Source organism: Arabidopsis lyrata (genome assembly GCF_000004255.2).
Source record: "Arabidopsis lyrata subsp. lyrata unplaced genomic scaffold ARALYscaffold_6, whole genome shotgun sequence".
Classification (NCBI taxonomy): Eukaryota; Viridiplantae; Streptophyta; class Magnoliopsida; order Brassicales; family Brassicaceae; genus Arabidopsis; species Arabidopsis lyrata.
In genome coordinates, this window is record NW_003302550.1 from 23,731,960 (window position 1) to 24,002,840 (window position 270,881).

The window sequence follows — 270,881 nt, forward strand, 5'->3', positions numbered from 1 at the left end:
CTTACCTCCAGGCTACACTCCTCCACCAGGTTAGGTTTTACCTCCTAATGCAGTCTGGCGTCTACATAAGTCTCTATATGGTCTAAAACAAGCATCCAGGCAATGGAACAAGAAATTTTCTGAAGTGTTGTTGCAGGATGGTTTTGTTCAGTCAGAATCAGAACACACATTATTTGTTAAACATCACAACAACACTTTCATTGCCCTTTTGGTCTATGTTGATGATATAATGATTGCTAACAACAGTGATGAAGCAGTAACTGCCTTGAAACACACATTGGCTATTGCATTCAAACTGAAAGATATTGGCCCTGTCAAGTATTTTCTAGGTCTTGAGATTGCACGCAACAAGATGGGTATTTCTGTTTGTCAACGCAAATACACTTTGGATTTATTGGAAAGCATTGGTCTTCTTGGCAGTAAACCAGTTGCAACTCCAATGGATTCAACAATTCAGCTGACAACAGAGAGTGGTGATATTCTTCCTGATCCTACAATATATCGTGCTCTCATTGGCAAACTTCTTTATCTCACTATTACAAGAGCTGATATTACATATGTTGTCCACAAGCTCAGTCAGTTCTTAGCGCAGCCTCGAACTCACCATCTTGATGCTGCTCACAGAATTGTCGGATACTTGAAAGGTAATCCAGGCAGAGGATTGTTCTACTCAGCTAATTTTGAGCTCAGATTACAGGCTTTTTCAGACTCAGATTGGGGAACATGTCAAGAAACCAGACGCTCCACCACAGGTTATTGTGTTTTCCTTGGAGACTCATTAATTTCTTGGAAATCACGAAAACAACAAACGGCATCTCGCAGTAGTGCATAGGCTGAGTACAGGGCATTAGCAGACACCACTTGTGAATTGTTATGGTTGAGTCAGTTGCTGAGAGACTTACATATCAGAGTCACATGTCCTGCAAATCTTTATTGTGATAGCACTGCAGCTATTCATATAGCCTCTAATTCAGTCTTTCACGAAAGGACAAAACACATTGAAATCGATTGTCACATTGTCTGTGATCGATTAAGAGCTGGTTTCTTGAATTTGCTACATGTTACCACTGATAATCAACTTGCAGATTTGTTCACTAAAGCTTTACCTCCCAAGACGTTCAAGATGCTCATGTCAAGATATGTTTTTCAAGTCTCTTTCTTCCCGCTTGAAGACTTCGACTTGAGGGAGAGGTATTAGAGTATATATTATACTTGTATATAATTGTATAGTTAACTTAATTAATACTGACTATATATACTCTTTGTAACAAACTTTCAACACTAATGAAAAATATTCATTCACTTTATCTCTCATCTAATATATTTTCTATTGTTATTTTTAACCGATAAGGTTTCAACTGTTGGAAGAGTTCAACACAAAAGTTTCTTAGAAAAAAAAATCTCTATTTTATTTTACTGAAGTGTGGAAAACAGATTATAAGTTATTCTCGCTCCTATATTATATGAAACAGAGTAGTGACACAATTATTTAGAATTAATGGAAATTAGAAGAAAAGACTTAGGAGGGGTTATTGGTTCATAGATTTATATGGAATTAGAAATCCAAACAAAAATCATTTGTTATTCAATCATTGATTTTAAAATCCTAATTAAATTCATGTGTTATTGGTTCTATGATTTATAAATACTAGTTAAAATCTTATGTTATTCGTTTAGTCATTTGTTTTTGGATTTGAGAATCCAAATTATGTTTTAAATGGAATTGAATGGAATTGAAAGAGAAAAATAGAAGGATTCAAATCCATGGGTAAACACATGTTATTTCAAAATCCATATATCTTGATTTCATAATTAATAGAAATTTTCAAATTCTATATGAATTTACAAATTAACAAACTAATAACACCCCCTTAGTCTCTTTGACTTAGTCATAAAATTTCTGAGGGTGAACAATTTTTTTCAATCTATTTGATACCACGTGCGTGGTTGGAATCAAAACCTAAATAAAAGATAGGGATGCATTTTTGATACGAAACAGTAATTTGAAACATGGTTTTGCTCTTTTATTATAGGAAACAGAGTAGTAACACCATTACTTGCGGTTGCGGTTAATGCAAATTAAAAGAAACACTTATGACTATCGTTTGCTATATTGTCAGCTTCGCTAAATAAGACACACGTTGTAGTTTGTACCACAACATTACCAATCGAAGCCTGTATGGCCCGTTACTATCACCCGTCTCCGTCTTCGTGAGTCTCCACAATGACTCTAATTTGGTTTAACACTACGACTTTTCCTTTGACCAACAAAATACGACTTTTCTACACTCTCTCTACACCATATATTATTAGTCTTACATTCCTAGAAAACTCAAAATATCTAAAGTCTTAAACCACCATAAGCCAACAAGAAAAAAAAAAAAAAAAAAAAAACAGAGCCATGTTCTTCAAGCTCTTTACCATCTTCTTCTTCTTCGTCCTACTCTCTCAACCCTTAAAGTCATCTTCTCAAATTCTCGACTTCACTTACAATAGCTTCCATCGTCCACCAACTAACATATCCATCCAAGGGATTGCCACAGTCACACCAAACGGTATCTTGAAACTAACCGACAAAACCGTGATAAGTACCGGTCACGCTTTCTACACCGAACCAATCCGGTTCAAAGATTCTCCAAACGATACTGTCTCGTCCTTCTCCACAACCTTCGTCATCGGTATCTACTCTGGGATCCCGACGATTAGCGGCCATGGCATGGCCTTTTTCATCGCTCCTAAACCCGTCCTCTCATCCGCCATGGCCAGCCAATACCTCGGTCTCTTTAACAGCACCAACAACGGTAACGATACGAATCATATACTCGCTGTCGAATTTGATACGATCATGAACCCTGAGTTTAATGATACGAACGATAACCATGTGGGAATCAATATAAATAGCTTGACCTCGGTTAGAAGCTCGCCTGCTGGGTATTGGGACGAGAACGGTCGGTTTAATAATCTGACTTTGATAAGTCGTAAACGGATGCAAGTTTGGGTTGATTACGATGATCGTACTAATCAAATCGATGTAATTATGGCTCCGTTTGGTGAGGTTAAACCTAGGAAACCGCTTGTTTCTGTTGTTAGAGATCTATCTTCGGTTTTCTTGCAAGATATGTACTTAGGTTTCTCTTCTGCGACTGGTTATGTTTTGTCGGAACATTTTGTTTTTGGGTGGAGTTTCATGGTGAAGGGGAAGACAGCTCCTCCGTTGACTTTATCGAAAATTCCGAAATTTCCGAGGGTCGGGCCAACGAGATTACAGAGGTTTTATAAGAACCGGATGCCGTTATTTTCCCTTTTGTTGATTCCTCTCTTGTTTGTTGTCTTGCTTATCTTCCTCGTGCGCTTTATCGTGAGGAGGAGGAGAAAGTTTGCGGAGGAGCTTGAAGATTGGGAAACAGAGTTTGGGAAGAACCGGTTAAGGTTTAAGGACTTGTACTATGCCACTAAAGGGTTCAAGGATAAGGACCTTCTTGGATCAGGTGGGTTTGGGAGTGTTTATAGAGGTGTCATGCCGACGACGAAGAAGGAGGTTGCCGTGAAAAGAGTGTCGAATGAATCTCGACAAGGGTTGAAAGAGTTTGTGGCTGAGATTGTGAGTATTGGTAGGATGAGTCATCGGAACTTAGTTCCTCTCTTGGGTTATTGCCGTCGTAGAGACGAGCTTCTTCTGGTGTATGATTACATGCCCAATGGAAGCTTAGACAAGTATTTGTACGATTGTCCCGAGGTAACCCTCGATTGGAAACAGAGGTTTAATGTAATTGTAGGTGTGGCGTCGGGCATGTTCTATCTCCACGAGGAATGGGAACAAGTGGTGATTCACCGCGACATCAAAGCCAGCAACGTCTTGTTAGACGCGGAGTACAATGGGAGACTCGGGGATTTTGGTTTAGCTCGGTTGTGCGATCACGGTTCGGATCCTCAAACAACGCGTGTCGTTGGAACTTGGGGATATCTAGCCCCCGATCATGTCAGAACAGGACGGGCCACAACCGCTACTGATGTTTTTGCGTTTGGGGTGCTCCTACTAGAAGTTGCGTGCGGCAGACGTCCTATCGAGATTGAAATCGAGAGTGATGAGAGCGTCTTGCTCGTGGATTTGGTTTTTGGGTTTTGGATAGAAGGAAACATCTTGGATGCTACGGATCCGAAACTACGATCGGACTATGACCAAAGAGAGGTCGAAATGGTTTTGAAGCTAGGTTTGTTATGCTCTCACTCCGACCCACAAGTTAGACCAACAATGAGACAAGTGCTACAGTATCTAAGGGGAGATGCAATCTTACCAGATTTATCGCCGTTGGACTTCCGTGGGAGTGGGAAAATGTTGGGAATCCACCAAGGATTTAGTGAGTCAAGCACATGTACCAGTGGATCTTCGATTGCTTATTCTATACTCTCTGGAGGGAGGTGATTTTGAATATTAGAACAGTTATATGTCTTACATAGTTTACATTACATATGTAGAAAGAAATTGTTTGCACATGATAAGGACCATGTTGATTGTAACTTTATGGACCGGCTTACGCTTTATGATGTTGTATTTCAAAGTAGAGGTGGTTGATAAGAAATGGTTATAGAAGTATAATTTTGTAAACACAAAGCTTGGAGAGTCCTCTAGATGAATTGAATATAATAAATAAGCTAGAGAGATCTTTGACATTACTTTGTGCAATCGCCCAAGAATACAACATGACTACAAAAACTGTTGATTACTATCTGATGGGTTTGTGAACATGAATCATCTGGTGAACCGGTGGTTATTGGAGTTAACTATAAAGACTACTAGTTGAACCGGAGTTGGTTTGAGAATTACAAAAAAAATTATGATCTACTTGAAACCTCTGCTTCCGTCAGAGGTGTTAGCTTCTTCTTCATTCAAAAAGTCAGCAATATCATTACGGATGCAGAGTCTATGTGCTCCTCCTCTACACTTTCCGGCCACCGCACTCCGTCGTTGTCGAACTCCGAGGTCCGCAGTTCGTTCCTTACGAGCAGAGCGTAGAGAAGAAAACGACCCTTTGATTCAATCAGCTTTAGATTCAGCATCTCTTCGTCTGCGAGAAACCAATCGAACAGGCAAGCAATTTCTCTCATTTTCTACTCAAAGAGTTCATTTTTCAAACAGATTATCCTCAAAACTGCTGGTGTTTGTGATTTGACATTCTCTTAGGCATTTCGTCGAACACATACCAATTGCTTGATCAACTAGTTTCTTGAAGAATTTTGACTAAAAGCTTTCTAATTTTTGCACGCAGAGCCTCTATTCATCGACCCATATGCCGCTTGTTTCTTACCTCCTTACCCAAAGAAGGAATTGGACACCAATGAACAACAACATTACTGTCTTGCAACAAAGTTTATCGATGACAAGTTGTTAGATATAGCCAAACGCATTGATGGGCTAAAGCAGGTTACTTTTACTTACTTCATATTGTCATTCTCGAATATGAGTTTGATTTCAAGCTCTCACTAGAATCACACAATGGAAGTTAAATTGTTTATGTGTAAGTGATATTACATCTTTGCAGGTTGTCTTGTTCACAGATGGCATGGATACTCGACCTTATAGGCTTAATTGGCCAACTTCCACTATGATTTTTGATGTATCACCTGAAAAGGTTTTTGAAATAGCATCTGAAAAGCTTCAAGGTTTGTGCTTTCCTTTGCTTTGAAGCGTCCATTTTGATTTCGAACTTCATTTCCAGGAACTTGATGATCCCTAGTTTTGTTTGGGATTTGTTAAAACGTTCCATGGTTTGATATTGTTTCCTTTAACTGATCCAGGCGTGGGAGCTAGGATCCCTAAAAGTTGCTTATTCTTTCACATTCCCGTGGAATCCGGGAACATAGAGCAACGTTTACGCTCCAAAGGGTTTAGTGGGAATCGACCAAGTATATGGGCAATGCAGGTGTTGTGTTTTTCATCATATCTCCCTTCTTCCAGGCAATTTACATGAATGTTATATGTTGACATGATTCATCCTATTCATAACAGGGTTTACCTTACGAGTCACAATCAGGTTTTGAAGCTATTCTATCAGCCATTAGTAGTTTGGCCATGAATGAATGCTATCTCATAGGAGAATTGCCTACAAATATAACACTCCAGGTCACTTTGATCTCTTAACTATCTGTGGACTTCTACCTTATACTAAACTATCCATCCTTTGATTTATAATCTTTACGCGGTGTTGAATGCAGTCAGATTTGTCAAATTGGATGGAGAAACTGTTCATGAGCAATGGTTTTCGGGTGAAAGTAGTTAGCTATGAAGAGATTGCTGCGAGTTTAGGTGTTGCATTACCTTCACCAGTAAACCATGACACGGTTCTGTTTATCGCACAACAGCTCAAGTTTTCAGATGATCAGGTAATGAATGTCCTATGTCTCTATTAAGTGGCGAGGCCTCCATTATTATTACTTAATCATCTCAGTTAATTGTAAAAATCTTGCAGATGGAGAAATGGAGACAAGAATTTCAAAGAGTGGAAGAAGACGGAGATGAACAAGGATTTGAAGAGCTCTGAAAGAAACAAACAATATGTCTCTTAATAAATAAGACAAATTACAAAGCAAAACTTTTTCTTTTCGGATCAAAATTTGTGTCTAAACAAGTTTGAGAAAACAAAAATCTTGGGAGCTAAGCTTTAGTCTTTAGCTTGGACTTAATTTTGCTTTGACCTTTACTGGTTTTACTACCCTTTTTGGGTCTTTGTTTTTGATGGCTTCGAGGGTTTTCTTCATCAACTTTCTCATTTGGATTCACTTCCTCAAATTTGACCGGTTTAATTATCACACCAGCTTTCTTCACAACCTGCATACAAAGGTAAACGGCACGAGGTCAAAAGAAATGCAACATTTTAAGACATGGGTGCTACTGAGTTTAACAAAATAATAAAAACGAACCTCGGGTCGGTTTAGAGCTCCAACAATAGTCGCAGGATTAAACTCGGGTCCTATAGGCATTCGCATGCTATGCTCGAAAACTTCCTTAGATGTATATGGGAAAGGTAGAGTCGTCGTATGAAGTTTGTCAGCCTGTCAAAAAAAGATAATGTAAGCATGAAGGGATGATTACAAATTGAGGGATTGGGATATCAAGCGAGACATTGACCTTTTTATCGGCTTTTTCTGATATGATAACATTTCTGAGACGATAGTCTTTCCTTGTTTTGAGATCTAGTTTTCTCTTTTTCTTTGCATCTTCATGTTCTCTAACCATCCATGAAGGTAAACCTCTCTTTCTTTGGATATTGGTCCATTGTCCCCAACCAGGAACTAGAACTGGTTTTTCCGGTTCAGGAACTTCCTGATTTAGAACCTCTTGTTTATCCTTCTCAAATTCATCAACAACGTCATCACCAGCAAAAGCACGTTGTATAAGCTCTGCTTGAGAAGGAATTTCATAGGTTTCCTTTGAAGCAGATGTCAAAATCCCATCAACCATTTGCTCTGCTTCACTCTCGGAATCTTCACTTTCTTCATCTCTTGATTCCTTCAATAATTGTAAAGAAAGAAAAAAAAAACACAGAAGTGAGGAGAAGAAAAATAGAAAAGGTAGGTTAAGTTTTAGGAAACCAAACCTTTTTATCTTGGCCCTTTGAAACTGGTTTATGTGTCTTTGGAGGTTTTTTGGATTCTGCATTTTGGCAGCCTTTCATCTACACAACATAGAAAAACAAGTTAATCAAAGATAACATAAACGGAAACGATGCCTGATTTGAATATTGTCAAAGCGAACCTTCTTCCAAGAGCCTGACGCAAATAAGGCAACATCAAATGTTGTCTTAGAAACTGGATTTTCAACATCATCATCGAGCTTCTACAAACAAAAAAAATTGTTATGAGGGAGTTGAACAGGAGCAAAGAGAGAACCATTGTGACTAACTGAATGGGAAAGCCCATGGTACCTCAGCCTCTGTTATGGCTCCAGTGTTTCTAGCAGGTGAAGCAGTATCTCCAATACCCCCAAGGTCATTATTTTCTATGCCTTCCATATCATTGTCACTATCACTGTTGTCATAAAAGTTGTCCGAGTCCTTTTTAGACTCTTTTGGAGCTTCGACTTTAGAGGTGGCACCAAATACTCTTCTACCACTAACATCTGCGGATTTTCTAGGATTTTCTGCTCCACCAGAATTCTCCAACTCTTCATACTCCTCAAATGCACGTTTAGCTTCTTCATTAACTTCCTCGTTTTTCTTTTTCATAGCACGAGCCTAATCAAATAAAAAACATTAGACTGAGTCTAACGAATGAAGGAAAACCAGAATAAAATTATCAAAAATGTTTTGAGAAAGTAAAGCAAGAATTACCATGAAAGGTAATGAAAGAAGACCAGAATTGGGTACTTCATCATCTTCCACAGTTTTCAGTGTCTTCTCCCTCGCTTTTGCTATCAATTTAGAAGGAGTATCCAGATCTGAACCACAACTCAACTCTTCCTCATCGTCGCTCTCATCACTGCTACTTCCATCGTTCGTGGAGTTCATCTTTCGTGACAAAGTGGCATTAATCTGAAGTTGTTCAGATATAGCTGCCCGAGTTCCATCATATCTCTCATTCAGTCCACGGCTTAACATGCGTTTGGCCCATTTTCCTGTGTTTTTGTGCTTCAACGTCATCCGTTCCTTCATGAGCACAAACAAGACTATTTATTACTTGACAGTGCTTGATGAGAAATTTTGTGCAGGTAGAAGAAATTTGAGACTCACCTCTACTCGTCTAGTCTCCTGCTTAATAGCCTCTTCTTTAGCCATTTCTAGGTCCATTAATGCTCCCATCGCCGACTTCTTCAGGTCTTTGCCTTTAAGGCGATGATAAGTTTTAGACTTAATCTTCTTGATTCGTTTACTTTTTAGTTCATGGCGGAAGAGCAGGCTCCGCATCTTGGCAATGTGGTCACGGTACTTGATGTGGTCTTCCATTGACACCTGCCAGATCAAAAGTTAATCCAAAAGGTTTCATCAGATATTCATATAAACTATCTTCAACGCAGCCACATGCCAGATTATATTATAAGTCAAATAAGCTGTGTGCAGGAAAAAACTAGATCACAGAACTTGCCTCGTTCAATTCAAGAAGCTTAGCGCCATCATCTTTGTGAGCCTCCCCAAGCTCGTTATCATTGAGTACAGAAGCCATTTTCTTCTCAAATTCAGTCCTGGGTTGAAACTCTGATGCTATTGCGCCAACTGTAGAGTACCCAACACTGACAGTTTGGTTGAAGTAAACAGTTGGTGCCTCCCGATTCCTCTTGACCAGATGCACCCACTTATTAAACTCTTTCTCAACTAGTCCTTTCACAGCTTTCCGTTCCAGTCTTTCTCGTTCTGGCTTTGGCAGAGGAGCATGAACAACAGACTGAGTATCTTTCTGCATCCGGTTGATCCTCTTCTTAAGATCATTAAACCCAGGTTTTCCTTCAAGAGGCGCCAAAAGGTCCTCAACTGAAATGAGGCCTTTACCCTCCAGAACATCACGGGTAGGATTGAATTCAGACTCTGGATACGCTTCAGTAAAGAGTACAGGTCTTCTCTTACTCTCTCCTGTAAACAAAAAAAAAAAACATAACAGCTACAAAAAATGCAATGTACAGAAGCTAAAAGCAAAACTCAGAGAAAAAAAAAGTCTAAAGTCTTTACTATCAGTACCTTGAAAGGCTGCACTTGGCATTCCAGTGAGGTCTTGCAACATACGAGTGTGTCTATCATCATCACCTGCACCATCCTCATTGTCGCTGTTACCACCATCGTCATCATCATCTGACTCTCATTACCAATCAATCAATTAAAAACTCTCTCAATTTTTGATTCACCAATTTGTTATAGCGTAAGTCCAATACGCAAAAACCCTAATTGAGCTAAAACCAAAATATGTCTTTTATCACTAAAGTTCAAAACTTGCAATCCATACAGTGGCGGCGGCGATGAGAAAAAAAAGAATAAAACCTCGAAGTCCTCGGGAAGCTCGTATTCGTAGTTATCGACACGGTCATAGCGATTGTTTTTCTTGGACTCTTCCTCAGGCTCAGCTTCTTCGTACTCATACATATCGACGTTCTCATCATCGGAATGGATCTCATCGTCTTCTTCGTCGGAGTTCAAAGGACGTTTCTCATTGGCAATAGTCTTGAGAATCGAATTAGGTAAATGAGGACCTTTCCTCTTCTTGTTCTTAGCTAGGGTTTTCGAACTAGATCTCCTCTTTTCTCCCATGGCTGCCTCTGCCTTGTTTTTTTTTTGACAACTTCGGTTGAGATTTTTGTAGGGCTTCTTCTCAATAATATACCAACTAAACCGGATAAAATTCGGCATGGTTTGCGGTTATGATTTAACCGTCATTTTCTTTTTTTTTTTTTTGTCAAAACCAAGAAATTAGGTGCGAAATCACTAAATCAGATTGACAAGTTTGAAAGAAATACAATAAAAAGCTGTTTTTGGATAAATAATTGGGTCAAATCCCAAGCAAAATACAAAAGCTAGTCTATTATGAATTACATAAGTTTTAATGCTTGTAGTTGAATTTGACTTGGATCACATAACGCATCTTGATTTGTTCCACATTGTAGACAATATATTCGTTGTACAACAGCATCCCCTGCAAAAATCAATCAATTCATTATAAATTTGACTTTCAATTTGAGCGAGTTGGATTTTTTAAATGTGTCGAAGCAAAACAAAACCTTGGAGCATGAACGTTCCACTGGTTTGCCAAGTGGAACAACAACACCGTCTTCTAGTGTCTGAGCTTCTGATGGGTTTGGTGCTGTTTTCCCCACACCTTTTGTGCTGCAACCATCAATTTTGCAAATCAAGGTATAGAACAAATATCGTAAATCATAATTCATTGCGGTTTGAGATAAGGAACTTGTGTAAACTGAGATTATCTTCGTACCTTAGCTTTCCCGGGGGTAAATTATCGGCGTTATAATCTGAATACAGAAGTTCATTCATGTCTCCCAAAGCAACCTAGAGAAGTTTTTATCATTACGAAAGATAAGGGTAGTTATGTTGAATGCTATAGAGGTCCTGTTGATAGATAGGAGTTTTGTTGTTTTCCATATGAATAGAGACAAGAAGCGAGTATACCTCGCAGAGGAGCAGAACGCCATCATTAGCACCAGTGTTAGCATAGCAATAGTTCGCGCTCTTGGAGAACATATCAGCAAAGTAAACACCTTTTCCAAACATGTAACCAGTTACAGGTGCTTCAGGAGGAGCTATTCGCAGACCTGTTTGGTGTCTCATAGTAGTTCATTTCACTATGCAATTGAAAATCCCCCAAGAGGAGAAGGAAAAAAGTAAACACTAAGAGGAAAAAGAGAAACATGTTACCTTGAGATAAAATACCAGCCCAATTAGTGAGACGTGACCCGTGCCAGAGTAACATCCTGTTCTTCGAACTTGAAAACTATGAAGAAAAAGTAAAGTCTCAACAATGCCAAAATGAGAAATCAGAATAATGTGTACGAGACGGACAAGCTCGAAATACCATCACATACCTGTTGGAACCGATCAGCTTCAACAGCTCTCGAAGCTCTAAAAAGTTGAGCAATCTCAACCGTGTATCCCAAATGCGTCTTTGCATGAGTGTTCTCCATGTAATTAGCAACCTGATTTTGGTTTTAAGGAGTAGACAGTAAAAGGTTTAAAACACAGATATGTTTGAGATACTCGGGTATCAAAGATTTTGTTCAAAGTTCACAAAAACGAAAATTTACCATAGAGAACTCCTCTGAATCGGCTCCTACTGGCGTCAAACCACAATTAAGTTGCTGGTAGTGATAATATAAAGGATCGTCCTACAGCCATTGCAAAAAGTAATGTCATATCATTGATTTCATGCCTTCAAACCACATAGACTGACTGACTTACCTGCAATCCCGGGTCGACCGACAACAACTTTGTTGCGAGTTCAATTTCACCTAATGCTTCAACCTTACATTAAAAGAAAAAATATATAAAAAACTACACAAAACATGTAGCAACCAACCATTTCTGAAGACCAAAACTAGTCAAGTAGGCAACAGTAGAAAATTTTACCATTTCTATTTTCTGTTTCAATTTTTGAGGAGTGTCTATAACAAACTGACCTGTTACAACTCCGAATTCAGATGTTAGTGAATGTTTGGTTATATATATATCTTAAACTTTTAGCACAGATGTAAAATGCAGATGAACTTACTCATTTTCTTAAAACCAAAATCATGGGGTATCACAGTATAGAACTCTCTGCATCAATGATAAACAAAGTTAGACTATTTCAAATCTAATTTCTTTGTGGGAAACAGTTATATAATCAACTAAACGTGACATGTAGTCTAGTAATTAACCAGATACATACCCACTCAGTTCCTCAAGCCTCGTTCTATCAAACCGGTCAATCACCTCCGATATTCTCTTCAGAACTTCATAACCCTAGACAGATTGAAGAGGAGATATCATCTGAAATCGCACCAAACTATAATTTACGGAAATGAGACCAAACAAACTGTTTACTATCTTTACCTTTGAAATTGTCGACTTGCTTATCTTGCCGAGTGGCAATTTGTTAGCATTATATCCTTCAATTCCAAATTTTATAAATTTGAGAGAGGATGTATGAAAAATCAGCTAGAAGTAAAGAAACCAGGAAAATGACAAACAAATGGATGGGACAAAAGAGAGGAAGTACAAACGCAGGTAATAGGACACCAAAACTAAGAGATAGTGTATCGATATATAAAATCACTGCTAATTCTGCCAATGGATGCTCTCACTGGAATGAAGTGATCAAAGTTAGACTACAAACCTATTTCCATCATATGTTGTGCCATCATGCTGACATTACATATAAGAGAGATGAACTTGGCAACCTGAGTATCAAGTTTTGAATTTTCAGGTTTAACTTCGGAAGATGAACTAGGAATATCATTGACCTGGAAAAAAAAAAATTGAAACTCCGAGTAAGTGCATTTGAACAATGAGAGAAGATGTAACTTCAATTAAGCGGAAAAAAAAAAAAGAGAGTTCAATTTGAAAAACAAAGAAGTAGATATGCACACAAAAACCTCATTCCAGCAGATCCTTTGGATAATACCAGACAACAAATAGTAAGAAGAAATAGGACTTGAGGAGTGAGGATTGCGAAACACTCACCGGTGAATCATTTTCCTCTTTTCCGTAATCCATTTCGAGCCATGTATAGGCCTTGGGATGAGGGATAAACTCCTTTCTGTCAGACCAATAATTCTTTGTCTTGTCACAGAACTTATTGGTAAATATTTCTATTGCACGATCCCATGAGTCATAAGGCCCATCTAGCTTACTTTGTCCTTTCACACCAACTCTTCCCCATCTGGTGTAAACCATGTATGTCTTTTTACTATCCGACTCTGCATAATGCACAATAGATAAGAGAGGCAACAAGGAAATTATTGTTGAAGGTTTTGGAAGACAGACCTAGGACTTGCAGGACAAAGAACTTGTTATTATTATCCCTGACATTTGTCTGATTTAAGATCGCATCATAAACATCATCACCCTACAACATTCAACAAAAAAATCCCAGTTTCTAACCACAATCATGAAACACAATAAGATGCAACACTCAAGATTAGGTTCATAATAATTCTTACCCTTTGTAGAACATGGTACTGGCTCTTTATCTCATCAGGAATCCATTGATCCAATACCGCAGCACCCTTCTTTGTCGCGGTTACAATTTTCTCTTCATTCTTTTCTTCTTCAAAGCCATTTTTGTCATCTTCAGCTCCATCTGTCCCTAAAAACACAATGTCAATAACAACATTAATTCACATCAACATAACAAGAATCAATAGTAGAACAACTCATTACCGGATTTGACTGGTGCACTGGAATCGTTATTAGCATCATTGCAAAGCCTCTCAAGAAGTTCCTTTTTGGTTCCTGTTGTATCTAAGCCTCTCTTACTAGCTTCTTCACGCAACTCCTTCACAATCATCCCACGAAATTCGCCAATTGCAATCAATTTGTTCGATTCTTCAGTAACATCCGAAGAATCTTGGTTTCTTTTCCTCTTGCTCTTTGATTCTTCCTTCTTAGTGTCTTCTGCGATAGCTTCTTCAAGCCTCTCCACCTACACGAAACACCCAAAAACAAACCCGAATATCAACAAAACAGAGAAGAAGACTTCAATGCAATTCAGAGAAAGGGAGATAGAGAAATACCAGAACGGCTTTGACTCCGGTAGTACTGAGTCCACGCTCGGCGAGTTTTGAACGGAGTTCGTCGACTTTGAGCTTGTTCGCCATTTTCGTCTTCTTCTGGAGAATAGTTCGACGGAAAGGGAACGAGACTGAGAAAGAAAGAACGGTTTTATGGTTTTCGTCAGAAGCGAGTTCGCGCGAGCATTTGAAGAGTCTTCTTCTTCTTCTTCATCAATGGCTTCCCTCGAAAGCTTTAAGGCTTTTTTCAAAATTATTTTTTCTAAAATTGAAAAAGTTTTCGTTAATTTTTGCGGATATTACCCATATAACTTTTAAAGCTTGAAAAGACCCCAAAATTTTCGATTAATTCCTAAATTCGCCCCGGACCTTTTTAAATAAATTAATTTAATCCTTTTTATTTCTTAATCCTACCATTAATCATGAAAAAAGGCTTAAAGTTCCATTAACAGGTAAATACTTTTAGAAAAAGAGTTGAATTTTTGTACATTGGATTAAATATATTTTTAGAGACAAAAATATGTTTTAACATGTACTACTAATATATAGTTTAAGAACATTTTCAAATTATCTGAAAATTTTGGTGGTTGTTAAACGAAAGCAAAAACATACAAATAGTTTTTGGCGGTAATGGTCCGCCACTACTAATTTTTCCAAGGACGTGCATACAAATTGTAAATGGATTAGAGGATTAGTGTTGGCACTTAAATGGTTTGTGTTAAGGATGCTCTAATATATGTGATATGTGTGGTGGTTTTTTCTTCTTTTTTTTGGTTAAATAAAAATATGGGATTTGTGATCGACTCTTCTTGTTAAATAGCTTGATTGAGGATTATAAAGAGAAAACTATACAGTTCTGGATTGCATGTAAATTATGTATAGTATGGGATCAACTTCTTTGAAGCTGTAGGGTTAGTATTATTATGAGATCAAATGGTTCATGTATTTATGATAGAATTTACTAACGATAAAACTGAACATTAATGTTCATTAGCCCGTAATCTGCATAATCACAACTTGAAGATGTCAATGAAGAAAAAAAAAAATGTCAATGATATATATAAAGTGCTTTCAACGATTTGGTTTTCACTATTATTTAATTTGGCCCATATATTGTTAATATTGTACACTTCAAATATTTTTAGTTAGAATTTTCTTAACAAAACCCTAGTAAAATTGGATGGTTCTAGTTTAGTTTTAAAAACTTTTTTTTTTTCTTAAAGTAGTTTTTAAAACTGGTTAGATGATAACGATATTTGATGTAATATAAGATAAAGTTATATAAAATAGTTTTTCATAATCAAATTTCACATGACGACTAACTTTCGGTAAGCCATGTAAAAAAGATGAGACAGAGATTTTGACCAAAGAAGAAAAGTAGAGAGAACATGCAAAAGCCAAAAAAGAAACATGGCCAAATGGTTGAGTGGTGTAGATGGACCGAACCAACAGGCAACAGACATGTTCTCAGTTCATATACCAACCGCCTAACATTACAGCCTGTCCCCATCCCCTAACCTTTCTTCTTTTTTTTTGGCTCATAGGAGGACTATATAATTGGGAGTTTTTTTTTTTGGTATGTATGTAACTTCAAAGTTATACTATCTCGAGAAATCCAACAAAAATGTTATGGTTATGTACATGTATTAAAGAAAAAAAAAATACTTTAACAAAAAAAAAATGTATTAAAGAAAATAAAAGAAAGAGGAACCAAGTTGTGAAACCATTACCCAAGAAAAAAATAAACACGATGCTGGAGTCTCGTGATACTATGAAGCTTGGGGCGAAACCACGAATCAAAGAACCCTTTCACGATGCAAGTGGTCGTCAATAACCCAATCAATAGAAACTCCACCGCCTCAAAATATTATACTTTTAGTGATTTTTTATAGGGTAATATTAGTGAATAACCAAATAAAACACATAAATTAGGAAACTAGCAGAGAGAGAAAATGCTGTCGGAAAACAGCATGGATCCACATTGTCTGAAGAGATGAAATAACAAAACCATCCTCCGTTTGTTTTGAGATCTACAGTAGGCGACATTGTTTCGTGATATTTTTAAAAATAGCACGTAAGATCTAAATTTCACATGTTATATTTAACTAAAATACATACTATTTAAAAATATGTAGTGAATTTTTAAGAAAAAACATTGTTACGTAGTGTTTTTTTTAAAAAAACATTGTTACGGAAAAATTAAACTTGAATAGAATCTTTTTATAAAGAAATAACATGTGATCTTAATAAAAACCGTGAATTACTAGAAAATAAGAATCGTTTTTTAAAGAGATTACATGTGATCATAATAAAAAAACGTGTATTACTACAAAATAACATGATAGCGAAAGATATTAAACTGAATAGAGTATTTTTTCAAAGAAATAACATGTGATCTTAATAAAAACCGTGAATTACTAGAAAATAAGAATCTTTTTTTAAAGAAAATCACATGTGATCATAATAAAAAACGTGTATTACTATAAAATAACATGATAGAGAAAGATATTAAACTGAATAGAGTGTTTTTTCAAAAAATATCATGTGCTCTTTATAAATAACGTGTAATACCGGAAAATAATATGATAAAAAGAGATATATTATTCTATCACATGTAATTCGAGAAAAAAACATGTTATAAAGGGCATGTGTATAATTACACAAGCTTTCCGACATCCAACAAACAAAGTACTGTAGCTCATGGCTATTTTCTTAATTCTTTTTGAATTCATGGCTAGTTACTATAAATTCTCTTTTTTATATTGTAATATTATATAACCTTTTTTTTTTTTTTGGTATATGATGATATAACATATTTTTGTATTGTACTATTTGCTTATACACTCAAGTTATTAGAAACTTTAACCAATGGCATCTTGACATGCTAAAACACCTTCTTTAATCTATTCGATAATTCGAATCTCCCTTTACACATGTCTACATGTAGATTAGCATCAATCATTAAAATTCGTATTAATATATTCTATATTCATTTTACCTTTTTGTGTGTTATTATAAAAAGAAATTAAAAATACGTAAAAATACAAATTTCATGGTTTTTAGTTTTTACTAAGATTTAAGTTTACAATTTTCAAAATATACTCAGATTATTTAATTTTAACCAAAATATTTTATTTAATGGGTAAGTGGGTAAGTTTGTGTTCTGGTTTCAGTTTTAATCGTTCTAATATTTATAAAATGGTAATAAAAAAACTAAAATATTTGGATAATAATTCTGAAAACTTTGCATTTTCAAATATAAAGTTAATTTTTTTTGACATAAAACATTAATTAAAGTCTCTTATAAGTCACACATTTAAAACTTATTTATATTTAAACTAGAAAAAAGTCCAATTTATTTTTTGACTTAAATTATAAAAAAAAAAAAAAAGCAAAGCTAATTATGGGTCAAAAGACTCAAAGGCCAGAATTGACGCAGCCGTTTATGAGAAGTGAGAAGACAATTTCGGAGTGACTTCCTTTATTTCCTCTCTTCCTTCACTCTCTTCTATATAAACCTTCCTCTCCTCTTCCTCTCTTCTCATCTCTTCAAGCCATTTTCGAAACTACTCAAAGCTTGAGAGAGAGAACACAGACGAAACCAACTTTCTTCAATCTCGTTGCCGCAGTAATAATCTCATTCCTCGGGTAAATCTCTCCTTCTGCGGCGGCGACAAGAAAAAAAAAAAAGTTTCAACCTTTTATTGTCTGTTTTCTCTCTTCAAGAAACTACATACTTCGAAAATGGCTCGTTCTTTCTCTAACGTTAAGATCGTATCTGCTTTCGTCTCTCGTGAACTCTCCAATGCTATCTTCCGGTAAGTATCTATCTATTGCTCTGTTTTTTTTTGTAGTTATGCTCTGTTTTTCTAAACGGTGTCGTTTTTGTGTTAACAGACGTGGTTATGCGGCCACGGCGGCTCAAGGGAGCGGTGGAAGAAGTGGAGCTGCTGCTTCGGCTGTGATGAAGAAGAAGGGAGTGGAAGAATCAACCCAGAAGATTTCTTGGGTTCCAGATCCCAAAACCGGTTATTACAGACCCGAAACCGGTTCCAACGAGATTGACGCGGCTGAGCTACGAGCAGCTCTCTTGAACAACAAGCAGTGATTAATTAATTTTTAAAAAGATTCTCTTTTTTTGGATTAATGATTATTACATGTAATTTTTCAAGGTCTTTAAGAGGAGATTAGTGGGTAATGATCTGGTGCAGTGAACCCTATTTTCATCTGCTACGTGGCGATTTTGTAATGAATAAAATAGAGAAGCGTTTGGTTTCTCTACTTGTATAACAAAAGGATCGTTGGATACTTGGATGTATGATAGATTTTTTAAAACCATTTTACAATATCTTAAACCAAGTATAACAGAATTTAGCTTTGAAATTAATTATAGAAGTTTGTATGATAAATTTTATTGTTTAACGTTTGTTCAAACGTTCTATTCAATCTAAAATTTATCTTATGCTATTATATTTTTAATCCACTTTTTCAATGCCACTTTTCAATAATATCTCTTTTTAAAAACCTTATAAAAAATGCTCTTAAAAATATAAGATTTACCCAAATGTGTATGTAATATTATTAAAACATACACAAACTACATTTCTATGTATCTAAAATCTTATAAATACTTTATAAATACCTTATAAATGCATTTTAAATACCTTTAAAAACCTTTAAAATATCTTGTAAAACCTTTGAAAACCTTAAAAATCCTTTAAAATAACTTGTAAAACCTTTAAAACACCTTATAAAACCTTATAAATACTTGGATCGAGTCTTCAAGTAGTAGTTACAATCCATAAGTATCTTATAAACTAATAAAACTTTATAAAAATTTCAGATTTAAAAAGGGGTATTTTTGAAAATGGACATCTAAAAGGGGCATTTTTGAAAAGGGGCACACCAAAAGGGGTATTTTTAACAATTTCCCTTTAATTTATAATAAAACAATTTTTTAAAATATCAAAATTTGTATATTGAATTTCGATATGTTAAAACTAAATTTTATAAATGCGCTAAAATATTTTAATTAAAATAGTGCAATAGAATACCATGCAATAATACAACCTTTTAGTGTATTGATAAACTTACAAATTGAATTTTAAATATTTTAATTATTTATATGATACAAATAAAGTTGTATTTTCGTTATTCAAAAAAATTTAGACTCATAGATTAGCATTTTCAATTTAAATTTTTATAATGTATGAAAGAATTTGTTGATATTAAAACGTATATATATATATATATATATACTATATGTTTATATGGTTTAATTTTTCAATTGAGAAATACAATGCATTTAATATATAAAAACATTTTATCGAAGTTTTCTTATTTCAAAATTTGAGATATTTAATCTAAGTTTAGTTAATAAGAATAAGTAGTATATGAAATTAGAAGTGTTTGGCAAAATGAATAGTATAATAAAATAAAATGAAAAAAACAAAAATGAGAATAATTGTGAGCTTGACACATAAACTCCAAAAACTCTCTATTAATATATTGGGGCTTTTGCAAAAATGCTACTTTTTCAATGCCACTTTTCAAAAATACCCTTTTTTTAAAACCTTATAAAAAATGCTCTTAAAAATATAAGATTTATCCAAATATGTATGTAATATTATTAAAACATACACAAACTACATTTCTATATATCTAAAATCTTATAAATACTTTATAAATACCTTATAAATGCATTTTAAATACCTTTAAAAACCTTTAAAATATCTTGTAAAACCTTTGAAAAACCTTAAAAATCCTTTAAAATAACTTGTAAAACCTTTAAAAACACCTTATAAAACCTTATAAATACTTGGATCGAGTCTTCAAGTAGTAGTTACAATCCATAAGTACCTTATAAACCTAATAAAACTTTATAAAAATTTCAGATTTAAAAAGGGGCATTTTTGAAAATGGACATCTAAAAGGGGCATTTTTGAAAAGGGGCACACCAAAAGGGGTATTTTTAACAATTTCCCTAATATATAAAGCTCTTTTAATATATAGAGGATGTGTGTTTTTCTAATTTATCTAATTAATTAACGTATGTGATAACGTATTAAAAGGAATGTAATGATGAATTATTGGCACATAGCATATGCATAGATAAGCATTAGGTATTCATGGTTAACTCAACAATAATTCGATAAAATATAAAGCTTCTTAATTATACGGTTTTGTTCCTTGCATGGATCTAATCGACAGAATCTTGTCTCTTGATTTATAATTAGTGGCAGTGCATTTAGCAACAGCTGCTACTTGCGTAGAAATCCTTTAATAATGTAGTTAATTAACTTAAATTAGTTTTAAAGACATTGTTTTGTACCTTTTTCGACCGTTCCTTTATTATAAGTATATTTTATACAAGTGTATGTCAGGTTTAGTAGACAACTTAAGTTGACCTCTTCGCGTTCATCTAATCACACATTGATCAATGACAATGATTATAAAATGTTCTACGTTATTTTTTACTTTCTTTAGTGAGGGTCAATTATTAAATCTTTGTCTTAGTGAAGTAATTATTTCATACATATAAATGAGACATTGAGACTCAAAGATCAAACCACACTTTGATTCTCTCTCTCTTTTTTTTTTTCTGTCCTGATTCTCTTATTCAACTTACATGGTATATGGAAAAAAAGACTAAAAATCATTTCTTAATTTTTGGAAAATTAATTCAATCATCATCATTGACAAAATAAATTTCAAAACTAGTATTTAACCATATCTAATTTATAAGGATATTTTTAGATTAATCCATTTTGAAAACTGAACCTAAGAAAAAGAGATACTATTTAATTTGAAGGTGAAGTTAAAGAATTCAAAAGGGCAAAGAAACATAAGACGTGTCCTGTCTTCTTTTGAAGAGTCAATTATGCTCTAAGGCTTTGAGACTTGAGAGAGACTTATTGAGAGAGGCAACTTGGTACATCGAATCCTATTAGCATTGAATTTTCTTTTACTTGACTATAAATAATTGAGTCATCTCTTTTGTTACATATGTTCCTTTATTCTTTTGAGTTGTTTGCCAATTCGTATCCAATCATTTTATATATGGAGTCATAATTTGCATAATAACAAGTGATTTGGATGTAGACTAACAAATTCTAGTAGTTCAAAAAATGATGGAATATGAACAATAAAAAGTTGGTATATTCCGTGTACTCAAAGATAAGTTTTCGCACATGTTTTGATAGGGACTAGACATAAGATGATCCTAATTAATCCCTGCTATTTGTATAATAAATACACTAAAAATCAGAAAAACTAAATCATCCTTTTGTTTGATACCTAACCTAAAAAAAGTAATGTTTGTTATCGTTCCATAATGTCATGCATTGAAATTAGAAAAAAACAAACGAAAAAAGAAGTTTGAAAATATAGTCGAGTAACTTATGTTCTAGCACCTTTTAAAGGCTTGATAATGCTAGATATTTCACGAGAATAAAATAGTTACTATATTATATAGTATGTACTAGGCTTGGGCATTCGGATTTCAAATCGGATTCGGTTCGGATATATTCGGGTATGAGAGTTTATTATCCGTTCGGATTTTCTGATTTTTTGGTTCGGTTTCGGTTCGGATATATTCGGATTCGGATAATTTGAATAGAAGAATTTATTATCCGTTCGGATTTTATAAGTCATCGGTTCGGTTTCGGTTCGGATAGGTGTCAGTAAATCCTATGTGCACATAGTGTTTTTCTACAAAAACTATTGCTACGTACCAGTAAAAAATCGTTACCAAATAATGATTCGGTTCGTTAGGAAAAAAATCGTTACCAAATAATGAATGCACATAGTGTTTTTCTTATACTACAAAAACTATTGCTACGTACCAGTAAATCCTTATGCATATCAGAAATGTATATTGGATTTGAATGAACAAGCACCATAGACTTTCCATATTCTTTTCTTCCAAAATTGAAAAGTCATCAATAGTTGACTATTTTTTGTTAATTTGATATTTTTATTTATTTATGATCTTTTCCTAGACACGACTTCTATTCGATGCCTGCATAATTCGTTTGACAAGGACCTGAATAATGTGATGCCTCCCACAGAACTATCTCATTTATTTTCTTTCTAGATGATTGTAATTGTGATTTTTAATAATAATTTTCCACATTTTTAGTTTTTAATATTGATAGCCGAAAAATCTTGAACCAAAACCTAGAGTATTTTTCATATTAGAAATAAGGTATTTTTTGTCATTTTATTAATATTATTATTATGAACTACATGTTTTTCAATTTTTCAATTTATAATAATGAATTACATGATAATAAATGCAATCTAAATTAGAAAAATTTCCATCCCAATTCATGATATTATTTAGGTTTAAAACTCATTTGGAGACTGTCATCATCTAACTCTATATGGGATACAATGACTTCAGACTTTACTTACTACGGAAAGGCTCTTCTTGGTCAATACGAGAAAGTTCAACATTATGATTTTGGATGTGGCGAAAGCTTCTTAAATATCGGGGTATAGCATCAGACTTTGTCAAGTATGAGGTGCAGAATGGAAAGAACATACTCCCTCTGTTCCCTCAAGTTTGATGTTTTGAGTTTTGCACATAAATTAAGAAATAAAAATTCTTTATTATTTAATTAAAATATATGATTATTTAGATGGAAGATAACGTATTTGTTACTAACAATGCAACAAAAGTGGGAGTTTCACATTCCATCATTACCCTCTTTTTCCATTTTAATTTAAATAAAACAAATACATTAAATAAATTCTACAAGATCAAACTTTCTGGAACAAAGAAAAAAACCAAAACATCAAACTTAAAGAAACAGAGGGAGTATCATTTTGGTACGATATTTGGTCCCCACTAAGGCGGTTAATTGAGATTACGGGCCATAGAGGTTGTATTGACATGGGAATTTGTATTAAAGCAACTGTGGCTGAAGCCAAAGATAGAATGGTATAAAGGTATATGGTTCTCACATGGTTCTCACACGCCACACCTAAATACTCGTTCATCGCTTGGCTTGCAACATTAAACTGTTTAACAACGGGGGATAGAATGTTGAGTAGGAACAACCAGTGATTTCTTATTTGTTTTTTCAAATCCGTTCACGACAAAAAAACATATCTTTACCTTTAAGGCTTAAGACCAAAACTGTAATAACGTAGATGAAACCTTGCGAGGATTGAGTTTAAGCATCCAATACCGGAAAACTAAAACCGCTTATTCGACATATAACAGGGTGTTGAATTAAGCTTTAAACCTTTCATCTCAAAAGCCCACTTGAAGAACAAGAAAACAACCTAAAATCTCTATAACCCTTTTTTATGTTCTAGTCAGCAATGAAATCTTACCTTATACAAAAGATTGTGATCTATGATCATGTTAACCTGTAATTCAATCTACATTCATAGAATGTCTGCAACGGTAGACATCTATCTCAAACAAGGGAAATCAGTGTAGATCCATAGTTAAGAGTTATTGGGACATTTCCCAGTTAATGTTACTATTGAGCCTATGAAGGCTAGTAAATCAGATAGACCAATCGACACAATGGTATATTGTAGATCTTCAAAGAACCACGTCCTAATTCATCCCGACACAGATAAAAAAAATCACAAGAATCTACCAAAAACATCTTCACTAACTATCTCTAATATCTGCAAGCCAAATTCTCCACCAGAGAGATCGATAGATTCTAATTCTACAACTGCAGCTCAACCCTATCCGAGATCAAATATCTAAAAGATCGATCGAAACAGTCCCGTAAACTCGATGGATTCTCTACTAACAGCAGTTCAATCCTAACTCTCAGTCTCAGCTCATCCAAACCAAATCAACACCAATAAGGAGTACACTTTATCCAGGGCCATGAATTAAAAACGAACTTTATGAACAAATAAACATTCAATCTAAAGACAACATCAGATAATAAATCAGCCAAATTCATGGTTTTGAGCTATATTTTTCACTTCACAATGTTCACATCTCCCTTCAATTACTTTTCTTTTACCATTACACTTGAACATGGAACTGAAGCAACAATTGCGCGAACAGATATCAATTCCAGAAACTACGCTCATATTATTGGACAAGACATAAAAGATGCAATCTTTTTGTTGACAAACTAGTAAAAAAATAGAACCTTTATTTCAAATTCAAGACGAAGAAACAAAAGGGTTTCTCGATTTCGATTCCTTGCACTCAAATCCACAACCACACTGAGGCGATTCCAAAAACTCTTGGATCGCGAAATTCGCCGAAGTGATTCCGACAGAAAACTCCATCTCGTCGCCGTTTCTAATAACCTCGACGATGTTAAGCCACAAGAACAAAACTTTGACTTTAATACCAGTCAATTTCTTGAGCTTGTTCTCGGAGATGTAACCACTGATTGTTGATTTGTAATTCAGTTGGTAAGAACCCACAAGAGAGAAGCTACATGAATCGTTGAAATACGCATGGAATTTGCCTGTTGTTGTGTCTAAATCATAAGCTACGACTCCTTTTGGAAGGATTCCGACGGGGAAGTTGTAGCTTTGGAGGAGTGAATACGCCGTCGGAGTATCCGATTCGGCGGCGACGACGGCGGCGAGTGAAGAGAGGAAGAGTAAAGAAGCGATTAGAATCGGGAGATGAGACATTTGGGTTTTGGTGAAACAAAAGATTTGATTTTTGGTTTTTGATTTCTCCGCCGGTGGATTTTCGTTTTTCCGTCGGAGACTTTTTGTAATAATGGTCGTTGAAAATATCTTTTGTAAGATATTAACGACGACGTTTTTAGGTAGACAACTGGACACGTGGCTAGCTATCACAGGCTGTCATGTTGTGGTGGTGAGACAATTATTTTGGGAAAAGTTACTGGATAATTATGAAATAAATTTTATCAAGACATTTGTACACAAAAAGACAAAAAAATTGCACATGACTTACTCACTCTTATAAAAATGGTTTTTCACTCTTCGTCTCTAAAAAATACTAACTCCATTTCAGTTTAATTGTCATTTTAGGATTTTAATTTTGTTTCATAATAGTTGTCGTTTTAGGTTTTCAATGCAAATGTTTGGTAAAAATTTCAGTTTTATCTCTACTGTTTTAATGTTTTAGCCAATGAAATTTTTTATAAAATATATTAATAAAGAGTAAAACAGAAAATTAAATGCTTTTCTTAATTTGTGCGAAAAAACGTTAAACGACAACTAAAACGAAACGGAGGGAGTACCGATTAATCATACAAAATCAAAAATAATATGTAATATAATTTTATACGTAAATTATTAACATTTTCACGGTTATGTGCATTAGATTTTAAAAATTCTAAAGATAAAGTTAAACTCTTAGTCGCGAAAAATTCTATTTAACGTATTATTTATCAAAATTTGACGATAACAAAAAATAGTTATATTATATTTGTAAGATTAATATGTATTTTTTAAAAATAAAAAGATTTTGCAAAAATTAGTGAATTGAAAAGTTTTTTTCATAAAACCTACAAAAATTGTATAAGCATTACCCATTTTTCCGTAAAAAAAATAAATAAACTATGCTACAACTTGACCAGTTTTCTTATTTTTATTATTATGGTCGCTTAAATTTATATTTTGGTTCAAACTTCAAAGAAGTTTCCCGTGTAAAACAGAAAGTCAAAAAAGGTTAATAGTCTCTGAAAGCGCAAATTGACATGAAGAAACAATCATACAAACATTAATTAATCATAAGAGAAGGGCATTTTTATATTAATGTTTGTATGATTAGGTTTATTCAGTACATTAATAATAATACTCATAAGCCAGTCATAAGAAAAGGGCATTTTTATTCAGTACAACGCAAGGCCCAACAGATTCAAGAAGAAAATAAAAGCCCATTATTACAATCAAACCCACAACCACACTGAGGACTCTCTTCAAAATCAGCCGCCGGAAAACTCGCCGAAGCGATTCCGACGGAGAAATCGAGATCGGCGCCGTCAAGAGACACTTCAGCAATATTAACCCAGAAGAAAAGAACTTTAACACTAACGCCTTTCAGATTCTTGACGTGACCGGGAGATATAACGCCGGAGATAGTTGATTTGTACTTAAGCTGGTAGGATTGGATGGTGAATTCACACGTGTCATTGAAGTAGACTTTGAAATCGCCGGTTTTTGGGTTAAGCTCGTAGTCAATAACGCCATTTGGTAGGATTCCGGGTGGTAAGTTATAGCGTTTCACGGCGTCGTAAGCGGTTGGCTTTTGGTCGGGGACGGCGAAAGAGACGGTACAGAATAGAAGAAAGAAGATGATAGTACAAGTATTCGCGTATGGCGACATGGGTTCTTTAAGTTTTGTTCTTATGATTCGTGTCTAGTTGAGTTCTCTTTTGATCAAGCGTTGAAATGTCTCATTAAGTACAGAAGGCGAAAACAGTTGTTAGGTGTGTTTGTGGACTGTGTAAAAATCAGCGCGTCTGATGAAGAGACTATGCAAATTAGATGTACGGTGACGATTTGACTGACAGAGAGGGCACACGTGTTAATAGGGGAAAACGACGATCACGTGGTAACCAAACCAACCTTGATTGAAGTAAAGAAACTGAGCCAAGTTAACATACCACTGGATTGATTTTACCAAATCAAAATCGTCAATAAACCGTTAATAGTTAATAGGGGGATCCGATTGACGACTGAAAACGGTTAAAAAAAAACTGAGAAAAACAACGGATATAGGATCGTATGGGGATATGTCAAGCCTTGGTTTGGCTGAGGTGACATGAATCTTGAATTTCAAAATCAACTCATTTCCGAAAATGCTATTAATGGAAGGAAAAAAAAAGATCTTGTTATCCGTCGGCTTAGTTTCTGGGATCATTTAGTTGATCGCCGGCTTAGTTTCTGGGATCATTTAGTTGATCGCCGGCTTAGTTTCTGGGGATTAAAGTTCCGCCGGCCTTTGTATTCCGACAACGTATTTCACTTTTGTTATATAATCATTCAGACGAAAAAAAAAAAAAAAGGAAAAAAAAAAGATACAATCTTGGGGGTGAAATCAGTTTTGTGTTTTTTTTTTGCCTTTCTTTCTGAGAGACCCAACGAATCATCAACAATGACATATAAAGCAATCATATAATTAACAATAGATCATAGATAAAACCAAGGACGGGATCGTACTTACGCTTTGGGTTTGTGCTCTGGATACATCATCAGCTCACATCTTTCAGTCTCTTTATCAACGCATCTAACGATTTATTCTTCGGGTTTTGCCTCGATCCTCTTGTTCCAAAAGTCCCGAAAATACTATCTGATGGGTCTCTGAATTTCTCTGAAACTGTTGCAACTTTCCGGTAATCCAAAGCATTGTAGCTTCTTTCTCTGATAACCGGGTTAACGAAATTCTCAGGGTGACTACTCAGAAGCAAATTGATCATCTGTCTTATCTCGATGAATGCTTTTTTCATCTCTCTCGCTTCTTTATCTGTGAGGAATGGAGTTAGGTTCTCTGTAAACGAGTCCAGCAACTGAATATCCACATCAAGTCCTTTGATTGCAGCCATGCTCAATCTTTTTACTAGATCTCCGCATAACGTTCCAACGATTTTCTCAGAAATGTGAGCAATGACATCGCGCAAAACCCTTTTCAAGACTTTAGGGGGTAATATCTGTTGCGCAGTGGAAACCAAAGTTTCCAAGTACATCAACACTTCGTTCATGTACTCATTCCCACCTTGTGGAATATCGTCGCTTGTCCAATTGACATTCTCGAGCAACGTCATGAAACCATCTACCTTCTTCTTAAGCATTCCTGAGAGTGTATCTTCTGCAGCGTTTTGAGATTTGGTCAATGGGAAATGCCTCCTACCTCTCTCCGCCATTCTCAAAGGAACTCCTGAAAGATGTGCAGCGTGACGGAAGAAGAAATCGCAAGCACGCTCAAACACGGCCATGTTTGCTGCAACTTGCATTGCCTGAGGAACTCCATGAACCGACGTGTTAATCAGCTTCAACAGAGCCTCGTCAAGAACCTCGCCTAGAAGCCTATCCAGATACTTCTTCACTACATCATAAAAATCAAGCTGACCTCCGTGAGACATGAAACTAACCGAATCCTCGATAAAAGACCGCACAATTCGGCAACAATCTGGGATGGTGGTCGAAAATGGAGCAATGACAGGGAATGCCGGTACTATATCTGTTGTTTGTAACTGGAAAGAGAGCACATTCATGGAATATTCATACTCTTTCTTCATCAACATCTGCTCAAACTTATCAGCTGATAAAGCTTCTGTGATCTGTTTACGGCAATCAGACAGTAACAACTCATGATACTTGTCCCTGTGCTTGCTTAATACTTCGAGAAGGGAATCAACAGCATAGCCATACCTGCGTAGACTCACCCCTAACAAGCTCACATAATCCTTAATCAGCAAGAGATGATTAGCCGTCTGCATTCTAGAGAACTGATCCTCCAACACAGCACACATCTTAGTAACAGCAGTATCCCACAAAGTCTCTACTTCCAGCTTCGAAATCAACCCTCCTCCAGTCCTTAAAACTCTATCCTCTACTATGAAAAACCCAGCAATCTGGGCGAAAAACGTCTGATGTGACTCGAGAAACGGAGTCATAGTAGATACCTGGAAGTCAGAGGTAAGCTGAAGATCCCTATTATTATAATAGTACTGCTTAAAACTATCTCCAAGAGATAGTGTCTGATGAATGTGATAAGCTCTATACAATGGAGTCAAATCAAAACCTAGCAATCCACCTCCGGAACTACCACCATCGCTGCCTTCATGACCAGACCCAAATTCATCATCCTCTTCTTCGTTTAGCGCATAAACGCAATCGCGTAGACTGAGTCTGCTCTGCTCCTCCGCTTGCCTCTGCTTGATCCTGAGCTCTTCTTCTCGCTGACGAGCCGCGGAAGCCTCACCAATAGCCAACTGACCTAAATTCCGACTCACCACACGGATCTCAACCAACCAATCTCCAAACTCCTTATTCACTTTCCTCTCCACATAAGATCGAATGGCCGGAATCCTATTCTCCAGCATCCGTTTCAGCGTTGACGAAGGAGTTTTCTCCATCAAATCACTCTCAATCGAGTCCACACACTTCAACGCCATGTAAAAGTTACCGCTCTGAAGATGCTGATTAGCTCGAGAAACAAGTTCCATAACACGAACACAATGAGTCACCGCTCCAATCGCCAGATCGACGTTCTTGGACACAGTCTGAGCCTCAACAAGCGAATCAAGAGACGAAAGAAGCGGCGCCGCAACAGATTGGAGTTTAGAGTTTGAATCGGAAAGCGCGGATTTAAGCGATTCAACATCTGAGAGAAGCGATTTAAGATCATCTACGGCGTGAATAAAGTCTTGATAGTGAGCTTTGCATACCTCTTCGATCTCTGATTCTTTAGATCGTGCGAAAAACTTGAGATGATGAAGAAGAGTCTCTGGTTTCCCTGTACCGAAAGTTTTCCGAACAAATGGTCCTAAATCTTCACCGTTACAAATCGCAGACGATATCAAGAGTTCGTCAAGCTTCTCCGCCGAGTCTATACCGGTTCCGGCGGTTGTGGAGCCAACTTTCCGCCGTCCTTTCGCCGATTGCATTGTTTCTCTCCGATTAGGTAAAAAGCGTTACAGCGAAGAAGATGGAGGAATTTTGGATTGGGACAACGAAATCGATTTGGTGGGTTTTTTTCTTCAGAGGGGAATTTTGGGTTTGACTAAAATGACATTGCTGAAGAAGCGGTGCGACGGAAGAAGACGAGGGTGTTGTAGTCTTTTCGTCTCCGGAGTGTTTTTTTCTTCTCACTGGCGTCTTCAATTAATTGTGAATATTATGTCTATGAGTTTTACGCGTAACAGGCGCGTGACTCGGACGCGCTTGAGATTTGTTGAAAATATCCCCTGCCAAAAAAGTAAATACCATTTCCTCCGGCCATAAAACTAAAATGGTTACTTCCTCCGTTTTATATTACTTGTCGTTTAAAGTTTTTGCACAAATATTAAAAAAATAATTAAATTTTCTGTTTTACCTTTACTCAATATATTTTCTAATTTTTTTATTGGTGAAAACATTAAAATAGTGAAAATAAATTGGAATTTTTACAAAACATCTACATTAAAAATTTAAAACGACAATTATTATAAAACAAAATTTAAATGTTAAAACGACAACTAAATTAAAACGGAGGGTATAAAATGTCCTTGCAAGATTTATTGTTTTTGATAAAATTGTACAAATATTTCTGATATACATTTTAAAAAATGTTGATGCTTATTGATGTTTTCATGTTTTCTAGATATAATAGGAATTCAACATTGTTCAAAATTCATTTGGATATATTGGACCGGAGATAGCCAACATTTGAGAAAATAGTTTTTTAATTTTTGAGAATATATAATACTACTAGTTGTTCTATTATATTTTTCTAAATTATTAAACAAGTAAAAATACACACAGCATCCTTCAAAATATTACAAAGTAGGCACAGACCAAGTATAGACAGCAAGTAACCTTGACTACCTTGAATTTGACATTGTGCAGACAGAGAACTACTACAAGGATGCAGTTTCGCGGGTTCTGAATTTCTTGAAGAAGCCATAGATATGGTCTGTGATCTCGTCAGGCTTCTCTTGATGGAGGAAGTGACCCACACCTTCCAATACCACCACTTCTTGTAGAAACGGTACGTGCTTCTTCAAACCACCTTCATGTATGTATTCCTTCGTTCCGGGGATATTGTATGTTATGTCTAGATCACCCACTATGAATTTCACAGGGACCTTGATTTGTAGACCGGCCCATGGAGCCGTTAGTTCCCAGCTTCTACAGGTAGGATAAGACCAGTCCAAGATTAACCATGAAAAGATGATGTATGATGTAGAATTGGTGGCTAGAATTCATAAGACTTACAGGTTCAGGGCGCGATAGTAGTTTAGTCCACCGGTGAAGCCTTTTTGGCTAAACTTGTCTCCGTAGAAACTGACATCTTCTTCAGTGAGCCAAGCAGGCAAAGAAGGTGGATCAGGTAAACCTCTGAAACCAACTGACTTTGGAATGCAAGGTGGACGTGGGTTACGCGAAATGAAAAATCTGGTTATTAACTTCTTTGTATCAACTTGAGCAAAGTCCTCTTCGATTTCTCCAGGCTCCTGAGAAAAGAAACTCAAAATCATAAGTAAAGAGACCAAATTCAGCAATGGAAAACCACAATACTGTAACCATATACCCAAATAAAGTATATGACTTTGACTTTCACTAGACCATTTTTAAGTAAGCACTGTTGCCTTTTTCAGATTATCAATTGCAACTTGCATTATCAGATGCTGAGCTAATTTGAGCTATATGTATAGGTAGGTGCATAGTCCCTAATTCTATAGATCCAAACATAAATTACTGGTCGTTGAGAAATTTCCCATTTTTTGATACATTGTTACATAAAAGCTCAGCTTTCTTCAAGCAGCAATTTCAATCAGTTTAATAACTTGACACAACTAAACACCAAACAGCAAAGCTTATAAGTAATTTGTCTCAACTCTTGTTGAACTAACCAATTCATGAAGTAACAGTTTCTAATTTCTATCCTGAACAGTAATCATCAAAGCTATCTTTCACTGAGCTTCGTAAACCCTAAGTTCCTAACTACGCCTTTAATTTCAACTACTGAGAACTTCACCAAAACCCTAATTTTCATTTCAATTTTAGTTTTCATGAGTTTAAAGTCTCACCTGAAACCTGCAGATGTAGTAATCATCGCCAAACAAAGCCCTAAACGCATCAACAGGTTTCACCGAAGGATTCCTCGGATTAAACACAACGCTAGTGTTGACCAACGCGTTGACTCGATCAGGCCTGATCATACAGAGCCACCACGCAACAATTGCTCCCCAATCGTGACCGACGAGGAAAACCCGATCAACACCGAGTGAATTCAGTAATCCGACGAGGTCTCCGACGATATGAAGGATAGTGTAAGATTCACGAGACGGCGGCGCATCGGAATCGCCGTAACCGCGGAGATCTGGAGCGATTGCGCGGTAACCTAAGGCGGCGAAAGAGAGAAGCTGGTGACGCCATGAGTACCAGAGATCGGGAAATCCATGGAGGAAGAGGATCACTGGACCTGAACCAATCGAAGCCACATGCATGTTTATGCCATTGGTAGAAACCGTCGTGTGCTCTATCTTCTCCATTGCTTCTTCTCAGTTCTTACTCTCAGGTGTGAATGATTTTTTTTTTTTTTTTGTCATCCAGGTGTGAATGATTTATCTACAGAAATGTCTTGAATTTGAGATATTTATTTATTTGTATGGCTGACCATAAATATCAATAATGTAAATAAAAATTTATTAAATTTCATTATTTATTAATGAATATTCAAAATTAAGACCAAAATTTGCATAAGTGAAAATAATTAATAGCTAAAACAAATAATCAAATACAAGAAATTACGAAAGTAAACCGCTAATATAAGGTACACCACTCTGAACCATCCAACCATCTCCTAACAAAAAATTCTCGACCGTGAAATTATTCGCATCGGTAGAATTAATCACGTGATAACCAGGCCAAACCACTCGGTCTGTAGTATTTGAACCGGATCCGGTATTGTTATACTCAGCATAGTACAATGTACTCAATGCGAAATCTCCGTTCCATTCTCTCCAACCAACCGGTTCAACAACCTCGTCTATGTACGATTGCATAAAAACGGTCCGTGAATACTCCTTCCATGGTCGTCCCAAATACGTTTTAACCGTATAGTTGCTCGAAACCAAATCATCTGCCGGTTTAATCGTACAATTATGGATCGAAATTCCTGTGTTCTGATTCGGATCAGTACGACCTTGAGCTGTAATAGCGTTGAACTGGTTCTGCATCGGTTGTCTTGGATATAGATTACAGTTTTGGAACACAACAGCTGCATTGCCGAATATGAAATCCACTGTTCCATAAATGTCACATTCTCTATAGAATTGTCTTAGCGAATGAGTGTATAAAGTGTCTTGATAAGCTTCGAAACTGCAACTATAGAAGATTGAAAGATCCGCACTGCTCCTCATAGCCACGGCCTGGTGCTTCTCTGGTCCAGCGGTATTTCGGAAAGTCATGTTCACGGCAACGAAGTTCAGCGATGTCACGGCTGGAAAAAAAAAAGTAGCAATGATTTTCTTAATCTCTATAGAAATAAATAAATTAAATGGTAACAGTAATTCAATAATGCGTCTTGTCATCTATTCACTACACACTCCTAGAAGTAATATAAAGTTTGTCATATAGTGAAAAACGTGCAATTATGATCCGAACTACTACGCAGGTAAAAATGTCTAAAAAAGTTTGAATAATTTTTGTGGTAATTAGTTTTACACAAAGGCTATGACTGGTAAATATTAGAAGAAAAAAGAAGAAAATAATCATAAGAAAACAGAAGAAAATAAAAGTACAAACTGGAGGAATTTTGTATACCATGTATTTTATAATTGAAAAGTTTCTTCATTTTACGTCACTTTTTGGAAGAACTGAGAAAAAAAGTAAATTTTCTCTTTTCTATTTGATTGGTTTATTTTTAGTAGAATACAGAAGAATTATTTGTTTATCCTTTATTTTTCTTCTATAATGTATAACCAGTCACACCCAAAGTCATCGACTCATCATAGCCATGTGTATCGTCGGCAACGTAATAAAAGTGCCGGTGATTTGATAATTTTTACACGACATGCATGAACCATTTTAAAATGCTAAAAATAGATAATTGCAAATGATTAAAAAGTTTGTAATACGATACTTATTAATCATTTTTTCATCAAGGTATTATTTTCTATAAACTTTTAAAATTATTATTTCTTAAATTGCTCAATAAATAGTTAAAAACTAAAGTTGTGCATGTGCAAAAAATAGCATTATTTTTTTTATGGGTAAAAAATAATAGAGCATTATCTCTTATAGATAGACGTACCAAAAGTGGCGGAGTTGAAAGTGGTCCAACCGTCGACAACATTCCGGTTACCGGTAACCACCGTACGGTTTATGCCGTCACCAATCATCATTAGATATCTTTTGTTCTTCGCAATCACTACGTTTTCCTCATAAACACCTGACGTCACGTAGATAACAAAATAACCGGCGGTACCGTCAGTTTTATTCGGCGCCGCCGTAACAGCTTCCGTTATGGTCGTGAAATTCCCCGTTCCGTTTTGGTTCACCGTTACGATGTCGCTCACAAGCACCGTGTTTACATCATTGTCGTCGTCTGCCAGTTTCCTCCTACTTAAAGACTCGTAAACGGCGCGTGTGTGTTCCGTCATCTTTAGCGGTAAAGCTCCGTTACGGAACTGACGGAATGGTTTTGTGTGACTGTGTGTGTTCTTCGGATGAGCCCAAGAGTAACCGGCTACTTGTTTCTTCTTCTTTGGAACCCAACCTTTGGTGAATAATGCGAGCGAGACGCTAAAGAGCTTCGTGTCGTTGATTAGAGGCAATGCGACGCCGTTTCGTATGGTCCAAGAAGTGGAAGCGGCGGTGTTGATTCCGTCAAGACATGTTTGCTCGTTAGTCAACGCGGCGGAGAGAAGTGTTTGGATTTCGTCGGCTTTGGAAAACGACAACGTTTTGGATGATGTAGTGATGTTGACGGTGTCAAACGACGTTATGAGATAGTCTGTTGTGAGGCTTGCGAGGTAACGGCAGTCTTGGAGAGCTCCAACGGCTGATTGGGAGAGTAGGGCATTGTTGCGTTTGAGGTATTTGTCAATCGTGCGTGTGAATTTTCGCGATTGCGTTAGCGATTTGCGGAGGGAGAAGCGGCCGTATTCGCGGACGTCGCCTTGAGATGTTTGTGGGAACACTGATTTGCAGAATTTTGGATCCGGTGTCGTTTTGCAGATGGTAGATGAAGAGTTTGAAGAAGAAGGGAGAAGATTTTGAGAAGCAATGAAGAGTGTTTGAAGAGATAAGAAGAGTGTTACGAGGAAGAGTTTGGGAGATAGCATTTTATTTTTCTGTAGATTTTGGTGTTATTAAATGTTTTTTTGGTATGAATTTGGAAAAGTTTAGGTTTAATGGGTTTTATATAGACCAAATATATATAGTGGGAGAGGTTTGGGATGTGGGTCCGAATTAAATTTTTGGTATTTTTAGACTGTAGTTATTTTATCATACAGTATAATATAATAATACATTCATGTTATCTTATCTTATTATATAAACATGAATATATTTAATCTAAGCGTGACAAATTACAAAATTATAATCAGCGTAAGGTCCGATTTGTAATATAAAACTGTACAAGTTTTTTAGCGATAAACTGGATTAATAAGTTTTTACGTAACAATGCAAAACTGTAAAAACTAGTAGTACATGAAAGCTATATAAAAAAAACTGCGAATAACATTTTTTAGTAATGCTTTTAGTATTGCTTTTGTGATTGATAATTGTCAAAACGGTATACCCTATACTATAACGGTACATAGTTACTGATCAAAGTCTATAACAATTTTTGTAGAGTAAATTTCAATTTCCATATTTTCAAGAACGTAAACCAAATCGTCAATTAGAATGAGTGTAAGTCTATATAAAATATAAGAATGGAAGCACAAAGTTGCTAGCAGTCAAATGTAAAAAAAGGTTATCCGCTCTATATTCAGAGTTTGAAGCGTTGATATGATCCATGTTAAGCATGTTGTTGCATCAAATCGGTGTTAGAAGTTTGAGACATAACAACTCAAATGGTTTTAAATGATGTAGTCTCATTCTTTTAGATCCCAACATTTTCTACAATTTTAGACGAATTTAATTTGATTATAATTATACTAATTCTAATTATTTTTCGGTTAGCTTGATTTTAAGTTGTTTATTGACCGATAGTTTGGTTTGTATGGCTAAATTAGAAATATTGAGGTTTTGTCTGTAATTTCTTTTCCTACGTATTTGTTTACCAAGTGGAGAATTATTTATTTATCTATCAGGTTAACACAAACCATTAATTTTTGAATTGTTTATAAAATTTTGAAGTAATATACAATTTGTTTTCTTTCTAAATTGAACCAATAATATCAACAATTACATATATATATATATATATATATATATATATATATATATATGGGCTGTTTCCCCCAATTTAATTTATATATTTTTGTTTTTTCCTTTTTGGGATTACATATATAACAAAACAATAATAATGCTACTTTTAGTGGTTCCAAGTCAATATATTGGAGTCTTCTGAGATAAAAACGCGTTGTTATTGAGATATTATTATCATCGAACAATACATTTTCAAAGCTGCCCAGCTGTTTTGGTATAGATCCATCTTCCTTCATGTCTCGCCTCTATTAATTATATATTCCATCTGTTTCATAATATAAGTCGTTTTAGAGAAAAAAATTTGTTTCACAATATAAGTAATTTTCAAGTTCCTATGCAAATAATTTATTATTTTAATATTTTATAATTATTTATATTATACAGTCTTTTTTATAATTGGCTTAACCTTTTAAAAGTAAATTTTCCTAATTTGCGTGCTTAAAGCTAAAACGATTTATATTATGAAACGGAGAGAATACTATATAAAGATCAATCTTCATTCATTTCTTTATATACTATGTTGTAAATTTCGAAATTAAGAAAAGTTGTCAACGACGGTGGCAATGTGTTAGGCAATTTTTATATAGTTGGGACACTGTGAATAGTATAATATAGAATCATTTCTATAGTCAATTGTCCTTAAATTCTCTGTCGTTTCGCCTAAATTAACTATCTTAGGTATGGGGCAAGTTATTGGCTATTTGACTAATGAGCCTAATTATAAATTAATTGTCTTTCGTTTTTTTGGCATTTTGTGATAATTTGTTTAATTATTACTCCCTCTGTATCATAAAAAAATGATTTTTGAGGTTTTATTTTTGTATCAAAAAACTTGATTTTCTGTATATTTTTTATCAATTAATGTTAATAAATTGTGAATTTCAAGAATCATTAATTGAGAATTTTAAAATTTGATGAATTACTATTGGTTAATAGCTATGAGAAATGGTTTGGTATGAATAAATTATGCATTTATAACTAAACATTAAATATTTTTCTTAATTAGTGTGAAAACTCTATGAAATCAATCTTTTTGATACGGAGGGAGTATACGCTTATATAAACCAATAAATATATATAGAGATATAAATAATGAGAAATTGTTAAAAATACCCCTTTTTCAATACCCCTTTTCAAAAATGCCCCTTTGAGAGTCCATTTTTAATTTTGCCCTCTTTTAATTTTTAATGACCATTTTACCATTATTTGAAACAAAATTAGGTCCACAAAATACAAAATATTTTTTGGCGGGAAAAGTGATCCCGCAATTTTCCCGCCAAAACACTTGTAAAAACCTTTAAAATACTTTGTAAAATTTTACTGCAAAAATTTTTCCCGCCAAAATTTTTTTTTTGCGGGAAAAGTGATTCCGAAATTTTTTTGGCGGGAAAAATTTACAAGGTATTTTAAAGGTTTTACGGAGTATTTACAATTGTTTTGTAAAGTTTTACAATGTATTTTAAAAGGTTTTACAAGGTACTTATAAGGTTTTATAAAGTATTTATAACTTGTAAAACTTTATAAATAACTTGTAAAACCTTATAAAATAGCTTGTAAAATCTTATAATATCTTATAAATACCTTATAAATACGTTGTAAAACCTTTTAAAATACATTGTAAAACCTTATAAATACACTGTAAAAAACCTTTAAAATACCTTGTAAATTTTTCCCACCAAAAATTTTTCCGCCAAAAATTTAACGCCAAAAAAATTGTGGAATCACTTTTCCCGCAAAAAAAAATTTTTGGCGGGAAAAAATTTTACGGGAAAATTTTACAAGGTATTTTAAAGTTTTTACAAGTGTTTTGGCGGGAAAAATTGCGGGATCACTTTTCCCGCCAAAAAATATTTTGTATTTTGTGGACCTAATTTTGTTATATTTCCTTATATATTTGTGATATCTTTTATTAAAAGAAGGGTAATTTAGTCATTTTGTACATTAAAAAGGGTATTTTTAAAAATGGACAGCCAAATGGAGCATTTTTGAAAAGGGGTATTGAAAAAGGGGTATTTTTTTGAGTCTCCCATAAATAAATTAGATGACAAAAAAAGGAAGATATAAATAAATCTATACTATATAAAAGTCGAGGCTATAAGCTCTTGAAGCCGTCCACCTAAGCTTTTAAACGACCAATCGTGGTTGGCCACCTCAATAATTAGCATTTTACAATCCTTGCTAATTAACATTTTTTGAAACTTTATATATTAAAATATTACTAATAAAAGAATTATTTAAAACCACCAATCGGTTAGACACCTTGCTAATTAACATTTTTACACACCACGTTAATTAACATTTTTAAATTATAATATATAATATACTAAGATGTTTGAGAAAAGGAAAAAAAATTTCTATACTATATAAAAGTCGAGGCTATAAGCTCTTTAGGCCGTCCACGTAAACTTTTAAACGACTAATCACGGTTAGACACCTTGCTAATTAACATTTTTACACACCACGTTAATTAACATTTTAAAATTATAATATATTATATATTAAGATGTTTGGGAAAAGGAAAAATGTTTTTGTAATTTTTTTTCTATATTTGTAAAGAATAAATAATTAGAAATAGTCCATGTCAACATAAAAATTAAACTCACGTAGACACTTTTACTTTTCTTGAATAAAGGAAAACTTTCAATAACCAAAAAAAAAGTAATTAAGTAAATATTAAAAAGTTTATGTTTTAGTTTGTAAAATATATAATCAAACAACAGAAAAGAAAATTTCCAAAGTGTGAGAAAGTTAAAATTTAAATGAAAAGGAAAAGATTAATAACCTAAAGGAAAACTTCTTCTTAACAAACCATGACAAATAAGAAAGTTTCTAGAATCTAAATTAGTAGTGATTTATGTATAAATAACCATCTATGGACAATTGGTACTTAAGAGATCAAAGAGTGCAAATAAAGAGCCTATTACGTTACTATGCACATTCTATGCTTGCGGAATAGTCTACAAAACTGGTGTCATCTTATGGGATGAGACTCCCGATGCTTTGAAAGAAGGATCTTCAATAATCATGTGTTATAAGCGGTCTTTGTGGTGTGGGAAAAAGGAACTCTTATATCAATGCTTATGAAGGAGTTCTTCAATGTTTGGGTTTTCAGTGAGCCACACAACTCGAACTCCGATCTATGAAAAGAGATGGTGTTCATTATCACTTTGCTGATAAAAAAAAGTTATGGAGAAAGAGATCAAAGATGGAAAGTTTCTTGAGTTTGCTTCTGTTCACGCTAATCTCTATTGAGTCAGTTGAAGTGGTAACAAATTCAGAAAAGGTATATAAGAAAGCTGGTTGGTTAATTTAGAAAGCAAAGTTTGCGACGAAAGTACAACAAAAACTCTGATATGTTTTAACCTAGAAATCATTGTCATTAAATCAAATATTTAGACAACTAAGGAACAGCAAAAACTCTGATGTTCTGGCCTACCGGTAAGTTTTGTGCCTAAATTCTATTACTGTTCGTCAATGAAGCTGTTCAGTTTTTAATTTAGTAGTACAGAGTATAGACAAAGAAGTTACAAGAAAAGTGATGAATGGCTAATTGGTAGAAGACACTCTTTACTTCGGTAGTAAAAGAAGCAAATTTGAACATAAAAGAGCCGGTCCTGATGATAATAAAGGTTCCAACCAAACACGTTTACCACTTGACCAATTTAACTTCACACTAAATTATTGGCCCCTAAAACTAATAACATGCCCATCCAGATCCATGATTGCTCTAAAGCTGTTGCTTGAAAAGCTCTCTGCAAATTTTATAATCATCGTAACTCGTAAGCTTCAAAAAATACAAATAGTTCAATTTAACCATCGTTATTAATTTTAACTGAAACAAACCGATTGGTGAAATTGGATTAAACCGTGTCAAACCGGTAACCCTGAAATAGCTTGGGTTCTTGGTATTTCGGAGCTCCTGCAACGTTTCTTCTCATCCATTTTGACCGGAAGCTCCATAGTTCAAACAAGATTTTTTTTCCCTCTATAACTGGCCACGTGGAATTTAAAACGACTAATCACAATTTGACATCTGATTAATTAACATTTTAAAATTATATAAATTTTCTATATTAAGAAATTTACAAAAAGAAAAAAAATAGTATGGAAACAAGAAAAATGTAAATTTAAAACAAAAAACATATGAAAAGAAAAAAATGTAAAATTTAGTTATAGAATACATAAAAAAATTATAATTCATATTTTAGGAAGGAAAAATATAAAATTTAACTATTGTAAATAAAATATATTTATTAAAAAACGACGGTTTTTACTTATATATAAAACAAATATAATTTCAATTTTCCTTGGCAAGCCTTTAATATGTTTGAAGTTTATTTTTTTGCATTAAGAAACAAACAAGTTTCTAGACTTTTAAAATAGTATTGACTCAGTTGAGAACAAACATCTTCTATATACATTTCTTAAGAAGAAAGAATTAATGATATTGTTTTAGTAAACCATATGATATATAAGTAACAAGAAAAGTATAAACCTAAAAAAAACATATGGAAACAAGAAAGTATGTAAAATTTTGTTATTAAAATATATAATGTAATATCATTACAATACTAAGATACTTATAAAAAAAGATTAGAAAAGTAATATATATGGAAACAAGAAAAATGTCAACTAAAAACAATATTAAAAGAAAAATATTAAATGTTATATTATAATATACAAAATATTATCAATAGTAGTCTCATTAAATTTACCAATATCTCATCTTAATCACAATTTGGGGTCGGTATTTTGGTTTGATTTCGAGTTAATATGATTCGGCTATTTCCATTTTAAAAACACATTAAGTCTCTAACTAAATTCAGTTCAGTTTGGTTCAATTTGGTTTGGCTTAGTTTGGTTGGACTTGATTAGGTTTGCTATTTAGAAGAAAATGTTTATAAAATTCAAAGAATGACAATAAATTGAAGCAAGGAAAGTAAATATTTTATTACTGTGATCAATAAAGAAAAAAATTCATATTCGTCTCACTAAATTTGAATAGAATGATCAATCAAGATGTATGTTAAAAAAAAATACAAAAACATGGTATACAATCGAGAGTAGTCAAGGGCGTTCGGTCATCTGATCGGTTCTGGTTTGATTCTATTCAGCTACTTAAATGATTACTAACCCCAAAAATTTATTAAAACAATCGATAAATATAAACCCCCGCGTAGCGGGGGTTAATACCTAGTTATGAATATACTGGATTACCATAAATCATTTTTGTGTTTGAATCTTTACTACACATACTTATCTACTTAAAAATTTGTCCATATATCCCATTTTTTTTTGTAGATTGGTCAAATAGGTTTTTTAAAAATCAAAACCCAACTTTACCCTCACTTCATAATTAAACTTCATAATTGATTTTACAAAATTAAAATAGAAATAGAAAAATCACAAAACTTCCAAATGAATAAGAGTCTTTCATAAGACCTAATAAAAGACTTTTTCCCATTCTTTTTTTCATTGCATCTGACGTGTTTTAGAAATATTTTTACCAATGCAAACTCTAGATTAAACTCTGTCTCACTTTCTGTTTGATTTAGAAATTCTCAGATATGTCTCAATTGGTGCATGTGTAAATTGTTTCCCATATCTCTTATTGATCTATTTAGTTCACTATTTTTGTGTGTATGTGTGTCATGAGTAGCTCATATACGTGTCTTGTTTATTTTTGTTTAGTTATAGGTTTTGTCTCTTGTAAATCTTCTTCATCTACGTCATTGGAAATATCTTTTATGTCTTAATTCATGTTTCAATCTTTATTCAAATTTGTTTCTGCATGTTGAAGACTTTTTTTGTGTTTCCCTAATTCTTGTGTGTGTTTGTACTTTTTCTTGTTTTTAATTGAACCTCCTCTTTATATCGTGGCTCATTTTCTTAACATGAAATCAGACCAAAGTTTATGAAATTAGAATTCTTTTGTGATCCTTCTTGAACTGTTTAAATATTTTTTTCTATTATTTTGGTTTGAAAGAGTAGTCACTGGGGATGAATTTCGAGTTTGGTTTCATCTTTAGTACCCTGAAGTAAACTTCAGTAATTTGATTTGAAACTCTTAGCTCTAAGGGTTTAGAAAACGTTTTAGGTTTTTTATATTTTTCTAAAAAACCGTAGACAACAACATCTACATTTTTTAGATCGTAATCTAAACAATAAATATCTATTTAAATCGTAATCTAAAACAAATATTTTGTTTCCTTTTCTGAAGATTTAATTTCTATATTTAGAACATTCTAAAAATTATAGAAAACGAAATCTACAATTCCGTAGAATTTACATTCTAAACGAAGATTACAATTTCTAACGATGGCAGAAGATGTAAAAATTATTAGAACGGCTATTCAAAAATATTTAGAACATAGAGAAAAACGTAGAATGCATGTTCTAAATATAGATATATGATTTTCGGATTTCTAAAATTTTCAGAACAGAAATCTAATCTAAAATATGTAGAACAAGTACAAAAATGCAGAATATACACTCTAAGTTTCGCAGAACTCTAGAAAACGTGTTCTAACAAAATTAGACAAAACTTTATCTTTAATTAAATCAACTTTTTTTTAACCAAATCTAATTTTTTTTTACTTCAAATCACATCTACTCTGGTATATCTACATATTTTTATGATTATTTTTTTTAAAAAATGTTTAAAATAGGATATAGGGGTAATTTCGTCCAAACTGACAATCTCACCAAAAAAATGTATATGGACAAAAATTTTAGTAGATATCCTTTATTTCCAATTTTCCCTAGGAAAATATGAGAAGAAATAAATTCAGCTTTTTGTAAAGTTACAGAACTAACATTTTTATTTGTTTAGTAGAGAACTGAGATCTCATAAATTTGGAACGCATTTTTCCCTTTTTTATTTTCGTCAACATATTTGAAAAATGTATTTGATGAGGGTATAGAAAATTTTTGTTTCAACAGGAACAATTTTTTGGTCAACACGCACAAATAATTGAGCCTCAAGAAGAGTCAAGACCCATGAAGAATCGTCATGGTCCACCTTAAGATTTTGCATTTAAACTAAATAATTCATCCTAATCATTTAAAATCGTAAAGAATTTTGCAGTTTGTTTTACACTTTTACTACACTGGTTATCAAATACTAGCTATTATTTTGTTTGTATCTTAACCTAGTTCAATATAATAGTTTTTATTTGTGGTATTGGTTGGAGAATATTGCATGCTATCGCCTATCGGAAATGCGTAAACGGTAAAAAAAAAAAAATAGCAGACTGTCTGAAAACGATGGATTCTGAGCCAAAGACTTGATAATAATCAAACATTCGTTTAGTTGCATGTTCATGTTCTTCGTACTTGTTTCTTCCGACAATTTTATTGTTTTATATTCGTTTTTTCGTATATATGTTTTGTTTTATCTTTTCGCTGATTTTATATTGGTATAACTTATTGAATTAAACATGATCTTAAAGAGAAAAAATAAAAAGGGTCAATTATTTAGATAGATTAGAGGTTTGTTTGGCAATAAAAAACAGTGACAGAATCGTAATCTGCAGGTGTGTTTTTTTTAGTAATATAAATTTGTGTTTATTAATTAAATATATTTTTAGCCGATGACATGATATTTTACATTATATAATAGCATGTAAAAGACACACGCAAAATCAATAATCTACTATTTCAAAATCAAGAATCTACTTATTCAAGATTTTGTCAGAATTAACAAAGTAATCAAATCTTTGACAAAAAAAAAAAAAAAAAAAAAAAACAAAGTAATCAAATAAAAACAATATATCCTTACACAAAAAAAAAAAACTCAGGGCTTGATTGGTTCTCCCGCTAGCACCCTCCTAGCGGTTGCTAGCGGTCGGTTGCGGTTGTTAGCGGTTGGTACCAATCATAGAAACCGCTCCGTACCGCTTCAAACCGCTCGAAATCGCTGAATTTCAAAAGCTCCTTCCCGCAAGCGTTTGCGGTTGCGGGCGGTAGCGGTTGGATTTAAAAAAAAAAAAAAAAAAAAAAAAAAAAAATCAAACGTTTACTTATAATTATTATAAAATATATTAATCTTATATATATCTTTCATCTTTGTATCACGTTCTCATCAGAAACCCTAATCAATATTCTAAAACCTTATTTTCTCAATGTCTTCCACCCAAACTGATGAAAATCAATTTGAATATTTTTTTCTTTCATTATATATTGCTTTTCTTTTTGATTGAATATATGTTTCGATTTGTTTTCTCGAATAGAAAATTATTTGCTTTTTGATTGAATTCAACGTTATTTACAGTTTGTCCCATTACTTGATACAATTTTTGGTGTTAACGACCCAGCATAAAGTACTATCTTATTATAAAATTTTTTTATTTTTGAATAATTATTTAGTACTTTATTTATGGTTTTAATTATTAAGCATGTTCAATTTTTCTAATATTATCATAATAATATATTGGTGTTTTTATTTCTTTTTTTTTGTAATATTTTTTATTTTTTTAGTCATTTTTTATTTAACTGCTACCGCACCCGCTGGTTTACCAGTCATAAAACTTCCGCAAACGCATCCATTTTCAAACGCTAAACCAGTCGTTCAAAACGCTTGGTAACGCTTGAAACCGCAACCGCCCGCTTCCGCAAACTCCCGCAACTGCAACCGCAACCGCTGCGTTTAAACCAGTCAGACCCTCAATGCCAAGTCTGCTTTTAAGTTATAACGTTTCTAAGAAAACGCTAGTGGTTCCTGATATATACTATGTACTATACTCTCAACTAACGGCATTAATACTACTTCACTGCGAAAAAAGTAGACTGAAACAAAATTAACTCCACGTGGTTGGATTGAATTCGATTCTTATGTGCAGGTTCTAGAAGTCAAATTGATAACTAAACTCATTTTGTAAATAGAGTTTAACCCGTAATTCTAAAACAAGTACTATAAGTAACGTTAATGAAAAAGAATTGCGCCATACTTTGAGTCTAACGTGAAAACTTTTTGCCCAAAAAAGAAAGTGACACGTCCAAAAATGTAATGATTATGGAGAAAAACGGCATGCATTTTCTTACCTTTTTTCACTTGTCACAACTTGTATGCCGACATAAATATAGACAGACCAAACGGTACGCATTATGGGAAGCTTTGAAATTCCATATGAAGAAACATATATTGTTTTTGCTAACATTCAGAAAAAATAAAATTTCGTTCACGTATAAAGCAATTCAAACCAAAATGATTCAAATTGTTTTCCTTGATTTAAAGAAGTACATCAATTTCTTATAAAAAATGTTTCTTGTTTGATATTTTTCTGACTAGAAACGATTAGGATTTCTCCTTCGAATCGATGTATGAATGCTAGTAGGTGAGATCGCTTGCAAATAATGTTTAATGTAAAATCTTATGACAAATTTAGAACATGGTAATAATTTTTAGAAAACAATGTCCAATAATTATATAAAATGACCAGTTTGAAAATAATTCAAAGAATATAAATATTCTATGGTGTGTTTGAATGGAATACAATCCATAATAATTGTTCTTATCCATCCTCAACAAATAGTTACATATACCACATCGATGGAGATCCGGCCAACATGTAAAGCTTATTTTTCACCGCCAATTTGATTGATGAATTAAAGTTGTGCCCCAAAAATAAATGTTTGTTCTTCCATTTTTTTGTGGGAGATATCGTCATCCTTTTTTGCACCTTAGATTCAATCAATCTTGCACCATCCTTAAAAGTTATACAAAGATGATCATCTCTATTCAGTAGCTCCCTCACGTCCAGCAGCTCTGACGATGTTACTACGTCCAGGCCTGGCCCAAAGGACAGGCGGTTTAAGTCAGGACAGGAGCATGATTAACGGCATATCCAAGCAGGAGGTCCAAGTTATTTAGATCTAAAAAATAAATCAAAAAGGCCCAAAAACAATGGACTCGAATCCAAAATTGGATTTTTAGACTTGTGTTTGGATCCCTACGTGTCGCAATATTACTGGTGGATGTATTTTGTATTGGATAGATTTTTTTTTTCTCCCGTCTTTTCTTTTTTCGTGAAAACTCAACTTTTTTATCTCGTTTTTTTTCTTCCTCGATCCAGCGATCTGTCCGACGAAATCGGAAGCAAACGGAGGACGAAGATTGAGCTCGGACTCCTTGATCCGGCGTGACATTCATCTCCACCGACGCTGGTCAATTGGCGAGTTTGATGAAGCAAATCGACGGTTTTAGGGTTCTTTGTTCTAAGCTAAATTGGGGTTAATTGAAGGAGATTGTTGCTGCCGCCGTTTGTGGATTCAAATTTGCCAGGAAGAAATTCACTCTGAAGTAAGTGGTATAATGATTTCATATCTCTTGGAATATTTGCTAATAAAGTTAGATGATTTGGTTATGTGCTTGAAATTGTTCACTCGATTACCAGTCTGTTTTGATCCGAGACTTGTAATTGTTCACTCGATCACTCTTTACTGCAAAATCATTGATAAAAGATTGAATCTTTTGATTTTGAAATTGATTTATGGATATATCTTACATAAAGTTCGTAGCTATTTACAAGATTGAATCCTATCGTTGATGATAGTATCGATGAACTTTGTTGGGTTCTTGAGATTTGCTTCATCAAGCTTTAATACTATTGAAATTGCTTCAATAAGTATTGTTGTGTTCCTGAGATTTGGTATAGGTTTACTTCGTCAAGTTTGATTCTTTTGAAATTGAATTTGATTTGGGAGTTCAGATTTGACACAAGGAGACACATTTGGTCACTCTATACACTATAGTTACCAGAGATCTTATTAGTGAAAGAGATTGTTGCAAGAGTCAGTGTTTATGAATTGTTGCAATCTTGTTATAATGGTGGATTAATTCTTTTTCGGTGTTGTATTCCTCTTGCAGCACACTATCCGTTGATCATGAAGGCGCTCCCTTTGGGTAATCTTGTTTTCCATGAATCATATCACAATGTGTTTTCTTGGTCTTTGTGATTCTACATTTCAAATTTCAGACTTGTCTCTCTTTGCAGGAATGTTGTATCGTTTAGTGATAGTTTACCCGAGAAAGGCAACGGTATACCATACTTTTACTTAACAACTCTTGATCCAACCGCAAGAAACGCACTAAAAGACCAGAGAGCTTCACTCGCAATCAGTGACTAATACATTCTTGTGCATTTGGTTTCATTTTATTGTATCTTATACTTCATGTTATTCTACTTCATTTTATTCTCTTTTGCAGACTCTTATCGAAAATGGACTCAGAGAAAGAGTCATTTTAAGAGTTGATGGAGGCTTAAAGAGTGGTGTTGATGTTCTAATGGCTGCAGCTATGGGTGCTGATGAATACGGATTTGGTTCCTTGGCAATGATTGCTACTGGTTGTCTTATGGCTCGTATTTGCCACACTAATAATTGTCCAGTGGGTGTAGCAAGTCAGGTAGACTCATTAGATCCTGTAAAATTTCCTTGCCTTCTTGTTCATATTCTCTTAAGTTTTTAGAGTGTATGTCAAGTCATATATTTGCAACACAATTAGCTAATACACATTTTTTCAAAATTTAAAATTTTTAGATCCTCACTCTATGGATCTATCATTGGACTCTCTCAAAATTATAAAACATTCAAAGTGTCTAAGTTTCAAATTTTGTATTATTTATCATTATAAATAAGGTTTGGACTCCTAATTTTAGATCCACCAATAATCATGCTCAAATTTTGTATTATTTATCATTATAAATATCTAAATTTATGAGGCAGCATATTTTGATATGTTTATTGGGTTTTGTTCCATAATATTTGAGATCTATGGTTTTTTTACAAAAAAAAAAAAAAGAATGGTTTGTTGCCCACATATTTTGATTTTTCGTTTCTTTTTCTTTTATTCAGGGGTAGAGGGAGTGTAGACTCATAGGGGTCAATTGACCTCCGTAGAATTTAAAAAAATAGTTGAATTTTTATATAAAATAAATTATTGACCCCAATCCAATAAAAATATTAATCCCTATAAAAAAATTATGTTACAAACCCAATAATTACATTGTACTTATAGATAATATTAAGCCTAATAAAATTTATTTTAAGTAAATATATTACAATTAAACCCATTAATATAAACTAATATAATATTTTAACATTTATTTTGAGCTGATCTAAAAACGTTTTACCTTCTTCTTTTTTCTTCTTTGTGTTTTTAATCAATCTTCGATCGTGTGATGGTGGAGACAAAAAAACATTTATCACATCTTTTAGTATATCGACTTATGAAGCTATTTTTTATACATTTTTTAGAGAAAAAAAATATTTTGACCCCGATGAATATATTTTCTGGCTCCGCCACTGCTTTTATTATATGCCGCGTTCCTTTTTATTTTTTATTTATTAACGTTTTGTATTTGTTTTTAAAATAAATTAAAATTTTAAACCTAAACAAAAATGGAAAAGAAATTCAATTAGATTCACATAAAAACAAAAAAAAAAAAACTAAACAATGCGTAGGCTAAAAAATTCTCTGGTTTTTTTAAGGATTTATTTGCTTCTTAGTTTTATTGTTTTTTTCTTTTAAAGTTTTACTTTGATTATTTTTTTTTGTTTTACTATAAATTATTTAAAAAAAAAGCCACATTTTTTCCTCCACTTTGGACCACCATTTTTGTTGGACAGGCCCTGACTACGTCGTGAAATTTCTTGGAAACTTTTGCGAAGAAGCGGAATCTCCATTTGAGGATTCTTCCGATGATTTCGTACAATAGGTCGTCCGTCGAAAAGATTTGCGGCGGCGTTCTTGTTGGAGATTGTGATTGGGCTTTAACTTTGACGAGTTTGGCATTTAGTCGATTTGAATCTTCACTTCTGGGCCGAAATCCGATAGTTTCTTTAGACTTACTAGGTCTTCACATGTTAATGGGCCAAGTTCCGTGGATTGAAACCCAACACCAGTAGTCAGTTCTTCAATTAGGCAACAAATTTTCTAAACTTTGAGATCCAAACAGTAAAAAACCAAAGGATTTTTCTTTCCTGTTACGTTCAACAAAATTTGAAATCTGACTGATATCATCATATTTCTTTCCATATACAGATCACTAGATATTCTGTAAATTACTTCTATGTCACTCTTTTTTGTTCTATGGTTACCGTTGGGAATTTATTCTATAAGTTCTTGTTTCATTCAGCTTCTCTCTTAAAATTGTTATAATCCAATGACGAAAAAGTCAAAACTGTTATAAACCATGTTCGGATGGACTCCATAACCGTGGGCCTTGACCACGTTCTAGAAGGTCCATGACACACTTCTAGAAGGCCCGTCCATAGTCGGCCCAAGGTTATAAGCGACCAAGGCAATTGGGGCATCCATAGAGGCGGTTTAGTCTTAGGCTTAGTGGGCTTTAGTGTTTCCTAGTCCAAGTGGGATTTGTCTCCCCTATTGTGTATATATATAAGTTGTAACCTCATTCATTAATCAATAAGAATCACGAGATTCATAACACGTTATCAGCACGACTTGCTCTTAACAAAACCCTAAAAGCCGCCGATCTCCGCCGCTCCATTAAAGCTCGTCCGCCGGCCGTTTGCTTGCTCCTTGCTCGGCGATCTCTTACAAGGTTCGTACGTTCGTGAAAAGCTTGATAACCGAGGTCTTTAGCTCCCGGTTCCAATCCGTACAACCCCAAAGGAGAAAGGTAACTTGACAAACCCTAAAGCTAAAGAACCCTAATCGAATTTGGACCTAACAAACAACTAAAACCCTAAAACGAATGTTGATAAGTGTTTGCGATTTGATTGCTTGGTCCGATTGTTTGTTTGCTCGATTGCTTGACTTGTTTAGGTTGCTAGAAAGCTTGTTATTGCTTATCCTAAACTCGCAAATCGAAAACATCTTAACCTAGAATCCGAAACCCTAAAAGACATAAACCCTAAATTGAAAAACACTCTAATCGGATCAAAACCCTAAATTCTAAATCACGTTTGGTTGAGGTTACGCAAATTACATGGGTTACGCAAATTACATGGGTTACGCAAATTACATGGGTTACACAAATTACTTGCTTAGGGCGTTTTTAGTTTGATTGTTTCTTTGATTGATTACATGCATAAGTTGTTAGAAACCCTAAAACTAAAATCGCATGAACCCTAGAAATCTTAGAAAAGATAATCCTAAAGAAAATAGTAAAACCCTAAACCCTAAAATCCTAATTAAAATAGGAAATCTTAAAAACCTAAATCCTAAAGAAAATAGGAAAACCCTAAAATCCTAATTAAAATAGGAAATCTGAAAAACCCTAAATCCTATTCTAAATAGGAAAAGCTAAATCCTAAAGAAAGCAGGAAAACCTAAGGGGGTGTTATTGGTTTATTAATTTGTAAATCCATATAGAATTTGAAAATTTCTATTAATTATGAAATCAAGATATATGAATTTTGAAATAACATGTGTTTACCCATGGATTTGAATCTTTCTATTTTTTCTCTTTCAATTCCATTCAAATCCATTTAAAACATAATTTGGATTCTCAAATCCAAAAACAAATGACTAATTGAATAACATATGATTTGAACTAGTATTTATAAATCATAGAACCAATAAGACATGAATTTAATTAGGATTTTAAAATCAATGATTGAATAACAAATAATTTTTGTTTGGATTTCTAATTCCTTATAAATCCATAAACCAATAACCCCTCCAAACCCATTTGGTATATAAAGATGGTGAACATGATCAATATGATCTAATAGAGTATGAGACTTCTGATTGCCTAAAAGAATCAAGTTGATAAATCTGAGTTCGACATCAAAACCTCTATGTTTTCTTTGCATTTTATGTTTTCATTGATTGTTATTTCCTTGAATTTATTTTATATTATTTTATGTTTAAAACATGATTCTTGTCCATATAAGAAATGGCCGAGGACAAGAACATATTTGTGGTGGATAGTGGAGCCACACAAAAGATAAAAGATATTTTCCTAAATCTCATAATGAAAAATGCCAATATTAGCACTATAGCGGGTATAGCAAATCTTATTGAGGGCTACGGCCAAGCCCATATTCTATTACCAAATGGCACGCATCTTGAACTAAGCGATGCCTTATATTCACCCAGCTCAAAGAGGAGCTTATTGAGTTTCAAAGAAATAAGATTGAATGGTTTCCATATTGAAACAAAGGGTGAAGGGAACAAATAATTCCTAAATATAATTGAGATCACCAAAGGACATAAGAAAGTCCTAGAGACTATACCCGCATTATCCACTGGTCTCTACTATGCTAAAATCAATATAATCGAAGCTAATATGGCAATGAAAGAGTCCAACGAAAAGTTCACTTTATGGCATGACCGGCTTGGCCATCCGGGTCATAGTATGATGCGTAAGCTTATGATAAATTTAAAGGGGCACACCCTAAAAGAGAAAAGAGTTATCCCTAAGAATCTCACGTGTGAAGCATGTTCACAAGGAAAACTCATTATAAGGCCATCACCGGCAAAGCTGGCAAAGATAAATAAAGAGACATTAAACTTTCTGGAAAGAATACAAGGAGACATATGTGGACCAATACACCCACCATGTAGAAGTTTAGATATTTTATGGTCCTCATTGACGCATCGACAAGATGGTCGCATGTTTGTCTCCTATCTACTAGAAACCAAGCGTTTGCTAGGTTATTGGCCCAGATAATAAGACTGCGAGCCCACTTTCCAGACTTTCCGCTTAAGACTATACGTCTAGATAATGCCGGTGAATTCACGTCCCAAGCGTTTAATGACTACTGTATGTCCATGGGGGTAAGTATGGAACATCCCGTGGCACATGTACATACTTAGAACGGATTAGCGGAATCCTTCATTAAACGAATTTAATTGACAGCTCGACCATTACTCATGAGGTCGAAGCTTCCAGTAGCCGCTTGGGGACATGCTGTTTTACATGCATCAGAGCTTATACGCATAAGACCATCTAGTGAACATAAATATTCACCATCCCAATTATTAATGGGTCATGAGCCAGACATATCCCATCTAAAGACATTCGGGTGTGCCGTATATGTACCGATTGCACCACCACATAGAACAAAGATGGGACCTCAAAGGAGGATGGGAATATATGTTGGATTTGATTCTCCCACCATTATTAAGTATCTAGAGCCAACTACGGGTGATCTATTTAAGGCTAGATACGCGGATTGTCATTTTAATGAATCCGAATTTCCTACTATAGGTGGAGAGACGAACAAGTTGGTCAAAGAAATATCATGGAATCAAACATCCTTAAATTGGCAAGATCCTCGGACTCTGATGTGTGACTCAGAGGTCCATAAGATAATAAATTTGCAAAAGCTAGCTAATGAATTGCCAGATTCCTTTGATGACCCAAAGAGAGTTATAAAAGCGTACATACCAGCTTGTAATGCACCAGTACGTATTGATGTTCACAAGGAACACAATCAAGTTGCTACAGAGTCTAGACAACGTAAGAAACGTAGTAGACCAATAAGTTCCAATGATAAAAACCCTCGGAAATTAAAGAAAGGTGCAATAGGAATCCGAGGTTACTAAGGAAACCATCCCAGACATGAAGATAAGGCCGGCCGGCTCTAAGGTACAGGTACCAAACAATGTAGCTTGGGACGCCAAGCTGCAAAGTGTTAAAGGTCCTGATAATAATTAATCTAAATCTATTATATCATGTCTGGAACATAATGGAACCCATAAGGAATGTCGACATAAGATGATTTATTTACATACAAGGTAGCACTTGAATTTATGAATATAAATGAGGATCTGGAGCCCACGTCTATACTAGAGTGCACTCAAAGAAATGATTGATTAAAATGGTACAAGACCATAAAACGTGGAGCTAAGAATCATTAAAGAAAAGGGATGTGTTTGGTCCGACCTTAAGGACACCATCCAAGATAAAACCAGTAGGACACAAGTGGGTCTTTGTGAGGAAAAGAAATGAGAATAATAAAGCGTGAGATATAAGGCACGGCTTATAGCACAAGGATTCTCACAAAGACCGAGGATAGATTATGAAGAAACATACTCCCCTGTGGTGGATGCTAAGACATTTAAATTTTGCTAAGTCTGCCTATATAAAGAAAAGATTTGATTTGCGGCTAATGGATGTAATACCTGCATATTTATATAAGTCCACTGGATAATATATATGAGAATACTATAGGGTATTGAGCTCAAAGATAAGAAAGATTCTCGAGAATATCACTGCATAAGGCTGGACAAATCCTTTCATGGACTTAGACCAAATGGGCGTATGGAATGTTATAAATGATCCCATTAGTCCATGTATTTTCATAAAGAGGTTTGCAAACAAAGGATTTGTAATCATAGCAGTGTATATGAATAATTTAAACCTTTGGGAAATCGACCAAACAGTTGAGTATATCTAAAAGAAAGACCTAGGCAATAATTAAGTTCTGTTTGAGATTACAACCTGAGTACATGAATAATGGAATCCTTGTGCATCAAAAGGCATATACTAAAAAGTACTCAAGGATATTTAATAAGGACCAGGCCCGCCCATTGACCAGGCCCAATGGTGGTGAGAAGCCTCGGATTGGATAGTGATCCATTCGGTCCAAAGAAGGACGAGGAAGAAGTTCTCGATCCTGAAGTGCCATACCTCAGTGCCATAGGAGCGTTAATGTACTTGGCTAGCCACACTAGACCAGACATATGTTTTGCCGTGAACCTCCTTTGTCTAAATTTAGTTCATGATCAACCCAAAGGCACTAGAAAGGTTTGAAGGAAGGTTTGGTTAAATTTTAAAGTCTATTCTTCCTATGTTTGTTTATTTGGGTTTTATTCTATACTGATCTAACCAAAGAAGGTCTAGTTTTCTTTGGTTTAGTTTGCTAATGCAGGTAAGATCAGATTATGGCATGGTCAATAAATAGGAACTACGTGTGGCTTGATCCTTTCCAAGGGTACGTAGGCAGCCTTCTTCAAGGCGCAGCTACTACAATATCAAAGACCATCATATGAGGAGACAACACAGCCTGTATCACTCAGCTCAAGGACGGCTACATCACGGGAGATCGGACAAAGCACATTCTACCAAAGTTCTTCTTCACGCATGACTTGCAAAGGGATGGAGAAGTTCGAGTGATACAAGTTCGGTCAAGTGACAACTCAGCCGACCTCTTCACAAAGGCATTACCAACATCGACGCTAAGGAAGCTCACGCGTCAAATTGGAATGCGGAGACTTAAGGACTTACAGGGATGACCAAATCAGGGGGAGTAATGCGTGCTATACTCTTTTTCCTTAACTATGGTTTTGTCCCAAATGGGTTTTCCTAGTAAGGTTTTAATGAGGCAGCATCCCCCAAGCGCATTACTGAGATCCTTTGGCATCTACACGGTTATGTCATCCAAGGGGGAGTGTTATAAACCATGTTCGGATGGACTTCATAACCGTGGGCCTTGACCACGTTCTAGAAGGTCCATGACACACTTCTAGAAGGCCCGTCCATAGTCGGCCCAAGGTTATAAGCGACCAAGGCAATTGGGGCATCCATAGAGGCGGTTTAGTCTTAGGCTTAGTGGGCTTTAGTGTTTCCTAGTCCAAGTGGGATTTGTCTCCCCTATTGTGTATATATATAAGTTGTAACCTCATTCATTAATCAATAAGAATCACGAGATTCATAACAAAAACACATTATTCTCAGTTTGACCTTTCTCCTACTTTTCTTAGCCACCGTCTTTTCATCTTATAAAACGCAGCGTTTTACTTCCTCTGATGACATCGCTGAGCTCGTCATCGCCTCATTAAACCAAACCATCTCAAAGGTCAATCTCTCTTCTTCAAACTTCTCCGACCTCCTAAACCGTCTAGGCTCTAACCTAAGCCATCGCGATCGCTGCGCATTCGATGACTGCCTCGAGCTACTCGATGACACCGTCTTTGATCTCACCACCGCAGTATCTGAGCTTCGGTCTCATTCTCCGGAGCTCCATAACGTCAAAATGTTTCTCAGCGCCGCGATGACGAATACAAGAACATGTCTCGATGGTTTTGCTTCTAGCAACAACGACGAGAATAATAATAATAAGACGTATGGAGTGGCTGAGAGCTTGAAAGAGAGTCTTTTCAATATCTCTAGCCACGTCAGCGACTCGTTAGCTATGCTTGAGGAAATTCCAGGGAATATTCCGGGGAAACTAGAGGAGGACGTTGGGTTTCCGATGTGGGTCTCAGGGAGTGACCGGAACCTACTTCAAGATCCGGTGGATGAGACTAAGGTTAATCTCGTGGTGGCTCAAAATGGTACCAGCAACTACACAACCATCGGCGAGGCCGTATCTGCCGCTCCTAACTCGAGTGAAACCAGGTACGAAAACGTTAGATATTAGGTTAGATATTAGGTTTCAAAGAAATATCTTAAACTTGTTCTATACTCATCACAGCTCCAACAACAACGCATGTCTTAAACCTTTTTTTTTTTTTTTTTGCATGTCTTAAACTTGAAGAACAAGATTTTTCCCTTTTAATTCTTACGCAAAAGCAATGACAAATTAAAACAACTATTCATATCTTCACAAAATATATCATCAATACTTCCACAAAATATAAAACAACTACGCGTTGAGATCATTAGTTTTTTTTTTTTTCCTTTTGTTTGTAACAAAAAAAAAAAAAAACTATTGTCTAATGATATTATGGTTACTCAAAGAATCAAGAATAATTCTACATAAATTATGGAAAAGATCTCCAAATAAACTACGATAAACACATAATCTTGCATTAAAGTGCCAATTAAACATAAAATTCCATAAATTGTTTTGATATTGTTGTCTTGTCCATTTAGTTTTAAGGGAAAATTAGAAATAAAGGAGCTCTAAAAAAAAGTTTGACCATATACATTTTTTTTTTAGAATGTCACTTTGGACTAAAATACCCCTACTCTCTATTTAAGCATTTTTTGAATGATTTTACCAAAAAAACATGTTGATATACAAGATTATACATGATTTGAAAAAAAATATTGATGATTTAGTTGAAAAAAGTTGATTTTTTTATGGATAAAGTTTCGTCTAAAATTATTAGAATATGTTTTCTAGCGTTCTACGAATATCAGAATTTATATTCTAAACTTTTGTACATATTCTACGAAAATCAGAGTTTGTATTCTAAATTTTTGTACATGTTCTATGACTTTTAGATTAGATACATGTTCTAACAAATTCAGAAGACCGGAATACAATTTCCAAAAATCCTTAGAACATGTATTCTACGCTTTTCTTCATGTTCTAATTTTAGTCAGAAAATCTATTCTACGATTTATAACATGTTCTAAAAACGTTAGAAAACGTATAATTATTTTAGAATCCGTTTTCTAATATAATATAGATTTCAATTTCTGAAAAGTTTTAGAATTCCTAAATATAGAAAGTGAATCTTTCAAAAAGGAAACTGAATATTTATTAAATATTACGTTTTTATTGTTTAGATTACGATCTGAGGATGGTTAGAATACGTATTCTAATATTTTCAGATGAAAAAAAAAATTAAAAACGAAAATCTAGAGGGTGAAATCGTTTTTTAGCCCTAATCGTCAAAGTCTTCTTCTTTCACCTCTTCCTTTTAAGTCCACGTTGAAAGGTTAGACTAATTTGGTAGATTTGTCGTTGTTTTTCCCCGTTCTGTGCCACGTTTTGTCATTTGGTATATACCCATATGCTGATGATGTGTATACAACTGCCACTTGGAGATCATTATATGAGGAAACTATTAATCCAATAGGTGTTCCTGAAGATGAATGGCACGTCCCAGAGGTTGTTGAATCTGCAAAAGTTTTACCACCTGAAACAAGAAGACAACCTGGTAGACGAAGAAAACGAAGATATAAATCAGCTGAAGACAAGATAAAAGCATCACAACAGTCACAATTATCAAAAAAGCATAAGTGCGGCCGTTGTGGTAAAGAAGGTCATAATCGAGTAACATGTGATGTAGCAATATAAGGTTTGTGATCGTGATCTGACTACTAGTTTAAAACTTAAGTATAGATTCCCTACTTTTATATTTTGTTTTGATAATTGTTTTCTTTATCTTTTTTCAGGATTATGTTGCAACTGCTCTCATTGAACGTTTCTAGTTACCACTATATGGATTTTGAACTTCTTTCTCATTTCATGATTATTTTCGCATTTTTTATTTCAGATGTGAATTTCCTAGTACTCTATGTTTGAATTTTTGTTCTCATAATTGGAATCCCTACTACTCTTATGTTCGTAGTTTTGCTTTGAGTTTCGGATTGACTTATCACTAAATTAAGTATATACAGCATAAGTTCCAAGACCAATTTAACATAATTTAAAAAGAAATGTAAGAACCATAGTCTCAACCTACCAAGTAGGAATTTTCATTTAGTGTATTGTTTATCGATGAGGGAAGTTGATATGTTGTGTTTTTATCGGTTTTGAGTCTTTGTTTTCTTTCCTACATCATATGTTTTATAGAGTCAAAGTGCGTTTTTAGAGTATTTTAGTCTTTTATCGAGTCTTTACAGGTTTTAGGTTGCTTTGGAGGAAAACGAGCTGTTTTGGGTTATAAACACACTTTTGGAGATGCAGTTTCGCTTAGAAGTTTCATACGTTTAGTCTCAGATGGAATACTTCACACCGTTAGATCTTTCTTAATTTTTAACACAAGCAAGATGAAGATGTTGGCTTGATTTTCCAAGTGGTTTGAAGAACATCTAACGGTGCATTCAAGAGTTATACCCAAATTAGTGAAGACAGGTCAATCTGGCGAAAGAATGAGGGTATCTGAATTATGTAAATAAACTAGGAAATAATTTTTTTAAAATTTTGTTAATTATATTTTCGAAAATATGAGGGTAAACTTGGGTTTTGATTTTTAAAAAACCTATTTCACCAAACTTTTTATATAAAAGTATATATGGACATTTATCCATTAAAACATCCTTTATTTCTAATTTTCTCTAATTTTAAATCATTCAGATAAAATTCTAAAAATATGTTTTAAGAATACATTTTATATTTTCATGATCTTTTTCCTTTTGTAATTGGCACCTAACACTAATGAGTGAAATACGTGTAGATATTTTTCTTTTGGTCGTCAATACTCATATATGTTTTATTTTAGCTTAAAATACATAACTATGTCTTTCTTTATCACCTTTGAATATAGATTTCATGTCTCAGTTAGTCTATATTGATTCTTTTTTTATGGTAGGTTTGTGATATATATAAAATGTGGGGAATATTTTGAAAACATTGAAATACCGAGGGAAAAGACAATGATAATGTTTATTGGGGATGGAATCGGACGGACAGTAATAAAAGCTAACCGCAGCTATGCAGATGGATGGACAGCATTTCACTCTGCGACCGTTGGTAAGTCTTCTTCTTAAATTTCCTTGTAGTCCCTTTATAATGCTAAACATTTTTGCAGCTAATATTAAATAGTATCAGTCATATAACATAGGCTATTTACACTAACGACTAACGATTATATAAAATGTTTATCGTGATTCACTGAATTAGCTAGTCTTTTTTTGTAAATGATGTGCAGGCGTGAGAGGTAGTGGCTTCATAGCTAAGGACTTGTCGTTCGTGAATTATGCCGGACTGGCTAGTCACCAGGCTGTGGCATTACGAAGCAGCTCTGACCTCTCTGCTTTCTACCGATGCAGCTTTGAAAGCTTCCAAGACACTCTTTATGTCCATTCACACAAACAGTTTTATCGAGAGTGTGATATATATGGCACGGTCGATTTCATATTTGGTGATGCATCGGTTGTGTTCCAGAATTGTAGTCTCTATGCTCGTAGACCAAATCCTAACCAAAAAATCATATATACCGCTCAAGGCCGGGAAAACTCAAGTCAACCCACGGGTATTTCTATAATCAGTAGCAAGATTTTGGCCGCACCAGACTTGATCCCTGTGCAAGCCAACTTTAAAGCATATTTAGGTCGTCCGTGGCAACTATATTCTAGGACGGTTATCATGAAATCGTTTATTGGCGATCTGGTGGATCCTGCCGGATGGTTGAAGTGGAAAGATGATTTTGCCCTTGAAACTTTATATTATGGAGAGTACATGAATGAAGGTCCCGGGTCGAACATGACAAACAGGGTCCAATGGCCTGGTTTTAAGCGTATCGAAACCGCAGAGGAAGCAACTCAATTCTCTGTTGGTCCATTTATCGAAGGTAACAAATGGCTTAACTCTACCGGAATTCCTTTTACTATTGATCTCTGATCTAATCTTTAAAATTTTGATAAACTTGTATGAGCAAAATTTTGTTACTACTTTGCGCATAGGATTGTAAACACAGGATCAAGTCTTTTAGACATTTTTATCACGGCTCATTACTTGCAGAACGCACACATATATGTTCTTCCTCTTATAACATCTTAAGTGCCTCAATAAAAAAAAAAACATTTTAGTGTGGTTTCCTTTTTCATCAATAAAATAAATATCTTTCATAGACGGTTATGAAATTACAAAACAAGTTAATTTTTAAAGTTTTGCAAACGAGCTCATATAAATTGAACTTTGTTTTTACTTAAAAGATAACACAAGAGTAATAAAAGGTGGTATGCTCAGCTCTAGCTAGTGCTTTCTTACTCGTTTTGTTTCCTTGATAAAATAGTATAAATGTATAAGACAATGTCAATAAGGCAAATCAGAGTCTTAAGTATCTTCATTCTTTGATATGTTAGGGTTGCAAATGGTTAACTGTATCAACATGCTTAAACATCTTATGTTACAATCTCCGGGATGGTTTTCTGTCCAAGGGATCAGAGCCGTGCCTGTTTGATAAAAAAAAGAAGCCACCGCCTACGCCACTAAATTTTACTTCAAATCTAGAGGAGCATATTTTTAGTCATATCATAACTCATCTTTACTTTATGTTTTTTACTTACACTTATTGATGCATGTTAACTTTATTTGTCTTGACATTAATTGCCCATCAATTATTCAAAGATTATTATTCTATGGTTTTTATTGTCCACGCACTTGTTGTTTTAACCATTTTTATTCAGTTTTAACCATTTATTTATACATTTTTAGTCAGTTTTAACCATTTCTTTATACATTTTTAGACTCCAAATTTCAGTCACAACTAGTTTATATATGATTTAATTTGTGTTGTCAACAATTTATTTATAAATTATTCGGGTTAAGTTTTGTTACTTAAGTATTGAACTACATTTTTTGTGATATATAGTTGTTAGAAAATCAATTTTTATACATTGAATTATATATATTTTTTTACTTTGCCTATGGCATCAAAAACACTTGGCAGGGATTCAAGCTGAAGCTATGAGCAAAGCAGGGGAAACTTCGAAGCCCAAACATTAGATCAAGGTAAGTGTAATAAATCTAATGATACATTTCATGTATATCTCTGGGTTAAAAATTAAATAGTTTGTGAGTTGCTAATATTTTTTTTATTGAAGCTACTGTAGTGTATGTATATGTATTCGGAGAATTTTGTGGTCTATGCATTTTTGTTTTTTCTAATGTGTGGTCTATGCATTTTTACGTAGATAGGAAAACTATTGATGTAATTTAATGAATTTATTACAATAATATATTCAATTTGAATAAAGACTTTCCATTACTCAAATGTTATTACATGTATGTGAGTAAATTAGTTAATAAGTTGAAACAATTACCATAATTTAAAGGATTTTAGTTTGACTAACATCATACAGTATTCTTCTCCCAAGTTTACCTTTGGGAGTTTATACTTTATATAAAACCACCTTTCAGTACTTTTTCAAATATTTGTATATTTCACTACAAACTTACAGAAAAAGATGAATAATCCAAATAGAGAAAGCCCAATTCACATAATTTTCAAATTACTGCCATTAATCTTTTTCATAATCTTCTTATCCACCGTTGTTTCATCTCATTCACCATCCTACACCACTCACAAAACGCATCGTTTAACCGAAACCAAAACCATCCCTGAGCTCATAATCGCCGACTTAAACCTAACCATCTTAAAGGTTAATCTCGCTTCATCCAACTTCTCTGACCTCCAAACCCGTCTTGGTCCAAACCTAACCCACTGTGAACGTTGCGCATTCGAAGACTGTCTCGGGCTACTCGATGACACCATCTCCGACCTCAAAACCGCAATCTCCAAACTCCGATCTTCCTCTTTTGAGTTCAACGACGTCAGTTTGTTGCTCAGCAACGCCATGACAGACCAAGACACGTGTCTTGATGGTTTCTCGACAAGCGACAATGAGAATAATAATGATATGATGTATGAATTGCCTGAGAACTTGAAGGAGAGCATCTTAGACATCTCTAACGACCTTAGCAACTCCCTCGATATGCTTCAGATGATCTCAGGGAAGAACTCTACCCTAGAATCATCTGAAGTTGACGTTGAGTACCCGAGTTGGGTCTCAAAGAATGACAAGAGACTCCTTGAGGCTCCAGTACAAGAGATCACCAATTTTAATCTCTCAGTGGCGATTGATGGTACCGGAAACTTCACAACCATTAATGCCGCCGTCTCTGCCGCTCCCAACAAGAGTGATACTAGGTACGTACGGTACATAAATCTTAATTCAATGTATAAACGTCAACATTTGAAAGAAATTAATTATAAAGATGGTTACTAATTTGGTATATGTGATATAGAAATTCCGCAATATTATCAATCTGAGTCCTTATAAATTTAATTGGTACATATGTAACGTAAAAATACTTTCGCGATTCCGTATACGTATGTCCAATAACATTATTTATAACATAACTCCTCCAAATTTTGTGGGGTAGATTTATTATCTATATAAAAGGTGGGGAATATTTTGAGAACGTCGAATTACCGAAGAAGAAGACAATGATAATGTTTATCGGAGATGGTATCGGAAAAACAGTCATAAAAGCAAACCGCAGCCGCATTGATGGATGGTCAACATTTCAAACTGCTACCGTTGGTTAGTCTCTTCTTCTATTAAATTACTGTACTTTTTAACAAAGATGGGCTGAGATCTCATTACACCTTGAGCCCAAATAAAATCCAACACAAAGATATCTCTCCTCTCCGCAACAAATAAATTCATACAAAATAAAATAAAATTCATACAGTTCCTCTGTTTTCATATCTTCCCATCTTTTTTTTTCTTTTTATATCTTCCCATCTTTGTTATAATAAAGAAGTATTAAGTAGACATAATTGTTTATGCAGGCGTGAAAGGTAAAGGTTTCATAGCTAAGGACATATCCTTCGTGAATTTTGCTGGACTGGCCAAAGAACAAGCCGTGGCATTGCGAAGCGGCTCTGATCACTCTGCCTTTTATCGTTGTGAGTTCGATGGTTACCAAGACACCCTTTATGTTCATTCAGCCAAACAATTCTATCGAGAATGCGATATATATGGTACTATCGATTTCATATTCGGCAACGCGGCTGTTGTGTTCCAGAATTGTAGTCTTTATGCTCGTAAACCAAATCCTGAACATAAAATTGCATTCACCGCTCAAAGCCGCAATCAGTCAGACCAGCCCACCGGTATATCTATCATTCATAGTAGAATCTTGGCCGCACCTGATTTGATCCCTGTGAAAGAAAATTTCACGGCGTACTTAGGTCGACCATGGAGAAAATATTCTAGGACGGTTATCATAAAATCATTTATTGATGATCTCATACATCCTGCTGGATGGTTGGAGTGGAAAAAAGATTTTGCACTTGAAACCTTATATTATGGAGAGTATATGAATGAAGGGCCTGGGGCAAACATGACAAATCGGGTCACATGGCCCGGTTTTCGACGCATCGAAAACGAAACGGAGGCAACCCAATTCACCGTCGGTCCATTTATCGATGGTAGCACATGGCTTAATTCAACCGGCATCCCTTTTACTCTCGGTTTCTAATCGTTAAAATTACTAATAATGAAGCAATTTGTTGTAACCACCATATTGGATCGTAAACATGGGACTTAAAACTTATAAATTTATCAACACTCTTGATAAGTTTTATTGCATGTATAATTTTATCACCATAGTGTATTACAGTTTCAAAGTTGCTATGTATTCAATTCGACATGTGTATGTAAATATTACTATGGTTAGTCTATATATACCAAGGGAGATTAATATTTTGTTCTTAATTTGTCGTCTAATATTTTGAGAGAATATGATAGAAAAAGGTGGTTCATACTTAATAACCGTATCATGAATTTAAAGTATTCAACTAGTTAGAAAGAAAATTTTTTAATTAGAATTCAGTCAAAGAAACTTATTTATTTGTCCACATGTGTAATTTAATTTTTTCCGATGAAATTTGTAGCCTTTACCATCTGTTTTCTAAGTTGTTCAATAATGGGAAAACTTTTACAGAGAAGCAGAGAAAAAGGAGAATATGAACATGAATCCAAAGTGCAGGTTTTATTTTTTTCCTCTTTATATTATGTTGTTTTGTTTTGGAGGGTCATAATGCATGTGGAATCATATCACAGAAGCGCACATGATAAGTACGACATTCCCATCCTCTCCATTATTATTCAACGTTACTCTTTGTACATACACATTACACAGAAACATATATACATTTATACATATAGTATCACTATTTCTCACAAACATTAAACAACAATATACACATGTTATTAGTTTACTCGACGAGTAGAGGGTACTTAGTGCTCGTTTGATTCTGAATTTGAAATATAAGGCGTTTTCTTTGTCAAAGAAAGAAAAGTCTTATGATTTGTTTTGGTTGAAAATAGTAGCTTTGCCATAATTATTCCATTTAAGAAGTAATTTCACGTAAAAAAAAAATTAATAATTTTCACGTGTTATCAAGAAAAAAAAAATTCAATTTAACCGTTTTGAGGACTATATAAGATGTCACGATATACTCAAAACGTGAACAATAACTATAAAAATTAATCTCGTCGGAAGATTGGTCCAGAATGAGAAATTTTCATGGAAGAACGTCGGATTTACTGCTTTTCGGCGTTCCACATGCGAGCAATCCGACCTTTGAGAAGAAATCAAAACTTCGTTCTTCAATAGTCGATCGGGAAACAATTATTAGGCATTTGGATTGGGAACTATTCCGCGAGGACGCACTCATGGGAGTATCTATGAGGTTGATTGGCAATACGAATATGCGAGAATGCCTACTATGCTAGACGGATAAGCATATCATGAAACAGAAACACGGTCATGTAATGTGGGACAAAAATGGGGATGGTCTTATGAAGATTTTTCGACGTTTAAGTTAGTAGTTATAACCAGCGAATTAGAAAAAAAAATTGCAAAACAGGAGACCAAAAATGGGAAGGTCAGTGTAAGTTAGGCAAAAGAGCGATATCCATGGTTTAACTTTAACTAGTCGTTTCAATAAGATTAGAAAGAGGGAGACAGTGAGAAGAAGGACTTCAAATGTTTGGTACGTAAAATAGCATGAGTCACAAAAAGTTTAATTTACTTGTGTCTGGATTAAATAATTAAAAATTATGTTAAAAAAATAAAATAAAATGAAGAAATAATAGTTACATAGACACGATGTCTTCCATGCTTATGGTTTTGGCTCAAAGTGCATCAATTTTTTTTTTTTTTTTTTTGGGTTAATAAGGCTCAAGTGTATATATATATCTCATTGTTAGCCTTAGCAGTCCTAGTAAGCGGATCCATGTTGCTGGTTGGAGGTGTCTTCACGTAGACAGTAGACTAATCTTCGGGAAAAAAATCACTAATAACACTAAAGTAATGTTGTGTTAAAATTTCATTGGTTATAAACTACAACTAAAATTATTAAATAACACATATTTTTAATTTTTGATTTATATATAAACTTAATGATGGATCATATCACATTTGGGATTCATATATAATAGATGGCTCAGCCTCAAAGGCAATGAAACATTCCAAAAGTTTATATTCACAATCCACTACAAAAAAAGTGAGCATTGATAGCAGTTCACGATAGCACGGTTTCACTAATTGCTATGAATGATTGATTTGATATTTTGATTTTGAATAATTTCTATCAATAACATTTAATAAACGCTATAATATAAAATCAGTAAGCAGGAAGCTAAAATCACGTATTCCGTCAATACTTAGCCAAAAAATTTAGATAGCCGCGAACACTTTAGTTTTTCTTCTTTTCTCAAAGACCTAAACAAATTATCTCAGAGACTAGAAAAATAAAATAAAAAAACTCTTAGGCTCGAATCAACTCAGCCAAACCCTAACTCCCCTCCAATGGCTTCCGCCGCTGCCGCCACCACCAAATTAAATAGACGCAACCGAAACCCCACATCTCCACCTATCAATCCCGATCTATTTCTCACGATGAAGTTTCAATCTACCGTGGAGGAGAATCGCTTTGGGAACAGAGAAGATGAATTCAAGTAGAGAAAGGGATGATTCGAAGAGTTTTAGATCGGGAAGTAGAGAGAGAGAGAGGACATGGTAATGGTGGTGATGGACGGATTAATATACTTCGATAAGTAGAGATTCAATGACTCTTCTTCTTCTCCTTCTTCATCCTCACAAAATGGTAAGCCATCTCAATTAGGGATTTTAGCTTTCTTTAATTTGGAAATTGGAAAACCAAAAAGGTATTCTTCATTAGGAGAAAACTGTAAACTGTAAGCTTCAAATCCAAAAAGAAAACTCTTTGTATCTAGAGATGGAGCTCGTGTGTGAAACTCTTTCTATTAAATTATCATTTTGATTGCTAAAGTGTTGCAGCCGGAGCTTGTACGATTTGAGAGAGACTTGTTGAATATCTCGAGTGGTGGAACCGTAAAAAAATGTAAGATTACTTCAATTCTAAGTTCTAACACATGATGTGTCTATATTTGCTCTTCGGATTTAGTAACTTCATTTATTTGAACTTTTTGGTGTAGGTAAATGAACAATAGGAAGTAAGCTGCGAACGAGAATGCTCGTAATGAAAATAAGAAAGTCGTGTCTTCACCTACACGGCTACACCTGTTGAAAAGCCTGAAGCTCCTGAGACATGCACTAGTAGTCCAACATGAGATTAGTCGGAGAGAAGTGAATCAAAAGATTCTGATGATTTAATGTGAGTTTATTATTTAAAGGAGAGGATTTTGGAAGGTACTTTCTTGTTACTGCTAGCCTTTTGTGTTTGATTTCTTATTTTGCAGCTTGTATAAGGGTCTTGCTCCACGTTGGCTGTGAAGTTGATGATCTTCAGGTTTGGCTACACATTGTCTATTTGAATTTTAGTGCTTGGTTTGGTTAATTTCTCCGTTTGATATTATGGATTTTTTGTGGATGACTTGATGGTTGGCAAAATAAAGAACAAGGAAGGATAATTCAGGTGCTTTTGATATTTCTAACATCTTAATTAGTTTTACATTTTGATAAAAACATAGGTTGTCTTTTGTAGTTATGTATTTTCTTTGTGATATGCAGAGATCAGTTTATAAGACAAGTGAAAATAATGTTAATACTTTGCTGCTCCAAATACCTTTGCTTTAATGTTATTACAGATAGATGAGCAGAATATACAAGAACAGGTAGTGGAAATCAATTCTTCTTCATCTTTAGGAGCTGTTAAGAAAGAGGTGGGACATGTTGAGGACGAATGCTCACGAAAGAGGTAGTCTTTTAAGAATATAAATACTTTGCTCTTTTCTTTTCTTTATTCTGATGATTTTATAACTGTTGTGTTTTCTATGGTGTGGTGTGTTTACTTTAGGTAGAACTATTTGCAACTAATGATTTCACCATGTTTTGTGATCTCGTTATTTGGTTTATATACATGGATTAGTTTAGCATCCTCTTTGTTTAATATTATTATCATGAGCTTCATCACCACTATTGGGTTTGAATCTCTTTACCATGTAAAAAAATTAGAGACTGATATATGTATGAGTTATCTCTTTATTTTCTTCTAGATGTCTCTCTGAGTTTGTTAAATTTTTGGCGTTTGATGCAGCATTGATTTTAAGATAAAAACTATTGAGGAAACAAGATTGAAGACTGTGATATATGTTGATGCTTTTGTACACATGCTTACAGAGATTATGGACGGGGATGATATGGGAAGGCGAAACATATAAATGAGATTGAAGTTTATCTTTATGATGTTAGCTTTATTTTGTTTAAAACTTTGTATGATGTTATGTAAAAAATGGATAATGTAGTAATACTTTTATGTATTTTGATGATTTATGAAAAAAATAAAAGTTATATTATAAATCCAATTAAATTTATTTTGCAAAACAAGATTTAAATATAATAATAATATATAAATCAAATTAAATATATATATATATATCAAATAGAAATATGCTACAATACAATATAAAATAACACTAAATGTGTGCTATAATATAGTATATTGCAGCATTCTATTACCGCTATAATTGAACGATCTATAATAGCATGTCAGAAAACGCTATCGTATGGGTGTCCTCTACCATAGCTGCCGAGAACATAGCGTTTGTGAATTCGCTATCTATAACGTAAGATAGCATATTTTAGCGCTAACAATGAACAAATTTCTTGTAGTAATCTGAGAAAAAAAAAACAATTGTATTTTCTAATTAAGATTGAACTTGTAACATGGTGTACAATAAGTCAAGAACTCATTTATGAGAATCAAATGCTTTACTGCCAATAGTGATTAATTAATATAAAAAAATGTGCTACAGGTAAATTAAATGGATTTGATCAATTCTGTCTTTCATCAAATTTGTTTTATTATAAAGAAAAAGACAAATATTTGAGACCCTAAATATCTAAAACAGTTTAACTTTGAGTTTCTTGACAAATTTTAAAAGTTAGGATGCTCGCATGCTTTCCTTTGCCGTGAGTCAGACAAAATCAAAGATGATCTCATTTTGTATCTCCATACACTTTCACTATTTGGTTGGATGTTTTCGGCACAAAGCCAACGCCAAACTAGTTCGACATCATGTTGCATTTTGTCGATAACAAATTCAAACTTTTCGATTATGTCTTGTTTCATTTGGCTCTCCAGTCGACGATTTACCATATTTAGATAGAAAGGAATGCACATCGACGAATACAAGATCACCACCCAATTGCCCAACCTCGTACATTATTGACAAAACTGCTCGAAACCATTTTGTCTAGCTCCACTACCCCGAATCAAGCAAATACGAGACCGTTGCCAATATTAGTTATTCCTTAATGAAAACTATACTTCTACTTCAATTTGTGAATATCAAATTTACAACAGTTTAAAGTTTGGAACTTGTGAGAATGTATAAAATTGTCTACTTAAAGTGAAGCACTATTTACCTGTGATATATTTTGGGCCCTCGACGTTTATATTAATTTTCCGTAAATCAAGTGATTGGCTTGCCGATAAGTTATGACAATCATTGCTGTAACGCTTTTACCGTACATTATTAATTTATTATTCAAAATAATTGTAACCTTTTTCTTAGCAGAACGCATAACAATTTCTAATTAGTGATCATATTACGGATTCGATTAAAAGAACAAAACACTACTATAGTTCCTAATAATTTTTATAGTGGCCAGAGTTTATATAGTTCCTTATAGATTCGTATTAAAAGGCTGATCACATGCACACATGTTATGTGGAATGATTAAAATAAAATCATGCAAGTCTCATCATCAATACAATCTACTCAGAAACATGTCCATATATAAATTTGTCAAGACCGGTTAATGGTTCAACGGTTGCTGTGATTATTTATTTGGCATTTGTACATATAGCTAAAATAGTAAAATGGGTATCTATCCTCCTATCAAAAAAAAAAAAAAAAAAAGAAAGGCATAAATAAAAAATAAATAGCGACAAAATTTTGAAATTAAATACATGATAGATCAGTAAACACTAATATGCCATTACTTACCAAAAAAAAAAACACTAATATGCCATTTGGTTAAATCGAATCTTAAATCATAACGTCCAAAAATTATATTGTGTGAGTGAGTACCCACACTTTAGAGATTCCTTCCCTCAAATTTATCGAGTAAATAAATTTTGAACTGTTTTCATTCCTTTATAAAAGTAATACATTAATCTTGAACACATGTTAAGAAACGACAAATTAATTAGCATGAGATGTGTGCTCTGGCCTCTGTATTACATAATTTGGATAAACAAAACAAATTTTTTGTTAAATAATACGATTTGAAGACTACAATGGCTTGTGTGGAAACATTGGTTTTCCCGTCAAGATTTAAGACACAACGTAAGGTTTCAATAATGAAGATGTGATAATGGACTCATCGAGTCATCGTTCTTAGTAAAACTGGCAAAGGAGAAGCTAGGCCCTCTGCGAAAACTAACCCAACCAGGTAACCAATGTCTTCGTTATCCGTATAGACGTGTTGCCCCAGCCCTACACGTCGAAATAAAAGTCGACAACAAGAATCATAGACAGTTGTTGAACAAATGTGGAGAAACAACGATCCTTTGAGGCTACATAATCAATTCATGATCCTGACCCAAACCTAGCTAGATGCATGTCGATCTTTCATTCGCTGTAATGGTCTTTATATTAAGGATATCAATCATATCATGATTGATTCGGTCAACTCGTGATTACGCACATCATGGAGACAATTATGTTAAGTTGTATATATTGTCTTTAATTCTCTTTGTATATCCTAGCTGTTACTCCTTGTATAAATACTCATTGTCTCTGAATATAATAAATATCAATTCTACAAACATCTATATGGTATCAGAGCTTTGATCCATAAACCTACAAAATTTTCTTTTCTCTCTTTTACATACCAAACTCGATTCTTTTCTCTCAAAATCAATGGCTGCTCCCAATGTAGAAATCGTTCTCAACAACAAGACCCTTTTCAATGTCAACATGAGCAATGTTACCAAGTTGACGAACACCAACTACCTAATGTGGAGTCGACAGATCCACGCTCTCGTTGATGGCTATGAGTTAGCCGGATTTCTTAATGGATCCAACACCATGCCTGCTCCGACCATCACCACCAATGAAGTCGTCACTGTCAATCCCGACTACACGTATTGGAGAAGACAGGACAAGCTAATCTATAGTGCCGTTCTCGGAGCTATATCCATGTCTGTTCAACCCGTGGTCTCTCGTGCCACCACTGCTGCCCAAATCTGGGAAACTCTCCGCAACACCTATGCAAACCCAAGCTATGGTCACGTCTCTCAACTCCGAACACAATTGAAGCAATGGAGGAAAGGTACCAAATCGATTGATGAATATATGCAAGGATTCATCACCAGGTTCGATCAACTTGCGCTTCTTGGAAAATCAATGGAACATGAAGAGCAAGTGGAGCGTGTCTTGGAGAACTTACCAGAAGAGTACAAGCCGGTGATAGATCAGATTGCAGCAAAAGATACTCCTCCATCTCTCACTGAGATTCATGAGAGGCTGATAAATCATGAAGGCAAATTACTTGCCTTAAACTCTGAGGTCGTAGCTCCGGTTTCTGCCAATGTCGTGTCCCACCGCAACAACAACAACAACAACAATCGCAATTCGCAGACCCGTTTTGACAATTCCCGCAACAATAACAATCGATCCCAGCCATGGCAGCAATCCTCCTCTACGTACCGCTCTGACAACCGTCAACCCAAACCATATTTGGGTCGCTGCCAAATCTGTGGAGTCCAAGGGCATAGTGCCAAGCGTTGTTCTCAGCTCCAGCAGTTTTCATCCACGTCAAATCAGACGCAATCGTCTCCGTTTACTCCCTGGCAGCCCCGAGCGAATCTTGCAGTTGGTTCTCCATACTCTGCCAACAATTGGCTTCTTGACAGTGGCGCCACCCATCACATTACGTCGGACTTGAACAACCTCGCACTCCACCAGCCCTACAATGGCACCGATGACGTGATGATTGCAGATGGATCCACCATCCCAATTACACATACTGGTTCCACTTCTCTATCCACAAACTCTCGTCCTTTAAATCTACAAAAAGTTTTATATGTACCTAACATACACAAGAATCTCATTTCGGTGTATCGCTTATGCAATGCTAATCGTGTCTCTGTGGAATTCTTTCCTGCATCGTTTCAGGTGAAGGATCTCAGCACGGGGGTCCCATTACTCCGAGGACAAACTAAGGATGAGTTGTATGAGTGGCATATTACATCGACTCAAGCAGTGGCTCTACTTGCGTCTCCATGTTCTAAGGCTACTAATTCCGATTGGCACTCTCGTTTAGGCCACCCATCATCTGCAATTTTAAACACTATCATTTCAAATTTTTCACTTCCTGTTTTAAATCCTTCTCAAAAGCTTTTGTCTTGTTCGGATTGCTTGATTAATAAGAGTCACAAAGTTCCTTTTTCACATTCAACAATCATCTCTTCTCGTCCTCTTGAATATATCTATTCCGATGTGTGGAGCTCACCTATAATCTCTCTTGATAATTTCCGCTACTATCTTTTATTTGTTGATCATTTCACTCGGTATGCTTGGTTATATCCTTTGAAACAGAAATCAAATGTCAAAGATACGTTCATAGTTTTCAAGAGTCTCGTTGAGAATCGTTTTCAAGCAAAAATCGGTACACTTTATTCAGATAATGGGGGCGAGTATATAGCTTTACGGGATTATCTTTCGAAGAATGGAATCACGCATCTCACATCCCCGCCTCACACTCCTGAACACAATGGGATCTCTGAAAGGAAGCATCGACATATCGTTGAGATGGGTCTTACATTAATGTCTCGCGCCTCCGTTCCAAAGACGTATTGGCCCTATGCTTTTGCAGTTGCAGTTTATCTTATTAATCGGCTTCCAACGCCTCTCCTTAATTTGCAGTCTCCGTATCAGAAGATGTTTGGTACGCCTCCCAACTATGACAAGCTTCGCGTGTTCAGTTGTTCGTGTTATCCCTGGTTACGACCCTATAATCGCCACAAATTAGAGGATCGCTCGCTTCGCTGTGTTTTCTTAGGCTACTCAAACACTCAGAGTGCCTATTATTGTCTTCATCTACCTACTGGACGCCTCTACACCTCACGACATGTTCAGTTTGATGAACACACTTTTCCGTTCTCTTTGACTTCACCGGAAAATTCACGGGTTCAAGAACAGAACATGGCTACTGTGACAAACGGTTCCACTCATACAACTCTCCCTATCTCTCCTCCGACCAGACCATCCGCTCCCCCGTGCTCAGGTCCTCACCGTGACACTTCAACGCCGCCGCCTTCGCAGTCTCCGACATCGCATCACTCTCAGGTATCACCTCTGAATTTTAACTCTTCTTCTTCAACTTCTTCTCCTTCCCCGTCTGAGCCCACTGCTCCTACTGAAAATGGGCTGCAACCCACAGCCCAGCATTCACCTCCACAAAATAGCTCACCTACGATCCACAAAAATCCAAATAATCAAAATAGCCCACAAACACAAAACTCGGCCCAAAACAATTCCCAAAATACAGCCCAAACAAATTCCGAAAATACAGCCCAAAACACTACACCAAACTCGGCCCAATTGACACCATCGTCCCAAACACCAACTTCTTCTCAAAACACGACCTCCACTGTGTCTCCAACATCATCACCGTCACCACCACTAAATCCGGTACCTCCGTCACCAGAACAAGCCGTTGCATCTGTTCCTGTCAATAATCATCCGATGTCCACTCGGGCTAAGTCAGGCATCTCCAAACCAAACCAAAAATATCTCCTCGCCACGTTACTTGCTTCTGGACCGGATCCCGAACCCCGCACAGCAATTCAAGCATTTAAGGACCAGCGTTGGAGAAATGCAATGGGCTCGGAAATCAATGCTCAGATTGGAAATCACACTTGGGATCTTGTTCCTCCGCCTCATCCATCAGTCACGATCGTTGGTTGTCGGTGGATATTCACGAAGAAATATAATCCGGATGGATCGATCAATCGTTTCAAAGCCCGACTTGTTGCCAAGGGATACAATCAGAAACCCGGTCTAGATTATGCAGAGACTTTTAGTCCCGTCATCAAATCTACGACCATCCGTCTAATCCTTGGTGTGGCTGTTGATCGTTCTTGGCCAATTAGACAGTTGGATGTTAACAACGCATTTCTTCAAGGCACGCTGACGGAGGAAGTTTATATGTCTCAACCACCTGGGTTTGTAGACAAGGATAGACCAAACTATGTGTGTCGTCTAAGGAAAGCTCTTTACGGACTTAAGCAAGCACCTCGGGCATGATACATTGAATTACGAAATTATCTTCTACAAGTTGGTTTTGTTAATTCTGTTTCAGACACGTCCTTATTCATCTTGCGAAGTGGACAGTCTATTGTTTATATGCTTGTCTATGTAGACGATATTTTGGTTACAGGAAATGATGCGGTTTTGTTGCAGCATACACTAGATGCTTTGGCTACACGTTTCTCCGTTAAAGATCATGAAGATTTGCATTATTTCCTTGGCATAGAAGCAAAGCGCGTTCCCACGGGTCTTCACTTATGTCAACGGAAGTACATACTCGATCTACTAGCCCGCACAAACATGCTCTCTACGAAGCCGGTCACAACGCCAATGGCAGCATCTCCTAAGCTCACGCTTCACTCCGGCACACGTCTATCAGATCCAACAGAATATAGAAGCATTGTTGGGAGTCTTCAATACCTTGCGTTCACTAGACCAGACCTCTCCTATGCTGTAAATCGTCTCTCCCAATACATGCATATGCCAACAACGGATCACTGGCAAGCCGTCAAAAGAGTGCTTCGATACTTGGCAGGAACAACGACACATGGAATTTTTCTTCGCAAAGGCAACACACTATCACTACATGCTTATTCGGATGCAGATTGGGCTGGTGACACGGATGACTATGTCTCCACGAATGGTTACATTGTTTATCTCGGCAAACATCCAATCTCATGGTCTTCTAAAAAGCAAAACGGTGTCACACGCTCATCAACGGAGTCGGAGTACAGGTCAGTTGCAAACGCGTCTTCAGAGTTAATGTGGATTTGCTCACTTCTTGCGGAACTTGGTATTACGCTTTCAAAAGCACCTGTCATTTATTGTGACAATGTCGGTGCAACGTATCTTTGTGCGAACCCGGTTTTCCATTCAAGGATGAAACACATTGCATTAGACTATCACTTTATCAGGAATCAAGTCCAATCCGGTGCACTTCGGGTCGTTCACGTTTCAACTCATGACCAACTTGCAGACACCCTAACCAAACCACTTTCCCGGGCTGCTTTCACGAACTTCTCCGACAAGATTGGAGTTGTACGAGCACCTCCATCTTGAGGGGGCGTATTAAGGATATCAATCATATCATGATTGATTCGGTCAACTCGTGATTACGCACATCATGGAGACAATTATGTTAAGTTGTATATATTGTCTTTAATTCTCTTTGTATACCCTAGCTGCTACTCCTTGTATAAATACTCATTGTCTCTGAACATAATAAATATCAATTCTACAAACATCTATACTTTAAAAACTCTTGCAAACGCATTTAAACAAAAATAAAAAAGAGAAACAAAGTGTTGATAATCCGTTAGTCATCTTTCTTCGTTTCTTGTATGACATTTTTTGATTGTTCGACCAACACTTGATGGTATTTATAGTAGGTATTTTTTTCACAACTGGTATAAATACGAAGATGAAGGTTAATGCTCAAAATCGGCATAATGGAAACAAAATTTTGTTTTGTTTTTCACCTAATTGAAAGAAAATAAATTTTAAAGTAGATCGTTTTGTCATTTACATACTTCACAAGCACCGATTCTTATCCAAATGTATTCAAAATAAATCCAAGAATAAAATCAGATACAATAAGTGAAATGAATCTTTAGTCATAACTTAGATTGCGAATGGGCTTCCATCTCCCAAAGGACCCAAACGAGTCGAAACAAGCACATGTACGGACAATAAGTTATTTTTCAATATTTCCCAAAAACCCCTCAAGTATTTCTTTATTCTAATTTTGGACAATGCAACAATCTCAGCTCTAAAACTCGTTTTACCACATGGGAAACACAAAAAAAAAGTAGTCAAAAACTTTTTAACTAGCCACAGAGCGAGGAGAGAGAGAACCCTTTTTTTTTTCCTCTATAAAAAGCTGAGCCACTTCCTCTGTTTCCCACAAACCAGCTTCTGCAATCTATTCGTTGGTTGGTTAATAGAAGCTCTCTCTCTCCTCTCTCAGAGAAATGGCTCTTCTTCTATTTTCTTCTTCCTTCAGAGTCACCATTTTCCTGTCTTTCTTCTTCTTTCTCTGCAATGGCTTCACTTACCCTACTTCTTCTCTTTTCAACACACATCACCATCGTCACCACGTGGCCAAGCACAACTACAAAGACGCTCTCACCAAATCAATCCTCTTCTTTGAAGGCCAAAGGTCTGGGAAACTTCCTTCTAACCAGAGAATGAGTTGGAGAAAAGACTCTGGTCTCTCTGATGGCTCTGCTCTTCATGTAAATCACCTCAACTTTTTTCTCACTCTCTTCTCTTTTTTATGGAAAATATGAAATGGGTTTGGTTGGTTAGTGAGAGATCTCAACAATGTAGGTTAACTTTTGTATCAATATCGTCAAAAGATCCAGCCTTTATTCATGACTGCATAAAAAAAACAGAGGATAAAATTAGGGTTTTTTTTTTTTCCTTCCTTTACTAAAATCTCTGTTTTAAAGAACATGGGCTTGCTTAGTTAGTGATAGATCTCAAGATTCTCAACAATGTAGGTTAAATTCTGAATCAATATCGTCAAAAGATCCAACCTTTATTAGTTGTTTTTTTTTGTTCCCTCTTTTCAAAAATCTCAACTTTGTGTTAAAATTGGGGTTTTTTGTTTTGTTGATTAGGTGGATTTGGTTGGAGGATACTATGATGCAGGAGACAACATCAAATTTGGATTCCCAATGGCATTCACAACCACAATGTTATCATGGAGTGTAATCGAATTTGGTGGTCTCATGAAATCTGAATTACAAAACGCTAAAATAGCGATTCGTTGGGCTACTGATTATCTTCTCAAAGCCACTTCAAGTCCTGATACCATTTATGTTCAAGTTGGTGATGCTAATAAAGACCATTCTTGTTGGGAAAGACCAGAAGACATGGATACTGTAAGAAGTGTGTTTAAAGTTGACAAGAACACTCCTGGTTCTGATGTCGCCGCTGAAACCGCCGCCGCTCTAGCCGCAGCCGCTATTGTTTTCAGAAAGTCTGATCCTTCTTACTCCAAAGTCCTCCTCAAACGAGCCATCAGGGTATAAGATTTTTGTCATACTTTAATTTTGTCACACTAAGAACTTTTAAAGAAACCTAATTGATTTTTTTTGGTGTGGTGAATTTTAGGTTTTTGCATTTGCGGACAAATACAGAGGAACTTATAGTGCAGGATTGAAACCTGATGTTTGTCCATTTTATTGCTCTTACTCTGGCTATCAGGTAAATAAATGAATTTATTTACACATAATGATCAGATTTTGGAAAATGCTGAAAATTAAAGAAAGGTTTGTTATTTTGGTAGGATGAATTGTTGTGGGGAGCTGCTTGGTTACAAAAAGCGACAAAGAATTTAAAATATTTGAATTACATAAAAATTAATGGACAAATCCTTGGAGCTGCCGAGTATGATAACACTTTTGGTTGGGATAACAAGCACGCTGGAGCCAGAATTCTTCTTACAAAGGTAAAATCTAAATTAGAAAAAAACTAATCTATTTTTTGTTGTTGATTTGTTATGACAATCCCTAATTTTTTAATTTTGTTTTTTTGGTGTGAAGGCATTTTTGGTTCAGAATGTGAAGACACTTCATGAATACAAAGGTCATGCTGATAATTTCATTTGCTCTGTTATTCCTGGAGCTCCTTTCTCTTCTACTCAGTATACCCCAGGTTCTTACCTAGTCTTTTACTAATTTTTACCTCATTTAAATGTTATGGTAATTATTTGTGAAGTTCTTACATTATTTAATAATTTTCGGATATCTTACGAGCTTTTTCTGTTTTGGTGCTTTTTTTCCAGATAAATAAGCTATTTTACTTTTCTAATTTTGGGATTATATTATTTGACTCAATAAATTTGCTCTTGTGAATATTAAACACTTTTTATTCATGTGTTATGTAGGTGGATTATTGTTTAAAATGGCAGACGCCAACATGCAATACGTGACGTCAACATCGTTCTTGCTCTTAACCTACGCCAAATACTTAACCTCCGCCAAAACAGTCGTCCATTGCGGTGGCTCCGTCTACACTCCCGGTCGCCTCCGCTCCATCGCCAAAAGACAGGTCCAATTCTAAAAATCTCTCATCTTTAGAGTTTTAGAATTTCAGATTATTTTGTTAAATATGAAAAAACTTTTTTATTGTTATTTAATAGGTGGATTATCTACTTGGAGACAACCCATTAAGAATGTCTTACATGGTTGGTTACGGTCCGAAATTCCCACGGCGAATCCACCATCGTGGCTCCTCTTTACCTTGTGTTGCAAGCCACCCGGCCAAGATCCAATGCCACCAAGGCTTTGCAATCATGAACTCTCAATCTCCAAACCCTAATTTCCTTGTTGGTGCAGTCGTTGGTGGTCCGGACCAGCATGATCGCTTCCCGGACGAACGGTCCGATTACGAGCAGTCCGAGCCGGCTACTTACATCAATGCACCACTCGTTGGAGCTCTTGCCTACTTCGCTCACGCCTATGGTCAACTCTAGTTTAGTAATGAGTGTGTTAGTTTAAGTAAAAATAAAAATGAAGGAATTATCTTTGTTTTTACTTTTATTTGTTAGTATATAGTGGACCGAAAATCGGATCACAAGAGGACATTAGTCCGAGGGATGGTTTATTTGGTTCGTTATTATATAACGTCAAGTGTAATCTTATCGTGGTTATTAATGCTATTGTCCTATTAATTGTACTATATCCATGTCGTTAAATTTTGTATGTTTATGTGATTTTTGATATTTTTGGGGGAGAGGATAGAATCTCCAGCTGTTTAGCGTTAAAATAGATGAGTGAGATTGGGATTTCTTGATTGGTTCTCACCTTCTCGGAGTGTTGAATACCTTACAATATTGTAAACAGGTTAATAGGTAAATAGGTAATTACTCTTTAACAAAAGGTAATTACTCTAACATTTAGTTATAGTATTTTGTACTGTGTTAATAAGTGAAAACAAACAAACTAAATAAAGGAGCATTCACAAAAAATGAGCAAACAAAAATGATGTAGCGTGTAGAAGAGGTTATAAAGATATGCAACTATTTATGTAAACAAAGCTAAAAAAAATGCAACTATTTAATTTGATAACTCAAGTGGAATATCGAGTTCCGGGATTTATTGGTTTCATTAAACAATCTCACAAAGTTGAAAGAAACATCGAGATTCTAAAATGTTTTAACTATGAGAATAAAAGTTTTAAACTAAAAATACTAGGAGTAAATGTTTGATGAAAGATTTTAGGTTTCATATACCTCATTCTCATAAATATATTCTGAGTAAATGTTTTTTTTTTTTGGTAAACGTGTTAATGTATTTTACTACGAGAAAATGTGGAGTAAATTTGTTTTTTTTTGGTCAAGAAAAATTGTATTTTGAAAGAGAATAAAACATTTTGTTCAAAAGAAAAAAAAAACAGAGAAATAAATAGAGAAAAAATTAAAAAGAATGATGATTGATGTTTGTTTATTGCATAGGAAGAATCATTTTCCACGACACGGGAAGCGAGCAATTGACCAGAGAGAGAAGTGTCCTTTCTGGATTTGATTCATTGGTCAATTAAAGCTGCTTTTGTCTCTCTTCTCTTCTCTCAGGTTATTTATTTATTTATTTCAGTTTCTATATCATTATTATCTTACTCACGCATCAATTGTGTATCTCGATATTTATCAATAAATGTGATTTAAAGAAGAAAAAAAATAAGACCCATACCGAAAAAAAATAAAATAAATAAGACCCATAATGTGTAGTTTTCGGTTTTAGTTTTAGTTATATGACTATATATATCCTGCCAAATCTTGAACCAGCATTTTTATATCTACCAACTCCTCTTTTGCTCCTAAGAGAATGTTGTGAACTTAGAACTGAAATATAAAGTATTTTGTTTGTTACTCTCTCAGTTTCGTAAGAAAATTCTATATATTTTTATTGCACAAACAATTCTGTATAAATATATCAATTTTGGATTTTGATGATTTTTATAATCAGAAATAAAACAAAAATTATTTGACAACCAGTTATTAAAAAAAAAGTAACTAGAGTAATTAGCTTTGTCAGCTATAATAATAATGATACATCAAAATTATAATGTTTCCTAGTCTAATTTTTCAGTAACATTCATATAAATTTGATAATTTGGTTAGAATTGAGAAATGGTTACTTAAATTTTTTTTACTCCGAGACTAGTTTCTAAAACATGTGAAAATAACGTTGTAACTAGGATAATGTTGAAATCGATCTAGTTATTACACTTTGAAACGAATTACATGTGAAATGAAAGTTCCATTGAAGACTTTTTATTATAAGCTACAAACTTCACGTGATTTTTTTCAACATGTCGGTCACACACATGAGACAACACAAAAGTACCACGAAGTTCGTAATAACTCCATGGAACAAATCTTCCTTTCATACACACAACATAGGGTACATACTACATAGCCAAGGTTACTCATCTTTTATTCTTTTTTACAGCCCAACACTTCATCCAACGCCCAACCGGGTCAGTCGTCGGCGGTTAGAGGAACAGTTTTCACCTGAAACAAAGAGAACAAATCATAAGTTAATGAGATCATTGAGAGCTTATATATATATATAGAAGAAAAAGAAAATGGTTGCGAATTGTGACCAAGTCGCGGAATTTGAGAATGTAGAACATTTCAAGATATCGCCGAGTCTCACGACGCTCCAATTTTGATGCATATTTCCAGAAACCATACACACCAGCTAGTGTCATCAATCTCTCCGAGTATATGTTCCATGTGTACCTACACAAACCATATCGAGTTTAAATTAAACATGATTATTTAAGAGATAATTAAGCGTTTTGTTTTAGTTTTTTTTTTGTTACCTTTCGTATATCCTTTGGAGACCAGCGTCCGATACTTTCTTCCAATGGTTTGGATCTTCCCTGCCACGTTCAAAGAAATCAGCCATTATGTTACCCGCTTGCTCAGGATGGTATGGATCGATGTGGAAACCCGAGAGCCCGTGCTCGATGATCTCTGCAGGACCACCTGACAAGTGGCGAAAGTCGGAAGCCCGCAAGTCATCGCTTCCACTACCGTAAGCCCAAAACCCTCGTAGAATGCAGGCTAAATATATTATACAAAAAGGTCACATTAACATAATGATCATACTTTTCATAGCTAATAGCCTAATAGACTAAAATATAAAACATAAATTACATAATTACATAATATTCTTATAATTTATTTAAAATATCATGTTTAGTTTAAGTTCCTAAGTTATACAAACAGAATCCAACTCAAAAATCAAACTAAACAAACCAAACCAAACCGAATTGAATAAACGAAATAACCAAACTGGAAACATTGAATGCCAATTACCTGAGCAAAAGCACCTCTTGTATCGGCGATGTATCGGTAAAGCTCACCATTTCGAGCTCGGTTTGTCTGAGCCGTTATCCAACGAAACTGTCCATCAAGCTTGTAACTCTTCACAAGGTTATCCATTTTCTCAATCTCTGCGATTTCTTCTCTGTCATTGGACTTGTTCACATCAATGTTACCAGATATTACAACCAGATTAACCAGCTCCCTCAACTTTGTGTTCTTGCTGTACATCTCAACTAAACCGGAGATGTTCTTCACTTTGTCGAGCCTCGCCATAGAGAAGAGTATTGGCTTTGACCGATCGCTCAGTGTACCGCTGCAAAACACAACCCGAACCAAAATCCGGCAATTTAAGCCAAACTAAACTGAAATGTTGCCAAACCAAAACCGGAAATTATTTGGTTTTCGGTTATGAATTCCCAAAACCAAATAAACCGAATTGAATAACAGAATGCCAATAACTTACACATGCTCATCAGTCTGCTCAGGGCTATAGAGCATTTCCTCTATTGAACTATGTAAAGCTGTAAGTCTCTTAGTTTCTTCAGAAAACGGGAAATATATGGCCATGTCTACGCCGGGCGAGACTATGTTGAACTTCGGATCAAACACATCGATGCCGTGTACTACTCTGTATAGTCCCGGGAGCGTAAAAGCCCCATGGCTTTCATATTGACCGACCGTGTTCTTCCTGAGAAAGTAACATTAGTATTGCGGATATGAAACTGAAAAACAAACCGCTTTTCGATATATAAAGTCACTTACGTTCCCGCGATTTCTTGGTAAGTGCTTGTGATGATGAAATCTGCGTTGTTCATTGCGATTAGATCAGCTGTGAATTGACAAGAGAAATGATACTTGTTGTCGAAATCTTTCCAGTAAATGTCTGAATCTGGATACTTGGTTTTCTCCAAAGCATGTGCAATAGTACACTGTTCATATCAAAAAAATTCAAGAATCCAAATCTGAGATGTTCCATAGACAAACAACATAACAAGAAAATCTGAAAAACTTGAAACTCTTACCTGTGTAACACCCATTCTATGTGCCATTAAAGATGCAACAAGGTTTCCGTCACTATAGTTACCGATGATAAAATCGGGTACACCTTGCAATTCACCGACAATCTCGCTTGCTGCATCCTGTTTTTGAAAAATATCAGTTACCTTATTTTTCTTACATAAGAAGTAAACAAAACTCAAGAAAGCTAAGATTTTTTTTTACCTGAGCATAGTTCTCCAGATAAGGCCATACGTCGAATCTTGAAATCCACTTATGGAGGATCCCTTTATCGGACCTAAAAGGAACCCGGAGAATATGAGTATGCTCTGTTCCGCTGACTCTCTCTAACCGCTGGTTACACGTGGTTCCTTTAGCATCCGGTATCAACCTAGTTACCTTGAGAAAAGGTAGAAACAAATTGTAGTCCATAAACACAGTTTAAGATATTGAGATTAGTCACTAAGAACCTGCAATGACCAAAACATGCTTACAATAAGAATCCTAGGTGTTATATCCAACCCCTGTCTCTTTATTCTCAACAGCATTTCGCTCTCAAGGGCACGAACTTGGTCTAGAATATAGACAACCTGAGACATCGAAGAACTTTCAAAAACTAATCGAAATACGAAAAACAGATTTAACAAAGGGGTTTAGGAAGGTACTTGTCCACCAGTGTCAGGTAAGCCTAAGACATTGGCTTGCCCAAAATATCCATGTGGAGATAAGATCACAACATCGAAAACCATCGGAACCATCCCGAGAAACTTCTCCAAGGTCGAAGGATCAGGAGCTTGAAGAATATCAGAGAGAAGATGCATCATTTCAAGAACTCGCCCTGCGGTATCTCCCCATCCTTTCTCAAAACCCATTCCTTGAAGCGCATATTCGAATTCCGAGAACGGAGTTTCTTGTGAAAGCTTAGAGATATGATCTTCTGCTTTATTAAGTTGGCTTTCAAGCCTAGATATGCTTTGAATCCGATCATTCAACATCAACGGCTGCGCACAAATAAAGTTAAGATTTTCACAAATTTCATAACAACATCTTCAGCAACAAAAAGAGCTTTATAGGAAACTTACATGACCTTTGTACTTATGAACTCTAAGGAAATCAAGCAGAGGCTCCAAGCAATCTTTGTTACGGAACATTACAGAAGACAAGTGACGATTCAGAAACTGAACTCCATTACCAATGGAAGACGAACGAGAAGGACGTGGCACGTTTGCGTTAAAGGGCTCGAAATCAAGCTCAAGAGGAAAAGGGTCACTATTAGGTCCATCAACGAGTTCTTCTTTGAAACGAAGATACTCAGAGACTGTTAACTGTTCAACACTTAGCTCGAAGACATTAACACGAACATATTCCCAAACACCAGGTCTTGGTCTAACAGCTAAAGCAACAAATGGTGGCACAACTATCGCTTCCTACAATTAGTTTTTTTTGATGAAATTCATGGGATTTTGAATTGACCCCAGAAAATGAAAAGGTTAAGTTTTTACCATTGCTGATTTGAGGATTTCTCCAAAAGGACCATCAGAGAGACTCTGTTTCGTTGCATCGTCTCCGATTACAGATTCGAGTTCGTCGATTAAGTTATGTGGCTGAAGAATCCCTTTTCCCTGATCCACATATCTTCACAAAAAGAAACACATGAAACAAACCAACAAGCAATAGTAAGTTAAAAAGGGTTGAAAATAAAAACAGGGGAATCAGGATCTTGACGACATACCTGGAGAGAAGAGCGACGAGTTCGTTGCGGTGAGCAGAGAGCGTGTCCTGCACGCGATCCCTTGTGCTTATAATCCTAGTGAGCTTAGGGTTTGCCATGGATATTCAGAAAAGGTTGAGAAAAGTTTTGTTTTTTTCGCTTTCAGTGATCGGATAGAATCACACCGACGATCGCTAATAAAAAGGAAAAATCACTGATTAAAGGATAAAAAGCAGAGTGAATCTGGAATTTTATGCGAAAAAGAGAGAGAGACGAAGAAGAAGACGTGGTTGATCTTCTCTGTTTCTTGTTACTGTTTTTTTGCTACAAGTGACGTGTTTGTGTTGGAGGAGAGTACATGTGACTGTGAGTGTATGGAAGCAGTCACAGTTTAAAAGGAATAGTAAAGCAGTGGAGTGTTGCTCTGCTTTGAAAGCGGTTTCATCGAGATATTTAAAGGTTACTCATTTATTAATAAAATTCTTTTTCTAAGAAAAAAAAAAACTACGTGGCGAGAAAACAGAGCACCAGTTGTCTTCTTACTCTTAGGAGGGGTTATTGGTTCATGGATTTATATGGAATTAGAAATCCAAACAAAAATCATTTGTTATTCAATCATTGATTTTAAAATCCTAATTAAATTCATGTGTTATTGGTTCTATGATTTATAAATACTAGTTAAAATCATATGTTATTCGTTTAGTCATTTGTTTTTGGATTTGAGAATCCAAATTATGTTTTAAATGGAATTGAATGGAATTGAAAGAGAAAAATAGAAGGATTCAAATCCATGGGTAAACACATGTTATTTCAAAATCCATATATCTTGATTTCATAATTAATAGAAATTTTCAAATTCTATATGGATTTACAAATTAATAAACCAATAACACCCCCTTAATATCTCGGCGAACTGAAAAAAAAGAGCATTTGATCTACCTTTAATATTTTTGGGCCCATCTGATCGTTGTTGGGCCTCTAATCTACGCTATTGTATAGATTAATTTCTAACTTTTATTGTATTTACAAAAAAAGAAATCAGAATGTGTTTTCGGATCTTTAGATATTTTTAGTGTTGCTCAGTTTTGAAAGCGGTTTCATCGAGATATTTGGATAAGAAGACAAATGGTGCTCTGTTTTCTCGCCACGTAGTTTGTCTTCTTACTCTAAATATCTAGATATTTAGGAGCTGTTATTGGATTGAGATTTTTATGGACTTGAATTGACAGATAATATGTGAATTGGATTTTGAAGTCTAATGCTTGTATGTGGAGTTCACGTGGAATTTTGAAATACTTGATTAAATGTTTGAATTGTTTTTGTTCATGTTTTATGAGTAAAAGTACATTCAAATCCAAAATGAAACAAATCAAATGAATATTGAATAACAGTTGTTTTTAATTCATTTAAGAATGCATCAAACAAATACTAATCCAATAACAGCAAATTTTTAACGTACTTTTGCAAATACATAATTGAATAACACTAGATTTCAAAGTCCATTAAAAACCCAAATCCAATAACACCCCCTTAGAGTAACCGATCACACAATATTTTTAATTCTAAAAAAAAAGGAACTTTTGATATACCTTTAATATTTGTGGGCCTCTGATCGTTGTTGGGCCTCTAATATATATTTTTTGTCGTGTTGGGCCTCTAATCTAATCTATTATAAATTAATTACTACTCCCTCCGTTTTCGAATAGTTGTCGTTTTAACTATATGCACACAAATTAAGAAACTATTAATGTTGTTAGTTTTTCAATATAAAAATATCATTAATTATTTACCTAAACATAATTTAACCAATAGTAAATCAAGTTGCATAATAAAAATAAATATAAAAAATAAAAAAGTAATAAATTTTGCATCGAAAACTGAAAACGACAACTAATTAAAAACAAAAAAAATTCTCTAAAACGACAACTATTCGAAAACGGAGGGAGTAACTTTTATTGTATTTACAGAAAAAAAAAAAATCAGAATGTGTTTTGGACGTTTTGGTAAGCTCAGCACAATTGAATATTTAGAAATTTAGGAGTATTATTCAGATTTGTTCGGATCTTACATTAAGAATTGTTCGGATCTTTTAGTTTAGGAATGTTACAACAGGCTATTTTGGCCCGATCTAGTCCAGTCCAACACATCGAAGCCCACATGTTGCTAGCTTGGTCCGATTAGTCTTATTGGTTAAGAGACATCCGAGCTTTCAAGTTTTAAAACTGATAGCAATCCAATATCATTTCCGGATATTTTTGTCCACCATAATGTTAGAACCGTCTTTGGAATTGGTAATCCACACACTATAATGCGACTCACGTCGGGACAAATAACACTATTGTCTGCCGTGCATACACGTTCTTATTACAAGTTGTTCGTTTTCTTATTAATACGAAATAAATATAATGTACACTAAACCAATAATTTAATTAGTTCTTTGTCAACGCAATTAACCTATAAAACCCGTGGAGTTAGTTTTCAAAAAACCTCACTTGCTTAAGCAACATATAAACAAGGCAAGCAAAAAAAAAGAAGAAAAGAAAATGGCTTTCTCACGCCTCTCATTTGCTGCTTCTCTTGTAGTCTTCTCATCTCTAATCATATCTTCAGTTGCTTATTACGGCAATGAAGCCGACCCAGAGACCGGGAAATTGATTCCCATCGCCGTTGAAGGGGTCATCATGTGCAAGTCCGGTGGCAAAACTTACCCAATTCAAGGTAACATAACTTCTTTAAAACCAAGACGAAAGCAGCATAGTAGCTCTATTTACAAATGTTTCCGAAAAGTTAGCATTTCATATGTAAAAACGTTTATTTTCTTTTGAATATAATTTAACATTAAATTCAAAAAAAAAAAAAAAGACGAATTGATCTAATTGTAGGAGAAAATTAGAGCATAGTAAGGTCTAACAAGACGAATGTCGTATTGTTGTTTGTTTACGTACGACAGGTGCAACGGCAAGAATTGCATGTGTGAAGGTGGATGCTTATGGGAAAGAGATAGTTCCAATATCGATAATGAGCAGCAAAACTGATGCTAAAGGTTACTTCTTCGCCACGATATTCCCTTCGCAGCTTCGTGCAGGAAGGACAGTGACCAAATGCAAAGCTTACCTTTACAAATCTCCAATTGCTGATTGCGATTTCCCGACCGATGTGAACAAAGGTGTTAGAGGACAGACATTGAGCAAGTACCGTGTTCTTGAAGACAAGAGCTTCAAGCTTTACTGGGCTGGTCCTTTCTTCTACACCTCTGAACCTACTTACTACTAATTCTGATCTTTTGATCAACGTGAAATTTAACATGTTCTTGAGATGGAGAATCTTTTCATTTGTTTGATTCGTCGTAAAACGTTTGTCTGAAAATGAGCTAAGAGTTTGTTTTCTTTGTTTCTATTTCATGTCGTATATATGACTTTGTCATGTATGTTATGTTTTAATTTTTTTTGGTAAATGTATGTTTTATTGGATTTGTTCTAATCATCTAATTGCTTATTTTGACTATGCCTAATGGAGATCGTACGTACTTGACTACTTGTGTTAAAGCTCATGGGTAGTAACTTGTAGTGAACTATACCATAACATGTTACACAAAAACAAAAACTATGCATAATAAACCGTTTTGGGAAATGCATCCATTTTTTTTTCTATGTGCAAGTATATGTTTTACAGGAGTATCTACATGTTACATCGTATGTTCATCCCACTCTTTTGGTCTTTATATACAATGACCTTGATTTATTGAACATAACACATCTAAAAGAATTTGACTCTCTTTTTTTTTTTTTTTTTTTTTTTTTTTTTTTTCAAAACAGAATGATATATATTTTCAAGAATATTATAAGAGCTCTCTACCTCTACATGGAGCAACCAGACTCTCCTCTTCAGTTTGCTTATTTTTCCAGTGAACATGACAAAACTTCATGGCCAAGAACGTGAGTCCTTTGGCTTTAACACTCAAGAACTTGAGCATTATCTGTTGATTTTGGCCAGCTACAACCACTCGACCATCCCAACACACCCAATATTAGATCCACTTTAGCGCAAACACTAACCTGAGAGTTACAGATACATAGAGACACGGGTTAGTGTTTAGCGATCGAAGATCCAAAAAGAAAAAGAAAAAAAAAAAGTTAAAAGAGTTTAGATCAATCGGACGTATTACCAAACTTTCAAAATTTGCTTCTATTTGAAACAACATTACTGCTAATCCTCTTCCTCTGTCAATCTCGGCCTGCAATAAACCATAAGATTTGTAAGATGAGTCTTTAGAAACTATAAAATGTTTAGAAGTAAGTTTTAAAGTAAAAGCATGCACCACGCAAGAACACACTGCGATGCCTTCAGCTGCGAGAACTGTTGTAACCTCTGCGATTATGCCTGCCAAATGTAACACAGTTTATATTTTACTTTTGACTTGTTGGAATCATCAATCATGACTATAAGAAAACGAAAATAACATACCTTTGCGATCCATGGATACTACACATAACCATTCGATGGAGTGACCTTCGAGATGATGCCATGTGGTAATTTTACTGTCTCGCCAACTGTCTAAGCCGGGCAACACTTCTTTATAAGCAGGGATGTTAGCAGGTAAAATCTTGGCAATTCCATCTCCGGGTAGGAGGAACTCTGGCTCATCTAAACTCGAGTTTTTTATGGCTTTGTTGTGTTTTCCATTCACCTTTGGGACCCAAACGCTTCCATTTTGAGGAGTGGGTGTTGTATCTCTACTTTTGTCTTGTGACTGGAACTGCTTAACATTGACGAGGATTTTCTCCCACCATTGTAGGCTCTTTCTTGAATCTTCTGTGAGATCTTCCAAATCACTATCAGAGTCCGCCACAAAGTCATTCACTTGATCTTGGGTAATTTCGGCAGCACATTGTGCAGCTTGCTCCCTTAGGAACTGGAACAAGATGAGAGACATGAATAATAGTGAGCCAATTATCATGAAGTAAATAAAAATAACATACCCTCATAATCTTGTGTCTTGCACTCCTTGTTTTGGCATGTTGCAACCACTGTTTATGTCTCTGGAAAGCAGATTTACTTGAGAGGGCCTGTGATGTGACAATAAGAATAAAACGTGAGAGCCCGTGGAATGAAGGCAATCAAAATTTTCCTAAGCAGGACAAAAAGAAAGGAGAAATTAAAAAACAAAAGCAAGAGAGAAAAGGTACAAACGTTGTAAGTGACTATCTCCACGACCTCAGCATTCTCAAGAACGTGAGTTGGGGAAACAAGATTACCATTGACCTGCAGTTTCAAGCCATTAAGTATCCTTAAAGTTTGGTCCAGTTGTTGTCTGTATTTCAAAGATAATAAATCGACAATTCAAAGTTAACAATGGAAAGAACGACAAGAATGGGGAAAATACCTTTGCTGCTACCATCTTGTTTCCGATTTCCGTGTGAATCAGATATGCGTAGTCAACAACAGTGGCCCCTTTCGGAAGGTTCTTTATCTGCAAAGAGAATACCAAAGCATTTAAGCAAAATCATAAAAACGTTAGATGATGTTTCAGAGGCTTGAGGTGTAGTAGTCCTTACCTCTCCTTTAGGTGTGAATACAAACACACGACTACCTAAAAGATCCCTCGTAATGGTATCCACAAATTCTCTAGAGCTCATGTTACCCACAAACTCCTCTTGCCATTCCCTTATTGCATTTAGCCACCCAACCTGGAAAAATAAACTGTCATAACTAGCATCATAGTGGAAAGGTAAAAAGGAACATATCACTGCCTACATCTAGCACGTCTCTTTGCGTTTTTTATTCTGAGTATGGTCTGTAAATACCCTGAGTGCAAAATCTGCATTGTTGAGACAACCCGTCTTCCCCCTTGAATTTCTACCTAAAGGAACCGCATTTGCAACTAATCCAGCAGAAAGAGCCTTGCCATTATAGTAAACAGCAATGCCCCTTTCAGCAATTAAGTCCATCTCCTCAGTTCTGATCTGCAGAGAGAAATGTAGTTTTAATATCCAATCAGCCTTTTAAAAATTTCCCCATGCTTCAACCTCTAAAAGACAAAACCCAAATTCAATTGTACTCATCATTGGCGTTTTTCTAAACACTGCAATAAAATAATAGCATCTCAAATACCTGAACCTCCAGTCGGAACATACTCTCATACAAGAACGGAATCACAGTAGTATGGAGGCTCTGGTAGCCATTAGGCTTCGGGGTTGCAATGTAATCTTTTACCTGTAAAATATATGTTCAGTTGTAATGTAGTGAAAACATATCCTCAAATAACAAAAGATCAGATACGTACAGTTCGGGGAATTGGTTTCCAAATCTCATGAACTAGCCCAAGAACGTGATAGCATATCTGCATTGATGACAGAGCGAGAAATCTAAGTGACACACCAGAACGAATCGGAACAAAAGATACCCACTTCCTTTTCATTGGAGTTTCACCTGTTGTGGGCTGCACAAAGGCCCGACCCCCACAGAAGGTTTTGGCTTTACAACAATCCGTAACTGCTAAAATACACAAATTAGAAGAAGCAACGTGTTAACAATCATATTAAGCTTCAGATGGAAGTTCCGGGCACAAGCATCCTAGGTAATTCAGTCTTATGGTTCTTCGAAATCTGTATATGTATTCAAAACCTTTGAAACAACTTGGAGACGCGTGTACAACACAAACCTGGGCAATCTGGTTGTAATCATTAATTGATCCTTTCGATTTGAGTGCAGCTTTGTAGATGCTGCAGGTAAAAATAAGAGGCTTTAAATGCTGAAGAAAAGGTAAATTACAAAGTAAATGAAGAAGTCATTTATAAATTCACCTGTAAGTTTCCTTGCAAACAGATCTAACATCAGTATTCACAGTCACAAGGTCCAGAAACTGATCATCTTCAATCTTTTTCACCAAAATTCTGTTTGCCTAAGATACATAGTAGGACTCTGTGAATGCAGATGAACTAAATAAACGCCCAGATGAATACAGAGTTCGTCAAAGAGGGTGAAGGTTGATAATCAACATCTTTCTCTAATATCCTTTTCTTTTTCAATCAATGTTTTGGCATTTTAAGCTCAGAGACGATAATAGTTACCTCAGTGAGTTCTTTTTCATGCTCTTTGTAGAGGTTAGCGATCCTGCTTGTGACTCTATCATAATCCTCAGCACTTACGTACATGAAAGATAGATTTTCCAGTTCCGACTGCAAGATTACCACCACAAAACTCAGAACGTCACTGGACACAACAATTCATATAATTAAGTTTCATATACACACTTAACATACATTACAACTGATGTAACCGGAAACTATAACCACCTCGTGCATAATATTGTCATAAGAATAATAGCAAGCAAACACAATACGTAAAGGGTTACCTTTATCGAATACATTCCAAGCAATTTTGCTAAAGGAGCAAAGACCTGCAAAGTCTCCCCTGCAATGCTGGACTGGACGAAACTCAAAAATTCATTAGTTATCCCAAATGAAACATAGAGCTGAAAGCTGTATAGGCAACAAATCTCAACTACTTGAAGGAATCACCTGCTTATGGGGAGGCATGTGGCAGAGAGTTCGCATATTATGCAACCGGTCAGCTAGTTTGACAATAATGACGCGGACCTGGAATGAAGCAGTTAGGTATGCTGATGAATATATAACTACACCAGCTAAAACAAAATCTTAAAATACTGAAACCTCGTCTGTCATCGCCAGAAACATCTGCCGCAAATCATCTGCTTTTACATCTTGTATTGATTCACTTTCTGTTTTACACTTTAACTTCCCCAGTTTTGACACCTAATAGGGAAAACAAACTTTTATAAATAATGAATTTCATGGCACAGGAAGTGTGGTGTTCTTTCTCTATAAATGGTTCGAGGATAGAAAAAATATTGTAGCAAACACACATAGGCAGACCTTGGTCTCCCCTTCTACGATGTGACGCACAGTTGCACCAAACTCTTCTTCTATCTTTTCAAAAGTAATGAAATTTGTATCCTCGACTGTGTCATGTAGTAATCCAGCAACAATAGACTCCCAATCCAATTCCTATACAAGTACAAAAGTAATTATTAAGCTTTCCAACTAATCATCATGTGAATCCATATCCACAAACGCAACTCACAAGTTCCCCAAGGATACGAGCAACTGCAACGGGATGTATAATGAATGGTTCCCCACTACGTCTCTTTTGACCGTGATGTGCCTCAAACGCTAACTGCACAAACCTTTCTTTCTGAATTAAGCAATGAATAGCAGAAAACTGAAAATAAACTTTAAAAACATATCAAAGGGGAAATGACATATGTAGCTTAAAGAAGTCTTTCAAATATAAAGAAATATATCATCATACCTTAAGGCCCTTTTGAACAAATTCTAATTCTTTACAGGGTAGGTAAGATATTGATGGGAAAAGGTCCTGCAGAGATAAGCACCCATCAAAATGGTTGTGAGGGTCGTGCTAGTAGAGTGCCAATGAAAAAGAAGAGGGTAATGTATCGTACCTCCCACAATGTTTCGACGGTAACATCATCAGATGCACCAGAAGATTCAACTGGTACGCAATACAGTTCCCATCTTTTATGGCCACCACAAGATAATTTGGACTTCAAGATATTTCTCACATTTACCACGTCAGGAGCCTCAGAAAAGCCTACTTCATATTCATACCTCCGCCAGGCGCACTACATTATCCAAAGGAGTTACCATAAGGAACCTCCAGAATAGATTGCAAATACAGCCCCCATGGCAACATGTAAAAGGTGATCATGTACAAAAATGATAGAAACACAGTTCTGGAGCTTGATATATCCATTCAAGTCACATGTTACAATCTTAAACCCGACTACATAAACAGAAGCAATAAAAGATACTTACAGCTTTCATTCTGTTCTTTCTTCCATTTCTGCCACATGAGTACAAAGAACACACAGGTGGATGAGCAGTGGTAGCTAGAAACCCAGTTAACGCTCTTGGTGCTTTCCAAGCACAGGAGAGAGCATTGCAATCGCTTCTTGCATTCCCATCTCCTTTCGTTAGATTACATATGTTCACACATTCCACAGACACTGCATTGTACACACATAATCAATTTCAATAAACCCAAAACAGAACCAAGCAAAAAGGGTAAATAAAAGTAGATGCATGAATTCAAAAGAAAATAATTTTTTACAAGAAATAGGTTCCTTAACCAGTAATAGAAAACTGTGGTCCTCAACAAGAAAGGTAGGAAGTGTTTAGTTGGCACATGAACTTACTTAAAGAACTACTCTATAACCTAATCAGCTCAAGATTCTAACTTTCCTACATTTTCTCACTGACCCAACAAACACAAGAAAGTAATCAGCTAAGTGGATTTTTTTTCCCTCGCACACATACACAAAACAAGAACAATAACTAAAGTAGCTCTCAACATTCAATGGGACGTGAACTCTCTCTCTCTCTCGGAATCCAAATCAGAAAACGAAGCAATTTGATTCTTTTTACGACTCCTTGTCTCTCTGTAACGGACTCATATAACTAAGAAAATCACAGTCCTAAAGGGGGAATTAGCTCAAGACGCAATACACAATTGCTATTGAATTCAATTAGAGAGAAAAGAATTGTCACAAAGCTTCCCCTAAACTCTTCCTTGGAAACGAACAGAAGGAAAAAAACAAAAGATGAAACAAAATCAGAGGAAAAACGAACGAAGAAAACGCACCGGACATGGAAGAAGCAGAAGTCATTGCTAATGAGGTAAAGCAATCGAACTAAATCGATCCACCATTTGATTGATTCGAACAAGAAATTCAAAATCTCCAGATTCCGAAATCACACGGAGATTGAGAACTCTTAACGAAGAAGAGGCGAGTTCAAATTAGGATAGAGAAGATTTCGAAAAGATAGAACAGAGAGAGACGCACACAGTGATGTGAAGAGGAAGAAGAAGAAGAAGAAGAGAGACAGATATCGAGTCTCAGGTAGCCCTCCCTGGCCACACAAATACCGTCCGATATACCAAAGAGAGAAAAAAACTTTGGATATTTTTTTCCCTTTGTGGTCAAATATTAAATATATATCCTCTCCTTTTGTGTTAAAATACTTTTTTCTAGTCAATAGTTTTGGATATATTGAATGACCTCTTTTAATAACATGTTTTACTTTTAGTAATTTACAAGATGCTTGTAAAATACTAAATCAATTTACAATTTGAGAAAATCACATATTTATCCCTCCCGCTAAGTATCACCAGGTAATATTTTAAACCTCGAAAGAATTCTACTAGCACTATAAACTACCAAAATAATTTTATTAACATTTTAAACCTTCAAACTATCTTTCTTGATTGAACCATCATAAAAGATGATGGAACAATTAATTTTCAGTTTGTTTAATATAAATTTATTTAAATTAATTTAAAATTTACTTAATTTTCTTATTTATTAAGATTAATAAAAAGTTAAAAAAAAATTCATAATCTTCAATAACTCACCGTCCGACCACAATATTTTGAGATCCCAATTTATCCACTAGAGAGAGAGTGAAACGCTTCTAGATCAACATCCCAATAAATTCCTCCGATACGGAGAATGCTTCTTGTTTCGGCTAAGTTTCGACATTTTTTGGTTTTAGTTATTCTGTTTAAGCTTTTCTTGGACCTTAGATTCTACATTATTTGGTTTATATTCTTCTACTTTAAACCTCTCTTGTGCTTCGGTCTCTAGTTTTAGAGGTTTATCAGGAAATTTCATGATCAGACAGTCAGTAAACGAAGAAGATGAAGTTTTTTTCTTCGTTTTTTAGATTTTTATTGATTGTAATAAATAATAAAATTAATTTTATTTTTTTTTAGATTTTTATTAATTATAATAAATAATAAAATTAATTTTAGTTTAATCATAATAAATAACAAAATTAATTTCAATTTAAATTAAATTGAATAAATTTATATTAAACCAAAATAAATTAATTGTTCCATCATATTTTATGGCGGTACAAACATGAAATCTAGTTTGGAGGTTTAAATTGTTAGTAAAATTATTTTAGTGGTTTATAGTGTTATTGAAATTCTTTCGAGATTTAAAGTTTTAATCAGTGACACTTTGAGGGTTAAAAATGTGTGTTTTTCCTTTACAATTTTAATATGTAATAAGATAGTACGAATTATTAGCATTCATTTTGTTAAAATGATGGGGCTTTTGCAAAAATGCCATTTTTTCAATGCCACTTTTTAAAAATACCTCTTTTTTAAAACCTTATAAAAAATGCTCTTAAAAATATAAGATTTACCCAAATATGTATGTAATATTATTAAAACATACACAAACTACATTTCTATGTATCCAAAATCTTATAAATACTTTATAAATACCTTATAAATGCATTTTAAATACCTTTTAAAACCTTTAAAATATATTGTAAAGCTTTTGAAAAACCTTAAAAATCCTTTAAAATAACTTGTAAAACCTTTAAAAACACCTTATAAAACCTTATAAATACTTGGATCGAGTCTTCAAGTAGTAGTTACAATCCATAAGTACCTTATAAACCTAATAAAACTTTATAAAAATTTCAGATTTAAAAAGGGGCATTTTTGAAAATGGACATCTAAAAGGGGCATTTTTGAAAAGAGGCACACCAATAGGGGTATTTTTAACAATTTCCCTAAAAGGATAAAATATCCAAAAAATGTGAATTTTTGAGAAACGCCACTTTACAATTTTAAGGAAATGCTTTTTTTACAATACCCATTTTCAAAAATATTTATACTAAATATATATTCAAAGATATTTTTTCCAAAAATGATTATCGATGTCTATGCCGACGAGTAGTCGAGTACAATGGTTGGACCTCTAAAATTATTTTTAATATTTATAGAACTTTTTTAATTATTTTAAAACTGTGTGAAACAATAATAGATTATATAATTATCTCAATTAAACATTTAATTTTTTTTATAAAACTTTGTTAAAAGAGTATAATTGACAGCATTTGAGGTCATTTATGAAAAGAAATACTGTAAAAGAAGTATTTTTGAAATTCTCCCAAACAAATTGTCTCAAAAATAATTAATTGTAGGCATAGCAATGTTTTCAAAATGTATATCATCATAAACACTAGTATTATATAGTGTTTACCCCTAATAATTATTTAAAAAAAATGAATTTAAATGTTAAATTTCTATTACGTGAAAACGTGTCAAACTTCGAACACCAAAACTTACGACCAACTAAGGATATGATGCCTAGGCGCGGTTTATTTTTAATGTTTTTAAAATTTAACACTTAAACTAATTTTTTAAAAATAATAGTGAAGTTAACACTGGTTTAGTTAGAAATTATTAATTATTTTCTTAAAGTTTAAGTGTTAAACTTGTTTTAAATTTTAGTAAAAATACTTATTATTTTTTAAAAACGAGTTTAAGTGTTGAATTTATATTGCCAAACTTCGAACACCAAAGCTTACAGACCAACTAAAGACAGGATGCCTAGGCGCGGATTGTTTTCAACGTTTTTAAAATTGAACACTTAAACTAATTTTTAAAAAATAATAGTGAAATTAACATTGTTTTAGTTAGAAATTATTAATTATTCTTAAAGTGTAAGTGTTAAATTTGTTTTAAATTTTAGTAAAAATCCTTATTATTTTTTTGAAATGAGTTTAAGTGTTAAATTTCTATTACGTGAAAACGTGCCGAACTTCGAACACCAAAGCTTACGGATCAACTAAGGACAAGATGCCTACGCGCGGTTTGTTTCGACGCTTTTAAAATTGAACACTTAAAATAATTATATTGAAACTAACATTGTTTTAGTTAGAAATTATTAATTATTTTCTTAAATTTTAAGTGTTAAATTTGTTTTAAAGTTTAGTAAAAATTCTTATTATTTTTTAAAAATGAATTTAAGTGTTAAATTTCTATTACGTGAAAACGTGCAGAACTTCGAACACCAAACTTACGGACCAACTAAGGACAGGATGCCTAGGCGCGGTTTGTTTTTGACGCTTTTAAAATTGACCACTTCAAATAATTATATTGAAACTAACATTGTTTTAGTTAGAAATTATTAATTATTTTCTTAAAGTTTAAGTGTTAAATTTGTTTTAAATTTTAGTAAAAATTCTTATTATTTTTTTAAAATGAGTTTAAGTGTTAAATTTATATTACGTGAAAACGTGCAGAACTTCGAACACCAAAGCTTACGGACCAACTAAGGACATGATGCGTAGGCGCGGTTTGTTTTCGAAGCTTTTAAAATTGAACACTTAAAATAATTATATTGAAACTAACATTGTTTTAGTTAGAAATTATTAATTATTTTCTTAAAGTTTAAGTATTAAATTTGTTTTAAATTTTAGTCAAGATCCTTATTATTTTTTTAAAATGAGTTTAAGTGTTAAATTTCTATTACGTGAAAACGTGCCGAACTTCGAACATCAAAGTTTACGGACAAACTAAGGACAGAATGACTAGGCACTGTTTGTTTTCGACGATTTTAAAATTGAACAGTTAAAATAATTATATCGAAACTAACATTGTTTTAGTTAGAAATCATTAATTATTTTCTTAAAGTTTAAGTGTTAAATTTGTTTTAAATTTTAGTCAAAATCCTTATTATTTTTTAAAAATGAGTTTAAGTGTTAAATTTTTATCACGTGAAAACGTGCCAAACTTCGAACACCAAAGCTTACGGACCAATTAAAGACAGGATGCCTAGGCGCGGTATGTTTTAGGCGCTTTTAAAATTGAACATTTAAAATAATAATATTGAAACTAACATTGTTTTAGTTAGAAATTATTAATTATTTTCTTAAAGTTTAAGTGTTAAATTTTTAAAAAATTTTAGTAAAAATCTTTATTATTTTTTTAAAATGAGTTTAAGTGTTAAATTTCTATTACGTGAAAACGTGCCGAACTTCGAACACGAAAGCTTACGGACCAACTAAGGACAGGATGCCTAGGCGCGGTTTGTTTTCGACGCTTTTAAAATTGAACACTTAAAATAATTATATTGAAACTAACATTGTTTTAGTTAGAAATTATTAAGGGAGACTCACAAAAATGCCCCTTTTTCAATACCCCTTTTCAAAAATGCCCCCTTTGGATTTCCATTTTTAAAAATACCCCTTTTATGTACAAAATGACTAAATTACCCTTCTTTTAATAAAAGATATCATAAATATATAAGGAAATATAACAAAATTAGGTCTACAAAATACAAAATATTTTTTGGCGGGAAAAGTGATCCCCCAATTTTTCCCGCCAAAACACTTGTAAAAATTTGTAAAACTTTTAAAATACCTTGTAAAATTTTCCCGCAAAATTTTTTCCCGCCAAAAAATTTTCCCGCCAAAAATTTTTTTTTGCGGGAAAAGTGATTCCGCAAATTTTTTGGCGTTAAATTTTTGGCGGGAAAAATTTACAAGGTATTTTAAAGGATTTTTACAGGGTATTTATAAGGTTTTACAATGCATTTTAAAAGGTTTTACAACGTATTTATAAAGTATTTATAAGATATTATAAGATTTTACAAGCTATTTTATAAGGTTTTACAAGTTATAAGGTTTTACAAGTTTTTTATAAGGTTTTACAAGTTATAAATACCTTATAAAATCTTATAAGTACCTTGTAAAACCTTTTAAAATACATTGTAAAACCTTACAAAACACTTGTAAATACTCCGTAAAACCTTTAAAATACCTTGTAAATTTTTCCCGCCAAAAATTTTCCCGCCAAAAAAATTTCGGCAAAAAAATTGCGGAATCACTTTTCCCGCAAAAAAAATTTTTTGGCGGGAAAATTTTTTACGGGAAAATTTTACAATGTATTTTAAAGGTTTTTACATGTGTTTTGGCGGGAAAATTGCGGGATCACTTTTCCCGCCAAAAAATATTTTGTATTTTGTGGACCTAATTTTGTTTCAAATAAGGGTAAAATGGTAATTAAAAATTAAAAGAGGGCAAACTTAAAAATGGACTCTCAAAAGGGGCATTTTTGAAAAGGAGTATTGAAAAAGGGGCATTTTTAACAATTTTTATTTTCTTAAAGTTTAAGTATTAAATTTGTTTTAAATTTTATTAAAAATCCTTATTATTTTTTGTAAAATGAGTTTAAGTGTTAAATTTCTATTACGTAAAAACGTGCCGAACTTCGAACACCAAAGCTTACGGACCAACTAAGGACAGGATGCCTAGGAGCGGTTTGTTTTCGACGCTTTTATAATTGAACACTTAAAATAATAATAATATTGAAACTAACATTGTTTTAGTTAGAAATTATTAATTATTTTCTTATAGTTTAAGTGTTAAATTTGTTTTAAATTTTAGTAAAAATCCTTATTAATTTTTAAAAATGAGTTTAAGTGTTAAATCTATATTACGTGATAACGTGCCGAACTTCGAACACCAAAGCTTACAGACCAACTAAGGACAGGATGCCTAGGCGCGGTTTGTTTTCGACGCTTTTAAAATTGAACACTTAAAATAATAATATTGAAACTAACATTATTTTAAATTTTAAGCGTTAAATTTATTTTAAATTTTAGTAAAAAAGAGTTTAAGTGTTAAATTTGTTTTAAATTTTAGTTTAATTATTAAATGAGTTTAAGTGTTAAATTATTTTAATTTAATTATTAAATTATGTTAGTTTAAGTGTTAAATTTTAGAATAATTATTAAATGAGTTTAAGTGTTAAATTTGTTTTAAATTTTAATTTAATTATTAAATTATTTTATTTTAAGAATTAAATTATTTTAGTTTAAGAATTAAATTTTAGTTTAATTATTAATTGAGTTTAATTATTTTAAATTTTAGTTTAATTTTAGTTAAAAATGAGTTTAAGTGTTAAATTATTTTCTTAAAGTTTAAGTGTTAAATTTTTTTTAGTTTAATTTTAGTAAAAATGAGTTTAAGTGTTAAATTATTTTTTTAAAGTTTAAGTGTTAAATTTTTTTAAAATTTAACAGGATGCCTAGGCGCGTTTTGTTTTCGACGCTTTTAAAATTGAACACTTAAAATAATAATATGGAACTAACATTGTTTTAAATTTTAGGTGTTAAAATTGTTTTAAATTTTAGTAAAAATGAGTTTAAGTGTTAAATTTGTTTTAAATATTAGTTTAATTATTACATGAGTTTAAGTGTTAATTAAATAATTTTAGTTTAAGTGTTAAATTTTATTGTAATTATTAAATTAATTTAAATTTGTTTTAAATTTTAATTTAATTATTAAATTATTTTAGTTTAAGTATTAAATTTTAGTTTAATTATTAAATGAGTTTCGTTATTTTAAATTTTAGTTTAATTTTTAGTAAAAATGAGTTTAAGTGATAAATCATTTTCTTAAAGTTTAAGTGTTAAATTTGTTTTAAATTTAACAGGATGCTTAGGTGCAGGAAGCCTAGGCGCGGTTTGTTTTCGACGCTTTTAAAATTGAACACTTAAAATAATAATATGAAAACTAATATTGTTTTAAATTTCAAGTGTTAAATTTGTTTTAAATTTTAGTAAAAATGAGTTTAAGTGTTAAATTTGTTTTAAATTTTAGTTTAATTATTAAATAATTTTAGTTTAAGTGTTAAATGTTTTTAAAATTTTATTTTAATTATTAAATTATTTATTTTAAGTGTTAAATTTTAGTATAATTATTAAATAAGTTTAAGTGTTAAATTTGCCTAGGCGCATACCAAAGCTTACGGACCAACTAAGGACAGGATGCATAGGCGCGGTTATTTTTCGACGTTTTTAAAATTGAACACTTAAACTAAATTTTAAAAAATAATAGTGAAATTAACATTGTTTTAGTTAGAAATCATTAATTATTTTCTTAAAGTTTAAGTGTTAAATTTGTTTGAAATTGTAGTAAAAATCAAATTATTTTTTTGAAAAACAAAATTATTATGATTTATGATTTTTTTAAAAAAAGGTAAGAAAGAAAAGATACCTGGTGGTCGTAAACTCACAGATTCCTTGCTGGCAATATTTTCTTCAGCAACAAGCAGCTCTTGCTCCTTCTTAAGTAGCGAAGATTCCCTTTCAGAGACAGCCTGTTTTTGCAAGGACAAAACAAAATCAATAAACAGACGGGAAACAACATGCTTTTGGTAGCTCTCAAAGTTAAGAACTTACACTAGATATACACTCTATTGCAACGCCTACATCCTTCTTCATAAGCCGATTTCTCTCACCTATGTGTTAGGTCAGACTCATATATCCACAGAGGCCTTAATCTCTTCATACTTAGACATCAATTCGTTTTTCTCCAAAAGGAGAAGACCCATGTTGTGTTGGTAATCATAAACCTACATGAAAATTAAGATCAATATAGCAAATGCCAATAATAGGTTTTCTTAATAAAACAGGCAAGAGAATTAATAAGCTAGCCAATATAACAATCTAAACCAATCAAGCTTAAAAGAGGAAACAAAAGCAGAGCAATAAGTTCAGTAAACCAATTCCATCCAATAAATTGTCAGGATTGACACAGGAGATGACTGAAACAATTAAGGGAATTCACATAAACGAATTAAATTCATTCATATGAACTGAAGAATCAAACTTTTAGGGCACAAGCTAATCCCAGTAATTATAACACTCTCATTCCTAAGAACAAAAGCAATTAGGAAGAGAAAAAACTCACGTCAGATTCAAACCTACGAGCATTATCCTCAGCAGCTTCGACCGTAACAGCAGCTTGTCTCTGAAGAGCAACACGTTTCTTATGCTTCCTCCGCCAATTCATCAACTCCAGAACCAATAGCACCATCTCCAACCCCCAAAATCGAAGCCGCCTGAGGAGCAGGAACCCTAACCTCCATTGAAAACCTTAGAAGAAACACAAGGGCGAGCAATAGCAGATCCGACGACTACAACAAAAGGACGCGATTAATAGAGAAAGAGATAATAGTGAAGCGTTTAAGGCAGAGATAGTGATCATCATCGGAATTCAAAGAGTTTCTGTATAAAGACATTCGAAGAAGAAGCGATAAATAGAGACAGTTTTTACATTCTCTCTCAAGGAAGAAATAGAAGAAGCAAAGTGTTAATTAGGTCTTATTGATTAATGTTATTATTATATATACTCAAGAGATTACAATAGAGCCGTTGGAGGATTTATGTTTCCTTATTTCAATTTCCTTTTCTTTCCATGGCTTTATTTCCTTCTTTTTTTTTTTCCTAGTATGGTCTATTATTAAATAAGTAAAAGATATATTGATCTCTAGCACAACTAAAAACTATAACAGTCGTCCAAAATTTCCTTAAAATAATAAATTTCTAATGTTAATAAATGAATGTAATGATCAATCTGACTTCGAGGTTTGATTTTCTCCAATATAGCTTGAGATTTTCGAATTGGCTTTATTTCCAATAGCTTATTGGTTTTTGAATTGTTTTTGTTGCAAAAAAAAAAAGAAAACATGGATCTGAAATCTGAATCTGACTATGTATTAAACCGAATGATATCATATTTTTCTTTTATTTCATTGTGTCGAACATAAGAAGGGAAAAGCTGTGAAGCCAAATAAAAAAAGGGAAATTAAAGAAAATACATTTATTTGATTTATTTCATTGGTTATATTATTATTTGGTGAATTATAAACAAGAAAGTAGGCATATTGGTTGTATGTACTTATATATAATTCAATAAGCTCATTCAAAAATTCCCAAAAACAAGTATCTCAAATATTGTTAAAATTTACCCCCGGGACAAATCAACGAGCCATTTAAGAAAAAAAAATTATAACAAGTGAACAAATATAAAATAATTAATGGGCAACAAATTAAAATTTAGGGAGTTAAAATAGTGTTAATGAGAAGAGCGTCCTTGCAAAGCTTCAACAAGTTTGTGTTCCTACGAGCAAGCTCAGCATCGTTACCGGCACGATCGTTCAAAGCGGTTTCACAAGCCTCGCCGTCGCTAATGGCCGTATTGAGCCAAATATCGACGTCGATGAACGAGTTTTGCATCAAAGCGGCTAGAGAATCGTCGAGCTGCGCGACCGCGTCCAAGTAATTCTTAGAGCAATCATCGAGGGTGTCTTCTAAAGCCGGCTCGAGGTTCTTTTGCTTTAGTTTGGCTTTGATGTAGAAAGATGTGTCCGAAGCATTCGAGGACGCGATGCTTAAAGCGATCACGCCGAGTTTTGGTGCGGTTGCGGTTGCTGCCTCAGGACGGGACGTTAGGCTTGCAACGCAAAACGGTTTGTCTTCGGATTTCTCGCAGAGTTTCTCCGCTAGGGCTTTGCCTTTCTCGGTGAATGTCGGCGGTGGAGCTTTACCGGCGATGGCCACCGTGACGTAGACGGAGAGGAAAAGGAGAAAGATCCTTCCGGCCATTTTCATCGTTTCTTTTTTTCTTTCTCAACTTTTCTTCTCGTGGTTATTAATTGTTACAAACAAATTGAAAATTGGTTATTTAAAGAGCTTAGAGGAAGGTATTTTTGGGTTAGTTCTATTTTTTTTTTACATCTGTTACTCTATTTTTAAGTTTTTTTCTTCCTCTCTCATTCTATTTTTAGGCTATTGGTAGTTTTTGCCATGTTTCTTAATTTGAGTTTGGAGAGATTTGTGTTATAAGAAAGAAGGTCAACTCCCATTTGTACATAGTCAATGATGGCCCTATGATGGTCTTAATTTGTAGGAATGTGTAGGTTTGATATAGATGTGTTCGATCTAAATCACCAAATTGTTTAGGGTAAAATAAATGAAAATTATATGTTTGGGTCTAAAATAAGTTTATGTTTGAGTCTAAATAATTTATTTTAACATGTATTCGTTTGTGTGATTAGTGAAATTTCTGTTAAGAGTGTTGACACACCGGTGTAAAATTCAAACCTAGGCCTATAATGGGCTTAGAAGAAAGCCCAATTAGAAAATGATGAGGTTTTTGTGAAAGAGTAACCCTAGAAAATATCATATATAAAAGATATCGTCTTCTTCAATTAGCTCTTCTCCGCGAAAATCAGGGAGAGGCTAAAATGGTTTCGTTGAAGCTTCAGAAGCGTCTCGCATCCTCAGTGCTCAAGTGCGGGAAGAGAAAAGTATGGCTCGATCCGAACGAAGGAAGTGATATCTCCATGGCTAATTCGCGTACGTTGTTCTTGATACTCTCAATTGTTGCTGATTAGATTTTTCTCCGTCTCGTGCTTGTTTTGATATGCGATCGAAGCTTTTTGATAATGATAGTAGAAAAATAGGATACTGTAGCTTAATTCGTAGGTGACGTTGAATGATTTTAATTCAGTCTGATGAAGTTGAGCTCGGAAATGGTGTTGCTATTAGATTGCAATCTGATTTTTTCAAATTCTCAAAAAATGAGTTTCGTTTAAGCTTTGGATTCACTATGTTCTTCTCGGATTCATGGTCTATGGTTTCTATTTGTTACGGAATCAGCATGCCATAGCACACTGTTGGATCATGATTCTTGTGTGTTTGCGATATGAAATGGTGACGCATCTATATACATTTTACTATATTTAGAGTAGTTCTGATTAAGGATTTTGGATTGTTATGTGACTTTAGGCCAAAACATCAGGAAACTTGTGAAGGATGGTTTCATCATCAGGAAGCCAACAAAGATCCACTCACGATCCAGGGCACGTCAATTGAATATAGCCAAGAGAAAGGGACGTCACTCTGGTTATGGTATGTAACATTTGACCAACATTCATCAAAACTTACAGCTGATGTCTGATGCGGCTATTGTGTATAATGGTTAAGGTAAGAGGAAGGGTACCCGAGAGGCAAGGTTGCCAACAAAGGTATTGTGGATGAGGAGGATGAGAGTCCTGAGGCGTCTTTTGAAGAAGTATAGGGAGACGAAGAAGATTGACAGACACATGTACCATGACATGTACATGAAAGTTAAGGGAAACGTCTTCAAGAACAAGCGTGTCTTAATGGAAAGTATTCACAAGTCAAAGGCTGAGAAGGCTAGAGAGAAGACTTTGTCTGACCAGTTTGAAGCTAAGAGGGCTAAGAACAAGGCTAGCCGAGAAAGGAAACATGCTCGACGAGAGGAGCGTCTTGCCAAGGGTCCTGGAGGAGACATACCTGCCGCTGCACTACCGGCACAAACCGCTGAGTAAGCTTTGATCTTTATCGTATGTGAAACAAAATTGTTAATGTGTTGTGGCAACATTCTAAACTCTGTCATTTGGCTGTTTAATTTGCAGGGTACCTGCGAAAAAGTCTAAGAAGTGAGAAGCTTGCTCGGTAGTGAATTCTCTTATAAGCAGTGATTTTGAATGGTTTTTGTGATTCAGCTTTGTGAAAACTCTTTCTTTGCGACAAATATGAGAACCTTTGTCAGTAGTTCGTACTGTTTCGGGAGCCTTAATTCTATTCTTCATGTCCTTTCCTCTCTCAATCATCTTAGTAATACACTATCTATAAGTTTTAGTACGTAATTATGGTTTAGATTGGATTATAGGCGAATTAGAAGAGAAATCAAACATCTTCATCCATAAGATTCATTAAGGTAATGTTTGTACTAGTAAATCACGATATAAAACATATCTTAATTTTTACCAAGGATAAAACATATCCTAATTCCCATTTTTTCAAAAATATATATAGAGATCTTTAAACAAAGTAACAAACCCATGAAAAGTTTACAAATATTAAGTCCGGTCTGATCCGGTTAAGAACAAAACTTTTGAGGCAACAGCCAGGAAACAGAGAAGATCCTAAGTTGTCTGACTGTATAGTTGAACCCAGACAAACTCTTCCTTGTAGCTTAAGCTCGAGTCACACGAGTTCTCACACGTGTACACCACGATTGTTGCCCAATCGAGAGATTCCCTATCGTTTTTCCCGCCGAAGAAGAACAGTAGCTGTGGCATAACCTGATAAAATCGCCATTAAAATGATCAATAACAGAGCCAAGCATCCAATATGCAAGAAGAGAGAAATGAAATGGGGACAATTGTGTTTTTATTGTTTGTAAATTCTTGACTCAGCTAAAATTGTTAGTAAATTCTTGACCGGTTTATATAGATAAGTTAAAGAAGTCACTAAGACCAGGCTAAATACAAGTTTCATGAGAGAAGAGTTCATCAAATTTAGGTGAAAAAGGAAAGAATTACCTGAAATTCAAAACAACGAGGACCACCACAAGATTTGCAATTGGGAAGCTCAGATTTAGAGACTCGTCCGCTTGCTATTGGCCAAAGGGGTTTAGCACCAGAGCTCCGGGAATATCTGCATCAATATGTATTTCACAAATTGATGTTATGAGAGAATCAAGAACAAAAGTATGCAGAAAATCACAACTTCTGTGTGTTTGAATCACACCTTAGAACTTGTTCAGGTGCTTTGGCTACACGTTGCTGGAAATTAACCCAAGTCTTCTTATCAGCATCTCCCTGTACAAGTATGAGAATTGAGAATCATTTGAGGCATTTTGAAGTTTGCAAAAATGGCCACGAAAAGTGACGTTACCTCAAAATCGTTCATTAGCGATTTCATTTGGTCGTCAACTTCTCTCTTTGAGACCAAAGGTTTAGCTATTTCATCATCTCCTGACATCTCTGTATCATACTCACTTTCATCCTCGTTGATCATTACAAATTCTTTCCATAGACTCTTACTCGCAACTGCACTGACCGAAAAAATTCATATCACTAGTTACACACAATTCCAAGGCTCGGAAAAGTTTGTGAATTTTGCTAACCTTTCTGCTTTTGAGTTAGAGCAACCCCATTATTGACTCGGCCTGATTCAGATGTTTCAATAACCGTTCGAAGCTGTTGGCATTCGGTTTTATGACCTAAACGCCAATGCAGGGCCTGGAAATCAGAAATAAGACCAGATTGTAAATTTATTAAAAAGAGCGGATCTAGCGGAACTACAGAAACTACGATGCACATATGTACACACCTGGTGTTTTTGTGAACAGTATCGAGCACCTTTGCAGCCACTACATAGTTTATCTCCTTTCCACGTTCCACACCAAGTGCAAAGCGGAGCTATAAAAGTGAAACAAACGATATCAAGAATTGACGATTAAAAGACAATTCTCAGAATTGAGTCAAAACCATCATTCAGTTGATAATACCTCCATCTCCCACTGGCTTGTCTGTTCCATCGTGCTTTGGAGCCTCACTCGAGTAAAAAGGATTAACCCGAGGCAATTGGCAACGGAAAACCTTCGTACTTTAGGAACAATAAAAAAACAGTACTTTAGTGTAACATTCCATTTGGAGAGGAGACAAACAATACAAAGATGCAATATATAGTAAGAGGGTTCTTTCTACCTCCGCATAGCCTTCTCGGGGGCACGTTTCCATTGTTCATGTTGATCACGAAGGAGACAAGACATAGATGGACACATGAAGAGAAACAGTGTCCGATGAAAAGCTGATTCCTTATCCGTTAACGGAGCATAAAGCTGCCAAATATCCCCAAATCTCATAAATAAAACAACAAAAAGACATGCAAGAAACAACAAATTAGGTTGTATGAAACTCACCTGAAGTACAAATTGCATAGGTTCTTCACATAAATCACATAAAATTGACTTCCCTGAAGGTAAATTAACTGGATCCAACCATGCCTATATTCACAAATATCAACCCAAGAATCAATACCTAAGAACATGAAAGAAGAAGACACTATGATTGCAAAAATTGAAAGATGTTTTAACATAGTACCGGAACACCACCAGCTAGATTAGGGAACAGTTGACGAAGATTTGACCATGTGAATTTAGGACTCTCTACGAAACCTAACATCACAGGTTCATAATCTTCATCATCTTCCTCATCATCATCATCATCAAATTCATCCATGTTTGTCGGTTCCACCGCAGTTTCGTCATCGTCATCATCATCAAGCTGAGTTATTCGGAGACCTTTGAAATCATCCATGGAGTCTCTGTTGAAGCTCCTCATCGATTCTTATGTATTGAATTGATGAACTGATGACTGCATAACAAACCAAGGAAATGAATTTTAGGGTTTTACTCAAAACCTCTCAAAAGTATTTAGCAATAAACAATGCACAAATCATAATCTGATAATGGGTTTTTCACAAAATACGAATTGACTATGTTACCAAAACTAAACTCACTGATTTATCAAGATTTAAGAGCTCAATACGCAGCTAACTACAAATCACAGAATTGGTACGAACAAAGGTTAAAAATGAGCTCATTAGTCACTATTAACAAGAATCAAAATCCAAAAGAAACTTACAACACCAGATGTTCTTCAGATAGTCTTTAAAGGTCGAATCTTCTTCTGTCAATTGAAACAGCAAAATTTTGTGGACATCTTCACGAAGACGACGACGAAAGCAAAAACAAACGTTCCTTTGGGCCAACAACAACGAACCCTAGACCAAACGACGACGTTTTAACATTTAGGCCTTTAAAAGTTTAAAGCCCAATAAAGTAGTTTAAGCCCATAGAGTTTTCTGAATTGGTTGCGAATAAAAGAATAACCTTATCCTGGACAACCTTATCCCTAAAATCTCACCGGAACTCCAATTCCCGTTCACCGGAGCTTTCTGTAAGCGACGATTCTCTGCTCTCTAGCTAATTTAGTCGAATCTAAATTTTGGGTCTGATCCTGTTTCTTACGAGAATCTGATTTCTGATTTCATAACTTGATTTCTCGATTTCAAAATTGTGTTCGTGAAATCGAACTTTTGCAGGTATAGAAGAAGGAGAAATTACATAATGAGCACACTTAGTAGAAACGAGAGATTAAGAACAGTGTGGACACCTGAAATGGATCAGTATTTCATCGAGCTCATGGTGGAACAAGTGAGGAAAGGCAACAGATTCGAAGATCATTTGTTTAGTAAACGAGCTTGGAAGTTCATGTCTTGTTCCTTCACTGCCAAGTTCAAGTTTCCTTATGGTAAAGATGTTTTGAAAAACAGGCATAAGACATTGAGGAACTTGTTTAAATCTGTGAATAATCTTTTGGGAGAAGATGGTTTTAGTTGGGATGAAACTAGACAGATGGTGGTTGCCGATAACTGCGTTTGGGATGAGTATCTTAAGGTGCGTTTAGGTTTTGCGTTTTGCTTTCCTTGTGAGATTTTGTGTCTGTTTCCGTCTAAGGATTGATTTGTTTTTGCTTTTGGTTTCTTGAAGATTCATCCTGATTCGAGATCTTTTCGGATAAAGCCGATACCTTATTACAAAGATCTGTGCTTGATTTACTCAGATGGAATGTCTGAGCACAAAGGTACAATCTTTCATCTTCCTTGTACATTCTTGTCACCAAAGATCAAAGATTCTTCTTCAGCCTTTAGATTCTTAAGTAATCTTTGAATGAATAATATATGATTCAGCTGAGGAGAATATTACTGAGGGAGAAACCAAGACACTGATTCAGGAAGATGATGGTTACAACAGAGTATGTGAGTCGTCAACAGTCATGTCTAACTCAAAAGGAAGCAGTGTCACACGGTGCAGGACTACTTGGCATCCTCCAATGGACCGGTATTTCATTGATCTGATGCTAGACCAAGCGAGGAGAGGAAATCAGATTGAAGGTGTTTTTCGGAAACAAGCATGGACTGAGATGGTTAATCTCTTCAATGCGAAATTCGAGTCTAACTTTGATGTTGATGTGTTGAAGAACCGGTATAAGTCTCTGAGAAGGCAGTTCAACGCGATCAAGAGTATTCTTCGATCCGATGGGTTTGCTTGGGATAATGAGCGTCAAATGGTTACAGCTGATTATAATGTATGGCAAGACTATATAAAGGTAACTAATTGCTCTGATCTATGCTGTGTGTTTAGTAACAGTGTTTGGTCTCTGTGTTGAAGTGTGTTATTGTCTGAAACAATTACAGGCTCATAGAGATGCAAGGCAATTTATGACTCGGCCAATTCCATACTATAAAGATCTGTGTGTGCTCTGTGGCGATTCTGGAATCGAAGAAAACGACTGCTTTGTAGCTATGGATTGGTTTGACCCTGGAACTGAATTCCAAGAATTCAAGTCCAGTGGGACTACAGATTTGTCTATTTCAGCTGAGGAAGAAGATAGCAACTCTCTTTTGTTTGACCCCAAGAACAAAAGAGATCAACTTGCTAATACTGATACAAGCCCTGTAAACCCAAAGAAGCCTCGAGTTGATGAAACCCAAACCATGGCAATAGAGGAAACGGTTGAGGCTATTCAAGCGTTACCAGACATGGACGATGAACTTATATTAGATGCTTGTGATCTGCTTGAAGATGAACTCAAAGCGAAAACTTTCTTGGCTCTAGATGTGAAACTACGCAAGAAGTGGTTGTTAAGGAAACTCCGACCTCAAGTAACTTAAGGATTATGAGCAAAGTAGAAGTTTGAAGATAAACAGAAGCTCATTGGCTTATATTATAGACTACTCTAGTGTACTTTGCCAGAGTTTCATATACAAATACTTAACTAAGAGCAACAAAGATTCAAACAATGTATCACATCTTCTCTTATTCTTACTCAGAAGTTGGAAATGTGATCAAATATGGCTGATGATATTAAACCTTGTACAAACTCTCTCTTCTTTGCCTTCTCTAGTAGCTCCATATCTGACAAGGGAGACAGCGATTTCCAGTCTCTGAGCACACAAAAATACAAAATGTATCTTTAGACAAGGTTTGAGAAGGTGAGAAAAGGCACACAGAATCAAGAAAATGTCAAAGAGTTGCTTACCTTTTTGTTGAATCCCTTATAGAGCTCTTGAATTCCATGCTTGCTTCACTTGATGAATCAGGCAGTACAAGCTTGGACTGGTTTGGTGACGGCGGATTGTAGATAAATGATAATAATGGGTCTGGAACACTTTTAGATATACGATTAGTAGACAGTGGCTCATCGATTAGAGACTGTAAGTATTTCTTAGTCCTTGGAGAAAATGCTGAATATGACTCATCCTTGTAAAGTCCTTGCTTTTGTTCAAGGTAAGTTTTCGTCAAGGAACCAAAATGCCAGATAATCGATATAAACATACCAAGATTTAGAATTAGCACAGAAATACTCACAAGTTTCTACTAAATGGTTAGAAAAGCAAGAAGAATAAATTAAAAAGGATATCTTGAAGACATCTCTATGCTGCGTGGTAATGTGATCAACCATATGCATCTTCACCCGTCTGCTACAAACCGGACATATCTACATCACAACCAAAGCTGATTTCGTAAGAAATTGTTACATTCATCATCACCAAAAGACTATTTTCATTTCTAGGATCTAAAGATGATCGCGTTAAGCTCAAAAAGGTATTGGAGATCCCGAGGCACAACGTTTCTCACACCAAACACTTCACAAATACAAAATGGTTCCTCATAGTAACAGGCAGATAATCCAAATGAACTAAAATCCAAGAAGTCCCTACCAACTCTCATTACAGAATCACAATCCTACCTACTAAAGTAAGCATGCAAAGCAATAGAGTACAATGAACATCACACAATAAATCGTCTCATTGACAACTAACTGTTTCATGTAAAACAAAATGTCTAATTAAAAGAATTTAGAGATGCATATGATGACTTGAAATTACCCCATTGTTAGCGTCTAGTTGATGCTCCTCATCGATATGGTGACACAATTCAACTAAATCATAATCATCTGAACAAAACGGGCATGGATAATTTACTGCCATTTCATCATCTCCTTCAACATCTTCAAACTCAATACATGAACCTAAACAAAAAGTTCACCATCACAAAAACTTTATCAATTCACAACCATAAAGTGACAACATTTAAACCCACTAGACCTTATTGGCCAAAAAAATTGAAATTTGATAAAGAAATTAAAACCACCTGCATATAAAGTAAACCCTAAAACAAAGCTGAAAAAAAGAAGGGATTTTTACACTAACCAGACTGATACTTGGCAAGTTCTTCTAATCGATATTTCTTCGAAGAATCAAACCCACAAATGCCCAACAAATCTTCTTCCATTAGATTCTGAATCCAGAACAAAAAAAAAAACATGGATTGAAAATCTCAGATCAATTTACTTAACTAAATGAGCATATTCTTCCTCCGTGTATTTATTAGCATCTGTCAGGTTTACTTTGTTCAGTCTGAAAGTGCGAGGAAAGGAAACACACCTAAAAGTCGAGACCTTTAAATGTGGTCTCTTTTCAATTCTCTGACGACAGATTCCATGGACACGAATCTATTGAGGTAAAAGCCAAAATGACCAAACTACCCCTAATCGGTCACTAAAGCTTTTTAGTTTTTAAACCCGTACCACCGCCCCTTCGTTGACTTTTAGCCCGCCACGAATCCACGGGCATTTTCGTCTTCGCGTCACCGTCTTAAAACGTGTGCTCCACACACTTATATTGACTCTATCGCGCAAGTGGCAAAAAAGCCCAATAAATAATTGGGCCTCATAAGCCCATATATTAAAGGCCTAATAATTCTCCTTCGTCGTTAAGTCTGTAACACGCGGCTAAAGCTGAAACGTTATTTGCGATTCAGATTCGTTTGCTTTTTCCGACGACAAAAGCTCCGAATCCGATCTTGTTTATTTTTTCCGGGAAAATCTTACAGTAGATACTTTGTAGAGAATCAATTGATTTGGCATTGATGGCGACGAGGAATCGAACGACGGTGTATCGGAAACACAGGGATGCGTGCAAGAGCGCGCGTGCTCCTTTATCTTTATCGGCGTCTGATTCGTTCGGTGGTCCGGTGATCGAAATGGTTAGCGGTTCGTTTTCTCGGTCAAATCACTCCTCTTATGCTCCTTTGAATTCCAATGATCCTGGTCCATCAAGGTAATTGGGGAATTGGGGAATTCTAGGAAATATAATAGAGGAAAGACGGAATTGATTCGAAATTTTTGATTGAATTGAACTATGTAGACTAGTTTAGGGTTTAAAAGCTTTGTTTTCTTGCTTTTGATATATTTTTGCAGTAGCGATGCATTCACAATTGGTATGCCACCAGCTTGGGTTGACGATTCTGAGGAGATAACATATAATATACAAAAGGTGCGAGACAAAATGAGTGAACTAGCTAAGGCACATTCGAAGGCACTCATGCCTACATTTGGAGATAACAAAGGGATTTATCGTGAAGTCGAGATGCTCACTCATGAAATTACAGATTTGTTGAGGAAGTCAGAAAAGAGATTGCAGAAATTATCTACTAGAGGGCCTTCTGAAGAATCTAATCTCAGAAAAAATGTGCAGGTATATTGTTGGACTTTTTTCAATATCGAGCTTGTTAACAATAAAAAATGCATGGCCATTACCTTTTCTTTTCTCATATTGACTACCAAAGCTAGTTGACATTATCAGTCAGCAAAATGTATGAAGTAAATTTGTGTTCTTTTTTCTCTATATAATGTACTTTGGGTTATTCTATGTTTTGAGTTTGTAGCATGAGGTTAAAGTTCTGTCTACATGTATAGTGGGGCTCTCCAATGGACTTGACCTACTTTTTGGCATACTGTTTTTGACAGCGTTCTCTTGCAACAGATCTTCAGAACCTTTCCATGGAGCTCCGCAGAAAACAGTCTACTTATTTAAAACGTCTGCAGCAGCAGAAAGAGGTATGTTTCTCTTATTTTCAAGAAATAAATATAAAAAAGCTTTGATTCTTGAGACATGCATGTACCCTAGTATGATGTTCTTATTTGTATTTGGCTATTCTAATCATAGGGTCAGGATGAAGTAGATTTAGAGTTTAACGTGAATGGAAAGATGTCGAGACTGGATGAAGAGGATGAACTTGGTGGGATGGTAAGTACGATTCACTTGTGTTGTAAAACTATATATCATTCACTTCTTATGGTTATCATACTAGAACAATTCAGTTTTTTTTTTTTAATCAATTATCCTTGCGTTCCTTACTCTGCCAATACCATAATGAGAATCACTGGTCTTCAATAAATTGTAGGGTTTCGATGAACACCAGACAATCAAGTTGAAGGAAGGGCAACATGTCTCAGCGGAAAGGGAACGAGAGATACAACAGGTAATGGAAGTTGTTACTCCACCATATTTAGGAAGCTGCGTGCTTCACATTTTGATGGTGATTAACTTCAGACTTCTGTCTAGGTTCTGGGTTCCGTGAACGACCTTGCACAAATAATGAAAGACTTATCAGCCCTTGTGATTGACCAGGTGCCTAGCTTATTCATTAAAAGGCATATGAATTACATAACTGGGGATACAGAGTTTTTGTTGGTTTCTCAACAATTAGTTTTCTTATGTTCTTGTATCAAATAGGGCACGATTGTTGATCGTATAGACTACAATGTCCAAAATGTTTCTACGTCGGTTGAGGAAGGCTATAAACAACTACAAAAGGTTTGATTCTTTACCACAAACTCATAAGATTTTGTGAGTACTAGAGATTTTTCACCTTATAGAACTCACAGAGACATATTTCAATATTTGAATAGGCGGAGAGAACACAGAGAGAAGGAGCAATGGTGAAATGTGCTACGATACTCCTTGCACTCTGTTTCATAATGATTGTTCTTTTAATCCTTAAGAATATTTTGTTTTAGTCATATACCAACAATTTTAAAAGAAAAACAGCTTTTCTTTTGTTGTAACAAACCGTAACCTTGTTTTTTTCTTATTGAATTCCCATTTTTCCAATCGTTTTACTAAAACTGTAGAAGTATATTTTGTAAACCGTAAACGGTTAATTAGTTAAAACACCATAGTTGGGAAATAAATTGACACTATAACTCGTCACAAGTTTTGTGTGTGTGAAATGAATTAAGTGTGTGTGAAGCCAGTACTCTAGTCACAAGTTTTGTGTCTCGTGTTAAACAAAATTTGTGACACGTTTTGACTCGTGACACATTTTGTGTCTAGTTCACAGCGGCAGTTAAACGAGAGTACTCCTCTCAGTGCAATGCAAACACAAGTTCTTTGGGTAACTAGGGTTACCTCTTTTTGGTTTTTATTGATTTTCTTAAAACAAAAGACTGAAGAACAAAGACTCGATACAACCCTATTTATACTCAAAGACTCGATACCACCCTATTTATACTCAAAGACTCGATTCCTCCTTGAACTAGGAGTCACAACGGGAAACCTTGACAAAAAATAAGAGGAAAAAGATTCAAAAACGTGTGTGACACACAAAGCCCAAAACCAAACATCAAAATCGCAACAACTTGTCGAAAAAGAAAGCCAGAAACGTGTTTACACAAAAGCCCTAAAAGAATCCAAGGATGCACTGCATCATCAGTCTTTCTTTGTAAAACGCTTTATGCAAACATCAGAGCAAAGGTATGAATCTGAGGTTTCAGGTATCTTATAGATGATCGGGTACATGCAATGCGACTTACACTGCCTGCAAAACGGGCGAGATACATTTTTGTTGAGCACAACCTCATATGATCCTGTCTCAGCCTTTATTACGCTTCCTGGCATGACCCCTGAAAAGTCTCCGACCACACACTCTGTGTGCAAACTAGCCCACTGATCTTTACATGTGTAGAACCATTTCTCTGGATTCATTTTTTTCTCACAAATCTCACACCAATATATACCATTTGCCTTTTCTCCATAGCATAGTGAGAGAGGATAATCGTCAACTCTATGCTTTACCACTAGTGGTAAAGTGGCGCATTTGAAGCATAAGAAAAATCCACAACCATCTTCAATGCACATGAGCATTCTAGTTCCCCACATGTTACAACCATTGCAGACTTCTTTTATCTCTGCCTCTCTGGTGAAATGTAATATAAGGGATGATCGCGATGACTTGGATGGAGAAATGGCTCCAACACTGAACAGCATATGACATCTAATTTCATATCCCCAGATTGGTAACTGAAACCATTGGAGATTCTACCACAAACATTACACCAAAAGTGACCAACCTCGCGTGTAAATAAAGTAAGACTTTCATTGTGTAGCACATGTCGTTTCCTTTTAGGAAATTTAGCACAGTTTTGGTGAAGAATGAAGTCACATTCCATACAACCATAGAAGGATTCGAGACAAACGGAATGGGTGCATGCGCTGCACCGCTTGTTTACATCACATAGATCACCATTAACGTGGAGTCTTAGGTAATGCTCTTCGTGGCTGAAATGTTTTATTGTGTTGTCATCTAATTCCACATACGGCTCATTATCTTCGGTTTCTTCAGGTACTTCTTCGAGTTCTTTCCCATTCCACACATCATTTCTGGTAGCCCATTTGGAATGAACGACATAGTCAGAACACCTTTGACAAGAATAACCCCCCCAAGTCCAATCTACCTTTTGGCGACAAACTCCACACACAGAATTTACAAGACCAAGAAGATTAGTGCGAGAAACACGGTGATAATGCCGATTTATGTTTATAAGGCGTGGAAGGCCAACACATTCTTGGTGGATGATGAAATTACATTCAACACATATGTAAGGGCTTCGATCTCCCTTCAGCCCACAAACATTACATGTAAAAGAATCGAGTCTTGGGAGAAGAGTGAGTTTGTGATCATGAGTTTTCAAATCCGTAAAAGATATTGATGGCGGGTTTAAAGCACAACGCATATCCAAGGTGAAGTTACATGGAGGACAATGATAAAACAATGGGCTATCGATCTTTTTTTTCGCAAAGACGACATTTTCCATCAGAATAGCCTGGTAGTTGACCTGTGAGAATAAGCTTAAGAGGGTGCAAGGAGTGGCAAGAGTGATTCTTTACCTCTACCGGGTGGATTACCTCCGACAGGTGTTTTACCTCGGATGGATGCCAGACACAATCGATATGAAAGGTTAAACCACATTCAAGACATTTGTAAGGAAAGCCATAACCAATCTCCTCACATTTAGCATCACAAGAAAACTCGATCTTCTCCTTGAGAAGGGTGAGCTTGTGGCATGGTGTCTCGGAATTCTCAATAACCTCTGGTGGTGGGTACTTTGCACAGTATAGATCCACGTCGAACTTATCAAAATGATAGCATAGATCCTTAATGTCCCTTCCACATAAATTACAATAACAATATTTTTGTTTACTTAGAAGCTGAAGAGTGTGAGCGGGGTGAGATGGATGCTCGATATATTTGGGTGACTCGCCACATGTCTTGTGGACGAAAAAATGGCAGCCTTTGCAATAGTAGCCATCGCTGGTAGCTTCAAAGCGTCCACAACAATCACCTTTCCGCAGATCATTATTCCAAGGCATCATAAGATGATCGTGGATCAACGGCCTTAACACTCCCTCAGAATCCATGGTTGATTTGGAAGAAGAAAAAGGTGGATCTGAAAGTAAATCTCAAAGCTATGCTCTTTCCACGTTTCTTTCTCTCGCAAAAGTCTTCTCGTTGATCTCAAGAATGTTCTTGTAGAATTAGTAGACATATTTAAATAGAAAGATAATAATTATGGTTAATTGACAGTGTCAACTAGATGACTAACGTCATAGACGAAGATATCATTGGTGTTTTTGGAAATCATATGATTTTATTAAAACAAACCACTTGCGATAAAAGAATAGTCAGTTTTGATTCTTTAGCTGAATTGGTAGCCATCCAAAGGTCAAATGTACCATTTGTTCCCTCGCTCAAGTGATTTCTTCATTATGGGCTCTGATACCAATTTGTTTGGATTTAACTCGAATCACTTACAGTTCCCGTGTGACACGCTATATATATTTACGAGCTCAACACCAAAACTGGTACCTACGTGATTCTCTTATCAACTCAAGCTCAAATGTACAACAATGCTGAATCGGCAATCGCTCTCAATCACAGAATCACTTCTTCCCGGTTTATAGCTCACCGAAACAGAGTATTGAAAAAGTTGTAACTGAAAATTTTAACAGACTCCACGTGCTTCTCACGTGCTTATTTTACTACTTGTGTTTCGGAGACTCTAGCTCACTCCGAAGCTTTGCAATAAATATATTTTCCAGCTTTTTCTTCACCACCTCTACTTAGATTGATTCTAACCAACCAGTACGTAAGTACTAATTAAGTCGTATGCTTCATTGAGTGGATGAGATCATATGATTATATGAAATTTGTATCCGAAATGTCGTATCGGTTCTTGTTCGTTCCGTTTTGTTTAATCAAGCTAAAGCCATTCAGTTTTCCCAATCAATTATCATTGCCTTCATTCCTCTGCCAATACCGTAATGAGAATCACCAGTTAGTCTTCAACAAGTTTTAGGGTTTTGATGAACATCAGACAAATCAAGTTGAAGAAAGGGTAACATGCATACCTCAGCGGAAAGGGAACGAGAGATACAGGCATACAGCAGGTAACTTGGAAGCTATTAGTTACTCAACCATATTTTAGGAAGCTGCGTGCTTCACATTTCAATGGTGATTCACTTTAGATTTCTCTTTAGGTTTTGGGATCCGTGAATGACATTGCACATATAATGAAGGACTTATCAGCTCTTGTGATTGACCAGGTTTCGAGCTGACTCAGTAAAAGGGATATGAATCACATTGATGGATTGCAGAGTTTTTGTTGGTTTCTCAACCATTCGTTTTCTTATGTTTTTTTATTTTTTTTTGGTAGGAATTAGTTTTCTTATGTTTGTGTATCAATTACGGCATTATTGTTGATTCGATAGATTACAATATCCAAAATGTACAACTACAAAAACTCTTTACGTTTTTGTGAGTACTGCATATTTCATTATAGTGGTTGTAGTTAACAATTGTTTGTATGAATTGTTGGCGTTTTTACTTAAATAGTTGTTGAGTAAAAAGTGTAGATGATCATAAAAGTAATCCTAGTAAATTCCCAATTTTCTTGTTTTTGGTCTTATGATTTTTGAACAGACAAGACTGATATTATTTGTCATTTGTCAAGGTGAAATTATTTACAGTTTGATTCTGCGAGTCCAAAAGTCTAGATGATTCCTAAAGGTAGTCATCGCAATTTCTTGTTTTTAGTCTTCAAATTTTCAACAGACAAGACTGATAGTATTGTGTTCTTTCAATTTTATCGCAAGATTCTGAAGAAATCGAAAGGCTGAATACATTAGAAACATGTAAGTCGTTTCAAAGAAGTAATACAAGAAATCTAAAAGAAAAACCTGGTTTCAAATGCTTTTTATTTCAGTCTGCGCTTTAACAGTCTGGCTTCTTCTACAGCCGATACTGATACCCTCTTTTGAATGCATCTTAAAGAGCAATAGTATTCATCTGAGGTTCCAACCGTCTTCAAGATGATTGGAAAAATGCAACGCAACTGGCACCAGTAGCAATATGGACGAGATACACTATTATTGAGCACCACCTCAAAAGATCTGACCCAACTCTTAATTATGCTTTTGGGCATGATCTGTGAACAGTCTCCGAGCACACACTTTGTATGCAAACTAGCCCGGTGGTCTTTACACGTGTAGAACCATGTCTCTGGATTGGTTTCTCTTTCACAAATGTCACACCAGAATTTACCACTAGCCTTTTCGCCATAACATAGTGAGAGAGGATGATCGTCAACTCTATGCTTTACCACTTGTGGAAAAGTGGCGCATTCAAAGCATAAGAAAAATCTACAATCATCTTCAATGCACCTTAGCACATAATAACAACTCTTGTTGCAGCCATTGCAGAAAATCTCTCCATCTGGTAAAGTGTAATATAAGGGATGATCGGGATGACTTGGATGGACAAATGGCTCGGAAATTGAACCGCAACGAACATCAAATGACGTATACCCATGCTGGTACCTGAAACCATTGGACAATCTCTCACAAGCATTACAGTTAAAGTTTTTAGTCTCGTCAGTAACTAAAGTAAGACGCTCATTGTGTAGCACATGCCATCTCATTCTAGGAAATCCAGCACAGTTTTGGTGGAGAATGAAGTCACAATCCATACAGCCGTAGAAGGATTGGAGACAGATGGGATGGGTGCATGCCCTGCACCGCTTGTTGTCGTCACATAGAAAACCGTTAACGTGGAGTCTTAGGTAATGTTCTTTGTGGCTGAAATGTTGTATTGTGTTGTCGTCTATTACGATATATGGTTCTATATCTTCTGTTTCTTCAGGTACTCCTTCGAGTTCTTTCCCGTTCCACACATCAGATCTAGTGGCACATTGTGAATGAACAACATATCCAGGACACCGCTGACAAGAAAAACCTCCACAAGTCCAATCCACCTTCTGGCGACAAACTCCACATATAGAATTCATAACACCAAGAACAGAAGTTCGAGAAACGCGGTGATCATGCCGATTAATGTTTATGACGCGTGGAAGGTCAAGACAGTCTTGATGGATCATAAAGTCACACTGAAGACATACGTAAGGGCTTCGATCGCCACTCAACCCGCAAGCGTTACATGTAAAAGAACGGAGTCTTGGAAAAAGGGTGAGTTGGTGATCATGAGCTTTCAAATTCAGAAGAGATTGTGGTGGTGGATTTAAAACACAACGCAGATCCAAGGTGAAGTTGCACAAAGAACAATGGTAAAACAATCTATCATCAATTTTTCTTGCGCAAAGACGACATGTTCCATCAGAATAGTCCGGTGGTTGGCCTGTGTGGAGCTTAAGAGGGTGCCAGGGGTGGTAAGAGTGGTTTACCTCTAAAGGGTGATTTACCTCTGGCGGATGCCATACGCAATCCACATGGAAGGATAAATCACATTCGGGACATTTGTAAGAAAACCCATCACCAATCATGCCACATTTAGCATCACAATCAAACTCGATATGTTCTTTGAGAAGGGTGAGCTTGTGGTGATGCGTTTCGGAAATGTCAATAACCTCTGGTGGTGGGTACCTTGCACAGTATAGATCCAAATGGAATAGAGAATGATAACAAATATACCATGCATTCATACCTTCCGCCCTTCCACATAAATTGCAACTGTTTATACGATGACTTCGAAGCTCAAGACTATAATCGGGGTGAGATGGGTGTTTGATGAATTCGAAGGACTCGCCACATTTCTTGTGGACAAAAAAATCACAGCTTTTGCAATAGAAGCCGTCAGTGTCAGATTCCAAGCTTTGACAACAATCGCCTTTCCTCAGATCATTCCAAGGCATCATTAGATGCTTGTGAAAAACCGGTAGTAACACTCCCTTAGAATTCACAACACCAGGAACAGAAGTTCGAGAAACACGGTGTTCATGCCGATTAATGTTTATGACGCGTGGTAAGTCAAGACAGCCTTGATGAATCATGAAATCACATTGAACACAAATGTAAGGGCTTCGATCTCCATCCAGCCCACAAGCATTACATGTAAATGAAAAGAGTCTTGGGAGAAGGGTGAGTTGATGATCATGAGCATTCAAATTCAGAAGAGATTGTTGTGGTGGGTTTAAAACGCAACGCATATCCAAGGTGAAGTTGCAGGGAGAACAATGATAAAACAATCTTTCATCAATGTTTCTTGCGCAAAGACGACATTTTCCATCAGAATTGTCCGGTAGTTGACCTGTGAGGAGCTTAAGAGGGTGTAGGGAGTGATAAGAATGGATTACCTCCGACGGGTTTTTTAGCTCCGATGGGCGCCATACGCAATCCACATGGAAAGGTAATTGACATTCATAACATGCGTAAGGAAACTCAGCACCAGTAATCTTCCCGCATTTAGCATCACAGTTGAACTGGATCAGCTCCTTGTGAAGGTTGAGCTTGTGGTGATGCGTCTCGGGAATGTCAATAACCTCTGGTGGTGGGTTCTTGGCACAGTATAGATCCACATCGAAGTCACAGAGATCACAACGATAGAATAGATCCTTGATGATCCTTCCACATAAACTGCAGGTATTACAACCTTCACTTCGAAGCTGAAGAGTGTGATCGGGGTGAGATGGGTGTTTGATGAATTCGGAGGACTCACCACATTTCTTGTGGACGAAAAAATCGCAGCTTTTGCAATAATAGCCAACACTAATAGCTTCCAAGAGTCCACAGCAATCACCTTTCCTTAGATCATTCCAAGGCATCATAAGATGTTCGTGGACCAACGGCATTAACACTCCCTCACAATCCATTGTCGTATACTACGAAATTTGGAAGTAGTACGAAGAAGAAGAAGAAGAAGAAGAAGAAGAAAAAGTTGGATCTGAAATCTCCAAGCAATGCAATGCTCCTTTCACGTTTCTTTCTCTCTCACAAAAAAGTCTTCTCTCGTTAATCTCAACGATCGATGCTCTTACAAAATTGTTATATTTTAATATTATGGTTGGAGTTGTACGATACCAATATAAAGTATAAACTAATCATATTAGTATTTTATTAAAACGAACCGCTTGTAAAAATTAGTCAGTTTTGATTCTTTAGCTGTCTTCGTAGCAATTTGAAAGCCCAACTGTACCATCGGTTCCCTCGCCCTAAGTAATTTCATCTCCAAGTTGCTTTTAATATCAGAAAAAAAAAAAAAAAAAATCTTCGATAGTCTCATAAAAGGTTGTTAATATCATTCTTTTGGTGGGTCTATTCAATAACAATAAAATCACTAAATTTAGGATAGAAATTGATAATATAATTATTATGAACAATTTTTTTTTGCAAAATCCCTAGTTGTCCTAAATAGGCGAAGAAGAGACACTTGCAAATATAGTCTACTTTGAAATTTTAATTCGATGAAACAGAATTTGTTGATTATTAACAAATCATTTTCCGTGCGGATGAAAGTTAAAAGCTCAAACACTAAGCTTGGGGCAGAAATCTTTACTTACAAAAGGAGAAGTAAACTCGTCGAAACAAGCCATCCTGATACGCTCTGGAGTCGCAGGAGTGTCCAGTGGAAACCATTTGTTGCTAAGACCCATCTCGGCTCTAGCCGCTCTGATTGCATCTTTAATCGCAAAGAAGACCGATGATGCTAGAAAAAACGGAGGCTCACCAACTGCTTTTGATGAATGTATCCCCTTTGAATTTGGATTCCCCTAATGAAATTGAAAACCTCTTGGGTCAGTTTCTACACTAGCATGTAGAAAAGCTTTTTGATTATAGTGGCATGTACCTTGAGAAGAGAAACCTTGAAGTTGAATGGAATGTCGTGAATGGTAGGTATTTTGTAGTTTCCAGGTCCGCAAGTGAGTAGATTTCCCGGCTTAATCCATTTATGAGCTGCATCTCCCCATTTGAGTTCTTCTAAAGCTACCCAACCTAGCCCTTGTACGAATGCTCCTTCTATCTGCAAAATGGTGAGAATTTTCAGAACTCAGAAACAGCACAACCTAACTTTTCTTATGACTTTCAGTAGGTTTTTTTAAGAGAAGAAGTGCACGCACTTGTCCAATATCGATGGCTGGGTTAAGAGAATATCCGAGGTCCAATATTATATCAACCGTTCTTGTCTGAAAATCACCAGTCAATGTATCGATCTCAACTTCAGCAAATGCAGCTCCATATGTATAATACCTAAATGGGTTCCCTTTTCCAGATATCCAGTCAAAGCCAATATCGGGAACGATATGAAAACCGTGAGCAGAGAGGTCTATGCGTTGAAAATAGCACGCGCCTGCCAGCTACATAACCCTCAAAAGTAGTCAGATGAAGATAGCTTTTCATCAAAATGCAAACAAATTCCAGGAGTCAACGACAATTACCTCAGCAAAAGAGTTGGTATTGAGCTTAGATGCAACAGGCTCCATTCGTGCTTTGATCTGCTGACAAGCATCCAAAACTGCAGCACCGTACATGTCAGAGCTCACAGAAGCAGCAGTTGGTGACGCATTTGGAACCTATCAAAAAAGACAGTAAACAATAAGAGAGCAAGAACAATTTCGTGCTCTGCCTGGAACAAACTTTCATCTCAAAGTTCTAGCAGACATATAAATGTACCTTGTCGGTACTCGTCTCTGACACAAAAACCGAACTAAGGGGAATGTTAAAGGCAGATGCGGCAACTTGGGCAACCTTTGTATGCAATCCTTGACCCATTTCCACGCCTCCATGTGTCACCAAAACAGTACCGTCTGTGTAAACATGAACAAGAGCACCAGCCTAAATAACAAAATCAAAATGGATGAGTATACAAAAACTCAGATTCTATATTTATAAGGAACAGTAGTGCAATGGTTAGATTCCCGTGGAAGATTTTTCTTATTATTGTCAGTTTTTGGGTAGAAAACTGAACTAAAAAGAGATACCTTAAACAAAAATTACCTGGTTCATGAACTTTTTGGTAAATGATACGCCAAATTTTGTGGGAATCATAGCCACACCACGCTTTTTCCACCGATTATGACTATTAAACTCGTTGACTTCGCTACGAGCCTTTAGAAAGTTGCAGGATACTTTCAGCTCCTTCCACAGCTGATGCAGTGTGCAATGCTGAAGATACTGAGAGTAATGTGTCATAGAACCTTCCACTTGAAAGTTCATCTCCTAAAGTTTGGCAAATACCCAAGAAAACATCAAAAATAGGAAACCAAGAAAAGGATGAAAAATTCCTACAAACTTTCAAGAAATTGAAGATTAAGAAAAAACATTCAACTCACTTTGATTTCTTCAGGGCTTCGATCAAGTTCAGCTGCGATTCTCTGAATCCAGTTTTCAGTTATAAGCATACCTTGAGGCCCTCCAAACCCTCGGAAAGCAGTGTTGCTAGGAAAATTAGTAAAGCAAACGCTCCCTGTGATCCTCACATGTGGGATCTCATAAACATTATCCGAGTGAAACATGGCAATTTCGAGAATAGCAGAGGAAAGATCCAAAGAGTTTCCACCATTGTTGTAGATTTCAAGGTCATACGCCAATATTTTTCCTTCATTCGTAAATCCTACCTATAAACAATAGCAGAATAACAATTAGAAAAAATCTTTTGTCTAACGATCTATTCCCACTATTTCTTTTATTCCCAACTGTTTTCAGTTATTTCCCCATAGATGAAACACAATCTGCTGACTAATGGATTCCACAGCTTAAGAGTTCCAAGGAAAAACTGGAAACATTAGAGGAAGATACCTTGTACTTTCCAACAAAACTATGACGATGACCAGATATCATCATGTCCACATCTCTGTCCAGTATGAGTTTCACAGGTCGATTCAACAGGTAGGAAGGAACAGAAGCTGCAGCAGCTATGAAGCCCGATCTCGTTTCCTTACCACCAAAGCCACCACCAATTCGTTTGGTTTTGCATACCACTTTAGACATTGGCAGACCGAGCACACGAGAAACATAGTTCTGGTGCCTATGAGGATCCTACACATACAACAACCAATATTGCCTACGTGGAAACAACATTTTCATTTAAATCATTGACTCATAGTCTAGCTTATGCCCTTATGGTTTTCTGTTACAGAGAGCTTATGGCCATCTACTGGTCTTAGGAAGCAACTTTTAAAATGAATTTGACTCTGTAAAGCATATGACAGTATGCTATTCTAATCCTAATGTTAGACAACAATAAAATTTTATATGACGTAATTACTAAGTAGGTAGGATACTTACTTGAGTGGATGAGAGCATATGAACTTCGTTGCCTCCATCAATTGTCCAAACTAAGCTACCATGAGGTTCCATGTAAAAGTGTTCCTGACCACCCATTTGAACCTCGCCCTCTATTATCCTATCACACTGACCTGATCGAAAGCATAGCTCTACATCCCCTTTTGTTAACCTTTTTTCTGTGTTCGGGTGGAAACTTTTAGCATCAATAGCCTCCTTGATTGATAATATCGCTGGTAATTCTTCATACTCTACTTTAACTTTTCCTGCCGCGGTTTTTGCATTTTCATGTGTATCAGCAACAACCACACCAATGACCTGAAAGAGCCACATGCGATAAATGAAATAATAGGAAGACAAGAATTACATGTATCCAACAAAATAACTGGATCTATATGACAACTTTCGATTACTTTCTCGTGATAAAAAATTTTATCCTAAATAATACATGCATAATCTTTGCTCGTTTACTTTCTTGTGATAAAACATTATTACCTGTAACACTTCTTCTAAGACACAAAGATACAAAAGGGTCCTAATCAGTCTCCAAGGAAAAAGCTAATGAAAGAAAGTGAAAACTGAAGATTCAAATTTTCTTACTTGTCCTACACACGTGACCACGTCCGTGGCAAATAGTTCCTCATCAGCAACAACTGGTCCAATCATATTATCTGCGGGAACATCTTTAGCAAGAAATAGACCAGCAAAACCAGGCGAATATTTGGTATCAGAGTCGTCAATTGAAAGTATGCGGGCATGTGGCATTTGGCTTAGCACTAAGGCAGCATGCAAGGTATTAGGAGGCACTGGGGTATCATCAGTATATTCTGCCTCCCCTGTGACCTACATTAAAACAGAGCTATTGTATTATGTCGGAAACAACAACTCTACACTCAAGCATCTTTTTCTCGTCTACTCTTTAAGAAAAAATCAATCAACAAGACATATATAACCCCAGAGAAAGCATACTACTTGAATTGACGTGGCTAAGAAAACAACCAGACATACCTGTATTCTCGCCGAAAGATGGACTTCCGGCAAGCCAATAGATGTTCCCTGTTTTACGGTCTCATAGTCTTGTCTTCCAATTCTACAATGCTGAGAAAATGATTGCATAGCTGACATATGGGAGGATGGGAAGGTCTCTATAGTTGGCTTTATATCATGTATATGATGAGAAACCCATAAGAAAAATTTAAAGAAGAAGCTTAGGGTTAGAGATTTCCGGAACTCCACCATTCCACCAGGAGAATCTTCCTTAATTAATACATCGCTTTGTATGACCTTCAAAGCATCTTGCAGAAGACCTCTATTCCAATTCTTTCCGATTAGAAATTCCTCAGTCTTTCTGGCACACAGAGAAACCTCAGCCACACCACCAAATGCAATCGATACGTCAGAAACACACAATTCTTGACCTCTCTCTTCAAGAAATACACGCATTCCACCATTAACAATAGCTATATCATCATCCCTACGGTGGGCTTGTTTAAATTCTTTCACATACTCCAAAGGCCTTGTCCATGGTAGGAATACTGACAACAAGATTTCATTGCTTTCCATATCCACTTTACGATAACCACGGAAGAAATCTTTTGCAGGTATGGACCTAATATCTCCATTGCAGTTGATTATCCGAAATTCTGCTCTTGAAGCCATCCAAAGAGGATTTAAATCAGATATTGGACTAGCTGTACAGATGTTTCCACCAATGCAAGCAACATTCCTTATTTGTGTCCCAGCAAACCACTTCAATTGTTCAATAAAAGCCTTACAAACTGATGTTTCATGTGCAGGACGCTCCTTTACAACCTTCCTGAATAGTCTCAGGAGTTCAGAAAGTCTCAGTGCAGAACCAACCTCTACTCCATTGTCATTGACATTCACTGTGTTGAGTTCTGGGACTTGAGCCACAGATATTAGCACCCGATACTGTAACTTCTTCAGTCTCATTTCGATTCCCACCTCTGTATTACCTACCACTAGTTTTGCATCCGGATGTTTTGCTTTGAGATCAAGCAAGTACTGAAGTCTTACGGGTCTGTACCAGATAAGCCCTCCCTTTCCTCTCAGCTTTAAAGGAGCTAATTTCCTCATTAAAAGCTCAGGGGGGAATATAAGCTCCTTTTCTGTATACTTAGCTCCATCTATATCACTATATGAGATAGGCTGAAATCTAGTGTCGTTACAAGTGGCCGCTTCATTTGTTTTTGTTGATCCACATGAACAGGGCCTGCCAGTAGATGGGCAGATACTTAAACCATCTTGAAGGCTAAGTGAAGATAAACCACTATATAAAGCATCATTAGTTTTGGCAAAAACTCGAAAGGCATCAACAATCGGCCTGTAACCAGTACAACGACATAAATTTCCTGCAAGACATTCTTCAATCTCTTCTTCACAAGGTGAGTTTTTATTTGATCTCAGTAATGCATACATCGACATGATAAACCCAGGAGTACAAAACCCACACTGAGAACCATGAGAAGATGCCAATGACTCCTGAGAGAATTAGAAAACATCACGCTTTAACGACATCGATTCTCCAAAGAGAAGAAACTAGAACCCGAAAGAAGTGCTACAAAAGTAAAGTTACCTGAAGTGGGTGCAAGCCAAGTTTGCGATGAGCAACTCCCTCAATGGATATTACATGCATTCCTTCTACAGAATAGAGAGGTGCTAAACAAGCATTGACAGCATAATGCCTGCAATTAAAAATTTCCAGTTGGGGAGAAAAATCAACAAGTAGGTCTAAACTTAAAGCAAAGTAGAACCAACAACATATAGAGAAAAAGAAACGCACACGCATCTGTTTAATTTTCTGTCATAGGAAGAGACCATCACCGTGCAAGCCCCACAACCACCTTCGCCGCACCCCAGCTTTGTCCCGGTAAGTCCTAAATCTAAAGGAAACAACAAAAGCTTTAGCAAGTTATAGAAAGAAAAAACTCCATCTCCCTCTTGGAGCATAGCCTTACCAAGATGCATAGCAATCATCTTTAAACTAAGACACATAAAGAGCAAGTGTAACACACATGAATATAAAAATCCAAGTTCCACAACTCACCTAATTTGCACATACACATATTTGCATCTCTAAAAATATTTCCAACACTAAAATTGAACTTAAGAGTCAAGTGATCATGTAAGTAACAAACCACCTCTGAGATATTCAAGAAGAGTCATATGAGCCAAGCCACCAGGCAACACTCTACGAACACCATTAACGTACAGTATCGCCTCCATAAACTCATCTCCCGTTTGCTCCATCTCTCCTTCGTTCTTCAGCGAACCCATAACTCAATGATTTCACCTTTTTGAGAGAGGACTAAATTAAAGAAGAAGATGGAGAAATTTTGATGATGCTTATAGTCAAATTCAATGAGAGACTAAAAGAGCATAATTTCTTACTTTTGATTTATAAAAAGTATATCTTTCGTTTTCAATTTCACCATTATGTGATACTGTTCTTCGTCGTTGAAAATTCTTCCATCAATTCGTTCGAGCAGCGACGTGAAACGAACTATGCCTACTTTCTCATTCGTTCTCTTCCTCCGATAATCCCTTGAATGTACGGCTACATGAGGGGTCCGCATGGTTTCTCCGGTGGCTGTTTCCGAAGAGACGGTGACGATCGGTGGCGGTTTAGCCTACGTGGATTTTGGGTGGGGGAGATAGAGATTTGGTGTGACTCGACGCACTGAAAAGTAAAGTGTTAATATTAAATTATTAGTAGTAATTATTTTGCTTTTTTTGTTAAAATAAAGAATTTTCTTTATTAAGTCACGAGATTCATGTAATTTGCAATACTGGTTCTGTGAAATTTTGGGCTTCTTGTGTAATTATTTCATTTTTATTTTAAGAACTTTTGAAATTTTTTAATCATCTAAACTAGTGTGGATATTTAGGATGGTTAGCAAATTCGTACCTTATTCCCTAAAACAAATAATACATCCTAACTAAAACGAGTAATTTTATTAGTTTTATGATTGAATGATTCAATCAAATTATACATATATGATTGGATGATTCAATCTAATTGCACCGACTGGATATTATTTGGACTAATATTTTTCGGGTTTGAGGCAAATTGGGTCTGACTTCCAGTTAACATTAATCAAATATCTCTCTTTGATTTTTGGCAATCTAATAACAATGAATGTACTACTTATATATTTGTATGAAATTAAACAACAATATAGTAAAAGGAAATTCATAAAATTTGGAAGAAAAAAATGAATTACAAATGAAAAAATTATCGAAAATGAAACATCTTTTTGTTGTAATATATATATAGACTCAATTATCTACAAAAACAAGCTGCATTCATATAAGCAAATAAAATTATCATCATAAATCTATAACGATACGGCGTCGTTGTGTTGTTTGTATTCCAAATAAGAGACTTGTCTCTGCAACTTGATCTGCTCATAGAACTTAGCAATGAACTCCTCAGCTCTCACATCCACCCCTTTCTCTTCTTCCGAGTAAGATTCATCGTAACCGTACGAAGTAACCTCATCGGAATAATCTTGACCATCCATTTCAAAGTCATAGTCAAGATCTAATGGAGGAGCAATGCAGGGAAGGAGGAGGAACCTCATAGACGTAGTAGGACGATGCATCTCCTTCTTGACGTTAAATAACGGCGTTTCATCAAAGGAAAGCTGGCGTTCTCCGTAATAACGGTCACCGTTGCTATGATGACGAGCTAGGGCTTTGAGATGCTTGGAGAACAAGCTACGTAGTTCGAACAATGGCCATCTTTTGAAAACTCCACCTTTTCTTCCCCATAGAAGAGCCATCCTCACGAGACTCCATGCTTTATGTGTTATTGCGTTTCTTCTGATTTTCTTCTGAGACGAATCCGCCATTGATGATTTATGATCTGAGATGTTTTTTTTCCTAGATGATGAAGAGTGGTTTTTTTAGTTGTTGTTGTGTGTTGCTTATGGTTCTTGAAATGATTGTGTGTGTATGTGTGTTATATACACAAAAGTGTGTAGCTTTTGCTTGCTGTTTGCAATTTGCCCAACGCGGAGTAACAAATAAAAATACATTATCACATTTAACCCCAAAAAGATATATTATCCTACGTCTGACATTTAATTATTTAGTCCTTAAATTCTATTTCTTATGAATATTTTTAAAAGCTAGGTTTATAGTTGATTTGAGAAAAAATAAAAATTCCATAGACAAGACTACCCGAAGTTTTTTAAAAACTTCTATGCTTTTCTATAGATCATTAAACATCATTTAAATTTCTTTATTAGAACTTCGAAAAAGAAAAAGAATTATTTGTAAATAGGAGTATTATATTTTACGAAAAACTTTGCAAATAAGTTCATGTGGGTCACGGCTGGACGCGGACCATATCTTAGCTGTGTTAGCCGTTTTGTTTCTCAATTTACGCATTTTTCGTTTTAGTTCTTTTGTCTGTTATGCTTTTTAATTTAAAGTAAATTAAATACTTTCAACATCTTTAGTATTTTTTTGCTGTTTTCACCTAATTATTAGTTTTACGTTTTCGGTCTCGAGATGTGTACGTTTAGATATTGTTTTTTTTTTTTTAATATCAATCGATATTGAAATATAAATGTTACGTTACATAATGGTTTGCGCCGTTTGTATCACAAATTTGTAGATGCTACAACCAAAAAAAAAAACAAGAGTTAAGAAAAGTTGTTTTGTTTTTTCATGAAATGCAAGCATATTCTGAATAATTTGATAAACGAATAGTTCGAAGTCTATAATAATCTGGTAAGCTATACTGAACGTGCACAGGTTAGATTAGTTAGGGTTATTAATTAATGGGAATCTATTGGCGGTAACCATAGACGATTGGAAAATTAACTGACATATTTGGAGACTGTTTGCTAGGCTTCTGTAGCAAAATTTTGACTATTAAACCTCTACCCATCTATCTGCTAAAAGCGAGATATATTTTATGCACAATATACGTGTGTCAGAAACCAAGATATCATATCTCTTTCTTAGATTGCATTTTTGAAATTTCTTTGGGAATAGTATTTGTATCAATTATGAGGACTGGGAGAAATCGAAGGGTCGTGTTGTTTGGGTTCTATATCAACTGTTTTTTTTATTGTTTTTCCACATTTTCTCTACTTTCTTCCGTCTTCGAGTTCCATTTTTTTCTCTGGTGGTCTCATTGTTCTCTATCCTTGATTTTGCCTAATTTTATAATCAATTTTTGGTTCTATAATCTTTCAGTTGCTGCTTTCAATCGTCTAATTCGTTCAAGTAAGGCCTTAATTTATGAATGTTTCCATCCAATTTCATTATTTTCTGGGTTTAACAGTGTTTTCTTTCTGGGTTTCGTAGATGGAAGATCTCGGGCTTCCACATCGCCTAATCGCTGCTGGTGAAGAACCACTTAGAGAGAGGGCTAATGTTTACAACAAAATGAAAACACTAAGAGGCATCATTGATTCGTTGGATCAAACCAAAATCAAGTTAATCCGAGACTCTCCTCTCGGTGGTTTGTTGGATTTTCCAAACAAGCCTGCTTGGACCGCTAATTTCGGTCTTTTTCTGCTTGGTCTTCAGTTGGACATCGCGAAATCAAACGAAATAGGTTGGTTATCGTTTTCTGCTTGGTTATGTTTGCTATTTTATTGATTTACTGTTTTCCAATCAAAATAGGTTGAAGTGCCCCCCCTGTTGTCGACGAAAGAGTTGATCATTCAAACATACAGCTTTTTACTCTTGTAGACTTGCCTGTTAACTCTTCTGTTATCAACAACGATGTCATAAACCCAGAGGTAGTATATAACTGTTTGAAAATAATATTCGGAGATACAATTAATGTTCTCCGGTACATTCAGAGTTAGTAAATATTTTGAGTGTTACCTTTAACAGAGTTAAGGTTATTATTATTTTAAACTTTTTACCTTTTTTCAGGCAAGTCAACAAGAGGCTGACAGTGACTCGTCAACTCAGGTTTGTTGATCGTATCTTATTAATTTGATCTGCTTTCAATAATCCATATATCTGGTATGATTTTTTTTTTTCTGTGTAGTCGGGTGGAAGCAACCATTCCATCGCTTCCCCAGGAGAGGAGGCGGTTTTTTCTTTTTCTTGTTTACTCCTCTGTTATATATTTGCTTATCAGATATTTTCCATATTATCTACATAACTATATTGTTACATATCTTTCAGGATTCCGAATCTCAAGGCGTGGGTCAAATGGGAAGTGAACCTATGCAGGTAGAGTCCTCATTATTGACCATTGATAAAGTATAAGTTAACCTGCTATTCCAATAATTAATTGTTTGATAATTTAATCATTATCGAATAATAGGACTCCCAAATTCAAATTCAACCTGATGTTCATGTGTCAATCCCATCCCCCTGGTTACAGAGAAGGTGTCACTTCATTATCATATATGATTTTTTTGTCATTTTTCTGTGTCATAACAATTTCTTTTGTAGGCTGATGTTCCATCGCAAAGTAGTGTTGTTGGTAATCCTGGAGAAAGAAGGAGTAAAAGGCTTAGGACCAGATCTTCCAAGTTAGACGGAAGGTTTCAATTTGACAAGAAAACCAAGCTATTGGTTGGACACCCTTCTCCCATCGCAACTCTTCCTACTGTATCTATAGACCCTGAGGAGCGTTTTAACAACTCCATGAAGAAACTAAAAGCAATCAGGTTTGTTGGTTTTACTTTTATTTTTGCCTATGTATGTTATCTGTTAAGATCCTTACTCACTAATCCATTTCTTACCAATCTAACCATTTTATTTCCATGGTTTAGCTCTATTTCTCTGGGTGACGGTGCTCACGCAGTTGGTGGGATGGATGATTGTGTGGAGTTCCTGCCCGATTCTATTGACGCTGAAACCAAAAAACTTGTTTCTGCTCTCATTCTCGCTGGTGTTCCTTAGGCCAGCCCCTATTTACGCCTTTTTTTTATGCACCATGAACTTTTCGCCACCCTTTTTAATTTGACATCTTATTTGTTCTCTCAGTCCTTGTCGGTGTTATCTGTTTAAGAAAATACTTATCTGTTATATAATGATCTAAGCTTTTAACTGATTTAATAAGTTAGTATCGGTTATAGTTTTTGTTATCCATTGCCATGTATATGATCTATTTAGGCTTCTTTATAAACCTTGTGTGCGTATTAAACATTTGTTGTAGCCGTAACCTAAATTTTATGGATTAATTCTTCGATTTACCCATAATTTAAGTCTTACCCTCGTTTAAAATATCCCATCTCAGATAAAATATCCCTCGTTTAAGTGTTACCCTCGTTCTCTTTGACAGATTTTGAATATATGAGTTATAACTTTCCTAAAATTCAATTATTTTATCTCTCTAACTAATTAATTACCTACATGGTATTTTTCAACAACGGTCTTGCAAAAGTTATTTCTATCTCAAACCGAATATATGTATTGTCTAGATTTTATTTATTACATGTTAACTTTATAGTTACCCTGAATAAGGGGATTTTAGTGTATCCTTTTATAATCCCTCTGCTAAGCCCAATAAAATATAACTTACCGCGCTATCTTTTAAATTAACCTCCGCCTTATTTTGGCTTCTTTATAAATCTTGTCTGCGTATTAAACATTTGTTATAGTAGGAACCTTAATTTAATGGACTAGTTCTGTGATTTACCCTTAATGAAAGTGTTACCCTCGTTTAAACTATCCCATCTCAAATAAAATGTACTCTTTGACAAACTCCGAATATATGAGTTCTAACTTTCCTAAAATTCAATGATGTTGGGCCTGATTGGCAAGTGCTTTAGAGTTTTTACAAAGCAAAAAAATTTCTAAAGATTTGAAATACATCCAATCAAGCTTTAGAAGCTTTGACTTTCCTTTTTTTTCTCACAGCCAAAATATTTCCTTAATTCATTTTTTTGGCTGTAGAAAGCCTTTTTTCCTAAAGCAAATAATTTTCAACTTTCCAAAATTTTAAATTCTACAGCCAAAATACTACAGCAATAAAATCTACAGCCACAGCAAATAAACCTTTAGTCATATTTCTACATAAAAAAATGTAAAGCTACAGCTGTTACCAATCAGACCCGTTATCTCGCTAATTAATTAGTTACCTACATGTAATTTTTCAACAACGGTCCCTTGCAAAAGTTATTTCTATCTCAAACCGAATATATGTATTGTCTACATTTTATTTATTACATATTAACTTTAAAGTTACCCTGAATTAGGGAATTTTAGTTTATCCTTTTTAAATCCCTCCGTATAGGCAAATAAAATATAACTTACCGCGCTATCATTTAAATTAACCTCCGCCTTATTCTGTTATATTTTTTCATATAATTTAAGTTTCACACATTTAATCTTATTTTACCCTAATTTTACTAACCATTCTTAGCTAAGTGATTAGTTCCCTTCAGGTTGTATTCCTATTTCTTTGCCCACGTCCGCATTACGCGTTAATAGTCTAGTTAGTGCGCTATCCCACACAGAACGAGTTTCAGCGTTACTCCAGTACTTATCGGATATCTTCTCAGATGTCAATCCTCCCAGATCCAAGTGGCTCTTGAAAGAATTAACGTTCTTCTCCCTCCCTCCTCTTATCACCTTAACTCGTAGGTGCACCTCTTCCAGGTCCGCTCGTATCGCCATAAACAGGGTCATATCTTCATCATCTAGGATGTGTATTGGATTAGCTCTTTTCCACTCCAAACCCATCATCCACTGAGGCCACTGGTAATTGAGCTCTACATCGTCATTCTCGGCCAGTGCTAATCTCTCCTTTACCGTGCTAACGACCTTTTCGTACCCATCCATTTCTCTTAGCCGTACTGCCATCGTAAAACCTTCCAAAGCCGACACATGTTCGAAACATCCATCGTCGTTCTTCTTTCATTCCCCTCGAACCAGACGCACTATCAAAGCCATTCGGTACCTGAGAAAACCAATTTTTAACTTAATTAGTACCGAATATCATTTACATTATCACACTAATGTTAAGCAACTTGAAAATTAAAAATGTAACGACATATATATACCTTTGCGTATTAATTGCAGATCTTCAATACAACCCAGAAAATTGCTTCCGTTCTTCATTTCATTAACTGTGTCTCAGAGCATTTATGGTGTTGTTTTTGTGTTTCATTGCCAACGCCTCTACTCAGGTAATTAATAGGTGAACGCAATCCAGTTATACACCCACAACCCAAGAAATATCTGCGTAATCATGTTATTTCCTCAAGATCTTTCTTTTCCCCATAACGCCGACGCAATATTGACAAATCTTTCCGTCAGTTATGTCGGAAGCATTAAATGCGTAAATTTTTTAACATAAACAAAGATTTCTTTTACTAAACCTGATTTCTGTCAGACATAGGGTTATTTTCGTCATTTATCAATACAGTCCTAGAGAGAGAACTAAATTCCTTTTAATGGCTCCCAGATCTTTAATTATCTAATCTTCTATGGTTTTAGATTTTGTTAGCCCTTAATTTATTAGAAGAAAACAAATACTACATAAAAATGTTAAAATGGATTTTTCATTATATATGAATTTAATTAAAGAAGAATTGTAACTAAAAGTAACTAGCGATTTAATTAAAACTTGGGAGAGAAGGCTTGATTAGTTTAGTTGTGTGCCGTTGAATCATGTTGTTGCGGCTGTCTTTTTGCTGTAGTTTCTAGTTTCCACGAAACCGTCTTCCATTTCCAGATACTGTATAACGTGCGTTCTTTGTCGGATCTCAAAAATATATAGATTCATGTATATTTTTCATGCGAAATATATAATTTTCAAATTTTCAGATTTTATACTACAAAATATAATTACTTTAATATGAGGAAATGATAAATCATAAGTTGTTTGTTTCTTCTCATAATTAAGTTGGCCAAACACAAAGGTTATGGACTTATAGTTGTTGATCATTACAAGAAAACAAGTTTCTATTTATTTGACTGCGAGTAGCACATGTCTATATGGACTTACTATTTATTTTTTTTTATTTTTTTTACCGTCTAGATTTATTATTAATTGCAAATTATGAGAACTGTTACATAGACGATTCTACAACTGACAATTTCTGCCGACCCTTAGTAGATCCACGACAGACTACACTTCCTTCTTCATGATCTTGATGAATACCTTCAATGATCCACGACCTAACGACACTTCTTTTTCTGCGTAGAATCCTGGCGCACGGCTATAATTGTACATCGCTGGAGATCTCCTGCACACTTGCCTCCATTAATCTGCAAATTTGTTAATAAATCGCAATATCTAGGACTCGAACCCCAGACCTCTTAGTGTAGAAGCATTAATCAACTCTTGGTCAACCAACGGGCCAAGGGGGCTTCCACATTTATTTTTATTTTGCTATAATTTTTGGTTTAAAATTGATTAATGGGACGATTACAATAGTGAGAAGAAAAGGGTGTTTTAAACCAACATCGATTATCTACGTTGAACAATCCTGGAGAGTATATATTTTGGAACTTTTCCCTTTTCCTTCTTATGAATACGGCAATAACTTTGTTATATTTTTTGAATAACCAGTTTAAAAAGAAATTCACGTAAAAAGTACTTGAATTTTTCATTTTAAAAAATAAGACCTAACACAAAATATTGTCCTAAAATGATCTGAAAATCTAAAATTCATCTTCATTTAAGAAAGTTGCAGAAGCAGAGAAACAATGCACTCATCAATCAACAATCCATTCCATCTCTGATAATTTTCAGAAATATCGATCACGAAATCCGTAAACATCGATCACATCATCAAATTGGTCAAAAACTAATATATGACTAAATTCAGAACCGATTTATAATCTGCTTTTTCAATATATTATTTGTGAATATGTAGCGCTAATCCTCTATCTCAATCGTCTAAGTTGATGTTAATTTAGTTCTTAGACTAGTTATAATTTATAAGGCGACAAACAAAATATTTAGGTATTTACATCGATATATCATATATGTGCATGGTTGTATTCCTATACTGTATGAAACATTGAGGCGTAAAGAACAATATTCGGTGGAATTTTTACAATACAGGTTTTCGAAAACTCCGGAATAGCTAGTTACGTATATATGATCTTACCAACTTGAGGAAAAATTCACATATTTATTTATACATGGTGATTATATATTGGCCATATGGGTTATATATGTATGTTTAACAGGTTGGAACTTAATTAGTGCCATTATATGCATGGAACCATGTTTTGAGGATATATTCTTCTTGCAAGTAACTTAGGGTTTCCTCATTTATTTGATTCAAATATATTCATTTATGTATGTCGTCTCTACATATATTTCAAATTATTAACCGTTTTATATATAATTTCTTCCGAATCATCATGATACGTTAATTATATTAGGGCGAAAACACAACTAAATAAACTATAGTTGTGTTTAAGGTAAATAAACGAAGCAATAACTTTGGAGCCAAAAGAAGAAGAAGCCATAAACTAATTTAATTACCAAAATACTTATAGCTGTCTTTATTTTCTTTAACTTCCTCTTCCCGTAACTAACGCAGGAAGTTCGCGCTGTCTTTTCTAGTTATGACGCGAAAGCTCTCTTAAGAGACAGCTTTTACTTTCACCATTAAATCCAAAACTCTTTATATCTTATAGTTTTCACCCCCAAAACTTTTAAAATACTCAAATACACCCTTGTATATGTTTTCACAAGTATAAATAGCTTCGTTTTTATGCAAAAATCATTGGGATCTTCTTCCAAAATATCTCTTCCCTGCTCATTGCAGGGAAAAGCCTCCCCCATCTTGATACTCTTTTAACCACCATTAATTCTTATATATGGACATTCAAAATCAGTTTAATGGTGGCCAAGAAGAGATCAAGAATAAGATGAAGAAGAAACGATCACGTGGTTTTCACGTCATTGGTGTCGTTTTATACATGCTTCGCAGTCAGAGGAGAAGCAAGCCGCTTAATAACGGGTTTTGGCGGCGAGTTGTTGAGTCCATTAGGCAGTTGAAAAACGAAAATGTTACGGTACTTCCATCGTCTAATATAACGATACTGCCACCATCGTCTGCTCCGGTTACAGAGGAAGTTTTAGCGAGTAGTGACGATCAGGTATCGGAGATGGTTGAGGTTTTCACGGCGACGTCTAGTTCTTGCTCTTCGGGAATCTCGGGATATGGATCAGCAAAGTCGTTGCGCGATATGGATTGTCTTGATGAAGATGATGATGATTATGATGATGATGATGAATATTATGGTAATGATGATGGAGGTGATGAGATGATTGATGCGAAAGCTGAGGAGTTTATTGTGAGATTTTATGAACAAATGAGGATGCAAAATCAGGCTTATACAGAACGTAACAAAGCCAAATAGATGATGATGATGGTCTAAATCGCATATTGTAATTCTATTCATTGAAGCATGATATCATATTTCATGAAATACATATATGCATGGAGATTGTGCATATTAATCAATTTAAAACGTTCTTAGGTTGTTTACCAAAAAAAAAAAAAAAAAAACGTTCTTAGGGTTCGTCTTTGTTTTTAATTATTTCGATGATTCAAGTAATTAATGAAATATATACATATATTGAATTCAGTTAGGAGGGGTTATTGGTTCATAGATTTATATGGAATTAGAAATCCAAACAAAAATCATTTGTTATTCAATCATTGATTTTAAAATCCTAATTAAATTCATGTGTTATTGGTTCTATGATTTATAAATACTAGTTAAAATCTTATGTTATTCGTTTAGTCATTTGTTTTTGGATTTGAGAATCCAAATTATGTTTTAAATGGAATTGAATGGAATTGAAAGAGAAAAATAGAAGGATTCAAATCCATGGGTAAACACATGTTATTTCAAAATCCATATATCTTGATTTCATAATTAATAGAAATTTTCAAATTCTATATGGATTTACAAATTAACAAACTAATAACACCCCCTTAGTCTTGACTCTTGATTGTATTTATATTAGATATGATGAATTTGTACGCATATTATATCTATATATACATTTTTGGATGCCTTTTAGCAAATAAATCCTGGGGTTGAGAAGTATTTACAAAGAATGCCATTGGTTGGGTGGGTTTTTTGCTCCCAATTGACCCGAAATTGTGGCAATCGGATCTTTGCCAAAAACAAAAATTTTAAACGGCATTAATTATTCAGTTACCAAAATCTCGCATTAAACCTATATGGGGTCACTTTGTTACCGCATATCTTCCTCAAATCTTCCTCGAATCTTCACTTAAGCCTTTTGTTTCCCTTATGGATAGATCAATCTTTTATGGTAAGATTTTTCGTGATAAGGAGAGTAACAATGACGATTGATAATTGGCATATTCCTTACCTAAATTCTAATTCCTTTACATTATTCCATAATTGTGATATTTTCTTAAAGATTGTATACTTGCTCAACAAGATTTTCTCTACTCACTCACACATATCCCTATTATCTTCTTAAACCACTATAAATACCTCTCATTCACAGCAACTAAAATCACCAAATCCAAAAAAGAAGCTACTGTGTTTCAGATTCAACAGAGAAATCTGTTTCAATACCAATCTCTTATTCACAGACAATTTACGAGTTTGATGTTCAAATATAGATAAAAATCCTACATGAAGAACAAGATTAGCTTGGGAAGTCCTTACCTCTCCGAAAAAAGAAGGACGCTTGGTAGTGAAGAACCCAGTGGATTGGAATCAGACATGTTTCCTCAAGGTCTCTAAAGATGTTGCTGTTCAAACTGTAAACAAAAGACAAGAACTTTTGGGTATCAAGCTATCTCAGAGTCAAACCTGGACATTCAAGAAATTAATAAAGCTGTTGGAGACTGCATCGAGAATTTCCTCATGGAAGGGTGACGATCAAATTTCCATCTGGCACTGCACTATTTGAATAGCACCCAAAGGGCTAAGCTTGCTAACAATCTCACCAATGCATTTGATATCTACAAACACCAAAATTCAACACTTCAATTCCAACCCAATTTCAAGATTCATACTTTTTAACTGTATCAAACAATGTCTAAAGCTTTAGCCTTTATCCAATTAAGAGTAATGGGTCCTCACAGTGCACAAGCGAAGAAGACGATGAATAACGTAGTGTAATTCCTAGCGAATCGTTTGATTTACTCATGAACTCTAATTCTCGCTTGCTGAGAAGACGTTGGAAACGAATAAGAGTCACAATTGCCAAAGAAACCGGTGGTCCACGGTGGCGTATCTCCGGAAAAATCATCGGAGAGCTTGGAGAAAGGGTTAATTGTAAGAAGAGAAGAGACAGTGACGCGTCGAGACAAAAGAGAAGCGAAGAAACCACCGGTAATGGATGTTCATCGTCAGACGCCGCAGAAGTTGCGGCAACTGAGGATGAAACGGAGGCGGAGGAGGAAGCGGCGGCGGCTGCAGCAGAGGTGCGGTGATCGAGGAGCTCGAGGTAGCTGGAATCTCGGAGCCAAGATTCGAAAGCAGGATCGAGGACGCTTAGAGAGAGAGGATTAGGAGAGAAAGCCATTGTTGTTGTTGTCGCCGCGATTATCCGTGCCAAACCAGTGACGATCTCCATCGTTTAGTCTCCTCGGCCAAATGGGCTTTATTACTAATATGGGCTTCTTACATTGGTTGGATTTTATTCGTATGGGATCTCTAAATATTTGGGCCCATAAAATTTTTTGCAACGCTTAGCAAAGTTTCGAGATCTCTAAATTATGAGATGTTGTGATCTGTGGAACCCGTTATAAAATACAATAAATATGCAATTTTTGGTGTTGGATATTCATAGTAAATTAAGATATGTTTTTAGTAATATAAATAATTTAAAATCTAATAGATATAAAATAAAACTTAACTAACAATATACACATATTTAGACATAATAACGAATAACATTCTTATACATTCAACAAACTATAATACTTTTTATTAAAAATATTCCAAATATATTTAACTGCGACAATCTTAATAAATTTCAAAGCAACTCAATCTATATCCTATAATATTTACAAAAGCATAAATATTAAAATAATATATTTCATAAAAAAATAGCCCCGCGGTACACCGCGGGTGAATTTCTAGTTTATTATGTATTTATGAAATTGAATTTTTGTTTACTATTATATCTTCTTCAAGTCATGATACGAGAACCAAATTGTAGCTAGCTTTTTGTGTGTGTGTTTTTTAGAATAAACTGAATGTAACAAGTCCTGGTACGGTTGTACCAGATGTTTCATATTAATGAACTAAAAAAAAGGTTCATTAATATGACTCTAAGCTACAAGCCTTTGTTTGTTGGTCATAAAATTCAAGCAATTCTTCTTTTCTTTTCATTTTTTGATAATTGATTTTCTATTTTTGTGACCCAAAAGAATAAACAAATGATTTTCTACTGAAAGCATGAGAATGTAAATGTTACAAAGCCATACAGGCTCAATTGGCTAAATAGCCTAACACACAACAAAAAGAAGAACCTATTTCGAATCAAAAGCCCAATAATGAGTTTAAGTAGAAGTTAGTAAGATTGCCCAAATTGAAAGAAAATCAATTTGGTTGTTCTCATTTGAAAGAAATTCAAGCAATTGTTATACGGCTGTTCTCATCTTTCCAAGATGCATGAAATAGTAAAGCATCTAATTAGTAACTACTAAAATGTGGAAACGCCAAAGTTTGTACCATAATACTTAATGCTCACATTGATCTTTTTACCCCTTTAATTTCAGGATTGTCTTGTAATTACGTTGGGCTGTATTTGAACCAAGTTTGGGCTATGTAATAATTTGTTTGGGCTTTAAAAAGCCTCTTCAAATTAGAGTATTGCTGCAGAAAAAGAAAAGAATATATGCGTGGAGAAAATAAAGGGAAATATATAGATTAATCCATAATTAGTCGGTGTATACCTAAAAAAAGCAAAGAGACGTTAAGATTCAAATTCAAAAAACAAAAAAAAATGCATGGCAGTTTCGTAATTAATAACCAGAATTAGGGGCAATTTTTTATTAACAACGAGTTTCTAAGCACACGCTCTTGTATATATACACTCGCATCACTCCAAAACCCTTAATACTCTCTCATTAATCGAACTTCGTGTGTTAAAAATCCTCCGATCGTTGATTCTCTTCCGATTTCGATTTGATTTAGCGGCGATGTCTCTCAGACCTAGCGCGAAGACGGAGGTACGACGGAATCGGTACAAAGTTGCGGTCGATGCGGAGGAAGGACGGCGGAGGCGAGAGGATAACATGGTTGAGATCAGGAAGAACAAGAGAGAGGAAAATCTGCAGAAGAAGCGACGCGAGGGACTCACGTCTTCTATGGCTTTTGGCTCAGCCGCGGGACAAACGGAACAGGATCTTTCTTCAGCGAAGCAAGTATGTGATTCTTTCTGTGTTTACGATTTTACCTTTACTTTTTTTTTTTTTTTTTTTTTTTTCTGATTTCACGTTCCGATTTGATCAATTAGATCGTATCTGTTTCATAGGAATATGTAATTGGAGATCGATTTGTATTAGATTGGAAGTTTTTGCGGTGTTTCTGTGTTTTTGGTGATCGTATCTACTTCATATGTATATATCTAATTGGAGGTCGATTTGTATTTGATTGCAAGTTTGTGATGTTTCTGTGTTGTTTGGTGAGAGTATTTGTTACTAATGTCTCTTTAATTGACTGGCAATTTGCTATATGGAATCTAGTTTGAGCTGTGTTGAATTTGACATGTAGAGAGAATTAGGGTTGATATCTCAACGGAGATCATTAAATTTGCTTTAGCTAGATGAGATTTTTGATTATTATAGTGTCTCTTTGTGTTACAGTTGAAAGCAAATCTACCATCTATGGTTGCTGGAATCTGGTCAGAGGATAGCAATTCACAATTGGAGGCAACAAATCTCTTGCGGAAACTGCTGTCTATTGGTTTGTGATTTATGTTATTGATCGCTACTAGTATATAACAATCAGCGTTTTGGTTAGAGTCTTTAGCAGTTGTTTTTTTTTATAGAGCAAAATCCTCCTATCAATGAAGTTGTACAATCTGGTGTTGTTCCTCGTGTTGTGAAGTTTCTTTCCAGGGATGACTTTCCCAAACTTCAGGTGAGTCAGTTCCTGCAAACGGCTTTTATGGATAAATTGATAGTTACTAGTTTTGATGTATTTGTTAACTTGCTTTTGCGGTTTATTTCTTCCTTGTGTTTAGTTTGAGGCAGCTTGGGCTCTCACCAACATTGCTTCAGGGACATCAGAGAACACAAATGTCATCATTGAAAGTGGTGCTGTCCCGATATTCATCCAACTTCTCAGCTCTGCTAGTGAAGATGTCCGCGAACAGGTATATGTTTAATTCCTCACTTCCATTTGTTTAGGATCAAGTGGAAATTCAATGACTGTTACCATTCTGAGTTCTCTTCTTTCCCTGAGTATAGGCTGTTTGGGCACTGGGAAATGTGGCTGGAGACTCACCAAAATGCCGTGATCTAGTCCTAAGCTATGGTGCCATGATGCCTCTTCTGACTCAATTCAATGACAATACAAAGCTTTCCATGCTGAGGAATGCTACATGGACATTATCAAACTTCTGCAGAGGGAAGCCACCGCCTTCATTTGAACAGGTTTCCTTAAATATTATACACACTTTATGAATCTTCATCATACGCTAACATAGCTTCTGATATGTTGTGTCTTTACATTTTTCGAGCAGACACAACCAGCTTTACCAGTTCTTGAGCGCCTTGTGCAATCAATGGATGAAGAAGTTCTCACAGATGCATGCTGGGCTCTGTCATACCTCTCGGATAACTCAAACGATAAAATACAAGCAGTCATCGATGCAGGAGTTGTCCCTCGCCTCATCCAGCTCTTAGCGTAAGCATCTGATAGTGATCATCTTAATTTTTATGGCCAGGCATGTTATCTGATTTATGTGCTTCCGTTTTCTCTGCTTAGTCATTCGTCACCATCAGTGCTGATTCCCGCTCTTCGTACAATTGGAAATATTGTAACCGGCGATGATCTACAGACTCAGGTGCTTATAATACATTCACAATTCTATTTCGAGTTTTCAGAAGCAAATGTCTCTAACTTATTCTCCTAACACAGATGGTTCTCGACCATCAAGCGCTTCCTTTTCTTTTGAACCTTCTAAAAAACACTTACAAGAAGAGTATCAAGAAGGAAGCTTGCTGGACTATCTCAAACATTACAGCTGGGAATGCAAATCAGATACAAGTGAGTTTTGGTTTTTATATGGCATTTAACAACAAAAGTAGAAAATTGAACTTTCCTGTGTCTGATTTTATTTGAACCCGGATGTGCAGGCAGTGATTGAAGCAGGTATAATCCAATCTCTTGTTTGGGTGCTTCAAAGTGCAGAGTTCGAAGTAAAAAAAGAAGCTGCTTGGGGAATCTCAAATGCTACTTCTGGTGGCACTCATGATCAAATCAAGTAAAAACATAAAAACCAAAACCAAATGTTTCCTTAACAAAGAAAGGTCATTTCTATAACATGTCAATTTTTGTTTGTTTCTTATCAGGTTTCTAGTGAGCCAAGGCTGTATCAAACCTATATGTGATCTCCTTACTTGCCCAGATCTGAAAGTCATAACGGTTTGCTTAGAAGCATTAGAGAACATTCTCGTGGTTGGAGAGGCAGAGAAGAACTTAGGTCATACAGGAGACGACAACCTCTACGCTCAAATGATTGACGAAGCAGATGGGTTAGAGAAGATTGAGAATCTTCAGAGTCATGACAACATTGATATATATGAAAAAGCCGTGAAGATCCTTGAAACCTTTTGGACTGAAGACAATGAAGAAGAAGGCAACGATGAGAATCATGCTCCACAATCTGGTTTCCAGTTCGGAAGCACTAATGTTCCTCCTGGTCAATTCAACTTTATATGAAAGGTAAAAAAGTTGAAAAATTGAGTCATATAGTTGCTTGGACTTTTTAAGTAAGCCACATATCGAACGTGGTAACGTCACAACGAAGAAATATCTCTCTTCTCTATCTCTCCATGCCCACTCCTCAACTCGTGGATATGAAGAAACAAAGATTGTTGATTTTGTCTCAATGTTACTCCTAACTAAATCATTTGGGGAGGAGAAACAATTATTCTGTGTTGGCCATTATCTTGCTTTTCAATAAATTTCAGATTTTTCTCTTTTAATGACTCCCTTTTTTCATATATTAGTACCATTACAAAATCGTAGTTATGCCTTAACTAAACCAGAAACATTTTATTCAATAGGTAAATTATTTTGACCCGCAATTTTAGAAAACAGAGCTCAGATTCAAACAAGAGCAATCTCGACCAAAACAAAAAAAAAACAGCAATGGTCAAACTTCAAGAGCAATATACGCTTGTAGATTTGTTTTTATTTGGTACTTTGGTCTATAATTAAATAGGAGAGATTAGTGGTGATTATCATGGTCATAGTTTCTTTATGCGAGAAACAAGGGTTTAGGCTTTGTGACTATTTCGTATATTTAAAACACCCTCATTGTTTTATCCAACAGACAACAACAACAACATAGCCAGATATAATGCGGTATTCACCAGCTTTTGCTGCAGCACGTTCTACTCTCGTTCGTCGTCTTCCTGCGAAGAGACTAGCTTCTTCTGGGCGAACCGCTGATCCAGAGATTCATGCTCGTAACGATGGAGACGAGCCTGGTCTTTTTCCATCAGACCCCGAAGTATATATCATCAATATATTTTACCTTTTTTCTTTTAAGATTTAGCACCGGATATTTGTGGTTTCGCACAAGTATATATGATCGATTTTTAACTTGGTTGTGTTTGTCATTCATTAAAATTTATGTAAAGTCTAGCTGTCACAACTAAATTGTTTGTGATATGTTGTTATTGTTGTTGTAGGGTTTGGATGATGTAGCGAATCCGAAGACTCCAGCCGATGAGGATGTACCGGATATTCGACCACCCGGTTTTGTAAAGGAACCGCTTTCGCCGCCAAAAAATCCACGAGATACTTCACACAAGCTTGAATCTACTCCTGTTGGTCTACCTGCAGATCTCAATTTCCAACAGAAACGAAATTAATTGCAGCAAACGCCTTAGCCGCTATGGCCTCCTAGATAATTCATAGTAAACTGTACGCAGAAATGCTTACTTTTGATTAGCTTTAATTTGAGAATAAAATTTTTAAAAACTCTTTCTGCTTTAATTTCTTGGGATTAAAGAAACTACTTTACTCTATATTTGAAATGTGTTGTGTCTTCGTACTTTTGAGTTTATGTGATCTATGAGATTATGCACAAAAGATTTGATTCGAGCATATATAAATGACGAATTGACGACAAGACACAGTATTCACATGGTCCAAAAGGGTTTTAATTTTGTTCTTCACCAAGATTCCTTGTGTTGTTATTATCCTCACAAGCTGTAAATTTAAAGAGAATCACATTCCAGAGTTGCTATTGATGAAGTCTTAAAAAACATTTTAATAAAATCACAAGACTTTTGTGCACTCTCTTTGTCAACCTTTGGAAAACTACCATTAGAATTAACTTAGAAAGAAAGATGTGTATCTTGAGAATCGAATAAATATACCGAAGATCTAGTTGTAGATTAAATTTGGTAGTATTCAAGACATTCACACGCTTTTTTTTACGTTTATGATATAATTTTTGTCATTAGTAGTATATAGTTCTATGTGTTGCTCATTGGTAACATTTCATCGCTGTGACATAGATTTTACTCTCAATTATGTAACAAGCTAACATTGCACCAAAGAGGTGGCGATCTAGTGGTAAAAAAGGGTTGACTCTTTTTTGTGTTCCGGATCAAACCCTTTCCTACGGAAGGGTATTCTCTAAATCATAATAGCTAAAAGACTGACTCCAAATATTGTAGGAAATTATGGGCTAAAGACCCGAAACTCTCATCGATTTAACATTTTAGTAGAGAATGAATCTATGTTGAGATTAACCAAAAAAAAAAAAAAAAAGCTATATTGAGCCAAGAAAAGAAGAAGTTAAGTCTCAATCTCTTGAAACTGTTTTTGTTCCCACCAAGTAAAAGAATCAACAGAAATGAGTCGGGTACGGGTCCGGTTTGGGACCTACGAGGCAGAGACTGAGTGAGAATCCGAGTCACGACCGGAGTGATGGTCGTGGAAGCCAGCCTGGTCTGAATTGTAAATGGGCCTATCAGGTTCTGAAGCGTAGACCGTACGGACTGTTACCATGTGCTTTTACACCAACATCAACACATTTCACAATATATTAAAAATATCATTACAATAATCTCAAAATTAAACCGTAGGTTTTTTTTAAGGACCTATTAACTTTAAAAGTTTTCATTTAATAACAATAGATAATCGCTTTTCTATTATTTCATTTGAAATGGACACGTGGTGGATACTGGTGGTGGTTTTGATGAAAATTTTAAATAGCAAAAAATAAGTAAATAAATAAAAAAAGCTTCTCTACTTAATGAATGGTACGTTAACGTACGTGTTAGATTTTTTCATAGCGAAGGAAAATTTAAGATTCGCATTGGTCGTGTCGCTTGTGTCAGGCTAAACGACGACGTATTAACGTAGATAACAAAGGGGTCCACAGTTAAAATATGAGATATTTAAGTGATAGTTTTGTCAAATAAGTTATTGAATATAAATTCCAATTTGATAAAATTATGTAATAGATCAGACAATTTGGAATGTATCTGTTTTTTAGTTTGTTTAGATTTTGGAATTTCCATACTTTTAATCTATTTTTGTTGGGTAAAATTACTTTCTAATAATTCCATTTATAGTAAATATATTAAATAATTTAATTTTGCATTTAACACAATCCACTAAATACAGAGAATGCATTCATATAAAAATCACCTGTGAAAATACTTAATACTCAAATCTCAACTAAATTAATAACATTAAATATTTTATCATGAAATATTAAAAATTTACTCGACAGATCTTGGTTTCTACTGCACAATTTTTTTGGTCTTGTCTTGATATTAACATGCAAAACCAAAACATAAACATGTGTTATCTGATTATCTCCAAACCAAAAACCTAACTACTATTTTGTAAATTGTAACAGAGATTCCATTTACATCTTTAAATGTTTTTTTTCCCTTCTAAGCCAATTAATTTTCTTATAATATTTTATTTATAGTTTGATTGGCAAGTGCTTTAGAGTTTTTACAAAGCAAAAAAAATTCTAAAGATTTGAAATACATCCAATCAAACTTTAGAAGCTTTGACTTTCCTTTTTTTTCTCACAGCCAAAATATTTCTTTAATTCATTTTTTTTTGCTGTAGAAAGCTTTTTTTCCTAAAGCATATAGGGCCTGATTGGTTGCGGCTGTAGCTTTAGGGAAATTGTCTGTAGATTTTTCTGCGGTAACTATAGAATTTAGGTTGTAGAATTTAGACTGTAGAATTAAATGAAAGCATGATTGGTAAAAATAGCTGTGACTTTTTTAAAGTGAAAACATGAAATAAATATTAGGAATATATTTTGATTTTTCTTTTTAATTTTTACTACTAAACAAAAAAAACACCATCTAAAACTTAAATAAAATTAGCAACAAAACAAAAACAATCACTAAATACGTAGAAAACAATTAGCAACAAAACAAAAAAAATCACTAATTAATAATTGGTTATGTAAATCACACAAGAAGGGATGGGCGAAAATTATGAAAGATACGAATTTTTCTTCTTCTCTCTGCTGTGGCTGCCTTTGCTCAAGGTTTGATTATTATATATATAATTCTTAAGCTAGGGTTTCTTATCAAATTTGTTTTTAATATAAAACTTAAATAAAAATATACTCCAAAGCCTAAAACTTACGGCTGTAGCTTTTGACGTTTCTACAGCCCAAAAAAAGGAAAAAGGTTTAATGATAATATGATCCCCTCCTTTTACTTTTTGTTTCATTTTAAGGAAGGAATTTGCCAAAAAAAGGAAAAAGGTAAAATGTTGCTGTAGACCTGAAAATTAAATGTAAAGTATGATTGATGTGGATTTATAGCTGTAGACCAAAATATGGCTGTGGAAAGACTCCAAAGACACAACTAATCAGGTTCATAATTTTTAACTTTCCAAAATTTTAAATTCTACAGCCAAAATACTACAGCAATAAAATCTACAACCATAACAAATAAACTTACAATCATATTTCTACATCTAAAAATGTAAAGCTAAAGCTGTTACTAATAAAGCCGGAAGAAAACAATTAGTATTATTTTCCATAGAAGTAAATCGTGGCGTTTCCAAAATATTCAGATTGTATTGTAATAATAGCAACAAATTTGAATAGAAGACAGACAATGACAGCTGGTCTTCATTTCTCTGTAATCGTTACACTTACACAAAATTTAATTTGTTTTCTTAGTATTAAATATTTATTAAAAATATTCCAACTTGACCATAAATAAATGATTAATAAACATAACGAGTAATTACAAATACTGATGCAAAATAAAATTTAAATAACATTTGCATTCACTCCTCACTCTCGTTTTATTTTTAAAGAATTGTATTTTTTATTTTTAAAAGAGATTTAATCAAACCATTGATTCTCTCTCTGTCTCTCTTTCATTCTCTGCTTCTTCTTCTCCGAGCTCCGAGCAGAGAAGAAGAGAAGGTAAGTATTAGAGTGCACTTGTGTGGCACTCTGATTTCTTATCCTGCGCCACTCCGGTTTCTTATCGTGCGCTTCTCCGACTAGTTTCTATTAGGGATAATATTATCCCACATTAGTTTCGGTGTCTAATGGACTCTTCTTCTTCTTCTCCATCTCTCCAAGAAAAAATCTCTTCTGGTTATTTCTAGGGTTTCGTTGATTTCGATTTTGAGGATTTAATTATTTATCGAAATGCTTTGGATAACGAGATTTTCTGGATTTTTCTCCGCCGCGATGGCAGTGATCGTGTTATCTCCGTCGCTTCAGTCATTTCCTCCGGCGGCGGCAATCCGTTCGTCTCCATCACCGATCTTCAGAAAAGCACCAGTGGTGTTCAACAACGGCGACGAATGCCTCTCCTCCGGCGGCGTTTGCAATCCGTCGTTGGTCCACGTGGCGATCACGTTAGACGTAGAGTACCTGCGTGGCTCAATCGCAGCCGTGAATTCAATCCTTCAGCACTCGATTTGTCCAGAGAGCGTCTTCTTCCACTTCATCGTCGTCTCCGAGGAAACAAACCTGTTGGAGTCGCTGGTGAGATCGATTTTCCCGGGATTGAAATTCAATATTTACGATTTTGCCCCTGAGACAGTTCGTGGTTTGATTTCTTCTTCCGTGAGACAAGCTCTTGAGCAACCTTTGAATTACGCTAGAAATTACTTAGCGGATCTGCTCGAGCCTTGTGTTAGCCGTGTCATATACTTGGATTCGGATCTTGTCGTCGTCGATGACATCGCTAAGCTTTGGAAAACTAGTCTAGGCTCGAGGATTATCGGAGCTCCGGAGTATTGTCACGCGAATTTCACGAAATACTTCACCGGAGGATTCTGGTCGGAGGAGAGATTCTCCGGGGCGTTTAGAGGGAGGAAGCCTTGTTACTTCAACACAGGTGTGATGGTGATAGATCTTAAGAAATGGAGAAGAGGTGGTTACACGAAACGTATCGAGAAATGGATGGAGATTCAGAGAACAGAGAGGATTTACGACCTCGGCTCGCTTCCACCGTTTCTTCTTGTTTTCGCCGGTCACGTGGCTCCCATCTCTCACCGTTGGAACCAGCATGGACTTGGTGGTGACAATGTTAGAGGCAGCTGTCGTGATTTGCATCCTGGTCCAGTGAGTTTGCTGCATTGGTCTGGTAGTGGCAAGCCATGGATAAGACTCGATTCGAAACGGCCTTGTCCGTTAGACGCATTATGGACGCCTTACGACTTGTATCGACATTCGCATTGACGTTGCCGGTAAAATGTTCTCTCAAACTTTACTTTAATTTGATTTCATTGCTGCTTATGTTTTAGTTTGCTCATCAGTAGTTGAACCACTAGATTCTTTGGAACCGGCTCTTGTTTTTTTCTTTATCCTCATAATCTATGGAGATAAAAAAAAGACTCTCACTTTGAGATTATCTGGCTGTGGCTTTTCTTTTTGGTTCACCAGTCTTGATTGAGAATCTGCAGGGAAGCGCTAGATTGTTTGCCTGTTTTGTCTGTTTGATATACAACCATTGTTGTTCTGTCGGTGGATATGCACAGTGTGCCACTAGGGTTGTCTTGGTCAAAAGGACAAATGAGTGGCTCCTACTAGGGTCTGATCAGAGCACAATTATATTGAGGATTGTTGTTTAAGCTATCGAATTTGTGACTGTCATATCTTTGTTTAAGTCTTGTGATTTAGTGATACGAGTTTCTGTTATTTATATGTGTTGTTAATTACTAGTGTCATATCTTTGTTTAAGAGAGCTTAATTAGGTACAATCATTAGCAAAAAAAGGGTCGGTGGAAGGAAAATGAAAAGAAGAGATGTGTGAACAAGCTTCTCTTCACCATCCCTATTAACACAGCTAATTAGAGTTGCAAGAATTGGTCTCTCTTTGTTCTTGTGTTTGGTATCTAAAATATGTGTCCCACGTTCTCTTTTGTTCTTTATAAATATGTCTGAAAGCAAAAGGGGACCGATTCTTTTTTCCGGACCCCATTGTAGAGGTGACAATGGCTCAAGACTATTGATTGGCTTGAGCCAGCTGGGTTATGTTCTAATCACATGTGGGTCTGATTTTCTTTTTTGGGTTTTAAAAGTATCTGATTCCATAATGTGGGTCTACATTTATTTGTAGCGTCTAATAAAACATAAAACTAAGCCGGGGAAAAACGAATGTAATTTTCGTTTTCTTTTTCGGCTGATTGTGATTTTACCTGTTTTTTTAATAAAATTTACTATGACAAAAAAAAAACAAAAATGTAAATTAAGTTTTTGATTTTATTTTTGAAAGCAGTGGATGGTGCGTTATATGAGGAGAGAGTAGAGGAAGGGTTCACTGGTCTTGGCCGGCCAGGTCTGGAAGAAAATCAAAGGTAGCTTTTGTCGTAGAAAATGAAAACCCTTTGCCGATAAAATAGGTTTGGTTTAGCCAAACCGGAGACACAACTGAGATGTGGGAATTTTATTTTCAAACCGGCGGGTTGGATCATTTTTTTTTGTTGGGGAACAAAACAACAAACAGAGTTAGGTTATTCATGTGGATGAGATTTTGTTGTTTTTATCATTAATTTATTTTAAAAACAGATTTCTTCTTATTTTGTGCAGATACTTCTTCTCTTTGAAAATAATAATTAGATTTGTTTACACAAGTAGAGAGATTGATTTGGTTTAATAATGACTCAATGGCTAATGAAATTGCCTCCTCTCTATTTGTGTCGGTCCAAAAATTGTAAATAATGAAATGTCGTCACTTGTCAGTGAATAATAAGTCTTGCCTTCAATTTAAGGCTCTTTATTATATAAAAGGACAAAGTAACAAAAAAATGTCGGCTTTATTCTTTTATTAATATATACACAAAATGTAAAACGACGATGAAGAAGAAAGAGCTCGAGCTTCTTCGACTCAATTGCTAAAATGGGCCTGAAGAAGCTTACTCGCAGCCAATATAAATCCTGTAAAAAAATTCAATACAATCTAATGAGCTTTTAAGATAATAATGTCCCGTCAGGAATATGAGACAAAGTGTTTCTCAAGACTTGCCTAAAAACAGAGGAGAAGGTCTAGTAGGCCTTGACTTAAATTCTGGATGAAACTGAACTCCAACATAGAATGGATGATCTTGAAACTCAATCACCTGTTGAAACCAACAAATAAGATTTTGACAGAGAGACCAACACTAAGATGGTGTTTTTTCTTATCTCATTGTCTATACCTCAACTCGTTTTCCTGTATCATCTTTACCCACAAATCTTAAACCAGCTTCTTCAAGTGCTTGAGCTACTTCTGGATTCACCTACCATCATCAAATAAAAACACCTTTTTCACATCATTGCTATAGATACATTCACTTAGACCAGCTTACGTTAAATGAAAAACCAACCTCGTAACGGTGCCTATGCCTTTCGTCTACATAACTAACTTCGCCGTATCTGGTAAATGCCCGGAGAGAAAACAACTTGCTGTCTTTAAAACCGTGAACTGAAAACTACAAGGATTCTCAAGGAAACGGCGAAGATAAATGCAATTTTTAAACTTACAGCTTTGAAGTGAGAGAGTCTTGGTTCTGTAAATGTGTTCTTCGGGATCCAAGTCTCATTGTGCTTCCCATATGTGTTCTTGAGCCCTGTGGTAATATCAACAACAGTGAGAGAATGAACGGACTCCGTTGATAGATTTATGAATACATGTTTGGAATACATACTTCTGGCATAAAAATAACAACAGGGTCAGATGTCTGAGCATCGAACTCGGTGCTATTTGCTCTTTCCAAACCCAAAACCTGTAACCCATGTCAGAGAATAAGAAGAAGAACATTAAGAAGATAGTCTTAGGAAGAGAGATAAGGAACACAGCAAGTTGAAGTTATTTCAGAGTTTGCAAAACATTTCTTACAGATCTGGCAAACTCAATTACTGCAATTTGCATCCCCAAGCAGATCCCAAGATAAGGAATTTTGTTCTCTCTAGCGTATTTGGCTGCTAAAACCATTCCGCTCACGCCACGATCTCCAAAACCACCAGGAACCAGAATGCATTCTGCGCTCTGCAAACAACAACAAAAAAAAACAGAGACGATATTGTTGGCAAACAAATGTCTCCTTTTCAATAGACAAGTGGAGAGGTTATGAAATAAATCAAATCAGAGAATTCTAAGACTGAAATTCTCACCTTCAAGATGTTCCAAGCAGCAGCATGTGCCTCCGGAGTCTGCAAAGGAGAAACTACTGCTTAAGAGGAAAACAGTGATAGTGGGGATAAAAACTCTGGATCAGAAAGATTCAAGAAGATGAAAGTCATTAACGATATATACCGATTTCTCACTTTCGTCTTCAAGATCTGAAGCTGCAATCCATTCGATATGTGGCTTCAATGAACATGCAATGCAGGCATGAAGAAGGGCCTGCAATGAAGAAGGAAAATATGAAGAGCAAAGCAAACCAAATGCGATAGAAATTCAATTGAAGAAGACCAAAGTCGAAAATTGACTTTCCAAGTTTACCTTAACAACCGATAGATAAGAATCGGTTAGACCAATGTACTTTCCAACCATAGCAATTTTTACCTGTGCATAACGAAAGGATAGTCTCTTTAAATAAGAAAAGTCAAGGCTCTAAAACAAAGTGTACTGGCCGGTAAATACTCACATGATTTGTCAAGTTATCAAAAGTCTCAGCCATCCTAGTCCAGCTATCCAGATCAGGTGCTGTTGCAACGCTGAAAGAGATGAGTTTATGGAACTTCGTGTTACCCTGAAAGTGTTCAATTATGATATCGGAGTAATGAACACCATAAGAAATGAGACTAACCTAGTTAGATTCAGTTGTTTGAGAATCGAGTGATGAGCGTTTTGATTCTGCAGCAAGAGCATACATGGAAAACTACTTCAATAACAAAACACATATTTCTCTTTCTTTTTTTTGGAAGAGCCAAAAAAGCATCCAACTTACACGGAGTAGGAGAGGAACATGCCAAATGTTTGGAACATCATGGATATTGAGAATATTAGCTGCCTGTAAGAAGTCATCAAGTGATATAAGATCCCAACAGCATAAGATATACATAAGTTCAGTAAATACATAATGTAGATTTCACACAAAAGTTATACCGACACATGACAAAACTGAGACAATTTTGCCTTGGTACTTTCCAGTAGTGGCTGCAGAAAAAAACAAAAAAAAGACTTGTCAAGACTCTGCAGCAACTGTGAGAGGTCAAAGTTTTCCAAGGTATACAAATTACAACTGATCTCAGTAAGTTCTGAAGTGATACCTGAGCAGAGCGACATGCCAAAAAGTGAGGAGTCAATCCCAAAGCTCTTAGTTCTCGGACACTGTGTTGGGTTGGCTTTGTTTTCTGCATGAAGGTTTAAACCGATTTTAAAGTTTACCATCCATTTTAAAAGGGATATAAAGTGTTTGAGCACATGTCTAAGGTAAGAAAATATTCTACCTGCTCCCCAACAACACCCAGAACGGGAATCAAGCTCACGTGAATCAGGCAGAAATTTTCCGGTCCTAGGAAGCGAAATATGAACCAACATCATAATTAAGAATAAAGTAGAGAACCACTGAAAGAAAGCATACTTGCCCCAGAGGAGGAGGATTCACAGGCTCACCAACTGAGAATGACAATTGTCTCAAGGCCTCGATAAAAGGCATTGATTCGATGTCACCTATCATAAGCAGAAAAACTAAGTAAATAAGGATCTTTAATTTAAAACCGTAATTAAGTAAACGAGAACCAGAAATGAATGGTATCGTCAAAAGCTCTTACCAACAGTCCCGCCCAACTCAATAACACAAACATCAGCTTGGCCTTCCATTCCATCCACAGGAATCAGAGAAACTGACTCAATCCAATCCTTGATTGCATCAGTAATGTGTGGAACAACCTAAAAACCGATTTAAATTGGAATAACATGAGCTAACGTACAACATAATCTACTAATTCACCCACACAAACATTTACCTGAACAGTCTTCCCAAGATAGTCGCCTTTCCGTTCCTTCTCAAGAACAGACTGGTGAGGGTAAAGGGGAAAAATTTAATCACTATATAGCGAAAAAAAACCCCGGCGGTTTCAAAACGTTAGCAGCATACATTTAACACAACAATGCCTCCCAAATCAGTACCTGATATATCTTCCCAGTGGTTATGTTGTTGTCTTTGGTTAGTGTCACATCGAGAAATCTTTCATAGTTCCCCAAATCAAGATCAACCTAAGAAGGAACACAAACAGGGATATACAACCATTCTCAAGAAGCAATAAGATGCTTTACGAAACAAATGTAAAGAAGAATGAAAACGAAGAAAACCTCTCCACCATCATCAAGTACAAAAACCTCTCCATGCTCAAAAGGGGACATAGTACCAGCATCAGTGTTCAAATATGGATCTGCATAAATAGAATTGGAGAGCAAAAGTCAAGATCAACACAAAAAGGCTCAAACTTTATAGTCTGAAACCCAAAATTGTTACAGTTTCTAGTCAAAAGGGGAATGGAAATGAGAAATTCCAATATGCAGAGAGAAGAGATCTTAACCAATTTTAATGGAGGTAACTCGAAGGCCACAAGCTTTAAGCACGACGCCGATACTACTGGCGGTAACGCCTTTGCCAAGCCCACTCACCACTCCTCCAGTCACCAATACGTACTTCATCTCCGAAACTAGAGCACAGGCTAGTCTGGAGAGAACGCACACCAACTGTTTGTGTTAATGTCTGATCGAAACTACAAAGCGACACCAAACTCTGGTTTCCATTGACGGATACGGAAAAAGCTGACTTCTTTTCGAGGATCAATTGTATTCTACCACTAGTAAGCTCCCACGTGTCACACTCCCAAATTGTATGTGCATAATCAAGGATTTTATGCAATTTTTAGCAGAGTGCAAAAAAAAGTAAAAAACCATCTAAAGCTAAACTTTATCTGTATTTTTATATTATTTTATATATATTGTATAGATTATTTTTTTTTTTGGTGCTTCCAGGGGACTCCCTCTAATTATTCATAAAATTAAAAATAAAGTATTACAAGCGAACAAAACGCGAGACTTCTATCCCGTTAATATCATCCAACAATATCGAATGAACACTATCAGGACAAGAATCTAGACAAAGAAAACCAAGATCCAACGAGAACGCATAGTTCGCTAATCTATCTGCAAGACGATTAGCCTCCCTATACACATGAGTAACCCGGACTAGCCAGTCCCTTGAGATAAAGCCTTGGCACAACCGTACCAGGAAAGACAGCGGATGAGCATCGCTTATCCCTGCATGCAAAAAACCAACCACCAACTTGGAATCCACTTCCAGCTCCATACGTCGAAAACCTCTCTCCCAGGCAATAACGAGCCCATAGTATACTCCCCACAACTCCGCTAAAGGTGCTGAACAAATCCCTATATTCAAGGCGAAGCCGCCTAACCACTCTCCGTCAAAACCCCGGATCACTCCTCCAGCCGTCGCTGGCCCCGGGTTCCCATGAGAGGCACCATCAGTTGAGAGCTTAACCCACCCTTCCCTTGGTCTCTTCCAACTTATAATCTGTTCAATTGGAGTCTCCGACCGCGTCCCACCTTGGACCAGAGAATGAGACCGTACTGTCTCCGCTGCTAACTCCTTTACGAATCTGACCCGATCCCTACACCTCCCTTGTTCACCAAAAACATTCCCACACATCCACTTCCATGCCCACCACACCGCACAACTAAACAACGTGGGCCAATTCTCTTCTCCCGGTCGTGATCGGTCCCTGAGGTTATCAAATAACCACTCCAAGAGGCTCTGCTCAAAGAAAACACGCCTCCGGTATTGTGGTACCACTCGTAACCAGATTCCATACATTGCCGGACAGTCCCTCAGCACGTGTATCGTCGTCTCCACTGCTCCCCGACAAACTTGACACACATCACTCTCTCCCATGTGTCTCCGCACTCTCTCGACATTAGTCATGATCACTTGGTGTCCCGTCAACCAAAGGAACACCCGTATTCTCTCTTGTGCCACTATAGACCAAACCTGCTTGAAGAAACGCTCCATGTCTGGTCTCGGGGTAGCATCATGTGTGAGGATCGCATATGCAGACTTCACAGTAAACCTACCATTTGAATTTCCGGACCAAGACAGCCTGTCTCCGAGACCTGGGCACCCTTTAATCACCACCGCATACAGCCGCTTCATAATATTCTCCGGAAGATAAGGCCTAAGTTGCGACACATCCCAGCCCACTCCCACGATCCAATAATCCTCCAACTTTTTATTAATCACTTCATTTGGTAATGGGCTTGTGGCCCAAGTCAACAATGGTTCCTCTAAAACCCATCGGTCCGACCAAAACCGGATCAACCGACCATCTCCTGGAACCCATCTTAACCCGCGAGCAACAACATCTCTCAACCCGACTCCAACACTGCGCCAAGTCGAGGACCAGCTTCCCTTAGGTACAACCCAAGTATAATCATGCATGTCCCCTACCTTGTATTTACTTCGAACAACTCGGGCCCAAAGACTCTTCTCATCACTAAGTAATCTCCACCCAACCTTAGCCAAAAGAGCTTTGTTCATTTCTCGTGACTTACGTATCCCTAGACCACCTTCTCCTTTCGGCTTACACACTTTTTTCCAGGCTAACAAGTGTAACTTCTTCTTCTCCGTTGTTCCACCCCATAGAAACGTCCTTGATAACTTATCCAAGCTGTCCAAGGTCGAAGCCGGAAGTAGAATTGAGCTCATGGTGTGAACTGGGATAGACGATAAGACCGCCTTTGTCATCGTGATCCTACCCGCCAAACTCAAAGTCCGACACTTCCACCCAGCTAGTCTTGACGACACTTTCTCTAACACTTCTCCGTATGTCTCTTTATTTATTCTCTTCTGTCAAATCGGCATCCCTAGATACTTTCCCAATTCTCTAGTTGAACCAATTCTACTTTCTGCCGTGATCATATCACGACTAACATTATTCGAGAAAAAGATCTTTGATTTCTCCAAGCTCACTTTCTGCCCCGACGCTAAACAAAACCTCTCCAAAACCCGCCTGATCACTCTAATCTGTGCTACCGATGCCTCCGTGAAAAGAATAAGATCATCCGCAAAGCAAACATGTGATAGCTTAGGACCCCCTCTCGATAAACTTATCGGCTTCCAGTCACCTAACCCCACCGCATGATCAATTTGATGACATAACCTCTCCAAACATAACACGAACAAGTACGGAGAAAGAGGGTCTCCTTGTCGTAAACCACGCGCTGGTGCAAAAGACTCCGTCTTCTCCCCATTCCATAAAAGACTCATTGCGGGATTAGAAACACATTCCATAACGCGACTACTCCACTCCTCCGATAAACCCGCTGCCCCTAGTGTCTCTTGTAAAAAATCCCACCTTATCCGATAGTAGGCTTTCTCAAGATCCAACTTCAACAACATCCATCCCTTACGACATTTCTTCCTCCTCATAGAATGTACCGCTTCTTGCACCACAACTATGTTGTCGATACTCAATCGTCCCGGTATGAAACTTGCTTGAGCCGGGCCTATAAGCTTGGAGATAACACTCTTAAGCCGAATCACCATCATCTTTGTTATAATCTTGAATAACACGTTGCATAGGCTAATCGGACGGAATTGAGTGATACGTTCTGGTTTCAACACTTTCGATATCAAGACCAACAAAGCGTCATTGGTTGAATGCGGGAGCACACCCGTCGTGAAGAAATCCAACACAAAACGTGAAACCGAGTCACCTACCACCTCCCAACACTCTTGGTAAAACACGGGCTGAAACCCATTCGGTCCCGACGCTTTGTATTTCCCCATACTTTTAACCGCTGTCACTACTTCTTCCAACGAAAAAGGCTTATCCAATTGACTCCTCTCCAATATAGATAAACCCGTGAACCCTCCTGTTGGTAAGCTATCCCGCACTAAACTCACATCTTCAAGAGAATATAGTCTTCTATAATAGGCTAGAGCAAGCTTCTCTAGCTCATCCTTGTCCGAAATCTACCTGTTCTCCTCATCTCTCAACATTTCAATCCGATTCTTCCGTCTCCGGATATTAGTTGAGGTATGAAAAAAAGTTGTATTCCTATCTCCCAGCGAGATAAACCTTTCCCTCGATTTTTGGAACCAAATCATCTCCTCCTGTTCCAACAATATATCGAGATCTTTTAGCAACTTCTCCTCCTTTGCTAAAATGTCATCGGACTGGTGGACATCAAATAAGTCTTGTATCTCCTTGATCTCATTAGCCAGCTTCTCTTTCCTCATATTAACCTCACCAAAGACTTCTTTATTCCATTTGCTCAGTTTCCACTGCAATTTTTGTAACGCCTCCACAGTCGACATGTTTGAGTCCCATGACGCCATTAGCATTTCTTTAAAACCCTCATGACTCAACCATACCGCCTCAAAGCGAAACGGTCGTCTTCTCGGGTCCATGTTCGGTTGTGGTGACAGTTGAATATACAGGGGAGCGTGGTCAGAAGATAAAAATGGGAGATGAGAAACAATCGCCTCCTGCCATTTTAGTCTAGCGTGAGCACAGCAAAAAACCCGATCCAATCTTTTCGCCACAAACGTACTCTCCACACGTCCTCTCTTCCAAGTAAATTTATTCCCTTTAAAACCCAAATCAATTAATGAGAGTTCATTAATCCAGTCTCCAAAGGCTAAGGAATCTGGTGACAATCTCCCATTACCCCCTGTTCTCTCATCTAACCGTAGAATGGTATTAAAGTCACCACCAATAATCAACGATCCATCTATCTCACGAGTGAGCTCTCGCAACTCGCCCCATAAACCACTCCTACAGCTCACTGTTGGCGCTGCATACACCACCACCAAATGCGTAACCTCCTCTCCACTCGTTATTTTCGCATAGATGAATTGGTTAGACGAAGCAGCGATCTCTACTTCTCCCACACTTGACCTCCACAGCAACCAAAGACCACCACTCTGGCCCGTCGCCTCTACCCGGAATGAATTCTCTAATCCCAACCGCTGACAGATCCTACTCGCTCTTTCTCCCTCGGCGTGAGTCTCAAACATAGCAAGAACATCAATTTCATACTTCTTCAACATATATCGTATCGAACGTCGAAAACTGGGTTTATTCGCCCCCCGACAATTCCATAGCAAGCAATTCATGATGATTATTTTCAACACTTTTTGAAACGCCGGGGCGACCCATTATTTGTCACTCATGACAACTGCAGAGTCCACCGTCTCCATTCGCAGGCCCGAAGATAACTCACTATTCTTCTCCGAAACCTCTACCTCCCCCGTGGGCATATCAGCAATTCTCAGTACCACTTCCCTCTCACGACGTGGTACAACACTCCCATTCACAAACACACCTCCTTCTCTACCAACGTAATCTGTCTCCATTCGTAATCGTTTCCCCGTCGCCACCATTTCATTTTCTCCTCTAGTGGGCCCGTAAACTTAACCTCTAGTGGGCCTATTTGGCTTAGGCCCTTTTTTCGGCCCAACACCCTTTCCATTTCGAGGCCCAACATTCTTATTCCCCAAATCTCCTCTTCGAGTACCCCCTTGCCCACGATTCTCTTGCCTCAAAGCCTGTCTTTCCTTCGTTTGCTCCACAGACTTTAATGCACTCGGGATATTCATCACATTAATATTTTCCTTATTAGCTTCCCCTGATTCAGTAACCTTCCTCATCCCCTCTGCCACTGAATCCTTCTGTAATCCACTGAATCTGTTCGATATGGAAAGATTGCTTGGACCCGTAGATTGCGCCATTACTCCAACATTCCTTTCATGTACCTTTCCCGAACCACCTGCAGCGAAGACGACCGGCGCCACCGGTGCCTCAACTCTCCGCCCTTGTCTTCTCACCATCGTAAAACCATTGTTGCTCTTCTCCCCTCCTTCCAAATCAGTATTCCCACTCTGAATACTCCTTTGCACCATCGTCTCAGAGACCCTTTGAGGACATGCGCTCACGACATGGCCATAAACTCCACATGTTGGACAAATATTATTCAAGCCTTCATAAGACACATAGTAGCGTTCTCCATTCACCAACACCGTCCCCTTTAGCGGTTTTTCCAAGTTGACCTCCACACAGACCCGCACAAACCTCGCTCTTTCAAACTTCAAAGTTGTCATATCCACTCGTACTGGTTTCCCAAGGCCACCCGCTATCCCCATCAAAATGGCTCGATGATAAAAGTTAACCGGAAGATTCGCAATTCTCACCCAAACCGGAGTAGTCACAATCTCATCTCTTAGTGGATCAAACCCCGGCGCCCAAGCTTGAACCATAAGAATACTCCCAAACACTCTCCATGGACCCCCTGTCACCGCTGCCAGATAATCCTCCTCCATGTCAAAACGCACCATGAAAAACTGTCGTGGAAGATCAAGCACATACATCCCTCCCGACGGTTTCCACAGCTTCCTTAACTTCCGACTCAAAGCCGCTATCGGAACGTGACGACCTAAAAATTTTACGATCATACACTGTTTCCATAGCCCATTCATGGCCTCCAGCACCTCCTGGCCAATTGTCACCACCGGCTCACCTTCCACACCATCCGGGAACTCCAAAATCATCCTGGCCGCCACAAACGCATCGTCTAAAACCCTCTCCGGCACCGGTAACCCACCACCACCACTACCCTGCACCTTCTCTACCCACGATGGTGAAGACACCGGTGTATCTCCAGGCGGCCGCCCAACCTCATCCATACAAGCATCTTGATCCCCGTTCGCCAAAACCCTAGTCTCGCTCATCGCTCAAGTAATACTTCAAGGGTTGTATAGATTATCTTCTAACTCTTACATAAATGCACTTACAAGCTAAAAATAAACTCTTGAAACAATAATAAAACTTAGCAAGCATAGTACACCAGAGAAGAATAATAAAACTTACATCTATACTAGTATAATCGCAGCACTTTTTGTGACGGGTGGGTAAAAAAGTTTTCGGGTATATCGGATATCCGACCCATTTTAAAAATTCCTTCATAAAAAATTTGTTGGGTCGGGTTATATTTAACCCAACTCATAAACCGGATATTCCATATTTAATAATTTAGATTTTTAGAAGATTTGATTAAGATTTATAATTACGATTCTTCTATCATCTTTGTTTGATTTGTTTTTAACTGTTTTGAATCATCATATAATACATAAAGTAAAAAAAAAAAATCAATTTTTTTTCTGCATATACTGTGATTCGAAATTTTAAAAACGGACATATATTATCCAATTGACGAAAATGTGTGTTCAACGTTCTACATCGATTAAAATATTTAGACAATGATTCAGAATCATATCATAAATAAGAACATTAATAAAATAAATGAGTTTTTTGGCGGGATGGGTTTGGCGGGACGGGTTTTTGAATCAACAATAATAAAAAGATTAAAATATCATTAATCCGCCGCTTCAATACGGATTTAATCCTCTTTTTTTTTTAATACAAATCACAGGACGGGTTAAGAAATTACGGAACGGGTTATATTTCGGAAATGATTTATATGGCGGACGAATTTGAATCAATATTTATATACCGCTTTAATACGGGTTAAATCCTCAGTTTATTAATAATTATCTCGTGGACTCGTGGTATACCGTTACTTAATAACAATTGTAAACTATAATAGAAATAAATATGTTATAAGGAGATACAATTTACAAAATATTTTTATACTAACTTTAAAATTAAATCATCCCGCGGTGTACCACGTGTTAAAATCTAGTTATGTAATACTGTAACAGAGAAGAATAATAATACGAAGGTTAATTTACTTTTTTGTTTCATAAACACACGAAATTAGGTTTTAACAACGGCGGAGGAATAAATCGTAGAACTGGCCTTCAGATTTTCACTGCCATACAGAACACATACACCAGCCCCGTTTCCATGTTGTAAAGCCTGAAGTTTAACAACCAGGATCCACATCCATACCCCATGAAGCTGTTCTAAATCACCCATCGATCCACATCCCTACCATGGTATGCTATGATCAAATCCTCTATATAAAACTACTAGCAACTCTGTTTCTTTTTTTGGGGGAGTTAAAACAGGCGCAGCCACGATTCCTTCAGCTCTTTATCCTGTAACTCTCTTGCTCAAGGCATTTATTCAGCTTACAATGCTTCTCTGGTTTCTTTTCGTAAAAGTACCAGCGCCTGACACTTTCTTGGTCCAGGTAAAGTCTCTTTTGTTTGCACTTTGAAATATCACTTCTTTCTATTTTCTTGCAGAAAAAGTTACACTTAGTTATTTCTGCAGAATCCTCCTTCCGTTCCAACCCTAATTGCTGTTAAGTGGGCGAGTTCATGGAGACTTGCAGCGTTTGTTGTAGATTGGCATAATTTTGGATATACATTGTTGGCATTGTCTTTAGGAAGAAACAATATGTTTGTATCCTTATACCGCTGGTATGGCTTGATAATGGCTTAAACTATCAACGAAATTTCTTTATCTCTAAGGGTGGAATAATATTCTTTGCATGATTTAGGTTTGAGAATCATTAGGGAAAGATGGCAACAGGTTCACTAAAAGCAATGCAACATGAACTGGATCAGAATTGGGGAGTGAGGTGAGATGAAAATTCTCATAGATAATAACCTGTTACATTTTGATTCTCAAGTAAAGAAAGTGATGTGATTCTGATTTCGTCTGCAATATTAATGTTCTGAATTGGAAAAACAGAGCCCAAGTGTTATATGATCAGCCTCCTGAGTTTTTCCATCCCGCTTTACTTGAAGAAAGGCATGAGGTTAGCTGGTCTTTTCTTCCTTTTTTGATTATTTTAGTCAATCACTTTCGCTCTGGGTAGAGTCCTGCTGTACATGAGACTTGTATATAAAATTTGGTTACTTCTTTAGTTGTTTTGCCGAGTGAAAAATGATCTTTGCCATCCAATTAGTAGAGGTATCTCCCTTAAATATAAAAGTCCATGTTTTGATTTTCTTTTGAGCTTCTCCATTCGTTCTGATGTCAAATCTTTCAATTTAAATTTAGAGTTGGAAAACCAAGAGCTTAATGAAACCCTTTTTACTACCAAAATTTATACTGACATCTCCCTGAAGCAAAACAGACCAGCTCTTGTTCTGAGCAGTACAAGCTGGTGAGGACACATACACCAGCCCCGTTTCCATGTTGTAAAGCCTGAAGTTTCTTTTTCACATATATGGAAAGTGACGTTGTGAACACACTTTAGCTTCTACAATAGCAGATGGTTTGGAGGGAACTTTAAACTTCTGCAAATTTCAAACAAGAATCAACAACATGGGATCTTTAAAAAAGACAAGGCCCTACTAGACTATCTTCCAAGGAAAAATTTTAGACTCATTTTCAAAATTGGAGATCCTGCACGGAACAAAAGTTTTACTCACATCCAAATTGCAGAAGGTGTAAGCGACTTGAGTAATTTGAAGCCATGACGGATGGCTGCTATGCTCAGGAATGAAGCAGAACCATCCTCAAAAAACTCCTCCACCCTTTCCCTTCTTTTTACAAAGTCGATGTCAGCAATTGAAGCAGCAACAGTGCCTGTAAATATTATGTTCATCAAATGCCATACAAATTTAGCCATTTTACACAACTAAATGAGATGCATACCTCCACTAAAATAAGTCTTTTTGAGCAATTTGGCTGCATCTGTAGATTAATAACGAGAAAATCATGTCAGCAGCTAGCATTTGCAATATTTGTTTCAATAAATGATACACGTTGATCTTGTTGGAGAAATTAGTCTCAACTGAGATAAGAATAAAATGAAAACAATATCAGAGATCTTAACAACAGAAATGCTCTGACCTAAGTAATGAATTTAACGATAATGTTTCTGAACTACAGTCAGATTTGTGAAGATTTACAGAAGGAGATAAACATAGGGAACAAATTACGCACCATTCCGTACAAGGAGAGCGCCAAGCCCAGTAGGATAACCAAATAACTTCATGAAAACAGCGGAAAACAAGAAAGTCAAAAGAGCTTCATTTATTTTGGAAAATCCAGGAGATACCTTGTAGAATGACACAACAACAAAATCTGTAGGATACTTCAATAAATCAGGTGGTAGTGTAGCACAACCCTTTGCAGCATCAATCAAGACCATCCACCGGTTGCTCCTTATAAAAAGTATACAAGCCATGATGAGAGAGATAAACAATAGAAACTTATACGAATGAACCTCTTCAAGTCCTATACACACTTAGCATCAACAAAGAAAGAAGTATCAATCAAGACAAAGTAGTTCCTTCAAAAGTTTCTTAGTGGGTTTAGGCTTGCATATATTATTAATTGGTATAGATCATCAAAATGTGCACAGTTCATTTCTAGATATCACCATATTAACAGCAGAAAACTCGTATCAAAAGTGTATGGCAGATTCCTGTACCACTTCTCCTGTTCAAAGACTGTATCTAACTCACACTCAAAGATCATGTACAAAAAAATTCACTAAGCTCAAGGAGTTGAATTGTTGTAGGCATAGCATCGCCAAACCTCAGCAATATGAATCCAAGCAGACATTCAGCGGTACCAATGCAAGAAACTGAGAAAAATGAGAGAAGAGTAGAGAGAATGTGAAACCTACTTGCTAAAGGGAGAGCCTTGTAGCATGGTTTCAGGATTTTCTTTAATCAACTTCACCAGATCTAGATTAAACCTCAGGCCAGAAGAGGGGAAAGCAAATAGATATTATAGGCATTTCCTGTAAACATACGATAGAGTGAAACACAGGATAAGCAAACCATAAAAGTCGATTATTTACCCAGAGTAGAAGAATATGACATGTGATACATCTTGAACAGATTCTATTCAGGATGATATAAGAAATAACGGACCTCTTGGATCTTCCTTTTGGATTTTAGAAGTGTTTCTCATCTGCACAGCACGATGCTTTACCTTGATAGATGGTCCTGAATTTGTGAGCTGGCCTGGTTGGTTAGCTACCTCTTCAGTATCCACTGCACATGCTGAAGCACCTTGAGCTAATGCATATTCCCTAATACCAAGCACACTGTTGTGATTCTCCATGGTATACAAAAAATTACGGTCTTGGGTCCAAGGAAATGTCTCTCCAACAAGCTTCAGCGCTGCTGTGGCTCCGGAGGTGAATATGCAACTGTAATCTTCAGGAGATGCATTGAAGTATTCAAGCACCTAACTCCAGTGTGCAATGAAGATTGATTGAAACACATGAAACCAACTTATAAGATGAATACCAGTAATAAAATTAAACAAAAAAAACTCCCCATATTCCACATATATAGTTCAAGAAATGTTAAGAATGTAGTACCTGATGCCGAGCATCCGCTATAAGGTCACTGGTTGCCGAACTGATATCACTTTGACTATCTAAATCGATATTAAAGAACCTCTTTCAACAACATAAGCTCACAAACAAACAAACAAAAGGTATCATATCTAAAAAATCTACAGAAAAGAGATTAGCTACGTTCTTTTCACCAACATCTTCAAGTCATTAAAATGTGAGATTCAGATCCTAATAGATCTGCCTTGTCACGTAGAAAACGATAATGTAAAGCATTTCCTATGAGTATCAAAAGATAAGGATACGTGGATTTCCAAAAACATTGCCCTTGAAAATATTTTCCATGTGCAACTCAGAATACAAAGTAGAACCAGCATGATCCAAGTATACAACACCTGCACATACCACAAAAAAAGTTTCAATCTCCAATATCGTACTGGAAGGAAAATGATTAAATAAGGCTGGATATATACTAAGCATTGTTTTCACAAAATCACTACATAGAACATCATTAACACTAGAACTGTCAAATGGTCAGCCGACCATGGGCTAAGCCCAGTCCAAAACGTTATGGACGGTCCGTGGTCAGCCCATAAATAAAATGGACAATTGGTTGGCCCAGTTTCATTAAAAACTAGGGTTATCATCATCGTGTTTGGATCGTCTTTGGTGCAAAACTCGAAAATGTGAATTTCTGAAACAAATCAACAATCTTAGCGATCGTTTGCTCCTTTTTGGTCCCAGGTGAATTTCTGAAACAATCTTAGCGATTTACGTTTTCTGAAACAATCTCTTCAGACTTGTGTTCTCTGGGTTTCAATGTTTGGGTCGCTCGTTGTTTAGCTGGTTTTGAAAATTTATCTTGGATCTAGAAAATGGCTATCTATATACAGAGTAGTTGTCTCGTGTTTCTTTTTGGAGATTTTGTTTCGAATCTGAAGGTTTTTGAATGTTATTGTAGATCTTCTGTACAAGGATTACCAGAAATTCAGTGTCACCACTTACTCTTCAACCGGTGTTGTAAGTTTTTCATACTCTATTTTGTTGGTGAAATGGGTTTTGTTTTTCTTCAGATTTCTTGAGTTTTAAACATTATTAGTGAAGAATTTGAGATTTGTCTAGTTTTCTATTTGAATTTGCTGCAGTGGTTGTCATACATTCATGGGAAAAGATTGATTTGCTTTGTTGTGAAATATGAGTTTGTCTTTTGGTTATTTTGGTTTGTGTATTTTTGAAGTACTTTTGAGTGAGTTTGAGTCTGATCTTGTGTTAGACAAGTGTGGCTTAATTTATGTAATACTTCATGATTGTAAAGAGACATCATAGTAGTTAGAAAGTAGTTGCCTTGAGAGTCTCTCTTGAATCTGGTTTTTGTATTGGAATCGACTATTTTACTGATTTTCACTTTTGTTTCTAGCAGAAGAGAGTATAATTTTAATGAATCTGATATGAATATGAATCATCATTTGGCAAAGAGTTACTAAAATTCTGAAATTCATGATTGTTTCATTTGCAGAATCAGCTCATGATGACAACCAAGTCTGAAATTCCTTTAATACTTGGCTGAAATTATTTCACCTAATTCTCTAAACATTTAGTTGGTATAGTAAGAGAGTTCATGGAGTTAGCATCTTGAATCTTGAATGGCTCTTAAGTAGATTGTTTAGCTCAGAGTTTCTGGTTTCTTGAATGGCTTTGGTTTGAAACTTAAGACACTCACAACTAAAAGCATCTGTGTATATGGATAGATGATGTGATGTGATGGCGTTGATGCTTAGTCTCTCCTCTAACATGACATGAGTTGGCCATGAACGTGGTTTTGTCTAAAGAGTAAATTGGTTAATTAATACTCCCTTGTAATAATTGAGTTCATGCAACTTCTTTTTTTGTTTTGTTTTGTCTATGTATAATTGCAAGTCTAGTTGATAGCTGTTAACCACCTTGTGATATCAATTGTCTATTATGTTAAACCTGTGTTACTAACGTGTCTGCTCTGCATTGTGCTGCAGAAGAGCAGGAGCTAAGCTTAAAGACAACCGAAAAAATAGGAGCTATTCAAGTATCTGAAAAGGTCTTACACTACTAGAGCTACTTCAGAGTTCAGAGTGTGGAGTTTGACAAAGCTAGAGCTACTTCAGCAGGTAAATAATTATGCTACAGCTACTCTCTTTTTGACATCTACATTGAGTTTGTCTTGAAGTTCTTTCATATACTATGTTAGATGATGTGTTTACTGTTCTTTATGCTCTGAATTTGCTTATGTCTAGGTCTTAATGCTGCAATTGTTTGATACACTATAGTTTTCTTCATAGCTAGGCCAATGTTAAAATCAGTCATGGAACTAAAAAATGGGCTGACCATTGGACATGGTCCTTAATGGGTTTGGACAAGTTTTTAGACCATTGTCCATTAAGGACCAAACCATTAGAGCCCATGAAAATAATGGTCCAAATGGACATGACCATTGGGCTTTGGACAACCCATTTGACTGTTCTAATTAACACACTATGATCCTATTCTGAGCAATAAATGAATTGCTCATATGAGTACTGATCAGTTAAATCTCTTCAATTACATACATAAACGTAAGTTGTACTGTTTCCATCGAGAAAAAACAAACTCAATTTTACTTCAATTCGAAACTCTCAAGTAGCAGTGTAGCACTGACCCAACCCAATAGTTTTTTTTCCTTAGAAATTCAGCTCAAAAAGCTTAGTTCTCGAACTCTATCAGATCCAAGAGAAGAACAACTCGTACATGATCCAAGAGTAAAGAAAAAGGAAATTGATTAAAATAATAATAAAAGATGCCGACAAAAATGAAAATCCTAAAACGAAGATATGGGACTATGCCCTTAAGCCCATCATAACTAAGACCAGGAGCTCTGTCTATATAAGCAAGTCTTTCGTGGATAATTCCCACAATTGCAATTCTCTTCTTTCGCTCTCGTTTCCTTTTTTTCTCTCTTCGAAGATCAAAGATCAAAGATCATGCCCTTCTTTTGAATCTGGGTCTATGTTTTTCTTCTGTTTAGGTTTTGTAGTTTCATGACTGTGTTTTTCTTAGATTCGAACCTCTCTTTTGCAAAATCAAAAACTTCGATTAGGTTTTTCATCAAGCAAATCCGAAAACCCTTAATTTTTCGTTGTGTTATTACATCTTAGGGTTTTCAATTTCAATACTTGTATTTCTCTTTAGGATTTTACGTTTCAGATTAGGGTTTCTAATTAATTTGTTTTTTGCAATTCAAAAGCCCTCTTTTTGATTCGTGTTTTCTTCGTTTTCGAAGGGCTTTTTTTTTTTACTTAAGTGATTGTAGTTTTCTTAAATTCAAAACCTTGTTTTGCAAATTTGGATTTTCGATTGCTGTTTTCGTATATCAAAAAATCCTCTTTGAATTCGTGTTTTCTTTTCTTTTGAAGAACTTTTATTTATTAAAAAAAAAAAATTGTCGTTAGTTTTAGTTAGTTTAAAGTTTTCTCTTTTCTTCAAACCCAAAAGAAAGGGACAACACATTAGATGATTGTTTCTAACTTGGGGAAATTGTCCCGATGTTACCTATCTAAGGCAAGCAAGATGAGATTGAAATCTGCAAGACTTGTCTAATTATGTAAGACAAGATTAAAATCTTGATTAACAAAGAAACTACGATTAAATCATCCTAAAGCAAGTGAAAGAAACTCTCACATATCAATAAAAATCCTTGTATAATTCGGAAAAACTACAGAATCTCTTTGTTAACGATCGAACTTGCTGTGAAAAAAAAACCTAAAACAACATCCAGATTCCTATAAAATCGAATCCTATGATTTCCAGATTTGATCAGATTATCAAAAACTCGGAACATAAATCAAAATCAGAGCCTAAACCCCCTAGAGATCTACCAATTACGCAGAGACAACACAAAAATGAGAAATCGCTCCTTAAAGCAATCTTTGTCTGTTTTTTGAGGCTTGCTTGCATTGTTATCACTCAGTGATTTCACTTCAACTTTCTGCTCAGATGGCAGTCCACTACTGGACATCCCTGTTTCTATTGTTGTCATGCCTTTTCAGTATTTCAAATGCTAGTGCTGGCGATGCCGATCCAGATTACAGGTATTATGATTTTTCACTTTCTTAAGAATTTATACACAACTTATCTTGCTCACTTTGTGATCTTAGAATTTATGTTCAAGATAGACTGTTTGTTCTTTGAGTTTCTAGCATGAACTTGGTTTAATAGCAGCGCATATGTAACCAACATTTTTGACTCGTGGAGATTATGAATGTCTCGCAATTTCGTAGGACATGCATTTCAGAATGTGAGATAAGCGGTTGTGTTGGACAACTTTGCTTTCCTCAGTGCAATTCTTCATCCGATGGTGGTCCATGGTACATACAAGAACCTCTGTATTTACAATGGAAAAAATGGGGTTGTCAAGGTGATTGCCGTTATCAATGTATGGTTAATAGAGAGAGAGAACGGGAAACTCTTGGTCAAGCCCCGGTCAAGTACCATGGTAAATGGCCCTTCAAGCGTGTACTTGGGATTCAGGTGAGTTTTTTTCTTCAATCACTTTTTTGATTCTGGTTGTTTCCATATAATATGAGTTTGATTTACCTTGTTCTTTGCTAGGAGCCTGCTTCTGTTGCGTTCTCTGTGCTCAACCTAGCAATGCATTTCCATGGTTGGCTTTCCTTTTTCATCACGCTCTACTATAAATTGCCTCTGAAACAAGATAAGTCAGCGTACTAGGAATACGTCGGTTTGTGGCATATCTACGGTCTTCTGTCCATGAACTCTTGGTTCTGGAGTGCTGTTTTCCACAGCCGGTAAATTATCTACACATAACTTTATTATTCACAATCTGCTTCATATATTTATATGATTTTCTGGTAATCCGTCTCTTTGGTTCTCAGGGATGTTGACCTCACAGAGAGGTTGGACTACTCATCTGCAGTAGCCGTTCTCGGATTCTCACTCATCTTAGCCATTTTACGAACCTTTGATATTCGGGTCGAGGCTACAAGGGTTATGGTATCGGCTCCAATACTAGCTTTTGTAACCACCCACATACTCTACATAAACTTCTACAAACTCGACTATGGTACCCCACAAACTCTTTCCGTTGTCTGAAATCGAGTCAATATTTTTGGTGAATTCACCAGTTATGAATGTTGTTTACAGAGTCAACATGTTTTCTACGCAGTCTTGGTGAGCTCACTAGTTTTGAATATTGTTTACAGGTTGGAACATGATTGTGTGTATGGCAATGGGAGTCACTCAGCTTTTTCTATGGGCAAGATGGGCTGCTGTCTCGAGCCATCCTTCTAACTGGAAACTTTGGGTGGTTGTGATAGCTGGAGGATTAGCCATGCTTCTAGAGATATATGATTTTCCTCCATATGAAGGATACTTCGATGCTCACTCGATCTGGCACGCTGCCACAATTCCCTTAACCATTCTCTGGTGGAGCTTCATTAGAGACGATGCTGAGTTCAGAACTTCCAGCCTCCTCAAGAAAACTAAGACGAAGGCAAAGTGAGTTCTTCGCTAAATTTCAGAAGGATTTATATTCGACCGTACAAATTTGCAAGGACGGGAGAAAAACACAAGGTGGAAATGGATTCAAGCATCACGAAGAAGGAAGAGACTTTTGTTTAAAGCTAGCTGGTTTGGATTCACAGGTTTCTTCAGTTTTTGTTTTTTTTTTAATTGTTTAAGCATTAAACTGTGGAATTTGCTTTGAGCCTTTCAGAAAATTTTCTTGGCCTTACTTTTGGTTAATTGAGATTTTGATATCATTTACTCATTCATACAAAGACTCCTGCCAAATCATTTCGGAATCAGATTTTGACAATATTTCGAGACAATCTTGTAATCTATATGATTGTGTACAAAAATTTGGATCTACAAAAGCAGTTGTGAGAAACTCTCAAGACCATCAATTTTGAGTCTTCTCTTTCATGAATCTGCTATTTGAGACACGACCTGCATAGATCAGACATGAGACATCTTATGAGAAATAGCCCAATAAAAGTATGTGTGTGTGAGTGTGAGATACAGAGAGGGCCGACGGATTTTCCTGAGTGATCAAAGGTTTTGCACAATCTTCCCACTCTGTAGCCCATCGACCCGAAGAACCAGTCTCCATTGCACCCACTTTAAGCGACATTAGGGCATCACAGTTCCCGGGAAAACCCTTGAAGAGAATCTGTTCACAAAGATAGAACACAAGAACATTACTGCTGTCTGCTGTAGACTTGGTGAAATAATGTCTTTAAAAGACAGACGAGTTACTTACCAATAATTGATCTGCTAATTCTGATGAAGATGAAAACAAAAGTCCATTCTTTCCATCTTTAACGAGTTCTTGAATGCTTCAAGAAAGTTGAAGGTAGGTTTAAAAGTTATAGTCTTTGTCCGTGAAAGTAAAGAAAATCACTGATTATTTTACCATGAGTAGGAAACCGAGCAAACTGGGAGGCCACATCCAAACATATCAACAACCTAAAACGCCAAACATCGGTAACAAGTTGACACAATGGAAATCAAATCTTAAGTCTTCTTAACCTTATTAGCACATATGAGCTTTAAAAACAATGTACTTACCTTCATGGGAAGGTCTAAACCCGATGAGGAAGTGTGTAAGCAGACACCGAGATCTGCAGAACCTAAAAGCAATGGGTAATCTTCAGCTGGGAGCCACATTGTACGGAATGCCACATGTCTGAGGTTTAAGCATTTGATATTCTCCTCGTACATCTCCTTTTCAGGTCCTTTACCTTCATGAACAGTATATGTAGCTCATGATCATAAATAGAAACAGCGAAATATTATCATGTTCTAAACAAGAACGAAACCATCTTTACCTGTAATGATGAACAACAAATTGGGATAAAGGTGCTGCTCTTCTTAAATTTCAGCTGTTTCAATTACTTTGGATCTTGCAGCCACACGCCGATCATACATTACTGCAGCTTCTAGTAGGATACCAAAATTTTCATCAGGGGTCCTGAAAAATTCATGCTCTAGTATTCAATGTCACAGAAGGATGATGCCACAAGAGTGAAAGTGAACAAAGAATGATGATGTGTCCTCACCAGCTTGTACTGCTCAGAACAAGAGCTGGTCTGTTTTGCTTCAGGGAGATGTCAGTATAAATTTTGGTAGTAAAAAGGGTTTCATTAAGCTCTTGGTTTTCCAACTCTAAATTTAAATTGAAAGATTTGACATCAGAACGAATGGAGAAGCTCAAAAGAAAATCAAAACATGGACTTTTATATTTAAGGGAGATACCTCTACTAATTGGATGGCAAAGATCATTTTTCACTCGGCAAAACAACTAAAGAAGTAACCAAATTTTATATACAAGTCTCATGTACAGCAGGACTCTACCCAGAGCGAAAGTGATTGACTAAAATAATCAAAAAAGGAAGAAAAGACCAGCTAACCTCATGCCTTTCTTCAAGTAAAGCGGGATGGAAAAACTCAGGAGGCTGATCATATAACACTTGGGCTCTGTTTTTCCAATTCAGAACATTAATATTGCAGACGAAATCAGAATCACATCACTTTCTTTACTTGAGAATCAAAATGTAACAGGTTATTATCTATGAGAATTTTCATCTCACCTCACTCCCCAATTCTGATCCAGTTCATGTTGCATTGCTTTTAGTGAACCTGTTGCCATCTTTCCCTAATGATTCTCAAACCTAAATCATGCAAAGAATATTATTCCACCCTTAGAGATAAAGAAATTTCGTTGATAGTTTAAGCCATTATCAAGCCATACCAGCGGTATAAGGATACAAACATATTGTTTCTTCCTAAAGACAATGCCAACAATGTATATCCAAAATTATGCCAATCTACAACAAACGCTGCACGTCTCCATGAACTCGCCCACTTAACAGCAATTAGGGTTGGAACGGAAGGAGGATTCTGCAGAAATAACTAAGTGTAACTTTTTCTGCAAGAAAATAGAAAGAAGTGATATTTCAAAGTGCAAACAAAAGAGACTTTACCTGGACCAAGAAAGTGTCAGGCGCTGGTACTTTTACGAAAAGAAACCAGAGAAGCATTGTAAGCTGAATAAATGCCTTGAGCAAGAGAGTTACAGGATAAAGAGCTGAAGGAATCGTGGCTGCGCCTGTTTTAACTCCCCCAAAAAAAGAAACAGAGTTGCTAGTAGTTTTATATAGAGGATTTGATCATAGCATACCATGGTAGGGATGTGGATCGATGGGTGATTTAGAACAGCTTCATGGGGTATAGAACCTAATCATGAGTTTAAAAACATTATAACAATGCATTCTGATTCACAAGAACACTGAAAACACCCTAAATTAGGAACCCTTACCTCCATATGCAACAATGTCTACTTGAAATGATGCCTGCAGTTTTATGTGACATTGATCCAAAATATTTATATAAACTAAGGACTTGGAAATAAAATCAATTGAGATCACTAGAACTTGAGCAAATGCAGCATCAAAACAAATGAGACTAAACCTGACGAGCAAGAGAAAGAGCGTGATATTGCATCCGAGGACTTCGACCAAGATCTCCAAGTACCACTACACAAGCCCTTCCTCTTTTACCCATCGTCCCTAAAGATCTTCTCATTACAAAGTTAAACCATTAGCACTATGTATCAGACTCTACTGATCCATGAGAAGCTAGCTAGTTTACAAAATCCAAGAGAATACATGAAAACGATTTTAGAAAACAAGACCAAAAACATTCGATAAATACCAAATCTAACCGGATCTCCCAGATTCCGTCGATATGCTCCGGGCAACACTAACGAGAAAAAGTAATTGGTCCCGAGAAATAATTAATTAGGCCCATGAGTTACACAACAAGCCCATGTAAAATTAATTCCTTATTCTCTCAAGTAACTAAAGGAGTCACGTGGTCGTGAAAACGGTCTTTTTCAACTTCAACTATTTGCAGGCGGATTTTTCCAACCCAAACTATTACCCCTAGTCGATTTCAACCCAAACCCAAAATTAATTCAAAATCGAAACCTGAACTAATGCAAATGAGCCGATTTCAACACGACGCGGAACGGTGTTAGTTCGGAAGTTAACGGTTACTCAACCTTGGGTAATTCTCTCTCTACAACCTTCATCAAACCTTGAAAATAAAATCAAATAACTTTGAGAACTGTTAACTTCCGAACTAACATTGTTTCACGTCGTGTTGAAATCGGCTCATTTACATTAGTTTTGATTTTGTATTATTTTTGGGTTCGGGTTGAAATCGACTGGGGGTCATAGTTTGGGTTGGAAAAACCCGCCAGCAAATAGTTGAGGTTAAAAAAGGCCGTTTTCCCGTCACGTGGTCTGTCACATGCGTGATTATCTTGACGGCGAAAGAAGGAGAGGATTTCACTTTCACGGCGAGGCCAGCATCGTCGGCGAAGTTAGGAGGTCTCCGTTTTGTGATTGTGAGACGCGCTAATGAATCTAAAAGATGACAATCAGTCAGGTAACTTTGTGATTTTCAATTCTAATTTCAGTTTCATAAACATAATGATATAGTAGTAGCCTGGATTCTCAAAAGTTCGAAATATTGGACGGCGCTTCTATGCTTCCTAGGATGTAACACACTCTTTCGATGGATATAAAATAACTTATTAAAATTTAATAATATAACATATGAATATTTATGACTTCATAACTTATAATAAGCAAAAAATTATATAATTTTATTAATTGACCAATATTTCTAGTCAATTAATATATCTTATAATTTTTTTCATTAGCCAAAACATTAAAACAATAGGGATAATACTGGAATTTTTACCAAACATTTGCATTGAAAACCTAAAACGACAACTATTACGAAACAAAATTTAAGTCCTAAAACGACAACTAAAACGAAACGGAGGGAGTAATATAACATATGAATATTTATGACTTCATAACTTATAATAAGCAAAGAATTATATAATTTGACCAATATTTCTAGTCAAAAGGGGAATGGAAATGAGAAATTCCAATATGCAGAGAGAAGAGATCTTAACCAATTTTAATGGAGGTAACTCGAAGGCCACAAGCTTTAAGCACGACGCCGATACTACTGGCGGTAACGCCTTTGCCAAGCCCACTCACCACTCCTCCAGTCACCAATACGTACTTCATCTCCGAAACTAGAGCACAGGCTAGTCTGGAGAGAACGCACACCAACTGTTTGTGTTAATGTCTGATCGAAACTACAAAGCGACACCAAACTCTGGTTTCCATTGACGGATACGGAAAAAGCTGACTTCTTTTCGAGGATCAATTGTATTCTACCACTAGTAAGCTCCCACGTGTCACACTCCCAAATCGTATGTGCATAATCAAGGATTTTATGCAATTTTTAGCAGAGTGCAAAAAAAGGTAAAAAACCATCTAAAGCTAAATTTTATCTGTATTTTTATATTATTTTTTATATATTGTATAGATTATCTTCTAACTCTTACATAAATGCACTTAAAAGCTAAAAATAAACTCTTGAAACAATAATAAAACTTAGCAAGCATAGTTACTCTTAAGATTAAGAGTCTCAAAGACATTGACTTTCTTGAGCTTAATCCTTAGCAAACCAAGACTGAAGTAGTTTGATGCAAAACAAAGTCCAACACATGGAAATGAAACAAAAATATGCAGAGAAAAGAACAGAGACTTTGAGAGAAGAGAGAAAGGTGAGAAAGGGAAGAGAGAACACACATAACATTTGTTCACCCATGCTACGTCTGGGCCGAGTCACAGCTCGGAATTCACTAGAATAAGCAAGTTACAAGAGGGAATCCCTCAGAGAAAGAGTCTCACACTTGAGATCTCCTCTCTGTATCTCCTCTGTTACACACTCAAGAGAAACACCAAAGCTTACACCTTTTAATGGCTATATCTCTCTCTTGCTTTCTTTCTACATTGTATCTCTCTCTTATTCACTCCCCTTAGACAACGCTCACAACATAGCAACATCTTATATATGTGAGACCACCTTAGGTCTAGGGCTTCTCCAAAACCCTCTAATTTGAATTCACGTAGTGACAAACTGTCCTTTCTTGGCCACCAATGAAAAATTAATCTAATTTTTAAAAAGTTTTAGTGACGTTTCGTTTAAAAATATTATTGAGGTTTTTAAAAAGTTTTAGTGTTAGTGAGGTTTAAGACTAGTTTTTAAAAAGTTTTAGTGAGGTTTCTTAAAGTTTAAGACTAATTTTTAAAAAGTTTTAGAGAGGTTTTATTTAAAAATATTAGTGAGGTTTTAAAAAGTTTAAGTGTTAGTGAGGTTTAAGACTAATTTTTAAAAAGTTTTAGTGAGGTTTCTTAAAGTTTAAGACTAATTTTTAAAAATTTTAGTGAGGTTTCTTAAAGTTTAAGTGTTAAATTTGTTTTAAATTTTTGTGAAAATCGTTATTGTTTTTTAAAAATGAGTTTAAGTGTTAAATCTATATTACGTGAAAACATATGCCGAACTTCGAATACCAAAACTTATGGACCAATTAAGGACAGGATGCCTAGGGGCGGTTAGTTTTCGAACGTGTTTAAAATTTAACACTTAAGGGGGTGTATTCAATTAAAGATTGAGGAGGGTTTGGTGGAATTTAGGAAATTTTGGATTTAGAGTGATTTAAGTGAGTTTATAGGATTTTTTTGGTGGAATTGTTATTTTATTTTTAAAAAGGAAAGATAATTTGTGATTTGATGAGTTTTTAAAGAGATAATATATAGGTGATTTGGTGAGATTTTTAGCACAAAAAATAGAAAAATTAGGATTCTCTAAAAAATTGCAGACCGTAGAATCAATATCAATGAACCATTCACATGCTTAAAAATAATTGGAATCACCATCAACAAGGCAAATGGGGACTTTGATTTTAGGATCTCTTATGTTATTTTTGTTCAAGGGATCGAGATCGAGAGAGATGAAGACGAGGATGAAGAGAGGAGATTGTTTCACTAGTTTAGTTTTGTTAGCCACATGTTTTTTTTTGTTTTTTTTTTGTTTTTAATCAAATACCACCTCTAGAGGTGTGATTGTTTAGTTGTTATTTTTACACTAAAAATGTATCCAAAGTCTCACCAAATCTGTTTTTAATAATTGTTTAAAAAAGTTTTGTTAAGTTTGAATAACAGTGGATTTGATATGGGTTTTAGAAATTCATGATTGAATAACATGAGATTTGAAATGATTTGGAATGATTTTACATAAATTTTAGTTTCAATAACATGGAATTTGGAAAGAAATTTTAAAATCACTAATTGAATAACAGGTGATTTAAACAAAAAACCAAAATTTTCTAAAATCATTGTTCCAATACACCCCCCTTAGACTAATTTTTAAAAAGCTTTAGTGAGGTTATAGTTAAAAATATTATTTTCTTAAAATTTAAGTGTTAAATTTGTTTTAAATTTTAGTGAAAATCGTTATTGTTTTATGAAAATGAGTTTTAAGTGTTAAATCTATATTACGTGAAAACATATGCCGAACTTCGAACACCAAAGCTTACAGACCAACTAAGGACAGGATGCCTAGGCGCGGTTAGTTTTCGACGTTTTTTAAATTTAACACTTAAACTAATTTTAAAAAAAAATTAGTGAGATTTTAGTTAAAAAATATTATTTTAAAGTTTTAATGAGATTTTAGTTAAATTAATAAAAAGGAAAGAAAAAAATAATAATAAGAATTGACAAAAAGGGTACCTTGTTGGACTTGGTAGCAAAGAAGAGCCATACAGCAAAGCCCATTTAAAAATTAGACGTGAGCCCACCATTCTTCTGAGGCTCCTTCGTTACACCATTTAAAACTTGCGTCTGCGGCAGCGGCTGCGGCGGCGTCTGCGGTAACGAAACGAACAACAACCTACGGTAGTCTTTGCCGCTGCCGCAGCCGTTGCCGCAACCGCCAGCGGTAACGAAACGAACAGACCAATGGACGATTTATCGATGGCGATTTTGAATCGTGTTGCAGATTTGGGCTTCCTCCGTTACTTGTGGGATCGATTGCTCTCAGATGTTCATCATCGGAGTCTTTGGCGTCGACATAAGCGATAGATTGATTTTCATCTTCAGTTTTTTAAAAAAAACTATCGTAGGAACTAGTTATATAAAAATCTAGTTTTAAATCGAAACATCAGTGGAAGCCCCCTTGGTCCATTGTTCAACCAAAGGTTGATTATTGCTTCTACACCAAAAAGTCTGGGGTTCGAGTCCCAGGTATTGCGATTTTATTAACAAATTTGCAGATTAATGGAGGCAAGTGTGCAAAAGATCTCAAACGATTTACAATTATAGCCGTTCGCCAGGATTCTACACAGAGAAGGAAGTGTCGTCAGGTCGTGGATCATTGAAGGTATTCATCAAAATTACGAAGAAGGAAGTGTAGTCTGTCTACAGTTCTCATAATTTGCAATTAATAATAAATTTAGACGACAAAAAAAAAAAAATCGAAACATCAAAAATCAAACCAAATAAATACGCTTACCATGTAAAATAATTGTTGTGGACACGATGGATGCTCCGTTCCTTGAATCTGGAACCTGTTTACGATAAAGGTACAAAAGCAAAAGAAAAGAAGAAAAAATTAGGAATTTAAGTAGTACCAATCCATAAACAGGTTAATTAGAAAATTAGGAAAACAACAATAGAGGAGACACTAATTTGATGATAGAAACCTTTTTGAAGCGCAAGCAAAACCAATCCAATCAGACACGTTTCTTCGGTTCCATCTCTGCGGCAGTGGAGGAAAACACCTTCCTAGGGTTTTACGAAGACGAGAAGAGAAGAAATTTTAAGTCGTGAGAAATTGTTGTAGCTTCACAACGGCTATATTGATCGTGGAATGTTTTATACTCTCTGAGAACCGACGTAACTATGTGGGCTTTTATAATGAACGGGCCCAATTACTTTAATCATTAACAACTAATGAGATGTATAACATAATAATTAACACCATGTTCATGTTTCTTCAACCGCATCACGCATATTGGGTCTGTTACCTTCTCCTGACGCACTCTTAACTTCACAAGAGGTTGCGGCGGTAATGTTCAAAGTACAAAGTCAGGAGAAGCGTAGGAAGTACTGCAAGACCTGGAAATTCATATACAAACAAAATTTTTTGCTGAGAGTTCTGCCACAGAATGAACAACATACACTCAAGGGTAATTAAAATGAGAGGGATGCAGAACTCATGGAACTTGAGACAGCTTACTCTTGCTGTTATCAAGTTCCACTTGAAGCACAAATGGAGATCTAGACTATTACAATCATCTCCAGAGGATAATAATGAGTGTTTGTGGGAGCTATACTTGTTGTTGCATGTTCTAGTATGGAAAGAACAACGCTGCTGAGGATCATACTTACGGGGATTCTATTTCTTCTCCATGACAAAGACAAAGATGTCGTACCTTCAAAGACTACTTACACTCCAACTCAACTGTTTGAGTTTCGTTTTAGAGCCAGCTTGTGTATGGGTTTAAGTGGACACATGCACAAGTTTTCTTATCTGGTCAAAGCCTATGGAGATGGAAGAGGAATTACATGGCTTAAACTACCGTTAAATTCTGTTTATGGGAATAGTGGCTGTTTCGGATGCAAAGCATAAAAGGACAAAGGCCATTGTGATTGATTTGATGACTTTAAATGCCATTGTGATTGCTTCACCACGATTCTTTTTCGATTGCTTCAAGAATTCACAGTTTATTGCTCTGTAGATTTAGTAATACAAGTGACTGATTCTTTTTCGATTAATAAGTCACTTCTTCTTTTTTTTTGAATGAATGTTAAATTTATTCAAACCAAAAAAAACCCTGTTTTACAATATATGCAACCTTTAATCAAATATAAAAATCACTTCTTCTTCTTCTTCTTTTAAATCACATTTGCATAAACTGGTTTATAGGAAAACTTTGGAAATTTATTCATGTACTTTTAAGTTAATGGTACACACACACATCTGCTCTACGCTGCATCTTGTTAAACGACCTTTCTGCCCATGAGTTCGTATTGTAGAGCACGTGCTTGTCAAGTGCGTATCCGGGTTTACAAACGTACTCCACCAGGTAATCGGAGAGGACACATGGGATTTCGTGGCGTATAAACTCTTGGATCCAAACGTCGTCCCGCGGCATCCCGGGGCTTATCAACGCAAAATCCGTGTTTTGATTCAAGAAACGCGTGTATGGAGGCGCCGTTGCTAGTATCGTACCATCCCCAGCTTTCACAGCTCGCTTTAGTGTATCCTGATTAGGGAGAAAAGAATAAATAAAGACATCAAGAACCAAGAAAAAATGACAAGGATGTTTGCACGTTTTCTCTAAAATAATCATTCTAGTGTTTCAACTGTATCAGCTCTTTTGCTTAATTCCATCAAGTTAATTGTACTGAAAAGAATTCATTCTGCCAGAGAAAATTGGCAGAGATGTGAGAAATATATTACTTACCAAAGCAGGGATGGTGCAGTCACCGTATACAACAATGCGCAGTCCATATAAAGCACCCTGTCCTGTTTGCTCCCTGAAGAGCCGCCATTTCCTTGGGGACTCGAGGTTTATCGCACCATCAGCACTAAGACCAGTACTGTGCCATTCATAAGGCTCCTCTTGTAATAGTTTCCCAGCTTCCTTTGAATCAGCCACATAGTCAGTCTTCAGAATCCAACTGCATTACGGAAACTGATGAGTAAAGATACAGTTTCATCAAAGCAGAAGCTCAAACTAGCAAATTTTTTGAAAAGCACAGCTTAGTTTGGTGTTCTACACAATACAGAGGATGTTGACTGAAATAAGTTATTGTACCTTCCAGATGCAGCAGCAGCGAAAAACTTTTCAGTCCTACGGATTTCAGGAGCAATGAAATGTGTTGCTTGATAAGACCACTGATGAGAATCCCGGCAACATTTTCCTTTTAAACGCTTAATGATCTGCTGGTATTCGTTTCTCTGGGACCTAGGACCACTGACAATAAAAAACTTCGGCTCATGTTCTTGGTCCTGTAAGACTTTTCTACTAGCCAAGGGATTAACCCTGAGCTGCTTAGACTCTTTATCCGCTTTTGTACCTGTTTTAGCTGACTTTGCAACTTTCTTTCTTGCTAATGGTTTTCCTGAAACCGGGCTTTGGTCTCCACCAGAACCCACCTTTCTAGATTTATTATCCACTGCAATGTTCTCCTTCTCTTTTGCAGAGTTATCCCCTATATCTTTCATCACAGTGTCGGTTGCTTTGGCGCCACTTCCTTTTTTAGATTTTTTAGTCTTCTTGACACTGGATTTCCCTACTTCAACTCTAGAAGAACTTCCTTTCTTTCCACTTTGAAGGCTACTTCTTTCTACAAATCCCTCCTTTCCGTGATTACATTTATTATTATCAAACTCTAATTGCATTGCAGAATTACTTGGATCCTTAGCTGCAGCCTCTTTTTTAGCTACCGATTTCCCCGCAACCAGGCTTTGAGCTCCATCAGAACTGACATCTCCAGATTTCTCATCTACTGCTACATTCTCTTTCACTTCTGCAGAGTGAATCCATATATCTTTCATAACAGTATTCTTCGCTTTGGCGCCATCTTCTTTTATAGAAATTTTCGCCTTTTTGACACTAGGTGTTTGAAGGCAATTTTCTTCTACAGTGGCCTGCTTTCTGCGTTTACCTTTATTTGTATCAACCTCTAATTGCACTGCAGCATCGCTTGGATCTTTAGTGGCAGCTTCATTTCTTGCTAATGTTTCTCCCGCAACAGGGCTTTGGTCTCCACCAGAACTGAACTTCCCAGATTTATGTTCAAATGCTAAGTTCTCCTTCCCATCCGCAGATTTATCCCCTATATCTTTCGTCAGAGTACCGTTTGCTTTGGTATCATGTTCTTTTTTAGATTTTTTGGTCTTTTTGACACTGGACTTTCCTACTTTGCCTGTAGAAGAACTTCCTTTCTTCCCACTTTGAAGGCTATCTTTACCTACAGCAGCCTCCCTTTTGCGTTTACTTGTATTCTTATCAACCTCTAATTGTAATACACCCTCACTTGGATCTTCAGTTGGAACATCATTAAACTCCCGTTCTAGCACCGTAATTTCCACCTCTCCATCAGCTTGCTCTGGGGTCTTAGCCTGCAGCTTATCTTGGTTCACCATCAGATCCAACACAAGATGGTCTCTCTCTTCTGGGGCTAAAGATTTATTATCTACAGAATCAATTCCCTGATGGGCTTCAGTCTCTGAGTCAATATGTTTTGCCATTTCTGGTACAACCTCAGTATTAAGGACAGGGCTTGATATCTCCTTCTGATTGCTATTACCTGTTACTGGCGCTGAAACTTTTCCTTTGTTTAGACAATCATTGCGCTCGTCCTTTGGGGTAGGTTCGCTCAAGTATATCGATCCCTTTTGGTTAATGGGGTTCTTTTTCCTGCCTCTGGTGCCCAGGCTCTTTTTTGGAGCTGCTTTCTTCTTGGGCGGCTCTGTTTCTTGCTTGTCTTTCATTCCAATTACACCCGACCCAGGCGAGGTGCTAGATCTCCTCATCACAGGCTCAGTTACAGATATTTCAGGTACTTCATCCAATGCACCCTTCATAGTAGAATTTTCTGGAGTCCTAATATCAGCTTCCATGGGAACAACACCTGAATTGAACAACCTAGCTGCTGAATCACTCAGATCCAACTTATGTGCAGCTTCCCTGCTTTCAGTGTGGTCACTGAGGGTTGGCACAACCCTAAGGTTTTGCTTAGGTGAGCCTGATCTTGGTTCCTGCAATAAGACATTTCCTGTCATTGTCTCAGTCAATGATCTCTCCGATCTCTCCGGTATTTCATCCCGTGCACAATTTGAAATGATATTCTCTGCAGTTGAAAGAGCATCTACCACGGGTACCACATTTGAGCTCAACAGTTTAGTGTTCAACTCACTCGCGGGTGATTTATGGCCAGCTTCCTCACTTTCAGTTGGATCACTAATGCTCATCACAGGCCTAAGGTTTTCGTTAGGCGAACTTGGTCTTAATTCCTGCAATAACAGACTAGGCGGTTGTGGAATACTTGTCTCACTGTTGTGGTGTACTTTCTGTGAATCTTTCCTACTGACAGATCCATCTGTAAATTTCGCCTGAGGCATCATCGGAGGGAACTCCTCCCCATGCAACATATCAATCTTGTCAAGATCTTCAAAGAGTGATGTTCTTTCCATAAAAGAACCAGATTTTGATGCAGAGATATTAAAGGCAGTCGAAGCTTTTAGGCCCTTGTCATCCATTCTCAGGGAACTGTTTTGGCCACTTGACTCTTTTCCCAAAGTATCTGTCTCTGGTGATCTCTGAAGTGTTTTCCTTGAATAAGTGGCTAGAGAAGAATGCCTTCTGATACTCCTGTTAATAGACGTCGAGCCATCAGTCTCCATTCTGCTTATCCCTTGCTCAGGAGTCTTGTTTGCAACCCTAACGGGGGACACATAATTGGAAGTATCCTGAAATGTGCTTTCTCTCTGGTAATTATGCTGCTGAGGATCAGTAGAGACCATGGCTTCAAAAGGTCTGTCCGTCTTTTTAGGAGTTACCCAATTGTCTTTGGACGTATTACATAATGATGAACCTTCCTGTGCGCCTAAATTTGTTTGAACAAGAGGAATATCTTTTCCTCCCGGCTTACACATTTCAACTGCAGCGACGACACCGACCCTAAGACCAAGAGGGCTGTTGTTTGCACGCTTCACAGAGGCATCTTCTGCTTCGTCCTCAGAATCCTTAGCTGAAGCCTCCATTATGTCCAACTCATAGCCACTGAGAAAAGAGAAAACAAACGATCAGCTTGTAGTGGAAGTATATGCCGAATAGTAACACTATTAATCAGGCTGAAATGAGCACGAAATCCAGAAACCAATTTCTTTAGGAAGACATAAAATTCATATTTGGATAAGAGACTATACCAACTCTAACGAATAGCAATTCCAGGTGTCCACTAATACAAGAGATAGAGATGGATATGTGTGCACTTTTTACCTTATCTCGTAATCAACTTCAGGAAGGAGCTTCCAATTCTTTAAGCTGCAAAGAAATAAAGAAAGAAAAATTAATATTTCACATCCACAAAACGGAAAACGAAAAACGCTAGGCATGCCTCTTACCAGTCCTCTAACCAGCGGTGGTTCACAAGTTTAATCCTCTTAATCCGCTTGGCTAGCTCATACTTTTCTCCTACGCAGAAAGAAAGAAAGACTCGATGGAATGTAAATTCCCCGAAAAACACTAGCTAAGGAAAGTTAAAAGATGTAAAACCAAAGTAGAGACACCACACCCTCAAACTTGTAACATATAAGATGGGTCACTCGGTTAGCAACCAACGGCTTTGAGAACTGCCCACCGATCAAACCAACCATTGTCTGTTAAAAAAACAAAAGAAACAAGTCTCATAATGGTACAAATACCACAACAACAAGATGAAGGAAAAAAACGGCAAAGCAAGAACACACAAACCATAATGTCTTCTCTATCTTGACCTTGGTACCCGGTCAAGCACACAACTAAGGATTTGGACCCTGGAATCCCATTCAAATCTCTAAGAGGCCTAAACAATAACTGTGGAAAGAAAACTAAGCAATCAACAAAAATACATATTAAAGATTAAAAAAAGAAGAAGATAAATGTTGGTAATGACTGACCGAATTTGCATTAAGAAGCACTCCAGTGTCGAAGCTTTGATCAGCCCATGACCCTGTGGCAACCACCTTCCCGCTGTTTCGAGCAGCAACGCAAATCGGATCATCCTTGAGGATTCAAAAGAGAAAAAGTAAGGAATTTTGCAACAAGAGACTCAAAAGTAAGAGATAATAATAAGACATACATAGACAAGCTTATCTACGATGAGGTGAGTTAAGGATTGAGAGTATTGGCCAACTTCAACACCACCACCACTCACAAGCTTAGACCGTAACTGTTGTGGCAAAATTAACCAGAGATAGAGAGAGAGAGAGAGAGAGACTCAAAATCAGAAACCCTTGCAAAATCCGAATTTACGATTGAACATAGAGAGAGAAATACCGAGTTTCCATGGACGGGATTGAATCCAACGAGAGCGAATCGAACACCCGAATACATCTTTTTTAAAATGGAAAAATTAGGGTTTTATTAGGGTGAAGAAATCGAAGATCGAAACTTGGATTTGAATCCAGATTTTACACAATCAATTGACTTTGATTCAGAAGAAGAAAAAACAGATTTTTCTAACCAAAAAAATTGGGATTTGTAGAGACTAAAGTGAGAGCGTCTCGGGGAAGATTTAAGGAAGCGGGGGAAATTGAAAAATGAAAACTTTTGATTTTCTTTTTAATTTTGCCGAAGCGGTCTGGCGGGATAAACAAATCGACGTTGGCAGCCACCCATCACAATATTCCACCATTTATTTTTTTATTTTTTGTATCACCACCATTAAATGAACTGGTTTGGTTTGATTTGGTTTTATTCAAATTGAAACACGACACTAAAACTGTAATTGGTTTGGTTTATGTTCGGCGAATATAATTTTTTTTTTTTTTTTTGTTAAAGGATTTTCTTATATAAACACTAGAAGTATACAAAGAAGCAAATATAGAACCATTACCAAAAAAAAAAAAAAAAAAAAAAACTAGTAACTAGTACTAGAAGGACCAAGGATCTAAACACATGAAACTTGAAAAACAGAACCAAATCTACGTTGCATCTTTAGGTAGTCCAGCATTGAAGAATTGAAAGCTCACGCTTCAAACCTAGCTGAAGCATTGCATTACACTTATTTTCCATGGAGGAAAGTAGGCCTGGGCATTCGGATTTCAAATCGGATTCGGATCGGATATATTCGGATTCGGATAATTCGGGTATGAGAGTTTATTATCTGTTCGGATTTTATAATTTTTCGGTTAGGTTTCGGTTCGGATATATTCGGATTCGGATAATTTGGGTAGGAGAATTTATTATCCGTTCGGATTTTATGAGTCATCGGTTCGGTTTCGGTTCGGATGGGTGTCGGATTCGGATCGGTTTTCGGGAAAAAAACTTAAAAACAGTTTAATTTAAATAAAATTGGTTTAATCTTATTAAAAATTGGTTAAATCTTGCAAAAATATGTATAATTTTAACAAATATAACTAAAATTTTTCCGAAATCTAGGATATTTTTGTTATTTGCTATAAAATTACAACTAATATTTTTGAATATATAATATTTATTTCCGGTTTTCGGATATCCTTTTGGTTTCGGTTCGGATCGGATTCGGTTCGGGTAATTCGGATAGGAGAATTCATTATCCATTCGGATTTTGTGACTATTCGGTTCGGATTCGGTTTCGGATCGGTTTTTGGATTTCGGATTTTATGCCCAGGCCTAGAGGAAAGAATGACCCGTGCAACTATAGCTGGAGATAAGGTGATACCATCCTGAAAGAATATAATACGTTTAGTCGTTTAACATCTGATATTATACGTTTTTTTCTTTTTTCAGATATCCTTGCATAAATAAAATAAAAGTATACAAAAAAAAAAGCAAGATAGAACAATAGCAAGCCGAAATTAAAAAAAAAAAAAAGAGACGATGCCGAATCTTTGTGGCAGCTTTAGAGAATCCATAAAATTGAGATTCCACGCTTGAAACCTAGATGAAAGCATCACGTTACATTTATTTTTCAGGGTGAAAATATGGGTCTTGCTACTTGAACCGGACAGAGGGAGAGACCGTCATGGAAGCATCGATTTCTCTTTCGCCAAAGTTCATAGATCGCACCCTTGAAGGAGGGCTTGTCTTTTGTGCTTAGATACTGAAGTTGACAACCAAAGGATGACTTGATTGGAGGAGATGAGATTTGAAGCCGTTGTATTATGAATCGCCAAACTGATCAGTAGAAAATACGCATTCAAAAGATAAATGATTTTGAGATTCTTGGGCTAAGCCACAAATGAGACAATCTAACTCAACATCATATCTGATATAATACCTTACGTTAGAACTTACAAAATAACTCAATTGTTTACGTTACATTTAATATGGATTTGTTCTAAAATTATGTAAAATATAAATGGTTCAATTTGTTCATATTCTTAGGCCGTGAATGGTGACCAAAAGGCGGTACGGTTTTGAAGTCTTTTTGGAATAACACATATACATTCACCATTCACATTAATTTTAATAAATTGGCGTTTTTTTGAAAAATGAAAAAAGGACAGAACGCGTAATTGACCAACAGATAAAGGTATGAACCGCTTTTAAAATGAGAAACAGATTTTACCCAGCGATCCAACCAAAACCGCACTGGATAAACTTTTTTTTTTTGCTTTTTTTCTTTTTCGATTTTTATTAATATACACCTGAAAAACAAAAGAAAAACTCTCTCTCTTACTCACGCTATCTCTCATCACTCTCTCAGATTTGTATTTGTTTTATATTCTTTTCTTTTGAATAGTTTTTTTCTCTAGTTTTGATTTTGAGAAAGTGCAGTGAATAACCAACAAAAATTTAATAATTCATTAAGTAACCATATAACGCTTATGGCTATGATATTTTGTGTGTAACCTATAATATATACCATTTTGCCCTTTGCTACCATGTCACTATGTCAGCTTCTTTTGTCTATATCATTTATCATCCTCTAGTGATATATCTTCCCTGACGTCTCCTTCCCTCTTAATTACATCAGTTAATTATAAAAAAACAGACCAATTCATAACTCTCTCTTGTATTCATTTTTCTTTTAAAACTAGTAATTAATATTAAAAAAGGAAGCAAAATTCTATTGTAAATTTTATATTTGTCGAAATATTAGTTGCCATAGTATATTACTGTTTTCAAATAGAATTATTGAAATATTAGTGTATAGATTATAAGTAATTACTCGAGCAGTTATAGAAAGTTACAAATAATGACAAGAAAAATTAGTGAGATTTTAAATATTCTCACACAATTATATAAAAAGATTCGCCACTCTATATAAAACACAAATTATTTTATTCTACAATTTTAATGGTCAATAATTTAGAATGGTTTTAAGTGTTAAATATATTTCTTAGGGGGTGTTCTTTAATCATGGAGTTAAAGTCAATTCTTTAAGGTTTAGATTTGCTTTCTAATATTGTTTTTAAGAATCTGTTTGCATGGATTTCAAAATCTCTATAGTATATCTTGGATTTTGATTCTAATAATTTACTCATGAAACTCCAAAGAAGTTTCATTTCAAATGATTTGATATACAAAGATTTTTCAAGTCTTTTAGTTTTGAATAACACTGAATTTTAATGAAATATTTTAAATCTTAGTTGAATAACACCAAACTATTAAAATCTAATGAAGTATAAGATCCAATAACACTAGATTTTAAAGTTAGATTTAGAATCATTAGTTGAATAACACTGGATTAGAGTTGGATTTCAATTCTATTAAAATCCATCATTGAATAACACCACCTTAGAGTATAGTATTCTTTCTTTAGCATGCATTTAAGTTGACCATTTGGGTTTCCTCAATTGAATCCCTTAGGGTATAGCTTTTGTTAGATTAACGTGCGTTTGACTCAGCAGTTTGAATTTTCTATAATTTGGTTTGCATTTAATTGATCATTTGAATTCTCTATATAATATCTCTTAAGTATAACTCATATTCGGCGTATATTTAACACTAATTTCTATAAAAAAAATTAACATTCTTATTCTTTCAAAGAAATTGTAAAAACATAAGTTTTAGAGCTTTAGTTTATTTATAAGGGGCTTTTGCAAAAATACCACTTTTCAAAAATACCTCTTTTTTAAAACCTTATAAAAAATGCTCTTAAAAATATAAGATTTACCCAAATATGTATGTAATATTATTAAAACATACACAAACTACATTTCTATGTATCTAAAATCTTATAAATACTTTATAAATACCTTATAAATGCATTTTAAATACCTTTAAAAACCTTTAAAATATCTTGTAAAACCTTTGAAAAACCTTAAAAATCCTTAAAAAATAACTTATAAAACCTTTAAAAACACCTTATAAAACCTTATAAATACTTGGATCGAGTCTTCAAGTAGTAGTTACAATCCATAAGTACCTTATAAACCTAATAAAACTTTATAAAAATTTCAGATTTAAAAAGGGGCATTTTTGAAAATGGAAATCTAAAAGGGGCATTTTTGAAAAAGGACACACCAAAAGGGGTATTTTTAACAATTTCCCTATTTATAATCTAAAATTTAGTTGGTTAAAATGACAATTTAATAGAGGAACACACTTACTATTTTAATCTAGATATATTTATTTTAATCTAGATGTCTATATAGAATAGTTTCTTAGTTATTGTTGATACTATTTACTGTTTAAAGAAATACTTATCTGTTTTTTAAAATTCAAATCTTGCTGTATGCAGAAAAATATCAAGGTTTTTTTTTATTTGTTACAAGTTTTAATTCAACATTACTTTGAGTTAATGTTACAAACAAAATTACTTGGGAAAATCATTTTCTAACAAGAAGAAAGAGACAGAGGTACTTATGAATATCTCTCTACAGCCAACACTATTTCTCTCGCTATACGTTATTCTCCCTAAATTTTCAGACACTTTGGTAATTTCACAAGGCCTTTTAGTTACTTTCTTAATTGATGGAATCATGGTGCTATATTCTTTATTTCATTATGAATTTTGGTTATTCAGCAAATTGGTCCTTTGATTTTCTTTTCAATAGTTTTTATACAAACAAAAAATATACATAACTCATAATATAAATTCAAATATTATAGTTAATTAAACCGATTGAGAGTTAAAATATTGATTCTAAAGTCCTTTATATTTTAAAATTTTCAAATAATTTTCTAATATATAAACTAGATTTATTTAAATTTTACCAAAAATTACTCAATTATTACATTAAATTATTAAAATTTGATGTATACTTTTATGATTGGATTAATAATTGTCTTATATATATACACTATAAAGTTAAATCAAAAAAATATTAACTATATTTTTAAAAATTCTATATGTATCCGGCAAATTATTTTTTCACGAATCAAATATTATTTCGTACCTCTTATTCTACAAAAACCGCACTTATCCCGCAAATAAATTTTTCCTGCTTGTACCGCAGTTGGATCGTACCGCACTGAAAACCTGCTTTTTCTACATAACTAAATACGCTGTCACCATTCGGATCCTTAAATTTATTGGTAAAAACAGTAATTGTAATGTAATTTTATAATGATAAAATATAATATATGACTAACATAAAAATTATAATTATTTCGTTTAAAATAAGCAAAAATGACGAGTGGGACCTATTACCTATAAGATGAGATCAAAAGACTATTTTATCTACTATACATTTTTGCAACAGTTTTTAGGGTCCCTAATCGGGTCGGGTATTTTTTAAATTTTGACCCGAAAATTTTGATTTCGACCCGACTCATCTCTATACTATTAAAAGAGAAGTACAAATGTAAATGAGTCGGGTCAAAATCAGAAAATTGACCCAAAATTCTGAAATCGGATCTTTAAAATTTTTTTGGAATATAAATTCGAACTAATAATGAAAAATCGAACTAAAATCAAATGTTTCTGGAAATCAAATAAAATTTGATTGTACTTATGGTAACTAATTATAAAATCATATTCTGAACAATATTATACATTAATTACGTATAATATATTTTTTCATATACTTTTGGAACTAATTCCATAATAATCAACGTTTTTCTCATTAATTTTGCTTATTTTAGCCAATTATCATTAATTAAAAGATATCTTACTTGCTTCTAGAGATTTCTAGAAAATTTATCACAACTAACCCATCTATTTTATAAATTCAATATATTTTTTTATCATTTTGGTCATGTAAATTAAATAGATATGAAATCTATGTAACTAATTTTAATTTAATTATATTAAATCAAAATTATGGTATTTTCATACTTATAGCTTTACCAAAGAAGTTTAATTTTCAAATTATAAAGATTTCTTGAATATGATTTTTAGAATTATTCAACAAGATGATAAATATTTATTAAATTTTGTGAATCATGAAAAATATTAATTATTTTTTAATCATTATATTTCACCTTTCAATCTCTCATCTAACAAATAAGATACATATTCTATTATTCCTATGTCCAAACTCCATTGTGTTGTATGACTAAATAATATTTCCATTAGCTGTCAAAACGAGTTGATTCATCCCGTTAAGCCTGTTTTGCAATAGGCAAAATATATTTTGGCATGTAGTTAGTCTGTCCGTACGACCCGCGGGTAGCATATATGAAACACAAACCCATCGCGCGAATGTATGCTGATTTGCGGGGTTATCCGTGGATTTTGTTTAAATACTTTTAGAGTAACCAAAATTTAAAATTCTACTAAAATAAATAAATTAGAAAAAATTTAGAGATTATAATCTTATATATCATTATATTTATAAATATTATAATTTCATTTATTAAAAGTTTTTTAAACTACCACATGTTGAATAAATTATATTTTTATCAATAAATACTATCATGCGGGTTGATCCGCTAATTTGCGGATGAAAACCGATGACCCACTGCGAATCAATCCATGTGGCCCGCTTATTTGCGGGTTTAATATATTTTCCCAAATCTGCTCAATAGTGAGATGATTTGGGCTCGACCCGCGGTTTTTGACCTATTTTGACTGCTTTAATTCCCATGATTCGTCTAATTTTTGAATTCTAAAACACAAAATTCCATTTTGTAAATCATAATTAATATGATTGGTTTAATTATAAACAATTTAATATTTTCTTTACAATTTGTTATTAGGAATATTTATAAGTACACTACACGATTTGTTCTACTAAAAACACGCACAATATTAAAATCAACGTATATAAATCAATATTCTCCCGCGGTGGACCGCGGGTCCGATCCTAGTTTACACATTAAAATCGAATTCGGATCCACAAAAATATACTTGCCAAAAACAAATGCAAGGATTTCGGAGAAATAAAATCTTTCCCTACTTTTGCAACTTCCCTAAACAAAAATAATTTGAGACATTCCTTAAAAAAATCCTAACGCAAATAAATGATTGATTTAGTAAATATATGTAGTTATAACAAACATAATCGTTTCCTAAATAGGTGCTAATGAGTTAAGTGCAATTCACATTTCTTGCCTAAATAAAATAAACCATATTAATTCCGTATTCAATCCACCCACAAGATTTTGGAAATTTTCTCATGATAAACGATTTTTAAAGATATTATCCTAAAATGGTTAAGAATATATGTAGCATATTCTAGATTTGTGACGATTTAAAGATTTTTGAATATATCAACGCCTTGCTAATCTAGATTTTGTATATTCTCTAACACAAAACCCTACTAATCTATAAATACATGCTCATTTCTACTACCACTGCACGAACAAAACACCAATTCCATTTCTATTTCTCTCTTAAGCTCAGAAAACATTACCAATAACAATGGCTGCATCCTTTACTACATAGATGGACATCAGGCCATACAAAACCGCTTGGTCTGTGCATTTGCAGGTGAAGGTGCTTCACTCCTGACGCCAGTATACCAACACAACTGGTGAAACACTAGAGTTAGTCTTGGTTGATGAGCATGTAATTATATATTATACTCTGTTTTTAGTAAAGCTTGACTACGAAACCAATTATGATACCAGTAAACTTATCCAAGAACCATCTTTATGTGTTTTATTGAAACCGTGTTATTCTTTGGATTATCAAATCTATATTTCTTTTTGGATTTACCTTATACGTTTATATATTTATCAGCAACATATACCAGAAAGCAAGAGTAAGAGCTATCTAAATGATATTCTCCAGCACAAAATCAAACAAAACTTCCAAACTATCATCACTAGACAAGAAGTCATTGCTTTTCTCCACAAAAAACGGTTTCAAACTAACAACTATTAACAGTATTATGAAATAAAACAAACCAAAACCCTAAAAGATAAAATTGGCATTTCCTAAATCAGTCATTGTTGTTCTCAAAATTGAGATTCAAGGATGGCGATGATAATAAGTTAAGATGGAGAGTAGAAAAGGGACTGACTTTGATGAGAAGGATGAGGAGCGGTTGAAGTCTTGAAGCTCTCTAGCGGGCAAACATGGCAACATAGCAGCTTCCAAAGCCATCACGCAAGCCATTATGTCATGAGTCTGATTGTTGGTTGGCGTCTCCGGTGATGCAATTTCCGGCGGACAGTCAGTTGGCATGGCGAAGTTTCAGAAGACAGCGGCGGATTTTGCTGATAATCCATTAATGCTGACATCGATCTCTCCTTCTCTCTGCTTAGATTCTCCAACTATGGCCTTCTACGGCTCCGTCAAATTTAATCTAACAATTTCAGCTATTTACTCCTCTCTCATGGCACATGAAATCGTTGAGACTACCCATCTTCATCACAGGTTTCTTCGAAACTTTGATTTCTCTCTCCCCCAATTTGGTTCACCAGAACTCTGTAGTGATTGAGTTTCTCTGTACTAGCAAAAAGCAAAAATCTTTGGGCTGCTGTGTTTATTCTTTTAATTGGGCCGAATTTAAACACTGGCCCTTAGGCATTGACTATTTTCCCTTTTTCTGCATTTTAATAGAAAGCCCTTTGATTGGAATTTTTTTTTTGGTTTCTACTCATTAATCATTATTTACTTTTTTCTTCAACATTAGAGAGAGAATGCACTGATCAATCAATGTTAGTTGAGCTCTACGAATTAATAGCTAGATCAATTTAGAAAGAGTCTGACAATTAACTTTGGAGTGTAAACTAATACATGTCTTTTATTAATACAATGAATTCAACATTTAAAGTATATAAGATTCTTAAATTAAAATAACAATATCCATTTAATTTAACATAATAACAATTAAAGTACATAAACAAAAACACACACACATATATATATATATATATATATATATATTGTCATTCTAAAATTAACAATAAAATACAACTAAAATCACATACCAATTAGACATTGGAGTTTGTTCTTGGTTATGCTTTAATTGTGCCTAGAGATTACAAGTAATAACTATCACGGAACGAAGTTAATATGACGGGACGGGTTTGGATCGATATTTACCACAGGTGAAATCGTATAATTAACAATCAAAATACAATTATACAATATTAAACACAAAATAAAACAAACAATATTAATAGAACAAATACAAAAATTTATAGGTACACAATGAAACCCCGAAGTTGTCCGCGGGGTAAAATCACCATATAAAAACCAAATACTATTACATTTAAAATATTATAAAGTTACATTTTACTAAAAATCGTACAGAATCAAACTTAAGTTACGATACTAATAAAACAGAAAAAATTAATACAGAAAACTCATCAGTTTATAAAAAAAAAAAAAAAACTTTAACCCAATGATAAAAAAAAAATTGAGTGTTTTAAAAAATTTGTTTCCTCATGTCATTTCATGTTACGCTCAACTAATTCTCATTATATTATGTATTGGTTTTGAATGGTAACATGTACCATTGCGGTATCCAATGCACCACTTTGATAATTACCAATCATAAAAAAAAAAATATCAAAAACGTTACAAAAAAATTTACCTTTAGTTTTCGTGTACCACCTTTTTTTACAGTTTTGTACTATTACATAATAATTTCTCGCTCTATAACAAAAACAATTTTCGATGTCTTTTCATCGTAGAGAAGCTATATTTTTTTTTTTATCGACGAATAATCCTTTACAACCGTATAATAGACTGGTTGCTTGAAGGTGGCATGGTTGATGAGCTTCTAAAACATAGCAAACGAAAGACGTCGATTGTGCTATACATAAATATGTGGTGTGGTTGGAACTACCAATAATTAACACGAGCGGCCAAGTGACCAACGACACAATTGTCAATTTGAATAATCATCAAACTATCACTTTTTTTTTTTAATATCTTTGGATCGACAAAACTCGATCCATAACTAATCTCTACTACACGGGGAAACGCGACTTAGTGGAGTCGAACTCCGGTGGGAAAGGCGGAGTCAGATGGACTTAACCACTTGACTAAAGGCACATCCTCAACTAGGTCTGGACAAAAAAACCGGATCCGATATTCGAACCGAAAAAACCGGGCTGGGGCGGGTTAGGGTATTCAGATTACCTCATTGGGTAGAGTATTGGTCAACCCGTGGGTATCGGTTCGGGTCGGGGGTTACCCGTTACCCATATAGGGTACCCATAAACCCGAAACTGAAGACATATGTGTTTATATACGTATATAGATATAGTCATATAGTCTTATATAATGGTGGAAGATGAGCTTATGAGAGATATTTTTTCAGTCATCACCCATCTATCAACTTCCAACAAGGCTACAATCTTACTTCTAATTCTATCTAGTTCAATGTTTTTGATATTTGGATAATCGGATTTATGTTTTCATATTCATATTCGGGTTTCTCTACTCTTAACTCTTAAGTATTAATCATTGTGTTTTTTGGATTGAATTTAGATGTCATGTTTATGTTCTATTCTCTTTATTTGATGTTTTGTGCATGTAAAATGGTTTAAAATTTCGGGTAATGGAAACATATTTCGGGTTTATGGGAAATTTTACCCATTTAGACCCGAACTCAATGGGGACCATAATTTTTTGGTTTTTTTTCGGTTCTCATACTTATTACCCATACCGACCCGAACCCGACGATACCCGAACCAGACCAGAACCGAATATTTAGAAATATCCGAATGGGTCGTAAATTCATTACTCATTTAACCCGAACCCGAACGGGTTACCCATATGCCCAGGCCTTCCTCAACTATCACTTTTTTTACCTAACGATTTTCTAGTTTTAAACTATACAATTGTTGAAGCAAAATTAGATCATATATAACGAAGCAGTAAGAGCGTTGATGCTAACCTGACACAACGTACTTACAATAGGCATGATTTGTATATGAACTATGAACTTCTAAACCCTTTGTCTTCTCAACGGCCGGTGTTATTGGCTCAACCGTCGAGCCCTTTCATTTTGTAAATATTCTAACTACTAGACCGGATCTATTAGGTGATGTTATTGAAAATTTGCACGATGGATCTATTGTTAGTGAAAGGTTGACAACTGCATAATCAAACGAACTCGAATTAAAATTTTGCTTTAACATTTTAGTTTTAGTCAGCACCTGAATAACCTAATTAACCTGATTGAACAAACTGAGATTCCTAGCCTACTGTTCTATCTATTCTTTTTACCTTGGTAAAATCGAGAAACCCTCATTTACCAATGTGTTGTCTGATTTGTGGCATGCAAAGACATTAAACAAAAAAAAGGTTTAACCGCGTTTTAAAAGTGAAAAAGAAGAGACAAAAAAATAACCAATGGGAAAGTGAATCAACGTTATGGGCAGCAGTATTATTATTATTATAATAAACTACTATACATTCAGTCATTTATGTACCTTTCGATATGTCATGTCCAAAGAGAAGAAACTTTTGTCCTTTGCTAGTTTCTTCGTTTTGAGTGCATTTGATTAGACTTCTGTCAATTCTTTCTTTGAATTTTTTTAACCTTTTCTTCTCATAATTTATTTTCTGATAATAACCTTTCGTCTGAAAATTTATTAATTTATTAGGGAAATTTGCATAAATAACCTTAAAAATTTTATAAATTAAGAAACTAACATCAAACAAAAAATCAGTTGATATTCTCTGTATTTTTTTGTATTTATGACAATTTTGTCCTTGGTGTAAAAACTGTAAACTTCACGTTCTTCTTCCGTCTTTTTTTTTTTTTTTTTCCTTTCTCAATCATCTTCATGAATCATGACTTCATCTACGAGAATTTTTCAGAGTTCTCTTTCATGAATTTGGATTGTGCTTCTTCTTATTCAATTGATTTTCGATTAGATTGAACCCAATTTTTTGATTCAATCTAATTAGGGGTCACGATTCCTCCGCTGCAACTTCAACTTCCATACCCCGTAAAATTGGGGTCACTGTTGACTTTACGTATCGACTTTAGATAAATAGTATACTATTTTTGTGATGATTCTACATTGTTTGATATTAATTAGAATGGTCCCTAATTAGATAATGAAAGTTTGTGATTCTGGAATTGGATGCTTCTTCTCATATTACGCTGCAAACTATCGTTGAAGACGAATAGATGATGATGAAGATAATGGAGTTAAAGTCGCCACTCGCCATCACCACGGCGACAACAACCACCGCCATCATCATCATCATCATCACCAAAAAGAGTGTGAAAGACTACCGCTACTGCCACCGTCGCCATTGCGGCCATCACCATCACGATCCCTGCCACCGTCACTAGCAACACCACCACCGTCACTACGTCAGCCCACGTTTTTCAGTTTTCACTCCTCACGCGCTCGTCCAAAAGCACAAATGTGAAGTACTTTGTAGACATTTCCTTCTTTAGTTGTGTTACTTACTTAATTTATAACATTATGGTGCTATATGTTTAAATAGTTTATCAAAGTGGTTACTTTTGCAAAAGACCCTAATTATTACACAATCTTTTATTTACAACAAAAAAAATCTTTTTAACTTTTATCCTAACCATCAAAATGAGTGGATCTTGAGATGACTGCGTTCAATTGGCTATCTTGAATCATGATTCTTTTTTAGTCGACAAGATGAAATACGCGGGTTTGATTCTGGTGATAACACAACCACATCATTAACAAAAACCCAAACCAATAAGCTATAAATTCTTGTCACAGCAAATGGTTTTGCTTACAAATTTATAAAACAAAATATTGATTGACAAAAAAAACAGAATATTAACTAAATTTAATATTTGTAATTTAGGTATGTATGCTTGTGAGGAGAGCCTTTGTTTGTCATGGCGTTCATTTGGCAATAACATAAATGTTAAAACAAATTTTTAGACCCGTCAATTGAAAGTTTAGTATTTTTACTGCTAAGGAAATCTATATTAATAATAATGTTATTTTAGTAGATTTGGTAATTCGTTTGTTGAGTGATAGCTTATATAACATGATATATCATGGATTTTATCCTTTTTAGCCATAATATATGTATTGTTTTTAGAGTCTTTTTGTTATTTCTGGAGTCTATTCTAGTCTTTTCAGGTTTATGCACGTTCAAAACTAATTTGGAGATTATAGATCATTTTGGAGCAAAACCAAGAAGCTATGCTGCAAGAGCAATTCGGAGACCAAAATTCGTGTAAGTGTCGGTCGACACCAATATCTAACGGCAATTCAATTTCGAGTCTCTTTGAAGTTTTGAAAATTTGCATAATCGCCCCAGAACTTTTCCCTATTTTCAAAGAAGTCTCTGCACGTTTTTAAGAACATATAAATAGATTTTTAGGGTTTTGTTTCAGATATATCTCTTAAGCTTTATTTTACTTTGTTCTTGGGAGCTTGAACCCTTTGGGAGATAATTGGAGATATCTCCTTCAGAGAAGATCTTTCTTAACTCATCTCTTTTATTGAATTTCTTTATGCTTTCTATTCATAACATGTTGTTTGTTTCAATCTCCATATCTGAGTAGTTTGCTTGTTAGGTTTAGAGATTCTCATTAGGGATTTAGATGAATTAGTAGATCGATAATCTGTTAGGATTAATCTATAGAGTTCTTCACCTTAGGTTGTTCTTAATGCTAATTCTAGCTCGATCACCTAGAATTTGATCTTTGGATAATAGGTAGATTCGAGAGGTCATCTATTACTGGAACTATCTTAGGTGGGCAGAGATTTCTAGATTCATACGAGAGGTGGTCTAGGAATATTTGTGAACATATCAAACCTGTTTTTAATGCTAGTTTAGATATAGGAATTCACATTTGAAAGAGTGGAATAACCTGATATTAGATTAGTTAGGCAACGCATTCAAGAGGGTGGTTGGCTATACATTAGTGTTTTGAGTTCTAGAACGGTTCGGTAATAATCCTAATTAATTTGTTAGATTTGCTATTAATTTATTTCCTGAGAAATTCTCTAATCCTAACGTTCTCTCATCTGAATTTACAACTGATTTACTTGCTTTGCTTTTATTTAATTTTTAATTAAAAACCTGCTAATCTATTGTGTAAACACGAGAGCTTTGTGGAATTCGACCCTAAAGTTCTGCAATTGATCTCTTATTTGAGAGAGTAGTATTTGATCTTAATTTGACTCACATCATAACAAATGATAAAACTGTAAGTAGTTTGTTTTCTCAATTGATTTATCTCTAATACAAGTCGATAACTCGACTGAAATGTATCTTGTGGTAATCCAAAAAGTCACATGATCTAGTATATGTTGCTGCTACGTATTAATTATATATTGATCCGGTCTTAAAAAGATGGATGGAGCTCAATCCATAATTTCTTAGTTATCAAATTTCTTTTTGAAACAACTCATAGGAGCCAAAAGAGGAGATAATCAAACATGTTGTGCTCTCTACAATTTCCTCACCAGTCTCACTTCTCAACAATATTATATAATTTGCATTGCTTCATAAAGTATTCCACTTGTAACCAAAAAGATTAACTTTAAAGATAATTTCATAAGGAAAACAACATTTCATCTACATTATTCTTTAAATGATATCAGCAAAGATCATGTGAAACCATATTTAAAATATTATATATAGACAGTAAAATTTTTACTTGGGAGATAATACTCGCTTTTCAACTAACAAAAACTATTAGAAATACAAAATTTCCGAATGATTATGCCGTTAATTTTTTGATATAAATAGTATTTTACAGCAATTTTGATATTCAATCGACCCAAAAAAAAATATTTTTCATCAAAACAGAAACACAAATGTGAATAGTGATGAAACTTTTTCATAATATTATGGATCACCTTTTTTTTTTGGGTTTTGTCGTTTAGGCATAGTGAAGAATAAAGAAGAAACAAACAAGAAAGAAAGCTCCAAAATTCTCGGGCAGACAATATTCTTATTATCCATAATTTCATCCAATGTGAATAGTGATGATGTTCTGTCTTTTCTTTTGTACAAAACGCAGTAACACCTTCGCACTCGCACGGTCATTCAAATTCAGCAACTAAGCGCTTCGTATTTAACCGGAATCGGTTGGTTAAACCCGGTCCGTGCAATCAAACTCCCAACCACCGTCAAATCTCTACAAAACACTCCTTTAACCACATTCGTATTGTTATTAGTACTATTACTGTTCACCGCAACCGCGACCGCTCTGACCGGCGTTTCGATGTTATTACTCCGATGAGTTTCCGCTGCCACGGCTTTTCGTTGCTTCTCCGCGGCTTGCTCCGTTGCGATGTTACTTGTCACGACTGAGTAGCCTTTCTGGATCAATCTGTATAGTAATAGAGTTGACATTCTGGCTCGGTCCTTAACCGAGTCTAAGTCTTCCTCATCATCGGTTAGCTCAAACCGGTCAATGAATGACATTGATCTCTCCGGTTTATGCTTTAAATTGAGTAACAAGTAAGCTCGATCCAGCTCTGATCTCGAGCAATCACGTCTGATTCCCATCAGAGCATAGTAATCCACGTTTCCGATTTCTCCGTTTGCGATTTTCGTCTTCAATTGCTGGATCTTCGAGGTCAAAACGCATAATTTTCCCGGTATTTCTCTGTACCGGACGTTGTGCCGTTTCCAAACCGGACCGGGGAGTTTCCGGTCACGTAAGATGGAGTTGTAGAGGAGTTTCAGATGTTCCAAATCGTGAAGCGAATCGGGGAAACACCGAACGGATTCTAGCAATGCGGCTCTGGTTTCTAAGGCTTGGAGACATGACGGATCTAAGGCTAGGGTTTTGTTACAGTCGGCGATTGATTCCGCGATTCTTCCGGCGGATCTGTAAGCGGAGGCGCGGTGCATAAAGCACTGGGCGAGAAATGCCTGCGGCGCGCCACGGCGGCTGTCTAAGATTTTTGAGAAATGGCGAATTGATTCTGAGTAGAGCCCTGCGTCGAGAGCGGCGAGTGCGGCGGCGCGTCGTCGTAAGAGTAGCTTGATGTGAGATAACACGTGAGCGATGCTCTCGGATCGTGGCTGAGATCCGGAAGTTACGACGACGGAGGTGGGAGGAGAGGAACCGCCGTCTTCGGAGGAGAAGAGAATAAAGCTATCGTCAGACCAGCAAATGCTCTGACGGCGGAACGCGGCGGTGGCTAAGCGTTTACCGGTTTGAAGAAGAACCATTGCGTCTTCCATTAGACCTAAATGGCAACAAGCTTGACCTAAAACCAAATATCTGTAACAGAAAGAAGAAGAAGAAGAAAAGATCCGAATCAAAAATCCGGGTCGGGTTTTCTTTAATGAAGATCAGAAATGGTTTTGAAGTAAATTACCTCCATTGCCCTTGTTCGTCGCAGTTTTTACTGAGACCAGCCATGACTTTCTTCTTCAAATCAGAGACAGAGAAGCATTTAAAAGACGAGTCATGATGATGACTCGGCAAATCGTTGAGAAGTTTGACAGATTCACGAGAAGAATGAGTAACAGAAAGCTCCGATGAACCGATGCCGGAATCTTCGCCGGCTAGTTTAAGGCTAGGAATGTAATCCTGAAGCATATCAGCGACGTCTTTGAATCGACGGAGGTAAAGAAGCGATCTGGCTTTAAGTTCGAGAGCGAGTTCGTAACGAGGAGATACAGAGAGTGCAGATTCCAGAAGATTCAGAGCAGATTTAACGTCGTTTGGATCTTGGCTCGCTATTAAATTCTTTGCTTCTTTCATGTACTTATCAACGATCTGAGAGAGAGAGAGAAAAAAACATAATTTGATCAGATCGATTTCGAATTCACAAAAACAATGAAGCAGAAGAGATCCAAAGATGGAGACTGACCTTCTTGTTGCGGAGCCACCAATGCTTCTTCTCTCCGTAAACCGCCATTGTCGTAAAACTTGTGAAACAATCAGAACAAGAAGAAGAAGAAGAAGAAGAAGAAGAAGAACTTTTCTCTCTTCTCGATCCGGAAATTAAAAAAAAAAACTAAAATAAAATATTATATATAGAGAGGAGAGAGGAAAAGTCGAAAACACGAGAGAAGAGAGAGATTTTGAAAAATCATGTGAAGAATTGAAAGTGTCTTAAATATGGAAGAAGAGAGAGTTGTGTAATAAGAAGAAGATGAATGCTAAAATGACGGATTTACCCTTTGATGAAGTTCTTCTTCTTTGGATCCTTTCCTCTTCCTAGCTGGCAACACAAAACCACACTATTGCTTTGCTTACCATTAGCCCTATCATCATTCCATCCCTCATTCATTATTTCCTAAAATACACATTATCATTAATATTTTTTTGTCTTTATTTTTTGATAATTAATATAAATTTTTAATCCATTTTAAACAAAATCATGGTCATAAAACTTACTATTGATATCCAAATAACATACTGTATGTGGTTAACATTAGTAATCAAATTGGTTGCTATATGAACGAGTATAAATAAATACAAACAATAAGTATGTCGTAAGCTACAAGACTCCTGCTAATTTTTAATGGTTTGTTATTGTTTTATTTAATGAAGCAGTTTAGGTTTTTTGATTCGTTTAATGTTTTCTTAATTGAGCGGGGACAACTTTCGGCTTTATTTAATTGTTATTAAATACTCCCTCTATTCCATTTTGTTTGTAGTTTTAGGCTTTTTTTTTTTTTCTAATTTGTTTGTTTTTCTCACATATCTATGCAAAATTTTACTTATTCCAACAATTTATATTTTCTTAGTAATTAATTTAAATTCGAAAATAATTAATAAATTTTGGTCAAAGAAGTCCAAAAGTCTAAATACATAACAATCGACAAAAGCATATGTAGTCAAAGCATTGTTTAATTATTTATCTTAATTATCTAATTAATGATTTTTAACCAAAATTAAGTTTTCTTAATAAGCATGCTTTTAGTTAAAATTACAAACAATATGGGACAGAGGGAGTACAAATATTTACATTTTAATTAATGCACATGTAATATACTTCCTCCGTTCATTTATAAATGATGTTTTAGGAGAATGCACACCGATTAAGAAATCATTTAATTTTTGTTTATTTCTAAACAAAAACATCATTTATTATTTAATCAACCAATAGAAAAATAATCTACATAATATAAATCATCAAAACCAATAAAAAACTAATTAATATTGCATTGAAAACTAAAAACATCATCTATTCGAGAACAAAAATAAAAGCTTAATACATCATTTATATTAGAACGGACGGAGTAAATGGGTACAAGATTAGATCAAAAGATGGCCTGCTTTAGTTTCTCTCTCTCTCAGATAAAAGTAAAAATTATGTTTAGAACGTGACAATATTAATCGTGGATGGAGATTGACTCGTTATACAAGATGGAAAAGTGATTAATTATTAGATTACTAGTAGTAAAATTCACTTATGTCTTATGATGAGTTAAGATACCAAATGTTGTCATGCATTTAACAAAACAAATAGTGAATTCTAGCCGTGTATAAATATGGAATTAGGATACCAAATGATGTCATGTATATAACCAAAAAAAAAGAAGTTTATCTTTATATATTTGTGTATACATACAATACAATAAATTTCTTTTTCAAAGAAAATACAATAAATTTACAAAGGTACAAAAGTAAATGTTCTCCAACTAACGGGTTTGCTTTTTGCAGTTGCTGCTGATATCTCATGCACGCAACAATTATACCGCTCGAGGTTAGACACAATAAATTTTTCAATTTTTGTTTTGAAGAAAGTGGAAAAGGAAACAGATTGAAATGTTAAAACCTTATCATTTTAGGTTTTCCAAAAAATAAAAAATAAATGGCGAGGGATAATGTATGCACTTCGTTAGCTTTTTCGCATATGGACAATACCCTTTTTATTCGTCATATAACACTACCATTTAAACCTAGACAAAATAATAACTCTATTTGTCAACATGGTTATGAACCTTTTTTTTTTTTTTACAACCTTTTTTTGTCAACATGGTTATAGGTACATATATATGCCTATATCATTTTTCGAAGAAAAATTTTATATTAAAAAAGGAAATAAATTAACCACATTATATACTTTGATGGCAGGAAAAAAAAAAGTAATTAAATAAGTAAGGAGGAAATGGTTGCGTTAACGCCAAGAATATGACTTTGTATTAGCTTCGACGTGGCATTCTCCTATACGAGTGAATATAATAGTATAAACTCGGCCAGAAAATGCAACAAATTTAGTGAATCTTGCATCAACATCAAGGATAAATGTAATCTAAGTACAATACTTAATCATAGAAAATAATCAATAAAGCTTTCTTTAAAAAAATTTAAAGAGAATAAAGCGAAACAATATTCATAGAAAGGGTCTCCAGATGAAATATTTTTATTTTCACCATCATTTGTTAAAGACAAATATCACGGAATGCGTCATTGCTTCTTACTCATATATTGTAATATAGATCCTAATTATCAATATTGACTTGCTCTTATAATTTTGTACACCCTTTTTTTTTTTTTTTAAAGACTTTATACATTTCAGATAGGCTGTTTGACCTAGTGATCTAAACCCATTTTATTAATATATGAAATATTTTGCACCTTGTAACAATTCTTTACACAAATATATATAATTTTTTTTTAAAAGAACAATTGTAGACAAAAACATTTTTTAGTTATACTCCGAGGAAAACGACTATGTTAATTACGGGACAAATATATATATATATATATATATATATATATATATATAGTTAAACGATATAATGCTCCTAAGTCCTAAACTCCAAAACAATTATTTAGAGATTATTAATTTATATATTGTTACTATTATGATACACTAATTGTGCAAGTTTATATATTCATGATTTGATTCCCTTTAAGACGCAAACAATTCTTTTTGGAATATGTTTATATGAAAAAATTAACCATGACTGATAATTGTGGTGTTCACAAAACCATACAACATACATATAATATATATGTATGTCTTATCCTAGGAATAATAAATGATTATGTATGAGTTCTATAATGAAGTCTTGAATTGGGCTCCAATATATGGAAGGGGCCAGCAAATAATGACATAATTGCAAAATAAGATGACAAGTTCTATCATCTATGAGTATCAAAGAGTCTTGGTTTGGTTTCTTTCTACACAAATAAACATGTCTTCACAGCTCATTTAGTCATTTCTCCAGCTCTGAACCTCTTTATCTTCAGCGCTCTTAATCTCATTTGCTTACTACTGTATATATATTTTCTGTATTTGGTTATGTTGTGACCCGATGGTTTTCAGGGTTTTTCGAGGTAACAAATTGGTTCTGATTTGATGCACACGCTAGACAATTACATAATCCAGATGATAATTATAAACTCGGCGATTTTATCATTAATGCTTTGTGGTTTTCAAGGGTAAAGATTGGAGTGGTAAAAATAATAAGATTGGAGTATATAATTTCACGAGATATAAAAAAACCTAATCCCAATGTTAAATCTTTTCAATTTCATAAAATATGACAATTGTAGCTGATGAAATCTTGATATTTTATAAAACTGTGTAAATTCAAATTTGTGAAAAGTACATAAGAAGAAAATTATTATGTCATTTTATTTTATTTGAAAGATAATTGAAACTCATTTGTTTAGTGTAGTTTGAAAGAACATGTTTATAGAACTCCATATAATAATTCTCTCCTAAGTTGTTAAGTAGTCCTATAATACTTTGTTTATAAATATGCAACCATCTTGTAATAAATCTGTCTTATGGATGGATATACAGCTAAGGCTGCTAGTTAGTGTTGGTATATATAGAGAGGCTTAGAAGATCCATATTTAAGGAAGTAATATAAAGAATTGTGACATGATACATAATGGTTGGTTTCTAAAATTATTTAAGAAATTTACATCAAATTTTAAATGTTGAGGATACAAAGTGCTGAGTTAGAAGAGAGCAAGTCATTAATGTATCAAGTGGGCAAACACATGTTGTGTTTTTTAATACAATTTTAAGATGTAAACAAATATTTATTCGTTTTAGGGAATTTGTCGAATATACTAATTTGAAGCTTCGACGGTTCGACCTTTGAAAATTTCAATTTTTTTATATATATAAATACTCTCTTTTAATTGGTAATGGGAAGATAAGAAATAGCTACCAAATATCTATAAATTATTTATACGTTGTCTCCTCCGTATAAGCTACTTCATTTTCATTTTAATCAGCTGTTGGATTTGTAGTTTTGTTCGTCGTAGTAGGCAATAAACTAAAATCAACTATAATTGTGCAACACCTGTCAATATAATTATAAGTATATAACAATGGCTAATGAAATTAACGGTTTTTCCCCTTATTGGATCCCTTCTTATATTTCTGCAGGAACAGCTGCGAGTAGTTGTTGTTTGGTGGGAGCTTACTAATTGTACATTAAATAACGTTAGCAAACTGAAATATACTACTGTATATGCTACATTAATTTTTCAGGAGTAGAAACTAGAAAGTGAGGTTTAAATTGTGATAATATGTGCATTTAATATCAACATAAAAAAATCTGAATACAAATACTTCATTAAAATTGAATACTAGTAGCGATTAACGATTAACTGGTACATTTCGTAAATTGAAAATAGATAATTACAAACTGAACACCTTTTAAAAAAAAAGAAAAATGTATATATTTAACATACAAACACAAACAGTTGAAGGTGAATTTTGACAGAAGTGCATCATTAGTTAAATATATAGTACTGGATTTTTTTTTTTTTGAATTTATATAGTACTGGAATTTACAGATATGCGAATGCAATCTCGTGAGTGGTCAATTAGTTGCCACTAATTTCGATCTAATCATACTGTACAGAGCTACGCATTGATTTGACCATTATCATTCTACTATGTTAATCATTAAAATGTAAAATAATGAATTATAATAAAACTCTTCCAATGAGATCTCATCTAATGGTAACTTTCTATTTAAGCTATTAATTAACTAAAATAGATATATAGATTAATGGTTAGCTTTGACAAAAAAAAAAGATTAATGGTTAGCTCTTCAATTATCAATACGTGTTGGTGTCCAATGAGGCAAAACTTGTTGTGAAGCCCTAAAGATTCCCTTATCCAAATTTGACCCACCTCCACATGTGACATGTGTAGTTTGTGATAATATATTTTAATTACCATATTTAGATTACTGCGTTTATTCTTTATAGAGTTGAGATCTACTTTATATGATTATATTTAGTTTTTTTTGGGATATAATTCCATTTCATTTTCAGCAAAATGTAGCATGATTCCGTAGATAGCAAGAAATTCATTTTTTGGAATTTTAGATATAATTAAAATACGTCGTATTTAACTATATCCAAAATGTTATTTTTTGATTTTTTTTTTAATAAGGACATAAAAGCCACTCTTAAAAATGTTTTCAACTTTCTTCTAATTAAATGTTAATATATTTTTTTGGCGGCAAACAAACGAAGTTTTGTTTGTACGGATTTATTTAGGTGTAAGTATGTTATAACTTAACATAGAAAGTAATTAGTAGATTGGCAAAAAAAAAAAAAAGTAATTAGTATTATTTCATTAGATTTGCAACATGAACAAATCATATGTCGAGGTCATGAACCAATGCGACGTCATCTTTTTGACTACACAATACAAAAATCTTCGAGAGGTTGGACGACGTGCTCTGCACGTGCATGAAGACGATATATCACGTGTCACATGCAAACCATATTATTTCTCAGGTATTTTCCTATAAATTTGTATCAGTAAGTAGTTTTTTTTTTAATCATAACATTGGATAAAATCATTTAACGTATGGTTTATTTCATTGAAGGGTTTAATCCAATGTTATGATTAAGAAAAAAACCTACTTAAACTAGTACGTAACTTTGTCTTAAAAATTTCTGCTCATGCAAGTGGATCTCAAAAGTGTCAAAAATGAATATAAAAAGTTCACAAAAATATGTAACAATTACCTTTTACTGATATACTTTGGAATTTTCTTTTACTGATACTTTGCCCTGTTCATATACATTGCTTTATGCAAAGTAAATCTATACACACGTTTGAGAAAATCATAAGAATTTATTTTAACATGTAGAAGTCCGGCAACATCTCTTTATTTAACCTTTAGAAAAATAAACATCTCTGAAGAAAAAAAAGAAAAAAAGAAAAATAAACATCTCCTTTTTTATTTTTTGTCATCTAAATTTTTATTAATGAACTTGTTTTAAAACCAAGGAGAATTACAACGTTCAAAAGAGGGAAACTTAATCCGGCGGACGAAAAAAAATCCCCAGAAACATAGCCGGAGGAAGACGAAATTTCCCCAGAAACTCGACCATATGAAAGGGAAACTAAGAACACTACAAATACAAAGCAGAAGTTCACAAGCCAGGATCGAAAGAGGCCGAAACCAAAACCTAAGAATAGAAACAAAACATCTTATATGCTAAGAGAAACAATAGACCAAAGAAGGCAAATCAACTTCTTCTTCCGAAGCACCTGCGATGAGATTTACCAAGGATGTCCGCGACCAGACCAAAGATAACAATTACCACCTTCTACATGAAGAGAGCCGATCTCTCGAAACATCTCCTTTATTTCCATAGAAATAAATTTTATGAATACAAAGTTTTTGAAACAAAAGAAAAAAAAATCACAAAGGAATAAAAATATGACTAAAGTTCCAAAAGACACTATGTACAAATAAAAAATAACAGACTACGCCAAACAAATATTCCGCCATATATAGTTCAAGTAAGAAAAACTAGTGGGATGTATATGTATTTATATATGTACAAAAGATCCAAAGGGTGATGCAACAAGAAGTAAATTTTAGGATGGACTGCGACAATTTATATATCCGATCACCAACCAAGAATTGGTTTCCCATTAGTGCATGAACAAAACTGCAACATGTATTTTTGTGTATTGTTCATATCATTTTCTAAATTTTTTTGTGTGTTTAAATGAACTTAGAAGAAAACATGTAATTGTAAAATATTATATGTTTGTAAAAATGTGACAATCCCTTTCTATCGCGATTCACCACATTGTTTGAAAAATGAGAAATTACATAAGAATTGGGTTTTGAATTACTACATTAGAACAAGTATCACGTGATAACGAACGAAACAGAGGTTTTGGAATTCACGTGAGTTTCTCGTGACCGGCGTACAAGACACATACGCACGTTAATAAACGATCTTACACACAATTTAGCACAAAACACACACCAATACAACAAAATCATTTAGAAAAGGATTTTAACAAAACGACAACGTATTTATAACAAGAACCGTTGATGGATTTTCTTCTTTGCTTTCTTCTCTTTAATAGGATCCAAGCTTGGTTTCCACCCTCTTCCCGACAATTGCCGGCTCAAAAACTCCGGCCTCTCTTCCTCCTCCATCTCTGCCTCCAATCTTCCAACCGACGTAGCAGCAACCACCGCATCAGTCGCCGGAATATTGTTCTTATAACTTCTAGTAGTAAACCAAGGAAGTATCCCTTCATAGTAGCTAAACGATGACCTTACCATTGCCGTGGCGCTAAATAGCATTTTCCGCATCTCCTCTGACGTGAGCACCGCCGATGCTGATGATGATTTGGCTGCGCTGCCACTGCTTCTTTTGGCGGGAAGCACCAAATAGATTTTCCCCGGCTCGAGAGTTTTATCAGCGGGCAAAGGAGCCAGCTTCTTCTTCACCGTTTTTGCGTCGTTGTTTTTCCGGTGGTGATTGTTGAATGATATCGATGACGGATCAAATTCGACAACCACGTGTTGCGGATTTTCCAGCATAATCTCAGCCACCGTCGTCTCTTCCTCTAAGTTTTGTACTCTTCCGTCGGATAACACAACTTTTCTAGCAGCCATCGATGCCGCATTCAATTTTCGGGAACCGGCTACGTTACCCATTCTCAGATCAGAATGCTCCTACAACTGTCTTTGTGTTTGTGTAAATATATATAAACACACACACACACACACCACACATGAAATGGTTTGGTTTGTATTGAGTTCGTTAAACGGTTCCATCGTTTACTTTTAATGATAATTTATTCATATACAAAACAAATATTGTATTGGTGGGATCATGACGAGAAAAATTTGATGGGTTTGTTGGGTAATCTCACAGATGGTTTGATCTCAAACTTTGATCCAACGGTCGAGAAACTCTTTTGCTACTACTACATTTACACACGTATTTAAACTTTACTTATTTCTAATATTTGGCTATGCGTGAAACGAAAGTGAAAAAAACTGTTCAACCACACATCTCTTTCTCTATTGGGTTAGTTAACTAACTTCACAAAGTTATAATCTACACATTATTTTCCCTTATTTCAATCAATATATTGAGAATATAAATTACGAAACATGTACTGTAAAAAATTCACTACAAGAAACAAACCAGTCGAGGATCAGACAAACGAGAAAAAGCTACGTTTTACGACATTTTCTTACAACACATTCAAAAAAAAAAAAAAGAGCAAGACAATACAAAAACTGGATTTATAGAAACTTACGGCTTAATAATAACAGCTTGTGTCGTCTTACTTGATGTATTGAGAAAGCCATTTGAAGCCTTCGCCATAACCCATTTTCCTGACAATGCTGCACATGAATACCTCCAATGGCCTTACATTCGAATCCGTTAGATTCACTTTACCCTTTCCTGTTGTGAAGTTGGAGAGTCCGAGATGGTAACGGAGCTCGTCTTCTGATGCAGCGTAAGGTATGTCTATTTTGTTTCCTAGAATGAGGAATGGGACGTTGGCTAGGGATTCGTCTGAGAGAAGTGCGTCAAGTTCCTTTTTTGATTCTGCAAATCTCTCTTTGTCATAAGCATCTACTAGGTAGACCACAGCGTCCACCTGCAAAAACAGAGTAATCATTGAAACTGATGGTTCATAAAAGTCTGCCATTGAAGTGGAAAACTACTACATTAGAGCGAAAATGATCTACCATGATGCATTGCCTGTGAGCTAAACTGCAAAACACTAGGAAGAAGAGCTTAATAAAGAAGGACGTAACGGGTGTGTATACGGGTGAAATGAGAAGAAACCTTTACTAAAGAATATAAGGGGGCAGTGAGTAGGTGAAAATATGATCAGAAGAAAACCGATAGAATCGACAAAACCACGAGTTTCTCAAGATGCTTCAATTCATGGTAAAATGGCATAAAACAGCAAAAGCTACCTTAGCATAGTAATCCTTCCAGACCCTGCGAGCAATCTGATGACCACCCAAATCAAAAGCCTTAAACTTGATTTTCCCAATGCTAAGTTCTTCAGACGTTGGATGCTGCGTCGGCTGATGCTGTACCAATCTCTGTTTCACCAATTCGACCAGTTAAGCAATAATCTTAGAAAGACAAACACTAATCTGGATTCAAGCAGTAACAAAGATTCCTAAATCCAATTCAAGCATCTATTCCAAAGTCAGACACTTCTCATAACTGAAACAACATCATATCAACGAATTGGAGCGAACCTCGTCTTTCAACATGTGAAGCAAAGTGGTTTTACCAGCATTATCGAGTCCAAGAAACAAGATCTTAGCCTCTTTCTGCCATAACCCTAACGAAGCGAGTACGCCATAGAACCAATCTACCAAGAACATCACTCACTACTCAGATCCGATCGACCAAGAGAGAGACAGTGAGATCGTCAGGAGGATTTCTAATTTAGCTTGGAAGACGAGTAAAGGACGACGATAGAGAGACGGAAAACGGCAAGCAGTGCGGATTCCGAAACCACAAACGGATCCACAACGATGCCGCCTGGGTCGTCTTCTAAGTTCTAAGTCAAAGGCAAGCCCAATTAGAGGACCCAATAAGCCCAGTTAGAGATTTACTTACTTAAGATCCAAATGGCCTTTTAGTCCAAGATTTTATAAACTTTTTTCTCTCTTTTGCGGTCCATTATCTAGATTACGGGAAGATTTCAATATTTTAAAATTTGTCGCTAAAAAACATGAATGTTTTCAGTTAAATTATTCATAATCTGATAATATCATTAACTAATCCTTTTGGTTTTTATCTTTTGTTATATCATCATTTGACCTTCGGTTTTTTATCGTTTGTTTTATCATCATTAGAAATATTTTTGATTTTTTTTCATTAATCTATGTAGAATTAATGTAGTATACATAGAGTTACAGAAAACAATTCTACGAATATGTTACATTAGTTTTTTAAATTGAATATTAATATGTGTGCATAGTCATATTTACAAGAATCTACCAGAAAATGATTAGTCGTCGGCGAATTTTGAAATATTTATTTTTATATGTTTCCTCTAGTAGTTGAAACCCCTACAAAAATCCAACGTAGAAACTAGAAAGATAAGGTCGCCACACAATAAAAAAAAAAATTGAGATAAGCACAAATGTCAGTGTCTATAAGTGTACTGAAACAAAAGAAGCTAATAATTATGCAATACAACAATTACATAATAATAACTAATAGGTATATTATAACAAATGAGATAATTGTCTATTGTCGTGATATGTTGATGAATGATGATATATACCTGGTTGTCTTCGTTTTAAATAGAAAACATCAGAGTATGGAGAAGTATAATCCAAAATGGAAAATTGACCTTAATTTTTCTGAAAATATGTGTTTTGTTAAAATAATGATAATAAAATGTACTATCTGATGTAGTATGGTCACTTTTCATTTGCATTTATGGTCTCACTTTATTTTCAAGAATAACATATAATTTCAGGAACACTATTTATCATAAGAGGTTAACAAAAGAAAAATGAAGTTTTCTAAAAAAATATATAGCAAAAAATAGGCCATTACAAAAAAGTAACATGAAGATGAAGAATTACTAAGACTTTTAATTTTTTTTTTTGTTTGGTATGCTGATTATTTTTAATAAAAATAGGACCCACGAGTTTAAATTTCTGGTACTCAGCAGCTGACCAGGCGACCGTTGATAAAGCAATCATACAATTCGTGATTCATATTCAAAATTCGTTCTAATTTCATATAGTACCTATTTTTTTAAAAAAAGTATTGTACTATAATAGTATAAGTTACATTACATCCATTATAAGTTTTTTTTTTCGTGTTATTGATATGATTAATTAAGATACTAGTTGACAAAATGATCTTCCAAGGCCAGAATGTATAAAATCGACAATTCCAAGAAGAGATTGAAATTTGATGGCATTTATTGTGATGTGTGTATTTAGTTTATTGCTGAACCAGTCAATCCTATGGTTTGGCATAATTAATCCACATATAAAAAAAAATGCAATACTAAAAAAAGGCAAGAAATGACAAGAAAAAGTTCTTCTATGAAATGAAAGCTAACCTAATGTATTATTCTTCTTTAGGGTAATTGAGTTTTAGATATAAGACCACAGTGATTTGAAGGTTTTTTTTAACTATTCTTGCAGTTATATTCATATCCAAGAACCATCACCCAATCAAAAGATATACGTAAGAAGAATCTTATTATTATGTTGTATATATGTGGGGACTCAACATAATCCAAACAAGTTTACAGCCAATTAATACATAAACAATGCTCCAAATTCTGAACAAGAATCATATACTATTAATTTTTAGGAGTTTTCGTTCTAAGACATACATTGTCATTCAATCATCCGGTCATCACCACTAAACTAGAAAAATATTTTTGAGATATTTTCTATAATTCAAATCTAATGTCACCAAGTACCATAGTATAGAAACCACACACTTTTCTGAATTATGATCATCTTAAGTTGTATTATATTGTGTCAAAATGGATAAAAAATTCTTGTAAAGTAGATTAATGTAACTAAATTTTGGTTAATGTGAAGTTGTTGTTGAGCCAAAAAAAGAAGTGAAGGTACCAATAGATGAGAGCCTCTCAACTATCACAATCTTCTACTTTGTTTTGTTAAACTACAATCTTCTACTTGCACAAGAAACCAATTCGTTTAAAAAAGAAATACATCAAACAATGTAAATTAAATATATAATTAAAAACAATATATATTATATAAGTTCTTTCCATTTAATATGTTCATAAAGAAAGAAATGAGAAAAGTCGAGGTTTATGTTGACTTGTGCGATCTCATAGTTGACAATTATACGGGCTCTTGCCTCACCTCCTAATTTGAAATAATCATTCTTCCAGCTCTTACATAACCGCTTTTTGTTTTTTAACTTTTGATTTTTTTTATGGTCGTTACTCAGTTTCTCCAAAAATTGTACATTATGTTATGGAAATACTAGAAAACCCCATAGTTATTTCTTTAACAAAAAAAAAAAAAACCATAGTTATTTCTTCCTATAATAAGTTCTTGAAGTACTAAAAGTCTAAAACCATCAAAAAGTTCTTGAAACACGTCAAAGCTGCCATATGCATGATTTAAATTCTGCTTTGTTCAATAATATACTCTCTTTATTCTATTATATAAAAAAAAAACTTTGCGTTAAAAGGTCAATATTAAAAAAATTATTTTTCTTCACATAAATATCGTTTAATATTTTAATTTAAAATAATTTAACTAATCATAAATAATACTGCAAAATATAAATAATTATAAAATATTAAGTATATTTAAATTTTGCATAAAAAATCTATAGCATTTTATAAAATGAGAAAGAGGGAGTATATACACTATATTCTTTAACTATTTGTGTAATGCTAAGTTGCTAACTATCATAAATAATCATGACATGATTAACTGAAGGACATTATCATTTATAGACTAGAATAGTGTGGAAGTCGGATTCACACACTCAAGTATTTTATTAAGTTGGAAAGATTATTCTTGAGGGACAAAAATGAATATGTAAAAACTTCTAAATTGCTACGAAAATTGCTATAGTATTTCTTTCTTGAGAGGAAGATCCCCCTTACACGGCGACTGGCCTTTATATTTATACATAGAGAATCGACATTAAAATGAATAATTAAGTACAATTATTCCTTCTTAAATGTGTCCGTTTTGATTCTTCGCCTTTAATGCTCAACGTTTGAATTTGAGTTGACTCTGATCTTCATGGGCCTCGCCCTTTCTGGCCCAAGTGTCCTTGAACCGACTTACCCGTGTCTTCTACATCGAACTCGTGTCACAGTGCAGCCACTTCGAACTCTCGAAGTGGTGACAACCACTTCGACCGTTCCTTCGGCTCATGGGTTCAATGGGCTTTGTCCTTTATGGGCCATCATCTTGACTACGTGGCAATCTTTGGTTGGTCTCGGACTTCTGGTGCGGGATCCGACACCAACAATTAGCCCCCCAAGTTCTTCGAAGTGCTATTTCAATTCGGAGGACTTTAAATGCTCAAGTGGCCAAAGATTGCGCTCGAGAATCTTTCTGATTTCCCGCCGAAAATCTCATCATTCCTTTAATTTCGGCACTAGCCTTTTTTAACTGAGTGACATCTGTCATCATTATGACCGTATATTGATTAATTACTATTAAAACGGGAAAAAACCTTCCCACTTCCCACACAACTTCCGAGGCGGTTTCATCATTAGCTTGAGGTAACTTCTTTTCACCATTACTCTCTTCTTTTACTTTTGTGCTCTAATCAAAACTTCTCTCTACTTTTCTTCACAAAAAACTCTCTTCGCCGGATCTTGAATTTTCATTTTTCTCCGATGACTTCCGATTCCGAGAGACCTGAATCTCCTTCTTACGATGAGAGGCGCTCTAGTAATGACGAGTGTACTCGTCCTAACGACATCGCCGGTCCTCATTACAAATCCACCTGCACTCTTCAGTCCCTTGAGCGATTAAAGGGGCTCTGTCAAATTCCCCCTGGAATCATAGCGGAGGCGCAAATAGCCGACCCTACGGAATCCCCGGAGAACCACCGTGTCGGCTACTTTTGTGTTTACGAAATTTACTTCAAGGGCTGCGGATTGACCTTCCCCCTTCTCGAAGCCCTAGTTCGATTCTTGGCGGCTCTCGAGATTGCTTTACCTCAATTAACCCCCAATCTCCTCCGAACCATCCTCGGGATTATAACCGTTGCGGCGGAGGCTGGCTACGTCATTGGAGTCACCGAGCTGAATGAACTCCTAAGCGTAAGGAGTTCATCAAAGAAAACTGGGTACTTCTCGGCGTACCCAAATGCCAATAGAAACGTCGTCTCGCACCTCCCGAACAAGGATGAGAACTGGCACCATCCTTGGTTTCTGATTAAAAAAACTCCTGCTTCGATTGGGAATCTTTCCGATGTACTCCCATCGAAGTGGTCTGCGAAACCTGGTAGAGACTAGGTCGTATGTTTCTTTATTGTTCATTATTATTTTTTACTGACCAAATTCGTTGTTTCATTTCGCAGCTCTCATCGCTCCAACTCTCCCGACTGAAGAATTTGTCAAGTTCTTCAAAACACTCCTTGAAGGGGAAACCCTTTGGAATTCTTTCACCCTCGATCGGTTTATCGAGGCCAACCGAAAACTCAGGATGAGTCCTCCCAATCTACTTCACCGTCTTCCGCCTCCTCCCTCAACTCAAGGTATGTCAGCTCGGGCCCTTACTGCCCAGCGTAAGAAACTCTCCAAGCCGATAGCAGAGGCTTGTGATGAAAACAAGGCGTTCCTTGCGGCCGCCATCGACAAAAAAGATTACAGCAGGACCCTGCTGGTTGATGATAACAGCTCCGAGGGAGCCAGATCCGTTGCTGCTTATAGGCTAACGCCTCGTCGCGAACGTCATGACGAGCGTTCTCCTCGGAGAGAGCGGTCTCCTCGTCGTGATTCTCCTCGTCCTCCCCGAGACGATTTCAGCAACGAACCACTTAAGAATTTGGTTCGTAAGAAGAGGGACAAGTCGTCCCGTGATGACTCGTCTCCGCGAAGGGAGAAATCAAGGGCCCGGACTGATCGTTCACCTCGATCATCCCCTCCTACTGAACCAATGGGTCCTCCCCGACCTGTTGACATGTCTTCTTCTTCCCAGCCCGTCAGCGAAAAGACTGCTCGGAGTGCATCCCCTAAAAGGGGAGATTCTGAATCTCGAGGTGCTTCCTCGAGGTCAAAGCCTGCTCTTGTCCCTCAAGTCAAATCGCTTTCAGGTTTGGTGATTTACACATACTTAAACGTTTTTTGTCTCTACTAAAACTCCAATTTTTACAACTCTTCCTTCTTCGCAGCTATGGAGAAAGAAGGCAACGTCTTCCGATGCTTCAAGACCCGATCGGATTCGATCCTGCCAGACTTCAACAAGTGGCGTCCTGCGATTCGTGAACGCTATTTGCTTCACGCTCATCATTCATCTCGGGTTAGTTCCGTTTTTTTTTTTTTTTTTTTGCTAATCTTTAAACTGACTCGCCTCCCCGGGTTTATAATGCCAGGCTCACAGCGAACTTAATGATATGATCGAACATTACGAAGGGTTGGTCATCGGACGGGAGAAGGAGATTGACATGTGGAAGAAGAAATTCTCTGCTCTTGAGGCTGAACTCAGTTCTTCTGCCGGCTCCAAGCATGATCTGGAGGACAAGGTCGACAGTTTAACATCCGAGCTGGCGCAGGTAAAGGGAGAGCTGCAAGACTACTACGACCGGAACTACAAACTCCAGGACGAACTTTCTGGTGTTCAGGGTAGACTTCATGAATCCGAATCAACCGCCGATACCCTGAACAACCAACTTATCGAGCTTGACGCGAAGTACAAGGCGCTAGCCAAGTTGCGTGATTACGAGTTAGCAAGGTCGGCATCGAAGGCCAGAAAAGAGGTTAAGGGACGCGGGATGGAGTTGATCCAAGGGGCCATTCGCTTCATGCAAACCGAGAAGGCTAGGTCGGACTTGGAGTCAGACATCAAGGAGCATGAGAGCAACTTGATTCTGTTGGATCAAATCCATGAAGCAGACTTCTCCGAGGAGCAAGAAAGGACCAAACTGTCAACTAATCTTTCTGAAAAACGGAGTCGCTTGGCAGCTCTTCCCACCTCGTCCTTCAACCCGCTTGACTTCGAGGAATTCTTTACTGAATCACCTCCCATAAGTGAATCGGGTTTAGACTGGGCAGGTAACACTTGGCTCCTAACGCTTACTTTTTCTTACCTTGTACCTTTGATTGACTGGAAATATTATTTCTAGGTTCAAGTGAGACGGAAGATGTTGTCCCACCCGTAGCTCCTATGGTATCGGAGGTCACTTCGGAGGATGGTTGCACCGCGGAGGGTGGTCAGGGAGCTTCATCTGATCAAGCACCAATTAAGGAAGCGAGTGAAACTTTGGCAGCCGAGCCGGAGTCCGAGATGGAGGTCGATCCGTAGTGGCTGTGTCCACTTTAAACTGGGGATTGTCCCACTTAATTTAAACTTAATTTCGAACTTGTTTTTGGCCTAAGGAGGCTTTATCATTTCTTTTGAACAAGATATTTGCCTGAGGAGGCTTTTAAACCTTTCTAGGTTACGACCCAAGGGGGTTTGGTTAAAATTATATGCGGGTTTGCAAAGTCCGCTTTTAACCTTTTGTGGCCTTGTGGCTATGCTTTCGAGATTTTTAGGCTGATCAGACCTTTCTCTTTAGATTGCGAGAGCTGAGCTCGGCTTAAAGCGGGTTCCCCACTTTGGGTTTAGTCAACTCGATAAATTTATTGGGCTTGGGCCTTAGAAACTTTTGTAGTTAATGCGACGGTTGCTCTTTCCCTTCTTATAAGTAAGGAAAACGGCTCGTCTTTTAATGCAATAACTGCCTTTTCTCGATTTTCCAAAAATGGTTTAAACCACTCGGACACTCTACCATTAATGGATTTATGGTTCCAAGACAAACCCTAAATCATTATAAATAAAGGCTTACCTACCTCCAAGCTTTATTTAACTACGTTTCTTTTTAGAGTCTTACTTGAGTAATTTGCGAGAATGGAAAACGAAAAAGTAGCCCCCATTGACCCCGGCAGCCCACTCTTCTTGTCCGGCGACGGCTTTGAACCGGCCGGCGTTCTCTTCCCTCACGCCGTCTTTCACTTTCCTTCAAAGGAGAAGAAAGAGGCTTGCGATTTTATTGACAAGGTAAAAGTTTTTTGATTCAAAAATTTTTTGTTTCATCTTATTCACTCATCTTTTATGCTAGGTCGCCGACAAGCACCGTCACTTGTGTGAAGAGAGGCAGCGGCTGGGCCTCAAAAGGCAAACACTCGAGGCTCGCATTGCTCGGGTGGAGAGGAAGATACGGGCCTTGGAAAGTGATCCCTTTCAATGGGAGTGGCGGAACTTCGACTCCGTCGCTGAGATCCCGAAGATGCTTCGGATGTATCTCCGCGCTAAAGGAGTCCCGGGTCCCGTGAACGCCCCCGTCTGCGCCGTTCCATCTGACAGCGAAGAAGAAGACGAAGAGGAAGCCAGCACCTGTCGGAAACGCGTTCGGGATCATCCCGAAGTGGATGCCAAGAACAAGGCGTCCACTTCGAAGACTAAACCGGCGATGAAGGAGCCTGTTCCTGAGCCTCTTCCATAAATGTCCCCTAACTTCTTTACTTACTTTAAACTCGTAATGGGCTTCGACCCCTTTTTTATTTATGGAAATATTTGCAACTTTCCTTTCTTTTCAAATATTCTCGGAGATGCGTCTTTTAATGCAGGATCTGTTCGAGGGCATAAATCTCTCCGCGAATCACTCCATTCTTTGGATAGAATCCGCAGCTTGCTAAGGATATGGGGTTCCTATAAATTATAGTTTCAATTTTCCTTTACTCCTCACCATTCTTTTTATTTTAGTAGGTATGGAGTTCAATCTTCGCTGTTCAGAATCTATGCCCGACTTCTCCAGAATCGGAATGATAAACGAAGATGTTCCAAATGAGCCAAGCAGGCAGCCTCCTCCACTTCGCGGCTTCTTGAGATCTCAGATCCGAGCCCCATGTGCTTTGATCAGGGATCTCCCAATCAGAGACCAAGGAACAGCGACGGCGTTCATAGAGGCATTGGAGCTTCAACACCGGAAGCTTATGTCGGAAAAGAGGAGACTCCGGAAGAGGATTAACCGGATGCAACGCAGGCTTACTACGGTGTCAAGAGATCTTCACGTCCTTGAATCTCACCCCGGAGAGTGGATTGAGCTTGGAATTTCTGACTTTGCTCGAATTCCGGACTGCATGATGCCGATCCTCGATCTTGCTGGTCAAGGAGTTGAAGTGTTCTGCTCGTCAACAAGATTTTCATAATCTGAAGTGTACGATGAGGGACATTCCATCTTTTGAATAAACGTTCTATTTCCAATTTCTTGTATGTTCGCTTAGCCGAACCTTCTATTTGCTTCACTTGTTCGCACAGTCGAACCTTTTTCCTTTAATAAAGAAATAAAACAAATTTTTATTAATAGCTGAACTCGTTTCCGAGCTGCCTACGTACCCATTTCGGGATCAAGCCACACCGTAGTTCATGTACAAAAACAATGTATGTAGCTTTAAACATAAAACTTCTTTAGGTTGATCACATTCCAAGGTCGCTTGACTGGATTGTCTTCTAAGTCTTTCAACCTATAAACACCGTTCCGAACCACTTCGGTAATAATGTAAGGTCCTTCCCAATTAATACCGAGTTTACCGGCACCTTCTTCTTTTTTGTTGTCAAAGACGCGCCTTAATACATAATCTCCCACGAAGAACGGCCTACTTTTAACCTTAGAATTGTAATATCGGGCTGCTGCCTGCTGGTAATTCTGGATCCGAATTAGAGCTTGATCACGCCTTTCATTTATGGTATCTAGTGAATCATTAAGCATTGCTGAATTTTCTTCCTCATTTAACGGTGCTTCTGTTCGGCGAAGTCCGGGCACATTGAGTTCAGCTGGTACTACCGCCTCCATGCCGTAAACCAAAGAGAATGGAGTTTCTCCTGTAGGTCGCCTAGGGGTTGTACGATAGGCCCACAAGACGGGTTGGAGTTCTTCATACCATCCTCCCTTTAGATGACTTAAGCGTTTCTTGAGGTTGCTTAATATTGTCTTGTTCGCGGCTTCAGCTTGACCGTTTCCTTGCGGATATCGTGGAGTAGAATAACTAACTTTAATTCCCCAGTCCGCACAAAAGGCATCAAACTCGTGTGAAATGAATTGCGGTCCATTATCAGTGACTATTTCGTATGGAACTCCGTGTCGACATATAATGTTTTTCCAAATAAAGGTCTTCACCGCCGAATCCTTGATACCAACATACGCCTCAGCTTCAATCCATTTTGAAAAGTAGTCCGTAAGGACTAAAAGGTACTGTACACCTCGAGTTGATTTGTGTAATGGTCCAATGATGTCCATTGACCACCTCATAAACAGGTATGGGGCGGAAATGGAGGAGAACAATTCCGACGGTTGATGGATCAATGGTGCATGGAGTTGGCAGCGCTTGCATCTTTGGGCGAACTTAACACAATCTGTGATCATAGTGGGCCAATAATACCCCATTCTTTTAACTTTAAAAGCCATAGCTCTTCCTGATGAATGACTCCCACATAATCCTTCATGCACTTCGCTCATGACGATTTCTACTTCGGGCCCAAAAATGCATAATAGATAAGGGTCACTGACACCTCGTCTATATAACGCATACTTTGACAGACAAAATTTCGCGCTAACGATTTTCATTTTCCTGGCCTGCCATTTATTCTTTGGGAGCTCACCTGTCATGATGTAGTGCTTTATTGGCTTCCTCCAGTCAGCCCCCCAGTCTTTAGCCGGAATTTGGTCTACCTTGTGAAATACTCGTGGCTCTGGCTCGGGATGCTCGTTTGGTTCAAGAATATCCTCCTCGAATAATGGCTCAGTTTGTAACATCATTTCTGGAACCACTTCTTCAGCTAAGACAACGGGTTCCTTGTTAGATGTATTTGATCCCTTTGACTTCCTTCGTTTGTTGGATGGTGGTTCGATATCTGGTTCGCCACGGTCGCGTGCCGCTGCTCGAGACCTTGTAACGACGAGGGTTTCTTTGCTGTCTTGAATGCTTCGCTCCGAAATGCATTCCACTGGAATAACTCTCTTTAACTCAGGATCTGATGTTGATGCCAATGCGGCAAGTGCGTCCGCAGTTGTATTCTCTCCCCGAGGTATGCGGATTAATTCGAATTTCGAGAAATTTTTAGATAAATCCTTCACCACTTCGAGGTACGCTTCCATTCTTGAATCTTTGGCTTCATAGTCTCCATTAAATTGGTTAACTACTAATTGCGAATCGCAATAAGCCAATATTTCCTTAGCTCCAACTCCTTGTGCTAATCGAAGTCCGGCAATCAGGGCTTCGTATTCTGCCTCGTTGTTGGAGGCATTGAATAACAACCGGAATGACTGTTCTAGAATTTCTGATGTCGGAGACTCCAACTTGATTCCCACTCCGGATCCTTGTTTTGTTGAAGACCCATCTACGTGTAATTTCCAAGTTTGGTTCTCCGGTTGTTCTATCGTTCCAGGTATTGGTAGTTCGGTCAGGAAATCTGCTAAGACCTGAGCCTTCATACTGATCCGGCTTTTGAACTCTATGTCGTACTCGCTTAATTCCACCGCCCATTTCGCCAATCGTCCGGACTGGCTTGGACTATGAAGTATTGTTCGGAGTGGCTGGTTGGTTAATACCTCAACCGGATGGGATTGAAAGTACGGGCGCAGCTTCCGAGCCGATATCACCACCGCGAGTGCGAGTTTTTCCATCATTGTATATCTGGTTTCCGGATCTGTCATTGACTTGCTCACGTAGTAAATTGGTTTCTGCTTCCCACGGTCTTCCCGAACCAAGACTCCACTAACCGCGTGGTTTGAAACCGACACGTATAAATAAAGTTTTTCATCCACTTCCGGTTTGGACAATATAGGCGGAGTGGTTAAGTATGCCTTAAGCTGCCCAAATGCTTCTTCACACTTCTCATCCCAAAGGAATCCTTTGTTCCCTTTTAGAATTTGGTAGAAAGGTAACGACTTATCTGTTGATCTCGAGATAAAACGATTCAGAGCCGCAATCCGCCCAGTCAACCGTTGTACTTCTTTGAAGTTTCTTGGAGAGGGCATGTTTAGAAAGGCGTTAATTTGATTTGGATTGGCTTCGATTCCTCTTTCTGTCACGATATAACCAAGAAATTCTCCGGATGGGACTCCAAATGTGCACTTCGCCGGGTTCAGCTTCATTTGATATTTATTGAGAATATCAAAACATTCCTCTAAATGCTTAACGTGATCCTCTTTCTTTAACGACTTAACCAACATATCATCTATGTAGACTTCCATTGTTTTCCCGAGATGATTATGGAACATTTTGTTAACCAACCGTTGATAAGTTGCTCCTGCATTTTTAAAACCAAAAGGCATCACTTTATAACAATAGATACCTCTATCTGTGATAAATGACGTCTTTTCTTGATCTTCGGGGTTCATCATTATTTGATTATAACCCGAGAAGGCGTCCATGAATGTTAACAGCTCGTTCCCAGCGGTAGACTCTACAAGTCGATCTATATGTGGGAGCGGGAAACTATCTTTGGGACATGCTTTATTTAGGTCTGTGAAATCGATGCAAACCCTATCTTTCCCATTCTTCTTTTTGACAACGACAGTGTTTGCTATCCATTCCGGGTATTGCACTTCTCTTATGGACCCAATCTTCAAAAGTTTATCTACTTCGTCATTTACTATTTTGGCTCGCTCCACTCCGAGCTTTCTTCTTTTCTGTTTCACCGGCTTGAAGCTCGGATCTACGTTTAGCTCGTGACAAATTATACTTGGATCTATACCAGGCATGTCTGCTGCTGACCATGCAAACGATGTTTTGTTTCTCTTTAAAAGTTCGACCAAAGCTCCTTTTATTTGGCCAGTCAGGGTTGCTCCAATTCGAATTTTCCGGTCCGGCTTGTCTTCTTCCAACACCACCTCGATTACTACATCATCTTTCTTCTGCCCGCCAGGAAATTTTGTTTTTAGTCCCTCTTTTGCGGGCTTTGTTAATTGCTATTGAATCTGCATACGGTGGCTAGCTAGGTAACACGTCCGTGAAGCTTCTTGATCTCCCTGAATTGTTTCCACCCCATTTGATGTTGGAAATTTAACACATTGATGGTATGTAGAGGGGACTGCTTTCATTCGATAAATCCAGGGAGTCCCGAGGATGATGTTGTAAGCTGCGGGCTTATCGAAGACAACGAAGTTCACGATCTTCGATACCTTCTTGGCAAGGACCGGTAGCTTGATTGTTCCGAGAGACATGGCTGACTCGCTTGTGAACGCAACTAACGGAGATGGGGGTCCTACTATGTCTCCTCGGCTGATTCCCATTCTTTCTAGAGTACTTAAAAAGATCAAATCGACCGAACTGCCTGTATCTATAAGGATCCTTGATACTTCGAAGTTGGCAACGTCAAGGGTAATGACTAGAGCATCATCATGCGGTCTTTCGAGGTACCGCGTTTCTTCTTCATTAAATGATATTGATGTACCTTGAAAATCGACTTCTTCGCTTAAGCTTGCTTTGAGTAGGATATTTCGTCTATGTTTCTTGATGGAACTTATCGAATCTCCGCAAAATTTGGAACCTCCTAGAATCACATTGATCTTACCCTTCGAACTCCTTGGTTCTTCCTCGTTGGATAACCTTGGTCTTTTGGAATCTTGATCTTTGGAGTTTTCCTTTGCTTCGTGGTATTCCTTCACAAAATTTTTTATATCGAATTTGGAAATATCTCCAGTGGCCCAAAGCTCTGCGAGATGCTTTTTAAGAACGCTGCAATCCTTGGTTAAATGTCCGGTTACTTTATGAATATCGCAATATAGACTTTCATCACGGACCCAAGTGTTTGATCTTCCTTTCCCTTGGAATTGCTTTCCGACGGTACTGTTGAAGGGTTGCGACCCAAATTTCCTTGGTCTTTTGCTCTCCCTAGGCTCAAACTTCTTGGTAGGGACGGTGATTGCCGGCTTTTCTTGTTTATTCCTTTTGGCAAAACTTTCTTTTTCGTCCTCTACCTCCATCCAGTTGTTCGCGCGGAAGAGTGCATCCTGAATTGTGTCTGGTTTAGGAAGTATTAAGTCTTCTTTAAACCTTGAATCATGTCGCAATCCTTTCCGTAGGGCAGATAAAGCTGATTGCTGTGAGATTCTTGGGAGTTTTGACAGCACTCCTTTGAATTTGGTGATGAAAACTCGAAGTGACTCATTAGATCCTTGCGATAAGTTCCAAAGATCGGCATCCGAAACGCTTTTATCCATAAGGTTGGAGTATTGCTTTAAGAATACGGCCGATAGTTCGTCGAAATTGCTGATCGAACCCGGCTCTAATTGGGTGAACCACATTAGAGCTTGGCCACATAGATTCTCCGAAAAAAGCTTGCAGTAGCCTGCGTCCTCATCAGCTTCATCCAATTCGACTCTTCCAGCAGCGATCAGAAAAGCTGCGAGATAGCTTTTTGGATTCTCCAATCCGCTGTAAGGGTCCAACTTGAGTTTTCGGGAATCTTTGATCCTCAAACTTGCAATTCGCGAGATGAAAGGTGTTCGCCTAGCTTCTTCGATGACTCGATTGATGTCTGGCTCCGAACTTGTAGCTTGATGAAATTTCGATTTCATTTCTTTTAATTCCTGGCTAACCTTCCTCATGGTCTCGAATTGGTCGAGGTTCTCCTGCTCGTATTGAGCTGCAAGTTGTTCTTCATCTCCAAGCTGTGTCTCTTCTTCCAACGTCTGAACTACATTATTAGTAGCACCGGGAGTTGTTTGTCCGCTGGTTTCATTTCGTGCAGCGGAACTTGGCGAGTTGAATATCCCTCTTCGGATTCCCACAAGGTTTCCTGCACTTAAAGAGCGAACACGAGTTTGTATAGTATTGACGTTTTGACTAAGAGATACCTAGGATGTTTGCAATGTATCGACGGCCTTTTCCACATCCGAGAACTTTTGTGATATGTCCGACATGGTTTGCTGCATAGCTTTGAGGGTTTCAGCCAATGATGTCTCAACGGTGTCTCCTCCGGACATTGTTGCTTATCTCGGAAGTGTAATAAAGAAAAATCTGACCACTCAAGAATCCTATCTTCCCCACAGGCGGCGCCAAAATGTGGAAGTCGGATTCACACACTCAAGTATTTTATTAAGTTGGAAAGATTATTCTTGAGGGACAAAAATGAATATGTAAAAACTTCTAAATTGCTACGAAAATTGCTATAGTATTTCTTTCTTGAGAGGAAGATCCCCCTTACACGGCGACTGGCCTTTATATTTATACATAGAGAATCGACATTAAAATGAATAATTAAGTACAATTATTCCCTCTTAAATGTGTCCGTTTTGATTCTTCGCCTTTAATGCTCAACGTTTGAATTTGAGTTGACTCTGATCTTCATGGGCCTCGTCCTTTCTGGCCCAAGTGTCCTTGAACCGACTTACCCGTGTCTTCTACATCGAACTCGTGTCACAGTGCAGCCACTTCGAACTCTCGAAGTGGTGACAACCACTTCGACCGTTCCTTCGGCTCATGAGTTCAATGGGCTTTGTCCTTTATGGGCCATCATCTTGACTACGTGGCAATCTTTGGTTGGTCTCGGACTTCTGGTGCGGGATCCGACACCAACAAATAGTACTTTTTAAATCTCTATCAACTCCAAATAAAAATAAAATAAATTGAACGAAAAACCAGTAAAAAAGGGTTAATTGAGATTTTAAGCAAATGTTGTTGAATTGATCTTTCGGATTGTTGTTGTCAAAGATTCATTCACAGTTGCTGCAATGTATTTGAATTTTCTTTGTAATTATTTATTCATTTATTTTGAAATCAAGTTCATCAGCATATATATTTCGGATTATATCTTCGTCATCCTTTATAATTTGTTTGAGATATTTCCATTTTGTAAACCAAGTAGATTGTGATGTGTCAAATTAAGTTAAACTATCACATAACGATGTAACGGATTAAACAAAATAAAATATTACTCCCTCCGTTCCTAAAAGATTGATGTTCTAGCTTTTGTTATTTGTCTCACAAAGATTGATTTTCTAGATTTTTTCTTTATTTTTATTGATTTATATTAATAAATCGTAAACTTCAAAGCGTAATGATTGAAAATAATTAACTTTTTTAGAATACTATTGGTTGATATTTATTTTAAAATATGTAATATCAAAATTAATGTTCAAATGATTAAACAATGATTAAATTCTTAATATGTGTGAAAACCTCAAAACATCAAACAATTAGGAACAGAGGGAGTACTATATATATGTAATTAGCTAGAAGAAGTAGAAAACACATGTTAATAGCTAGGGGAAATGTTTTTATTGGAATTAGACGAAACTTTTATTGGAATTTGAATAATAGAGACATAAGTAAGGGTAAAATCGAGAATTTGCTTACATTCTGTGTATAAAAGTTTGAGACTCTCTCTGCCAAAAGCTCTTTCTTCAGAAGATAACAACAAAACAGAGCAAAGCTTTTTTTTTTCTCAAAAGCAAAGTTTTTTTTTTATTCAAGAAACAGAGCAAAGTTTTCCAAAAAAAAAAAGAGCCACCAAGAACTTTCCAAATCATCAACGGATCAATAAAGAGAGAGATGGGAGATGTGATTTTGTTCATCAACGATACGAATTCGAAAGTGAGAATCTCGCGTTGCAGAATTTGCCATGAAGAAGAAGAAGAAAGTTTCTTCGAAGTTCCCTGTGCTTGTTCAGGCACCGTTAAGGTAAAAGAACCAAACAAGAAAAAAAAAACTTTAATTCTCAAAATATGAAACTAATAGAGTTTTGTTTTGTTTTTGTTTGATCAGTTCGCACACAGAAATTGCATACAACGTTGGTGTGATGAAAAAGGAAACACAACTTGTGAAATCTGTCTTCAGGTATTTTTTGCTTCTTGATTATCAATTTTCCGATCATTTTTTTTTAATTTTTGGTTTCGAAAACAAAAGTTTTATGTTATTTGATTTTTTTTGTGTGATGTGCGCTTCGCTGTATTCAGATAATTAATATTTTCTTTTGTCTCCAAATTCTTTAATTTCTTGAATTGCTTAATGCGTCACTGTTTGTTCCTTGTTGGTTTTTTGTCGTCAAATTATTTTCATATCGATAATGATAATTTAGGGAAAAAAATATAAGGTTTTGATTGTCGCAATCACTTGTGAACTTACGGCTCTTTTTTGTTTATTATTTTTTCTTTCTGAATTCAGTGAATTTAAAAGTTAAAGCTGGAAACCAAAAATGATAATTGGGTTTCATTTTTTTCATGGGACCCAATAAAATTAGCAGGACGAATGCTATTGTTTAAACTTGAGTTTCTATTTGAGAAATTGAGTAATAATGATAAAATATTTTTTTAAAAAAAACCATGCAGGTGTATAGAGATGGATATACAGCAGTTTCAAAACAATCTAAATTCATTGAAGAAGAAGTCACAATCAGGTAAAATATTTGTTAAGAAGAAGGAAAAAATAAATTAAATAGATTTAGTTATGCAAATAATTGACCCCATTGACGTGGTTTCCTGATTCTTTCCTTTGCTTACGCATATGGAGAATAATTATGCATAGTTTATTACTCATATTCAACAACTAATAATAATAATGATATCAAATATTGCACTTTTTTTGTTTAATGGAACAGAGTAAATGGACGAAGAAGAAGTAGAAGATTAGTGACTATAGCTGAATCAGATTTATCTCAGTGTAATTCTGTTGCTAATAGAGGAGCTTCGTTTTGCAGATCATTAACTTTTATTGTAAGTTCTCTGATTCTCTCTTTTTGATCATTTTCTTTCCAAGTACTATTTTTTATCAATTTAGTTTTGGATAGAAAGTGATTACTACTACTAATAATAAATTAGTTAAAACAAATGATGAGAGATGGGGAAAAGTCCAGAGTTTAGGGGAGCTCTGAAATAGATATGGCAACCACTACTTACTGTTTCATAGCTTTTTTTTTGGCCAAATCTATTTCGTAGTTATGTGGCAAAGCCTATAAATGTGAATATCTTTTTGTTTCTGTGTGCATATTTTAGTGTTTCTTTTCCCACCATGAAAAAGAACTTTTTCTAACATATTTTTAAAAGAAATGTACATGTTACCGTTATGAAACTTTGTCACTATTTTCCATGTTCTTTTACCATTTAGTATGAAGAACTATGCTATTTCTCCTCTAAACTTTTTGAAAAGAATTTGGTCATGTTTTTGAGTTTATATCAAAATTGGGATATTTTTTTTATATTTAATGGTTGGAAATGTTGTTGCAAAAAAAAAATGCACATATATATATAGGTTGGGTAAGTTGGTGGTTGGCCAAGAATTTGAGTTTTAGCCATATTTACAATATACAAATCTTGTCTCACCTAAGACACAACTCCTACCAATATATTTTCTTTACCCTTTACCAAATCTGTATTGGTTCATATCTCATTCTACCATCCGGTTGTGTATCATTTGTGACTTCATATATTTTATCGTAAAGGCAAATTCGATACTCTTATATCAAAAGTTTACATTAGAATCCTAAAACGACATCTATTTTAAACGGAGGGAGTGGTTTTTGTTTTGGTAACTTGATTCTTTTGGGGGTCGAATCATAAGACTAATTTCGTGAGAAATAATAATAATAATGTAAACATGATTTTTTTGCAGCTTTCAGTATTTTTGCTGATGAAACACACATTCGATGTGACTTATGGAACCGAAGAATATCCATTCTCTGTATTTACGGTAAAATCAATGAATCAATTAAAATCAGAATAATACAAAAATGATCCTTAAATTTGTTTCAACGTTTGTTTTACATGTAAATAATTAATAAGAATTGGGTGGATGATTGCAGGTACTAACATTAAAGGCCATAGGGATTTTATTGCCAATGTTCATTATAATTCGAACAATCTCAACTATTCAGAAAACTCTCCGTCGTCTTCAGTATCTTGTAAGTTCCCCAACTTTCTTAAATTTCATAAACTCATATATATACATTTTTTTTTTTACAGGACTATTATATACTATAAGAAATATGCATGTATATTAGTACTGTACATGATTGAACATAATATATAGTATTTCCGAAATAAAATGCATGTGAGATGTGAATATTAACATTCACGCATGCGAGTACGAATGTAGGTACCACGTTTTGAGGATATGCGATCATGGGAGAAATCTCTTTATAATCGAAATTTGACTTTTTGAATAGTCACAAAGTCCAAAAACGCTATATATATCATCATTTAATGCCAAATGTGAGTTTCAACTTTCTCTCTATTTTGTTGACTTTTTGGTGATGTTTGACTTTTGAAATATAGGAATCTGAAGAAGATACGTTGAGCTCTGACGACGACGATGACTTGGAAGAAGAAGAAGAAGAGCAACAACAACATTTGGCTTAACGAACTTTACAAAAATTGTTCTTTCTAATCTTTTCTTTTTTGAACGAAATGCATCTATTTGATGCTCATGGTCATTACTCACAAAGTAAAATAAAATAAACGTAAATTTACTCAATAAAAATCCAGTTTTCTCTATTCGCGTTTGATTGTCTTCCATCTTATCAAATTGTCACCCTGTTTTAATAATTTTCTAATAAAAATATTATCATAAAAAAAAAACAAAAAAGTATAAATAAGAGTAATTTCTTTGTCAATTGTCTAAATTTTCACTATTTTGCTGCTTGTGATAATTTTCTTAAAAGAAAATAATTTTAATGCCTACTTGCTTTTGACCAATTTAAGAGAAACAGAATCTGCGAGTACTCAACAATATATTCACAAAATTGACCGATCCTGCTTTACCGATCACAGAGTATTAAAAACCCCCAAAACTTCACAAAAGACTCTGAAGCTAAAACCCACACCTTCAAAACTGAGTCTACTCGGAGTTTAATTTGAGGCTGCCTCGGGTTTTAGTATTTGACACGAGGAAAGCTCATGGATTACAGGAAGAAGGACAAACCGGAAAGGCATGGAGCAGTTAAATCAGTTGGTTAACCGGAGAAATGTATTGGCCATGGAGTGTAGCTCAGACAATGAGTCTTTTGAAGCTGAGTAATCAGAATCTGATGCAACACTGCTGATGATCTGCTTTATCATTGCTGCCATTTTATGATCAGTTGTTCTCTGTTTTTTACCATACAAGGCCTCAAATTCTTGGGATTTTATCACCGCTCTCTGAAGTACGTAATCTGGAAGACCTATGGAGATTAAACCAAAACAATATGATGAGTGACTGCTTCTGTTTAAGTGAGTAGAGAGGCAATGGAGTAGTAGTGAATTCGATGTTCTTACCAGCTAGCCGAGCAACGTTAACTCCATAGCTTTTAGGACATGCACCAGGCGTCAGTCTATAGAGAAATGTAACTTCTTCTACTCCACCAATTCCTTCTCCTACTTGACATGCCATATGGCAAAGTGAGACCTATCCAAAAATATCAAGACCGGTCGGTTTTTGAGAAGTTTCAGACTGTACACAAATAATCAGATGATTGATGATAGTCTCAAGTCTTTCAAACGCAGAAACTGAAGCAGACACTTTTCACAATACCTTTGGATTGGTTTGATAATCCACAGATAGACGATGATAATGAGTAGAGAACAATCCTCTACACTGCACCTTGTCTATGAAGTGCTCAAGTACAGATTCCCTGTAAATAGTTAAAATATTGTAAATAAACTGAACAATAACAGTAAATCCCAACAACAAGATACACAATAATATGATAAAACATACGCAATGGCTTGTCCATCTGATGTGGCTGTTCCTCGTCCAAGCTCATCTAGTACCACCAAAGAGTTTCGGGTAGCTGATGTCTGCGTATTATAATATTCCAACTTTCTATCAATGTGTTTGTTGGTAATTTGCATAGTTTAACAAAATAATGTGACCAACATTTAAAAGGGTAACCACTGTGGTAAGTTCCACATTAATCTTAGAAAGTTTCATGTAATAAATTTGACAAACAGTATGAACATTACTTACCAACATTACCGCAGTTTCTGAAAGTTCTGTTAAGAACGTGCTTTGTCCTGCCATAATATGATCTTTTGCACCCATCCGGACACAAATTCTGTCAACAGGCGAAACCTCAAAGGTTTCTGCTGGGACATCTGCTCCAATCTGTGAAAAGATCATCATTGCTTGAGTCTCTTTCATTAACATTAAATGGGTCAAGGTCCATTGCCTTCAAAGTTTTTAAAAATGATAGCTTACTTGAGCCAAGATTACAGCCAAGCAAACTTGGCGAAGTAGGGTTGATTTTCCACCCATATTAGGGCCTGTGAGGAGGATGAAACTGGCTTTCTCAGAACCACCTATCTTTACATTATTTGGTACAAAAGAACCTCTGCCTAGAGTATCACCCCTTAGAACTGGATGCCCTAGACCAGTGGCAGACAAGTGTGGAACATCATCAGATGTAGAACCTGATATTACTGGGCGGCATCTTACTCCTTCATAAGAATCACTTGCAAAAGCGAGGCTGATCAACACGTCCAGCTCTGCAATAGAATGAATTCATGTCAACAATGTATCCACATAAACGTCTAAGTGCACTCTTTGTTTGCATGCCTAATTCTATAAAACAATCTTCCACCCAAGAAATCTCTTGCTGTGTAATTGAACTATAAGTCTGCCTAAGATTCATTTTCTTCTTCATGCCTTACTACTTACTCAATCTATATAGTGTGGAATCAAACTCAATTCTAACTAGCTCGACAAATGGTCACAACGAAAAGGGTCCAAGGGATGACCCACAAAGCTAACACTGGGTGACAGTAATTAGCAGGAAATGAATAAGAAAAATACATATTCTGGATGAAGATAATGACAATTTCTTAAACCAAAAATTATAAAACATGAACATGTCCATACCAGCTGTTGCAGAAACCAATTGTCTCCATTTTTCTTGATGCTCACAGAAACGTCCAATCAATCTCTGTGAAATGCTCTTCAGAGCCGACTCTTTTTCAGATTTTGCTTGTGACAGCTCTTTTAATAATTTCTTTATGGTAGGAGTCCAATATCGAGAGACACCCTGAAAGAGAGTAAACAGTAAGAAATCTCTTGTTTAAATTTAGGGTCTCTATATAGTCAATATATCAGCAATTACGAGAAGACTACATATCGTCCTAACAGCGAGGGCACAATCATGATACGTGAGGCATAAATACTCACCTAAAACCATTATATTGACTTGTTGAGATGAAAGTGAAATGCCAATTTCTTTAGAATGTGAAACTTGGTACAAATTTTACCTTTTTCGATGAGCATAATTCATAATCATGAGGAACACTCCCACTTAAAATTTCAGGAACTTCCAAGAGGTATTCATCTTTTCCAACAGTAACATAGTTTATCTGGATAAGAAGACAAATAATCATCAAAGATCTGATCAGAAAACCCTCAGTTGATTAGCCATTTAAGGAGCCAAAACAAATAGTGAAGTAATTCTCACAGATGGATCTCCGAGTAATTTCCGTTGCTCTTTCAGATGTTTTTTCAAATTGGACTCAAATTCTTCTACTGTTTTGCAGGCACAATCAAACTCTTCATCAGCTCCTTCATGGGGTATTACACGACCAGAATTGTGAGCTTCTACCCAGTCAAAAGCATCCTTGAAATACTTAATGGAGGAAGATATGTTCGGAAGAATTTGACCTGACATAGAAATGATATTAGATGCTGTGCAATTTGCCAGTCTAAGAATGTGACTATGAAGCAAACTGATGATACCAGGAGATAGTAAATGAAGCAGCCGCCTGGATTTATCGTGCTTCAAGATAGCACGGAGAGAAGAGCATGCTTCTGCCATTGTTTCACAACCACGTAGAGTTGATATGAATTCTTGTACCTCCTTCTTTGCCGTATCTTCATATAACACCACTTTATCGCCATTTCTTCCACTAGCTTCACTATAACATATAACACAATGAGTTTTTAACAAATATGTTTAGTACGCCTTTGGTATAAACATATAATGTAAGAATTAACATCTCCCAATACAGCTAATCCCTTACATGCTAGAAAACATACGTGCAATCAACCGTTCCATGTCCGGAAGTCTGGACAACGCCTTCCGAAACTCCAGTGAGTACGGAAGATTTTCACCCTGAAGGTAGGGACAGTACCATAATACATAGAGTTGTCAGATGGATAGTGTAAACGAAAGCCTTGACATTGCATGCTGAAGAAGCAGAGTAAGCTTCATAATATAAGGGAATAAGTTCTAGAAATAGATGGTTAGTTGAAAGCATAGGAGAACATCATCTTTGCCAGTGAACAGTGGCAAAAATGATCTTGAACACCCATAATGGGGAAATAGTGTAATTCTGAGGAGAGATTCATGGATTGCGAAACAGAAATGAAAAAGGATCAAATGGAAAACCAACATGACAAGTTATTGTCTAGTTGGGAAACAGAGAAATGCATCCCTTTGCTTGTAACCCATACACATGTCAGCAGCATATGAAGTCAAACAACTTGTTGAAGGACTCACCCGCAGAATTGCTACAGCATCTTGTCGTTCCTTGATCAGTTCCGGATTATATAAAGGTCTCGCCAGCCATGTTTTAAGTAACCGTTTCCCAGATGCAGTGACACATTGATTCAGTTGAGCATACAGCGTTCTTCAAAAGACAACACTCTAGATTTAGAACACATCAATTATGTTTAATAATATATAGTATAATTGAGAAACTTTACCCCGAATAGCCTCCATTTCTACTGTTTTCAAATATTTCAAGGTTTTCAAGAGCAGCAGCATCAAGAACCATGTGCTGTTTCTCATTAACGTTGCTGAAATCACAGCAAGGCAGGGATTCAAACTTGGCAAATCTAAGCAGACTCTCGTCCAAGAATGCTTGTCGCAGGTAGTAAATGGCACCACCAAGAGCAGAGAGCGCTAGGCTACCATTTTTATCTTCAGTTGCTAATTCAGACAATATTTTTGGAAGGAAGCTTGAACCATCACCTGGAATCTTTCCTTCACTAGAATAAGCAGAAGACGGTTGACAACTGATTCGCTTGTAGAAAATTCCAACTTCATGTATGGTCTTCTCTGAATCCCAAAATTCAGAAAATGGGACCAGATTATTTACTAAGGGATTTCTGGTTTGTCTAACTATTGTTCTCTCTGTTGCAGAACTCAACACCTTAGCTGGTTTAATAATTTCCACCGGCCTCATCTCAGATAGCAGGCAAGATAATGCACTGCAGTCTTGATCATCCTTGAACTGGTAGGAATGGTAAAAAAAATGCCATCAATATCCACCTACAAATGTTACGTATGCTAAGTGCAACCAGGCCCCAAAATTCAACAACTAGAACTCACCTGGCCCAGCATTATCTTCTTTGTCGCAACATCAACCAAACAGACACCAAAATTGTGCTCTGCTGTCTGATCAGTTAAACATTCTCCTCCTTCAGTCAAGGCCATTATATAAGATGCATCCGGATTAGTTAATAGCATCTCCCCATCTGTCAGCGTTCCTTTCGTAACAACTGCACATATTTCGCGCTTCACAACCTATAAAAACCGGAGTGGTGTCACTAGGAGTCCTCCCTATCATAATTTTTCTACATAGGCCATCAGATTTTAGTTTTAAGAGCAACAAAATTAATTGACTTGAAACTGATGATGCCTACTAAATTAGATTCATACATACTTTATCCTTGGAGCCTGTCTCTTTCCGGCGTTGCTCCAGCTGATCAGGTGTTTCTGTTTGCTCCACAACTAAAACCCGATAGCCCTGTTCCATTCAATTCAATCAACTTTATTTCTACCGTACAACATCTGCCCATGAATGTAATTTCTCTACACGTAACAAGAAATAGATCAAGCTTGAACTGGAGTTGCTATATTTCTGGAAACGAACCTTTCTAACTAATTTCTCAATGTTTACAGAGAAATTCTTCTCCGGAAATCCACAATGAGGTTGTTCTCCCTAGAAAATAAACGCATATTGTCAGGTGCTTGCAAAGAGAGAAACATTAGAAACAATACAGAAGAAATTTGTAATGTAACACCAATGAAAAGAACCCTTGTAGCATATTTTGATGTCAAATCTTTGGGTTTTGGACATTTTTAACAGATATATTCAAATGCGTCAACTAGTTTTGAGTTAACAGACAGTTACCTTCATGTACTGTATATCCAGTTCCTTAGCTCCTACATGTGCATCCATCTCAAAAAGCTCATAGAATTTACCCATCTGCTTGCCACAAAAGAAGATCATTTATCCTAGAATCTCCCATCAATAAATAAGTTCTAACTAAACAAGTAATTATCGTTCTACCTTGAAGAATACAACTTTGTCCATATGCTTTGATTTAAACTCCCACCATTGTCTCTGAAAACAGGCCACAAAATCAAATAAGTGAAAGTTGATTAGCTTCACCAAATATCCTGAACCAGATTTCCATGTACTCTTCTTACCTGGCCCCCTGTTAATTTTTTCACAAAATCAGGCGGAAGGTATAGTGTCCTTGGATCATAATTCTCATCAGTAGAGCGTCTCCTTTTAGCATCCCTTCGGTCTCTGTTCACCAGAAATAATTAACAAGAACAAACACAATAAAACTTAGCTAAAATAGGGATCAATCACCCTACTAATACATCATGAAGTTAAAAGAAAATTAGAGATGTTCCTGCAAGTAGAAAAAATATTGCTTAACAAATTACCCTTAGGTGTATCTAGATAACCTCGAAGTTAAGAGAGACATGCTAGATTCTCTACATTTTCGACTCCTAACCATCATAGCAAATAGCCTCTCAGATGGAAACAAATTTGTTAAAGACTTACACTCCCAGGAAGCGGAATTTCTCAGATTCACGAGCACCAAATCTAGCAAGAGCATCTCCATCCAATATGTTATCTTCCAAATTCTTGACCACCCTATCAGCTGTAGTAAGACACAAAGAATATTTAGCAACCAACAACACTATCTTACCAAAGTCAGCGCAAGACACATATCACAAACCAAAAATGTAAAAAACAAGCATGATATGATTACAACAAGAGACTCTTAGGTTTACCTTCTCCAATCTTCATTGGAGGCTCCACAACAGAAGCCTTAAAACCTTTCAAAATAGTGTCTTTATCAGTCCTGCTTTTCTTCTCACCACCTGATTTCGTTACTTCACTAGTCTTCCGCTTTCTAAAGTCAGTTTTGGAAACTCTACTTCCTTTAGGAGTTTCTTCATCTTTCTCTTCCACCAGTTCATCTTCATCCATCTCATTCTCATCAACCAACTCCACATCCTCTTCTTCACTCTCACATAACTCCTTCCCCACATTCTTTCCCCAATCTTCATCGCTAGAATCATCACCGTCACTTTTATCTCCTTTCTCTTCTTCCACATTACCCATCTCCACATCATCATCATCATCCGTCACAACTTTTCTGAGAGCCGAAGCGCCTCGTCTCAATCGCTTAAACCTATCTCCTGATTTATCCCCAACCACCCACTCAATCTTCTCCTTCCCTAAATCCAAAGACTCTTCTTCCCCATCTTCATACTCAACCACATGCTTACACTCACACTTATCATAAAACGTCACGCTCCCATCATACCATTTCTTATCCAACGGCCAATAAACCCTAACTTGCTTCCCCACCACCTCGTCACCGTAAGTAATTACCGCCGATTGAGGAGGCGAAGGTGTCTGTCCGATGACGAGAAGGGGCTTCTTAAACTTGGACTGTACAGGAGAAGGCGTCGCAGGACCAGGGCTAGGACTACGAGCAGGAGGATCAGAACTAGGGTTAGGATTCAATTTAGGGGTTTTCTTAGGCGGAGATGGTGACGGAGACGGAGAATTAGGGTTAGGGTTAGGTTTGGGGGTTTTCTTATTGGAGAGAGATGGTGAAGGTGATGGAGACGGAGAAGAAGAAGAGGAAGCAGATTTTCCAAAGAAGGAGGTGATTTGACGCTGCTGGTTCACCAACGGAGATCTTCCGCTGATCTGTCGGCGTGACGGAGCCATCGGAGAGTGGAAAAAAGCGAAGAGATAGTTTGAGAGAGAGAGAGAGAGAGAGAGAAGGGAAGTGAAACAGCCGGCGCAGAGAATGAGAGAGTGTGATTGATGAGAGAAGCTTATTATGGAGTGTAGAGATTGCGCGGGAATTTTTCACCGGGAAATACGCCGGCGAAACTTGCGAATTGGCGGGAAACAACGCATGGTAAAAATAATGTAGCTCTGTGTTATCGATGAATCAAGCCGTGTTAGCCGTCAGCGACAGCTTGTGTGATGCAGTGAGTGAGAGAAGAATTTGTATGGGACGTGAGAGGCTTTGCCCAGTAGCTTTAATGGGCCTTAAAGTACCATATGGCCCATCAATTCTAAATCTGATCCAACCAAGATCTAACCAAAGTAAACAACTTCTCAATTGTAGATAAGTAGTTTCTCTATAAAAAAATGTCATACCAGCTTTGCAAGAGTGAAAGATAATGAATGCTACAGTATCAGTGTATCACCTCAAGTAACAATCACATAGACCAAGTCACCTCTGAATATCCAAAAATTATACAAAAGAAAATTTTGTTTTGCAATCCTTAAACAGCTAAAAGATAACTTCTACAAAATCCACTTATACTGCCTTCAAGTTAAGAAACCTAATAAGATAACAGAGAAAGCACATAACATAACAAGACGTACTTGGTTTCCTTTTCTTTTTTGGTGGTTTTACTGATTTTGTTTGGTAAAAAAGAGAGGGAATTTAGATAAAACGGATGTCAAAGGTGTTAGGATCGATCTGCCAAACATTCAAAGCTGCATATTCCTCCAAACACTCCTTTAGCTGAGCCTCACTGTATCCCTGTTTTCACACCCAAAAACAAATCGTCTCAGTGATCATCCATTATCAGAAAGAACATGAACATGAGAAGATGAAGAAGTAACTAACCTTTCTGGAGATCCAGTTCAGAGCATTTGCGTAGCTCACATGGGTCTTGTTTGATCTCGCAGCTTCGTCTCTTATGATTGAGTATGTGTCTGATATTGCATCCAGTCCTGCTTTCTGTCGGTCATCCGCATACAACGATATTTTCGACATCTGCATTAGTCTAAGCGCCTCATCCACATCACTCTGTGCCACTGATTCTGAGAATCTCAACCTTGCTAATGCCTATAGAACAAATCGGAAACAGTATTCACACTCAATAGTCCAACTTATTTACTCAACTTGTGCCACAATTCCTACACAAATTCTACTTACAGCGGATATGCGCAGAATGCTGAGCAGTGTCCTCACTGTTGTGTAAGAATGAGGAGTATTTGATTTCGCTTCTTCTTGCCTGATGCTGGAATAAGCTGTTGCTATATATTCCTCCAACTCTGCTGGAACATATGGTGATAGTCTCCTCGCAGCTGAAATGTATGCACTAAGAGAACCAGAGATGCTCATGTTAAAGTCTCTGACTCTGCAGAACAAGAATGTTATAAAAGCGATTTAACTTACCGGAGAATATTGGGTTCCAGCGGCTCGAAACCAAGCGCAGGAGATTCTTCTGTCTGATGTACGTGAAGCACATGCTTTGCCAATTCAAGGTCACTGTCCATGTCAGCTCGATCTAAGATCAACCACAGCAGATCGAATCTTGAAAGAAGGGCTGGTGGAAGATTTATGTTTTCAGCAGGAGTTCTTCGCAAATCATATCTTCCCCTTCATAAACACAAAGATACATAGTTCAATAACGATAGCAATGATCACATACCTTTCATAAGTTTTTAATTCATATCATATCATAAAAGTTCACTTACCAGGCTGGATTGGCTGCGGCAAGAACAGCTGTTCGAGCGTTCAAAGACGTGGTAATCCCAGCTTTTGCAATGCTTACAGTTTGCTGCTCCATTACTTCATGAATTGCAGTACGATCTGATTCATCCATCTTATCAAACTCATCAATTGCACAGATTCCCATGTCAGCAAGCACCTGAGATAGAGATTGTATCAATCTTCTAAATTACATAGCTCTTAACAATACATCATATTTTCTAAGATATCCAAAGCGAAAGATCATTATCTCTCACCAGTGCTCCTCCTTCTAAAACCATCTCATTTGTTACTTGATCTCTCATAACAGCGGCAGTTAGACCAACTCCACTGCTACCTTTGCCGGTTGTGTAGACTCCCCTTGGAGCAACATTTATAATGTGCTTGAGAAGTTGACTTTTGGCAACTCCAGGATCACCCATCAGACATATATGCACATCTCCTCTAATCTGCAAAGATAATTAAGGAATGTATTGATTTTAATTGTCTTCACGAATAAAATATGTTCCAATCAAGTGCAATGTGCTCTTGAATGGCTGAAAATGTTTACCCAAAATGTAAATAATAAAGCTCCATAACTCAATGAATGAAGACTGTGGACACTGAAAGTGGACGGAAAGAGGTAAAACGACATAGCCGGAGATGAACTAAAGTAAGCAACTGCTTTCTAATCAGTGTAGTCTTTATCATAAAGATAGCAACATCAAGGAGATTTTGCATATATAGATTAGAGGACAGGAGGGTTCACCTTCATCCCATCCTTTAATTGCCTGTGAGGAGCACCCACAAGAAGGAGAAGCAAAGCTTTCTTAATGTCTTCATGTCCATAAATCTCAGGGGCCAGGGATCGCGACAGCTTATTGTAAATGTCACCATCCTCAGCCAAACGTGCAATCTGTTCTTCCTCATCTTTCTGAAACTCATATCTGTAGATCGTAATAAAAAAAAATTTAGAGATGCTTTCTGATATCGTGCACACACCAAAGCTACTTTGTAACTTAAGCAAATGCAATAAACATGGAATAGGTTACAAAAATCAGAATATTTCGTTATAATTAAGGTGTAACAAAGCCTTACTCCTCATATTTCTTCTTGAAATGAGTAACAGACGTTGCTTCCAGATAGGTGTCTGCTACTAAGCCAGCTCGAAGTGCCTTAAACCCAGTGTAAGGAATGGGAAGAAAAATCCCTGAGAATTCAACAACGTCACCTGGTGATACCTACAATGTTTTAAGAAAATTTAGTAAGAAATTCACAATTCTACTATAGTAAATGACTCTGAGATCACTATATCTAGTCCAAGTACAACAATGAAAAAAATTCCTCTTGAATGCTGAAGGTACTGATAAAAAAATTTCAATTGCTAAGCTGCTCCTAAACAAGTTATTTACTCTACATCTTATGATTTCATATTCTTGGCACAGAGTTCTCAGTTTCCATTAGGAGCTGTTAAACCCGTTAAGCTAGAGTGTTTTGTTTAATCAAAATCTGCTCAACATATGCTTTTTAGCCAAACAATAACTTCTCATTGGACTATTCCTAAGGAACCCAGCTATTGATTCTGAAAGTAGACTCCAATAGTAGCATGAGACCGAGGTCAAGAAACGGTACCTTTCTTGTCAACTCTCCTCTTAGATGAACAGTCATTGACCTCGGAATATGCCCTTTGGGAACATGTTCAGCCAACTCTTGCATCTTGGCCTGCAAAACATTGAGTTTTACACATTAGTTTGATTGATATCAGTGCATTCACATAAATGGCACTCATTGACCAGAACAGAACCTCCTGAAACTTAAGAAACTTTGAAGCTCTGAGCTGAAGAATAGGATTCCCGGCTTTACTGTTAAGACGACAACGGCTGGAGGGGCACTTAAACAAAGGCATGAAGACTCTAGATGTAACTTCCTGATTTGACATGTAAAAGAAAGATAATCAGAGTTAGTAGTTAACAAAACAAAAAAAGAAACTACAATCTGGCAGACATAGTTAGGTAGGTACCTGGTAAATTTCATGACCACATTCTTCGCATGTGTAAACAGCAACCGCCATCAATGGCTTGACATCGGAACAACGGGTCACAATACCAGATATCCTAACAAGTTGCCCAATGTGTGAAGCCTTAACCTCCCTGATGGTAGATGGCCTTCCCTTTGAAGCAGCTTTAAAATAAACCTCACTGAATAAAAACAAATTCATTAGATAACTTTTGAAAGAAAAATCCAACCAAAATCGAGTGATCCAAGCAGCAATTCACAAACAATGAAGATTATATCCAACAAAAAGATTCATCTAAACTTACTAAAATCTTTTAATCTCAGAAGGAATCTGCTGATGCGGATCAGAAACATCTGCATTATCAGTCCCATCCTCTGCTCTCTGAGTCATGAGAATATCATGATCATCATCTGGAAATGCTTCTGTTGGTTCGGGTAGCAGCTCGTCAACAGCAGCGGAGAAAATGGAAACATATCGGCGAGTGTTTTCAGTCAACCGTCCGAGAAAGTCCTCAATATCACCCTTATACTACACAACAACATCAAAGACATGCGTGGCTTTTACAATTGCAACATCCAGAAAGAAACAACAGTAGTGAGAAAAAAAAAAAAAAAACTCACATTGAATAAGTCATCAAGATCGACCTGAATAGCTCGAATCTTACGATTTGAAACCTCTTGCTACACAAATTCATAAACTGAGTTTACTAATTTCAATTTATAGAGTAAAAAACCCTAAAATTAGGGAGATTTGCGAAAACCCTAGAAGAGAAAAAAATTGGTGAAAGGAGACTTACGAGAATCTCCATGTACTTAGATCTGCCATTAGCGTCGGCGAAATTCTCAAGAAATTCCTTGGCAAGCACTATACAATAAGAAAAATGTGAAAATCAAAACCCAGAGAAAAAAAAAAAAAAAAGAGGGAAGAGATTATCGAGAACGGAGAAGAGTACCTTTGTCGCCGTCGAAATCATAGTCTTTCATGGTTTAAAATTTGGGTTTAGAGAGAGAGAGAGAGAGGGAGACTCGAAGAGGAAGAGGAAGGAATGAACCAGTGACTGCGAAATTGGGCGGTAAAAGGGTTGTAGATGACGATGAGATTAGGCGGGAAAATTATATTAGTGAGAAATGGCGGGGGAGTGAAATGGACGGTCCAGATCTAATTAATGATCACGTGATTAATGTAATGTCGAAAATACCCCTGCTGGAAATAAAAAGAAGAGGTAAATATAAGTGTGGCTGCTGGGATTCGAGCCCAGGTCCCCACGGCCACAACGTGGGATACTAACCGCTATACTACAGCCACTTTTTATTTATTTAAACAAATGTGTATATGATTGACAGCGATTAATAATTTTTTGCTTACATCGATTTTAATAATATGTCATCTGTTTCCAAAAATGGGTGACGATTGGTGGATAAAATAATGTCATCTTCATCATCCTCCTTACGTTGAAAACTAGTTGGTGTGATTTCTTCTTACACTTGTCTCAAATCCATCCCTACTATCCAAATTTGTGTGTGTGTTTAAAGCTTTTGATTTATATAGATTAGTCTCTAACTCTCTATTCCATCTATAATTTTGTTCTTTTGCTTTGATCAAAACTTGGTCAACATCAATCTTTAGCATCGCCTTCATAGTAGGCAATTAAATCCATGAAATAAATAGCAAACTCAAGTCTGTAATCATTTCCCAGTCTACAAAAAATCGTCACATCTTCTTCTTCTTTCTCCTGTAAGTCTTCTTATTTTTTTTTTTATTCACAGTTTCTTCCGGAATCTGTTTTCTTTCAACCTACGACGAAGACCATCACACTTGTCTCGATTCTTCACTTTCTGTCTGAAACCAACTTTTTTTTTTGGTCTGAATTTCATCGAGGTGTTGAGAAAATATTAGGAAGGATTTTGATTTTTTTTTTTTTCCAGGTGTTACTTGTTAGAACGTGATAAGATCGGAATCCTTTTTTCTGTTGAACATGACATTTGACCAAAAAGGTACAAAATCTCTTTTTTGTATTTCTTTTCTCATATAGAATTAGCATATTCAGACAAAATTCCAACGACCATGATGATTTTATGGGAATGGAGATCAAAGTAAGAAGACATGCAAATCAGTACTATTAAATTATAAATTTGTGTGTGAAGATAAGGTCAAGAAAATGACGTCTTTAATTGTTGGAACTTAAATCCAAACAATGATGTACCAAACACGAATCCTCACGCAATTATCACAAATCTCAAAGTGGAAAAACTTCACATTCAATTTTTCCAAAACCTAACCAAATTGAATCTATCTAACCACGTGAAGATGTAAATGTATACTATAAACCTTTTTGTTTCGTTGTCTCTCAGATTCTGGAATTTGAGTAAAAGCAAAAATAAAAAAGTCAACCGTTGCAAGAAACTCTTAAAAAGAAGCAAAGTAGCAGAAGAAGAAGAAGAAGAAAATAATGGCAGGAGGGTCGTTTGGTCCGACCGGTGTGGCTAAGGAGAGAGCAGAACAATACCAAGGGAAAGTTACTAGTTATGTCATAATTGCTTGCCTTGTTGCAGCCATTGGTGGATCCATCTTTGGATATGACATTGGAGTCTCAGGTTCTTCTTTTCTTCCTCTTTTGAATCCAATATCTAAATATTCTAAACAAATTTGGCTGAAATTGGTTTTTGTTTGCAGGAGGAGTTACGTCGATGGATGAGTTTCTTGAGGAGTTTTTCCATACGGTTTATGAGAAGAAGAAGCATGCTCATGAAAGTAATTACTGCAAATATGATAATCAAGGATTAGCTGCTTTTACTTCTTCACTCTACTTAGCTGGTTTGGTTTCGACTCTCGTGGCTTCACCCGTCACTAGGAACTATGGTAGGCGTGCAAGTATTGTTTGTGGTGGAATCAGCTTTCTTATTGGATCTGCTTTGAATGCTGGAGCTGTGAACCTTGCTATGCTTCTTGCGGGACGGATTATGCTCGGTGTTGGCATTGGATTTGGAAATCAGGTTAGACAATTGTTTAGTTGAATTCACCGATAAACCAATCACATCTTTAATGAAAAGTTACTTGCTTTGGGGATGAACCAGTCTCATCTTAGTTAGCTTGCTTTGGTTTTGTTTTCAGGCGGTTCCTTTGTATTTATCAGAAGTGGCACCAACTCATCTGCGAGGTGGTTTAAACATGATGTTTCAGTTAGCCACAACTATTGGTATCTTTACGGCGAATATGGTCAATTACGGTACTCAACAACTTAAGCCTTGGGGATGGAGACTCTCTCTTGGTTTGGCTGCTTTTCCAGCTCTGCTTATGACGCTTGGCGGGTATTTCTTACCCGAAACTCCCAACAGTTTGGTGGAAAGAGGATTGACAGAGAGAGGTCGACGTGTCTTAGTGAAACTAAGAGGGACGGAAACCGTCAATGCCGAGCTTCAAGACATGGTAGATGCGAGTGAGCTTGCGAATTCAATCAAACATCCATTCAGAAACATCCTGCAGAAACGACATAGGCCTCAGCTAGTTATGGCGATTTGCATGCCAATGTTTCAGATCCTCACAGGGATAAACTCAATTCTCTTCTACGCGCCTGTTCTGTTCCAGACAATGGGATTTGGAGGAAACGCATCTCTCTACTCATCAGCTTTAACAGGAGCTGTTCTTGTCCTATCAACATTTATTTCCATAGGATTAGTGGACAGACTGGGACGAAGAGCTCTTCTCATCACTGGAGGAATACAAATGATAATCTGTCAAGTCATAGTTGCAGTGATCTTGGGAGTGAAATTTGGAGACAACCAAGAGCTATCAAAAGGGTACTCAGTCATCGTAGTCGTCTTCATTTGCCTCTTTGTTATAGCATTTGGATGGTCATGGGGTCCTCTCGGTTGGACCATACCGAGCGAAATCTTTCCATTAGAGACTCGTTCAGCGGGGCAGAGTATCACGGTAGCCGTAAACCTCCTCTTCACTTTCATCATAGCTCAAGCTTTCCTCGGTCTCCTCTGCGCATTCAAGTTTGGAATCTTCCTCTTCTTTGCTGGTTGGGTCACAGTAATGACCATCTTTGTCTATTTCCTGTTGCCTGAAACCAAAGGAGTTCCAATAGAAGAGATGACACTCTTATGGAGTAAACATTGGTTCTGGAAAAAAGTATTACCTGCAACAAATCTTGAAGATGAGAGCAAGAATGAATCAAATAACTCTGTTTAGAAGAGAGTAATAAACTGATTCTATTGTTAGTAGGAAGAAAGATTATAGTTTTTGTCTTGCTTTCAAGAAACTTATGTGATGTATTACTATAAGATTTTTATTGCATAAAAAGAGATTTGAATCATGTGAAAAGTGACAACTACAAACTTCAAAATCCAAACAAAAACAAACTACAAAAGCCATAGAAAAGAGTCACAGTGACTGTTACACCGAAACACAGAGTACAAATTTTGGTTGCAATTGGCGTTTTGTGATCACATTCTCCATCTTCTTCTTTGAGATAAACAAACAAATTTGTTTACTCTCTTTCTCAGGATTCTTCACAAATCTGCTCTTACAAGACCATCGAAAAGACGGTTTTTTTCTTTCCAAAATCTTCTTTTGGAGATCTAAATAAGGAGATTGTTCTTCCCTAAGAAACATGGAATCGGAACACAGCTTGGAAGCGGCGAAATAGAGCAAATAGCTCCGGAGAAGATCTGCAATCCTTTAGAAGCTCCGATCTGTTTCATCAAAATCTCTGGTTCAGGTCCAATTCTATTAGTGGACGATACAATCAGATCAACATCTTTAATCATCTTCAAAACAGGTCGTCTTGTGTCATCGGAGCTAATGTTTTCCTTGTTCTTAAACGCACTCAATGTCTCACCGCGCTTGAGGATCTTGACTTGTTCCATTACAAGATTGGTATTCGCCGCCGGAGATTTAACAACCGTAGGGCTTCGCTTGCGTCGGCGAGGAGCCGTTGAAGCAGCGGAAGAGTGGCGGCAAAGGCGAGAATTAGGGTTACGGTGGATTAGGGTTTCGTGATCGAATCGATGGTTTTGAGAAGAGAGAACCATCGCAGTGGCCATCGCTTTTTAGCTTTTTTGATTAGAGAGAAAGATAATTTAGAAACAGGTCTCGAGGAACGCTTATATAATAAAAGATCCGCGACTCGACCGACCAAACCGATTATGAATATTTTTGTTTAATTTAGTTTAGGGTTTCCACATATCTTCTTATATGTCAAATCCTTGTTGCTATTGCACGTTGTTAAAAAAAAAAAAAGGAACTTTTTAAAATTATTTTGTTCACAAAAGTAAAAACGAAAATACTATATAGATTTAATGGTCTAATGATAGAGAGTTTCTGAAAATACACAAACAATTCAATGGTTTTGATTTACAACTACGGAATTACGGATGATAACAAGAAGCGGAAAGAAATTGGCAAAAATCATGACACATACTTTTGTTCTGAGTTATGACAACTTTTAAGAAGAAACTGTGTTGTTGTTGTGCTCCTTTGATTTAGCGAGTTTAGCTTGTATGAGTTTGTCCAAGATCGGTGGCTCCAATGGAATCACGTCAAGACATCTCTCCGAAGCCGCAACGATTACCTGTTAATACAAATACACAACATGGTCCGACAATATGGTCAGTTGCAAAAGCTAGACACAGATTCGCTAAACCCTAAAGTACCCGGTGGTAACGAGAAGAAAAGCAAAGGAAGAAGCTTTAGGCGTAAATCACCTCGTCGAGCAAGAAGTCAATTGCAGCTTCGTCCTCAACTGTTTCCTTCAAAGGAGCTTTTAAGAACTGAATGTCTAGCTGAATCTGCTGGAACCCGCTCCGGTTAAAAGTTTGGAGCCGGACATATTCTTGCAAACTCTTCAGACAGAGTTTTACAGTTGTTGTAACAACGGATTCCTGTAAGCATTTAAGCACGAAATCAAAGAAAACAGATCAGGAGATGACGAGCATATGTTTGTTTGATTGATATATTATGACTAAAAGGGAACCTTTAATTGTTTCGTTCTTACCTGGGTAAATTCAACCTTGGTGAATATTTCTACTTTTTGCTTGAACAGTTTTGCAAGATGTGTCTCGAAAAGCTGACTACGAGCCCTTTGTGAATTTGACCGTGTCATCTTATCGCTATGGAGTGTATTGCTTCGTGATGAGGTTGTAGTGTTACTTCCGTTGCTGTCTGTTCTTTTGTGCTTACGAAATGTCCCTTGAGGTAAAACTTGTTTCACTTCTTTACCAACTTCTTCTAACTGTGAATTAGAAATCCAAAAAAATATGAGTTATTGCATGTTCTTTAGTTAATTTCCAGATTAAGAGGAGAAGAATTGTCAAACCTCGTGAAGAAACATATCGACATACATGTGAACCTCTCGTGGCTCCTTGTGCTGCATAATATTTGGAATATTTAGAAAACAATGACTGGTAAAATGCTTTACTAAGAAGATTAGCCACACGACAACAGCAATACCTTCACCCAGTTTGGTGTCTTGAACCTTTTTCTCAGCAAAACCGATACCTTCTGTGTTCTTGTGTCTATGTACTGAAATATGAAATGATTTAGTTAGTTGATCTTAAGTTTTGGTAAGTGACCTCAAGTTTTGGAGTTTTATTCATACATGCTGGAGAAGTTTCTCGCTGGCTGCGTGGAAGACCCGGCAAAGTTCTCCAGGAATAAAAGCAGGTCCATTATCAAAGGCTTGGGAATTTCCACCAGAGAAGGAAGCAGCTATTTCCTGAATTAGCATATGAAAATTCTCAAAACCAGCTAACAATATGAATTAAACTTTATGTAACACTAGTTGTAAGACTCTCACCTCAGTAACTCTCGGAATGACCTTTTGTTCGATGAATACAGAGAGCTGCGCCAATACAAGGATGAGACCGGCATGAATTTTGTCACTCGATTTTCCCTCTATATCGTTTGATGAGCTAGTTTTTCCAGAAAGCACTAGAAATTGAGCTTCTAGTGACCTGAAGAAGTCTTGAAATCCTTTCTGAATCCAACCACTGATTAAATCCCTCATCTTTATAAATATTCCAGCGTTTTCATCAAGAAGCTGACGGAAGTCCTAGAGTGATAAAACAAATATAAGCGTTTTTGAGCATGGAATTCTTACAGATGAAATAACAGCCAAAATATAATAAATAACAGAAGAAGGAATGTGCCTGGAATATATTTGTGGTGCCTTGTAGCACTGCTTTTTGGCTAGCTTCCAGGATAACCTTCAAGACTTCCCCCTCAACTGCTTCCTTTTGGTTGATATCGAATTTCAAGAGAGTATCTGCCATGTATATACCGCATTATAATTCTATTTCCTTTGAAAAATAAAAATTCACGAAGAGATTAATCTACTCTGCAAATTTACATAGAGGCCATGTCACAGAATTTATTATGAATTATTCAAGCTATACTCATTCTCTCTCTTTTCCGTCACTGGGAAATTCTGCATCCAGTAGAAATCAAGAAACAGCGAACCTGATATATCCTGTTGAAGATGAGAAAACGTCCTCGCAACAAATTGCTTAAGAGTAACCTGGGCAGCCTGAAATGAGGAGTGCTAGTAATCATATATAGTTCTATACATTATAACGAAAAATAGAACCACACAAAATAAATGAGGGTCAACCTCTGCAGATAAATCAGAGAGTGCAGCCTCAGGTAGCACCTCGTCCATAAGTACCACATCTTCCCATATAATTCCTATGTCCAACAGAAATCAGACAGGGTATATGGTTATTAGACTGATTTAACCAAAGTTTTCAGAGTGAATGGAAAGCAACAAAAAAAAGAGACAATGGCACAAGGAAAATCACTGTACTCACGAAAAATTCCAAGAAAATCTGCTGCAGAAACCCGTTTTCTTATATATAGCTCCATGTTCTCAAAGTGCCTAACAACCATAAGTATTAGAAATTCTGCAGGCCAGACACAATCAAAGTCTCGATTTATGGATCAATAATCAAAGAAAAGTGCATTACATTGCTGTTAAGGCTCTCGCGAGTTTGAAAAGTCTTTCTTCTGAGTCAGGGAATATCTCTCGGTAAGCACGCATGGCCTCAGAAAATCCACGTACAGCATCCTATCCATATAATATTGAAAGTGCAAAAAAAAAAGCTCGTCAAGTCTGATAGACCAAAAGAAATAAAAGAAAATAAATCTCAATGTGGTGGCTAATGAGAAAATCTGCTGTAACGCAGCTGCTGATATATAAAGTGCTTAATAGATACACTCAGTTTTACTGTGTTCCAACTTGCATTCATCAAAACACAAAACACAAGGAAGTGACGTAGTCCTTGTTTACCTCATGGATTTTAGCAGGATGTTGGTCATTGCTTTCTGTATCATTAGATGAATCATCGTGCTCTACAAGTTTACTTGCCTCCTCAGGCTTTATTTGCAGACCATCAAGAGATTGTTCCAGTTTTTCCAACAGTTTAGCCTTTAAGCTATCAACCTGCAGGATATGCAATCCAAATTTATGTCACACATTAGGAACGTTCTAGGTAGCTCCAACCTTCACCCAAATTATAGATGTTTTAACAAATTAAACTAGTCATAAATAATTGAGCTGAGAGAAAGAACTGACAGGGACATCTAACTGCTTAAGAAGCACTGCAGCTTCAGCTCTCGCCTGTATGGATTCTGAATCTGAAAATAGCTTCGTCTATCGAACAAGACAAAATAGGTTTCTCGCATCAAGAATTCAAAGAAATAACAAACACAAAACATAAAGACTAGTTATTTGTTTATATGGTTGATACACCAGTATGTAGATTTTTATTAATTCAGATAAGTATAGATGACTAGGACCAAAAGGTATACCTGCAAGTTCTTTATGATGATTTCTATAGTTTCTTCGGAAGCTCGTCTGCAATCTTGGAATGATGTATCGCCATATACCTGAACAGAATGAGAAATTCATATTTTAAAACATATCTCCATATATATCTTCAGGATGTTAAATGCCGCAATAACATGAAAATACTACAAAAAAATGGAAAAGTTTTCCGAGGACAGATGTAAACCTTGAGAATTGGCATTGCTCCAGTATAGAACCTGACAGCATCTCCATAGGCTTCTGACTTGATGCACTTTTGCAGTCTTGCAGGTAAATCATAGATGAACTGCTCTTTTTAACAAAAATTATTTTGAGTAAATTCACAATAGCAAGCGGTATATTGTTGTTATAATGATCAGGTGACAACACAGCAGATATATAAAATGAGCTAGCAACAATGACAAATTACATACCTGAACTTTACGAAGAAGATTACGAGTCCGGTGCAGTTTCTCTATATGTTCTCTCTTTTCGAAAAGAGAAGTGTTGACCCCGTCACTCCTTGATTGTACTGACATTATCTGCATGAGTCAGTTGGGAGATCATATTATCAGTTAGAAGTTCCCATCAAAAAACCCAAAACTACGTGTTATCCTATGTGTTCAAAAGACCTTCTGAAGAAGCTGGTCCATATTGCCTTCCATCCCAAAAATATTACTCTTCATCCTACCAGGTAAAGAAGCAACATTTTGAATTTAATATACTCTGGAGCGGTGAAATCAAATCATATAGAGAAAGTGTTAAAGATGTTTAAGAGAATCACAAACTTAACACCTGAAACGATCCATGAGCCATTACAAGTACCTTTTGATTGTATCTGTTGCACTGATAAACTTGTTGTAATTTTCATAGACTAGCATTTGCAAGTCTGTATCGAGATTTTTAATCTCAGCAGCCATTTGAACATGTCTTTGCAGAAGCACCTCCAAATTCGACTTTTTAATCTGCACAAGCCAATAAAACCACCAGATCGTGGCATATTTCTCAATCAGATCGCTCGCACTACTGTCACCACACTTAACACAAACCTCATAAACCCAGTTCAGTGATGAACTATCAACCATTGCACGAAAATCTTTGATAAGTACAACTAAATTTAGCACAATTCTAATAAAGATTGCAGCATAGAAAAAAAACAAAACCAGCAAGGAGAAATTCATGACCCACCACATTGATCAAGAGTCCTCTTGCACACTGTAAACTTCATCCGAAGGGTACAATTCAAAACTAGCAACTATTTTCATGCTCCAGAAGATACTAGTCGGATCTAAACCTATTCTAACTTTCGAACTAACCCGTCAGAGCAAGATCAAGGAGCTGAATCTAACTTCAGTGAATCGAAATACTCAATAATTGATACAATTTACAAGCTATAGACGCTTGTGTTGACGATTCACGAATATTCTAACAAGAAACGAAGACTTACCATGAGATCCATGTACTGATCAGCATCGAATGAAGTGCTGTTGATGTTATCGAAAGAAGCGTTGATCGAGGAATTACTCGTCGAGATTGAAGGATCCGGAGCGTAGAAGCTCGACAATAGATCTCTCATTCTCTTCGCCTTTTCGTCCATCGGAGCTGCCTCCGTCGCCATTTTTTTTATTCCTGCTTCTTCTCGACGACGAAACTATCTGTTACCGGCAGCAGAATTTAGCGTCGGAGATTCGTAATGTGAATTGAAAAGCAAGAAGAAACTGGATCCGACTAATCCAACTGGAAAACGGAGCCCGTACCCGATTCGAACCGGAAACGGTTTAGAAGATTAGGGATTGGTTTAGTGTGGTTTGTTCGATTACTTATTTGAAATCAGTTTTATTCGTTGACGTACAGAGATTTTTGTTTTTTTTTTTTTTTTGTTGAAATGTGTAATTTATATTTCAAAGTGGGAAATATTTACATTGTTAAAAAGAAATAGACTACAACAGAGCTTAGGAAGAGAATAAAAAAACAGAGCATGCTTGTGACGTAGAAGAAACAGAGGACCCGGAGTCTTCTATGGCTTAACCATGAGCCACCGTTGCAGCAACAGTCGTAGACATGGCTTGATGGGGTAATCCAATGATGAGATTCTATTACGAACCAGCTTCTCACTATGGCGGATCAATTGAGCTATTTGCAGACCTCCATTGTTGTGGATGCGAGTGTTGCGTTCGCGCCATAACACGTAAATACTAACCTAGAAGCATAGCCGGAGCAGTATGTCCCGAAGCTTGTCTCCCGTATGGCTCCGAATTGCAGCCACTGTCTCTTCCCAGTCCGGAGTTAAATTATGGCGAAGCAGTTTCCCGGCTAGCGATGACCAAAGCATGTAGGAATACGGACACGCAAAAAATAAATGATCGCGAGTTTCATCCATTTCACCACAGAACACACATGGTTGATGTTGTCCCCATAGGCGCATTCGATCCCCTGTTGACAAACGGTTTTGGATTGCAAGCCAAGAGATGAAACCACATCGCGGAATCCCTTGACCAAACCAAATGAGATTTCTCCAGGGCACTGGTTGGTGACGTTCCCGAACTTGTTCCCATGTTTTAAAGGATTGGAACTGGTCCGTGAAGGCGTTCACATCAACTCTCCATAGAAACCGGTCCGTACCTCGAGAGACATGAGGTATAGGGGCAGCTCGTATGGCGTGCAGGAGTGGGTAGAGAGAGGCTGATCTTGTACGGTGCAGTTTCCAGCCTCAGGGGCCTGTCGCCTCCTTGACTGTTGCGTGTAGTGGAACACCTAATTGTCGAGGTCCCGCGGGGACAATAATGGCGAACAAGCAGCCCTGCGGCAGCCATGAATCAAACCAAAAAGACGCAGTGTCCCCATTACCAATCTCCACGCGAATGAATGGTTTGATGTCTTCCCTAAGCTTTAGAAGCTTTTTCCAAATCCAAGAACCCAGAGTTGAGCTTGGAGCTGACCAGAAAGACCCACCCTTCATCAAATTTGTCTTAGTCCAAGCCACCCAAAGAGAGCCCGATAGTGTAAATAACCTCCATATTAACCGGTAAGCAAAGACACGAGAAACATCACGCAATCTTCGCAGACCCAGACCTCCTTCCGCCTTTGGCTTACAAACCTCTGTCCAAGCTACTTTAGCCCCGTCGAGACATTAGGATTACCCGACCAAAGAAATGCTCCACACATCCGTTCAATTTCTTCAAAACATCTTGCCGGCAATCGAAAAACAGAGCACCAGAAATTGGAAATGCTAGCTATTACCGAAGAAATTAGCTGCAACCGTCCCGCATAAGATAAGTGCTTATTGGTCCATGAGAGAAACCGAGAACGAATCTTGTCAATAAGAGGTGCATAGTCATGTGCCGTCATAGATTTTGTTGTGAGTGGCAATCCCAAGTAACGAATAGGGAGAGATTCCTTGGGGATGCCATGAGAAGCAGCAGCTTCCAATAATGCATTATTTATTCTCCCACCCACATAGATCGCTGACTTGGTAGTGTTAATATGTAGACCCGACATCCGTGAAAACTCATCAAAGACCCGAATGGTTTCTTGTAAAGAGGAAGGACGCCCGTCAGTAAATACCATAATATCATCGGCAAAACTTAAATGAGTGACATGAACATGATCGCAGCGAGGGTGTCTGCCTATGGCGCTACGGGATGCTGCACAATTGAGAAGCCGAGATAGAACATTTTGTACCATTACGAATAGGTACGGGGATAAAGAACAGCCCTGACGAATCCCTCTACTACTTGGGAAGAAACCCTCAAGCTCGCCATTAATAACCACAGAGAATGAGGCGGTAGAAATGCAGGCATTAATCCATCTAGTAAACACTTTCGGGAACCCTAGCGCCTGAAAAATAGACAGAATAAAAGACCATTGTATCGTGTCAAAAGCCTTCGATATGTCAAATTTTATAGCACTTCGAGGGGCAATCGATTCCTTGTGGTAGTCTTTCACAAGCTCTGTAGCTAAAAGAACATTCTCCAATAGTAATCGCCCTTTAACAAACGCACTTTGATTCGGCTTAATAAAATCCGGCAAGAGCAGCTTTAATCTGTTGGCCAATATCTTTGATACCACTTTATATAACATGTTACAGCAGGAAATCGGTCTATAATCTTTTATCGTGGAGGAGGCAGCTCCTGGATTTTTAGGAATAAGAGCAAGGAGAGTAGCATTAACCGAACGCGGCATTTGGCCAAAGAGGAAGAAAGACTGCACTGCAACCACAAAGTCTGACCCTATTACACTCTAGGCTGCAACATAAAACTCCTTTGTGTATCCATCCGGTCCGCATGCTTTACCGGAAGGCAGTGAAAACAGAGCTTTTTGAATTTCCTCACTAGACACCGGTGAGACTAGCTCAGAACAGCGCGAGGAGGAGCATCTGTAGTTCAGCAAGCTTCTTAGGGAATCCAGTGGAATCTCGTCAAAGTCGTCAACCTCTCGCTGAAGGAAATCCCGGAAATGACGGGCTGCTTCAGCTTTTATCGCTGCCGGTTCAGTAAGGACTTCGCCTGACTCCAATGTGAGACTTCGCACTGCATTTTTTGAAGCATTAGCCTGAGCGACACGATGAAAATACGAAGTATTCTGATCCCCACACTTCATCCATTGTATACGTGATTTTTGGTGGAAAAACTTCTCTTCTAGGGAGGCCAATCTATTCCAAACTTCGGAGGCTTCAGAAAATGATTGCAAATTTGAGCTTGTAGGGGCTGAGAGAGCTAAAGTCTAAGCTGAGCAGTATGTGTCATACACCTCCTTTGTTTTCAGTGGTAAATTGCCAAATCTTGTTCTATTCAAACTCCGAAGATGTGTCTTTAACAGTTTGAGCTTGCGGTGGAAAAGCGACAGAGCAATACGGGAATGAAATAGGGGAGGTGTTTCAAGCCATACTCGAGCTACTGTGGGAAGAAACAACTCGTGAGTGGTCAAGAAATTGAAGAATTTGAATGGCTTACGATGCTGCGAATTGGAAGTAGCAAGATGGATCATACAACGGGAGTGGTCAGAAATACCGTCTGCCTCAAACGATGCATAGGAGTGAGGAAACATACCCAGCCAGTCCGAGCTTACAAGTGCTCTATCAAGTTTCTTACCAATAGGATTGGAGTCTTGATTGTTGATCCAAGTGAAGTTAGGACCCGCAGATGATAGTTCTCCTAAATCACAGAAGGAAACAGTGTTTTGGAAATCTCTCATTCCCGTTATGTTAAAAGCATAGTCTTGAGCTCGTGAGTGATCCGTCAGAGATAAAATTTCATTAAAATCTCCGAGAACTATCCATGGCATAGAAGGCTGTAGCTGTGTACTTTTTAAGTGGCACAAGTCAGCCCATAACGATCTACGATCAACCACAAAATTCGATGCATAAACAAATGAACAGAGAAAACTGGTTCCCGAGCTCACCACTGTAACAATACAAGAAATGTGTTGAGCACTCTTGAGGATGGGAGTAATCGACACTTCACTATTCCAACAAACCCAAATACGACCCAACCGGTGATGATCGTAATTTGAAATAGAAGACCAGCCTGGTAACATTGAACTAATAATAGGACCCGAGAAGACCTCCTGAACCCGAGTTTCCAAGAAACAACCAAAAGATGGCCTAACTGCCTGAATCCAATTACGAACAGCATTATGTTTGCGAGGCATATTGAATCCCCGCGTGTTCCAAGAAAAAAAAGACGTCATCACTTCCGTGAGGAAGCTTTCTTTGATCCATGAGGCCCTAAATCTGGTCGGTTAGCAATAGGTTTTGGAGGCCCACGAGAGCGGCTGCGATGGCGACCCGTGCCTGTTTTAGTAGATTTTTGTTTTTGATTTGCCTGTCAACTAAATAATATTGGGAACTTTACTCAGATGTATAACATTTTATATGAAATTATCAGAAACACACAGATCTTTTTTTATTATTTCATATTTTGGGTATATTTTTTATACCCAGCGTGTCTCTGTTAATAGGTTATAGAAAAAAACGTAATTACAAAGAATGTCACTGCCACATCAGCAAAGCCGCGTCGCCACGTCAGAAATCGCTGACGTGTATTAATGAACTCAGCCGTCAAGCGATATAGCGGCAGTGACGGCTGAGTTACTGTATGTTGCGGCTGATTTAAGAAAAATGGCTGAGTTATGAGCAAACGGCTGACTTACGAGTATAACCCAGCCTGGAGTTACGGCTGACTTACTGAAATCTGTCTGAGTTATGATAAAATGGCTGACTTTCGAGCATAACCCAGCCTAAGTTATGGCTGAGTTTTCACCCGATGGTTGATTTGTCAAATTTTTGGCTGAGTTATTGCTTCGACACGGCTGACTTAACTTTCTCCGGCTGGCTGAGTTATCAAAGACGGCTTAGTTATGGGATGACGTTACGGCTGATTTATGTTCGAGTGTCATAAATCAGCCGTAATGAGCTGGATTAACGGAAAACTCGGCCTTATTACGGCTGACTTAGTAGCGAAAGATTAATTACTAGAATAGCATGCAATGACGGTCGACTTATTAAACGACACGGCTGAGTTAAATATTTTTGGTTGAGTTACGACAGTAAACGGCTGAATTTGGCTGCCGTTTTTTCGTTTTTTAATTACTGTAATAGTATTCATGTTGCGACCGAGTTAAAGTTTTGTTTGATGGCTGGTTTAATTAAGCTGATTTACATTTTCGTTTGGTGGCTTACTTGCCACTTCATCAATTAAAAAATGACGTGGATGCAACATTCCATGTCATCATTCCATGTCATAATTCCATGTCATCATCATTAAAGGACAAAAAAATAGGGCCAAATTTTTTCAACTCGTCTTCTTCACATGAGTTTTTCACATCACCGAAACTTCCAATTCCTCATCGTCTTCCTCATTCTTCTTCAATTTCTTTCATCCTTCTCTCGATATGGTTGATCTGGTTCCGGTAATTGGGTATAGAAACACAAATACGTATTTAACACCGATGAAAGAGGGTGTAGAGTTGTGCAGATAGATGCGGAAAAACGCACGAAAAACTTGTGAAGTTGGTGCTCGATGATAAAGTTAGACGAAATGTTGCGTCTCTTATTGTTTCGCGGCAAATTTACATGTCACGGCTGAGTTATATGCTTAAGGGAAGACGAAAAGTTCTGTCAATTTACATTTCACGGCTGAGTTATATGTTCCAGGGAAGACGAAAGGTTCGGTAAATTTACATGTCACGGCTGAGTTATATTCTCTAGGGAAGACGAAAGATGGGTGTAAATTATATGTTACGGCTGAGTTATATGCTTCAGGGAAGATGAAAGGTTCGGTAAATTACATGTCACGGCTGAGTTATCATTCATGGAAGACGAAAGGTTGTGTAAATTATATGTTACGGCTGATTTACATCACGTTACGGCTGAGTTACATCACTTTACGGCTGATTTATAATACAGATCGGAAAGCAACATTTTTTTGGAGAAGACAATATGAAATTTATTGGTCAAATAACAACAATCAAATTAAGATTCGTAAAAATATGTTTGAGGGATACATAGGAGGAAGACTAAACCGTATGAATCAAAACATAGATAGAAGAAGAAATGTCTCTAAATAGATCTATTGAGAGGAAGATTAAACGAGAGACATGTAAAATCAAAGTAAAAGAGTAGCTATTCTTGATTTCAACTCAAACCTGTAACGAATCATGTAGAATTCCATAGATCTCTTTGACTTGGGTTTTGATTTTTGATGACTTTTTTCGTGAGCGAGGTTGCGAGTAGATCTGACGAAGCTTTTGATTTGGGACCCTATGGCAAGCGTTGTGGCTGTGAGGTCTAGGAAGATCCAGCCCAATCCTGCAATTTGAAGATCTCTGTCAATGTTGTACCCAAGTTAGTTGCAAATTATTAGATCTAAAAGCTTTTATTGGATTTGGAGACAAAAAAGAGAAGAAGAGAAATAACGTGAATTTGAGGAGTGTGAGATTGGTGATGTGGATTAATGACATAGATAATCAAATTTTTATTTATTATTTTTAATTAAAAACGAATTAAAAATTATTAATTAAAAAAAAACTAATGAAGGGTATTAATTGTAATTATACAAATGCTCAAAACATATGAGTAATTTTTAAAAGATATATGATATTCTAATAATAAACATACTTTTCTATAACATCTCAGTAAATTTTTCAATAATATTTTTACTTATTGATCCCAATAATTCATAAATTGTTTTATCCCCTATACAAAGTCCAACACCAATGTCAAAATAAAATAAAATAAAATCTCAACTCTATAATGAAAGATAAATTTAAAGTCGCAACTTATAATATCATCTCTCACAAATTATTTTTTTAAAGTTACTTCTCTACTGTGACGCTCTGATTTTACCTTTGTCAGCCAGCAATGATTAATGAGATTGATGCTTTCTGGCTCTACGATGAGTAATGGCTGAATCATCTTTCTTCGAGCCTTCAGGTTTGCGAGCCCAAGCTGGTGCTTGGTCTGGTCCATATCTATAGTCATAGAAAAGCTCCTCGCTAGCTTCTATTCGTTCGTTTGCAAAAATGCCGACCCTGTGATCTCCTGCTACAAACATCACCTACAACACAACACAACACAAAAAAAAAAACCCTTCAATTTTCTTGTATACATGCATAATAAAATTTTTTTTACACATTAAGAAACATACCGTACTTATCCGAAAAGAGACGATACCATGGTTACTACTACTATAGACCAGAAATTGGTCCTTTTGCAAATAATTAACACCTTTGAAAAGGGTTGAATAAATCCAGCAGATGATGTACACACGTTACTTTTTTACACATTACACTTATAAAGATTGCAGAAACAAGTGTGTTTGATCATAACCTACAAAGCTAGATTTGATCATTTGTTTTCTATAGTGCTAGTCGCGATTAGTTTTCTACAAAATGTTATCTTTTTATTTTGTTCCTTTATTGTTGATAGCAATCTTTCCCTAATCCTAGTACTCCTAAATGGAACTTTCGAGTAACTAGAGGTGAGAGAGAAGGTATAATTACTAAACGATCATGTAGTTTACTTTTTTCATACCAAAATTGATGAGAGAGAAGCTTTAGTACCTTAGCATAGCAATTGGGTTTTGCCGAGTGATTGGCAAATTTCAGCTTGTCTCCTTTGCGTTGAGCATCGAGGACGTACTGCAAATATTAAAAGCTTACTTATAGATACGAAATTCAAGAGGAAAATATCAAAAAGAAGGCTGTGAGATTTAGTCACCTGATCATTCAAGTCAAAAAGGAAGGACGAATTTGCCCGGTCATATATTTTCCCACGCTTATCCGCCTCGCGGTGTGAGATCAATTCGCCAGTGTATTCTCCGAGATACTCATTTTTGCTGACCGAGTTCTGATGATCAGATGATGATCAAGCGATCAGCTAGAGAGAAGAGGTATGAAACAGTAGTTAATGAGAAAAAGATTCACATGCTTTACCTTTAGAAAAGCACCCCATCCAGCAACATCAGACTTTCCCAATAGTATCTGGTAAATATAGCACACAAGAAACTAGATTTATCAACAATGAATGCATTTTATTTATCGTAAATACGTAATTTGATGACGACATTATACCCTCTGTTGTTGCCTCAGGAGAAGTCTCATGTTTCCGCATTGCCCTTCTCCGCGTCTTGGTGCTTCGCCGAGAGAACCATCTCCACAACTGAGTAAATAAGCAAGTAATTTAGTCATCAGATAGTAGAATTGATTGTATGTAGCACATCAAGAGATCTGGATATAAACTGACTACCTAACCCAGCAATTTCTGCAAACATCTGGATCACATTCTCTGCCAGCAGCAAAGCAGGGACACTGCCTACTTCTGCATTGACTCTTTGCACAATGACATCCTCGGAAGCGATTTTTGCAGCTTTTTGAGCACCTGAATTAAATCAACGGGTGGTTATAAGTAGATCCTCTGTTACTTCATTTGATGTTAATTTGTTTGCATACCCGCAATATTTCTCGCAACAAGTTTCATTGGTTAGACAAGGGCAATCCTTTCCGCACATTGACAGGCATCCACATGGTGTGTATTGTTTACAGGACTGGTTTTTGCCACCGGCTATTCTTTTCCAGACAGATGGATGACCAGCAGACTTTGTAGAGTATTTTAGCTTTCGAGTTTTACCTTTTCTACGGAACAATCTTGTCCTTGGAGGCACCTCATCATCCTGTAAAGTAAAGAATAAGAGAGCAGTATAAACTAAAATGTGATTTCTGAAAGATATGGCATGCTAATATCGATAAAATCACAAATAAAATAATCACTTGTCTAAGCCAACTATCGTTTTCTCTTGCCCAATGCAGTTTTTGGGGAAAATAAGTAAGGAAATTGGCTTATCCAGATCAGAACTTTTTTCCTTACTTATTTTTCCCTGAAACTGGCTACAGAAACGCCCAAAGTTGCAGAGACTACAGAAAAATTAAAAAGAAAAAAGAACCTAGGAAAATCAAGAGCTTACATCATTCCCTGGGTCAGTCCTGCCATCATCCAACAGCAAATTTGGGGTGCTAGATCTTCGAAAAACTGAAACTTCGTTTTCACGCATGTAACTGGACACATCTAGGCATGTCTTCAAGCCAGAAAGTAGGTTTCTTGCAATAAGACAGCTGAGACAGCATGGACAAAACATACTATATGTAAATCCATGTTCTGTGTTTGAAGATAATAATTTACCACGATCCAGTGTACCTGTTTCTCCCAAAGATTTCGACTCCCTTTAAGTAAAGATCCTTCTCGATAGGGTTCCACTCTGTAGATGGTTGACTTTTCTCAGACATTTCTCCAATGATTATTGATCCATTTCCACTACCATGGTCTGGCTGACAAACGGAGGAACCACCATCAAGGACCAAAATGTCTGGAAGAGGTTCAGCTACTTCTTTTGAATCAGCTCCTGAGTCTCTGTTTACATTGTTGGTCTCAACTGTTTCACTTTGATCACCCTTTGAGCTATCAAATGCCTGATCTAAGCTAGGGGTAGAATTAACAAGTGACATTTTTGTATCTGAGGCTGTGGTCTTCTGTTTCTTGTTTGATAAATTAGGCAGATCATTGGAGTCTTCGAGATTCGGGACCTCACGCTTTCCCCTAATTCCATGCTCTTGTTCTACACCAGAGGATGAATCTAAATTCTTGAAACCAATATCAGTCTTCTCAACTTGCAGATTGACACCAGTAGCAGCATCATGAGGGTCATCTGAGGAGATAGCCTTGCTGCATTCCTCTTTTGAAGCTTTCTCTTCTGCTTTAGGTACTTCTCTGACCGCCTTGACCTAAAACCATTAACGTAAGAGTAATGGTGATTCAAACTCCGGAACCAAGAGAAAATCATACATAATCAAGACTATGCATTCTTACAACTAGATGAAAGATCACTCCTCTAGCAGACACATACATGCTAGACCTCAACCTAGTTCAGAGAACAGATGACATCTATTCCATGATCTCACAGTTCAAATGTAGTTTATTGAGGGGATACACTAAACTGAATTTTTTTCCTGCTTAACTAGGAATATATGCGTCTCTCTGAGCGTGTAAAGAGACAGAGAGATAGACCTGGAGGTAACAATGTTTGCTGCAGGGCTTCCTATCACCTTCATAATCAGACCAATAAGACTGTTTTTCACTCTGTCAACCAAAGTCTTCCGGTTATATTGTTCATTAGTAATTCAACTAAAGAAAGTAAAGACAGATTCAAGCTTACAGCACTAATTAAAGGCTGAGAACATCCATGCAGACGACAGTCAAATACCTGTTAGAAATAACAAAAGAAGGATTAACAAATACTTAATAATACATGCTCTCTCTGTCACAAAAGAACAGTCCAAGTACCAAGCAACGGCGGCAGAAAAGATTATCAAAAGAATCTAGAGCTGCACCAAGGTCCTTTTCCAGAGATATTCCAAGCTTGAATCCGGAATTAGAAAAGTTCTCAGTATTCTGCTCATCCTTCAACTTGAGTTCATTGTATCTTCCCTGCAGCAGACCGGAGAGTCAAACACCATTAGTGAAGAAGAATAGGAAGACCAGAAAAACATAATTAGATAAACCACAAGAACAGGATGACTAAAACTACACCAGAATGTCTGAAGCATCTACGCTGAGAAACTGGCAAAGAGAATCCTGCACTTCCTCACCCATGCCATACTCCTGCCCAATCAACCTGCCAATTCAACTCAAAGCCGTTATTACGAAATTCACATATAATGAGATAAATTTCAAATCTACTGCCAATGCAGAATGAAATTTGATATGAATATGATAGATGTCATCTTTCTCTAGTATCAGTAAATGTGATTCATTGATTAATAAATTCCACCCAGGTACTTCATTCCTTCTTCAAATATTTATATAAGTATACCAGTATCACAAATTTTCCCCATTAGAGTACATGACAACCCATGATTTACACTCTTTGCAAAACTAACCATATAACAGAGTCTTCACCCTCGGAATATTCACGTTTTTCCTCCTCAGGTTCTGGTTCTTCCTCACTATCGCTGCATATCAGTGTCTCACCACCATGTCTCTCATAGTAAATTTGTCTTCGACCAACCACAGACTGATCTTCCGCCATTCTTTGATTTCTGCATTGTTAAAGATATTTTCAGAAATTGTTTTGCCATTATCTCCCATTTAGCCCACACTGGAGAAAAAAGCTTCTAATTAATACATTATAAGCAAATCTACGAATGGAGAATACTAATTCAACTTCAATGAGGAGATCATTGTGAACCTCCTATACTCAGACAAACAAACGACCACAATCGCACCCAAAACTAGTTGTGATAGTTATAGACGAGAAAGAAAAAAAAATAAAGTGCATACCTGTCCAGAAATATCCAGGTAGTGTAAGGCGGTATTCTCTCAGCAATCGGAAGCTTGACACTTGCTGCTGTAACATCCTTAGTAGGAACATAGTCTCTATCTCCCACCCCATGAGAAAAACCATTTAATTTGCAGAGTGGTATTTCCATTCTCGAAGAAAAAACATTGCTATTTCCATTATCCCCTGCGGTAGCCCGGCTCGATGCAGCAGATGAAAAGGGAGAAACATGAACATCCACTTTCTTTCTATTAGCCTCAAATTTCTCCTACATTCCCAGAAGAATAATCAAAACCAATCAATGATTTCACATTTTTCAGAAATTAGTATAATTAATAAAGAACATCATGTATAGAAGAAACTCCCTTACTTTAATAGACCTAACTCTTTCTCCTTGAATTTTCCTTTTAAGCTCACTTAATCTGTTCTCCAAACCCTCGAGCCTATCTTCTTCATCATCATCTACATGAGACTTCTATTTAGAAGCCCAACAAACGTTTAAACATTCAAAACAAAAGTCGTAAAAAAACAAAATCAACGAGGACAAACACTAATCCTATCATGTCCATCAACTCCAACAGTAAACAAAAGAGAGAGAGAGAGCGATTATAATTTGACAAACTCCAACGAACAATCAGATTAAAAAAGCACGAATGATCATGCGAATACGAGCAAAATCAGATATAATTTCAAACGAAATAAAGGAGGAGATTGAAAGGTAAATCTGACTACGATTCTTCCAGAGGAGTCGCTATCATCTGTCACCATTGATGACTCCTCGAGCTTTCCGCTTCTCTTCCACTCGAACTCTCTCTTTGCTTTTCTCAGCTTTGTGAGAAGGACGAACGGAGTGTGGACTGGAAGGGGGTTACATACAACAATACAAGGAAAAGCCACACGTGTGTATGAATAGGGCTTATACGTGTGCATATGTAATTATATTTTTTCCTTTTTTCCTCTCTTATTTTTTACCAAAAAATTAGATGTATTTTAATTAGGTTTTGCGCAAAAAAAAACCTCAAATCGTCAAATTTTGCAGTTTTTCCCTTCACTTCCGAAAAATGCAAATTAAATATACAAAATCAAGTAATTTTTTTTTCGCTACTATCTAGTTTGTAAAATTCGGACGAATAATATGTTAAATCGAAGCCTCCGCGATAAGAAGTTCAACTCTACCTTTAAAATTTTAAAAATTTAATGTATGTGACCGTAAAAACGTTTACAATATACGTTTAAAGGTTATATTACGTATTATTTATGATTTTATAGGACTAATCTATATTTTTTAAACGTAAAGGGTAAAGTTACAAGAACTGACTAGTTAAAAAGCTTATTTGCACAAAACCCTATATTAATTAGTAGTTTTGCCAGGGCCAATTATTTTAAGAAGTAACTGTTAACCCTTTTTAAGAAGTAACAGTTATAAATGCAAACCAATCCCCTAGATAGTTTTTTTGGGAAAATTGGAAATAAATGATAAATATTTAAGTATTTGTCCATATATGAATTCTATGAACAAAAACTACCTCTTGTATAAGATTGAACCAATTGTTTCAAAAATAATTAAGAAAAATATGTATTAAAATGATGAAGAAAACATGAAGATATATAAAGTGTCAAAAATATATTGTTTTGTTTTCGTTTTAGATGGATAAAATTTGATCTATAAAATTTAGAATATGTCCTCTGAAATTAGAATGTATATGCTATACACTCTACATGTTCTACAAAATTTAGATTATGTATTCTACACACTCTACATGTTCTACAAAATTTAGAAGTCATTTCTGTTCTACGGTATTTAGAATACTAGTTTCTACGACTTTTAGAATACATATTCTATACTTTGTTCTTTGTTCTACGAAAATTAGAATATATTTTCTAACATTTACTCATGTTCTAAGAATGTTAGAAAACATATTCTTAAGATTTTTTTTTATTCTATAAAAATTAGAAAGTACATTCTATCTAATTTAAATAAAAAAAAATCTTAAAATATGGAAATTGAATATAGTGAATTTGATTACATCTGCAAGAATACTTTAAAATTCTTTATACCTAAGTGAATAAATTATAACACAAATTAGAATTTTTCTTTATACTTCACACTTTTTCCTATAGATTACGCTTAATTTCTTGTCTCAAAACCCAGAAAATTAGTTGAATTTTGAATACTTTAAAATTCTTTATACCTAAGTGAATAAATTATAACACAAATTAGAATTTTTCTTTATACTTCACACTTTTTCCTATAGATTACGCTTAATTTTCTTGTTTCAAAACCCGGAAAATTACAGTTGCGCTCCATTACGAAATTGAAATCAAGGGAAGGAGATAGAGAGAGAGAGATTGAAGAAGAAGAAAAAAAAAGTTATTTAATATGGCGTTATTAGAGAGGAGAGAACAATTACGAAAGCTTAACTTTGATGACCAAGAGAATCAAAGAAAAAGAAGATATGAAATTATCTACGACAAAACAAATAATAGAATGTAAATAAATGTTGATTTTGTCCTATATTTTTTCCAAATTGTTTTGAGAAAGAAATCAATTTAATTTTGAATTTTTTTAATAGTTTAGTAAGATTTTAAAAGACTGAGAGCATATTGAGATTTTAATTATATGAAATCATATATGACCAATATTAAAATATATATGACCAATCATAAATATAGAATGCATAGATGGACAATAGTTTAATTATTTGTCCTTTATTTTCAATTTTTTCCTAGTTTTTAATTGAAAAAAAGTATTCAAATTCTATTTTTCTATCTGATGATTGTAGTAATTAATTAACGAAATAAGGAACATATATATACAAAACTTTATCCTCCAATAAAGGAGAACCCAAAATCCAAAGAGCTGTAATAATGTCGCAAACTCAAAAGCTTCTCTGCTCGAAATTTTCTCACCGTAAGTGGGAGAAAAAAAAATAGAAAGAAGAAGAATTAAAAGAAGAAAACCATGGCTTCTATCATCGGCCTTCGTGAAGATCTTCTGAGAAAACAGTTGTTCGTGTAATATTCTCATGATCAAAAGCGCTTAGACCAGAATAAGGACCAGAAGAGAACATAGAAGATGTTACTTCTGACTCGAACGTAGCTGATGATTGTCTCCGGTTAGGACGAGCTTTATTTGAAGTGTTTAAAACCGGGTCTTGATACTCAACCACCCGTTGAACCATTTTAAGTGACTGAACCACTTCGCCCATCGTTGGTCTCTGACTAGCTTCAGGTGCAACACAAGCTGCAGCGATTGTGCAGACTCTTATGAAATCTTCTTTTGGGTATTTTCCTTCGAGCCTTGAATCGACTAGTTCTTCTAACCGGTCTTTGTCTCTTAGAATTGGCCTTGTCTGCATCCAGAATCACATTTTTACATTCGAGACTTCAAAAGCTTAAGTCTTCAAGAATGAAAATGCAGGAAGATCTAGGAGAAGACAATAACTTTTTACTTTACTTACCCAAGTGACGAGATTTTCTTGGCCTGAAGGTTGTGACATATCCACAGGTTTTCTACCAGTTAACAACTCGAGAAGGACCACGCCGTAACTATAAACATCACTCTTGACGAGTAGGTGTCCCGTCATTGCATATTCAGGTGCTACATACCTGAAAACAGATCCCAGATTCAACAGGCAACTCAGAATTTGAGGTTGTATATGAAAACTGCCGAGAGATAAGAGCAACTCACCCAAATGTGCCCATAACACGGGTAGATAAGTGATTACCCCTGCCTTCAGGAGCTTGTTTGGCTAGGCCAAAATCTGCAACTTTGGCGTTGAAGTTGTTTTCAAGGAGTATATTAGAGGCTTTAAAATCTCTGTGTATAACCGACGGTTGTGAGTCTTCATGAAGGTATGCAAGTCCTCTTGCAGCATCAAGTGCAATCTTCATTCTGGTGTCCCAATCAAGAGGACAGTTCAACCCTAGAGGCCCTGAAGCATAAACAATTACTTAGATGAACCACTCTTGTAGATAAGTACAATAACTTCTTTTAATAATGTCAGATCCTAAAATAGGCAGCAAGGGAAGCGAAGAGTATATATTACCATGGAGCCAAGCCTCGAGGCTGCCATTTGGAACAAGCTCATAACAAAGTAGGTGCTGAGAAGAATCTCGACTACTATAGTAACCCACAAGTTTCACAAGATTACGATGATGAAGACGGCTTAGCATATCAATCTCCACCTGGAATTCTTTATCGCCTTGTGGCCCTCCACTTGTTAGCTTCTTAATCGCTACAGCAGTACCATCGGCTAAGATGCCTCTGTATACCTTGCCAAACCCACCTTCCCCTAGAATGCTAGCAGATTCAAAATTGCTAGTTGCCTCCTTGAGTTCTTCATATGACAGAAACCGTGTACTTGCTGGGTGAGGAAGAGATCCCCCAACTGAACCAGCGTCCAGGTTCCTTGGTTTTACTGAAAGGAGTATGCGATCAAGTTTTTATTAAAAACAAGAACTAAAAGTTAATTGCCAGGATATAGGAAAGTGAATCACACTGGTAAGTGGACAACAATCATTCATCATCTCTGTATCCCCATTTTTTCCAATCCTTTTGTTTTATTCCTACGGTATGTTGGCTTTTACATAAGGCCAAATGAAAGATCTAGCGTTGAAAAATAAAGACACAACTTTAAACCCAATAGAAAAGTTGATTTTCCCCACATCTATGCTAACTTTCCAATGTGCCGTTCACATGCTGTATTTTCTGACATGATTCATGTATTCCTTACTGATATCGGCTTAACATAAAAGGATTTAAACCTTGTAATCAGAATAGGTACATTACCAGTTTCTTTGTGTGGATCAGGAGCTTTCTCTTCTCGGAGTGCGCAGGAACAAATAACAAGCACAGTGATTATAGCAAGTATAAGCACACCAGCGGCTATAGCAAAGATAAGAATAAGATTGGGATGCTTCTTTTTCCCTGGAGATCTTACTGACGTAGATGCTGAGGATCCTTGTGATGGTGCTTTATGAGGTGAAGAAGCCACTAGAGGTGCTGCAAACATATTAAGACCTATCTTAATGCAAATGCAAGAAATCATGGTGATAAACTCCAAAAAACATCAAACTGGGAGATGCTATTGTTAACAAAGAAAACAATATCAGTCTACTTCCTTTTGGCTATGCTATCTTAAATGCTATTGACCACAGATGTGAACTCGAATGTGCAGAATTGATGGGCCGATTGAATTCTTGCCCAGATACAATTGTGGAAAAGTAGTTACCTTGAGAAGGTGCAGGGGCCTCAAACCAAGTAAGGTTTAGAAGTTTGTAATCTCCCACCAAAGTAGGGCTAAACTGAATCTTGTGGCTGATAAGCGAAGAGTTTATTGCTGATGCCTGACTCGCTGAAAAACTAATTCCAGAATGAGGGGTGATATCCATTGATATGTTCATCCTTGATAAGCTTAGCACATAGAAGTTAATCAGCTCGATTTGGTGAGGTAGGAGGCCAAGCTGGGTAGCAAATTCGTTCAAAAACATGTTCCAACTAGGAGTTTCTGAAACATTCAAGAGAAGGATGTCCAGCTTTATAGGATACACACAGTGGCAACCAATACTTCTTCGTTTAAGCACCATATCTGCTTTGCAACAATCTGGAAGAACAACAAATAGACACAATGAATCTTGAACTAACATGTTATTCAAATGACAAATCAAAATGGGAAAAGAGAGAAAATTGAACTTAAATTATCCTTCAAAGGGCTAATGTTGATTTAATTATGAGATTGGATACAGTCTTACTTGAAATGGAGGGGGACAAAGGTGGCTGAGTTAAGGCATCAGGAAGTGCACTATTGCTAGATTGTGCTGGAGCAATATCAACCAAGCCGGCTCCAGGAGACTGAGCATTCTTTTTCATGGAAGGTTTGGAGAAATGTGAGTTGGTAGGGGGATGAACAGAAGCGACCAAACGACTAAAGGGAGGAGGATGCTCAGGTGCTTCTGTTTGTTGCGGTGCGAAATACTTTCTGTGAAACCGCGGAAATTCAGCTGGTAGGGGCAGATCAGAGATAGCTGGTGAAGTTGAAGGTGATAACGTTGGTGAAATTGGCAGTCCTTCATGTTGAGCATCAGCTAACAGAACACTGACGAGAGAAACCACACAATATACAAAAAGCAC

General features: G+C 36.0%; 46 protein-coding genes, 4 long non-coding RNA genes, 1 other non-coding gene and 2 pseudogenes across 81 annotated transcripts in view; 21 read left to right on the forward strand and 32 right to left on the reverse strand.

Annotated features, from left to right (window-relative positions):
* Positions 1 to 2,107: 2,107 nt before the first annotated feature.
* LOC9308910 (L-type lectin-domain containing receptor kinase IV.3) lies at positions 2,108 to 4,606 on the forward strand. The gene has a single exon (XM_021020477.1). The coding sequence runs from the start codon at positions 2,402 to 2,404 to the stop codon at positions 4,421 to 4,423; it is 2,022 nt and encodes a 673-aa protein (XP_020876136.1). The 5' UTR covers positions 2,108 to 2,401; the 3' UTR covers positions 4,424 to 4,606.
* Positions 4,607 to 4,787: 181 nt separating this feature from the next.
* On the forward strand, positions 4,788 to 6,681 carry LOC9308911 (putative S-adenosyl-L-methionine-dependent methyltransferase MAV_4873). Its single transcript, XM_002872796.2, has 7 exons — positions 4,788 to 5,088; positions 5,268 to 5,422; positions 5,541 to 5,661; positions 5,797 to 5,921; positions 6,008 to 6,121; positions 6,214 to 6,381; positions 6,468 to 6,681. The coding sequence occupies exons 1-7, from the start codon at positions 4,836 to 4,838 to the stop codon at positions 6,537 to 6,539; spliced, it is 1,008 nt and encodes a 335-aa protein (XP_002872842.1). The 5' UTR covers positions 4,788 to 4,835; the 3' UTR covers positions 6,540 to 6,681.
* LOC9308912 (uncharacterized protein C57A7.06) lies at positions 6,511 to 10,275 on the reverse strand. 2 transcript variants are annotated; one of them, XM_021020476.1, is made up of 11 exons: positions 9,902 to 10,275; positions 9,666 to 9,782; positions 9,079 to 9,560; positions 8,727 to 8,945; positions 8,328 to 8,642; positions 7,923 to 8,231; positions 7,754 to 7,834; positions 7,596 to 7,673; positions 7,127 to 7,507; positions 6,919 to 7,050; positions 6,511 to 6,826 (listed from the first exon to the last, which is right to left on the reverse strand). In XM_021020476.1, exons 1-11 carry the CDS (start codon positions 10,227 to 10,229, stop codon positions 6,653 to 6,655), a joined length of 2,616 nt encoding a protein of 871 aa, XP_020876135.1. In that variant the 5' UTR covers positions 10,230 to 10,275; the 3' UTR covers positions 6,511 to 6,652. The 2 variants fall into 2 exon arrangements, with proteins under 2 accessions (XP_020876135.1, XP_020876134.1); XM_021020475.1 differs by lacking the exon at positions 9,902 to 10,275 and having other exon boundaries at positions 6,578 to 6,826; positions 7,754 to 7,831; positions 9,666 to 9,798.
* A 118-nt stretch (positions 10,276 to 10,393) lies between these two features.
* LOC9310985 (poly [ADP-ribose] polymerase 2) lies at positions 10,394 to 14,536 on the reverse strand. 2 transcript variants are annotated; one of them, XM_021020479.1, is made up of 18 exons: positions 14,204 to 14,536; positions 13,851 to 14,112; positions 13,631 to 13,770; positions 13,455 to 13,536; positions 13,152 to 13,387; positions 12,805 to 12,931; positions 12,522 to 12,577; positions 12,358 to 12,431; positions 12,199 to 12,245; positions 12,057 to 12,106; positions 11,889 to 11,951; positions 11,735 to 11,815; positions 11,516 to 11,626; positions 11,349 to 11,424; positions 11,103 to 11,245; positions 10,909 to 10,982; positions 10,697 to 10,802; positions 10,394 to 10,611 (listed from the first exon to the last, which is right to left on the reverse strand). In XM_021020479.1, exons 1-18 carry the CDS (start codon positions 14,285 to 14,287, stop codon positions 10,519 to 10,521), a joined length of 1,905 nt encoding a protein of 634 aa, XP_020876138.1. In that variant the 5' UTR covers positions 14,288 to 14,536; the 3' UTR covers positions 10,394 to 10,518. The 2 variants fall into 2 exon arrangements, with proteins under 2 accessions (XP_020876138.1, XP_002874918.1); XM_002874872.2 differs by having other exon boundaries at positions 13,631 to 13,776; positions 14,204 to 14,535.
* Positions 14,537 to 17,730: 3,194 nt separating this feature from the next.
* Positions 17,731 to 18,548, forward strand: LOC9310986 (protein SENESCENCE-ASSOCIATED GENE 21, mitochondrial). The gene is made up of 2 exons (XM_021023287.1): positions 17,731 to 18,018; positions 18,098 to 18,548. The coding sequence occupies exons 1-2, from the start codon at positions 17,945 to 17,947 to the stop codon at positions 18,306 to 18,308; spliced, it is 285 nt and encodes a 94-aa protein (XP_020878946.1). The 5' UTR covers positions 17,731 to 17,944; the 3' UTR covers positions 18,309 to 18,548.
* Positions 18,549 to 24,117: 5,569 nt separating this feature from the next.
* On the reverse strand, positions 24,118 to 24,920 carry LOC9308913. Its single transcript, XM_021023589.1, has one exon. The coding sequence runs from the start codon at positions 24,830 to 24,832 to the stop codon at positions 24,347 to 24,349; it is 486 nt and encodes a 161-aa protein (XP_020879248.1). The 5' UTR covers positions 24,833 to 24,920; the 3' UTR covers positions 24,118 to 24,346.
* A 985-nt stretch (positions 24,921 to 25,905) lies between these two features.
* On the reverse strand, positions 25,906 to 26,618 carry LOC9310987. Its single transcript, XM_002874874.2, has one exon. It carries the CDS (start codon positions 26,496 to 26,498, stop codon positions 26,031 to 26,033), a length of 468 nt encoding a protein of 155 aa, XP_002874920.1. The 5' UTR covers positions 26,499 to 26,618; the 3' UTR covers positions 25,906 to 26,030.
* Positions 26,619 to 27,098: 480 nt separating this feature from the next.
* On the reverse strand, positions 27,099 to 29,973 carry LOC9310988 (exocyst complex component SEC15B). The gene has a single exon (XM_021021384.1). The coding sequence runs from the start codon at positions 29,779 to 29,781 to the stop codon at positions 27,367 to 27,369; it is 2,415 nt and encodes an 804-aa protein (XP_020877043.1). The 5' UTR covers positions 29,782 to 29,973; the 3' UTR covers positions 27,099 to 27,366.
* A 598-nt stretch (positions 29,974 to 30,571) lies between these two features.
* LOC9310989 (epoxide hydrolase A) lies at positions 30,572 to 32,434 on the reverse strand. The gene is made up of 3 exons (XM_021021634.1): positions 31,906 to 32,434; positions 31,091 to 31,329; positions 30,572 to 31,003 (listed from the first exon to the last, which is right to left on the reverse strand). Exons 1-3 carry the CDS (start codon positions 32,368 to 32,370, stop codon positions 30,733 to 30,735), a joined length of 975 nt encoding a protein of 324 aa, XP_020877293.1. The 5' UTR covers positions 32,371 to 32,434; the 3' UTR covers positions 30,572 to 30,732.
* A 138-nt stretch (positions 32,435 to 32,572) lies between these two features.
* On the reverse strand, positions 32,573 to 35,286 carry LOC9310990 (probable pectinesterase/pectinesterase inhibitor 41). The gene is made up of 2 exons (XM_021021635.1): positions 34,134 to 35,286; positions 32,573 to 33,320 (listed from the first exon to the last, which is right to left on the reverse strand). Exons 1-2 carry the CDS (start codon positions 35,164 to 35,166, stop codon positions 32,626 to 32,628), a joined length of 1,728 nt encoding a protein of 575 aa, XP_020877294.1. The 5' UTR covers positions 35,167 to 35,286; the 3' UTR covers positions 32,573 to 32,625.
* A 10,812-nt stretch (positions 35,287 to 46,098) lies between these two features.
* On the forward strand, positions 46,099 to 47,919 carry LOC9310991 (ferredoxin-dependent glutamate synthase, chloroplastic). Of its 5 annotated transcripts, none has more exons than XR_002331530.1 (4): positions 46,099 to 46,559; positions 47,127 to 47,162; positions 47,236 to 47,378; positions 47,466 to 47,919. XR_002331530.1 is itself a non-coding variant. In XM_021023706.1 (4 exons), the coding sequence occupies exons 2-4, from the start codon at positions 47,144 to 47,146 to the stop codon at positions 47,724 to 47,726; spliced, it is 342 nt and encodes a 113-aa protein (XP_020879365.1). In that variant the 5' UTR covers positions 46,106 to 46,566; positions 47,127 to 47,143; the 3' UTR covers positions 47,727 to 47,919. The 5 variants fall into 5 exon arrangements, 4 of the variants coding, with proteins under 4 accessions (XP_020879365.1, XP_020879367.1, XP_020879364.1 ...); XM_021023706.1 differs by having other exon boundaries at positions 46,106 to 46,566; positions 47,236 to 47,297; XM_021023708.1 differs by having other exon boundaries at positions 46,107 to 46,566; positions 47,254 to 47,297.
* An 8,929-nt stretch (positions 47,920 to 56,848) lies between these two features.
* Positions 56,849 to 57,401, forward strand: LOC110227122. The gene is made up of 2 exons (XR_002330922.1): positions 56,849 to 57,209; positions 57,307 to 57,401. It is a non-coding gene; the product is annotated as an uncharacterized LOC110227122 (long non-coding RNA).
* A 1,027-nt stretch (positions 57,402 to 58,428) lies between these two features.
* On the forward strand, positions 58,429 to 59,616 carry LOC9308914 (probable pectinesterase/pectinesterase inhibitor 40; the record flags this gene model as incomplete). The annotated part of the gene is made up of 2 exons (XM_021020428.1): positions 58,429 to 58,606; positions 58,785 to 59,616. Coding segments are annotated over 2 exons (870 nt in total), but the record flags the coding sequence as incomplete, so codon positions are not given.
* Positions 59,617 to 60,539: 923 nt separating this feature from the next.
* LOC9308915 (probable pectinesterase/pectinesterase inhibitor 39) lies at positions 60,540 to 63,190 on the forward strand. The gene is made up of 3 exons (XM_002872800.2): positions 60,540 to 61,787; positions 62,024 to 62,184; positions 62,436 to 63,190. Exons 1-3 carry the CDS (start codon positions 61,045 to 61,047, stop codon positions 63,125 to 63,127), a joined length of 1,596 nt encoding a protein of 531 aa, XP_002872846.1. The 5' UTR covers positions 60,540 to 61,044; the 3' UTR covers positions 63,128 to 63,190.
* A 2,079-nt stretch (positions 63,191 to 65,269) lies between these two features.
* Positions 65,270 to 67,388, forward strand: LOC110227184. Of its 7 annotated transcripts, none has more exons than XR_002330965.1 (5): positions 65,270 to 66,020; positions 66,115 to 66,428; positions 66,535 to 66,554; positions 66,650 to 66,836; positions 67,176 to 67,388. It is a non-coding gene; the product is annotated as an uncharacterized LOC110227184 (long non-coding RNA). The 7 variants fall into 7 exon arrangements; XR_002330962.1 differs by having other exon boundaries at positions 65,270 to 65,762; positions 65,949 to 66,020; positions 66,115 to 66,554; XR_002330963.1 differs by having other exon boundaries at positions 65,270 to 65,762; positions 65,957 to 66,020; positions 66,115 to 66,554.
* Positions 67,389 to 75,209: 7,821 nt separating this feature from the next.
* LOC9308916 (endoglucanase 17) lies at positions 75,210 to 78,114 on the forward strand. The gene is made up of 7 exons (XM_002872801.2): positions 75,210 to 75,635; positions 76,023 to 76,430; positions 76,519 to 76,611; positions 76,694 to 76,855; positions 76,950 to 77,061; positions 77,294 to 77,457; positions 77,549 to 78,114. Exons 1-7 carry the CDS (start codon positions 75,372 to 75,374, stop codon positions 77,879 to 77,881), a joined length of 1,536 nt encoding a protein of 511 aa, XP_002872847.1. The 5' UTR covers positions 75,210 to 75,371; the 3' UTR covers positions 77,882 to 78,114.
* A 1,470-nt stretch (positions 78,115 to 79,584) lies between these two features.
* On the reverse strand, positions 79,585 to 83,860 carry LOC9308917 (sucrose synthase 3). Its single transcript, XM_021023502.1, is given in 14 exon segments — positions 79,585 to 79,921; positions 80,014 to 80,152; positions 80,236 to 80,407; positions 80,410 to 80,479; positions 80,735 to 81,056; positions 81,207 to 81,431; positions 81,506 to 81,672; positions 81,766 to 81,882; positions 81,965 to 82,138; positions 82,234 to 82,329; positions 82,405 to 82,740; positions 82,822 to 83,166; positions 83,242 to 83,374; positions 83,472 to 83,860. Coding segments are annotated over 14 exon segments (2,427 nt in total). The 5' UTR covers positions 83,570 to 83,860; the 3' UTR covers positions 79,585 to 79,888.
* A 2,075-nt stretch (positions 83,861 to 85,935) lies between these two features.
* Positions 85,936 to 87,255, forward strand: LOC9310992 (proline-rich protein 3). Its single transcript, XM_021023503.1, has 2 exons — positions 85,936 to 86,168; positions 86,401 to 87,255. The coding sequence occupies exons 1-2, from the start codon at positions 85,994 to 85,996 to the stop codon at positions 86,721 to 86,723; spliced, it is 498 nt and encodes a 165-aa protein (XP_020879162.1). The 5' UTR covers positions 85,936 to 85,993; the 3' UTR covers positions 86,724 to 87,255.
* LOC9308918 (putative GTP diphosphokinase RSH1, chloroplastic) lies at positions 87,071 to 93,451 on the reverse strand. 3 transcript variants are annotated; one of them, XM_021023500.1, is made up of 24 exons: positions 93,132 to 93,451; positions 92,306 to 92,496; positions 91,933 to 92,112; positions 91,782 to 91,847; positions 91,554 to 91,646; positions 91,346 to 91,477; positions 91,124 to 91,225; positions 90,971 to 91,048; positions 90,805 to 90,876; positions 90,521 to 90,628; positions 90,254 to 90,351; positions 90,112 to 90,172; positions 89,880 to 89,942; positions 89,734 to 89,790; positions 89,562 to 89,663; positions 89,255 to 89,413; positions 89,006 to 89,137; positions 88,834 to 88,920; positions 88,641 to 88,712; positions 88,430 to 88,516; positions 87,915 to 88,362; positions 87,769 to 87,830; positions 87,616 to 87,684; positions 87,071 to 87,505 (listed from the first exon to the last, which is right to left on the reverse strand). In XM_021023500.1, the coding sequence occupies exons 1-24, from the start codon at positions 93,154 to 93,156 to the stop codon at positions 87,401 to 87,403; spliced, it is 2,649 nt and encodes an 882-aa protein (XP_020879159.1). In that variant the 5' UTR covers positions 93,157 to 93,451; the 3' UTR covers positions 87,071 to 87,400. The 3 variants fall into 3 exon arrangements, with proteins under 3 accessions (XP_020879159.1, XP_020879160.1, XP_020879158.1); XM_021023501.1 differs by having other exon boundaries at positions 87,772 to 87,830; positions 89,880 to 89,945; positions 93,132 to 93,444; XM_021023499.1 differs by having other exon boundaries at positions 89,880 to 89,945; positions 93,132 to 93,444.
* Positions 93,452 to 102,023: 8,572 nt separating this feature from the next.
* LOC9310994 lies at positions 102,024 to 102,804 on the reverse strand. The gene has a single exon (XM_021020874.1). It carries the CDS (start codon positions 102,748 to 102,750, stop codon positions 102,196 to 102,198), a length of 555 nt encoding a protein of 184 aa, XP_020876533.1. The 5' UTR covers positions 102,751 to 102,804; the 3' UTR covers positions 102,024 to 102,195.
* A 530-nt stretch (positions 102,805 to 103,334) lies between these two features.
* On the forward strand, positions 103,335 to 104,776 carry LOC9310995 (60S ribosomal protein L19-3). The gene is made up of 4 exons (XM_002872803.2): positions 103,335 to 103,497; positions 103,930 to 104,052; positions 104,128 to 104,491; positions 104,583 to 104,776. Exons 1-4 carry the CDS (start codon positions 103,386 to 103,388, stop codon positions 104,608 to 104,610), a joined length of 627 nt encoding a protein of 208 aa, XP_002872849.1. The 5' UTR covers positions 103,335 to 103,385; the 3' UTR covers positions 104,611 to 104,776.
* Positions 104,777 to 104,930: 154 nt separating this feature from the next.
* Positions 104,931 to 107,705, reverse strand: LOC9308919 (programmed cell death protein 2). 2 transcript variants are annotated; one of them, XM_002874882.2, is made up of 11 exons: positions 107,604 to 107,705; positions 107,061 to 107,333; positions 106,880 to 106,963; positions 106,665 to 106,798; positions 106,466 to 106,563; positions 106,288 to 106,376; positions 106,082 to 106,196; positions 105,850 to 106,004; positions 105,703 to 105,773; positions 105,495 to 105,609; positions 104,931 to 105,254 (listed from the first exon to the last, which is right to left on the reverse strand). In XM_002874882.2, exons 2-11 carry the CDS (start codon positions 107,298 to 107,300, stop codon positions 105,096 to 105,098), a joined length of 1,260 nt encoding a protein of 419 aa, XP_002874928.1. In that variant the 5' UTR covers positions 107,301 to 107,333; positions 107,604 to 107,705; the 3' UTR covers positions 104,931 to 105,095. The 2 variants fall into 2 exon arrangements, with proteins under 2 accessions (XP_002874928.1, XP_020876319.1); XM_021020660.1 differs by lacking the exon at positions 107,604 to 107,705 and adding an exon at positions 107,479 to 107,570.
* A 130-nt stretch (positions 107,706 to 107,835) lies between these two features.
* LOC110227199 (L10-interacting MYB domain-containing protein) lies at positions 107,836 to 109,864 on the forward strand. Of its 2 annotated transcripts, none has more exons than XM_021020657.1 (5): positions 107,836 to 107,918; positions 108,064 to 108,418; positions 108,512 to 108,605; positions 108,700 to 109,130; positions 109,219 to 109,864. In XM_021020657.1, exons 2-5 carry the CDS (start codon positions 108,089 to 108,091, stop codon positions 109,693 to 109,695), a joined length of 1,332 nt encoding a protein of 443 aa, XP_020876316.1. In that variant the 5' UTR covers positions 107,836 to 107,918; positions 108,064 to 108,088; the 3' UTR covers positions 109,696 to 109,864. The 2 variants fall into 2 exon arrangements, with proteins under 2 accessions (XP_020876316.1, XP_020876318.1); XM_021020659.1 differs by having other exon boundaries at positions 108,712 to 109,130; positions 109,219 to 109,730.
* LOC9310996 (protein DEHYDRATION-INDUCED 19 homolog 5) lies at positions 109,723 to 111,477 on the reverse strand. The gene is made up of 5 exons (XM_021020662.1): positions 111,238 to 111,477; positions 110,914 to 111,056; positions 110,445 to 110,522; positions 110,064 to 110,311; positions 109,723 to 109,968 (listed from the first exon to the last, which is right to left on the reverse strand). Exons 1-5 carry the CDS (start codon positions 111,350 to 111,352, stop codon positions 109,851 to 109,853), a joined length of 702 nt encoding a protein of 233 aa, XP_020876321.1. The 5' UTR covers positions 111,353 to 111,477; the 3' UTR covers positions 109,723 to 109,850.
* Positions 111,478 to 111,779: 302 nt separating this feature from the next.
* Positions 111,780 to 114,042, forward strand: LOC9310997 (syntaxin-42). Its single transcript, XM_021020661.1, has 8 exons — positions 111,780 to 112,146; positions 112,287 to 112,563; positions 112,836 to 112,925; positions 113,035 to 113,115; positions 113,273 to 113,350; positions 113,434 to 113,499; positions 113,605 to 113,685; positions 113,781 to 114,042. Exons 1-8 carry the CDS (start codon positions 111,956 to 111,958, stop codon positions 113,886 to 113,888), a joined length of 972 nt encoding a protein of 323 aa, XP_020876320.1. The 5' UTR covers positions 111,780 to 111,955; the 3' UTR covers positions 113,889 to 114,042.
* Positions 114,043 to 114,534: 492 nt separating this feature from the next.
* LOC110227781 lies at positions 114,535 to 116,655 on the reverse strand. Its single transcript, XM_021023372.1, is given in 3 exon segments — positions 114,535 to 115,059; positions 115,062 to 115,940; positions 115,942 to 116,655. Coding segments are annotated over 3 exon segments (1,986 nt in total). The 5' UTR covers positions 116,569 to 116,655; the 3' UTR covers positions 114,535 to 114,579.
* Positions 116,656 to 118,310: 1,655 nt separating this feature from the next.
* On the reverse strand, positions 118,311 to 128,420 carry LOC9310998 (xanthine dehydrogenase 1). 2 transcript variants are annotated; one of them, XM_021021770.1, is made up of 16 exons: positions 128,131 to 128,420; positions 127,881 to 128,032; positions 127,523 to 127,622; positions 127,316 to 127,424; positions 125,728 to 127,221; positions 125,320 to 125,562; positions 124,723 to 125,037; positions 124,234 to 124,473; positions 123,768 to 124,052; positions 123,433 to 123,654; positions 123,109 to 123,270; positions 122,874 to 123,008; positions 122,556 to 122,792; positions 122,285 to 122,458; positions 121,998 to 122,207; positions 118,311 to 121,319 (listed from the first exon to the last, which is right to left on the reverse strand). In XM_021021770.1, exons 2-16 carry the CDS (start codon positions 128,014 to 128,016, stop codon positions 118,404 to 118,406), a joined length of 6,978 nt encoding a protein of 2,325 aa, XP_020877429.1. In that variant the 5' UTR covers positions 128,017 to 128,032; positions 128,131 to 128,420; the 3' UTR covers positions 118,311 to 118,403. The 2 variants fall into 2 exon arrangements, with proteins under 2 accessions (XP_020877429.1, XP_002874931.1); XM_002874885.2 differs by lacking the exon at positions 118,311 to 121,319 and having other exon boundaries at positions 121,850 to 122,207; positions 127,881 to 128,047; positions 128,131 to 128,415.
* Positions 128,421 to 129,022: 602 nt separating this feature from the next.
* On the reverse strand, positions 129,023 to 129,673 carry LOC9310999. Its single transcript, XM_021021771.1, has one exon. The coding sequence runs from the start codon at positions 129,591 to 129,593 to the stop codon at positions 129,078 to 129,080; it is 516 nt and encodes a 171-aa protein (XP_020877430.1). The 5' UTR covers positions 129,594 to 129,673; the 3' UTR covers positions 129,023 to 129,077.
* Positions 129,674 to 133,791: 4,118 nt separating this feature from the next.
* LOC110227787 lies at positions 133,792 to 135,127 on the reverse strand. Its single transcript, XM_021023386.1, has 2 exons — positions 134,730 to 135,127; positions 133,792 to 134,626 (listed from the first exon to the last, which is right to left on the reverse strand). The coding sequence occupies exon 2, from the start codon at positions 134,527 to 134,529 to the stop codon at positions 134,098 to 134,100; it is 432 nt and encodes a 143-aa protein (XP_020879045.1). The 5' UTR covers positions 134,530 to 134,626; positions 134,730 to 135,127; the 3' UTR covers positions 133,792 to 134,097.
* A 2,078-nt stretch (positions 135,128 to 137,205) lies between these two features.
* Positions 137,206 to 138,168, forward strand: LOC9308921. The gene has a single exon (XM_002872806.2). The coding sequence runs from the start codon at positions 137,509 to 137,511 to the stop codon at positions 138,052 to 138,054; it is 546 nt and encodes a 181-aa protein (XP_002872852.1). The 5' UTR covers positions 137,206 to 137,508; the 3' UTR covers positions 138,055 to 138,168.
* A 1,008-nt stretch (positions 138,169 to 139,176) lies between these two features.
* On the reverse strand, positions 139,177 to 140,054 carry LOC9308922. The gene is made up of 2 exons (XR_002331379.1): positions 139,768 to 140,054; positions 139,177 to 139,646 (listed from the first exon to the last, which is right to left on the reverse strand). It is a non-coding gene; the product is annotated as an uncharacterized LOC9308922 (long non-coding RNA).
* Positions 140,055 to 141,740: 1,686 nt separating this feature from the next.
* On the forward strand, positions 141,741 to 144,851 carry LOC9311001 (importin subunit alpha-3). The gene is made up of 10 exons (XM_021022713.1): positions 141,741 to 142,061; positions 142,503 to 142,602; positions 142,688 to 142,779; positions 142,883 to 143,014; positions 143,109 to 143,294; positions 143,384 to 143,547; positions 143,629 to 143,707; positions 143,782 to 143,910; positions 144,000 to 144,127; positions 144,216 to 144,851. The coding sequence occupies exons 1-10, from the start codon at positions 141,837 to 141,839 to the stop codon at positions 144,583 to 144,585; spliced, it is 1,605 nt and encodes a 534-aa protein (XP_020878372.1). The 5' UTR covers positions 141,741 to 141,836; the 3' UTR covers positions 144,586 to 144,851.
* Positions 144,852 to 145,023: 172 nt separating this feature from the next.
* Positions 145,024 to 146,005, forward strand: LOC9308923. Its single transcript, XM_002872808.2, has 2 exons — positions 145,024 to 145,381; positions 145,563 to 146,005. Exons 1-2 carry the CDS (start codon positions 145,229 to 145,231, stop codon positions 145,743 to 145,745), a joined length of 336 nt encoding a protein of 111 aa, XP_002872854.1. The 5' UTR covers positions 145,024 to 145,228; the 3' UTR covers positions 145,746 to 146,005.
* A 3,140-nt stretch (positions 146,006 to 149,145) lies between these two features.
* On the forward strand, positions 149,146 to 151,914 carry LOC9308924 (probable galacturonosyltransferase-like 6). 2 transcript variants are annotated; one of them, XM_021021378.1, is made up of 2 exons: positions 149,146 to 150,582; positions 151,077 to 151,532. In XM_021021378.1, exon 1 carries the CDS (start codon positions 149,534 to 149,536, stop codon positions 150,572 to 150,574), a length of 1,041 nt encoding a protein of 346 aa, XP_020877037.1. In that variant the 5' UTR covers positions 149,146 to 149,533; the 3' UTR covers positions 150,575 to 150,582; positions 151,077 to 151,532. The 2 variants fall into 2 exon arrangements, with proteins under 2 accessions (XP_020877037.1, XP_020877036.1); XM_021021377.1 differs by lacking the exon at positions 151,077 to 151,532 and adding an exon at positions 151,614 to 151,914 and having other exon boundaries at positions 149,150 to 150,582.
* A 147-nt stretch (positions 151,915 to 152,061) lies between these two features.
* On the reverse strand, positions 152,062 to 156,159 carry LOC9308925 (CTP synthase). Of its 2 annotated transcripts, none has more exons than XM_021021375.1 (22): positions 155,861 to 156,159; positions 155,634 to 155,713; positions 155,451 to 155,537; positions 155,288 to 155,338; positions 155,093 to 155,210; positions 154,935 to 154,991; positions 154,769 to 154,833; positions 154,589 to 154,672; positions 154,425 to 154,475; positions 154,267 to 154,329; positions 154,126 to 154,172; positions 153,964 to 154,033; positions 153,819 to 153,881; positions 153,630 to 153,719; positions 153,488 to 153,526; positions 153,213 to 153,362; positions 153,022 to 153,099; positions 152,858 to 152,943; positions 152,701 to 152,779; positions 152,533 to 152,613; positions 152,361 to 152,454; positions 152,062 to 152,272 (listed from the first exon to the last, which is right to left on the reverse strand). In XM_021021375.1, the coding sequence occupies exons 1-22, from the start codon at positions 155,976 to 155,978 to the stop codon at positions 152,223 to 152,225; spliced, it is 1,701 nt and encodes a 566-aa protein (XP_020877034.1). In that variant the 5' UTR covers positions 155,979 to 156,159; the 3' UTR covers positions 152,062 to 152,222. The 2 variants fall into 2 exon arrangements, with proteins under 2 accessions (XP_020877034.1, XP_002874934.1); XM_002874888.2 differs by having other exon boundaries at positions 152,701 to 152,749; positions 155,861 to 156,157.
* Positions 156,160 to 164,323: 8,164 nt separating this feature from the next.
* Positions 164,324 to 167,063, reverse strand: LOC9308926 (annotated as a pseudogene).
* A 152-nt stretch (positions 167,064 to 167,215) lies between these two features.
* LOC9311004 (post-GPI attachment to proteins factor 3) lies at positions 167,216 to 172,369 on the forward strand. Its single transcript, XM_021022365.1, is given in 8 exon segments — positions 167,216 to 167,327; positions 167,545 to 167,603; positions 168,593 to 168,724; positions 170,586 to 170,680; positions 170,870 to 171,119; positions 171,201 to 171,397; positions 171,485 to 171,672; positions 171,812 to 172,369. Coding segments are annotated over 5 exon segments (1,029 nt in total). The 5' UTR covers positions 167,216 to 167,327; positions 167,545 to 167,603; positions 168,593 to 168,724; the 3' UTR covers positions 172,111 to 172,369.
* Positions 172,269 to 175,308, reverse strand: LOC9308927 (annotated as a pseudogene). Its single transcript, XR_002331308.1, has 14 exons — positions 175,080 to 175,308; positions 174,928 to 174,961; positions 174,790 to 174,845; positions 174,593 to 174,717; positions 174,361 to 174,509; positions 174,200 to 174,280; positions 174,020 to 174,086; positions 173,865 to 173,910; positions 173,669 to 173,774; positions 173,438 to 173,580; positions 173,178 to 173,350; positions 173,023 to 173,075; positions 172,870 to 172,945; positions 172,269 to 172,779 (listed from the first exon to the last, which is right to left on the reverse strand). The product of XR_002331308.1 is annotated as a UDP-glycosyltransferase TURAN (transcript).
* Positions 175,309 to 181,408: 6,100 nt separating this feature from the next.
* On the reverse strand, positions 181,409 to 186,923 carry LOC9311005 (BRCT domain-containing protein At4g02110). 2 transcript variants are annotated; one of them, XM_021022738.1, is made up of 10 exons: positions 186,592 to 186,923; positions 186,395 to 186,484; positions 186,213 to 186,317; positions 186,028 to 186,129; positions 185,849 to 185,933; positions 185,679 to 185,748; positions 185,554 to 185,598; positions 182,362 to 185,334; positions 182,008 to 182,224; positions 181,409 to 181,806 (listed from the first exon to the last, which is right to left on the reverse strand). In XM_021022738.1, exons 1-10 carry the CDS (start codon positions 186,646 to 186,648, stop codon positions 181,501 to 181,503), a joined length of 4,050 nt encoding a protein of 1,349 aa, XP_020878397.1. In that variant the 5' UTR covers positions 186,649 to 186,923; the 3' UTR covers positions 181,409 to 181,500. The 2 variants fall into 2 exon arrangements, with proteins under 2 accessions (XP_020878397.1, XP_020878398.1); XM_021022739.1 differs by lacking the exon at positions 186,592 to 186,923 and having other exon boundaries at positions 186,028 to 186,118; positions 186,395 to 186,485.
* Positions 186,924 to 193,756: 6,833 nt separating this feature from the next.
* Positions 193,757 to 195,380, reverse strand: LOC110227079. The gene is made up of 2 exons (XR_002330882.1): positions 194,595 to 195,380; positions 193,757 to 194,099 (listed from the first exon to the last, which is right to left on the reverse strand). It is a non-coding gene; the product is annotated as an uncharacterized LOC110227079 (long non-coding RNA).
* Positions 195,381 to 201,212: 5,832 nt separating this feature from the next.
* On the reverse strand, positions 201,213 to 203,740 carry LOC9311006. Its single transcript, XM_021023591.1, has 3 exons — positions 203,329 to 203,740; positions 202,831 to 203,234; positions 201,213 to 202,733 (listed from the first exon to the last, which is right to left on the reverse strand). The coding sequence occupies exons 1-3, from the start codon at positions 203,374 to 203,376 to the stop codon at positions 201,551 to 201,553; spliced, it is 1,635 nt and encodes a 544-aa protein (XP_020879250.1). The 5' UTR covers positions 203,377 to 203,740; the 3' UTR covers positions 201,213 to 201,550.
* Positions 203,741 to 210,628: 6,888 nt separating this feature from the next.
* LOC9311007 lies at positions 210,629 to 211,721 on the reverse strand. Its single transcript, XM_021023313.1, has one exon. The coding sequence runs from the start codon at positions 211,370 to 211,372 to the stop codon at positions 210,740 to 210,742; it is 633 nt and encodes a 210-aa protein (XP_020878972.1). The 5' UTR covers positions 211,373 to 211,721; the 3' UTR covers positions 210,629 to 210,739.
* An 83-nt stretch (positions 211,722 to 211,804) lies between these two features.
* On the reverse strand, positions 211,805 to 213,154 carry LOC9311008 (GTP-binding protein SAR1A). The gene is made up of 3 exons (XM_002874895.2): positions 212,951 to 213,154; positions 212,657 to 212,788; positions 211,805 to 212,331 (listed from the first exon to the last, which is right to left on the reverse strand). Exons 1-3 carry the CDS (start codon positions 213,077 to 213,079, stop codon positions 212,011 to 212,013), a joined length of 582 nt encoding a protein of 193 aa, XP_002874941.1. The 5' UTR covers positions 213,080 to 213,154; the 3' UTR covers positions 211,805 to 212,010.
* Positions 213,155 to 217,074: 3,920 nt separating this feature from the next.
* On the forward strand, positions 217,075 to 219,706 carry LOC110227302 (meiosis-specific protein ASY2-like). Its single transcript, XM_021021162.1, has 5 exons — positions 217,075 to 217,687; positions 217,764 to 218,498; positions 218,577 to 218,704; positions 218,778 to 219,454; positions 219,511 to 219,706. The coding sequence occupies exons 1-5, from the start codon at positions 217,075 to 217,077 to the stop codon at positions 219,704 to 219,706; spliced, it is 2,349 nt and encodes a 782-aa protein (XP_020876821.1).
* A 9,115-nt stretch (positions 219,707 to 228,821) lies between these two features.
* LOC9311009 (E3 ubiquitin-protein ligase MARCH4) lies at positions 228,822 to 231,885 on the forward strand. The gene is made up of 7 exons (XM_021023815.1): positions 228,822 to 229,071; positions 229,156 to 229,227; positions 229,719 to 229,786; positions 229,988 to 230,102; positions 230,998 to 231,075; positions 231,188 to 231,286; positions 231,660 to 231,885. Exons 1-7 carry the CDS (start codon positions 228,943 to 228,945, stop codon positions 231,741 to 231,743), a joined length of 645 nt encoding a protein of 214 aa, XP_020879474.1. The 5' UTR covers positions 228,822 to 228,942; the 3' UTR covers positions 231,744 to 231,885.
* Positions 231,886 to 232,038: 153 nt separating this feature from the next.
* LOC9308928 (DNA mismatch repair protein MSH6) lies at positions 232,039 to 239,589 on the reverse strand. Its single transcript, XM_002874896.2, has 21 exons — positions 238,382 to 239,589; positions 238,149 to 238,248; positions 237,782 to 237,884; positions 237,642 to 237,695; positions 237,483 to 237,557; positions 237,222 to 237,290; positions 237,012 to 237,095; positions 236,678 to 236,872; positions 236,050 to 236,579; positions 235,844 to 235,973; positions 235,365 to 235,456; positions 235,081 to 235,259; positions 234,803 to 235,005; positions 234,603 to 234,704; positions 234,220 to 234,382; positions 233,560 to 233,846; positions 233,329 to 233,466; positions 233,080 to 233,159; positions 232,894 to 232,993; positions 232,638 to 232,767; positions 232,039 to 232,543 (listed from the first exon to the last, which is right to left on the reverse strand). Exons 1-21 carry the CDS (start codon positions 239,331 to 239,333, stop codon positions 232,329 to 232,331), a joined length of 3,981 nt encoding a protein of 1,326 aa, XP_002874942.1. The 5' UTR covers positions 239,334 to 239,589; the 3' UTR covers positions 232,039 to 232,328.
* A 227-nt stretch (positions 239,590 to 239,816) lies between these two features.
* LOC9311010 (DNA replication licensing factor MCM7) lies at positions 239,817 to 244,423 on the reverse strand. The gene is made up of 15 exons (XM_002874897.2): positions 244,071 to 244,423; positions 243,915 to 243,982; positions 243,739 to 243,798; positions 243,423 to 243,646; positions 243,122 to 243,299; positions 242,906 to 243,028; positions 242,734 to 242,823; positions 242,200 to 242,342; positions 241,871 to 242,048; positions 241,380 to 241,571; positions 241,110 to 241,282; positions 240,808 to 241,011; positions 240,565 to 240,730; positions 240,253 to 240,474; positions 239,817 to 240,165 (listed from the first exon to the last, which is right to left on the reverse strand). Exons 1-15 carry the CDS (start codon positions 244,099 to 244,101, stop codon positions 240,067 to 240,069), a joined length of 2,151 nt encoding a protein of 716 aa, XP_002874943.1. The 5' UTR covers positions 244,102 to 244,423; the 3' UTR covers positions 239,817 to 240,066.
* TRNAH-GUG lies at positions 244,352 to 244,423 on the reverse strand. The gene has a single exon. It is a non-coding gene; the product is annotated as a tRNA-His (tRNA).
* Positions 244,424 to 244,517: 94 nt separating this feature from the next.
* LOC9311011 (sugar transport protein 7) lies at positions 244,518 to 247,436 on the forward strand. Of its 6 annotated transcripts, none has more exons than XM_021023809.1 (5): positions 244,518 to 244,583; positions 245,044 to 245,112; positions 245,470 to 245,712; positions 245,792 to 246,111; positions 246,230 to 247,436. In XM_021023809.1, exons 3-5 carry the CDS (start codon positions 245,568 to 245,570, stop codon positions 247,310 to 247,312), a joined length of 1,548 nt encoding a protein of 515 aa, XP_020879468.1. In that variant the 5' UTR covers positions 244,518 to 244,583; positions 245,044 to 245,112; positions 245,470 to 245,567; the 3' UTR covers positions 247,313 to 247,436. The 6 variants fall into 6 exon arrangements, with proteins under 6 accessions (XP_020879468.1, XP_020879470.1, XP_020879466.1 ...); XM_021023807.1 differs by lacking the exon at positions 244,518 to 244,583 and adding an exon at positions 244,593 to 244,852; XM_021023811.1 differs by lacking the exon at positions 245,044 to 245,112 and having other exon boundaries at positions 244,524 to 244,583.
* Positions 247,389 to 248,193, reverse strand: LOC9308929. The gene has a single exon (XM_021023816.1). The coding sequence runs from the start codon at positions 248,164 to 248,166 to the stop codon at positions 247,702 to 247,704; it is 465 nt and encodes a 154-aa protein (XP_020879475.1). The 5' UTR covers positions 248,167 to 248,193; the 3' UTR covers positions 247,389 to 247,701.
* Positions 248,194 to 248,392: 199 nt separating this feature from the next.
* LOC9311012 (vacuolar protein sorting-associated protein 51 homolog) lies at positions 248,393 to 260,326 on the reverse strand. The gene is made up of 21 exons (XM_002874899.2): positions 260,266 to 260,326; positions 253,369 to 253,576; positions 252,747 to 252,886; positions 252,554 to 252,608; positions 252,356 to 252,463; positions 252,130 to 252,228; positions 251,927 to 252,004; positions 251,691 to 251,768; positions 251,406 to 251,558; positions 251,083 to 251,183; positions 250,927 to 250,994; positions 250,731 to 250,804; positions 250,580 to 250,646; positions 250,270 to 250,385; positions 249,918 to 250,172; positions 249,720 to 249,836; positions 249,572 to 249,643; positions 249,438 to 249,488; positions 249,117 to 249,353; positions 248,827 to 249,003; positions 248,393 to 248,693 (listed from the first exon to the last, which is right to left on the reverse strand). Exons 2-21 carry the CDS (start codon positions 253,537 to 253,539, stop codon positions 248,568 to 248,570), a joined length of 2,343 nt encoding a protein of 780 aa, XP_002874945.1. The 5' UTR covers positions 253,540 to 253,576; positions 260,266 to 260,326; the 3' UTR covers positions 248,393 to 248,567.
* On the reverse strand, positions 260,058 to 265,599 carry LOC9311013 (histone-lysine N-methyltransferase EZA1). 4 transcript variants are annotated; one of them, XM_021023804.1, is made up of 17 exons: positions 265,481 to 265,599; positions 265,119 to 265,220; positions 264,751 to 265,016; positions 264,351 to 264,509; positions 264,001 to 264,085; positions 263,755 to 263,898; positions 263,627 to 263,674; positions 263,479 to 263,550; positions 262,612 to 263,195; positions 262,382 to 262,529; positions 261,870 to 262,090; positions 261,667 to 261,798; positions 261,492 to 261,579; positions 261,354 to 261,401; positions 261,139 to 261,267; positions 260,982 to 261,059; positions 260,058 to 260,476 (listed from the first exon to the last, which is right to left on the reverse strand). In XM_021023804.1, the coding sequence occupies exons 1-17, from the start codon at positions 265,514 to 265,516 to the stop codon at positions 260,285 to 260,287; spliced, it is 2,532 nt and encodes an 843-aa protein (XP_020879463.1). In that variant the 5' UTR covers positions 265,517 to 265,599; the 3' UTR covers positions 260,058 to 260,284. The 4 variants fall into 4 exon arrangements, with proteins under 4 accessions (XP_020879463.1, XP_020879461.1, XP_020879462.1 ...); XM_021023802.1 differs by having other exon boundaries at positions 265,119 to 265,223; XM_021023803.1 differs by having other exon boundaries at positions 265,478 to 265,599.
* Positions 265,600 to 267,504: 1,905 nt separating this feature from the next.
* The window catches only part of LOC9311014 (proline-rich receptor-like protein kinase PERK15), a 4,425-nt gene continuing 1,048 nt past the window's right edge, over positions 267,505 to 270,881 (reverse strand). For both annotated transcript variants that reach the window (XM_002874901.2, XM_021023806.1), the window contains 7 exons: positions 270,503 to 270,881; positions 269,983 to 270,354; positions 269,541 to 269,753; positions 268,798 to 269,169; positions 268,440 to 268,683; positions 268,210 to 268,357; positions 267,505 to 268,101 (listed from right to left, as the gene is read on the reverse strand). The exon at positions 270,503 to 270,881 is cut by the window's right edge and continues 38 nt beyond it. In XM_002874901.2, coding sequence (XP_002874947.1) covers positions 267,721 to 268,101; positions 268,210 to 268,357; positions 268,440 to 268,683; positions 268,798 to 269,169; positions 269,541 to 269,753; positions 269,983 to 270,354; positions 270,503 to 270,881 — 2,109 coding nt within the window. In that variant the 3' untranslated portion in view covers positions 267,505 to 267,720. The remainder of the gene's footprint in view (positions 268,102 to 268,209; positions 268,358 to 268,439; positions 268,684 to 268,797; positions 269,170 to 269,540; positions 269,754 to 269,982; positions 270,355 to 270,502) is intronic.

Bases quoted from the DNA above. Each gene is read 5' to 3' on its own strand.
- LOC9311005 (XM_021022738.1), bottom strand. From the start codon at position 186,648: ATGTATTCGGGTGTTCGATTCGCTCTCGTTGGATTCAATCCCGTCCAT. The intron at 185,934-186,027 runs GTTTGTGTGTTC...TTTTTTTAACAG, and splicing joins AAGATAGAGAAGACATTATG to ACAATGGTTGGTTTGATCGG. The intron at 185,335-185,553 runs GTAAAAAGTGCA...CTCTTTTCTCAG, and splicing joins GAAGTTGATTACGAGATAAG to TGGCTATGAGTTGGACATAA.
- LOC9310998 (XM_021021770.1), bottom strand. From the start codon at position 128,016: ATGGGTTCGCTGAAGAACGAAGGAGAGATGGAGCAAACGGGAGATGAG. The intron at 125,038-125,319 runs GTAAGAAAATTT...TGGCTCTTTCAG, and splicing joins TGGTCACGTGTGTAGGACAA to GTCATTGGTGTGGTTGTTGC. The intron at 124,053-124,233 runs GTATCTTCCTCT...TATTGTTTATAG, and splicing joins GTTTTGTTGGAAAGTACAAG to GTAGGATTTACGAATGAAGG.
- LOC9310997 (XM_021020661.1), top strand. From the start codon at position 111,956: ATGGCGACGAGGAATCGAACGACGGTGTATCGGAAACACAGGGATGCG. The intron at 112,147-112,286 runs GTAATTGGGGAA...ATATTTTTGCAG, and splicing joins AATGATCCTGGTCCATCAAG to TAGCGATGCATTCACAATTG. The intron at 113,116-113,272 runs GTAAGTACGATT...AATAAATTGTAG, and splicing joins AGGATGAACTTGGTGGGATG to GGTTTCGATGAACACCAGAC.
- LOC9308912 (XM_021020476.1), bottom strand. From the start codon at position 10,229: ATGGGAGAAAAGAGGAGATCTAGTTCGAAAACCCTAGCTAAGAACAAG. The intron at 8,232-8,327 runs GTAATTCTTGCT...TTATTTGATTAG, and splicing joins TTCTTTCATTACCTTTCATG to GCTCGTGCTATGAAAAAGAA. The intron at 6,827-6,918 runs GTTCGTTTTTAT...CTTTGTATGCAG, and splicing joins GAGCTCTAAACCGACCCGAG to GTTGTGAAGAAAGCTGGTGT.
- LOC110227302 (XM_021021162.1), top strand. From the start codon at position 217,075: ATGACTTCCGATTCCGAGAGACCTGAATCTCCTTCTTACGATGAGAGG. The intron at 218,705-218,777 runs GTTAGTTCCGTT...TTATAATGCCAG, and splicing joins ACGCTCATCATTCATCTCGG to GCTCACAGCGAACTTAATGA. The intron at 219,455-219,510 runs AGGTAACACTTG...CTTTGATTGACT, and splicing joins GAATCGGGTTTAGACTGGGC to GGAAATATTATTTCTAGGTT.
- LOC9308923 (XM_002872808.2), top strand. From the start codon at position 145,229: ATGCGGTATTCACCAGCTTTTGCTGCAGCACGTTCTACTCTCGTTCGT. The intron at 145,382-145,562 runs GTATATATCATC...TTGTTGTTGTAG, and splicing joins TTTTTCCATCAGACCCCGAA to GGTTTGGATGATGTAGCGAA.
- LOC9310985 (XM_002874872.2), bottom strand. From the start codon at position 14,287: ATGGCGAACAAGCTCAAAGTCGACGAACTCCGTTCAAAACTCGCCGAG. The intron at 13,388-13,454 runs GTCTGTCTTCCA...TGCATTATGCAG, and splicing joins CTTTGTCCTGCAAGTCCTAG to AGTCGGATAGTAAAAAGACA. The intron at 12,932-13,151 runs GTGAGTGTTTCG...TTTTTTTTCCAG, and splicing joins AAGAGGAAAATGATTCACCG to GTCAATGATATTCCTAGTTC.
- LOC9308929 (XM_021023816.1), bottom strand. From the start codon at position 248,166: ATGGCCACTGCGATGGTTCTCTCTTCTCAAAACCATCGATTCGATCAC.
- LOC9310991 (XM_021023706.1), top strand. The intron at 47,298-47,465 runs GTATACCATACT...TCTCTTTTGCAG, and splicing joins TTTACCCGAGAAAGGCAACG to ACTCTTATCGAAAATGGACT.
- LOC9310988 (XM_021021384.1), bottom strand. From the start codon at position 29,781: ATGCAATCGGCGAAAGGACGGCGGAAAGTTGGCTCCACAACCGCCGGA.
- LOC9310987 (XM_002874874.2), bottom strand. From the start codon at position 26,498: ATGTCGCCATACGCGAATACTTGTACTATCATCTTCTTTCTTCTATTC.
- LOC9308928 (XM_002874896.2), bottom strand. From the start codon at position 239,333: ATGGCTCCGTCACGCCGACAGATCAGCGGAAGATCTCCGTTGGTGAAC. The intron at 236,873-237,011 runs GTATGTATGAAT...CGGTTTTTATAG, and splicing joins AGACAGGCTCCAAGGATAAA to GTTGTGAAGCGCGAAATATG. The intron at 235,006-235,080 runs GTATCATCAGTT...TTTCTATGTCAG, and splicing joins GCTTCATTTACTATCTCCTG to GTCAAATTCTTCCGAACATA.
- LOC9310992 (XM_021023503.1), top strand. From the start codon at position 85,994: ATGGCTTTCTCACGCCTCTCATTTGCTGCTTCTCTTGTAGTCTTCTCA. The intron at 86,169-86,400 runs GTAACATAACTT...TACGTACGACAG, and splicing joins CAAAACTTACCCAATTCAAG to GTGCAACGGCAAGAATTGCA.
- LOC9310986 (XM_021023287.1), top strand. From the start codon at position 17,945: ATGGCTCGTTCTTTCTCTAACGTTAAGATCGTATCTGCTTTCGTCTCT. The intron at 18,019-18,097 runs GTAAGTATCTAT...TTGTGTTAACAG, and splicing joins CTCTCCAATGCTATCTTCCG to ACGTGGTTATGCGGCCACGG.
- LOC9308918 (XM_021023499.1), bottom strand. From the start codon at position 93,156: ATGACTTCTGCTTCTTCCATGTCCG. The intron at 92,113-92,305 runs GTAAGTATCTTT...TGGATAATGTAG, and splicing joins GAAAGAACAGAATGAAAGCT to TGCGCCTGGCGGAGGTATGA. The intron at 89,414-89,561 runs GTATTTGAGATG...TTCTCTCTGCAG, and splicing joins TGTTCCGACTGGAGGTTCAG to ATCAGAACTGAGGAGATGGA.
- LOC9310996 (XM_021020662.1), bottom strand. From the start codon at position 111,352: ATGTTTTTTTTTTTGTTCTGGATTCAGAATCTAATGGAAGAAGATTTG. The intron at 111,057-111,237 runs GTTAGTGTAAAA...CTTTTTGTTTAG, and splicing joins ACTTGCCAAGTATCAGTCTG to GTTCATGTATTGAGTTTGAA. The intron at 109,969-110,063 runs GTAAGCAACTCT...TTGTGTGCTCAG, and splicing joins ATAAGGGATTCAACAAAAAG to AGACTGGAAATCGCTGTCTC.
- LOC9310994 (XM_021020874.1), bottom strand. From the start codon at position 102,750: ATGAAAATGGCCGGAAGGATCTTTCTCCTTTTCCTCTCCGTCTACGTC.
- LOC9311006 (XM_021023591.1), bottom strand. From the start codon at position 203,376: ATGGCGGTTTACGGAGAGAAGAAGCATTGGTGGCTCCGCAACAAGAAG. The intron at 203,235-203,328 runs GTCAGTCTCCAT...TCTCTCTCTCAG, and splicing joins GGTGGCTCCGCAACAAGAAG to ATCGTTGATAAGTACATGAA. The intron at 202,734-202,830 runs GTAATTTACTTC...TTTCTGTTACAG, and splicing joins GACGAACAAGGGCAATGGAG to ATATTTGGTTTTAGGTCAAG.
- LOC9308924 (XM_021021378.1), top strand. From the start codon at position 149,534: ATGCTTTGGATAACGAGATTTTCTGGATTTTTCTCCGCCGCGATGGCA.
- LOC9308921 (XM_002872806.2), top strand. From the start codon at position 137,509: ATGGACATTCAAAATCAGTTTAATGGTGGCCAAGAAGAGATCAAGAAT.
- LOC9308915 (XM_002872800.2), top strand. From the start codon at position 61,045: ATGAATAATCCAAATAGAGAAAGCCCAATTCACATAATTTTCAAATTA. The intron at 61,788-62,023 runs GTACGTACGGTA...TTTGTGGGGTAG, and splicing joins CCCAACAAGAGTGATACTAG to ATTTATTATCTATATAAAAG. The intron at 62,185-62,435 runs GTTAGTCTCTTC...TTGTTTATGCAG, and splicing joins ATTTCAAACTGCTACCGTTG to GCGTGAAAGGTAAAGGTTTC.
- LOC9308919 (XM_002874882.2), bottom strand. From the start codon at position 107,300: ATGAGGAGCTTCAACAGAGACTCCATGGATGATTTCAAAGGTCTCCGA. The intron at 106,197-106,287 runs GTGTGTACATAT...TCTGATTTCCAG, and splicing joins ACTGTTCACAAAAACACCAG to GCCCTGCATTGGCGTTTAGG. The intron at 105,774-105,849 runs GTAACGTCACTT...ATACTTGTACAG, and splicing joins CGCTAATGAACGATTTTGAG to GGAGATGCTGATAAGAAGAC.
- LOC9310995 (XM_002872803.2), top strand. From the start codon at position 103,386: ATGGTTTCGTTGAAGCTTCAGAAGCGTCTCGCATCCTCAGTGCTCAAG. The intron at 103,498-103,929 runs GTACGTTGTTCT...ATGTGACTTTAG, and splicing joins TATCTCCATGGCTAATTCGC to GCCAAAACATCAGGAAACTT. The intron at 104,492-104,582 runs GTAAGCTTTGAT...TTTAATTTGCAG, and splicing joins CTACCGGCACAAACCGCTGA to GGTACCTGCGAAAAAGTCTA.
- LOC9310999 (XM_021021771.1), bottom strand. From the start codon at position 129,593: ATGGCGGATTCGTCTCAGAAGAAAATCAGAAGAAACGCAATAACACAT.
- LOC9311013 (XM_021023801.1), bottom strand. From the start codon at position 265,516: ATGGTGACAGATGATAGCGACTCCTCTGGAAGAATCGTA. The intron at 262,530-262,611 runs GTACACTGGATC...ATGCTGTCTCAG, and splicing joins GAAATCTTTGGGAGAAACAG to CTGTCTTATTGCAAGAAACC. The intron at 262,091-262,381 runs GTAAGCTCTTGA...TTTACTTTACAG, and splicing joins GGACTGACCCAGGGAATGAT to GATGATGAGGTGCCTCCAAG.
- LOC9311007 (XM_021023313.1), bottom strand. From the start codon at position 211,372: ATGGGTAACGTAGCCGGTTCCCGAAAATTGAATGCGGCATCGATGGCT.
- LOC9311009 (XM_021023815.1), top strand. From the start codon at position 228,943: ATGGGAGATGTGATTTTGTTCATCAACGATACGAATTCGAAAGTGAGA. The intron at 229,228-229,718 runs GTATTTTTTGCT...AAAACCATGCAG, and splicing joins CTTGTGAAATCTGTCTTCAG to GTGTATAGAGATGGATATAC. The intron at 230,103-230,997 runs GTAAGTTCTCTG...ATTTTTTTGCAG, and splicing joins GCAGATCATTAACTTTTATT to CTTTCAGTATTTTTGCTGAT.
- LOC110227787 (XM_021023386.1), bottom strand. From the start codon at position 134,529: ATGGCAGTACGGCTAAGAGAAATGGATGGGTACGAAAAGGTCGTTAGC.
- LOC9311010 (XM_002874897.2), bottom strand. From the start codon at position 244,101: ATGAAAGACTATGATTTCGACGGCGACAAAG. The intron at 242,049-242,199 runs GTAAGGCTTTGT...TACGATCTACAG, and splicing joins TTCAAGAAGAAATATGAGGA to ATATGAGTTTCAGAAAGATG. The intron at 240,166-240,252 runs GTTAGTTACTTC...GTGTGAAAACAG, and splicing joins TGAACTGGATCTCCAGAAAG to GGATACAGTGAGGCTCAGCT.
- LOC9308911 (XM_002872796.2), top strand. From the start codon at position 4,836: ATGATCTACTTGAAACCTCTGCTTCCGTCAGAGGTGTTAGCTTCTTCT. The intron at 5,089-5,267 runs GCAAGCAATTTC...TTTTGCACGCAG, and splicing joins GCGAGAAACCAATCGAACAG to AGCCTCTATTCATCGACCCA. The intron at 5,423-5,540 runs GTTACTTTTACT...ACATCTTTGCAG, and splicing joins GCATTGATGGGCTAAAGCAG to GTTGTCTTGTTCACAGATGG.
- LOC9310990 (XM_021021635.1), bottom strand. From the start codon at position 35,166: ATGCTATCTCCCAAACTCTTCCTCGTAACACTCTTCTTATCTCTTCAA. The intron at 33,321-34,133 runs GTACGTCTATCT...TTTTTTTTCCAG, and splicing joins TTTCAACTCCGCCACTTTTG to CCGTGACATCGCTGAACTTC.
- LOC9311012 (XM_002874899.2), bottom strand. From the start codon at position 253,539: ATGGCGACGGAGGCAGCTCCGATGGACGAAAAGGCGAAGAGAATGAGA. The intron at 251,559-251,690 runs GTCAGTTCTTTC...CATATCCTGCAG, and splicing joins TTAAGCAGTTAGATGTCCCT to GTTGATAGCTTAAAGGCTAA. The intron at 248,694-248,826 runs GTGATTTACGCC...TTGTATTAACAG, and splicing joins TTGACTTCTTGCTCGACGAG to GTAATCGTTGCGGCTTCGGA.
- LOC9310989 (XM_021021634.1), bottom strand. From the start codon at position 32,370: ATGGAGAAGATAGAGCACACGACGGTTTCTACCAATGGCATAAACATG. The intron at 31,330-31,905 runs GTGAGACTTTAA...TTCTTTTCTCAG, and splicing joins ACTACATCTGCAGGTTTCAG to GAGCCTGGAGAAATCGAAGA. The intron at 31,004-31,090 runs GTAAGTCTTATG...TCCTACCTGTAG, and splicing joins TACTATCGCGCCCTGAACCT to AAGCTGGGAACTAACGGCTC.
- LOC9311008 (XM_002874895.2), bottom strand. From the start codon at position 213,079: ATGTTCTTGGTAGATTGGTTCTATGGCGTACTCGCTTCGTTAGGGTTA. The intron at 212,789-212,950 runs GTTCGCTCCAAT...TTGGTGAAACAG, and splicing joins TTCACATGTTGAAAGACGAG to AGATTGGTACAGCATCAGCC. The intron at 212,332-212,656 runs GTAGCTTTTGCT...CTGTTTTTGCAG, and splicing joins GGAAGGATTACTATGCTAAG to GTGGACGCTGTGGTCTACCT.
- LOC9308925 (XM_021021375.1), bottom strand. From the start codon at position 155,978: ATGAAGTACGTATTGGTGACTGGAGGAGTGGTGAGTGGGCTTGGCAAA. The intron at 153,527-153,629 runs GTATATATCGTT...TCTCCTTTGCAG, and splicing joins AAGACGAAAGTGAGAAATCG to ACTCCGGAGGCACATGCTGC. The intron at 152,944-153,021 runs GTATGTATTCCA...ATATTACCACAG, and splicing joins TTGTTATTTTTATGCCAGAA to GGCTCAAGAACACATATGGG.
- LOC9311011 (XM_021023809.1), top strand. From the start codon at position 245,568: ATGGCAGGAGGGTCGTTTGGTCCGACCGGTGTGGCTAAGGAGAGAGCA. The intron at 245,713-245,791 runs GTTCTTCTTTTC...TTTTGTTTGCAG, and splicing joins ATATGACATTGGAGTCTCAG to GAGGAGTTACGTCGATGGAT. The intron at 246,112-246,229 runs GTTAGACAATTG...TTTTGTTTTCAG, and splicing joins GCATTGGATTTGGAAATCAG to GCGGTTCCTTTGTATTTATC.
- LOC9311001 (XM_021022713.1), top strand. From the start codon at position 141,837: ATGTCTCTCAGACCTAGCGCGAAGACGGAGGTACGACGGAATCGGTAC. The intron at 143,911-143,999 runs GTGAGTTTTGGT...CCGGATGTGCAG, and splicing joins GGAATGCAAATCAGATACAA to GCAGTGATTGAAGCAGGTAT. The intron at 144,128-144,215 runs GTAAAAACATAA...GTTTCTTATCAG, and splicing joins GGCACTCATGATCAAATCAA to GTTTCTAGTGAGCCAAGGCT.
- LOC9308916 (XM_002872801.2), top strand. From the start codon at position 75,372: ATGGCTCTTCTTCTATTTTCTTCTTCCTTCAGAGTCACCATTTTCCTG. The intron at 75,636-76,022 runs GTAAATCACCTC...TTTGTTGATTAG, and splicing joins CTGATGGCTCTGCTCTTCAT to GTGGATTTGGTTGGAGGATA. The intron at 76,431-76,518 runs GTATAAGATTTT...GGTGAATTTTAG, and splicing joins TCCTCAAACGAGCCATCAGG to GTTTTTGCATTTGCGGACAA.
- LOC9308910 (XM_021020477.1), top strand. From the start codon at position 2,402: ATGTTCTTCAAGCTCTTTACCATCTTCTTCTTCTTCGTCCTACTCTCT.
- LOC9308913 (XM_021023589.1), bottom strand. From the start codon at position 24,832: ATGTCTCATCTCCCGATTCTAATCGCTTCTTTACTCTTCCTCTCTTCA.
- LOC110227199 (XM_021020657.1), top strand. From the start codon at position 108,089: ATGAGCACACTTAGTAGAAACGAGAGATTAAGAACAGTGTGGACACCT. The intron at 108,606-108,699 runs GTACAATCTTTC...TTGAATGAATAA, and splicing joins TGGAATGTCTGAGCACAAAG to TATATGATTCAGCTGAGGAG. The intron at 109,131-109,218 runs GTAACTAATTGC...AAACAATTACAG, and splicing joins TATGGCAAGACTATATAAAG to GCTCATAGAGATGCAAGGCA.